The 216,544-nt window shown below is 43.2% G+C and overlaps 2 protein-coding genes across 4 annotated transcripts in view; both read right to left on the bottom strand.

The window, feature by feature from the left end:
* DMRT1 (doublesex and mab-3 related transcription factor 1) overlaps positions 1-59,877 on the bottom strand; it is a 60,873-nt gene extending 996 nt beyond the window's left edge. Inside the window, exons 1-4 of the mRNA XM_074812428.1 lie at positions 59,593-59,877; positions 56,743-56,926; positions 36,009-36,292; positions 25,917-26,079 (exon numbers count right to left, since the gene is read on the bottom strand). Of these exons, the coding sequence (XP_074668529.1) occupies positions 25,917-26,079; positions 36,009-36,292; positions 56,743-56,926; positions 59,593-59,877 (916 nt within the window). The remainder of the gene's footprint in view (positions 1-25,916; positions 26,080-36,008; positions 36,293-56,742; positions 56,927-59,592) is intronic.
* A 16,747-nt stretch (positions 59,878-76,624) lies between these two features.
* Positions 76,625-205,291, bottom strand: KANK1 (KN motif and ankyrin repeat domains 1). Of its 3 annotated transcripts, XM_074812984.1 has the most exons (14): positions 205,195-205,291; positions 180,343-180,448; positions 171,445-171,579; positions 126,976-127,088; positions 101,341-103,995; positions 91,317-91,535; positions 90,378-90,486; positions 88,977-89,186; positions 86,868-86,955; positions 83,910-84,129; positions 81,041-81,183; positions 80,302-80,502; positions 78,273-78,371; positions 76,625-77,608 (listed from the first exon to the last, which is right to left on the bottom strand). In XM_074812984.1, exons 4-14 carry the CDS (start codon positions 127,010-127,012, stop codon positions 77,546-77,548), a joined length of 4,044 nt encoding a protein of 1,347 aa, XP_074669085.1. In that variant the 5' UTR covers positions 127,013-127,088; positions 171,445-171,579; positions 180,343-180,448; positions 205,195-205,291; the 3' UTR covers positions 76,625-77,545. The 3 variants fall into 3 exon arrangements, with proteins under 3 accessions (XP_074669085.1, XP_074669086.1, XP_074669084.1); XM_074812985.1 differs by lacking the exons at positions 126,976-127,088; positions 171,445-171,579; positions 180,343-180,448; positions 205,195-205,291 and adding an exon at positions 105,261-105,280; XM_074812983.1 differs by lacking the exons at positions 126,976-127,088; positions 171,445-171,579; positions 180,343-180,448; positions 205,195-205,291 and adding an exon at positions 104,954-105,117.
* Between the last annotated feature and the right edge of the window lie 11,253 nt (positions 205,292-216,544).

Here is a 216,544-nt window from a genome sequence, read left to right as displayed (position 1 = left end):
TTGTTTACAACCATCGCTTGTTTTTTAGAAGCCATGATGAATCTAATACAACTGCACAAGAATGGGTTGAGGCTTAAACTCTGTCCCCAAACGGCACCGCTGTGCCTAAGCGAGCAGCTCCTCCACGCTTGAGCCCTGGGTGCTTGCAGACTCTGGGGACTTCTAGCACATCTGAAGTTCAATGAAAAAGGTCAGGCTTGACTTTCACAGACAGGCAAATCTAACAGGATTCAAGGAAAACAGCCATCAAGGTTTACCCCATCACTGCAAAAATGAGAAACACTCTCTTAAAAAAAACCACCAACATCCCATTTCTGTAGTATCGTATTGAGCAACGAAGCTGGTGCAGGGTCTGGAGCACATGTCGTACGAGGAGCGGCTGAGGGAACTGGAGTTGTTTAGTCTGGAGAAGAGGAGGCTGAGGGGACCTCATCGCCCTCTACAGCTACCTGAAAGAAGGTTGCAGGGAGCTGGGGATGAGTCTCTTTAACCAAGTAACAAGCGATAGGACAAGAGGGAATGGCCTCAAGTTGCACCAGGGAAGGTTTAGACTGGATATTAGGAAGCATTTCTTTCCAGAAGGGGTTGTTGGGCGTTGGAATGGGCTGCCCAGGGAGGTGGTGGAGTCCCCATCCCTGGAGGTGTTTAACAGTCGGGTCGACATCGCACTGAGGGATATGGTGTAGTTGGGAACTGTCAGTGTTAGGTTAATGGTTGGACTAGATGATCTTCAAGGTCTTTTCCAACCTTGATGATTCTGTGATTCTGCATGTTTCTGTAGCAACTTCCATTTCAGCTCAGCTTCCTGATTTGTCCATATTTTAAACACAATGGCGGTTACGAAGAGATGGAAAAGACACTATGGAGTTGAGCTCTGATGTATCCTTTTCACTTACTTTTCCTGTGACTAGATAAAACGGCATTTTTTTTACTTTCAGGGAATTTTGCCCATTTTTGTCATTGCAGAATCTGGCTCCTTGATTTCATGCAAGTCTCTCCTTTGATGCATGTAAGGGACAAGTAAGGCTTTAACACCACCCTGCCAAAGCAGACTCTACTATTGTGTTTTAGATCTGACATAAAACTTTTTTTTTAATCCGATGAATGGGATATTAACCCCATACTACATTTTCTCCTAGCTAGAAGACAAAGGAAAGAATGCAGTGCTTAGATATGAGAGAGTGACAAAGTAGTCAAGGCAACTTCCAACACTTTTTGGACGGAACTCCTAGGACTTGGACCAGACGCAAACGTGCAAATTAGGGAAAATGAGTAGAGGAACAGAGGGACGTCTCTGCTCCTCTGGGAGGAGAACCTGACTCACATGGTGAGACAGGCTCACAGCACAAAGTACTCACTGGATGGCCCAGCCTGCACCACGCTCCCATGACCTGAAGCATGCACCACACATTATTTAGGCAAGTAACTTGTTGGAGTGATTCATGCTTTGACTACTACAAAATGACAGAACAGAAATGCTCTGTAGGTCCACACCCCAATGTCAAACAGGAAATCACCTACAGAAAATGCAGCAATCAGCATGTCTCCTGATGTGTGCTAGAGACTCGTTCCTCAATGGTAATTCAGGGCCTTAGCTTTTGCCTGCCAACAACACAAGTTTTGGTTGGATCTGGCCACATCTAGCATCAGGAGTCACCTCTTTCTCCATGAGGTACCTTGCATTACGTAGTAAACAAAGTGTGGCTTCAACAGGGCTGGCTGCCTCAAGGACTCAGCTCTCTGACTCTGAAACCTCATTCTGCTCCAATTTAGCAAAGTCTGATGTGTTAAGATTTAGGACATGCTGTAAGGAATCTCTGTGTTCCCAGGCTTCAGGGCAGAAGTATGAAGGAAGCGATTGAGGTTGTAAGGGGATAATTTTTTGTTTACTCCTGAGTAGCCAAATGGGCAAGAAGCTTATTTATTTTAAAGGATTTGTTAATATTTTAAGTGTGCATGTGCTGGCAGTGATGGAAAGGCCCATTTTTAAAAACTGAGATCTATAAATCTCTGAAAAAACTTACAGAAAGGTTTTCTCCTAAATGGAAAGAATCCAACAGAAAACTCATCCAACATGCTACAGCATGGATGTTAAAACCCTACCACAACAAAACTGCCACTTCGTGTTTATGATCTACATTAATTTAGTATAAGCCTGGGGAATGACACAGAGCAACTTTTTTTGGTAGGCAGACACGCATATCTGTTTCTTAGCACCTCAAGCAGTGGTTCCTAAGCCTTTTGGACCAGTGGAGCTCCACTAGTCTTCCAACATTTCTCACAGGACATCAAACATCCTGATCAAACTTCAAACAGAAAGTGTCATGCGAACAGTTCCAGTGACCAACTGGTTGGTCTCACAAACCATCTCAGGGTCTGAAGCACTTCTCTAAATAACATGGGTTGTTTTTCCACTGACTTCGAAACTGATCACAATTTTGACAGTAAGGCAATATGGGCTACATATGTTGGTCTATGAATGTGCACAGGGGTATGCAACAACAGCCACATGGATTCTAAAAACAACCCGATGCTTCCAAGATATTCTCTCTAGCAGATGAGAGTGCTGCTCCTGTACTTGGATAGACTTCCCATTGACTGAATGGGAGTCACCAAAGTCAAGCAAGGAGCAGTGAGTAGCTGCAATGCTGATAATAAGAGCAAGATACTCAGATTGGAACTTGTAGCTATAAAAAGGCAGCAAAAAGGAAATGAGCAATTCTGTTCCAGTGTTTTAATCACACAGCAATAAAATGTAGAAGTTCCAAGTTCAAAGAAACAAAACCCATGTTCTTTTTGATTTAAGTCTATGGGTTTCATTATTTGAGGCTTGTGGCTGGTCCTCCCACTGCTGTTACACAGACCTTATCTGTGTAAATAACAGTACCAAAATTGGGTCTGTGACAGTTTTGTAAAGACCATTCCTTGATCTAATTACCTTTTACCCTTGGGAGAGCACCTGAATACTCTTGAGCCGTATGAATCTGAAAAATTTTCAGCTAATATCACACAGGAAAAGAAGCAAGAAGGGATTCCAACCATAAACACAAAACCTTACATCTTCTGATGCTGGAAACTGCACTGACTTTTAACATGAGTGATCCCTGGAATTCAATGTACTGAAAAGAATAATACACTTTCAGTGATGTGAGAAAGCAGAAGGATATTCATGCTTGAAAAGTAAATATTTTCCCGAGTTTACATTTTAAAAACTATTAAACTCTCAATAAGGAGCAATTTTTAAAGATTTAAAGTTGAGAGGTACAATACATTTTTTTAAACTCTTTCTCTTTCAGGGAAAAGGAAAATAAGTAAGCATGCCCATTCCACACGGTGCTAAGGCCCATGCACTTCTTCCCGGTGTGCACACATACATGTGCGATCACAGCCATGCGGGCAGGACAAAGGAGAGCGGAACCAGACTGCCACTGGCAGCCTGAGGGCACCGAAGCACCACTAAAGCGCACCTGGGTTTTTGGCGTGACAGGACAGGGACCACTCTTCATGGTTACCTTCTCCCCTGTAGCCAAAGCATCTTCCTTTTGCAAATACCACTGGAAATGGATGACACTGTCTAAGCAAGCAGCAACTTCCACTCCAGGCTCCACTGATCATATATGAAGGGTCTTGAAAAACAAACAGGCCTGGGAAACCGGTGGCAGTCAAACCAAGAAACAAGCCACACTACCTGCGCAAAAGGTGGAATGAGAGAGAATGGCCTTGGCACTCTCCCCAGGTTACCATCTCAAGGACTGGCACCGGTCTTCTTGGTGCCGCTATTGGATGCAGTGGGGTGACTGGCAATGCTCTGAAGACAGGCAGGCCTGAAAATACCATGGGTCAAATTCAGTTTGAAAACACTCTGCCCAATTTTCACCCAAGTCGATAGTACCCTGCCACTTCACTGCTCAGATTGACCCTGGAGGGCTGACTCCACCACCCATCACCAGCAAACAGCCTGCCGAGCTACAGCAACTACCATAACACACATGGCAACTGCCTGACAAAGTATTAGGTAAAAAAACCAAAACAAATCAATGAACCAAACACAAAACCCCACTGCTACTGCTGCAAAACCAGGCACTTAGAATCAAAGAACCTTCCAATGGTTCTTTGATTGGAATCATCTTAGTTGCTGGCTCAGCAACTGAGAAGACACACAAAAAAAGAGAGTGAGGGAAAACCAGAATTTTCCTATTGTGGAGAAAGCATTAAAATGGCAACAAGAGTGTCAGGGCCTGTCCTGATTTTGCTGTAGATCATCACAAGGTGAGCAAGATGAAATCTCAATGCAGGCACATGCAGAAAGGCCACATTATCCTAAGCAATCTCCATTCAGCTGCCTCTCACCTTTGCAGTGCTTAACCCTATCCTCCCAAATGTTCAACTCTTTAAGCACAGAGTTAATTAACAAAAGGTCAAAAAGAAAATATATCTCCACCAAGTCTCTCATGCAATTCATTCCTGTGTGAATGCACTATCTGAAAAGATGGAGGACTACTACACTAGGGTGAAAAAAACAGCGTTAGTGGCAGGCTGTTCTTCATAAACCAGCCATGCAAGGGGATCAGCCTCATACTATAGTATTGTGCTCTGTGCAGATCTAAGACACCAGCAGCCAGGAGCCTATGGCTTGATGGGTTCCTCCTAGAAGGCCACAGAGAAGCTGCAAAACCTTAAGAAAATTAAGAGACAAATTTTCATCAGCTGTGTTTTCAAGATTTCCTTTGAACACAAAGATTTGTATTTTGTAAAGCTGCAGAAACTCTATGTTTCTGAAGAACGTTCACACTTGGTGAATCCCCAGTATCTTTTGCTTCTACTCTGTGTGAATTAGCCTAAAAAAACATTTCCGCCTCCTTCTTCAATCTCTCTTGCTCAGGATGAATGCTCAGATTAAACCGCTCCTACTGAATATTCCTGACATCTGCAACTGCATAAATGTGCTAAAAACATTCTGTATTGATTGTCCTCCTCCCATCCCTCAGGCCTTATCACAGACCTGGACCTGGTGATGGTTCCCACAGGGACAAATCCTGAAAGCCCACCCAAAGCCCAGGGTTTCTGCCTACTGTGGCTGGTCACAACATAGCACGGGTGCAGGCATCTTTGAAGCAGTGTTATGCACAGCAGAGAGTAAGGTAAGATACTAGTCTAACAAGAGTCTGATACCAAATAGTTAAGGGGGGTAATGAAAACTCAGCTATGGATCTGCCTTAAAACTGAACTCTGTGTATTACATATACCAGCTGAAATTCTGCAATTTTTGCTCTGTTCCATATGTTGTGGACTCTTCTGTGTTGACTGTAATGCGAAAAAATAGGAGTGGTGCTCCTTTTCTGCTTTGCACGATATTAACACAAGGGCAACCAGTCCAGTTCTAGAAATGTATGTCCGTGGATGTTTTCCCACTAAGGAGAAGTTTCAAGAGCAACAAGCAGAGCTGCTTTTCGATGCAAAAATAAAAACAAGCCTAAGGATCTGGAACTGAAAACATGTCCTGTCTGTGTCTCTTAACACAGATATACTATTTCACAGTGGAGTCCCTTCCCCCTTCTCAAACACCTACTCTTCTCACTAACTTTTAAAGCAATTAGGATTATCTTGGATGCCCACAGTAGGGCACATTCATTGTGTATTTTCAAATAGCATTAATTCTTGGCACTAGGAACTCGGGATAAAAGGTAAAGATCTGAATGGAGATCTTTATTCAGCATGCTTTACCACAGATTATCTCATTCTTTTCCAGTTCATGCCTGTACTTTTAGCAACTAAGAAGGTAGGGCTGTAATCAATGTAATTAGAAACCAGAAGCTGAAGAAAATATCCTCCTGTTGACTCTCTCACCTCTGGCTTTAAACTGTCTTACAGTAATACGTGAAACAATCAAACAAGGCTTTCCATTTCTCACCTACCACCAGTTAGACAGGGAGGATGCAAAGGCAACATTTGGGAACCATAGGCTTCTTTTCCTGAGACTGCAAAACCTACGTTGAAACTATACTAATCCATTACAAAGCTACATACTTGCAGAAATGATCTGGAGCAGAGCAATACTGATGGACCAACACGCTCTGCTATCACCAGTGTTACATCCTGTGGCTAACCTGATGGCACTAAGCCACTGCTGTAGGCTCAGAAAGACAGAGGGTGAACCATCTCAGAAAAACTTCAGGAGGATCAGGTGTGCTGAGATGAGTAGTACCCTTGCTTTGAACGATTGAAAGACAATGTGTGGATGAAGTGAGTGGTTACTCACCTCTTGTGAGTATTCACCAGAAATGCTCACTCTGCCCAAGCCAGGTCTCAGGAAGGTATAAATTAGTACAACCTGCAGAAAGCTACCGAGTTCATATTCCCCTGCCAGGAGTCCTGACGGCTAGTTCTCTCAATAAGGAGACACAATTTTAATGGTTTCACACAGACATTTTCTGGTTTGGAAGAGATGAAGCAAAATGTTCTCCAGGAACAGGACATCTCAGTGTAAAGCAGACATTTCCCACCGCTGGGTAACAAGGTAAAATGGGCACTTCTGCAGATGGTTTTTTACATCATCTCTAAGTGTAAACATTCTGTATGATTACACAAGAAGCATGACAACCTCAGCATCACAAATAAGCTGAGATGAGGTCACAGATTTGAGGTATTTTTAACCTGGTAGTAACACTACAAAGAAAAGGCATCATGATGAAATACCAAAGGCACCTCCTTTTTCCTTCCCTACCATTCTCCAGGCATTTCTTTGTTGTCCTGTGCACACATTTACACTGGAGAACCAATTCTGCTGCTGAATGTGCAGCCCCTTTTGTTTTGTATTGCCAGTACTGGAAAGACGCACATGCCTCTCCTTCAGGCTGTGACTGTGTCATGACTACTAGCAGACCTACTTTTAGAGATCCTTATTTCCCTCAGACATTCATAGTCCACCATTGTAGGGCAAACCCAATGGTTTGCATGGCTGTGCTCTAAACCAGAGGCCAACAAAGAGACAATGGTTCCGAAAAAAAACCAAAAAAAACCCTAACAAACCATTTCAAGATTCAAGATTAGAGAGCAGCTACAGAAACATATGAGGAGGCATCGATTTCCAGGAAAAGCATATAAAATAGTGGCTGTGAGGGATGGAGGTATTGGGAGATCTGCCACCAGCTGAGGAGCAAGGAATCTGAGAGGAATGAAGCAATTTGCTTCATCACGTAACAAGGCTGTGACAAAGCTGGGACCTTTCATCTCTTTATTCTTGAAGGTCGGATACTACTTCTCTATTCTACACACCAGACTGGAGACTGATTCTTCATCAAAAAAAAGATGTCCCTGGTGTGTTGTACTCAGAAGACTGGCAAAAGACACAGGCAGCTCTAAGAAAAAAATGGACTTCAAATCCACTTTTTGGACTGTTTTTCTTATTCCTATAGTAATTAAAAACTGTTCTAACAAAATTAAAACACACATGTATCAATCACTCCTCATGAGAAACACCTAATTATCTTGCCAGCTGCTGATGTGCATGCCCAAACATCTATTTGGAGCATTTTATCCTGCCAGGACTGGTTCTGCACGACATTGCTGTGCTATGGGAGAGGCTTGGGACTCCCTAGGCTCTTCCACTGCTGGGTGCAGCAGCAAGGCAGGGATATCAGTGCCCTGTGTGCTCCTCCTGTGCAGTCACCTTCGAAGCGAGATCCATGAAATGAACTGTGCTTTTTAAAAAAATTTTTTTTCCCTGTGAAAAAGAAAACAAACCATTCCACACATCCAGGTCAGAAGAGGCCACACAACCATATGAACAGGCAGCAACCTCTGGTGGCAAGGCAAAACCAAACCCAGACTGCCTGCAACTCCAAATCTAGGGACAGGAACCATAGAATCATAGACTGGTTTGGGTTTGAAGGGACCTTTGAAGGTCATCTAGTCCAACTCTCCTGCAATAAGCAGGTACATCTTCAACTAGATGAGGTTGCTCAGAGCCCCGTCCAACCTGGTTTGAATGTTTCCAGGGAGAGGGCATTTACCACCTCTCTGGGCAACCTGTTCCAGTGTTTCACCACCTTATATTCTTCCTTATACCTAATCTGAATCTACCCTGGTTTGGTTTAAAACCATTACCCCTTGTCCTATCACAACAGACCCCGCTAAAAAGTCTGTCCTGATCTTTCTTATAAGCCCCCTTTAAGTACTGAAAGGCTGCAATAAGGTCTCCCTGGAACCTTCTCTTCTCCAGACTGAACAAATGGGCTCACCATACACATGAACCTGTTGAGGAAAGAAGGCAGATGTCCAGCTGAATCCTCCACTTGTCCCACTCTTGAGTTTGCAGAAACACGTGATTTCAGCAAAAACAATCAGTGGGTTGGATTTTTTCCAAAGGAGAAGTTTTTATCAGACCAACTTCCAGTCAGCTCTAAAGAAGAGAACATGGTGTCATCTCTCTCCACCCTACAGTCCCCTTCCGGCATAATTTGGGGACCTCACACTGATTTTATGGAGACTGCTTACTGTCCATCTCCTCTGGGGTCTGCATCTTGTCCTATGCTGATGACACAGGCTTTTCCATACATCCCCAGCATGACCTAACACACAGATAATGCCACACAGAGGCAACTGAAATGGACATCCCCAGCTGCTGTTAACTACCAATGTAGTCACGCACCCTTATCGTGGCTGTTGTGCTGCAGCACTTGAGAAGGAATGGTCAAAAGGCCGCCGCTGCTTCTTTGTAGGATGACTGCTGACACTGCAGGGCACAGATGTGGGGGCTGCTGCCTGTTTTGAGGAAAGACCTCACATGCTACATCTATCTCCTAGTGCAACACAGGAGACTAGTCACTAGCTAGTGACTCCTAACTCCTCATTTGCTTCTGGGAATCACTACAATATAGTTGCCTTTGTTTTCCTTGGTATATATATTTTAAACCTGTCTAAACAAGAAGTTCCTTGTGAACAACTACCTCTAGAAGCATCAGTTGTCCTACCTAGAAAATGCATTGCCATTTGCAATAGTTGTGGCAAGAAAATGTTTTTTGAAAAGCAATGTTAAAGAGTGCACTCAAGGCTCAGGATAATGTTATCAAGCAGCAGAATATGTGGAAAGACAAAAAAAAAAGGCACAAGGTTTCTCCCTTGTGTAGCTATACTTAAGGAAGGAAATGGGATCCTAAGAGCTTTAATAATCACGTATAACTTTTTGGTGTTCAGCACAGAAATCCAAACATAACACTATTTTGGCTGAATGTCCCTCTGTTCTTGGGTCAGAAAGGCTGTTAATCTTCACTAGTATATCAGGAAAAAAAGGTGGATGTCACAGTTTGCGCAACACCAGGACTAGCCATATAAATGTAGATGTTAATCCTGGTCACCCCTCTTTACATTTTTATTGTTGCCAGTGTCACTTCCAATCTATAAAACAAGGATGAAATCCATGCCTGTTGTCATCAGTCCTAATGCTCAGAGTAACCAAATAGGTAATAAAGATGGTCTCAGCTCTTCCACGTTCAATGACAGTCTTAATTTTAGAAAATACTGGCTTAGTGCAAAAATGCCGTATTACACAGCTTAAAAGATTTTTTTGGACATGACTTGCAAGCTTTTGGAAATCAAGAGGTTACTAAACAATCAGAGAAAATGCTAAGTCTAATGCAAGTGATCTGTTATGGTAAATACAATAGATTTTTCACTTGTAAAGAATAGATTTTTTTTTTTTTTAATGCTCTTATAATGCAAGCTTCTCTACCGGGAAGGGAGAAAACAAGGACCTGCAACTCGTCCCACACTAGCAAATGCAGCAGGAGGTTTGTCACTGACTTCAGCGTGAGCAAGACTGTACCCACCAATGACTGTGCTTTTGAGCAGAGGGAAGGAAGAAGCAGCCTTATAATTTAAGGCTTACAGTTCAAGTGACTCTGTTTGAAAAGCCCAGAAGGCTTTAAAGTGACTTAATATTACCATGGCATTACCATTTTTAATATTAACTTTAATTCGGAAGCAAGTCAAGCAGATTTGCAGTAAAATGGTTCAACAAGTATTGATGAAATGTGCAGCACAAGATGGGTATATGCATGAATGGAGTAAAAATGTTGCTACTTATTTTGAAGTGAGATTTATGCCCTCTGAAGTTTAGGAACCTTGCTGCAGTAAGTCACAATACTTGAGAAAATAGGGACAAAAACCAAACACAAAACATTTTTTGAGGTAGTCAAATAAGTTAAATGAAGTTTCACACAACATTAGGCTTAAGACAGACCCACTGCGTTGTATTCATATTTATTTCCATGAACACAATAGCAGTACTAAAAGCAGCCTGTGAAATGCTGGTGTGGTGTGTAGGCTCGTCCTGCTCCGAGGTGAAGGGCCTGCCTCCATCTGACCATGTGCCATCAGCCAAAGGGCATGGGCTGCACCTAACAATGCTGCTGGTGCTGCCAGTGGCATCTCCCCAGGCGCAGGAGGTCCTGCTGACTTCCTACAGCCATGGTGATGCAGACCGGGTGGGACAGTCAACCCAGGAGTGCCCAGCACCTTCTTTGGTATCCTGACAGTAGCAGCCTTCCTAGGAAGGGCTAAACTCCCCTGAGATCACAGTTAATGGCCTACAAGCTGTGGGTCAATAGGGCCTAAAAACCTTGGTCATTTTAGTTTCCTACAAGGGTACTAGGACACTTCAGTGCTCCTGTGCCATCTTTCCTTACCAAGACTACTGGAATGGGCTCAGGTGTATCTGACCAATTTTCAGCATGTGCTTCCCTTGCCCCTGCTTGCCATGGCCTGAAGTCAGGAAGGTGAACCTTAAATCATGTTTAAGCAGCAGAGAAGTTCTAAAATAAATAAACAGAAACCAGGATTTTATTATTGTCATCTGTTGTAGAGAAAATTTTAAGACAGGTTTCTTGGATCTAGTGGGCCAATCCAGACACTGGTGGCTGTGTCGAAGACTGCCTGCCTTCAAGACCACTCCAACACTATGCATCAGTTAATTTCAACACTGTTGAATGCAAGTCTGGTCAACACAAAACTCATTGAAGGCTGTAAGGTCAAGGCAGGGAGGACAGAAATGAAGCAAAAAGTGGAGCTCATCCTCTGCTGCATCATACAGCCCTGCTGCAACCCACTGCAGACACGGGGCGCTGAAGCTGGGAGAGGGCAGGGGCTGCAGGGAGCTTGCACCATGCAGGCTGACTGAGTACCTGGTGCTGTTCAGGGTCAAGGCAGGCTTTTTCCCTCCCTTGGAGGATGGGGCAGGCAGTCTCCATCCACATGTGTAGCTGACAGGCACAGCACTCGAACTCAGCAAGAAAAGCAGATGAAGTGATCCAAGATGGACAGTTAAGAGTCAGAGGTACAGAGGTCAGTCCCATGGCTGAGGGGTAGTTATTTTCAAACTGGGGGCCAACCCACACTCCTCTCTCCTCACTCTTTTTTAACTACAGTTTAGGCAGTTACAGCTTCATTTAAGTTAGTACCTGCAAAAGTATCCATGTAGCAGATATACACCAGACACCTCTCAACAAGCCAGTATTGTTTCACTTCAACGTAGACTCTGTTTGCACAAACTCACTTGCAGCATTTATGCCCTGGAAAAATCAGAGGCTCAATCCACAAAATTAAAGTCCCTGGAAACACTCGCGACTCAGGGAAGAGCTGGGGCAAGATGTGCTTGACACAGCTCGTACAGATAGCTTTATGAACTAGAAGTTCATATTTATCCAAGAGAGGGGACAGCAAAAACTGAGATGAGCAAAATCTTGATTTAGAGTATTTAGGAGATTTTAAACAGTATTTAAGGGTGGGTACACAGTAGCTCAAATCTGGCTCAGGATGAAATTTATCAAAATGTGTTTTATATAGCCAAAAGTCAATACAAAAAAATGCTAAAAAAAAGTGTAAACAGTTTTTTCAAGGTGTGAAAATAAAACACTCCTTGCAGTGTCTGCAACTGCTCTGAGACAGAACTTGAAAGGGAAAATGATTTATAAATGAACAGGAGAGAGACCTCATCGATTTTTCTTTTTCTTTCATCTCCAGAAAGGAAACAGAACTAGTGACAAACTGGACCGAAAACCTCCTTTTACTTTCAGTAGTCTAAGACATGATTAGTGCCATGCTTGGGGTAAATAAACATGCTACCCACCACATATGGGGTGTGATCCAGACCTTATGCAAACATTCTACTTGTGAAACTTAACTGATTTAACAGATACTGTGAGATAAATGTCAGGCAAAAAGCTTTAAAACTGGCATTGTAAAATTACGAAAAAGCAGGAAATAAATGCAAAGATATAAGTGTCAGTGTTAAAAGAAGAAACAAAATCACAATTGTTTGGTTTATTTCAAAATGAACCACAGGAGTCCTATGTGGTTAACTTGCCTCCCACTCTTTCCGGATCACATATTAAAACGGATCTCAACAAATGAAGTGTTCAATTCTGAAGATACTTCAAAATCAATCTCCAGATCTTTTCAGACTTTTAAGAGAAGCGTGTTTCAAATATAAACGCCCTCCTCCCCAATCCCTTTCAAACATTTTTGAAGTGAGCTGTAATATGCCCATACACGCACAGATGCTTTCAGCTTTTCTCACATCTCATCCAACCTGTAGGTGCCAAGCCAGGTAGACCCTTTTGTAGCAGCGGTGGGGTACACCGCAGAGAAGTGTTAGGGAGCTGCTGGCATTTGCCTCACCTCATAGGCACGACACTGTGCACGTGCTGTGACATGACAGGAACATGCTCGGCAAGCAAGAGCCAGGCCGGCGCCAGGCAGCATCACGGGAGTCAGCACGCAACCACCCTGAAGAAACCACTACACTTCAAGTCCCCTCCTAAAAACACCGACAGTGCTAAAAGGTTAATGAAAATGCTGGCACTCTCCTAATTGCAGACGGGAGAGCAGAGTCCCTCTGCTATTCTGATTATGCACAATAAGTATGAATATGCATTTGTATGTGATCTTACTTGCCTGTGTGGAAGCAGTGAGGGGAAGCAAATACTTTTATAGCACGCAAAACAAGTTCACTGGCTTTTCACCAGTGTAGCAAGACAAGTCTGGTATTTTTCCATTTTTCAAGTGAAAAAAAAAACTTTGTCTAAATAGTATTCTGTGTTCTCAGTAAGGCAGACTAACAAAATGTCACTCACAAGCAGAAAGCAGCTATTACACTTACATGTCTGATCTACTTCAACAGGTTTGGAAGAAACGAAATATAATTTATTATAGCCTATTTAGCTCTGCAACAATTGCCCTTCAACACCCGAAGGAGAGCAAAGTAATTGAACATACATGCCTTCTTCCCTGCTGAAACCTCAAACAGCCTCAGGCAAGAGCTAATACAGATGTAGTACAAGGCATTAAAAGAGTGCTGGATGCTGTAGCTAGCAATTATCCCGGTATTTAACCAAATCTATCGCTCATCAGGAAAGCGTTTAGTGCAGTAGTCGGAGCGAGACAGGCTGACACGGAGCACAGCTACTTAACTGTCCCCTCTAGCGATTACACTTTCTCAACCTGAAAGTCATGTCAAATTAAACAACTACACATTGACTTTTCACTTCTATAAACATTAAGGTATGATTGACAACTCCTGGATGCTATAAGACAGTCATTATAATCAGCCAACATACTGTTTGTGGTGTGCTTTTCCCCCCCTATTCTGAGCAATTTCCTCCTGGACTATTTTTATAGTGCTCTATAGATAGGTTTGCTTTGATTCCTTGCAAGGGTGACTGTAACAAAATGCCACCCCCACCACGAGACCTTTGTATGTGTGTGAGAAAACAACATAAAATTAAGCCACTTAACTTGGCATACAAGATACTCTTTTTTCCTTAGTCCTGGCCAGCAGTTGCCCATTTAACTCAAATTTGGAGGTGTCTGGACAGCAACAATTGGATGCTAGCACCACACAAAATACTGTTAATGTGGCACCTTTCTGGAGTATTTTTCCCAACTCCTGCCATAACTCCTGGAAATCTCTTTCAATCTATGTAGCAATCTACAACGCTGCAAGAGGAATGAGTCACCCGCAAGAATGTGAAATTAGATGACAAGTTCTATGATAGTGTTCTGAGTATGCATTTGAAAAGACCTCAAGCTTCCTAAGGCTATTACAGCGTCCTTATGTCAAGGCACCGCTTACTATATATATATCTGAAGACTGCAGCTTAGTAAAGTTACTAGAAACCGAACAGGTACATAAAGCAGTCAAGGTTGTGAAGAAATACGTCCCTTTGATTTTATATGCAACATTCTGGTGCCTGAAACCACTACATTATACGTGACAGCTTTATTCTCCACCCCTCTAACTCAAGCCACGAGAGTAACATAAAAGATGTCCAAACTTTCCCCTCTCAAAAATAAAAGGTGAAAGTAAAAAAAATTTTTGTAAATAACGCTTAACACTTCTACGCTCTCACCCTCACCCCCATCATCCATAAGAAACCTCACTGGATATTTTAAAGCCTCTGGTAAAGAAGCAGGTGAGATTAATACTGTATCATTAAGCTAATTACGAATATGAACAAGTCTAGAATGCTATTGGTATGCCTGGAAGACTCCGTATTTATGTCATTAGTGGATCTGAAGCTTAACCTTCATACTGCCTGCAGCAGACAGAAAGGTAAACTTTACAGTGTTGTTTTTTTAGAAAAACATAATAGATAAACTAAATAAAATCAGTAACAATAAACACATTCGTGGAAACTGGAGCTAGAAAAGTATGATTTCACTGCAGGATTAGCACTCAAAACAAAAACAACTACAGGAGCTGGAAACAGCTGAGGAGGACAAATGAAGTATAGTAATCTCTCTTCTCTGTTAGTACTAACTGCTGTTCCACTCCTTTTTCCACTTCTGAAACATATTTAATACCCGAGCATGGGTCTCAGAAATCTGAAATTAAACACAGCAGTATTTCTAACATCCCATCTCTCCCTCTGGTTGAAAAGACAGGCAAAGCAGTCACAGCACTAAAGACAGTGAAATATAACTTAATTGCCAGATTTTGCAGTATAGTACTGAAATAACAACATCACAAGAAGCACTTGAAAACTTTGCTGGTCTATCTCCAATCTCTTCTTTCATTTCTTTTTAATCAGTTAACTGCCACCAAAGTACTTTCACTAAAGCAAGTTACTGTCCCTGTCTGTAGGCCAACCAACACATCATGCTTTCCACTTCATGCAGCTATTACTGTTTACCTCCAGGGATATTTCTCAGACTACCAGATCCCCAAGACAGCAGATTTACCTCCAAAGACTCAGCCTCAATTTATTCACACAAAATGTTCTACTTTGTACTGACCTCCTACTTACGTAATTGGACATAGGCACCTACTATTTGATCCTGTTCTCAATGACCTCGTGTCCACACAGCAGTTGAAGGGACGAAAGCAAGCCGGGAGAACATCCGCCATCCCAGCACACAGCCAGATGGACCAGTAACTTTTGTAGTTTCTGTATTTTATGGTTTCTGGGTAAATTTCCCCCAAATTTTCTGGGTAATTTTTCCCCAAGCTCTGTGAGACACTCACACAAAAAAACCCAACAAAAAACCAGCCAAATCAAAATCCAGCCATGGGCCTTAGCTCCATTTTGGTGGTTACCAGTCAGCTGCATCATCTCTACATCTCAGAAGTAACCTCCTCCCGCTGAGCTGCTCCTGCAGTGCTCTGCTTTGCTGGAGCTTGGCTGCCCATGGGGTGCACCCACACGCACCCCCATTCTCCCAAAGGCAGCACACCAGCTGGATGTAACACACTCACCTCACAGGTCCTCTGGCTTTGCTACTGAGAAATTCAATGTTAGGACCTGCTATAGCAACCGTACAAAAAAAAAAAATTAACCTAAACCAGAAATCCCTTAGGAAAGTTCCCATTCTGTATTTCTAGACAGGAATCATAAAACTAGGATATCAAAAGAACTGTATTTTCAACAGTATTTTTTGGAACTAAAAGTTTACTTCACTGAAAAGCTAATGCTAAAATGCAGCACTTCAAGGAAATACTGAAATACTTTTTACGAAATAGCACAAAGAAAAGACAGGGTCCTGTCATCGAAATCTGTATTTGAGCATACGCAGTGTTTGTATACAGAATGTGTGCATAGCATGTGTGTATCCATATATCCATGTATATATATCTCTGTATCGATATAGGCACCCACACACAAGTACAGGTATGTGTAGATTATATATATTATATATATTATATATATAAAGCTAACTTTCAGTCCTCAGAAAACAAAAGCTATCCCCATATAACAGCCAAATTCCTACATAACTCAATTTCGACATCTCATCTGGTGTGAACTGCACTCATTCCTAGTGTAAACCCCAGCGCGCTCTGCAATGATATACTGTAATGTCACATCGCAATCTGGATTTACTATAAAGGGCTGCTGACGAGTTTCAGAGCAGTAAACATTGCTGCGAGGTGTATTTCACACTGAGCTGGTTTTTATGAAGAACACTTCACCGCCCAGCCACGGCACCCAGATGATGAATGGTGAAAGATGCATGACAAGCTTCATCATTGTTTGTAAATCTTAACTGTTCCTGCTCACTAACTCTGCAGGCAATTTTCAAAGACAGCGGCCGACAGAAGGACAGCACAGCTTTCCTGAAGGTTATTCAACTTGTACTTGGCCTAAGCTATGCCTGCGAGGAGCACTGGAAATAAACTCATTGGTTACGCTGAAGCATAGAATTAAAAATGTCTGACAGGCAGGCACACTAATGGTTGCTAAATTAAGAAAGCCGATTAAGTAGCCTTGGTATCCATCCCCTACCCTGCACCGCAGGGTTACATACATCATGCACAGGCAACGTACCCTGGTATTATTTACACATGCAATATAAATATGCATATTTATAAAACAGGCAGAATGAATGATGGGTTGTCTGCTCACATACCACAATTCCCCTGTATCTTATGCAGTTACACACAGTGCTCAGCTGTCCCCCTGCTCCTTTCCCCACTGCTTGTAGGAAAGCTACTTCTGTTCTCTTCCATCAGAAGTTTACCCTTGTGACAGGGTATAATGGATGGAGACGGGAAACTACTCATGGCATGCAAGAATGTCAGTGGGAAAAGATGTTACCCTTCTTTGTTTTCCCTGAAATCATTCTGGTGTGGGAGCAGCACGATGGACTGCAACAACTTCTTGCAGAGTCACAATTCAGCTCATCACCTCCCTGCTAGAGGGGAAGGCAATCTACACCGCTTTACACTACAGAGTCTTAGTAATTGACTTTTTCTTTTCCCTTTTCTTTAGAGATGAGTAGCAAATGCTTTGTTTGCTAGAGTTTCTCACAATCCGTAGAGGGTTGCTTTATAAGCAGAAGAAGCTGCAGAAGAATTAGCTCAGCTGGAGACTCTCACCTGAGCTGGAAAGCTGGTATGAACTGTGAGATGCTCTATGCAGACCCTCATGCACAGAAAAGATTACAGCTGAATATGGAGTGAGTGCTCTCTTAACCAGTCAAGTTACAAGGATGAAACTGCACATTAAAGCAAAGCAAAGAGGTGAGCAGTATCACTGTTTGTTACAATTACAAATCATGCCTGGGTAAACACACTGTTATCACTACCATCCTGACAAGATGTCTTCACTTGTTTTAGCACTTTATGGTAAAGTTTGTTTTACTATTAATGATTTCTATCAATTTCTGCTTGCAGTGGGGAAAATTCTGTATACAGAGGTAATAAAATCAGAGTGTCAAAGCGTATAAAAGGAAGCAGCTCAACTGATGGTGTGGATTTTTTCAGTGAAGTATCCAACATCCTTTTAAGCGTGAGGAAAAAATCCCACACAGCCTCATCAGCTACAGCAACATCCTCCATCTCACACAAAGAGCAGCTCAAACAGGCAGAAAATAAGTCCAGGGGTGCAGTGGGTGTAAACCCCTGATTTCTGACATGGGGCTCTAAAATGCTCCCAACTGCAAGAGGGACCAAGAAATCTCCCTCTGTTAGAGAACGTACAGGAAAAGAGTGAAGATGTCTGGGGAAAGCAAACAGAGTCATTACGTATCCCAGGACAGCATCCCAGCAGGGGCTTGCAGAGAGATGCTGATGCCCAGCATGGGACCCAGCACCGCCACATGCACTCTGCAGCACACTGTCAAGGCAGCATCACTCGCCACGGGGCCTGCTCTGCTGCACCCACAGAGAGGGCCAGCAAGAGTGTAGGGGTGCGCAGGGTGCGCATCAAAACCAGCTGTTTTCAGACCAAGATTGATGGGACACTTCTTTTCACAGAAGAAAACTCAAAAAAGTAGATATTTTGGCAGTAGGTTTAAATTTATTGTTTTGGATCTGCACCTGCTGTGGCCCACTGTATTGCTGACTTGATTTTCCTCAGAATAGAACAACCTTCCTTAAACCCCTGTTTTACCAACCCAATGCCTGCAATGCTTACCAAAATGCAGGCTTGAATTTAAAAACCCTGCACCTTTTGATCCACTCAAAATATTACAGCACAGATATATACATCCCATGAAAAAACCCCTTTTTTTGACTGCCTAGCAACTGGCTGGGCTGATCCCCTTCTGGGTGGATGCAGTTTTGCTGGTGTGGATGGATGGAGTCACACTGGCACCTCCTGAGGGTTCAGGCTGTCCCACTCCCTCTTGCTAGGGCACCAACAAGTGAAAGCATTCACACAAAGTTTTCATGAGAGCTTAGCATTCATGCTACAGGATGCTAAGGCCTCAATCCAGAAATATCTGCATTTCTACAGAAAGAGATTTGGTGGAAAACCATCAAAAATACAGCTTGTTCAGCTGCTCCTGCGGCAGGACCAGCAGCTTCCCCCAGAGCAAACAGCAAGAGCTCATCAGCCACTCTGGCATGAATCAGCAAAATTCATGAATCAAACCTGTAATTCTGCAACTGTCCAATGAAAAGTTGCTTTGCTGCACATATTATTTTATTTCTGTGTGCTTTTGAGTGAGCGTAACATAAAGGTTGCATTTAGAGAAGAAAGTACTAAAACGAGCCTTTTAATCAGGAATAAACTGAAGCAGAATGGGATGTAAGCAAATGTTTACATTAATTTCTTTTCAGGAACTCCCTTCAGACCTTATAAAATTATTTTAATATTGGTCAAATCTTCACCAATCCAACCTCGTTTAGAACACAGACCAATAATTTAGAAAAAGGCTTCAATACACAGAAAAATGAGTTACTAGAGTTTATACTGAATATGCCTCACATTCTCAACTGTAATTTGAGAGCTGCTGTTACAGCTAATGAAATGATGAAGTATGACTAAGAAAGTCACAAATCAGGGTTACTGACTTGCTTGGTTTAAAAGATAAAAAAATCCCCAAGCCCAACAACTGTCTACTCAGCTAAGCCCAAAATTCAACATTTTATTGAAAATGAAAATGACATGTTAAAAGGGTATCTGCCTAAAGAGGTCTGTAAAATTTTGCAATGCACATGCACAACGAGCAATGTAAACCAAGGCCTGCAGAAGCACAGTATAAAATCTGCTTGCCATCCCTGTAGTAAGTGACTAAGAGAAACTGCACACAGCATAGCCATCAGGGACTGTACGTAGCGGCAATGAGAATGCACAAAAAAAGATAAACAGCTGTGCAAAGATTAAGTGACCCACTTCAACTGACTGTTCAAAATCCAGAGATTTAGATGATTACTGCTTCCTTTCTTCTTCTGTCTTATTTCAAAATTTACTTCTAATAGTTTGATGTAAGATGGATAGTTAGTGGAAAATACAGTCTCAAGTTTTCAGCAAACATTGTTTGCTCTTTCATTACCAAGGATAGCCTATTCTTGAATAGAGGTCACTTTTTAAGCAGAAGATGCACAGATAGACACACACACAAAACACACAAGCTAAATATTGCTGCACTGTATCAATTCTAAGAGAAAAATGTTATCCTCCTGTACTGGGTCTGGCTGAGCCGGAACTGGTTTTCCCCTGTAGCAGCCCTCACGGTGCTGTGTTTGATGTTGGGAGCTGGCAGGGTGTTGATAGCACACTGGTGTTGTGGCTACTGCTGAGTAGTGCTTACACAGCACCAAGGCTCTGTCCGACATTTTCCCCCACAGTGGGACGGGGTGGGCAAGATCTTGGGAGGGGACACAACCAGGACAGCTGACCCGAACTGACCAAAGGGATATTCCAGACCATATGACATCTGCTCAGCATAAAGCTGGGAGAAAGGAGGAAGGGGGTGGGGTCACCTTTGGTCCTCCAAGGCAACCACTACGCGTATTGGAGCCCTGCTTCCTGAGAAGGCCCGACATCGCCTGTTCATGGGAAGTAGAGAATAAATCTGTTTTCTTTTTGCTTCCATGTGCAGACCTTTGCTTTGCTTACATTAAAACTGCTTTTGTTTTACCCACAAGGGTTGGGGTTTTTTCCTATCTTATTTTCTTTGCCCTTTTTGCCCTGTTGAGAAAAAACGGGGGAGGGTGGGAAATGATAGAACCACTTGGTGGGTACCTGGCATTTAGCCAAGGTCAAACCACCACACCTCCCCACAAACTCTGCTGCTAAAACCCTCCAAATTTGAGATGTATTTCTGCTGATGCTCTACTGAAGAGCTGCACAGAAAAGGAGTAGAAGAGGTACCTCTCTTACTTGACCACACTCAGACCACACCTTGGCACTGAAATGGCTACTCTTTAGCTTACACAGACTGTTTCTAGCCCACCGATGGAAGAGAATTTGGGCTATTTTCTACTATTGTGCTCTGCTTCCTAAGTGCTTCATTAGCATAGCTCTATCAGTGCATCTTTTCAGATGGCTGCAGATAAGGAGCTCATAGATGCAAGACTTTTTTCTGCTCTTCTGTGTAATTTCTTAGCCATACCAAACCAGCCTGCTTTGTTGCAGCTCCGTTTGTATAACCTGAACGCTTGCAGAAAGCAGTTCAGGTTCAAGGACATGGTCTCAAAGACCTTTTGCATACCAGGACTCCTTGACCTCTCTGATCCTACAGTCAGGTGCCACCTGTGACTCTGGGGTCTCGCACTGCATTTCAAGGGCACAGGTTCATGCAAAAATACTGTATGTAGGAAACCTCAAAAAAAGGGGCACAAATTTGGCGCACAGTAACCAGGTCTGAAAGAAACATCTGATCTCTCATGCATGTTTCTGTTGCACATGGCATTCCTTGAATTCCAGCGATGCTTTTGCCAAAATGAAACTTTTTGTCTTAAGCAGAGAGACTGTTTCCAACAGGCCCTTGATTGTGAAACCACTCGAAGAGGCTCTTCACAGAGCCACTCCCATTTGGGCGGTCTTCTCCAATGACTCATCGCTGTTTTCCATACAGCATCCAAGCAGAGAGATGCAAGGGTGAATCTTTAAACGCAGACCCTGGAGAAGTCTGTGCTGCCTTGATTTCCACAACTGTAAAACTGGGGATACCAGTTATTTAACTTCTAGAAAGGACTGAAAAAGTGTTTTGAAAGTGCCGAAAGCTGTTCTGCTGACAAAAAACCTGCTACCTAGAAATGTTCTCCTTCATAAAATGGTGTTTGCTGATTTACACCAAACCGTTGACCTTTTCTGTGTCAAAATGAACACTTTATATCAGTTTTTCTTAGTATTTCTTAGTATTTCTTATATATGTTTGGGAGGAGTTTCAGGCTCCTGCTTTATGTTCAAGTTGCAAATACAGCACTGCCTCCAGTGCTTCATTACTTGTGTTTCCAACTATCCTGATATTTAGACAGGAAAATAAAAACTCAAATCCATTCAGCAGCTAGAGCAACATTTTAAATGCAATCCATCTCCTTCACCATGCACAAACACAGAAAAACTATCTCAACATTTTGCATAATAATAACAAAGAGTTTTCATTCCATGTCAACTTTAAGACAACGTTAAGTACTTTAAAATCAAAGGTGTCTGCAAATACAGGGATGTTTCTTCTTTGCATCCTTCTATCTGAATGTGAAATTTTTTTGCCACTGTCCCAAACCTGGAAAACACTCCCATACAGATAAGCAAATGCTCAACTTTTACTCAGTGGAAATAGGACCCAGATAAGGTACCCAGTCTTGATCCAAGCATGTACTTTCTTGCTCTCTCAAACCAAGGTCTTGTGTGGGTATTTCACAAATCGAAGTGCAGGATGGGCTGATTCAAAATCAGTGGAAGATGCTGTGCAATTCTGAGCAGGAATCCAATCCTGAAAAAGCCCCGTTTCAGAAAAAAAAAAACCAAACAAAGGCAACTGTCCCATGGAAATCAATGGGACTAAGGCACTTGGCTTTTGGAGATGAAATACCCTGCTGTGACCCATTCTAAATCCTCCACTTCTTGCACAAGGATCTCTCAGCTCAGCTTCTTCCAAAAGAAAGACATGTTTTAAAGTATGCTTTGCATGCACGGGGATTGATAACAGCTTCTCATATGTGTCTTGCTCTCATTGCTCTTGCAGAAAAAAGGAGAGGAAAAATCTTTTGGAAGTAGAGTATAAAATGCCTCTCCTACCTAGATATTATATAAAACTTACAACCTGGTCATCTAAGAAAGCTCTCTGAAGACATACTTTTGCTATTTGTCACTGATTTTTCTTCTTTTTCTCTCCATCTTTTCCAGTTTCAGTTGGAAGGGCAGCAGCTGTGCTTAGTTGGAAGCAAAACCATTTTACTTAGAACCACTTCAAATTGCAAGGGGGATGACTGATGGTGTTTTGCCATTCAGAAAATGTCAGCCCATTACTATATGCAACACACTGTAACACGGTATGACCTCATGTACAAATGCTGGAAGCTTCCCGAGAACTTCACATCATTCATAAAAACAAAGAAAGTGTAAATCAGTGGTCTGATAGCTCATTTCTCCCCCCTTTCAATATAACTGGCCTAAGCTGGCCTAAGCAGGCAGTTAACTTAGCAGAACAAAACTAATGAAATGGTCTGACTGAAATACTAACCGAGATAATACATGAACTGGGAAAACTATTACAAAGCCAAAGTTACAACTGAAGTGTGGGTAACAGACTGCATGTGTTGAAAGACCATTTCAAATTTGTGCTTGGGAATTTAATACCCATTTTTGTTAAAGATACGTGTTTCCAATGTTTTGAAAATCTGGCTCCAGAATGAGTTTTATATTTTGACCTGTTGCTCTTCTATACACACTGTTACCTTCCTGTAAAATTTCTGGATTAACAATACGTAAGTTTTCACATAGATCTTAAAAAAATTAAGGAGTTATTAGGTGAAGTTTTACAGTCTGCATTATATAGCAAGTAAGTTGAGATGATCCTAATGTTTCCTTCTGGATCTAAAACCTATGAACATGCACTCCTAGAAAGAAAACAAGTCTCTGAGCACAGTTACCACTTCAACCACAGAAAAGGAAGGAGTAAAATATGATTTGTTTATTTAAAACATGTACTAGAGTTGTCTTTAGCAGGTAGCAACCACTAACCCTGCAGAAACATGTCACTAGGCTGCATACAAAGCAGTCAGGCATTGTACAGAAAGTTCACCTCAACAGCCAATAGAGAAAAGCATAAGGATGTCTTTTGTATGAGACAGCACTTGCAGCACGGGCAGTCAGTACTTTGGGGCCACCCTCTTTAATACACAGGATCCACCACTAGCAGCCTGCTGGCTGACTCAGCACTCACACAGATGACAACAGAGGCAAAAAACCTCAAACACTCTGAGAATTGTGAAAAGGACCAGAAGAAAAACATCATGAGAGTCTAAATCACTGACTAACAGCTTGAGAATATTATTTTGTCTTTAGATGGAAAAAGTTAAAGCAGTCACCTTCTCCAAGAACACGCATAACAAGAAAGAAGATGCTTCTAAATGGGTATGGTCCTGCTCACATGTTCAAGTTTCTCACAAAAATATTGGTGCCTCCTTTACCCACTAGCTCCCTGCTATGGAAAAACACTTCTTCAGAGTCTGGAAAATGCTGTTTGATCTCAGTAAATTAAATCTCACTGCTTGTCGGTTTCTGATTGATGGTGTAACTTAGGGAACAATATCTGTGTGTGGAATACTGTCTGGAGAAGCAGTCAGGGATTATTGAAAATACAGTATTTATGCAGTTTAAAAATCAGTGGCACATTACGCACAACTTTTTTCTAGAGTGATGAAAAATTACTGAAGTGCATTTGGGAACAAAGGGTATAAGGTCTTTCGTCTATTTGTAAGAACACTCAACTGGTAAGACTTCTTAGTGAGTTAGTAGTGATGGATGCAAAAAAAAGTGTCAACTGCAGTTGAGCATAAAGCCAACTGCTTCTCCAACCAATGAGCAGAAAGGAAGACGTCACTGTTCAATGGTGGTCAGAGAAGAGGGAAGAAAATAAAATTGAAGAAAAGAGAAGGAAAATGAACCAAGGATCACTGACTTTGCTAAGCCATTTAAAACTACGGGAAAAGGAGGAAAAGTCTAAGGTTTCATCACACCACATGTTGTTTCTTCATCTGTCTGATAAGTCACAGTTAGTTGGAAGATGGTCAGAAAACAGCCGCTCTGAAAGAGCAGCCACCTCCTCAGCATAAATCATTCTGGAGTTACTGAATTCAAGGGCTCAGTGCTGATTTACACCAGCCACAGGTATGACTCTGTACACACCTCACCTTCCAAAACTTCATTTGAGTCATTAAGGTCCTGTGATGACACAGTCCCTCTATTTTTCACAACACAAATGCAACAGACAACAGGACATTGGCCACAAAAAGGCCATGACTGAAGACAATTATGGAACCTACACAACACACATCCTTCTGTCAGATATAAAAGGAAGATTAATTTCAATGTATAAGAGTATTAGAGAAGCAAATGAGGATGGATGCTGTTGCCAGTGGTGTGACTGTGGGGGAAAAAAAAAAAAACACACAAAAATTTGGCAGGTGTAAAGTAAACAAAAAGAAGTACTTCCCACAGACCATACAAAATTAAAGTGCCAAATTCATTGACCGTTACAGAGACACAAAAACTGTGAAAAGCTTATGGAAGGGTTAGCTCAATTCACTGAGTGCAGGTCTGCTGCTGCTAACCAAAACAATAGTTCAGAGGTAATCAACAGCTCAGGACACCTTTAAATGCTGTAGGAGTGTGAGGATTTGAGACATGCAAAGTAGGATCACCCTATTCTCTCTCTGTTTCTTTTCTTGTTTCTCTAGCATCAGTTACTGTCCCATTTCAGGGACAGGGAAGCAGCTCAATGGATTGGGTCGACTCCAGCAGGGCCGTGTTAATACCTGTGTATGCACTCTACCTGCTACTGGAGCAAGGGAACAAGGAAGCGAGAGAAACACTGTCAAAACCACAGGGTAAATTCACCAACGCTTTCCCGGAAATTATTTCAGATTACAGTAATACTTAGGACATCCAATAAACACTGGATATGAAAAGAAAAATTTATCTGCAGTATTTTAAAATTAAGTGACACGGTGTGATGAATTTCAAAGCAAACAAGGAAGTGAGTCTGCAAAAGGCTTCACAACATGGTTGGGATGCAGGAATAGTTTCCACATGTGGTTCAGAAAGAAGAGGAGAGAAAAGGCTCAGTGGGAGGCCTGTTGAAAAAATTGCAGACAACATTTCTGAGAAGAAAAGAGAAAAAAGATAATTCTGTGGTTGGGGCAAAGGTAATTCTTTGTTCCTGTGAGGGAGCCAGGTGGTGAGCACCAAAGAGAGCACCTCAGGTGACTCTTTGTATAACTTAAGAGACATACACAGGAACAGAAAGGTACAACTAATTGCACTCCCAAACCATGAGACTTTCGAAGTACAAGCTACTGTACTGTAACAGCCCTATGCTGCACCGCACTAGAAGCCTTTCAGAAAACAGCTACCACCTTGTAAACACCTACTTTCTGATGCCTAGCTTCCTTCCCAGCAGCATCCCACACCTCCTGGGTGCCTTCCCCAAGGCAAGGCAGTCCCAGATGCCCCAGTGAGTGCACTTACCTCTCGCTTTTGACTCTGAGTAGGAAGGGATGTCCTCAGAGCTCAGGATTTGGGGGAGGCATGTGGGAGTGCCGACCCCTTGTCCCAGGTAGGAAGCAGGTGGGTAGTAGGAGCACATGCGGTACTGGGGGCTGACGGCGTGGTGGCTCTCCATGCTCTTCACCTGTCAGAGAGAGAAGTGCAACATCAGCCTGTGAAAGCTGAGCCCCAGCACCATGTGGGCACCCCGCTGCCCCAGACCCACGTGGATTTGAAGGAGGTCGTGGGGAGTGGATGGGAAGTATGACATGCTGGCCTGGGGTTTTTGCTTTGGCTGGCTCACAGCGTGCCCACACCGCTCAGCTACAGGTGACCTGGCATGGTACGGGACGTAACCTAGCAGCAGCAGCAGAACCAGCACACCTATGGCTTGTTTCTCTTACCTCAAGTCAAGCTGCATCTGGCACAGAAGCATGTACCCTTCACTGCAACAAGCCTCCTGGCAAGTCCCCTGCTTATGGCATAGACAATGCCACAGGGAACTTTCCAGACCCCTTCAACTGCACACACCCAGCCAATGTCAGAGGTGAAGTGCCATCCAGTCTCTACACCTCCCCAGAGACTAAACCATCTCAGACTGGTGGTAACTGCTCTGCCAGGGACCTACAGGGTGGCCAAGGACAGTCTGACTCACTCAGGACAGGCTCCATGACATCTGAGCAGTGACACACACACACACAAACATAATGCTTTTCTTACAACCCAGTGGGATGGAAAAACATTTTTGTGATTTACCCAGAGAAACCAAGTTGTGTACAGACCACCTGAGAATCCTGTATTGGAGCCACAGCTGGACTCTAGCCAGCAGGTCTGTGTCAGCACGGTGTCCACAAGACAATCCCTTCTCCCTCCCACAGCCTGCAGCAAAGTTAGCAGCACTCAGAAATCAAAGTTTATCCTACCCCAGTGCCCTGCAATTATCCAAACTGAACTCCTCAGAGAGGCAGTAATGCTTTTTAAATGTTTGCTTTATGAAAGAACTACCATGTACTATTATTTGTTCCAAAGCCCTGCGAAGTAAGGAGGCTACAGTGCTCCAAAAAACACTTCGTAAGATTAGGATTTTCAACAGGAAAAGTATCACTACCTGGTCTTCCTAAGTCTGCTGGGCAGTGAATGATTATAAGATGGAAAGCTTCTGGGCAGAGAAAATATATTACAGTTTTGTACCAGGTATAAAAGTGAAAGTGCCAACAGTAACACACATCCAGCTATGTGATTAGATGTCGCCTTTCCAAGCAGCAGTGCTTGACAGCCTTTTCAGCCACCGTCTCACATTGGTTAGAGGAGCTGTGCCTGCTCCACTGCAGTTCCCTTGGGTCCCAGCCAGCCACACAGGGAGCCCTGTTCCTCAGCCCTTCCCAGGCTGTGAAGCTCAGATCACGGAGCAGAGGGAGGCAGTGGGTGAACCTGCTGTCCCAGGTGGCTGCCCCACAGCAGCAGACCCCAGGGTCTGGTCCTGGCAGAAGGAGCCACTGGCACCTCTCAGCTAAGCAGCCAGAATGCAGTCACCCCTTGTTTTCCAGGGGTCCCCTTAACAACTCATTTTAGTATGCCTAGCTGGAAATAATATGGCCTGAGTCACACAAAATCCTCCTGTTGCTCTCTAAGACAAAGGGCAATACCCTGCTTTCCATGTGGAGCCACATTTGCAGCAAGATTAAGTGCTGAGAGAGAGCAATGGCTGTTTACAGAAAGCAAAGTGCACCTCTGCCCATCTTCTGACAGCAGCACAGTTGCACATATTTACACATGTACTGAGGGATCGGCAAGACATGTTTTTAGTGTTAAAGTTTTTCTATTATAAATTAAGGTAATATTTAAAAGGTCGTTTTTCTACCATCTGCACCCTATCCATGCAGAGAAAGTTCAACATGCACCAGAGCTTCATCCATGATAAATAATAAATTGTTCTTAAAAAATTTCAATGTGTCATCCCAAGGAAGCTTGAACTCAAAAGAGCCACTGATGTCTCCTCTGCTGTTCTGGAAAAGGGCAGTCTCCTCACGGAAACAGATATCTGTGCTTTGAACAGACTCCCTCAACAAAACCCACGCTGCCTCTGCCCTGAAATTTTGGATTGGCAATACAAACCACACAAAAGCTCAGTCCAAAAGCCATCTGAATCTGCACACTTGCAAAGCTCAACAGCTCTAGATGTACTGGGGGAAACAAGTTAGCAAACTCCTCTCTGCCTGATGTTTTGCACACACTGTCTTCCTTCCCTCAGTGGGGTAGGGCTGTGAGCAGCATCTGTGGCTCTCACATCTCCACCTCTCCCTTGTGCAAGTGCACATGTGCATGTGTGCAACTGAGAAAAGGTCACCAGCTGTAACAAAATGGAGGGATCACTGCCTGGCACTGAAACGATCACATGCATGTTTCCTCTCCCTGTAGAGTGGATGCAGTGACCTCTTTCCTTTCAAGTCTACTTTTAGGGTTTTTCTCCGTTTCTTAAAAAAACAACTCACCTAAAATCTCTGGATGCAATGAATTATTACTACTATTATTATTAGTGTGTGGTAGCTGGCTAGCAAGAGACATGTTTTATAATCTTATTACCCATACCAAGCCTATGAACCACAGTTCGACCGACAGCTAGAAGCTTGGCTCTGCAAAGAAAATGTTGTGTATTAACTGCTGAAGAAAATCTAAAAGCTTCTGGTTTTGTTTTATTAAACTGTTTAGAATACACACCACAGTAAATCTGAACCATAAGGTTTCCTTTTTATAGTGCTTAGCAATCCTATTTTACAGTAACAATAAAAAAACAACCAGTCATAAAAATTCTTGAACTTAGCACTGCATTAAAAAGGGGGCTTAGGAGATCATAACCCCATGAGAAGGGGCATTCACTCTGTATTAACTCCTGCAACGCTGGAGAATCCTTGCACATTTTTGGGTGCCAGAAAGGGGGATAAAAACAGCCCTGGGGAGGCCCTGGATTATTTAGATTATTTCTAACCTGGGGCAGTCCGACCTTCCAAGCTGCAGCCAGGTGCCAGGTTTGTGATCCTTCCCTGGGTCCTGTCCTGGGGGAATGCTGGGGTCATGCAGAGATCACAGGAGGAGATGCCTGGCCCTGTGGTGTCTCCTCCTGCCTTCCTCACCCCTTCCAGCCCTACAGTGAAGCCAAGACAGGCAAGGGCTGGGATGGCCCCACAAGCCACTCTGGTTTGTATCACCGCAGGTGATGCACTGTAAAAACAAGGCTTGTTTTAGGTGAGGAAGTGCTGTGGAAGGGAAGGGCATGCACTCACTCTTTGCAGAGAGCAAGCTGAGCTTTTGAATTGAACACATGAGCTGCTCACTTACAGTGCATCCCCTTCCAGCCACACATCACTCGTGCCCTGCCCCAGATGCAGGATTGATTCACCAAGTACCTCACTGACTTCAGTGGGAGACACAGATCATCAGAGAAGCATACTTGGCTTATTCAACATTTAGGGGTTCCCCTAAATTGTACCACACAGAGCACACTCAGTAACTTTTTAAAGGATGTACTGCAGGCAATAGTGGGATGCTTATAAATCATGGACAAATAAATATGGCCTGATTAAAAGACCATGCACGCAGTGGAAATTCTTTCCGTTCCCTTCCAAAGGCAATATGGGGAATCAAGAGGCAGCTACAGCTTGTCCACAAACAGGCAAGCTGGAAGCAGGATTTGTTCATCACTGAGCACAACAGTCAGTGCAGTCCTGCAGCAGTGCCCAACAGTGACAGAATATGTAGCAAAAGCCAGGGAAGCATGAAGAAAATGCTCTTGCATCAGTTCAGACCATTCCTGAGAAAAAGCTTTCTCAACAGCTTGTGGAAGGGCAATGTAAAGCCCAGCTCCTCCTTCCAAGTTCCTGGCAGCACCTGCATAACCTCTACATGTCTTCTTCATGGAGGAAGAGCTGAGGAGAGGAGATGGCCAGACCAGAGATAGAAAAGAGGCAAGGCATGCACAAGTGGTGGTTCACTTCTTGCAGCCTTCCCCTCCCAGATGATTTATTCAGACAAAATATCACCCATGTAATTTTTATTAGCAGAAGCTGCTAGCCACAGTCTCCTTGCAAGCAAGACAGTGTTACTCTTAGCAGCACCTTCAGATTTTGCAGTTGATCCTGACTATGGAGCTTATTCCCAAGAAGGACAAGTAGGAGGTCACAGATGCTAATCCTGGGTGACAAGGGCTGCAAAAAATTCAGAGCAACAGAAGAGATCAAAGTACTATATCATTCGGCTCTGCCACTGGCGTGCCATGTCATCTCAGCCAAATCACTTTACCCAGGCTTTCCATCCCTCTGGCTCACCCATGACTCACCAACAGCTGCCTGAAAACAAAACCAGTAATTATAGAAACACCAGAGAAATTCTATTAAAAGTTTTAACATAGTCTCCTCATTCTGCCTTGATCTTAAAAATAAAGCCAGCCATAGGGGACATAAAATTGCATTTTGCATTTATGTGTCGTTTGCAAACAACAGAATTTACAGGTCAGTTTTTGGCATGACACAAGAAGGCATCCACTGGGCACCAGAGTGGAAATCCAGACATCAGGAATCTCCACTCTGTCACCTGTGAGCTGTGTGACTATGAGCAAGTTATTTAACACTCCCTTGCCTCAGTTTCCCCAGCTGTAAACCAGGGCTGCCGTTACTCTCCCACCTTGAAATGCTACTGCTCATGAGCTGACCCTCACAACTACTGCTGCACTTGTACTGCCCAAGGTGGCTTTGTTTCGTTCCTAAAACCAGCTAAGCGTATTTTCTAGCATGAGGAAAAAATGAGTCTACAATATCCTGCCTTGACTTACTTTGATTTTAGCACGGAAAATACAAGAGACATCTATATCTGTCCTTCCTTGATAGACAAACTTAATTAACCTTTGCTATTCTGTTCCAACCTATTCTTTTAGACAAAGGCAGTGACCCATAAACAATATGTTACCATCAGAATCTCAACTGCGGTGACACCTAGAGATATAGCCCTATCAGCAGTATTGGAAAATAAACCACTTAGATTAGCTCCTCCAAGAAATATGGATTGCATTCATGTCACACATGAGCTGTCAGAAACATTAGGATACTTTTAGCATAAATCTGTAGCGTGAAGGGTATGTTATGAATACAGTATATAATACACTGCTTACACATAAAATTGTGTCGGGTGACTTGCACAATGTGTATATATTTACACACACACATTTTACATCTATTTCTGGAGAGTTAGACTGCACATTTCTGTAAGGTGGCCAGGCTTGTTGGGGGAAAAACTGTGTCAGAAACTAGAAACAGGTTGTGGAAGTTGAAAAGAGCAATCTTTTTTACCAGCAAACAACTATTCTTAAGAGCTCAAACTGCTAGCTGTCCTATCACAGCCACACTTTTCTGCATTTAGTAGAAGACAGTTTTATATGTTTGCTACTTTTTAAAAAAACCCTTAAAAAAGTTTCCTACTTCAGCAACGCTAAATATTTCACTTCCAAATGGTAAATGTAATTCTCATACTAGAAAATGAGTTAAAGTTTCTCAGCCTGACTCTCACCAGTACTTATTCCAGATTTTTGCCCTCAAGTGGTTTAAGGAAAGAACAAAAAAGTTGAGGTTTTGGAAGTGAGAACAGTGGTTTGCCAAGCTATGTTAAAAAAAAAAAAAAAAAAGACTGAAAGGAACAAAACCACCTCAGAGCATAAAACAGAAATTACATGAAATTCTGAAATTTGTCCAAAATCTCCTGGCCAGCCTTAGCCTTTCTCTGAAACAGGACCTCTGGAGTTACCAGAGTAACAAAAAAAAGCACAGCCACTGATCCCTAGGTGTGGGGTCACTTTCTGCATCTTGCAGACTTTTAATGGTCCAGCTATAGAAACCAGAAGAGTTTTAAAACTTTTTGAAGAGGACGCTGACTCACAAGGAGTCCTGATTATCCTTATGCTGTGGGTCACATGCTAACAGTTTCATTGCCAGCCTGAAGAATTAAACTTGATTAGATTTGGACGTGCCCATCCAGGTTTTACTTTTGTTGTGGTAGAAAAGTCTGCAGCCACCCCATTATTTTCCAGTTGTTGTCCCTAAGCAGGCTGCAGTGAGACTGGTTTCAGAAACACCAACTTCCACTGTATACCAACATGCTCTGACTTGCAGTACTAATGTTGGTGAACTCATTTAACTGTTAATTGGATTGAATGCACATAAATTCCTGTTGTAATGAACAATTATGAGAGCTTCAAGGGAGGATCCAGATGCTCACATAGAGCTGGAGTGCAAGGAGATGCACAATAACCACCACATCTTCTACATTTCCTCTCCAACCTAAGCTTGTGTTTTCTTCAGATGCAACACCAGACATACCTGATTATCTGCCTTAGAGCAGGCAAAAGCAACAAAATATAAATGACTGAAGGGGTCTCAACCAAAACCATAATCTTCGTTATGCTTATCAAATCACTATGGATACAGCTTCTGGGATAATTATATACAAATGAACAAAACCTACACAGAAATATTTAAAAAATTTGCACCTCTATGAATCCATTCATGTACATGAGCCTCTGGAAAGAACAAAGACTAATGAAATCTGACATTAATCTACATTAAAGATTCAGTGATTCAGTTTATTTGCCAAGGCTCAATGATGCATTAATCCTCATCCCATCCCACACACACTCACATGCTTCCTCCCTGGCTTCTCTCCCTTGCTCCCTAAATTCTGAAACAGCAGACAGCTAGGCTGCTCAAGGCCTTGTCTGCATCCAGAAGTCATCTTACTTTAAGTATGCAATTCTCCTTATGTTGTTACAGTTATTCCAGAACAAGTGAGCCTCCACCAACAGAGCCCAGAAAAGGCAGGGGTCTTGTCTATACTTCTTAAACTAGGATACCTTCCACTGAGCACATGGGTGGCTTATACCAACAAAGAAACCCTCCTGATCTGGCAAGCTGCCCTGATCCGGTCACAGCAGGCATTGCACAGCTGTCATTTTAGTAAAGAAGCCAAAATCAAAAAACTTTGATCAAAACAGTTATAGCACTACCAGTCACATAAGCAGACTCACTCATACTGGAAGACTAGTTAAGAAACCTATGCATGTAAAAAATAAACTCAGTCAGTACAGGCAGTCCAGCAAAAATCCCTGTGTAGATACAGCTACATGTTTCCTCTGGAGAGAATCAGTCTGCATAGGTTTGCCAGCAAAACCCCCTGAAGGTATAAGCAAGGTCTGATTCCTCTTTGTGGATCAGGCTTTGAAACTCTCCTGTAACTCCTTACCATGCTTGACAGAGAAACTCATTCATCCTTCTCCATTTAACACTATATTTCTATGATCTTCCCTTGCTGGTAACCTTCCAGGTGCAGAATCAGTGTTTAACCACATGCAGCAGCTGAGAGCTCGTTCCCCTTACAACAAACCATCTTCAGTGCCACACAGTGTTTTACAACCTCAGCATCACTGCACCCACTGCTATCAAGCATTATCTAGCCTAGCTGTCACTAAAACTTTTTATGATTATTTGTGCAACGTTATGCTGTCATAACAGTGTGCAAACCCCACGACTCGTAACTCTTACAGCAATAACAATCCTGTTTCTCAGATCAGCCTCTGAGAAACAGCCTGTAAGTTACATGACACTGACCTTGAACTACACTCTGCCCTACAGAACAGGAGAGGTGGGTTCTGCTTTTAGGCCATTTAGAAGCTGGGGAGATGTCACTTCTGCAGGCAGAAAGCACTACCTCTAGCCTCTCTGCACAGACATCTCACCAGAACAGCACTGAGAGATCCCAAAAGGCTTAGCCAGGAGAAATTAAAATCTTAGGTAAGGTAAATCACTAAATTCACACAGAAGTGAACAGAACCATGCAGTACATCCCACAAGGTGGGAAAGAACACCCAATGCTTGGAACCTGCTGATGGAAGGAAAACAGTCCTTTTTGACAACAACCACCTCCTTTTTCCTTAATCATCTCTTCAGTATCCCACTAATCTGAGTGGCACTTAAGCAGATGTTGGTTACAGATTCTGCAGGACCCCAAGAGAAAAATCCATGGAAAACACACTATTGCTTTTATTTCTTTAAAGGATGTCAAAGGTCCCAAAAGAAACTGGCAACGGACCCTCTAGGCCAAGACTTCTTAAACATACAGTCTAGTTTCAAATGACAGTACATGACAACAGAACTGAGAGGAAACCATCTTCATTCCAAGGTTTAACATATTTTAGCATACCTTTATGTACCTCTTCCTCAAACACTGTGTGCTAGGATAGTCAATACCTGTAATTTATTTTCCTTTTTCCCAAGCAAGTAAAATCACAGAAGTCTCTACTGGTTGGAGGAATGGGAACGGGTGGGACTAGCAGCCCGCAAGAACATTATTTTCACAAGACAAATAGTGCTGCCCCTCATTTGTGTTATGATGGTGTCTCCAAGCATCAGGTCTGCAGTAGGCTCTTACAAGCTAGGTACTGCAAAAGCTTCAAAAGAAGTAACTTTCTATCTGAAATACTCTGCTATGACTTGCCAGGTTAACTGAATCAACCAAAATGAAAAAGCTAAAAAAGCAGTGGCAACTCACCTCATTACCATGCACAGAATCCTATCCCCAGCCTGCCTTGACTAATTCTCCCCCTGGTCTGGTGATCAAATTCAGTAGCTAGAGTGGATGCTATCAACTAACCTAACCGAAAAGGTGTAGCTCCATGTATTTGAAGGTGATTGCAGTGAAGCCTATCAACACACCCTGAGAGAAGAAAGCTCTCATGGTGTGGGCTCACATAGCAGAAGGAAAGGAGACAGCTCTTTTCCTCATACAGCTGTACTCATGGCAAAAAAAGGGACATGGAATAGTACTAAATGCAGACTGCTGTAAAGCCATGATATTAAAACTCACAGACCTGCCAGCTGTTGCCCTAGGTTCTTCCTGCATTTTCAGAAGGACTTTTCCATGAAAAGTGTCTAATAATAGGAAAGGCTTACTGAAGGTGATGTGGACTACCACAGTAATTGTAATCACCCTGGTCTTAGTTCCAGCTCTTCAGTATCGTTAATATGCCCTTTCAGAGTTGGTCCCTGTGCCAGAATTGCTAGAGGAATTCTCTGTCAGCAAAGTGGACCACCCATCTGTTCCCTTCAGAAAGGAGGTTTTGGTGGACATTTAATCTTTCATTGTTGAGTGGTTTCACAACACAGCCTTTGCAGAGGGCAGTGACCTCTCTTGATGCTCTACAGAAGAGGTCTGCCCTCTCCTGCTCTTGAACAAGGGACACAGGCATATACACTCAGAGAGTGTAGCCTCTTGAGTTCAATCTCAGACAGAAAACCACCACTGCAGCCCAAGACCAAACAGCCTCAGGGTCACTCAAATGGCTCCACTTACTTTGCCAAGAATCCCCTGCCTTGGCAGATTTCCCCTTTTCTCAGCCTCCGGCTGGTACTGAGTTAGAGGCTACAATTATCAAGTCCTAGAGTGAGAGGGCTTGGAAGGCATCATGCCTTAAGTTCACAGAGCTCTGGTGCGAACCTTTCAGGCACAGCCTGTAACCTGAGATATCCAAGTCAAAACTGCAAGCCCTGGAGCTGACGCTGCCAGAACACACCATTAGCAAAATACCATGTCACATTCAACTTACTGCCACAAACCCATTGCACAACAGCGTGGTCTCCTGGATCACTTCAACACCTTGGATGTAGAAGACAGAAGAGAAAAAAACAGGTTCCTGAAGAGCAAAGCCCCTCAGAAATGACACCTGAAGCTCCCAGGATGCTATGTTGGGTAATTCAGTTGGACTCTTTTTCCAGAAAACAGCCCATAATTTACTATGACATAACTCGGAAGATAAACTCAAGTGGGTGCCCTTTATCTGTGCTTGAGGCAACCTACCCATACCTGTATTGTTGCTTTTGTTGTGCTGCATCATAACAACCCATTTCGGGTAACTTTCCTAACATGGGTCCTAATCTTACCTTGGTATCTGGTTCTGGTTTTGCATTGCCATGACCAGCAAACAGAAGGTCACAATCAGGCCCAAGAAACAGCTTATTGTCCACCTCAGTAACATCATACCTGCCACTGTTTTCCTGACTGGCTTGGCATGTATGTTGCTGGGAGGCTTCGAAGACTGTTTTTCATGGCTGACCCTACAATCGTACCCCCCGTCTCACTTGAGGAGGGCTCACTGGCCACTGCCATTTGGTACTGGGAGTAGTTGTATAGGTTGTTATAGTAAGGATACAGGGACGGCTGGTAAAAACTGCTGTAGTAGGTGGAGTCCACAACCAAATCAGATGTGCTCTCCAAGTGCCCTCTGCTGGGGATGGAAGGAATGTCCTGAATGAGCATCCGTCCCTCTGGAAAAGAAAAAAACAAGCCATTATGAAACAGGAGGCTCCATGAAGACCATTACCTTTCACGTTCTGATGAGCTACTACTTTTCCTGAAGGCTGAACAGAGAGTAGTAAATAGGAAGAGATGGGAGTTGAAAGGGATGTTTGGTAGAAACTCAAGTGGACTGACAACCATTCAAAGCCTGAGATCACTACCTACACACACTGCAAACTGCAAAACAGCAGACAAAACCAACTGCAGGTTAAGACAATACTCTAAGTTCTCAAGCAGCATCAATTCATCCAATGATGAGTTACACCAGCTAAGGATGCAGCCCCTTATTATTTTCAAATTCTAACAGCATGCCAAGTCTCTTATAAATCCCTGGAAGCAGAAAAACTCTAGCTACAGGATGACCCCTCTCCAGCCAGTGTCCTGCAGGTAAGAGGACACTTTCTGAACATGTCTCTAGAAAGGGCAAACAGCCAGAAGGCCGAGAGAAGCTGCAGTAGGGAAAGCACTACACGATCAGCCAAGGTGTTTCAGAAACCCACGCGCTACCTCTGAGCAACAAGGCCCTCAATCCTTGCCCAGCCTCCACACCCAAATTTAGCTCTTGTTTACCTACAAAATCACAGAGCAGAACAAGCTCCCACACCACTGGCAAAAGAGGAGGAGGAGGGGATTGCTCTTGACTTGCTGCTTGCACTCCCAAGTACCTCCAGACTGGAGGTCAGCCAACTGCACTCCCTGCAGGCTGTCCCCACAAAGGTCTGCCTCCCCTGTTGTTCCCTAAGATGGGGAGGGCTTCTCAGAGGATGTTTTAAGTCCCATTTTCCTCACTCCAGTGTCAACCACTGCCTTGCCATATTTGCAAGGATGAAAAAAGAGGGTGCTTGTTGGTACCGTTCCACAGCCAAGCTCTCTCTGACAATGCTGCATCAGCTACCTGGCCAAGTCAGACACAGCAAAAAACGACAACCTTAGAAAGACTAACCACATGGTGAATATACATTCACATATTGAACAAGGGAGCAACTGTAAATCATAACCATCCCTGCAACTCTGGTTCTAGCTTGCATCCCTGTAATCCTGCCCTGCACCAACCCTTACAGTGTTTGCAGCATAATGATCCTTTCTGCAAGGTGCTCCTGCTCTTCTCGTGATGTGGTCTGACTCTACCGTGGTGAAGAAAAGATGTGGCTTAAAGCATACTGATGAGCTCTCAAGGACTATCAGTATGGAAATGAAACAGCATGGACAGTCGACACATATGAAATAACAGCCCTAAGAGAGATGTCAGTCATCTGACTTTGCCGAGTTTGCTCTGCGTCTTTCTCTCGGTATATGTGTACCTTGGTTATTTACTTGCAAAGTGAATATGGTGGCATTTAACGGCCTCTTGAGTCATGGTTAGCAACTTCCACTGTACTCTGTATTAGCTGCACACTGGATCCAATGATCAGCTTTACCAATTATTGCCATTTACAATGCAGTTCTGTTTAACTTTTTCAGCTGTAATGAAAGCTCTCTGCAATCATGGATAGTCTCCTTCCAGGTCACTAAATTATACAGTGTCCCCATTCTGCTCTTGCTGACATTTTGTGGACATCAGTGAACTACACCCATTTATTAGCAAACAGTGTTTTATGCCTCCTGCATCTGACTTTTTTGCCATTAACCCCCATGTGAGCAAGAACCAAGCCAGCTGGCCTTTTTCATTGGGAGTACTTCTCAAATTTGCACACAGAACAGAGAAGTCTGCAATGCCACAAAGACCCTTCACAGTTTTCGTACTTCCATATTTTTATGCAATTTTATTATTGCTATTATTCTGCTTCTGGGCAGGCCTCTCTTCAAGTCCTTTTGTCTGTGCCTTTGATAAAATCAGAACTTAGACCACTGGCACTGAAAAGCCAATTCTGATAAATCACAGCACAAGCCTGACTCCTATCGCCAAGCTTAGCTCCCAAATAAAGCTGCAGTCCAATTGTTCTGCTTTTCATGCTGTAAAATAGAAGCCAAAAGCAAAATCCTCCAACACTTTTCCTGCTGGCATACAGATTTCACATGAGACAGAGATATGCAAGGCAACCAGCCACAGAACTTCTGGCAGGGCTATGCTACGCTGCACAGATATGCAATTTCTTCTGAAACCTCTGCAGTGTCTTTGTACTTGAAGTGCATCCTAAGAAGGGATAATACCTTCTGCTAAGAATACTAACACCAGGAAGATGAGGCCTCTTTACACCTACACCCAGGAAGATGAGGCTCACCTTTACACAAGAAAAGTGAGCCACTCTGAAATATCAGCAGCTAAATGGAAGAGGGGGAGAAAATAGCAGGTTTTGCTACAACTTTTGGAATTGTGTCATGCACTACGCTTCCTAACATGGGACAAGATGGGCTAGGCTAGAACAGAGACCTGCCCATAGGTACACACAAAATCATAGAAACATCCTTGATGTGTCTGTGATGTTCCAGTGGCTGGTAGTGCTATAGCTCCTTCCTGAAGAAAGACCAGTGGTGGCAGTCTTCTGCTGCATTAAGTAGGAGGAGAAAATATGCTTTTTGCCTGTTCTTTTCTCCTTCTACCTCCTGTGGTTGGAGCTACCATCATTTGCCACTGGAGATGCAAAAGGGTTGACTTGCTGACACCCATTTTTCCTTTATCTAGCCGCACAACAGCCATCAGCTGTTCAGTGCTCAGGGCTGTTACAAATCCACCAGAACAGCCCTCTGTTTCTGCCATTGCTCCACTCTCCAATAGCCTCTACAGTACTATCAGCTGCCCTCTCAAGACTCAATATTAAGTCTGTAGAGCTGGTCACCTGCTCATTCAGCCATCCATACACCCATACACATAAATCCCCAGGCAGCCTGGGGAATTTTTCTTTTATAAACACATAATTATGGAATCCATGGTCCTCATAACATCCCTGGCACACAACTTCTGAGCTGCAGCCACACCACAGGAGTGTGCCCCAGCAGATTAGCAATAAAACCAGGAGTCATGGGATAGGGGAAAGTTCAGGTGAAGGGACAGACATACCCAATTCCATACAGAACTAGGACTCCTGTGATGGTGCTGGAAAGATGGCCAGAAGAGTTAATTTTCCCTAAATCCCAAGCTACATCATGCTTCTGAAGATGGAAGGACTGGCAACATCTGACAAAAAACAGGAGAAAATTGTCACATGTTTCCACTCGCACTTTCCCCCAAATTTAGGAGATGAGATCTTCTTTGACGTCATGCTTTGGGAGAAGTCTCTGCTCTTTTCTGTAGCATCTGGAAGAGATTCTGTGCTTCACTTGGGAGAAGGGGGACATGTCATACAAGACATAACTTCATGCCATCCAGACTGTAGGTGGTTGTCATGTCAGACCAGGTCAAAGCACCCCATGGGTTACTTGAACCAGTCAGCCTGAGGGAAGGATGCCTCTGAAGAGCTGAGCTCTTGCAGGTCTTCAGTGACTCTGGCATGGTCAAGGGCAGGTCTGCAGTCCAGTTATATGCTTTTACCCCATCCAACCTGGCTGAATCAAGTCATCTCCTACTACTAATGCATACATTGTACATATACAACACATATGGAACATACACAACTATAAATACATTTGGGGGAAAGAGTTTCGCTATTAATGACAAAAGCCCTGAAAGACTTGACTTTTTTCCTGAGCAATGAAAGCTCAGGAAGAAAAGTAGGTCAGACCAGCCAGTACCTGCATGGGATACCTTCAAAGACATGCTAAGGACCGAGGGGAGCAGAATTAAAGGCCAAAGAACCATGCTAAACCGTCCTAGGGATAAAACAAGGCACTTGGGATATCTCCCAGAGATTTCATGTTTATCATATTCCCAGGCAGTTTTTGCCCTATCCATGCAGGTTCCCTTCAGCTGAAGTCTGCTAGCCAGCTGGCAGGCAAGCACACTGCTTCTGGGCTGCAGCATCCTCAGGCACAGCCACTGTTTGCAGAACAGGGCAGATCTACTGGAAGCAATGGCTGTAAGTACACATTAACTAGCTGGGGCTCCTCTGATTGGTCTTTGGTCTGTACCTGTAATTCCTGACTCCCACCTACAGGCTGAACCTTCCTACAGCCTTGCCTCCAGCTGCTCAATGAGCAAGGTGTCCTCCTCAACAGATGCTGTCAGACCATGGCTGTTTTCCACCAGCAAGGAGAGAATACCAAGGTTAAGAAAGCAGCTTTCAGCTGGTGGGTTTTGTGGGTTTTTTTCTTCCCAAAAGTAATTCAACACAGCTGAATGGCTTTGCTGGCAAGGAGAGGGTCCTCCTCTGCCTCAGAGCTTGCTGCATTACAACACCTGCACAGAAGTGACAGCCCTAAGGTTCATTGCTCTAAGGGGAGCAATTTTCAAGAGGAATTAAGCTCTCAACAAGGCAACTGCTCCTCTGCCCCTCCACCTGCCCTTTAAAAAGGGGGCTGCTGCAGGAGCTGGGCTCATGCCTTGGTTGTCTTCACCCTTTACATGGAAAAACTGGGAGGACTCCTGGGTCTTTGCCCTGTCACTAGCCACAAATTTTAACATTTTGCAAGTTGCAAACATGACATGATTAAAAATACAGGACTGAACCTGTACAAGAAGGAACAGAAATTAGAAGAGCAAACCAAAAAAGAGGGGTTAAAGTTCTTGCTCAGTTTTTGGAACACCAAATCTACAATGTAGGGCCATCAGAGGCTCTCCATATGCAAGCAACACTCTTGCAGTGAGACGACAGTATCCCCTCATGCAGTTGTGCCCTTGGATCTCGAAGCTCCTTTCTATGTCTCTACTAATTCCTGTAGAAAACCGATGCTACTTTTTTTGCACTATGTACACAGTGTGAAATATGGCCCACTCTTTCATAGAAGATCAATATGATGTACGATAAATACTGTTATTGATCTTGCAGTGTTGTAGACGACTCTCCAGCTCTATGGCATATTAATAGTAGTTAACCAGTAATTCATTTCAGGACGGCTGGGATTTCTTTTAAGGAAGGTGAGTTCTTGGGGTCAGCAACACACATGGGTCTTATACATTTAGTAACCTATGAGGGAGTCCTGCCTTTACTTTGCAGACCATGGTGAAAAACAGTGGTCCAATCCTCAGTTAATGTAAACCAGTCTCAGGCCATTTACTTCAATAAAGCTATGGCAATTTACACGAATTGCAGATGTGCATGGCAGAATCAACGCAGAAGCCAGTATATAGATCATTTTTTCCCTTCTTACTTTTTTGGGAGTCAGGGAATTTACAGGAATTTCTATCATCATCTCTATCTCACAGATGCAAACATATTTTTAAGAATACACACCGAGAAATGCAAACATTGAACTTCAGTCTGTAACAGTCACTCATTCTGTACATAAGCATGGAGTACTTTCTATTCCTACTGGTACTGTTAAGGGCTAGTTATACATCTTATTATACACTGATAATACTAATTTAAACAGGCCTGGGCGAGCCTCTGATGCTGAGGTCAAATGGCACAGAGTCCATACTATTAGACTTTCTCAGCATCTAAAACAGGATGACAGCACCAAATTGCCTACTGGGAATGGTTACTGGATGACAATCGGGAATCTGGGTGAGAATATTAGTCAGCTTGGGATTGATGAACACCAGGAACTGTTTTAAAAATCAGGATAGCACATACAGTCATGTTTCAATGTCTGGGAGCATGCAGTGGCACAGTTCAATCTTCTCACAACAGCTGATTAGTCTCCATCTGATTGTGTATTTCAGAAAAAGGATTCTGTATATGCAGTGTGGCAATTAAGAGAATTTCACTGCCCACATTTATGGAGTTCTTACATACACCTATTGTTAGCAGTTTTATTTCTTTTATGTCTACAGAGACTCTACACACACATGCTGTTGAAAATGCAGAACTGTGACTACTCAAGTAACACATTTACTCAAGGAGCAGTAAGGCATAGCCATTACCCACTGAGCAGAGTTCAGCTTCTGCTAGTTTACATTTCCTGTAGTGTTCAATTCAGAGTGACTGTTTTCATCACTGCAGTGTTAGTATCTTCCTGCAAGCCAGTCTCTGTGGCAGGAGACAGCTATGCCATTAAAATGCCCAAAATTAATTATTCAGTCAGGAAACACTTGCCTTCAGACCTCAAAAGAGTCTTGGATCCACACCTGACAATTTCACCTCGCTCAGTATATAAAGCATCAGTAGACTCCTATTAACTGGTTTGGCAATATTAAGTCTCACAATGCGTTAGTTCATGTTGGCTCTGAGGTCGGACAGTAGCCTTGAATGCGGCTGATGTGCAATCACTCCCTAACATCATAATCAGAAACACTGGAACGATATGTTTCTCCCACCAGACAATCATGACAGAGCTATTTCAGATGTCAAAGAAAGCTGGCACCATTACTTACTTTCTGCTGAGACACTCTGCCTCCCAAGGAACAAAATGCACACACTTGTTCTGCCTTTGCGAGGAGTATTTCTGTTCCCTTCTCATTCAAAGTTGTGGATTATGTTTGGTTTCAGTGCTGAACTTTTAGCTTGCTATAAAGTTAATGTGCTAGACAATGTTCATTCCAGGCAAGGCTGTGGGACTGTGTATTTTCTGCCACCCCCAAAAAAGGCCATTATCTGTAATTACCCATTACCATGCATAATTATTTCTTCTATTCTGGTCTATGGCCCCCAGGACTTTATGCTGTTACAGCTCACTGCATTATCTTATCAAATTTGTTAAGGAAGCTTTTTTGACCTTTAAAGCACTTGTCACAGCACATACAATAGCCGGCAGTAAATTGTCTAAGCATGTAGTGTGTGATTTATTATTTGCACCCTGCATAGTGATACCATACAAAATACTATACGCTAACACCTTCCCTATTCCCATTTTCTGCTTTAGCTAAAATGAGAAGAAAGGAAGCCTCTTTAGTAAGAGAAGGAAGGTAATAGGAAGAGGCTGGAGTCTCTCAATGGGAATTTGAGCAACATGACAGCAACACATGACTAAATGTGAACATCAGGCTCTAGAGAAGGTCCCAGCTGCTCTCCTCTCCAATGTCACATTTTCTTTTTCTCCTCTCCCTCCACACGGTCTGATTCCATCCTTTCAACTTTTTTCACACCTACGTAACTCTGCTGAGCCTTACTCTTTCACATAGAATCTCATTTGCTGCTCCTTCAGTAAGCAGAGAGGGAGCTTTAAAGACACCTACCCCCCAGCCCCCAACCATTTACAGCTTCTGTCAATGCAGTACAGGTTCCTAAAAGACAAATTTGGTCCAATATGAGATTCACAGGGATTGTCCTTTATGGATACTGATGTGAGTGTGCAAAGCGACAGGTTTTCGTCTCCACTGCTCTCAAAGCTCACAGTGAAGGACCAGACACTGACCTGCATCCCAGTACCATTTACTTCAACCAACAGCCTCACCGCACTATGAGTCCATGCACTATGTCCCTCTTCTTTGTAAGGACACTGGAATCGGACACTACAGAGAAGCAAGGCTCTCAAGAAAGTAAGACAGCTGACTCCCTGCACCCTGATTTTTGTTTTCCCCTTAGTCCTCTTTTTATCAGTATACTCCTAAGGGTGCTTTATCTTAAAACCTCTCTTTCAGGAGCTTATACGTATAAAACTCTCAACCCACATCCCTATCTGAAAAAGAGGTATTAAAGAGATTATCATTTAGCAAATTCTAGTAAAACAATAATTTTTATGCTTTTGAACTGTGTAATTAAATTAACTCCCCAAACACAAGAAAATCTGAGATACTTTTCTGTCATCATGACAAATAAAAGGAAACATCAAGGATCAGGTACTCACTTTGGACTAAACACGCACAGTATAAACTGCTGTAGCACATGGTATGCAGAATCAGGCCTTTCAGATCTGCCAGTGCAAACTTTCTCCCTGAAAGCAGAGTGAAAAAATAGGAACCCTGGACTCCTAAATGCATCCCTGAATTCAGGCCCTAAGAGATGACTACATGAGCCACTGCTGTGAAGACAAAATCCTTCTCCACGCTTCTGCACAGTCTGCAGACCTCTGGCCCATCGCTCTGTGACAGCTCTCAGGCAGCAGGGAGGTGGAGACTTTAACAGTGGTACAAGGAAGAGAGAGTCAGCCTGCCTTCGAGATGAGCCAACAATTACAGGTGAAGAGCAGGGTCTGCAGAGTAGGAGGAAAGCTTGCGCTTGCACCCCTATCCTGGAGCCTGGTTTCTGAGATGTATGGGGCTGCCCTACTCTCATTCACCTATGGAAAACTACCTCTGCAGTCCTCCCAATTGTTTTGACCAGAAAACTTTTGAGAAAAGCATGTTTTTTCGTCCCTCCTGCAATTGCCAATAATGCTACGACCCCATCTCGAGCTCAAATGCCAAATCCAGTGGTTCTTTTTCCTTCTTGTTCAGGATCACCTGCCCAAACAGCCCTGCATGCCTAGCTGAGCTCCAACTAGCATCTATTAGAGGGGGAGGTCAAAAAATCTGTTATCAGCCATATCAGATGCGTGGGCTAAAAGCAGCTGTGTCTTCAGGCTACAGAGCATAAATTATAGCCAAAACAGCTTATTGCCACCACAGTCCATAGGTACCTCTCTGACCATACCCAGGGAACACAACTGCTCAGCAGATAAGCCTTTCTTCTCAAAGCAGAAATACCCATTTAAAAAAAGAAAAAAATGCACATCCAACAACTCTGAACCTCTTGCAGGTTCCTGGCCTTTTCCCTGGAGCTGAAGAACACAGGGACCAATCCACCCCATCTCCTTATCACTGCTATGCCTTGCCCAGGCACTTATCACCTGACAACTCCTACCACACTTTTCACCTCTTCCCACCATACCAAGGCAAAAAAAACAGTCACTGCACCTTTCCTGCAGTGGCTCTCTGACAGCTAGGGCAGAGTCAGGGTGTTCCGCAACACCCCTCACCGGATGAAGCAGCTGGACTATGAGTTCAGTCAGTGTTATCAATGAGGAGCAGGCATAATGGCAGCAGTGTCAGCAAGTGAAGGGTACGCATCCTCAGGGCAGAAGACAGTTTTATCTGCCAAGACATCAATGGCTTCACTCTCCTGTTTCTCAAGGGTTACTGCCAAAACAATATTAATTTTCACCCTAAAGGAATAATTACTTTTTTCTTCCCTCTAGAAATAACGCAGGAGTCGTCATCTGAGCAAAGTGGAATAAGCTTTTCCAGTTCCATCTATAAAGGGCTAAACCAGTCCTAGGTGGGACAGCACATCTTACCATTTGCCAGAAAGAGGCACTCTAAATCAAGAGTTAAGCAACAAGGACAGCACACTTCAAGAAAATCTGGGAGATCCCAGAATTAAGGCTGTTCCTTATTGTCTTGCTTGAGCTCCATGGTGGACGCACTCAACACAGAAGCTTTTTGTGGCATTCTGCATCCATGTGATGCTTCTGTCACAATGTCAAAACCCATCCCATGAAATGACATTGGAAACCTCATGTTGAGCTGGTCTAGTTTGGCAAAGGCACAGTGATTCAGAACAACCATATGGGGATTAATTATATTTTAGATGAGGGGGGTCACTAAAGAGCAAAATAAACTGCTCTCTCTCACCTCAGAACATGTTTTCTTGTCTTTTAATCATTTCTGTGTCTCCTGCCTGAGCTCTTCCAAGTTCAAGCCCAGGTGTGCTGGTTCGGACCATGGCTCTATTCCCACCACCAGCTATAAATAGAAACCTAGGGAACACTACGAAGAGGACAAACAAACATGATACCTCCCTCGCCCCCTCTCCCAGTGTCCCATCATTTTTGGCTCAGTGACATTCCTTAGCCTGGTGTGGTATGCTTACTTAATAACGACCTCCCTTCCAATATCCATCAAGAGTCCACTTTCCTGTATGTACAATGTCACCAGGGAAGGAGTCCCACCAGTCCCACAGGCACCTCACCAATTTCAGGCACAGAAGACACCAAGTCTCCTTCCCATAATCACAGGTCTGTCTGAAGGGGCTGTACCAGTCCTTAGTCATCCTTTTCCATCGGGAACCACTAACATTCAGCATAGTACCCTCATGGCCACCAGCTCCTCTGCAGTGACAATGTTGCCCACGGGCAGACTCTGTTTTTCACTTCTGGCATGGGTTAAAGTGGCTCTTGCTTGCACATGACCAACCATCTAGTCAAGCCGTCCTGTAGTCCACTTCTGTCTTCTCTACTGTGTGCTGGTCCATGAACCTTTCTATGACCTACCAAGATGCCCTGTGGCGACTGCAGGCTTGCTTCCAAGATACCAGTGGGAAGATCACACAGATTACAGGCAGGAGCAAGTCCCTCTGAGACTTCTCCAGAAACACTACCACATTAGCTTTCCCACTCAAACCTGCATTTTCAGTCTGAAAGGATCATCCTTCTTAAAACCATGTAACACATACAATACTGATTTTCTGTCAATTCAGTTTCCTAATCAAGATGTCAGCGGATAAAAAAATCAAATGCTTTGCAGAATTTGACTGCATCAGTATGTCACTTTGTCAAGAAATTCTGTAACGATAAAAGATTACTAACTTGACAGAATCCTTTACCCATAAACTTCTGTTAATTCACATTGTGTGAGCATCCGTTAACAGCTGCATTTCTCCCCCTCCCACACATTTCAGTCTGCTGTGGACTGTTCTGCTGTTTTCACAAAAACTGATGTCAGGCCAATGGATTTGTAGCCACTCATCCTACCACACTTGCTTTTCTTAAACACTGGCATGACACCAGCCTTCTTCTTCTTAAACACTGGCATCACATCAGCTTTCTTCCAGGCCTTAGGAATTTTTCAGTGTTAAAAGACTTACTGGAAATCAGCATTAATAGACCAGAGAGATCCTCAGCCAAGTTTTCTGTTGTTGTGGGTTTTTTTTTAAAAATACTGCATGCAAGTAATCCAATCCTGCTGATTTCAGTTACTGCTGGAAATGAAAGCAGAATGTCACCATCTCCATATACAGCAACATCATCTGCCTTTCTTCAAAGCAAAGATCAGAAAAAATTATTGAGCATTTCTTCCTCTCTTCCACATGTAAAATTATTATCCCATAATGGGTCAAATGCCTGTTAACTCTATGTGTGTGCATTCCTAAATACAACTAAAAAACCTCCCAAAGTTAGGATTTTTAGTTAATTTTAAACTTAACACAAACAGGTTTTTTTCAAAGGAAAATGTGATTTGGGAGAAAAAAACAAGGAGGAAGAAATCCCAGCCAGAAGACTGCTTGGAATAAGTTTCCCAGTCATACACACAGCCCCAGTCCAGCTCCAGCTAAGAGGAGCTGAAATACCACCACTGATTTCAGTAGAACTGGAGAGGGCACATTTGTTCACATTTAGCATACACTTAATAAAAATGATCTGCTGCAAACATTTAGCATGGAACTTAAAAATTCTCCTAATACAGCTGAAGAAATAAAACCTACAGAAAATAATTTTTATTTCCACACTTAATGCAAGCTTCAGGCCCTCAATAAGATGTCTACAGCAGCAAATTCCACTTTCAACATCTTCTGCCACTGACTAGAGTAGAGTAATTGATCTTTTTATGTGAGCTAGGGTCAATGCTTGTTCTTTCTTTACTTGCACTTTTGGTCTTTATAATACAGCTACAGTGATCATATTCAAATCTTTATTGGCAAAAAAAAATGGTTTTAGTCAAGAAAAAGTGTTCAATATCTTTGAACATGGCTTTGAATCTGTGAAGATGCTAGGCACTATTTTAATGTTCCAGCATATGTTTGTCCATGCTGAACTGAGACAGCAGGATTATTTACACATCTAAAATCAGTAGCATGCAAAACCAATAAAATTAGTGCTTCAGAAAATTAGGAACATGAGAAACGAGTGCCATTTTCAACCTTCAGTATAACAGCAGGGAGTATGACTACTATGTGTACATATATATATATATGTTATTAGTCATCTTGAGATATCTGATTTGAGAAAGAAATTTACAAACATTGAAGTCGTTGCATTCAGACATCCAACATGTTACACAAGTGTGTAACAGAAGTAAAACTTAAAATCAACACAACTTTCAAAAAAATAGAGGAACAAATTAAAAGAGAAAAGGAAATTAGGAAAGAAATCCAGATTTCTAGACAGTGATGGAAAACAGCCCAGACACCTGGCAGGCACAAAGAAGCAAACTGAGAGGTGGAGAAAGAAACTCTGTATGGATTAAACATAAAGGGATTTAAGTCATTAACAAGAGATCAAAGAGAACACTAGAAGGGAGGGAAGGCTTTACAAGTGTCTGAGATAGGAGACCTTGGAGGAAATATGACTGGGATAAAATCATTACGGCTCACACTAAAAATAATAAAGGGAGTAGGACGATGGTTGGAATTAGCTGGAGTCCATCCTAGGTTATAAGCTATATGATGACAGAAACCCAAAAGGTTTCTAAAAAAGACCAACTAGAAATAACAGGAGGGCTTTTTCACCCTGTCTACCTAATACGTGATGGAAAAACTAATATCAGGAGTGGTAAAGAACCATTGTAGACACCCACTGGGCTTGAGCAAGTAAGCAAAAATCATGTGCAGGTGCATCACTTTTTACATGATTGCGAGTGTTGCATGGATCCAACAACATTTGCACTCACAAAATCTGCTTCCATGCAAATGCAAAGTGATCACTAATTAATTCTGTTCACACAGAGCTAGTAGACAGAAATGCACAGCGACTGGAACTACAGTGGCTTACATCTGCTGACATTCATTTGTGCCCATGACTATAGGCATCCAAGTCAGCAAATAGTGGCCTATGCTGAAAGCAGAAATAGTACAGATAGAGACTAAAGACAGGAATTTAAAAAAAAAAAACCATAAAATAATTAGACATCCAACCTCATTGCAAAGTAAGAGAAGCTCAGTGCTTCTCTGGAGCTGACCCTCCACAGCTCTTCAAGAAAACATAGGACAGAAGTGCATGCACAACTCTGATTAAGACTGGCAGATACACTCAGGAGAAAGTTTAGCAAAGTTCAGAAAAAGAAAGAAAAAAAAAAAAGACTTAGAGGAAGCATATGAAAAAACACTCCTACAAAAGAAACCTTCAAAACAACATTTTAGTCCCCATATGATTAAGTGACAAATCTACTGAAAATGGAGTATGGGCCAACAGGATGAATTAAGAAGTTAGTTGATAAATAAAGCAAATGAAAGCAGTCTTCAAGGTATAAGAAGGCACATGAAAAAAAGAAAAAGCAAGAAATCATGCCAGTGCTCAGTTAAGGAAGCATGCAGTACTCCTTCACTCTGCACTTACATCTTTTCTGAAAACAAAAAGAACACCCCACACATTTAGATAAGTCATAGTAACTCTTTCAAGGACACAGAAAGGAACAAGAGAATAGCTGCAGATAGTGTAATAATGTGTCCACAGATAGAAAATTCTTAGTACATCTTCTGCTCCTGCTCCATTCCTTATCTCAGTGTTCATAATGACAAATAGAAAGCACAAGTCGGCACAGATAACTCCAAACGTAAATGCACATATGCAAATGCCAGCCTGATGGAGAAAAGGCTTCCCAGGCACAAAATACAACAGGGGCTTCCCACCAGCCCTGCTGGCCTTTGGTGGTACAAGAAGCCCTGAGAACCTGGGTGCTAGGACACTGTACATCGTAAAGTCTGTTCAGCACACAGCAAACGCAGCCCAGCAGGGACCTTGGTCCAACTGGTAACTCTATGTCTGGAAACCTCACCTGGCATGAGAAGTCAGACAGAAAGATGCTGCTAACACAGAAAACCCTACAGTGAAAGATTTTGGAAAATGAAAAAAAAAACAAAACCCAAACCTACTTCCAATTCTTTATGGGAAAAAAGCTCTTCTGAAATGTGAAAGGATGGAAATACCTGCTGAACTGTCTGTGGGTTTTCACTTCCACCCCTCCAGCCCAAAGCCTGTCACAAAAGCCCTGGGGCTGAGCAGCCCTTCTTTTCTGAAGTAAGCGGGTCTGGGTAGGACATGGCTGGTCCCTCAGCACCCCTGCTTCCCTGACACACTGCAGAAAGCTCTCCCCAGCCCCTGCCTCTGGTGCAGACAGCCCTGGACAAGCCCCGCAGTACCATTTGATCAGAAAAAGCAAAGCAAGCTTCTCTGAGGTCTTCCAAATCTTTTTATGCTATGATTTATTTTTACACTTCCACTGAAGCTTCCAACAGAATTGAAAGCCTGAAAGGAAAAATAAAACTTCTTCATTTAGAGACTTAACTCTGAAAATTGCCACAAGTTCTACCTGTTTCACCAACATGACAGAAAAAACACACTTTTGACAGAGTCTGTGCCTCATTGAATAAACATGTACAGCATTTCAGACATTAGCCCAGATAAAACACAAGCACTCCCCCCACCACCACGAAGCTGCAAAGACGACGAATGAATATTGCTTGAAAGGAGGAGCAGGGAAAGTGCAAGCTTTGCAAGCTGCAAGCTCCAGAACTGGAGAATTAACTGGAAACATCTAATCAGGGATGCAGAACCCTGTAACATTATGATTTATTTAACACAGTCAAACAATGGCCAGAGGCAATGAATCATAAAGGAGATGACAAAGCTCCAGGAGATTTCCGTCATCTAGTTTAACCTGCACATTGATCAGAGTTTACCCCCATATTAATCACTTGAGATCGTAATCTAACACACTCTTAAACACCTCTCCTGATTATGCTTCACTTACCCCCTTGTCCTTATGCAGGTCACTCCGTTGCTAATTGCACTTCTAGTTAGGAGAAAAAGTGTCTACTGTCTAATTTAATTTTGTCTTTTTTAGTTTCAAGCCGTTGCTCCTTGTTATGCTGTCTCAAGCACTGTAAATAATCCCTCCCCCTCCTCCATATTATTACCTCTCAAATATTTATAGACTGTTATATCCACCCTTAGTCTCCTTTTCTACAAGCCATACATCATTTTTGTCACCCTTCCCTCTATACTTTCAGATTTATCTATGTCCTTTTATAATGAGATGCTCAACATTCCTTTGCAGTGTTCCCAAGTATGACAAAATCAAAGCAGTGGAGGCAGAAACACCCCTCTTGCCTCACAAGCTATGCCTTTTTAAACAACTCCAAGCAAAACACATGTCATTTCAGCAGGAACTGAAACACCATTGCCACCACGCTGTGAAGAGCTTTGTTCATCACATAGTTCTATCAGTCAGAAATTAAAAAAGCCTATTAGGGCAAAGTTTTATCCTAAACCAAGGAAAGATTGTTCAAAGTGAAACACTCCCTGAATATTTACTTAGTCCAGATTGAAATAGATTTAGCAACTGAGAAAACAGGCAGAAGACCATCTCCAGCAACTGCTTCCCCAAACAAAGTCTAACTCGTGCTGTGGAAATAACGCAAGAGAGGTAAGACAGTTCATAGACTCTTACAAGAGACATATGCAAACATGATTCTTTTTCTGTCATCTTAACTCCAACTAACTAGAAAAAGATAGATGAATATGGACGGGAAGGTATTAGTTATTCACAGGTGAAGGATGCAAAACTTTTTTTTTTGCCAGCTGTTACAATCCAGTAAAGGCACATCATATTCAACTATGGCCTTTTCTTTTGAACAGAGCTTTGTTAGCTGTGAGATAAGCTGGGGAAAAGCACCAGGAAGCAATGGATGGGGCTGATTCTCTCTCAGTATCAAAGGAGAGTTGGCAGGACCTGGAAGCAGACAGCACCTAAAACTTGTGAGGTAGCAATGGGCACAGCAGAAGAAACTCAGTGTTAAAAAGTAATGAGGAGACAAAGACAGAGCAAAGATAGAGCAGGATGATGGACCAGTAACCACTGCAGACCCACCAAGACCTCTCAGGACATGCAGCCATTGTGTTAGCCCTGGCACAGGCAGGCAAAGCAGCTAACGCCTCCTTCTCCTTACTGCTCAGCCCTCCTGAGGTTGCTGCCACCTGATTTAGCAATCCTCTCCACCACCTGTCAACCCCCATGATGCTAATTTTCTGTTGAAATCTACCATAGATTTAGTCATCAAGTGTTTCCAGGTCAATAGAGTCAGGATTTCTTTCCCAGGCTTGCAAATGCTGATCAGTATTGAGGCTGGCTGAATTTCAAATTTCAATACGTTGACTTAATGTCAATACAAAAAAGGAGGCATTTCATAGATTCACAGTAAAGTTTAGTTTGGAAAGGACTTCTGGAGGCCAGCTGGCCCAAACTCTGCTCAAAGCAGGGCCAGCTTCACAGTTGGATCATGCTGCTCAGGCACCATCCAGCTGAGTTTTGAGTCTCCCCAAGGATGAGGCTCCACAACCTCACCTGTTATAGTGCTTAAGCACGGTCATGATGTAATGTCCATGGTAGCTTCCTCATGTTGCCCATCAGTTGACTAAATTGAGACTTTTTTGACAAAACCAAAATTCTGACAGCATATGACACTATACTGTAAAGACTAAAAGCACTTTCTTTCAAAATTTCTCATGTTTTTTTAAAACGAGGCCATGGTATCTTCCAATTATAACTTTTTTCTTTACCTATGCAGCTCAACATCTGCAAGGTCATGGCATCAATTTTTGAAATCACAATACAGTGTCATTGAAAAGGTCATGCAAAAGATGACATCAAAAAAGCAAAGGAGGAGTAAAGAAGGCAATGTAGGGTTTTCATCTAGGCACCTAAGGCACTGCAAGTTCAAAGGGATCTTAGCAACATCATTCATTAGGCATAGTATTACTGCTGACCCCACTACAGTTCATATTTACGAGCAGATAAAAACTCATCTGTTCCACAAAGAGTTTCAAAGTGAAGGCAGCACCTACTTAAAGAAATGTAAAAAGAACACTATTTTGTTTCCATCATACATAATAAATGTAGCAAAGGGAAATAACAAGTGCAAGCTTATTACTCACAGTTGCTGACAACGATATGTTTGTCAACCAGTGATATTACAAAGGCACCTAAACCATTATTAATTGTCATTGCAAAGCCAACAGGAAACTAAGTGCAGGAGCAGGAGCTGGCATTTAGCATCATACGGTAATCCTGTCTATATTGGACATTTCTAAATTGGGCCAACATGAGCACAGAGCAGCAGAAAGAAGGGGTGATTTCCAGCACCTTCCAGTCATCAGGTGCAGCCACCCCATCCCATTCTCCAAATGTCAAATATGACCCTTAGTCTGTCACTAGGACCAGATCAAATGGAGGAAATGTGAAATGCACTGTCTCCTTCCTTCAGTGTGAGCAGTTCTCACTTGAACGTGTTTCATTATCACGCTTCTCCCGCCCCCCTGGTGATTTCTAAAATGGTAGAGGTACCAAACTAACATGAAATGGGGAAGAATCCTGGTTTTAAAAACTGAGTTATGTCTGAAAGGCATATCTTAAATGCCTCACCACAATCTTTTCCTGAGTTTTGCACACTAGTTAACCTAACAAGATGTACTCACCCTATGGAAGACAGGACAATTATTTTAGATGCACTGGAATCACGACTTTTTGCTGCTCTGTACAATTAAATGGTCTTTGCTCTCAGCAACCTGCAACTTTTTAAGGGAAAATGCACGGAAACGCAAAGTCTGTTTTCAAGAGGTTCTGCTAATGCCCTGCGACCACAGTCTGCTCCCTTCCAACTACCCTGCAAATTCCATTTGCTTTTCAGTGGGGAAGGTATGCTTCATCCAGAGTCGGGAAGATATCCTCCATCCAAAGTAAATACGGTTTCCAAGCTTGAGATGGTAAATGCACAAACGCCTACACTATGACCATGATAATTCATTTTTCCCCTTTTCAAAAATAGCATGTCATGAAGGGATCTGAAAAATTGTCTCTGGTCTCTCCAGGTGTCATAATATTTCTGATCTGCCGATAAAATGGATACAGCGAGGCAAGACTCTCTCTCTGGTGCTATGTCTGATTTGTGTGACTCCTTCACACATTACTCCTCTGATGGCAAACAACATTCTGCTTGATGGGAGTCCAAAAGAAAAACTGCTCTTGTGAAGCCAAAAACTTACAGGAGGAACAGAATTACCACTGTCAAAACCATCTCTTGCCCAGTCTAATGCATGTCGTACAGGGCATGCTGCACTCCCAGGACCCATCCGTTCCCCTGGGGCTTGCAGGGAGCTGCTGACTTCCCCTGCCACGAAAGGTTTCACTCTCTCTGCCTGCCTTAATGATTACTGTAAATCCTTGCAAAATCAGCATCTCAGCCTATCAAACTGAGACACTGTGACACTTGCTCTGACAAGGTCTCTCATTTTGCTTTGCAGCTGAGGGTACCAGTGAAATGATAAAACAACAATGCAAGAATCCTTCACGTACGTGGTCCTGAAACAACCTGACACATAAAACAGAAACTTCACATCACATCACACCTGCCAGTTTCTTACCTAACAAAAGATCCATATATGCTAAAAAAAGAAAGCATCAGAATATTTAAGCAATATTGCTCACTGAAAAATCAGACTTTCCAGGATGAAGCCTGTACTCCAGACATCTGACAAAGCCACCCTACAGGTCTGGCTGAATGCAGAGCAGCTTCTGCAGCCTCAGAGCCAGCACGCAGTCACTGGTGTCATTAAATCCATACCCACGAGTACTTATGCTGCTTACAACAGATCAACCTACCAAAATTATTTGGGACAGAACTTTACGCAGTGCATTCACTTTCAAATTAAACATTAATTTCTGTTGCCACTTAGGTGCCTAAAAACAAAATTATGAATCCAATTTCCTATTCATTCCCAGATTCTTCCATCTCTGGTGAACAAAGCTGACCCTGCCTTGACTCTTGGCTGGAATCACATCTTCACTCTGGAGATGAAGCTGTGTATTCTCAATGTTGTCACTCACACACAGTTATTTAGTAAAATGCTCAAGAAACAGTGTATTTGAATTGCTCACAGAGAAAAATCCACTGTAAGAAAGATGACTGCAAACCATTTACAACTGCTTTAACTTTCAAACAATTCAAATTACTTTAAAATTAGGCATTTTTGTGTTTTCAAGACTTTATTCAAGCATGTGAATTGCCTTAAGCTTGTTTAATGAATGTTTTTCATTAAAAGACCATAACTTAATTCAATTAATAAGAAATCACTGAAGTGGGATTAATAAATTAAATACCTCCACTGACATTTTAAAACATTAAAATCAAAGCTTATGCAAATTTTGTTGACAGTATGACAATTTCATTTTTCGGGTTTTCTGTATAAGCAAGGGTTTTCTTTTCTCCTGAGTTACACACAATCTCTACACATTACTGAATATACTACTTTAATCTTTAGCCAGCTTTTTCCGTGTCTATAGACAAAGCATGCAGTAATCCAAATGTGAAAGGAGAAATTGCGTCAATTCAAAGGTGACACTAACATGACTGCAATAATGAAAACAAAAAAGCTAATAAAAAGCTATTTATTGTTTTATCAACCAGTTCTTCTAAAAGCTTCCCAAAGAAATTCCTCCACATCAGTCTGAAACTGCCTGTCTGGAATGGATGCAACAAATCCATCTGACAAGGCTTTAAATGGCCTGCAAAACTGAGTGATGTCGTTTAACAGACACACATATATGCACTGTCCTTTTATTAGTTAATGCAAAGCACTGTCCAGTTCAGAAGCATCTGTTTAACTGAGAAGTATATCCACCTGTATTAATGACATCAGCACAGATTATTAAAAACCAATTAAATTTCCTTTTCCTTTCCTCTATGCTTGTTTTCTTTTTTCTGTATAGATAACAGAAGTCAGTTACATCAGTTTCATTTGTAAACATATTTAATTGCTGTATCTGTTTGGCATAAGCAATGAATAGGAAAAAGAATTTTGCCCAGAATCTTTACTTCAGCACCTTTATGTTCTGGTTGTGCTTAGCCATGATTTTACTGAATCTGCAGACAAATATTATTTGGTTTTGGGTTTAAGGGGTTTTGTTTGTTTTACAAGGGTTAAAGGCAATACAGTAACATATAGTAGAGTGGAAGGACTGCGTCAGTCTTTCATAGCTGATCACACCTGGCCACACAGAACAGATATACCATCACATCAAAACACGCAAAGTGGGCAGCTCTCTGCTGCTGCGTCAATGACATTACCAACATACTTGGCTCCCATACAATGCTGAAAACTCCAGTTTTGAAGAAGACACACAGCCAGCCAACATGCAGTTTCCAGGACTGTGGCAGGAGCACATAGTCTGGGAGAAAGGAGAAAAGCTCCTCATAAATCTCTACTTGCAGGTACACACCCTATTGAATTCAATTACAGCGCCAGCCTGTACCAAACTAATTTTGATTTTCAAGTAAAAATAATCAATTAAAATATGAAAGACTGATCCTGGGTTCTTCCCTTTTGCTAACCATACCAACAGTGCAACACTGTTCTTGGAGAGGGGACTCTCCATAACACCGCTGCTGCAGAGGTGGGAAGAGGTGCAACAGCAGGCAGGCATAAGCAATGTCAGCCCTCGCTCCCAGCAGGGAGCATCACTCTCCTAGTACTTTACCTGACGGTGTGCTAGCTCCCGTCATGACTGTACTCGTCGAGTGTGCAGGGCTGCTGCCTTCCAACAGGAGACAAGAATTGCCGCCACTACTCTTCTTAACAAACGTCTCGGGGGCGCTGGGCAGGGGCACGGGGCGGCTGATTCCCAGTTCCTCTTCCTGAGCTTGCTGCCTTCTCAGTGCAACCTGGGAACAAGAAGACAGACGTAGGACATGCTCTCTGGCTTGAGAACAATTTACAATTCCAACAATGAAAGACTCAAACTCAAGGCTGTTTCTTCCTCTTGGTACTCTCTACAGTGTTGATGTCACGATCCAGGCAGTGGGTAGAGGAGGATATAAATGAAGTTATAAAGCTTTTTAAAACCAACCCCTTTTTTTGTCCAAAAATATATGAACAAACCTGTGAAATGCTGGTGACACATACATCTTCCTCCAATGAGGCCACATGAAGATGTACTAAAGCTGACTACACTCACCTGACACAGTTGCTCTTGGGCAAAGCATACTACTCTCCTCTCTGTTGATACACAGATGCTGGGGATAAGAAATTCACCTACTTTCAGGGTTCTGCTGTGCCTCTTCATCAGTATAAAGCAGCTCCTAGGGAGGGCTTACACCTGCCATCTGTTGCTCTGTCCAAGCCTTCTGGGCTCCCTTGCTAGCTCTTTGCTGGAAATCTAGCCTTTCAAGGAAATTTCAGCGCACTGTACAGACAGAGCCATCATGGAAGAAGCATGGCAGATGTGGGGAGCCATCCTGTGAGTATCTCAGCCAGCGCCACATGCATTGCAGGTAGCTGGCCAGGCCTGGAGCAGCAGGAGCTCCCAATTTCTTTCCCAACACTGACTAGGTTCCAAAGCCTAGCCAGCACTGGCCAAGCTTGCACACACTTTGCAGTCTGGACATGGGTGCAAACAAACCATATTCATTGCTTACTGAAGATACAGAGGACCCCTTCTGCCTCATCTGAACTGGCAGATCAATTTTGCACAGCTGTCCACCCGTGCCAAGTTGTGATACATGTCCAGGCAGTATACACAACACTGGGGGCCTTACAGCTACCTGCCCTGCAACTTGCCAGGTTTGCATCTGTATCTGAACCCTGGAAATTTGTCTCAGACAGATTACAGACTGGGATCATGAGTTTTTCTTACTGGAAATTCTCCTAGGTAACTTGGACAATGCTTCCCTTCATTTCTATGTTCAACAGCAACATTTTTCTAATACAGATGCCTAATTCCATTAGAGAAATTAATAATAGCTCTTGCAACAGACATCCCAAACAGGGGGTGTGACATTGACTTCACAAGCCAATAACCTTGACCTGTAACATTCCACCAGCACCAAAGGGCTTACCGCAGAAATATATCAAAAGGGGGAATGTATAACTCCTACACAGATAACGTTTAGTTAGGGAAGCTTTCAAAGCTACTTTCCAATATTAGGTGGGGAAAACTCCCAGGAGGGCCACTGCCAGGACCTGCTAGCAGGGGGCATTCAGCGCCTGACAGAAGCTGCTGGGTAGCAGATCAACCTGTGCAGAAGGGCACACTTCCATGGGGAACATCCCACTGTATGCTCCCTCCCCCGAGGCAGGCAGCAAAGGGATCCCCGTTTATTATTCCATGGGTCACACCGGGCTGAGAAAGTGCATGTAACCTGTGCATAATAACAATTTCTGGACTGCCATGCCACCGACAAGGAGGAATTATTTAAATGAACAAAAGCTCCCTGTGAGTTCAGAGTACATTTAGGATACCTGCACTGAATAATTAAATAAAAAAGTGGGGAAGGATTTAATCCAGGGCTGCTAAGGTTTTTAAAATCTGTCAGTAGGACACTTGTTTTACACAGGATCACAAAGCTTTTAGCACACTGGGTCGGTGGGTCTGACATCACTGCCTTTACTCACACCAGTAGTCCTAACGCCTTCTAATTGTCTGCACGAACGAGAATGTGCAACCCCACTCACAGAGCTCAAGCACGCTAGCAGCCATTACGCTCCCAGGACTCCTCTCCATGAAGTTTTCAAGATAAAGATCACAAGGTTATTTACATTACGTAAGGATACAGCGGTCATTTACACCGCCAAAGAGTTGCGACTTCAGCGGGACTGCTTAACGAAAAACGTTCTTCCTACACAGAACTGATGTAGTTTGGTTTCTTAGCGAATACTACTGAGACCTCGTTTAGATTTCAGATGACCCAGCTACACAGCTATTTACAGAGCCGCTCTATGCAAAATCAGAACAACGCCGTTAAAAAAAAGTCTTTTTAGGAACGCACTCAAGCCACCTCTGGCTATAAACATTCTTGCTAACCAATTAGTTGGCTGGCTTAATCCTTATCTAGTTAAAAACAAGTTGAAAACCGGCAATTTGACCTTAACTAGGAGTCTTCCTCTCTGAAGGTTTTAAAGCAGACCCGCGCTGCCGGCCCGGTTCGGCTTGGCGCAGGTGGCGGGGGGGGAGGCGTCCAGCCGCGCTCGGCGGTGCCCAGCGGCCACACGCCCGCCGCCGGCTGCCGCCGCTGCCCGCTCACCGGGGCGGACACACCACACGCCTGCCGGGCACCCCCTACTCTTATAAAAAAAACCAAACTAACAGAAGATAGCGGAAAGCCTCATTAATTTAGGGGGACGGCGGTGTAGCTGCGGCCCGGGTCGAGGCTCCCCCGCGGCCGCGCTGTCTCAGCGCACCGCACCGCGCCGAGCTCCTGCGGGCACCAAACCTCTCCGGGCGCGGAGCAACGGCCCCACCGCCGGCAGCCCGCCGGGCTGGCAGCCCACCCGGCCCCGGGCGGACTCCGCCGAGGCGGCGGCGGGGGAAGATCCGCCCCGCGGGGCTCACCTGCGCTGCCATCACCCGCTGCCGCTCGGCGATCAGGCAGCACTTCTTGCACTGGCAGTCCCGCCACATGCAGAAGCGCTTGTGCCCCTTCAGCGGCGAGGAGTAGCCGTGGTTGCGGCAGCGGGCACACTTGGGCAGACGCGACGGCTTCTTCCCCGCCGTGGCGGCGACCCCGTCCGCTGGGGCGGCCGCCATGAAGCCCGACGCCTTCCCGAAGCCGCCCGCCTTGTCCCCCGGCCCCGCGGCGTCCGGGGGCTTGCTGAAGGATGTGGAGTCACTGGGCATCGCGACGGGCTGCGAGGGTCAGCCGGGCGAGGAGTCGGCGCGGCTCTGACCCGTCCCGTCCCGCCACCCCGCGCGTTTTGGCAGGCGGTGGCAGCCCGGCGTGGCCCCTCCCGCCACGGGACCCCCGCCCACCGCGCCCCGGCCGGTCCGGAGGGCCGCGGAGCCCTCTTCCCCCCTGCGGAGCAGACGGCGCGGGTGGGGGAGCGGCCACCCCTCCCTCCCCGCTCCTCCCTCCCGCCCCGGCCGGCCTGCGGCGTCCCCCCGACCAGGCGGCCGGCCGTCGGGTGGGCGGCGGGGCGGCTCCAGGCCCCCGGCGGCGGGCCGGAGGTGCCCCCGGGGCTGGGCTCAGCCGCAGGCCTCGCACGGCAGCGCGCCCCTCGCCCCTCGTCGGAGGCAGCTCCGCCGCCGCACTGCCGCCGCCCCGCCCTCCCTCCCTGCCAAGCCAGGCCGCGTCCAGGACGGTGGCGGTAGCCGGGGAGGCCATTTTTAAGCCCTGTGTTCCCCTGGGTTGGGCAGGCCGGGTTTGGTTAGGCCACCGACATGGCCTGGCCCAGGGAGGGGTGTGAACCCCAAATAAAACACCCAAGTTGCCGCAGCTCAGCAGCTGTCCTTGGTGAGACTCTTGGCTCGGTGCTGGTCTACATCTCCTCTTCACAGGTTACCTCACACTCGTATTCCTAAATGGGTATAAACACACTTTGATCACTGTCTGTGTGGGCCGGTGATCCCAACAAATGCTGTCAGTCAGTGAGGCCGTGGTGACAACTCGGTAACCAGCACCTCCAGAGCAGGTGTGGGTGGCTAGAGCAGCTATACTCTGCAGAGGAAGACAGGGGAAGAGGCTTTTTCTTTTCTTTTTTACATAGGCTCCCCTTCCAACTTGGCACTATGTGATTTATAGACCCATGCAGCTCTACAGATATTATTTACAGTATTAATATTTCCTCTGTTACACCTTTAAATCTTTCCGGGCTCAACTTTAGATGATGCTATCTTCATGCTGAAATGAAACTATTAAATTACATCTCAATCTAAGATGAATGACAACTGTCAAATGAGTGACTCAACAGAGATGAAGCAGAAAGCGCCTGAGATTATGTGAGGCTGATTTATAAAGATTGCATAAAGATTTCTATAACCCCAGCTTCATGACTCAGCATATCAGACGGTAATAAGTTACAGTAGGTAGAAATTTATTTCTGCTAGAAGAAGCTAAGGAAAGCTTCTCCCTCTTCGAGATCAGCTATCTCCCAGCTAATTCTGCTCAGGCTGAGCCTCCCTGCTGGAAACAATCAGTGCCTATCACAGCCTGAAGAAAGCCCCAGATCCTTGATGCTTGATGCTTTGCATTAGCTTTCAATAAATTACATTTAAAGAACATTTTTCCTTCGTGGTACAACATTGGAGACATTTATGATGCTGTCCATCCTCCAGAGAGACTACATTAAAACATTCGTGTTAAGCCCCCATCTTGAGCAGTCAGATGGTCCTCAAGTGAGGCAGCAGCAGAAGCGGGGTGGGCTTGGCACGGGGGTATGACAGTCTTTCAACTCGCAGAAAGAGAAACTTTTCCCTTGCATCGCTTTGCATCCGCATTTCTGATGTCGGTAACTGCACATTTTCCTGCAAAAGAGGAGATTAATACAATGCTTAGTGGAACAAAAATGTGATTTGTCTGTGCACCTAATGGTGCTAATCACTCATATTTAAGGAGGTGAACAATGCAGACAGGCATGCTTAGCTTTCTGTATTGAAACATGAAATTCCTCTCTGAATGAAACCAGTTGAAGTCTTCTCAACTCATAGGGGCATTGATCATGCTCCAAAGTCGTTGTCTAGGAGCGAGTCTTGAAAGTGAAACTCCAGTTTGTGAAGTTTTGTGCGTGGTTGAGCACACATGCAGGCATGTTTTCAGGTGCTCGCATGCAAATTGTCTTGAAGTCAATTGAAAATGCAAATTAAAAAGATGAAAGGAGGCTAAATCAAAAGAACAAGAAAGGCAAAATAAAATCCAACAAACTGAGGTATGAAAAGGTAGGAGAAGAAAAAGCACATCAGAAATGACAGGAGGAGGAAGAGAAAAACTGGAAGGAATGAAAAAAGAGAAAAGAGATGCACAGTGCATAAAACAGGCAAAGACAGACAAAGGAGGAATAATAGCAGTCACTGGCTGCTTGTATATGACTTTTCACTAGGAACTTAAGTGGGACAGCCAAACTCAGAGATGAATCACAAGATTAAAAAAATGCAACAGTTCCACGAAGAACATTAATTCAGTTTTCACGTAGCTAGTATTTTCTGCTCTTGCTTTTCAGGCTAACTGCACAGATCTGTATTATACATAATGTTACAGAACATATCAGTGAGGGACAAATTAATGTTAGTACCTATCTAGTATTTTGTGTCTGGATGAATACCACCAAAATACCTAGATGCCTGATGAATACAAGTACACAATCGATCCTTTAATGATGAATTGCTTTGGTTTTGCTAGCTCAAGTTGCACTTTGATTATGGTTTTACTGTGTAGTGTTTGTCTCAGATTTTTTTAATGGATATTTGGTGGGGATGACAACACATTACTGGGTTTGACATCTGTGGGAGTCATGAAGGAATAGGAGATAGTTATGAAGTGGCAGCGATTCTAACACGAATCAAAGCAATCTCACAGCAAGGCTTCAGGAAATCATAGTCACTCATTTAATGTAAGTCTGGGTGTCTCTGATTTGAATTCAGTGATGATGTTGATGACTTAAACATTACTGCAGTTTGCCAGCACCTTTGCAAATAACTGTAATTAATGTTTCTGATGAAAAGAAACATGAAAGGAATCAAATGACATTTTTGCTTTTTTTCTAGGTAGCTGAGTTATCCTTTAGCTTTAACGTTTTTGCACAAGTCTTTAAAATACAAAATGTCATCTGTTAGTGATGATCTGTCCTTTGCCAATGCATGCCTTTGGCTGATCCCCTGAACCTTGCAAAAATGTTTTATTTGCTAGCAAGATCATCATTTTGAGGGACAGATGTGAACAAGCCGTGTCCCCACCACCACATTTGGCATGAGAGAGCATCTCAGTAGAGAGGTCACAAATTAAAGAGGACTCGATTCTGACACCATGGCCTGGAAAGTGAAGACCTTTAGTTTCACAGAATTCAGTGGGGTTTAGTGCATTTAGTTAAGTCCATTTTAGAGATCTGCTAGATCTGATTCGGTTTAATTTTTTTTTTTTTTTTTTGCTGTTGGTGGGTCAAGCCAGAGGGGTTTTTCCCCTTTATTTCACAGAAGATATTTTTGCCTCTCTCAGGTCATTTTGCAGACAATATCACTAGGGCTGGTTGTGGATTCCCAGCAGAGCCTCAGCTGCAGGAGTGGTGAGTGATAGAAGATAAAGTATTCACACTGCTGGTCTGCATTGTTTGAAAACATCGAGTCCATAAAAACTGTGGACATTTAGAACAAAATATCAAAGACAGCCAGGGGGTCAAGCAAAAGAGGGAAACCCTGCCAGCTTGTTCTCCTGAAGCACCGGCAGGAGGTGGGAAACACCTCAGTGCCGGACTTCAGTGCTTGCCTGCAGCTTTGCGTGTCTTGGCTGCCCTGCAGCCATCAAGTTAGCAGAATAAACAGGTGTATAGCTATGCCTATCTCCAGTCGTGGAGCTATGTTAGTCCACACATGTCATTTACTCATGCCAGTCATTGGTTTGGTATCAGCTGGTCGACTTGTGCGAGTAGCCTCCCATGCAAACAGAAGTATTTGCTAGAGTGACAGACACGATCCTCACAACTAAACCGATTGAAAAGATACTTCAGGAAAAATCCAGTAGGTGGCATAAATAAGCCATGCATTTTTTGTAGTTTTGCTTGCATACTTGAGCAGTTCTCTTTCATTTATTCCTTATTTAAACCTCTTTTAACTTAGAGGAAAGCTGAAGTTTTTGTCCCCTGGCTCTTAAAACACAGTGCCACAGGCAAAGTTTTGATTCCAGGTAGAGAATTTTCTTAACACTTTGTGGCAGCATATAGCTTTCTTTTGTGTGTATATGTATTTTTAAAATTCCCTTTCTGTATTCATGTTTTGACACTGTTGTCGGGTTATACCTCTAAAACTGCCAGCACCAGAACAAAAGGTAAGGTTTTCTCCCTAGGACAGGCAGATCCAAACCCAAACCTTGCATTGAAGGGCCCAATATTTACAAGGTTTAAAATCAGCCCTGCAGTTGCCATCTCAGACACTTTTCTGTGATACTATAATAGAGTGTTGACATCAGCAGCATTACTCAAGATCAGTGAAATCTGATAAGCCACTGATGGCTTTTGCTAAAAGTCCATTCAATCAAGCTGAATCTCTCATTCAGACATAAGATTTCAAATGCTTCGTTCTTCCTTGGTCAAAAAAATATTTCTAGGGCATGGGGCCTGTAGGTGTAGGGAGCCCCAGTGTGCTACTTGGTCCCCTTCTCCTCAAACTTCTTTTTCCTTTGCTGTCATGGTCTCAGGGACTCATGGTCACTGAGTGAACAACTGAAGCAGTTTACAGTGCTGCTGCCACTCGGCTGCTTGGAGCTTTTCCTCAGTGAGAATTAGGAGAGTCCCTGGGGAGGGGGTCGACAGCCTCTCACCAGTGACCTCAGGGGTGTCTTGCTTCATCAGTCTAAAAAGCTGCTGTGCTCAGCTCCACGTGCAAAGACCATGGGTTGTTGGCAAGGTGCATCAGAATGTGTACACTCTTCAGCACCCTCAGTTCATGTTTTCTTCTCTTGGTGCAAATCCAGACCCACTGGGAAGAGGTGTGAAACCCATCCCAGGGACCCTTCAAAGGGTGCAAGAAGGGATGCTGGCAGTGGGGGCAGGGAACAGCGCCAGCTGTACCCCGAATTAGAGAACAGGCCTGCCACACAGGTAACATGCCTTAATGGCCATTGAAACGGGAGCTTCATTCCACTCTGCTTGCTGACATGTGGAAAGGGAGCCTCCACATCAGTAACTTCAGATGAGCTACAGCTGAGAAAAGTCACTAGAAATTCTTGCCTGAGCAAATGCATGTAGGAAGATATACATTAGTCAGAATCTAGGGTTTAATGGTCTAAATGTCTGGCTTATGGTAAAAATTGTGTATGTAAAAATTAAGAAAAGGCTGCCTGTAACTATCGATGGCTCTTCCCCTTCATAGTTCTGAGCCCAGCCAATGATGTTGGCCCACAGTGCTCAATAAAAACACGATTCACTGGAAACAAAATTCACTCTGTTACATTGTGCCAAGTACAATACAAAAACAAAGCCGTTTTCAAGTACAATTAACTAAATAGAATGGAGATATTTTAAAAATGCATGTTTGTCGTGTTAACACTGTGACTAATTTTACTAGTATCAGGCATAAAGAAAAGAAAAAAATTACCATTTTTTACTAACACCTATGTTCTTTGTTTCCTCATTTGTTCATGCAAGTCAGAATCATTTCATTGCAGATTTAAAGGCTGCAGAGAACATGCTGTCAGGTCCTTGGAAATTTCAATCATTGTTAATAATTGACTTGGATAGCTATTTGGAAGCATTATTAGGTCCAACTTATAGAATAGAAGTAAAGAAGTGAGTATGGGGAAACCACTAGATTGCTTCTTCTCAGTCTTCATTGTTCATTGTAGGCACACTTAAAAATTAATTGGATCCAGTGACTTAGAACATTGAAGACTCTTGCATGACTCATTAAGCTGACATTTCTAACATTTGTAATTCACACTGTAAGAATGATAGAATCACATAAGCCATCTATACGTTCACGCTCCTTCATCAGGGTAGGACTACTGAAGAGAATGCGCTTAGTTTTGAATATCATCATCAATTCAGCTCTAAGACATCTGTAATGGAGCTGAGTTTGATAGACTGCCAGAGTGTGGAAAACTAAGCTCCAACGTCTTAAAAATAGGCAACACAATTAATTGCTACTTTTTTATTTATGGTCTTTAATCTTTTAATGGATACAGTTAAATTTCCACTTCATTGAGCAAGTCAATTGGTATTTAAAGGAACAAATAGATCATTTCAAATTATAAAGCACATGCTTTATTCCCTACACTTTCTTTTAAATTGTGCAAGTTTTTATTATTTTGCATTCTTGATCTTAAGTAGCTTAAAACTGCTGGAGCTCCATGATTGCAAGGGATGGTTTTGACTGAGGTGATGGAAGGGGCATTTTTTGCTGTGTCGATTTATTTGCTGTCCAGTTTATTTATTTGTGCATTATTATTTGTTGCTCCTAATTCTGATGCTTGATAGAAGCAAAAGAATTGTTAAACAGCTCCTTCTGAATTTATTTTCTCCTTTTTTCTTTAAGCCTAAATAAATAGAATCTTTTTCACATAATATTTTGCTCTCAGGGGAGCACATTTAACTCTGTGGGACTTCCCATTAAAATCAGTCAGTGTGGCACACGTGTCTAAGAGTGAAGTGTTGTGCTGCTCTTCCCCCATTTCTTCCCCCTTCCCATGTGAAGTCTCTCACATCCACTGAGGAGTTGCAGGGCAAAGGGGGCAGCGGTGTAAAAATTGCCTCCAGCCGCAGCTGAGCTCTTCCAAATATTTTAATCGAAGTCAAATGACTGTTACTTAATCAGCCATGCTGTGAAATGACTTGATGTGAGTTGCTGACCTTTTGCATCTCGTAGGCTGAGAAAGAGGGTTTCTTCTTCCCTGTCGGCCTGACTCTCTTCCTCCACAGCTTCTCCTGTCTCCCCTCAGTGTCCTGGAGCCTCCTGAGCAATCTGGCAGTTCAGAGGTGGTCCCCAAATGCTGCAGATAGTGTATTGGGTCTCCCCATCTTCAGGGGGTCATGGGACCATCCCTCCTCCCTGCCAGGAATATAGTTCAGAGGAAGGACCCAGGAGATCTGGGTTCTAGGAGATCTATACCTCTCAAGTAAGGCTTTGCTTAGTGCTATCAAGATACAGATAATCAGAGCACTTAGTTTCTTCCTTACCTAACAGTTCTTCTATCACTTGCATGTGTCGGGATTGATGACCTCTGTACATCTTAATATGCACATTGGCTAATTCGGAGTAATTGAGTTTCTCTATTGGCTAGAAGGTGCTAAGGAAGATGACACATTGTTACAAATTATTTCAACTGTCAGGCTATTGGTTTTAATTAGGCTAGCTTTGTCTAGACACTGAGATGCCTTGTCAGGTGATGAAAACATTGTATGGAAATTAATTAGTTAGACATCATCCTTTTCTGTCATCCCGGTGCAAACAGTGTCTCTTGCCAGAATAAAGATATTCTGAGCCCAGCCTGGCCATCCTGGCTAAGTGCATGCAAATATTCACATTGCCTGAGTAAAATCTTTTAAAATACTCTCAGAGTTTGAAATTGTAACAGATAACATGCTATTTGAGTACAAAGAGTAGCTTCGCTGCATGGTTGGTTAAGCCATTATTTTGTCTTACCTGTTTTTAAGAAACTAAGGCATAGAGATTCCCTTTTGACTACTGGAAGGCAGCTTCTGTGAATTCACAATAATGATGTCTTAGAAGATTGATCATTAGGCACCTGAAAGTAAGTAGGGTGCACCTCTAAAATTGCCTAAGTATCTGTTAACACAATAGCCCACAATTCCTCTCTGTAGGACTTGCTGCGTTCTACCAGCTGAATGATACATACCTGTCTGGATGCTCACTTTACCTGATAGCCCACCAGCCTGGTGATGTTCTGGTCCACTGGGTGAAGAACACATGCCTTAACCAACTTTCAGTAGGTATTTATTCTTAAGTGCTCCAGTGAGATCCCTCCTATCATTTTTTTAGAACAAACTTTAGGAATAAAATGAAAATTATACACCCCCCCCCCTTTTTTTTTTTTTAAAAAAAAAAAAGACAACTCACCTGGTCACATCATGACATCCGCTTTGTTAAAAAAGGAGCTGTTATGGAGTCTGGCAATGTTGCTACAAGGAAGGTCTTGCACTTAACTTTTCCTCCTATTCAGAGAAGGTCTCTAAAGTCATTGCTGCTGTCAATACTAAGTTCTAAGGGGCACCACTTGACCACTCATGAAAGGTAGTCAAAATAACTAATGTCCCAGACCAAGTCATATGAGATTGCACTGTTAATCATCATTTATCAGTGGACTCATGAAGGTGATGTTGGTAGAGGGACACAGTGTTAGTTCCAGCACTGGAATTTAGGAGTGCCCTGGCCTCAAAATGCTGGTTAATACAACCCTCCTTCTGGCAGGGGACAGGAGGAGTGACTTTCACACACTTAGCTGTGTTTGATGTAATCAAAACAGTGGGAAAGACAACCTCATTATGATGAGGGACTCATTACTCACAATCTGCAATGCTGGAGAGAAGCATAGGAGAGAGGGATGGAAGAGTTACATGTTTTCCTTGCAGTTCTGAACTCATGCTTTCCCCAAAGCTTTGTTTAAAGCCAAGGCTAAATTTCCATATACAGCCTCCTTTCCACTTTTGCTTCACCAGCATTTCGAGAAGATATGTGGTAGTTCAGAATGGCAGCTTAGGCATCCTTGTGCCATGTTTCTGTTTAACATTGAGATTGACACACGCAGCTCTGCTTAGCCACAGAAGAGGATCAGGTTTGCTCCCTGTGGAAGGCAATCAGCTATTTTGGGTACTTTCAGGCAGTCTGTGTTACATTTCAGGTGAAAGTCTTCAGGATAGCTAGTTCTTTGGCTCAAGTATTTCTGTGTTGGAGCAGCATGTCCAACCCAGCTTGTTTTCATAGCTCTCCAGTAGTAACATGTGCCATCAGCAGACTGTAGGAACCCTTGGACAGGCCCATTGTAGGTGACAGCATATTTTCTAGGTTTGTGCATGCCTTTGAAGAACCTTTTTCCTGCAGACTTGAAATAAAAATAATACACAATAAAAATAATACAAAATAATACACAAATCTTTCAGCAGTTGGAAGAGAGTCAGCCTTGATCTGCCGCTGCTGTAAGTTAGGGCAAGTATCCCTTTTGATCTGGCTGCTGGTCAGGACTGGGGGGTGATGTGTTTATGTGTTTATCACACTTCAGCTGAGAAAGGCACACCTGGACACCAGAAACATCTCGTGCACCAGGTTGCACAGCAGGTGATTTTGTTAGCATTCTCAAGAAAACCATCCTGTAATTTGAGGGAAACTTGTAATTCCTGGAACAGAGGTAGATCTTAGAGCCTGAGTAGCCTTTGTCATACCTCTTGCTTTTGGGTAGACCAGTTCCTCACAAACCAAAAAATGAGATTTTTTGAAAAAAAGCCAACCCTAGAGATTTCCTAGAAGGTAATGTCAGGCTCCTGAACAACTTCTGTTCTAACTTAGTACAAGAGCTGTAGCGGTTTTGCAATTCATCACAGAGTTACATGGTGAGGTTTCTTTCTCTATGGAGCTTACATTTCTGTTAGTAGTTGTTTTGCAACATTCGTCACTTTTTCCAAAGGCAATGCTAGGGCACAGGCCACAGCATTTTTCCATCTCCTCACCCCAGATCTCAGGAGAATACCACTGGGCCTCCTTGTAAGCACAAAACGTGGGTAGAAGGCAGTAGGCTACTAATTCAATATTAAGTTAGAGAAAAGAATTATCTAAGACTAAGACTTGCATATGTCGGCTCATACATGCAGACCCTGACATGTCAGCTGTTGAAAGGGGAATTGTTGAAAGAGGAAGAAAATGAATGAATATCAGATTAGTAAAACACAAACAAACAAAACAAACCCTAAAGAAAACCCAACAAAACCCAGCAACTAACTGCTCTGTCAGAGCCTGGTTATTTTCCTCTGCCTGCTTGCAGCAGCGTTGAATTTATCCCATCTGTAGAGGTCTCGCTGCTCCGCACAGAAGTCACCGGGGAGACTGGGGAAGAGGCGGGAGGACAGCCAGCATCCTGCTGGGCTCTCCAGCCCATCTGCGGGGCGCAGCAGGAAGACACTGGACAATCTTGTTCACACAGCTTAAAGGAGGGATTTACAGTCTTATCTGTAGCATGTTTTCAGAAACTCACATACTAACCCATTTTCATATATCTACACGTGCCTCCTTTGTCTCCAATTCTTGACCCAATTCTGACCAAATATGAGTTGTTGTATGAAATGGGCAGTTATCTTGTGACATGACAGAGATGGCGACAAGCTCATATTCATTTAAAAACTCACCCAGGCTTCCCAAAAACTAAAACCTGTTTTTTTCAGAACTAACCTGCAAAACCTCACCTTCAGCTGTATCTCTTTGCTTTACTGCCCCTTTGCAAATCATCTTCAGCTCATTATTTCAGTAGTAACATACTGTGGGATGTTTTAAATTCCTTATTTACAGGATTTCTCTCTTAGCAAAACAAAAGTATCCTTTTAAACTTCTTCCTTACTTTCAGCTTCCAACTTGTTAACAGCTGTTGTTTGTTGGGTTGATGGTGGCAGCCTTTGGAGCTGTCTCCCTGCAAACACACTGGCCATAAATGGTGTCAAGTTGCATTACATCTTCCAGAGTCAGGTGCATTTCTGCTCCATCTGAAGTGGACAAAAAAATGCACAGACCATTTTTTTCTCTCATCACACTGCCAACTCTGGTGCATTTTTGCTCACATTGCACTGCCAACTCTTGTTTAATTCAGTCTCTGGCACGTACTCTTTCAGCATTACAAATTTCTAACTTTCTCTCACTCCCACAAACTTACATTATTTTTCCTCAGTTGTTTCAGTCTGATTTTCCTAAACCAAAATCTCATTTTATTATCATCCTGTATTTCTAATCTCTCTCAGTCTCTTTGTACAGCTGTTCCACACACACTCCTCCCGAATCAGCATCCACTGCAGAAGGCCTTAACATGCTTCTTGCTCCTCCTGCTAGGCTAGTGATGCAGATTAAACCACCACAATAAAGGGCCTCTGAGCAGATATATGTGGTTGAACTGGAAAATTCTCATGATAAATTTGCAAAAACGAGTGCATGGTGAGGGGGGAACTGTTTCCTGGGCCAGCCCCTACCTGCTCACACCTCTCCAGTACCAAAGGGTTGTAACTGGCTGGCTCTAAGTCTCACTCATGCCTGGGACTGGAGAAAAGTTGCTCTTCTGGCCCCAGAAAATGCCCAAGAGCATTGCAGGGGCACTGCAGGATGACTGCCAGAGACAGCAGGTGACTTTTCATGCCTCAAAGAAAGGTGTAATACCATGGCCAGGAGATAGAGAAGAATATTTATTAATCTGCCTCTTCACCATGGCATGCAAAAGAAATGGCATATCTTCATCTCAGTTAAGTTAATGTGACTGAGTGAGGAAGGATAGTATTTCTGAGGGAGAATGAGCTACCCTTTCAACTCTGCAGCTAGCCAAAGCTCTTAAGGAGAATGCAGCAGGGGCTGTTTCTGCTAAATTCTGCTAATGGCTAAAGCCTTTAAAGGAAAAGCTGAAGAAAAAAATTACCAGTATATCTCCTAGGAATATCTCTTTGCTACTTCCATTCAGATCAGCAATTACAGATTATGCAAAAGCATGTGCACTGCTTTGAAAAAATGTTACCCCCTTATGTTATCTAAGTAATAATCCTGGAAATGGCTGTAGTGGTGTTTAGAGGACATGGAGGTTGACATCTGCTATTCATGGCTGAATGTATTTTATAATACTCTGCTTAAGAGTATAATGACGCCCTTATTTACAGGTCTCTACTCTAGACATCTTTGAAGGCCAGTTTTGTATAGCAAGAATTATTTAAAAGGCAATTTATCTTTGCTGATGCTGGCTGTATTGGCTAACTAAACAGAAAATGCACAGATGTGGTTCCCAGTGAGAACTGGCCAAGGGGAAAGACTACCACACTGGCACAGGGCAAAAGAACAAAGCACAGGTGGGTAATATCATAGAGGGAAAAAAAAGGTCCTTCAAGATTGTCTCCCATGCTCCCTGCCACCGCCTTTAAGGGCCTAGCCCAAGTGCCCAACTGCCTGAGGGCTCCCATTTTGCTTAATGATCTTTAATTCCTGAGATCTCTTCAGGGATCGTGCATGAGGCAGGTGTGTGGATGCGTGGAAACATGCTTATCTTTTTCTTTTAACAGGAAGAGCTGAAAGTGTGTATCATTAAGGAAGCAGAACACAGGTTTTGAGGCACTGAATTAATTAATCATCTATACTAAAGAACCGTCTGATATATTGACTAATATATATACAACTGTAAGGCAGTACTGCTTCCATCATGATTTACTCATGTGATTTCTTCCTATTGCGTAAAAGCCTGGCAGGACAACAGATGTGCCCTTTTACAAACAACTTCAGGAAGTTGTTTCAAGCATCTTTGCAAACAAAAAAAATGTTACAGTATTTCCTGCATAGTATCTTATACAGAGGTTCCCAAATATTCTTGCAGGTAGCATGCAGTTCTGCAGCTCCTCAACAGCACTTTTCTGTCCAGTGATACTTGTTGAGAAGAGATGAGGTACTGATATGTTGGATGATGTCATGCCAACCAAATAGAAAGTGGAGCAACTGGTGGAAAAAGACAACAACCAGGTAGCTCAGCTTTAACCAGGCACTTCTGTTCAGCATATGCATGCACAGAGACACAACAGCCAAAGTGAAGTGAAATGGGCAGGAATTTTTAATTTGACTTCCCTAGACATTGCACTAGGCTGCAATAGTGAAGACTAATACTTTCACAGTTCCCAACTGAAGTGTGAAACAAACCTGAATCTGGCTACCCCTTTCTTCTGATCTCATTGTGGCCATTTCTAAGAGTTTTTAATGCAAAATCCTCCTTGCACGTTGTCCAACATCACTCCTTGATCTCCTACCTCTGTCCCTTCTCCTACGGCAGGCTCTCAGAGGCAGGCCTAAGCATCCCCATGTAAACATCTGAAAGTGCCTCTTTTTAGCAAGGAAATGCTTGTAGTTAAGCTTTCAGTTGATGGACCTGGATGCAGCCACACGAGCAGGAAGGGATAAAGTTTACAGACCCGCATGCAGACACAGGGCCCACTGAAAAGGGCTGCTCAGAGCTGAAGACTGTGAGCGCTGTTTCATCCAGCTCTGCTGCTGCCTTTCAAAGGCAGGAGGACATCTGTAGCCTTTGGGCTGCTTCCATCCCAGCAAACAGAGCCAGTCCTCTGTGTCAGGGATCGATGCCAAGGCTTGCATTATTCACACCATGGCTGAACTGGACCCAGAGCAGCCAGACTTCTTAGCCAAAAGTATGAGACACCAGGAAAAACAGACATAAAAGCTATTTCTAGAATAACTTGAGTTCTTCCAGCTGTATCAAGTAGATAAAACCTCTGAAAGTATGTCTTGCAAAAATGAGTTCTTCAGTCATTGCATTTAGATCAATATTGTGTTGGCTAATTTCCATAATTTTAAAACTTGATACCAATAACCTTTGCCTCTTATCTCTTAGGGTGATTATAAGTGGCAGCTTCACTTAACGTATGACAGTATAACTGGAAAAAGACAGTGACGTATTTTACAGTCTTGAAAAAGTGCCAGAGCTTTTATATATTCACTGACAGTGGGAGTTCAAAGGTGAAGACAATATCATGCTTGGATATACTGAGAGTCAATCATCATCTGATCTGAACTGAAAAACAAATGCCGGGGAGAGTGTGTAGGGGGAGTTCAGTTCAGAGATGGTATGCATGGTAAACCCCTTAATCCCAGCACCTGTGATAAATGCTATCCAGCATTAGCAGGTGGAATGAAACTTGGCTTGCAGAGGGTGTTGGTGAATACAGATTATTTTGGGAACCTCTTAACTATTTCCTGGGGAAGGGCCTGACTCACAGTGTGAGCTGCTTCAGGTGTCAACTTCTTGGAGACAGGAGAGACATCCAAGAGAACAAAATGCTAAGGGGAAGCAATTATTTTTTCTTCTTTTTCTTTTCTTTTTTTTTTTTTAACTGCTTAATCCATTAAGTGTCCCCTGATAGGATTTTAGGCCAGAAATTATATTCACTGACTTCAGTACAATAGTCAGTTTACTTTTCACCTATATGCACAAACACATCCAAAGTTTTGGCAGTCTTCCTGACATGGCATACCACAATGGCCTACATCAGCATACAGCTAAAACTGGGGGCACTTTGCTTTACAAGACATTTTAACCCAAGACAACGAGCTTTCGGGAAGAAACTGAACATTGAACAGAAATGCAGAGTCCACAGCTTCATCTAAAATTTTCTAAAGCTCTAGGAGACCAGTTGTGGGTCAACCCTTTTACTTACCAGGAAAATGGCACCTAAATAAACCCAGGAACTCCGAGTTCCATAACCTGACTCTTGCGTGGTGTTGGAAGGGTCAGATTCCTCCCCAGACTTCTGACAGTCAAAGCCAGTAGACAGCAATGCACCACTTTGAAAATTTTAACCCCTAATATGTTGGTTTCTGATATACCACTTCTTTATAGGAAAAAAAAAAAAAAGAAAAAAGAAAGGAATGCTTATTTCCACATTCGTCTTCCTATGATTATTTCCAGGTTAAAAAAAAATGTACTAAGGTACATTTGATGACTCTCCTTGTGTCATTAGACACCTAAACCACTGGACCAGTTTTTTTAAACCCTTGTACAATAGTTGTGCACCCAGGACTCCCACTGATTTGTGGAGGGAGAGACAGGGGCCTGTGCCAACCTAGAAAGTAAGTCGTGGCCCTCTGCTCTGCAAATCTAAATTCACAGGCATTTCAAATTATTTTTAACCTCAGGCTACAGTATGTACACATACACACGTGTGCAAATGAAGCACAGTAGCAAGGCGCAGCAACAAAAATCATTGTTTAAAAAACTGTTTTGGGGGCAAAGATATATTGGATGTTAGAAATTAAGGTATCTCCTGCAGCAATACAGTGGCACTACTGAAGAGGACATTATCAGATGGCTCAGCACACTCTAGTCAGACTTAGGAGCACAACCTACAGGCTGTCACAGAACCATAGAATATCTCAAGCTGATGGGACCCATAAGGATCATCAAGTACAACTCCCTGCTCCTTGCAAGACTACCCAAAACCACTGTCATGAGATACAAGCCAGAGTTAAAAGTATGATTACTACCTTACTTTAAGAAAGCACAACTAGCCTGGTTTTGGTCAAAGCAGAAATAAAAATTATATTCTTGGTAAAACTGGAATTAGAAACCTGTCCCTTGTCCAAATTCTGTCCTGGCAATATAATGTCTCTCTGCTAGACAAGAACTTAATTCATTAGATACAGGCAAGCATGTATAAATAAGTGAACTGGATTTTCTGTAAAATTGGAACAAGTTCTGGAGAAAGATTAAAGCAGTCATCCTTTTACTCCACTTCATCAGCTTAGTTTAACTCCAGCACCATGTGTGTTTTAAACTCATAGAGACAAGAACAATTACCTTGACTTTGCTTTCCAGAGTTTGTTTGAACTGTGGCTAGAAACAGCAGATGAACAGTTCTGAAAATGAAACAAAAGTGTCTCTTGCCATGTCCAAGGCAGGGAGATCCAAGTTGCACTAATTCTGCTGAAAGAGAAACCCACCCAGCTCCTAGGTGAACAAGGAATTTACTGGGAGGCCTGTGCTGGTGTCATGCAGTATGTGTGACCAAGTCTCAGGTCACTGAGTGGATGCATGTGTGGGGCACAGCTCAGTTCCCTGCTATGAAGGACAGCCTGCACTCACTGTCTCTGACTGAGCATGGCTAGCAAAGCAAGGGGCATTTGTGTTTCAGTTTTTTACAGCTGTTGCTGTTGTTTGCCATTAGTCTAGTATCAGAGGGAAGACCTTATTTTCACAGTAATTTGGCAAGTTGGTGGCATACCTCTTTAACTAGCAGGTAGGACTCAGGTGAGACAGCATCTAATTGCTAAGAGTGGATGCTAAGTGCAGCGTAAGAAAAGTTGGCCAAACAGAGGGTTGCCATAGTAAAAACTGACTGACCTCAAGGCAGGCGGGCGGGGCCTTGTTTGAGACAGCTATGTTAAGACATGTGTCTCCCCCCAGCAGAGACTTTGCCTGCCCTTTACCCAGGGCACACTCCCAAGCACTGGGGTACCAGCCTGGCAGTGGTATCATGCAGCACCTGCAGAGCTGGACCAAACCAGCTCTGACAGAGCTCACAGAAACTTCATGCAGTCCAAGCCACCAAGTCTGTGCAGGCCAAGTGGGATGAGGATGGGTTCAGTGGGTCCCTATTTACAAGGGACTGTGTAGGAAAAGCTGTTTGATAAGGACTTAGGGAGGGAAGGAGGAAGGACACAGAACAGAAGTGCTTAGGTCCCTTGAAGGCAGGCACCGAGGTGTGTTTCTCTGTCTCATCTGATAAGTCTGAACTCACAAGGATACGGAGGCACTAGCTTGGGACTTGCTCCAATGTCATCTAAAAAGCATCCCATTCACCAAGCTGCCAAGATTGTTTGGAAGGTACAGCTCAAAGGCTTTTATTTCAGTTGGTAACTACTTTGCAGTTCAAGCAAACCCCTTGAACACCATCCTTTGGTGCCTCCCCATGGTTCACATGGCCGAAAGAGAGGCCACTTCCCTCCAAGCACCGAAGGGTCCAACCTTCGCAGCACGTACAAGACCAGAGAAGGCAGATCATCTTGGGCAAAGCTTTTTACTCTGCCAGTCAGCAGGAAAAAGCTAGTCTGGGCACTGATACTGTTCTCACCAGCAGCTCCCAAGGGTTGAGCTATCCAGTCCTCCCTGTCTTGACTTACCAATATACCCTGTTTTGTTGCTGCAGTTGTAATCTGCAGCATTTCTGGATGATGACAAATCACACGTAAAACAGGAGAGGAGTAAAACAGCATAATGAAATTTTATTCTGAAAATATGGCAAGAGTCTAAGGCACTTCAAACATTTCAATACACATGACTAAAGTGAATGTGACAACGTAATAGCATTCCATAAATATGCACCGAGAACTACGCTCAATTCCACTCAAGGGGAATATACAGCTGGTACCTCTAATTTTACTCTCCAACAAACATGTATGGAGCTTACAGACTGACACAGTTAATAAAAATATGGTAACAGGATATGTAATTCTTCATGTAGTTTTTAATTATTAAGGAATATAAAATGTTGAAAATACTGTGTGAGCTAATTTTATAGATACTAGTATCTCTCATATAAAAAGTTATACATTATCCCCAATTAGAAACAACTTATTTAGTGAACTTCAGACCTGACAAGAGGCTCTATCCCCAATACCTACCCACTCACCCACCAGCTCAAGATCCACGGAGCTGACTATATAAGCAACTGCAACTTCTGAATTTCAAAGTAATTAAAAACATGTTGGAATGAAATTTATAAAAAGCTTACTGTGATAAAAGTCTAGCACAGTAAATATGCTTTAGAATGATTAAAAACAAGCCACTGGGACACCCCTGCATGGATAGCTTTAGAAGTCTTAGGCTGCACATAACATAGGAAAGGATAATCTACAGCAAACAAAAACAGGATTTATGACAGTGTACGAAAAGACGAGTAGATGAGCAAAAGAACAGTTCTGGCTAAGGTTCTCAGCTGAGCACTACTTAACTATATGCTTGCTTCAAGTTTACAGTTTTCTATCTTTAGCACTAGATCTCTGCTTTCACTTTGCTGGTGAGTTCAGGCACAAAGACAATTACATTCAGTATCTGTCTCAGTAAAACAGTAATGTTTAGCAGCTTAAAGATGGCATAGAGATTTTTACAGATATTCATGCACTACTACTCAAACGTGGCTCTATGGGTGGGTCCAGGAGATGTCCTTCTGCTAAGCCTAGGAGTGCCCTAGAAAAGAGGAAAGAACAATTATTCCAGGGATATAGGAAGTGAAGAGAAATTATTCCAGCCAGCCGAATGAGAACACAGCACTCACAAGCACTCTGTTCAATCCCTTGCCTTTAGTTGCACAGATTAATCTTTCTTCTTTTTTTTTTTTTTTTTTTTTTGGTCATTTTAGGAAGAACAGTGCCAGCTATCATACAGCCTACCAGCTGAGAGTGAATATTTAGACAGTGACACATTTAACAGCAGTTTTATCACACAGTGAGTCAGGGTTCAGAGAGCAGGCGGGTAGTTGCCAGAACACCTAGGACAGCTGCTAACTCCAGAAACAGCTGTGGTTTTGTGACCAGGTCAATAATTAGCATTACAGTGATGCAAGAGCACCTCTGCACACTAGCCAGAGTCAGCAAACCCTGCCCAGTAAGCTATCTGTACCCCCAAATAGAAGGGAGAAGGAGGAATCCTTCAGCCAGGGTTCAGCCTTCTGCAGTCAACCTGTATTGTAAAAATATGCATTTACCAGCATAAAAATTATCCTGTGAATAAACCTGAAATTTCATGTGCTGTACTGCTGTACAGTTGCTGGGGGTTAATTTTTTGTTTATGTTTTACTGTTATGTTCAGAACAGCAAGTTAAAACATAAACTGTAGGAGGTTGTGTACTAACCGGTGACTGGGTTTTGGAAAAGTTGACATGGGCATAAAGCAGAACCGCTATGTCCTTATGTCCAGCTTCCAGGGCTATTGAAAGTGCTGTGCTGCCATCCTGAGAGAATAAAGGAAGAAACAAAGAGAATTAGTGCTTGTGTGCATTAACAGATCTCTTAAAAGCCCCATCAGCCCATAGAGAAGGGAAGTTATGAAGTGGAGGCCCTACTGCTCAGACAGACAGTTGGGTTAATTTAGAGTCTTGTTTAATTTCTTTTATTATAATTAAATGACAATAAGCCTTGCACTGCTGTTTTATGAGCAGCCCAATTGTTAGAGGTCTCATAATTTCTCTCAACAAGGAGTCTCTATTATTGCTGAGGAAGAATGAGCATGCTATTATCACAGTAACATTACATGTAGTGCTGTGTAAGACCAGTGATTTCAGAAGATTGGGCTATCTGAGAGAAACTACAATGTCAGTGAGGAATAGAAGAGACAATAAGGGAGGGATAAATGCTAATCAAATATCATGATAATTGCTGTGTTACAATGGTAATCGTTGTGTTATAGCTCCCATTACACTAAGAGCAGTTGCATTCATAATTCCAAATTCTCCTTAATGGAAGTCTAACTACAAACAAATGGACTTTCCTGGTCAAATACTGTCACCTCAGTTTCTCAGAAGATACTATTGCTTTCAGAAACCATAGTTGCTGAGGCTGCTAGAAGCAAAGAGTGTTTTTGCTGAAAGAGTAATTTATTGACCTGCTGTTTTCCCCTTAAACCATGTCTGCTCCAGGAAGAAGTAGATGTCAGACAACCTGTGATGTGAATCTCTGAACTGTCAGAGAAGCACACTTGTACAAAGCTGCCACATCCCAAATTCTGCCTTCCTTGCTTCCTTCCCTTCCTGAAATTGGTGCATCACACTGCTACAACGCCCTGCACTCCAATAACGAACAAGCAGCAGACAAGCTGTGCTTGGGAAACAGTATCTAACTGCCTACAAGAACAGCTAAATGTTATGTCCCCATAAAGACTTTAATTAATGACTTAGTGATTAATAGTGCTAACAGCATCCAGGCTGCAGTAACCTAGCCTGTCCCCAAAAGTGTTTGTTACACTGAGACCTCCTTACATTTTCCCCTCAGGCCAACTGTTACACACTATTGGCACCATCAAGCAACTGAGCCAGCTCCTGCATCAGGTGAATGAATGAACAAAAATGAAGTCTCTGCCTCTCTGCAACAGCTTCAACAAATAACCACCCACTGCCCTCCCAAATCCCAAACGCAGGCTCCCTTTCAGTGCTCAGTGAGTAAAGCAATATGAAGAATGGAAACATACCCAAGAAGTGATGTTGTTAACAAGATCACAGTACTGGCAAGAAACCAGCTAAGTCAACATTTTCAAGTTTGAGAAGTCTGTAGATCAAATTGTCTGCTGACAGCATAGGCTGCAATGGTCCTTGCAAACAAGAAACAAGCAAGTGCCTCCCTTGATACTGAAGTCACAGCCTGTATCTGTATACTGTCAGAACAATGTAGCCTCATGACTGAGACCAAATCTGTACTCTCAAAAGTCATGTGTAGATACTGTGTGAACATCCTGTGAAGAGAACTGTAGGGTTGATGTTTGCCATGGACACAGAAAAGCAACACAGTAACGCCTTAAAGTCACCAGATAAGGTCCTAACTGAAAATTGGAAGACTCCAGGGAAAGGGGGAAGGAATGTGAGAAGGGAAGACATTTTACCATGAGCTAGCAAATGTTTTTTTCTGTTCTGGCCAATACACACCTACAGCTAACCATAAAAATTGCTACTGGGTAGGTCTGTTAGGAAAGCAAATATACTAGCCAAATAATTACAGCACTTGCCACCACTAAGCAGAATATTCATGCATTTGGTATTTTGGCACTGTGAGTCAGAGATTCACATAAGTAGATTTCAGCAGCTCTCCACTGCATCAAAAAAACTGAATTAAGAGAAACATTCCAGAGTGAAGAAGCTATCTGATGAAGCACTATCTGGAAAGGCAACTCACGTTGTCCTCCAGGGTGCCATTACATCCAGGCTGAGCCAGCAGAAGTTTGACAATCTCTACATGCCCGTGTTCACTAGCACACATCAGAGCTGTAGAACCCTCGTCGTCCTGGATATTGACATCTGCACCACAGGCCAGTAAAGCTTTAACCATGTCTATCCGCCCATGACTCACAGCTAGCATCAGTGCAGTCTGACCAGCCTGCATGGAAAGAAGAGGAAAACCAAAATAACTACCCAGACAATTGGTGACAAAGCATGCACACTTACTTTTTGGCACTGTGCTTCTTCTAGGGGGAAAAAAAGAAGTTATTTTATACAGCACTCTCAAGGCTCTGCTTGCCATTATTTAAATACCTTTCATGCATAACATATCCCACACTCACATAGGTATTTACTAAATTAATGGAATATACTGGATCTATCTCCCAACATCTGGAGTTCCTTGGAAGGAGCTAAATGGTGTAGAATTTGTAAACTCCTCCCAAAATTCAGTAACCTTTTTTTCATATAATATTCAATCTTCATTTTTAGAAGAGATCCAGACCTGAGGCTCAACTGTTCTTCCACAGCTCCATTTTGTATACAACAATCAAAAACATACACATAAACATCAAAGACCACCGAGGGTGAAAGTGAATGAGTGCAAAAGATGAACTGATGGAGCAGGGATGGGAGCGTGGAAGGAAAGATAGAAACACGGGAGTGCAAACGGTGTCTCCTGAACCGTTTTGACTGACCTGGCTGGCTTTAGCATTCACGTCCCCACAGCTGAATAGTTCCTCCACTATCCTCATGTCCTTCTCTGCTTCCACAGCTGCAAGTGCAGCAAGCATGATGGGAGTATAGCCGGCCTTGTTCTGATGATTTACGTTACAGACATCTGCAGAGAGATGAGATAATTTCTTTGGAAAGCAGGAACCCAAAAAGCAGCAATTGTGCTAATGAACTGAATAAGCTGTTAGTAGAGCAGCCTATAAAAAGAAAAGGCAGCAATTGCTCTCATAATGGAAGCAATTCAAGGGAAAGTGGAGAAGAAAAAAATAAACAGGGGGACTCTTGAGCCTGAGAAAGAAAAAGATTCTCTTCTACTATGTGTGCAACACAAGGGAGAGCACAAAGACATTTTATACATCATCATTTTAGGGCTTTCTTTGTGTGTTTTTTTCTTTTGTAAAAGCAAGTAGTCTGAAATTTGACATGACCATCAGGGTCATCGGTCAACACCATGAACACCATCAGGAGAGTCTTCAAGCTCTTCTCCTGAGGGGATCCACACTGCAAAGCGAACACAACCCAGCAACACGGTCAGTGGAAAAGCTGTTTTTCCTCAGCACAAACATTTTCCCGTAATTGGTGTTAAAGATCTGCAAGTGTACTTTGACATGTTTTGGAGCTGCAGAAAAAAACCTTTCAATTAGAGACTGTTTCCAGCTCTACAGAGTATTTGACTGTGAACAAAAGTACTCTGGGAACAAATACAGTCAAGTCCTCTGACTAGAGCCAGGAAATGACAAGAGTTCTCCTTTTCATTCGAGTCTAATCTCCAGTCTGTCTCTGTTCCTAAAATTCTGCAGAAATCCAGCAGGGCTTATTAGTTCATCAGGCAGCAGGGCTTTCAGTGTGCTCATCGCATTGGAAAGCAAGGACTCAGACTTACATAAACAGTATCTCTAGACTTGGGGTTAAACTGCACCACAGATATCTTAACAAGCAAAAATCCTTCAGGAAATTCTTCAGATTTATTGCTAAAGGCTTTTTGCTTTTTTCTTTTTTTTTTTTTTTTTTTTTTTTAAAAAAAGTGAAAAGAACATTGCAGAAGCAATACAACTGCAGATGTAAGAAAACACATGTTTTCTCATGTTCCACAGACATCATCTGTGCTTCTAGTAGCCCAATCTTACTTTCAGAAGTCACTTCTGGGAAGCCACTAAAGCCACAGAACATGGCACTCTGCTACATGCATTGCTTACTACATTCATTACATGAGTAATGAATAATTATTAGAAGTGATGCTCTCCTACCCTGACTAGACTACTTCATCAGAGGTATGTTTTCTGAGGTCACATTCCAGCTCCTTTTTTATATGGCTAATGAGCAGAGCTGTTTTTCTCTTTGTCTTCTTGGTAACACTGCATGGTGATACAGAGGAGTCTCTTGTCTCATTTGCTCTTCCCACCAAACACACAGACACGGACTTCTTGGACCAAGAATCTGCCTGTGATATAACCACACTGCAAAGTTGACTGTGGTGACCATCTAGACATGGTCCAGAGGAAGACTGTAGAAACCTGAAGGAATTTGCCTGTTCGCAAATATTTAACAAGTGCTGGCAACATGCAGTGTACTCCTGCACACCTGGCGCTAGTCATGTTTGTGGGATTTTGCAGTCAAAAGCCACTGTGTTCAGAGCAATACACCAGCTGCTGTAAACAGCAGGAGTCCTGACTTCCAGCAACAGATGAGCATGCTCATGATACACCAATACACCCAGGGAAGCAGAGGGGCAGTTTCCTCCACCACTGGCTGTGCTGCAGAGCCAGCCTGCTGCATTTCACTGTGCTCCTGACATTCCCTGCATTCCCCTGCCATGACTCACTCTTCCCAACAGGCTGCCTTCAAACAGGACCAGAGATTTCAAAGTGCTCACTTTCCTGCCCAGGAAGTCTCTGCATGTGCGACAGATGTGCTGGGTTACCAAAGTGGAGACCTCTATCATTAATATCCTTGTCTATCTGATGCTACCCTTCTGGATTTATAAATACTGCTAGGCTTATGCTTCAGCCGTGTCGTTGGCCTAGTTAAGCTTCACCACCATGACAGGTTTTATAACATTTAGCGAAATAAACTTCAGTCAGGGAGGAAAACTAGGCTTAAACAGATCACATCCTGCCTGGGACCAGCTCCAATGTGCAACACCTTCTGCTGGCTGACTTCTGGCTCCAGATGCTCTGGAGTCTCCCTGTCTGCCACTAGCACCTCTACATGTGTGTTGCAAGGGGATGGAGAGAAGGAAACAACAACAAAAGCAACTAAATGAAGCATTATCACATTGCTCACGGATCAGGAAAATACTCCTATATGGCAGAATGCTATATTGCTTCAGTTTCTCAGGAGAGCAGCATAGATGTGTCAAGCAGGTGGCCTGAAAAAGCTTCTGTATTGCTCTAGTAAGATAAAGCTAGACTACTCTTGAGTATTTAACATGGATGTTTATACCTGAATGCATCTTACTCCACCAGCACCCTACCTTTGGCTGAGCAGCAGCTGTTGCTGCCTCCAGAGAAAACTGCTGGAGGCTGGTGCTGCTGAACTTGGACTACAGTCCAAGAGTCAGGGATCTACCTACCTGTCCCAAACACTGGTCAACTCTGTATATAATTTACTTGAGTGTTTTTTGTAACTTCTTCAAGAGCCATCACCATCACCTCCAAAGCTAGCACTAGAAACAAGGATCCTGGACTACCCAAGTGAGCCACCACGTAACTGTTAAGTTAAAACAGCTGCGGCAGGAAGCCCAAACTTGACCTCTTGTTCATCAAGAATTTCACCTGTGAGGATTGCAAAAACAAAAAATAATTTAAAAAAAATACAAACAAGTGAACCTACTTGCATCCAGAAGAAGCTTTACAATTTCAAAGTTAGAATGTGAGACGCTGTAATGCAGAGCTGTGTTTCCGTTTCCATCCGCCATGTTGATGATATGTCTGAGGACAGCAGGAGAAACTTCTTCAAAGGCAGTTATGTAGTCTCCAACCATTTCAGGGACAGCTGACTTCTGACTTGAGACACGAAACCACTCGTGCTGGATGGTATTTAAACAAAACCTCTGCCAAAACCAAGACAGAAAAATTTACATACGGGCAATCTATTTAAAGGAGTTTCCATCCCACAAGTCAGCAGTGCAGGAGGTCAAGCCTTTTTTAGTCAAGTGTGGGAAGAAAGTATTCAGCTCACAAACAAGATGTACAGACCAAAGCTTCCTCTCTGACCAAACCCCTCTTTAAAACAGCAATTATTTACCTCTTCTCATTTCACCTAATTTTCATGAATGGTTCACCTCTGAGGGCACAGAATTGTAGGATGAGATTACTCCCAGAATTAATGGGTATCAAATACTGGTGAACAGAAAAAAGACATGGAGTAATCATTTCCATGAAATACTTAACTAAGTTTATAAATCACTGATGAACTCAAGACTAAGAGCAGTGCGAATGCACATTTCTCGGGGACTTAAAACAGCTTGCTATGTCAATTAGGCCCAATCCTGAGGCATGAATTACCAAATGCACAAAGTATAGGAGAACTCGCTGGACAGCAGTTCTGCAGAAGAGCTGGGTATTACAGAAGATCACAAGCTGAACCTGAGTCAACCACACCACACTGTAATGAAAAAGGCAAATACTGTATTGGGGTGAATAAACAGATTGGTATCTTACACAGCATGCGATGCATTCTCTTTACCTAGCACTGTGAAGGCAACAGCTGGACTACCTTATCTGGTCTGAACGACACACAAGATTTGGTCAAAACAGTTTCAAAGGTAAGCAGCAAGAATGACTGGAAGTCAAGGAAATCTGACCTATGGGACAGACAGGAAGGACTGGAGATGCTCTGCTGAAAGAACAGCTGGGGAAAGGAACCTGGTAACATTTTCACAGTGCAAAAGGCTGTTGCAGCAAGAAAAGAAAGAACCTATTCTTCACCTGCAGGCTGGCTAGCTGTAGTAGTAGGGGATTTTATCTGCAATGAGAAGATGCAGGTTAGACATTCAGGATAAACTTTCACATTGATACAGACCAAGGGTAGAGGGGTAGGAGCCTCTTAGGCCAGGCAACTAACTGTCTGTGGGGAACAACGTAGAGCAGATCTAGCTGTGAGCCAGGAAGTCTCCTCCAGTCACTACCAGCTCTGACTTTCTGAAACAACTTCCCTAACGTGGAAGGATCACCATGTCCTTCTTCTCTTCTCATAAACCCCCACCTGCAAAGTGGTAAGTTCAAGGACAATTTTACAGAGAAGACACTCAGCAGGCTTCTCTAAGTCTCTAGGGAAAACACAGAGGACCTGTATCAGTAGCTCTAGAGGGGGCCCATGTCTGGTAAAGGGAGAATATTCTACACATGTCAGTGCTACATATACATCTGTACTACATATATACAAAATATTCTACATCAGTACTACTACAATAAAAACTTACAAGATCCAACCATTTGAGTTAAGAGTCCATGTGTATTGTGAACATACAGAGTTGAAACACAGAAGTGGTCATAAAGTGACACAATATAAATGTTTTTTTATTTTAGGCACTACTGAGTGCAATATACCCCCAAGAAGTTAGTTTTACAGTCACAGCATCACACGCATTATTAAGTAAATGGTACATTTTTCTTACTCGAGTAATCCATCACATCCCAAAAGGAGCAGTTTGTAGTGACTTCTGGTGTAAACAGCAGCTACAAGAGCTGAGTATGCTGGAAGAAGTTGGGACAATTTATATAGATCCCTAGCTGTACTGAAGTTTACCCTTTTTGGACAAGACTTCGTTATCAGCAGACAGACAGAGAACAAGAGCTGATTAGTCTGCAGCTTCCAGCTACAAAGCACCACTTGTGCTGATAAACACTTTAAGCACAAGAAAGAAACATGTAAATGCAAATTACACTTCCAAGGCAGAGATTACCACCTGGTTATGCCATTTTTGACACTTTCAACTTCAACTGGGTCTGAAGCATTTGATGTTTGAATGCCTAAACTATTCCTGAAGGACTGACAGAGGATTAAAAACTACCCATCACAACTGTATTAAACAACCTTTCAAAAAATTTCCTGGACCACAAATGTCAGAACTGGACAGAGACAGTATTATTGTCTTTAAGAAGCTGCAGATGCTCAATGGTAGAGGAGACTGGCACTGGATTGTTGCCTTTTATGTCACTGCACAACTGTAATAAATGCAAAATTTGATTTCAAATCACTAAGAAGTGTTCCTTTGCTTTCAGATTGCCCTCACAAAGCAGCATAGACAATTCCTATATGAAGCAAATAGAACCTTATTTCTTGAGACTGAGTATTAACAATGAATACTCCTTACTCCCTGCTGCACTGATAAAAGCTACCAGCGCTGTGAGACAGAAACAGTACCCCTGTGTTTAGGAGGAGGCAGAGCACCTGCAGTTTCAGAACAGACCCTGAGCTTTTGTCATGGGAAGAAACAGGCTCCTCACCCCATGCAGTCTCTTAATGCAAGGCCTGAGAGCTGCCCACAACAGTGCTAAAGCAACACTTGTAAAAAAACATGGGAATGCACAGATGTGTTGAAACTGTGCTTCCATGTTACTAATTTTATGTGTGTTCCTTGAGATGACAACACCCCAGCACACAAAGCACAAGTACATTCTCTGGACAAAAGCCTCCTGATAGAAAAAGCACCTTGTGACTCTTCCAGGAAAGATGAAATCCTCTTCTGCCTAGCCACTGTGGTGCTGGTCCTGCAAAACCAGAAGTTATCCCTCCCCAAAGTTTTTCTGTTGCAGCTCAGAGAGAATTTTGCCCTGTGTTGCTTACCACATCTTTGTTGGTCAATGCCTTGGGGTCATCAATGTTGTTTCTCAGCAGGTGACAGGCAGAAAGCATCTTTTCACTTAGTTCATATCTGAGGGAGACAGAAGAATATATGGCACGTTTCAATTTTCTCTTGACATTTCAGCATAGAAGCATTTACCTTCCTGAAAGCCATGTGAGAATGAATGTTTCCAGACAAGATAGCAGCTGCTGCACTGCAAAAGCCACTCTGGTAGCTATTCTCCACAGAGACTCCCTCTATGGCAAGCAGAGCCACTGGCGGGGCCATGGACCTCATGAGGAGGAAAAACGTGTTTCCCAGATGTACGCAGGAGGAGCAGCGGAAACGGTAAGACAGGTGACAAACACATCACTTCTGTGCTTTGGACTTGGCAGCCCTTCTAGTGGAAATTCTCACCTACTGCTGTACGACTGCAGAGAATGTATTATATACTCTGTGTTCTGATCACTTGATTAACAAGAGGAAATGCCGACAGTTGCGATGGAAATGGAATTAATCAGCTGGGAAGCGCACAGGCAGTGCCTCCCTGCCAGCTCCTGTTCACTGGAACCAGCTTTTCTCATCCCATCCACTCTGGATATTTACTCTCTTTCTCAAGTCCCCCTTCATGTTTTCACTTCTGCCCCCTTTCTATCACAAATTTCAAAACTCAGGAACAGCTGAAAATAAGAAGGCCCATGCCTGTGCCACATGGCACCGTGTTGGCTGTGGCCAACCATCTCTGCCTACAACCTGCCACAGAGGATAATGGCAGTTTTCCTGGAAAATTCTCCCATAAAGCAGAGAAACTAACACACTCATGTATGTAAGGTGGGCATTTTAGCCCTCTAGGGTTACAAGCCAGCTGCTGGTGCTTCCAGAGCACTGAAATGCTCCACCATTGCACAGACCACACTCAGTCCCATGTGGCCGTGTGCCCTGCCTCCTCCACTCAAATGGCACTGCCAAGGCAGCCAGCTTGCTAAGAACATGCTCCTCAAGTACATGTGGCTATGTAAGCTGTCCTGCTGCTCCTCTTCACAATGACTCCTTGCTAGGGTAAATATGAATTAGAGACCTCCTTTGAGAAACTGCCCATCTTTTTATGCTACCTGTAAAATAACAGGCTATCCTACAGTACTGTATAAATAATGTTCAGGGCACTTCAAAACTCATAGCTCCAAGGCCTATAAATAGCTCTTAATTATGAATTTCTGCATCTCTTATTTAGCAGTTGATAATTACAGGTAAGTTTGATGTTAAGCTGTATCTCCAGTGAAACATGACATATTAATTTTGTCTTAGCTCTTTTACTGTTATTATTCCACTTACATCATTTTCCAAGCTAGCATACTTGTAAACATCTGTCAAATCCAGTATCTATAAAATATCTCTTCACTGTCTATGTTTATACTTCCTTTTGTCCATTCACTAGTCAAGAATCAGTAAAAACTCACCACACTGTTGCTTTCCAAGTGCCAAAAAAAAAAACCAACCTTGACTGTCAAATGCTACCTTACACAGTTCAGTACCGATATGAAAAGTAACCTTGACATGAAATGATGAACAAGTGCATGATGGCAGCCTTAAAGTATGCTCTAAGAAATCATATGAAGTATATGATCTCAGGGTCGGACGACCTCCTCGCTGCTGTACCCCACTGTCTTACCAAGCAGTACCAGCCACGGCTGAGATGCTGTGGAAGGTGCAAATGCAAGATGTGCTCCCAGTAGGCCGCTGACCTGGTGTGCAAGACTCACTTGCTTACTTACTGTTTTACAAACCAGGTTGTTAACCACGCATTGCCTGCTCCCAAACAAGTGCTGTTTGTGACCTGGGAGAGCCTCTGCCAGGGCAGGGAGCCACCTAGTTCTTGCTATAAATGAAGCTGCTGGAAAGAACACCCTCCAACACCCTCTCCCCGCTCACAGGCAGTTGTTTTGCCACAAAACTGTCTCTGGTTACCCGCTCGAGGAGGAGGGAAGCATGCAGCAGTTGAGCAACAATGGGGCTGGCACTCTCCACCAGCACGGGCATAGCCCATGGTTCGCCCCATGAACAAGGTGGTAGTAACCCCCTCAGAGGCACTCAGGAGAGAGCCAGCAGCCTACCTCTCTCTGATTTCCACCTCCTCGGCCTCGCACTCTGGAGGGGGGCTGTCCTTCTCTGGCCCCACAGCGCAGACCTCCGGAGCACAGGATGTGGGCTGCCCCTCCTCTGTGTGCCGGCTGTGGGGGTACTCATGGCCCTCACACTCCTCCTCCGAATCTGAGGAGGAGCTCTCCTCAGAGCTGGAGTCGTCACTGGATGTGGTCTCATACCTGTGGGGAGAATGAGCAGGTGCAGAGGTGCTTGCTCAGTGACATTCAGCAGCAGTCAGTACCTGCCTGCACTGCTGCAAATTGAAAAATTTCTTGAAAAGGCTTTGTCTTCCTATTTTCTACTTAGAGACCTTTTCTACTCACTGAACTCAGTGCCACTACCCACTGACACTGTGATTACGTGCACAGTGTGTAATGAGAGAAAACCAACCTTTCTTTAAACAGAAGTCATAACACTCTGTCAGACCTTGCCTTAGCCCCAAAATGAAATTACTTTGCGTTGTTGCCTTCCTAGGCAGATATAACCAGGGAAGATATAAAACCTATCTAAAGACAACAGCTGCAATTTAAACAAATTTTCCTGTGACAGTCCAAAACATTTTGATGTTTTAAGTGAAATATAAGTGATTTGGACAATTATAATGCTGATTCTAATGAACTGTCTTATCTCACCAACCTCAGCAGCTGATGAATTCATGTACTAAGCCTATTCTTCTAACATACAATGACTTGTGACTGATTTGTGAGTTATAACTTTCCCACACTATAAGAAATAATACTTTCAGTCAATATGTATGAAATGAATTAATTGTGATATTTAGGCTATATACTGCACAAGGCATTGGTACTATGGAAAAACTAATCTCAGGAAAGGGCTAGAAAATCTATGTAAAAACCATTTGGTGAAACCATTTCAAAGTTCTTTGCAACATTCTGCAAGGGTAAGTAGTATTTTAAAAGAAGATCATTTCCCATACTGTTTTCTGTATTTGTGTAGCAAAGTTTCTGTATTTATCTAGCGCAAAGACAGAAAAGTTAATTCTTAGGCAATGCCAACTCTTGCTGCATTGTTCAACAGTACAATGCTGCACTTGTCAGCTAATATTGCCTGAGAAATGTTCCCATGGCTCTTCGAGTTTGTTTCATCTTCCCATGTTAAATTTGGTAGCAATCTAACCTACAGATACTTGAGACTGATGCCATGTATGACACAAGGTTTGCAAGCACAAAAGGTTTGCAGAGGATTAAGATGAGCTCAGCTGTTTTGGTCTTCCCTCTGACCCTTAAACTCAGCAGATGCATCACAGCCTGAAGGACCAGCCAAAGCTATGCATACGCTCCTGGGTTCCTTCTCTCCTTCCCACTGTGAAAGTGCTGCAATGACACATTTTTTGGAGACAGGTCTCTTACCCGCCATTAATGCCGACAAACTGCAGGTTCTTCTTGGTGTTGCTCAAATCTTTCTTCCCGTCCCTTTTCTTCATGATAGATTTGAGTGTGCTTTCATTATTAGTACATACTGGTGAAAGGGGAGACAAAGCACACGTATCAGTACAAATCTGTAGCTGGCTTTGACTGCAGCAGCTTTAGACAATTTTTCAAAACAAACAGCTTTCTGTTTAATTAAACCAACTGAAGCTGGTCTTTCTAATCTTTTTATACACAGTCACGGTGCGAGATGCACACCGGAAATATAGAAGAACACTTTCAAAAACAACTCTGGAAACATAAAACTAGTTTAGCCTAACCTTCCTATCTTCCAACATGCTGCTATGCTTTGGAAAACTTTAAAAAAATACATGTTTGTTACTTTTTTTCTTTGTTATTTATAAAGACTTTTAACATTGAAATGGGTTACTCTGCTCTATTAAGAAATCTTAATTTTTGGTGTCAGGTGACAGCAGCTCATTGCCAGAATTAACGTATTAGTACAAACAGCACATTTAATAATAACCTCTTTAACAGGGTGGGGAGATTCAATAAAGGCTGGTCTTTTGGATTTTAGTATTCACTGAAACAACTTTTAAACCAATCTCTAAGCATAAGACAGGTAAAACATTCTTACAAATTTAAGGTTTTGTTTTGTTTTTTTTATAAATTATTAGTCCTTTCTCTCTCAGTACATTTTTTGAATGAGGACACTAAATGGCATTTCACTGATGCACTACGATTTGCCACTTAAAAACTAACCACTATCTGCAGACACAGGGTCTCACACTGTGACTTTTCCTGTAGCTGCATCTTTCCCTGCTTTTGCAATTTTGAGAACCCTGAAAACCTCCTCTATAACTGCATTTCATATTCAAACTCCATCAGCATGATGAAAGGTGAATGTGAGCCAGTTATTACCATAGAGGCCAGAGGCAAGCTGGTCATCTGTCAGGTTAATTGGAGTAAGAGTTTTGTCCTGAGAAGAAAAGGACTTCCTTCCCCGAACAGCTTCCACCAGGGGAGTCTTCCTCTCCTCCTGAGTGGGTGCAATGTCCTGCTCCAATTTCAGAGTTCGCAAATTTGAAGTTAAATGGGCATTTGCAAGTTGGCCGTGAGGGATGTACTCCAAAGTAGCACCTGCCAGGGAAGACAGTAGGCATCAAGGAGGAGTCAGACCAAAACATTTCCATCAATGCTGTAATCAACAGGGGAAAAAAAAAACAAGTGGAAAAAAAGGGCAACACTTGCGCTTTACAAACCTCTTTTCTGAGGATCCAATAGGAAAAGGGTGTGATTGCTTTCAGAAAACACACGAAAAAATAGCTCTGAGCTTTTCTTTCCATGAAAACATACAATACAAGGAAAAACTATAAAGATACTGGCTTTAAAATGGATGAAACAAATGGTCCTTCCTTTTCCTTCTCTTTCAGTAGGCGCAGTGACCCCAGCTCCTGACGCCCTGGCTCAGGGCGGACTCACGGAGCTGCTCCTCACTGACATGCCTGAAGAGCGCGTTCACAGGCTCTACAGGTTCCTTCTGCAAAAACAGTGCCCTTTATATCTTTTTTTTAAGAAATGGCATTTTCCATGAAAGCAGAAATTATTCAGGGAAGTTTCCTTTCTGCCAGCATTCCACTAATTCTGAAAGTTATATACTTTACCTAGTTACTGAGACAACTGCAATAAACACCCACCCATTACATTTCTTTTTATTTTGGATAGGACTGTACTGAGCTAGTACTTGTATTTAAATCAAATTCCAAATGTTTGGGTTATACTTATTTTTTTCTGATTTGTTGGCATCCACTCATTTTTTCCCTTTGTGTGTTTAAAAGGCAGCGCTAATTACGCACAGACTTCTACAGATTCCCCTGGAGTTCCTCCAGCTGTGCTATTACAACTGCTCTATAAAGCTGCACAAATGTTTTTATTTGTGGAACACACTGGGTTTTTTACACACACATTCTTCCTTAAGTGATCTTGCTAGCATTTCAAGGGAAAAGAAGAGAATGTTCGATTTACTTTAAACACTATCACTTTTCTTTCAAAGCTTGCTTCAATCACTTTGTGCCTCCATAGTTTTTTTCCTTTGTGTTTATCAGGAATTAAGCCACAGCCTCCTCATTCAAATAGATGAGTGGCATTACACAGGATGCTAACATATTGTAGAAAGGTAAATTCCAGATATTCACTTTCAGAAATACAGCTAACATCTTTACTGCTCTTGCTAGACTGCCTTTCCCCCTTCTTGCTTCACCTCAGTACTTTTTTTTTCCTGTAACAGGACATAATGAAGCTGGTTTTCCCCAACGTTGTCACTTCCCAGCAGCCTCCTCCTCTTTGGTCCCATTCCCACCCAAGTCTCCGAGTTTCCAACTGAGTCTCACCCCACATGCATTTCCAGGGTGTCTTCTCCAGCAACGAGACCTGTTGCCCACTTCCACCACTGCTTACAGCTTCTCCAAGCTACCGTGGGAAGCCGCCCACTGGGAAAGGCACACGGCAGGGTATTAACAGACGTGTCACTGCACATACAGCCAAAAAACTTCTGCCCTCTCAGGGAAGCAGCGGGTGAAGGCAGCAGCCACCCCAGTGCCCTCTGTGGAGGAGCAACCCCTCTAAAGATGTGCCTGCGCACTCTGGACAAAATAGGCACCCATGGAAATCGAGAAGAAAGTCCTGCCCTCACTCCCCCACCTCTCATCACTTCGCAGTGGAGACTGACTTCAGTCGGGTCTCTTCCCAACAGACAGCAAGCACCATCCCTCATCCACCAGCAGAGGAGAAGAGGGCTGCCAAGGCGATGGACTGCTGAGCCAAAACTAATTATTTTTAAACTCCCTTAGCTGAAAAACAAGGAAACTGCCTCTCCCTCTGCTTGCTTGGAGCGGTGACAGCTACAATTAAAGAGCACCAGAGTAACAGCTTCCTACTGCAGCTGGTGGTGGCTGTCTCGGCTGGTTTTAGCAGGTCACCCCTTCTGCTCCAGCCTCACCACCAAGGACATGAGAAGGGAGTGGAGGAAAAACCTGCTCTGAAGCAGCAGACATGCAAAGCCCCCGAAGCTGCCCAAGTTTACTGTCAGCTGAAGTCTCTCCATCCTCTGCCAGATGTCACAGTCCTCCTTCAAAGGCAGCTGCGACAACCACAGCATGTCCTGGGGACGCGGGTGGGCTTGTGCATGCCAGAGCTGAGGGCAGCTGGCAGAACTGACGGCACCTCTGTGCACCCTGTCATCCCCCCTCAGCAATGCTCAGTCCCCCAAAGCCAGAGTCTGAACTTCCTCAGATGTCTCCCTTCTGCCCTGGGATGCAGCTGGGGAGGGAGCTGCAGGGATAATGACAGTTATCCTCCCCTACTTCACAGCCTCTCTTGTAACTAAACCTGCCACTGATGCAACAGACTGTCAGTAGGTTCCCACTTCTGGTTCATCCCTCAGTGGCTGAGAAGCACCACACTGAGCTCAGGATTTGGGGCATGTTATCCATGCACTTCAAGAAAAGGTGTCCTGTTCAGTCCCAACACCTGGCAAAAGAAGATGACATCACGGCTCAAGGACAAGCACACAACAAATAAGTAAGTGTGTGTTAGACAAACTGGCCAGTATGCTTATTCTCCCAACACAGCTGTTAGATGTCTACACTCACTGTGTTTACAGTACCCAAGGTTCAAGCAAAGACAGCTTTGGGCCCAACACAGCATTAATGCTGCAAGCCGTCAATCAGCTCTCAGGCCTTCCCCTTTACAAGACAGCCAACATAAAGATGCTTGGAGAGCAGCAACCTAGTGCAAATCACTTGGAAAAATGGATGAAGGAGGCAGCTGTGCCACCCAACACTATGGTCAGTGATTTAACAGATTAATCAACTGCTGCCCAAACCAAAAAGCTGAATGAGCCAAGTTCCCTCTTCCTCCCACAAGGCTGCAGGGTCGCTGCCAGGGCTGGAGGTGCCACACACTTCTCAAGTGTGGAAGTGAAACCCTGGCTGAAGATCACCACCAGTCTACACAGACCTTAAAATAGACTCTTCATCTCACCTCACACAGATCTCAAGTATGCTTGCACAGAATCCTTCTCAGCGACATCAGGTTGCACAGTGCACAACACTGACAGTAAATCAACCAACAGGTTCAACACTTTTAGCCAACCACTGCCTCCAGACACGGCCACTTGGGAAGACTCACCCTGATTTTTGTTAGTTTACTGTTGCAGGCAAATAATGCAAACTTGACATAAGTTTCTAAGTATTGATCTAGCGTAGCTAACCATGGCATACAGTGGTCAGGAATTTCTAAATGTATTTTGCAAGATAGCAGAGGATCTTGGAAAAGTTCATGAGTAACTTAGAAACAGAAGTATGATAAGACAAGACAAAAACCTTATGACTTCAACTGTTCATAAACACGCAGAAAGCTACTCTCATCAATTTCAGAGGGAAATAAGTGACTGAAGCACCTTCAGTGGTTCAGCCCCATTGGTTTGAGGGAATGAGAGCACCTGTTTCTAATTTTTTTAGAAGGAACTTCCTCTCCTAAATCACTTGTGCTTCTTTTGAAAATCTCACCAATTTAAACCAGGGTGACAGCAAAACTACTATACATCAACAGCAGATTACTCATTTCTGGCACCTATAAAATCTGTTTATTGTTATTAAGGTGCTATTTCCCTTCAAAACTGCAGACCTTTCCTCCCATTTATGAGAGCAGGAATAGTCACATAGTAAGATAGTTCAAGGGAATTCACTGGGTGAGTATTAAACAGTACTTTTTTTCCCCTGAATTTGTGCTGAACTCATGATAACAGAAGTCTGGTCTTTACCTGCTGTCAAAAAATTCCATTTAGTCTGATGGAAGCAAACCTAAGTATTACTATAAAAACGATTTAGCTTGGCAATACTTTTATACCACTGGAAATCAAGAGAAGTGCAAACAAGGCCTGGGAATTAAATACCATTGGGATGGAAACCCAGCTCTCTGGCTAGAACATCACAGGCTTCTAGCTAAAAAAAGAGCACGAGCTTGCTGCCTATGTGGTAGCTGCACAGAGATTTTATTTTTAACCTGTTGATCAGTGCAAGCATTTATTTGCACAATATGTTTATAACAGACAATGATGCAACTTATACACTCCCCATTAAAGACAGTGCATAAATGTTGTCTGGTGCACATACAGCAAGCAAATACTTCTTTTTCACACTGCAGGATTTCTTCACAGTAGCAACAGTCTTCCTATGAAATGACTGTAACTGAAGAACACAAAGTCTTCTCCAGAGGTCTTAAATCATATTGTTTTATCCTTATAAAGTTATTTTTTCATATAAATAATTTTTAATCCACTTTCCATTTGGTCTACACATCAGAACTGCTGAAGAAAAAAACATTCTAAGGTAAATAAAAAGGCAGTGATGAGCAAACATGTTATGTTTAAACATTTACAACGACTGATATTAATCCATCCACCTGATAAATGTGTTACCTTCAGAAGACTAAGAATAGTTTCATTTCAAAAGGTACTTTTGAGCTATTCTAGGTTAAAAGTCAGTGAACTTAAAATTTCAGAATAAAACCTGCCACACATGAACCTTTTATATAATAAAACAACAGAAGCCCGATTCACTTGGGGCCCAGGTGGGTAAATGTTGCAACTACGATTTGGCTCCACAAAAAAGGATCATTCTAACAGGACAGCTCCTTTAACAGGATTGCAAGAACAATCTCAGTTTCATTTTCACTCTTGCTTTAACCATTTTCTGTGTATTGAGAAGCTGCTTTCCATCCTCAAACTAGCTTGTGAAGCCAGTTTGTGGAAACTGGAAGTCAAAACTAATTCCTTTAATTGAACAAGATTGAACACAAAAAATTACACATCTGTGAAACAGCTAATAATCTTATTTATGAAATGTTTTCTTTTCCAAGACAACTGCGCGTGAAGCTTCGTGAAAGCCATCTTTCGTTTTCCTGATGAGTGGTGGATCAAAGCATCTCATGATACTGGACACAGCAGGAAGGTCATGTCCGAGCTTTTTTTTCCTTTCTCATTTATGAGCAGTTGATCTTCTCAGCTGATGCTTTATTGTTGCTGAAATATGACAACACTTCCTTGGAAAAATGGGAATCTCCTGCCATTAAATATTCATAAATGTGCCTGTTACCATGGGAGTTGAACTGAACAAAGTTCAGTGCCTGAACATCATGTCCTTCTGCCACAGTGTGGGGAGAGAAATGGGGTTTTACCAAAGTCACTCTAACAGACAGGCTAGCAGGCTGGAGCTTGCCATTCTCTAAGCAGCAATAGATATGAAAGAAAAAATTATTTATACTGTGGCAAATTACACTCCTTATTAACTGAAGCAGAAATGAGAACACAGAGCAGCTTTCATATTCAAACACTCCATGTAGTGCTGCCACAGAATGAAAACAGCAAATATTCTAATGATAATAACGATAATAGTAATAAGCTTGTGTTAACACATGACCAGGGAAGGCATGTCAAACCTCTTTAAAGAGGTTTATGGAGTTTCACTTTAATAACGTCTTTATAGCACAATTACTGACCTGGTCTCTGCTTCTCTTCTGATATAACTGGATGGGTATTTAAAACAGAAGAAACACCTACTGAACACCTCAGCTCCTAAGATAGAGGTTGCTACCATTTTTGAACAACATAGGTGTTTGAGCTTTATATGTTGTAACAACTAGCAGGTCAATATATACCACCTACCATACAAAAAACACAGATGAGGCACTGTATACTTTGAGGTGCCAGCCAGACACATGTAAATAAACAGTACTCATCTGGCATACACACATGGGACCATCTGCATGACCATTCTGCATCATGCACCACCTTCCAGGGAATACAAAAAATGCTTCACACATGTGAGTCACCCTCTCCTCAGCAGAGAGATGGATGGATCTTGTTTGTTACACAAACAAGCACATCTGTACAGAAACTTAACCTGGTGATTAAGGCCTGCATCTGTGGCAGAGTTGAAGCCGAGGGCTTCATTCAGTTGCCTAGATGTAGACAACCAGTGCGATTTGTAGCAGCCCACAGCTTTGCAAGGTCCACAGACATGCCTGCGCCACAAACAGCACCAGCTCCTGAGCCTCAGCCAAGCCTCAAGTCTTCAACTGCACTAGTGTGGTCCATGCTGCCAGGAGAGGGACTACCATCTCATCAAGCTACACAGTCTTTGAGAGAAAAGGCTACAAACTTTCTCAGACTGAAGACCTGTTAAGAGAAAACGGACTTCTCCAATTTTCTGCTGGTTTTGCATTATAAATGATGACACAGAGACAGACAACCATGGCCAAAATACCTCATTTAGTTCTACACACCTGAACAACCAGGAGCTTTTCGCACCACCGCCATTCCTTCATTCTTTCCATCATCCCTCAGCCTGCCTCCCTAGCTCTGGGTGAAAGTTAAAAGTTGAAAACCTTGAAAGATCTTTTCACCAAATGACACATCATGTTTTCCTAACCCCCGAGACTTTCCGACACCACTTGCTTCCCATTTCCTTTCACTCCCTCGAGTATTAATTCAAGAAGTTGCCTCCTTCCTCATGACGATTAGTGTAATGCTTCCACTGGGATGCTCAGTCAGGATTGCTCTAAAAAGTGACTGTAAAACTGACACTCCTTTGGATCACTGAGACAAAATAACCATGCATTTTCAGGTCAAATATGTCAGGTAACTTTTCAGGGCAACAGTAGAGCAGTTGTTTTTAAATACAACCCTTGCAAACTCCTTGCCTGTGAAAGACATCCATCTACAAGACTTGTGAAAAGTCCATGTAATTAAAACCCGTTAGACCTCTGGCTGATATTCTGCAAAACACATCACATGTGAACTCAAATGTAACTTACTGAAACTTCTCAAAAATTCTGTGACAATAAACAGAGAACCTGAACGTGCTCCACTCTCTTAGTCCTCTTACATGCTGTCTGGTCTAAGAATAAGGATCAGTTAGCATCTAGGTTTGTCACCCACATCCACATGACCCAGCTGGAAGCAAACAGGGTGCCAATGCTAGCTAATCTGACTTCGCAGAGTGGAAATTGGCTTGTCTGTCCAGTAGGTCTGATTTCCCCCATGTCACTAGGGCTTCCGAAAGACAGTGCATATGTAAATAGGAGTTGCTTAGTTACAGAAGCAGAGGTGTTTACTTTGCAACAAGCAATATACTAATTGCTAATAGGCCCAGTTCAGAGATCACCTCAGAGGTCCACTTGGCTTGCATCTGAGGATGCCAGCTGCAGAGCCAGCCCGTGTTCCGCTCAGCCGCCTCCAGCTCTCATGCCTGCATCTCCATCACCTGCCACAAAGTGTGTCAGGGGCTGTGAGATGGCAGATGCCCCTGCAGCACATCCCCATCTCCCCAGCACTAGCAGGGAGAAAAATCTGTAAAGCTGAGAATTTGACTGATGTGCTACCTCAGGTATCAGAAGCAGTATGGACCACTAACCCTTTAACATGGCAAACTGGCACCCAAATCACACACCTTAAAGCCAGCTCAGGTATTTTTGCCTGAAAAGGACCTGGTCTCTAAGAGGCGCTAAGGATGCTCGTCGAATAAAATATTAAAGACGACACTACTGCTGCTAATCTGAAAGCAGAGGCTTCTGCCTCTATTTTCAGGCTGTTTTTCTAAGAAACCGAGGCTTGCATAGTCATGATTCTTTCAATAACTTAAATCTGATTGCTCATTTTAACCAAACTGGACTAGAGACTCAGTGCTCTGAAGGATTTTTGTATTTATACAAGCTTTAGAGAAATCAGACTGAGATGCCAGGCCTCAAAAAAGGTGTGCTGGTTGAGTTCACACACAAGACACCTGAAAAGCCACATGCAAGAGACCTAAATGTGAGGAAAGACTTACTAAGAACTCACAAGCTATCATGCGATACTGATGCATGGGAAAAGAAAATGCTTTATTAGTTCCAGTGCTTAATTTAAGTTAGTGCTTCATTCAGCAAAATCCTTCTACAGAAAAAAGTAATACAAAATCTGTAAAACCACAGGAACAGGCAGGAGGACCAACAGATAAATGTAGGGAAGACAGTATTTTCAAAATTAATTGAAAGAGAAGGAAAAACATTTCAGGCTTATGACCCCCTTCCCACTCCACTTCTCCATGGGTCTAAACTGTTATAGTCCAGAGCTTGATTTATGCATGCAGTCCTGGCATGTAGTTCTCACCAGGGACTAAAAATAAAGAGATTTTACACTCAGCATCCGCAGCTAAAGATAATGGCATTACAAGTTAAAATAAAAATATTCCAGAATAATTTTATGAAGAATGTGAAATCTGAATCCAAGTAAGAACATCCTTAGTAAAATATGATCCATTGCTTCACCCCTGTCTACTTTCAAGTCTCTAGACTACACATTTGATACTGTGTAGTAAAAGCAGGAGAAGGAGTTGAGGATTTACAGCTAGTGAAAATTCTGGTTCACTGTTTTTAAGGACACTTCTGGTGCCTGCTAGATACTCTTATTATTATAGTACCATTACTTGTAAGAAGCCCAAAATATAAAGTGCATACCAGAAGGATAATAATATCAAATATGTAGTATCATACTGCATGTAAACTGACAGGGTATCGTATGTTTTCTTTACCGCTACATAAATGTTGCTTATTGCTTTACTATGGGAAGCTGAAATTTTTACTTCAGCTCATTTAATGGATGGTTCCATTTAGCACATGAATATTGAGAAGAATCAGATTTACCAAGCTGCCTTTTAACGAAAATAGGTAAATTTTAAGACAGTAAATAAGCTGCAAGAGCTTTATATAGCAGTGCATTAGTCAATAATATTGTGTTGACATTAAACAGTATTTACGTGGAAGTTTTTTTCCAATTCAGCACCCACGATACAGATGAATTTGTGCAAGTTTCTCCCATTTCCCTAACCTTGTTTCAGTCACTGTATAACTGAAGACAGTATCTAACAGTCACTGTTAGGCATTATATACTGGTTTTCAGGAAGCTAATGTTTATAAATTTAATAGTAATGTGTTTGGATTCACTGATAAGGTATTAGAAAAAATGTCTAAGTTTTAAAGTAGACTATTAGACACCCAAAAATAGTAAGAATAAAAAAAGTACACAACTTTACCCCAGGGAATAAAGAAATCCTTCAAATTAATGGTATATGTTTTAAAGTTAGTAAAGAAAATGCAAGGAGTATGTAAATCACAATTCTTGCCTTTCCTGAGTGTCACCAAAACCTCCAGCAGTAATTACAGCTTATACCTTTCAAACATGATGCTGTAATTAGGGATTAGGACCAACAGTTACTGGAACAGAAAAGAGTCAAGATGTGGTTGCTGTGAAGCGCTCTGGAGTTGCCTACTATAAAGCAATCAGCCCTGCTGGAACAGGGAAAGCACCCCACAGCTCTCTGGCTGAGAAACACAAGGAAAGAAGGCAGTGGAAGGAATACTACAAAATCCAGGGAAACATCTGTGGAAACAAGTCAGTTTGATGCAGATGTTGGATGTGACTTTCAACTCTGTCAAATCTGACACCGTAGTTTGCAAAAATTGCATGCCAAGTTTAAAGGAAGGACAGAATTCCAAACCCGCTGGCATTAACCTTGAATATTCTTAAAGTTATAAAATGGAGTCAAACTGCATGGCAGTCAAACCCTGAATACTTTTAGATATCTCTCTTGCATGGAACAGAGCCATCATCATGATGAGGCCCTTCAGTCTGCTGGACTGGGAGAAGATAAAACCACCTCTGGTTTTTCAGTTACCAGTGGTGGGCTGAAGAGAATAACCAGCGGGCATGTCCAGCAACAACATTATGTTCTGCGTTTCACTGGGGAGGATTACACACTTGCTTCCAGACTAAGCGAGAGCCTGGCAGGTGACTGACCTGCAGCTCTGGCAAGGAGCAGACCAAATGTGTGCTGTACGCTGGGCTTACCTGATGTGGTGCTTCTTTCCAGGCACTGCTTCTGAAGGTCCAGGCCTTGCAGCTCCTCTGTGCTGGCATATTTCATGACCGAGTTGATGGAGGTGAGGGTGCTGATGAGCTGTGAATTGAGAGATCCAATCTGGGAGTGGGGCTCCCCAAAGGCTTCTGCCAGTTCACTGTAATTTTCAGCAAGCAGCATCTGCTGTTCCTGCAGCAGCTTCTGCACGCGCTCGATGTAGTGATCCAAGCCTGTCCTCAGCTCAGGTGGAGGCAGAGGGCTTTCCAACAGACTACTCACCGGCTCACACACAGACTCTCCACCAACACCAATGCTCCTGGTGCCAGCCGGCACAACCGGCAATGGAGGGGGTCCGCAGGCAATGCTCCTCATTTTAAGGCCAACCAGGTAGTTCTCATAAACGTTTATCTGCCCAACACCACAGTCTTTGGTTTTTATTGCCAAGGGCTTTTCAAAGCCAGGGTGACTAGTGAGCAAGGTGCCCACTCCAACCGAACGCGTTTTAGCAGATGCACGTATGTCCTTCACCCGGCCATCTCCTACTGCCACGCTTCGTGTCTCCACACTCTCAGTGTTGGTCTGTTTATCGCAGCTGCTCAGAGTGGTGTTTGTCCCACAGTCTGCCAGCAAGGCCATCTCCGTGCCAGTGCATTGGCTCACCATCTCCAAAATAGTGCTGGTTTGCTGGCTAGCCATAGAAGGCACAGCCATCACCATCGCCTCTGCCCTGGGCACAGCCTCAGTTGTTGTTTCGCGGGACACGTGCTCCTTGGGGGTGCAAACCACCACATCCACTGAGCAATCCCCACAGCCCACAGACCTCACCGCCCCAACCAACCGCGCCATCCGGCGGGGGCTCGGCACACCTGCTGGCTCCTCTGTGTTGACACCTGTCTCACAGACGCTTGTTGCTGTGCCCACTGCCTTATCATGCAGCTCAACGGACCTCCCTGTGCCCTGGTCTCGCACCTCTGCCCTCTCCCTCACCAGCCATTGGCTCATCAGCAGCTCGGGGCCTGCAGCTGCGCTCCGCACAGCAGGTCTGCAGGAGGTGCCAACGCTGCTCATCTGCAGGTGGTTTCCCACCGACGAATCGGCAACATCCACATGGTCTCCCACCCTTTGGTCTCTTGTTTGTATGATGGCCTCCACCATCCTGCTGACAACACAAGGCTGAGCCATCATGGCTTTATCCACTTTTTTCCTAGACCCAGCTGCCTGCAGCTCCTGCTTTAATTTAGTCATTTCCCTGTCATGGGTCGTTTCCTTTAACTGAACCTCTAGTCTGTAAATCTTCTCCTTAAGGGCTTCAATTGTCTGCTGCTGAAGCTCTATCTCTTTCTCAACCTCTGTAGACAAGCCAAGCATAGCCTCTGTCACCCCAACCCCAGACTCTCTCATTTCTTTCTCTGTCCCCACAGCTACTTCTTTGTGTTGCCTCGCAGATCTGTTGTATATAACCACATCGTTCATGTTTTCATCAGCACCTACAGCAACAGATCGGGCTTCTTTTGTCAGGCTTTCTCTGTTCTCCCGAAGGTTTGATGGACTTTCATAGTTGCTATCCTGGATTTTTTTCTCCAGGGCTTGCATCTCAGCAGTCAGCTGTCTGAACTCCTCTATTCTCTGAGAGCTCTGCTCCACACTCTCCACCTCTTCCTCACAATCTATATACAGTTCTCCACCTCTTCTTACCTGAGACATGTGTTCCCACTGCTCGGCATTTCCTGCACTGTAGGATCGCTTTCTGAAACCATACATGTCATTTTGAGTGGCTTTCCTTTGGTTTTTGAGTTCGGCCATCATGTGTCTCTTCTCTTCCTGTAATACTGAAATTTTGACCTGCAGCACAGGAATGGTCTTGACTTGCTCCTCAAGCTCCTTGAGACGCTTGAGGGCAACTGCCATTTGCTCCCTGATGTGCTGCAGATGCACTGGGCTCACGTTGGTGACTGGTGTAGATATTCCTGAGCTCATGGGGCTATGACGAATGGAACTGCCCAAGGAGGAGCTGAAGCAGGCGCCATAGTCACCGTTCCCCTGATACCCATTCTGCAGCTGCTGAGACACGTGACCATACCCACTGGATCCCACAAAAGAGGGGAGGGAGCTTGTGGAGCCCATGCCTCCAAAGCTGGAAAGCCGGGGCCTGCGGACATCTCCAGGCGTGACCTGCATCATCCTCTCCTGCTCAAGTCGCCTCCGCGTCTCCATGAGGGTTTTTGTTACATGGAGGTTATGCCGAGGAGGCTGGGGGGAGGGAGGAGGAAGCTGCTTACTCTCAGGCACCGTTAAGTAGGAAGGAGATGCTTCAAAGGAAACTGAGGGTCTTGCAGCAATGGACGAGGTTACTTGACTCCTCGCTGCCAAACAAGACTGCTTATTCTCATCACTGTTTGATGAAGAGAGAGACTCCGTGGAGGTCCAGCCACCGCACTGGCCACCAGAGTTCTTGGTACCTGCTGAGGCTTGTACAGCTTTCCTTTTCTTTCGGATGTTTAGTTTCTTAATGGTATTCCCCTTTTGTATATCATCCACATACTTCAGAAAATCCAAGTCTAGCTGGTAGCCGTAAGGTGTTTCCACAAAATAGGGGTCTTTCCGTTCTTTTTCATCTTCTCCATTTATAATAGCTTCCTCTTTTTCTGGAAAAGAAGAAACAAAATCAACATTGGAAAAGAAACTATGTCTCAGCAAACTACACGCTGAAACACAAGCACAGAAAGACGGGTGCTCACAGCAAGCCGGAGGCAGAAACTGCTGCTGCAGCTCAGCATGCAGACCAGCTTTCCGCTGACTGACCCTCAACACTGAATCCCGATTAACTTTTAAAAAGTTAATCAGTAGGTTTTCAAATGCTGAGAAGTGCATACCCACATAAATGTGTACACATGCATACACACAGATAACCTCTGTTAACAAAGGGGCAGAGACGTGGCACAGCTAGTAGCTCAAAGCTGTCTTTCCCCGAATCCCTCCAGTCTTCCCGTGTCACACCAAGCTTTCACACCCCCTGTGCTGTCACGTAAAGATCACAGGATTACAACGTACCACACGAATCATCCCGAGACCAACTTCTCCAGAGGGTGCATTCGAGCAGGCGATGGGAACTCCGACCCTGCTCCTTACGCAACCGATGCCATTAGACTTTACTCAGATCTGCAGCTGTATTACGGCTTTGGGAACTGCTGCCGCAAGAGCAGCAATACCAGTTCGCTCTCACCTCAGTCACGTTACTTCCACCAGTGCCTCCGCCTGTTTCATTTTAAACTGCACGGAGCCCCCCAGCACCCAGACGGGCAGTGGGACTCCTTCCCGCAGGGTCCCGAACCCCACTCCCGAGGGGCAGAGGGGCACTGTCGCCTCGCACGCGAGGAAAACCTGTCTACCCTCCGGACACAGGGCTCGCCTGTCCCCAAAGCAATCTAAATAAAACTTCTCCAGATCCGCTGGGCTTGCTCGGGCTATTTATACGCAGCGCTGCTATAGAACCTGCTTCTCCCGTCCCACTTGAGGAAAATAAAGGGGAAAAAAAAGAAAACGAAAAAACAACTGTTGCGAGTTATGAGCTGGAGGAATAATAAAAGCCAGCTTTCCGGTTACCTGAATTAGCCACATGCCTCTGCCCCCGCACTGCAAATTTTCTAGCCACGTATGGCTGCCCCAGCTTCATGTGTCACACGCCGAAGCGCTGCCTCCCTCTTGGCGCTCTCCTCCTTCACCCCATAAAGAAGAGCCGCCCGCAACCGCGCAGCCCCGGCCGCACCGCCCAGCTCCGCCAGCGACCCTTCCCTCCCTCCCCCCGGGCCGCCCCCCCACCCCCCCACCCCCCCCGCCCCGAGGTGCGGGGTCCCCCCGGCGCCCCCCGCCGCTGCGCCCGCCCGGCCCACGGGGCGCAGCAGTCTGCTACCGTGGCTGGAAGCGAATTCAGCTCCCTGCTTCGTTTTAAAAAGGCGAGGTTTGAAAGCCGCGTCCTCTTAAAGGAACATTAACCGGGGGGGGGTGGGGGTGGGAATAGAACTCTCGACTTACTGCAACTACAGGAAGTGACTTAATGCTGTACTGAAAAGGTTTAGAAGAAGGGGGGACAAAGCAAAAAAACCTCCTGTTTTTCCAGTTTCCTTAGCATGCTTAAGAAAAGCTTTGTCTACAGACAGTATGACTGCTTTCAAGAGGATCCTTTACGCTTTTGGCTACCACAGGACACCCCCAGCAGTAGACAGAAGGATGCTGCTCAGGGAAAACCTACCTTCCCCGGCACGGGAAAAGAACAGGATGGAGACACAGACACAGGCAGGCGCATGTGAGAGCCACAGAAGCAGGGCTGACCTGTGCACATTGGTATCTCGGTCCTGCAGTGTGGACAGACTGTTCAGCAGACACAAACAACCCCCTCAGACCACATGTTTCTGCTGAAAGACCAGAGTGTCTGTATGCTGTGGTATTTACTTATAGATGCACCCAAAATAGCCATCTAAATACCAGAGTGGAAGCAAAAATACATGCATACACACATACTTGAAGCACACATAGCTCCTTCCAGCAGGACTGCCTGAATATCTGGCAGGGAAAAAGTCTCCAGGACTCCCACTGACAGGGAGAGAATGAGACAGAGCATACTCTCTGAATTACTCTTCTTCCCAAATTTAGTGCTCTGTTCCCAGAGTCTCAGCCTGGCTCCATTCCGTGCAAACAGACAACTCTCCTTTCCACACCCCACAGCTCCTGGCCCTAGGTTGGTCACCCTTCCTTCCCACCTGCACCCTACGTTTGTCCCCACTCTCACACTGGCCCTCATCCCCTTCAGTCTTCTGGTCTCTTTCTGCCTTCTTTCCACGCTCTGATTTCTCACCCATTTTCTCTTCTTACTTGTTTGCTGCACCAATTCTAAGCCAAAATCTGGTTATACTCTCACCCCTCATCCCAGGCTTGGTTCTAGTCACTTCACCCAGGCCATGTAAATTCAAGCTCCATCAATTTTACCTCTTCTCCCATTTTTCCCAGTTCTTTTCCTCTGCTTGTCTTGGTCCTTGTCTTCCCACTCAGCAACATCTCCAATTCTCCCATCACTACACCAGTGAAGTCAGGCAGCTCTTGTAAACTGTCCTTGGGCACAATGCATAAGTGTTGGATGGGGGAGGAACAGACTCTTTGGAAGGCCCAGGACTTAAGAATTAATGTATCTTTGTAAAAATATTCATAAAACCTCTAAAAAGACATGCAAATCTCATGTTAAGTCATGAGAGTGAAATTGGAATCTCAGATTTCTTTCTTCTTCCTGGCATGGTATTAAGATTGCTCAACAGAAACCTATCAAATAATAATTTTTAAAAAAATCACACTGACATGGAATCCCTCACTAAACCTCTCCACAACACCTGCAGGCAGCTCAGCGTCTTCACAACAAAATCACTTTGGTCATCAGCTTAAGCTGGCAGCATTACCTGGACACAGTTCATATCTGCTGCTCCACAAGCATGAGACTGCACATGGAGCTGACTGCCTATTACTTCTCCTTAAAACAACACAGTGAACACTCCACCAACACAATCCCAGTATTGTGAGTTGATCTCTGGAGACGTTTCTTGGTATGTTAAGACAAACAAGGATCAGGCATGCAATCTACCAACACCAACACCACACTGATGCAGCACGCAAGAGCTGCGCCAAGCCTTTGTGCATTTTGCTATCTCAGGGCCAAAATGGGTGTGCCTGTTAAGCATGGAACAAAGCAAAATGGATGGCTGTTTTCAAGCAATAAAAATGGTTTTGTTGGTTCCAAAAGAAAAAAATCTAATAAAAAGGAAATTAATAAACACCTGATAAGAACGCAGCCCTTCTTCCTTTCAGCCCTTAGGTCCTGGATGAACTACGGATGCCCTTAGTCCCTAGCTTTGGTGGGCAAGTACCAAGTGCTACACAAGCAGGTACCTCAGATTAACCTCGGAGGAAGCTGCATCTATTTGTCCTTCAGCCAGAAAGGCAAGCCTTCATGCCCAGAGACCTCAAGTGAGCAAAAGATTCCTTCCCCATTCACCCCAACACACATAGAAGTATTGCAGCAAATACCAGGCAGTACAAACACTCTTGTTAGGCATCTTGTCTCATCCTTGGCCAGCTGATCATGGGCATTGCTAAAATTAGAAGAACTATTCCCCAGTGTCTGTAGTAGCTCAGGCAAATATTAATCACGTCACTGTATTACATGGATACAGTATATGCAGATGCACAAACACATACACTTTTGTCTGTGAATATGCTGCAGACATTCCTGCTTTCTTCTGAAATGTCTTTGAATGCAAGGAGACACGAAACACCTCATGCTTTTAGGCCAGTAAAGTGAAGTAAACACCCTGTGAAGCACAGAAGCCTCATTGTGGTACTGTTGTTATTAATGCATTTCTCCAGAAGTATGCAAAGATTTCATTACCCTTTCGCTGCTGCAGGATAACCACTGGTAGGACACAAGCAGCATTTAAAAAATGCAGTCTTCAATTCTCGCCTCCTGCAATGCTGGGACTGGCTCTGTCCAAACATTCCAGTCTTGCCAACTTCTATTAAATTATATCCTATCCAGTGCACTACACAAGAATATCAGTATATTAAAATATTGAGTCAGCCCTACCCAAGTCCACACTAATCATGTCTGCTCCCAGACCAGGAGAACTGGAAAAAAGGTAGAACATTTAAGTTGATGTGCTTCAAGACTTCTGACGGAGAGAAAATGTGGACAGACATAGAGTTTTGGTTCCACAAGCCAGAGCTTTGGTTCTGTTAAACTTTATTGTAGAGCCGCCTTGGAGGGTCCAGGAAGGGCAAAGAGAAGCAACTGAGAATGTACTTCTGAAGCTGAAAGTCTAAGGTGCCTTGAAAAATACAGACCTCACACCTAAAGCCTTCTCTCCCCATCCGGTTATGATATCTGCTCTAAGGCATTTTTATCTTGGATCTGACAGCTATTAAAGAAGCTATTTTCCATTGAAATAATGTTATGAATAACAGTCTCCTTCCAGAGTTATGGCATAAGACAATTCATAAAGAACACTGCAGAGGAAAAATACAGAGACAATAGCTGGCATAAATGGAGTCAAATCAGTATTTTTGTATGCTCAACTTCAATTTGAAAGGTTGGAGCAGAAAAAGAGGGGACAAAAAAAAAAGTTCTGACTTTTTTGACTCTTTTGTGTAACAGTGAAGAAATTGATGCTTCTCCTTCTCCTCCCACCCCCAATACTACTTTTGTTCTTTTTTTTCTTCTGTTCTTCAGCATACATGAGTTATCAGCCTCGCCTTCTGAGAAGAACCAAAATGCATGAGGCTGAGCACTTGCTTAAAAAGAAAAAGCAGAATGGAATAATTAACAATTTTTCTTTCATTCTTCTTTTCAGGTGTTGGGATTTGAACGTAAGCTAAAAAGAACAACAATAAAAACACTTGGAAAATAGACTTTAGCCTTGCAGCACACTCATTTGATCAGCTTTCTTTTGGCTAGCAATATACAGAATATGCCATGAAAGTACTAGCTCCCCAACAATTCAACCTAGCTGTCCAGTATTTTCCGGGGGGGGGGGGGGGGGGGGGGGGAAGCCCCAAACACAATGTACCCATCAGATTTTTATTTTACTTTATTCCAAGAACTGAGGGGGGAAAAGTTAGAAAAAGAAGGTTGTTTCTGTACTTTCCCAGACACAGCAGGAGCATCGAGTGTTTTATTCGTTCCTTTGCAGTTCAAGCACTCAGCAGCAGCATGAAACACGCTGCAGGTGTGGAGCGCAGGCCACCTCAGTTGGCTGCTCACCTCCCAAAAGGAGGAGAGCCACGGCAGCACACCAGCGTCAAGCCACCAAGCTGCCCATGAGGACACCCCCATGCCACCCTCCCTGCAGTGCCAGGCTGGAGTGCCTGGGTGACCCAGCACAGCTTGAATAGAAGCAATGGCATAACTGCCCAGCACACCGCACTGTAGTGTGGACCTGGCTCTGATAACACCTTCCTCTCCTTTTCTGCTCTGGAAAAACAACCAATAAATACCGTCTAGTAAGAAGGGCAATCTGTTTTGCTATTACTCAGCTACAGATATGCCTGGAGCAAATGGGATTTAACTCCTGGTGCACCTGAGGCTGTCGGGTATGGGGTACTACAGTCCAAACCAAAACTTCCCAGCCAGAGAGGGATAACAGCCTGCTACCAGCCCCACAGTTACAGGTGCAGAGGATTCTCCTGTTACTGAGGAATTTCATCTACTGCACATTTTACTGAAGAAATAAATCTCCAGTGTAAAATGTTTGCTGCAAATTTAATCTCAGAGAAAAATGAGGAGCAGAAAAATGGTAAAATATTTTTGTAAGGTTTTTAGTTACTTTTTAAAACGTATGTGTCAATACCCCAGCTGGGGAGCTGAATTTTAAATCTGACATCTAAATACTCAGTGCTTTGGGTTGGGGGGTGTAACCAAAAAATGGGGGATAGCAACTTCCCTGACACTAATAACAGAGAAAGGTTGAAGCTACAACACTGTGTAATAAATAGGTTTTTATTTCAAGACGTAGACGCTCCAGCTCAGATGTCTGTAGTGGTAAGCCTCACAGAAGTGAATTAAGTACACCACCTTAAGTCAATGAACATAAGCAGCAGCAATGTTGAAGAAAGATGGTTCAGACTGCTGCTGTGCTAGGCTTGCACTATGAACACAAACAGTAGGGCACTGGGCTATGATGCCACATTTACCACACAACATTGGTAAAATAAGGCATTTTACGAATGGATCTGATGTCTTAATACCATGCTCTTTCTAGAAGTATTACCATTACTGCAACAGATGAAAAACTCAAAACAATCACAGCCACAATGCAAATGCCATTAAAAGCATCAAAAGTCTTTCCATTGGCCTAACTAGGCTTTTCCATCTACTTGATCAACCCATAGTGAAAACAGTCTCCCAAACAGTTATGTTCCTCTGAACCTGAAAAAAATCTTAGCTGCTTAGCATTATACTAGGATTATCATTATACTGAAAATATAATAACAATTGTAGTTGTTTAGCATTATAGCAAAAACAATGAGACAGCTCTCACCTTGGTACTGGTGATCAGATGGATGTACTAACCTAGATGTCCCACTGTCACCTCCTCCTCAAGGGTCAAATTCCTAAACCACAGAATGGCCTGCTACCCAAAGGCATCTATACATACAATAAATAGCCTTTTTGGTGTTAGGAGGGGGTCTTTCAAGGTCACATTACCTTTTTTTTACACCATTAAAGGTTTTTTTTCACATGCTAATAAAAGAGTTACCTACAGAGTTTATATCTGAACATCATATAACCATAATTAAAAATTATTTTTGTGAGCTGAAAGTAAAAACCACTTTTCATAAAACACACCTCCTAACTCTCTCTAGTCTTTTTAATGTCGAAAACTTTTACTTCTAGAATCTCTGAACTGAAAACTTGCAGCTCAAACAGAAGCTCATTTAAAATATAAAATCCAGACAATAAAGTTGTGCAAATTAATTAACCTTGAATAAAGGATTAATCTTGTTTATGAGGAACCTATTCCAGGGGGAAAATAAAAAAGCACAACCAACTGTCCTGAGAGCAACTGCAATATGCCCCCTTATCAAAATACACAAAATCTGCTTTGTATTCTTGACAATTCCCTTATTTGAGGCTGATTATAAATCTCCTTTTCTGCTACTCTCACCTTCTGGAAATAGCTCTATATCTGGCAGTTCTGTGGTGGGACATCTTGTATGTGCACCACCTCAAGGCTGCTAACCACAGAAACTCAAAACTCAGAGGCTAGTCTGTTTTGCCTCCATCCCAGTTTCTGACTCACAGGTCCCAGGGGAACTCAAGCAACGGCTGGCAGGAAGCAGGGCATGGGTGGGAAGGGATATAGCAGAATAAGCTAATGACTAACTGCCCCACCAGCAGCAAGGAAGAGCAGAGCAGAATCCACGGTGGGGGGGCTGCTGCTGTTGTCAACATCGCTGCCACCTCTGGGTAAAAGTACTCTAAAAACAGTGGCCACTTGGGCAAATTCCTGTCACGAGTCAGTCTGTGGGTGCACTGGGGCTCTGAGCGTTTCCTTGTAGCAAAGTAAGCCTCCTGTTCTCTCAGGTACCACTGGGAAGAATGACAAGATGTCACCAGTCATCCTTTACTTCTGAGCTTGAAATAGGGAGCATCTCAGTCCTGTTTACTTATGTTTGAAAACCAGGTGCCAAAAAGGCAAGTCTAAACCAGTGTGAACTTGTTCTTTCCAAGCACCTGATTCCACGTGTATTTTTTTCATCCTGGAGTATTTGCTTGAGAACTGCCCTTTGTCATTCCCTGAAGCATTTATTTCATTCGCTATCTACTGCATGCACACTTAGGATCCAGGCATATTTGTGACAAATGAGGAGCATTCAATTTAAAGATACTTTCCAAATCAGACTAACTCAGGCCTAGCAAAATAATCTAAGTTATGGCAAACAGTAGATACCAATCACAAGCTCCTTGCAGCCTGGAAGAAAGCCATACGATGTGATCTACCCAACACAGTAGGAGAGCAGCTCAGTTTCAGACCACCATAGCCCTCCTTTCCAAAAATACATCCTAACAGATCTGGGCTGTTTCAGCCACTGATGTTGATGAACATGAAGCTGAGTCCCAGTGTTGGTAAGGCACCTTTCTGTCCTCTGCTGCACCCGAGAAACCCCAAAGCTCTCCTACCGTCCTTGCCAACTCTTGAAAATGTGGCATACCTGCCCCGCTCTTCCAACAGTACATCATCCCCTGTTGCTTTATACCACTTGTCACAAGAAAAATGACAAAGGAAAAAATAATTACAAAGACCAAGGCTTGCATCCACATAGGATGGGCTTCACAAGACCCACACAGAGAGCTGGCAAAGCACAAGAGGAGCAACCCCCCAAATATTTCTCTTCCTTCCTCACTCATGCAAATCATCTTCCCACTCTCCATGGGGGCCGAAGGAGTCATGGATGCAAGGCAGGTGTTTCCCTGAAAACATCTTTCAACACAACTGTGCATCAGTGTTATCTGCTGAAGTCCAAGCAAAGAAGGCTGTGTTTGCTTTCTAGCCAAGAACAACTCAACCACAAACCCAAAATATTTAGATTTATAATGTTATTACCCTTCTGTGCCTATAAATCTCTGAAGAGGTGAGAAGTGGAGAACAGATACATAGGGCTATTGTAACAGGAGTAACCATAAGGAAAGAACCTGGACTCCTGGGGTATAAACCTGCCATGAAATATTAAAACTGATTTACAGATTCAGTTTGGTCTTACAGCTGTGCACAGGGTGGAAAAAAAAAAGGAAGAATTGTCTTCTGCAAGAATGGTTCTACAAATATTTGTATTTATGAGTCCTGGAAGGACATTATTTTGTCACATGCTTACCTCCATAAGGAATATGGTTTATGCTGCATAATCAGTATGGTATTTCAAATACCGGGAATTGTTCCCTCCCACCCTTTTTTATATTAGTCTAGTACTGATTCCTTCTGTGAGATAAAACGTGTGTTGCCTTCCAAACTTCAAAAGCATAAGCAATTTGCATTTTCCAAAAACACTGAAAGCTTTTTCTCTGCACTTAAAATAGTTCAGACCGATGAACTGATTTTCTCCAAAAAGTTAAAAAAGCCACCATCAGAGAAAAGATGAAAAAGGTCATTATTAGAATTAAATCTTTATGCACATTCTAAATAGCTAAAAACAGTGGCTTATAATTGAAAGTCTATGAATAATATTCAAAATTAGCAACTTTAAGGGTAACAGCTACCTTTCTACTGTTGAAACAATGCCTTGGAGTAAATAGGTGCAGTGCTCCCTTCACTTGAGTATTCACAACACCGATCTCCCACTAGAAAACCTGCATTTGTTGAAAGAAACACACTACTCTGTATGTAACAACAAAAACAAAGAGGCTACCAGAGTTGCCTGAAACTTCAAAGTGCAAGCTCCCTTCAGATGGCAGCACTTGCGAGACAACCCAGTTAATCGGGCACTGTTAAAAACCCGGAAAAAAAGCATCCCAACTTAATATTCTATAAGAACAGTGAGGGCTGGTTTCAGCTGTGCTACCCCTGGGTGCCCCCCATCCCTTTTCTCAGCTGGCTCACAGAGCCAGCCACTCGCATCTCCCCTCTCCCCCAGCCCCGTTCGAGGGTCTCACTCACCAATCCACCCAGAAGCAAACCCTTGGACACTGCCACGTTTAGTTTTTCAGGAAATTAAGTCTGAAGCACACTTTCCTTTGCCTTAAAGTGAGCGCGTATTCAGCAGGCAGGGATCCCAGAGGTTGCTACAGAGCATTTATTTATACTCATTTGGAATTTCCTGAGACAGTCCCAGCCCAGCAGCCAGCCCAGCGCAGTGCCAGTGGCTTCCCTTTATGGCACTTCCCATGCTGTGTATCACCTCTGGCTCCCCAAGGGTTAAAATACATCAAATGGGCAGCAGGACAAAAGAAACAGTACCAAATGACACACTACAAAGATAATTTTTTTTTTCTCTGACAAAGACAGATTTAATTCCCAAGAGGGAATTAAAAGTTCAGGTCACTTCTCTTCCACCCGCTCTCCCTTTCTCCCCAAGCTGTTCACACCCACCCCTCTCATTTCTCACTCCCACGTGCGTACTGAAAGCACAGAAAGGTTCATTGATATAAATCTGGGCAGAACAATTACCTCTGTTGTAACCGCCACTGCTTGCAATTCTGCCTGTGTTACATTCAACCTCATTTTGTTTACGCTTCTCAAATGTAGCTTATAATTTGAGGGATAAAAATAAAACCTTTTAGTATAAAGTTACAGGCACAGTTTTTTTTTTCTGAAACATGGCCCAAATATACAAGGTATCATTCATGCTAGTACAAGCACTTTCAAAATTATGCACAAACATATTTGATTTTTTCATATTCAATTCCCTTGTTTCCACATAACACCAAGTATTAACTCAAGTAAAGATAACTGGGATTCCAGATGCAAAAAAGCGTCACTTCTCAGCATCATAAAGAGACCCTCAAAGGCCTAAGCTCCATCTCTCTTCACCTCTGCTTACAATAACAGTTTCTGTACTACAACCAAACAAGGACTCCAAAAGTAAACACGGCAAGGGGACAGGCTAATTTAACAACGGTAATGGTCCTAAGACTTCACAGGACTAAAGAAAAAGAGTTTTATTACTGTGCGTTTCATCCAGATTCCCAAGAACAAAGAAAATAAAAAAGAAACATGAATTGTTAAAATAATTTCCAAGATAATTGCAGATTGGAAGAGTTGTGCTTCAAACAGAAGTGGGATCTTGTGCTGAAATGACAGGAGAGAGGTCCTCCACAGCACCTTCAGCTAAAATGGCACAGACTTCCAAAAAAAGTGTTTCCCGAACACGTCTAGTGGCTTCAGTGGTATTTCATATAAAGTGAAGTAATATTTAATAAAGGCATCAGCTTTTGGACTATAAACTAGGTCCTGCCCTCTAGGTAATTTTACATTTATTTCCTTGAATTAGAAGTCATTGATGCATATACTATAAAACATAAGCTCCCCAAAAAAAGTCCAAAGAAAGTCTCTAGATGTAGTCAACTTGTTACATCTATGGACCATAAAGGTACTGAGTTTTAAGTGAACTTGGTTTGATTTGGTCTCTGCTCTAATCACCCCATCCATAAAGAAAAGCAGCTCTTCATAAGAAATGCTTTGGCAACAGCTTCTAACCATGCTTTGAAGTTTCTCCTAGAAGGCAGAAAAACTCAAGGGCAGCTGAAACCTGACTCATGCTGTCTGTTCAGTGAAACAAATACAAAAATTCAGCCCCTGAAACACTGCCCTGAGCCTGCAGACATCGCTTTGCGCTCACTGCCCTTCAATCCCCATCTTTCGACCTGCAGAGCAAGTGACCAGTCAGGTGAGGACAAGTGTTGCACAGCAGCACTGGGTGTTACTGGTGGGCATCTCTAGCTCCATCAGCAGGTTCTTCACACCAGACAGAGGAGAATATGAAAATGCTGTGAAAAAAACCGTAACATCTGGGATAAGGCATGAGAATAGAAGGTATGGCCAAAACATCCTTCTCAAGAGTTAGGATTCTGCTCAGAGAAAAAAAAAATTCTCTAACATGATATAATTTCATTTTTCTAAAAAAAGAGAGCATGATATCCTGTTTAGAAAAGAACAAATTTTAACAGCTGTCTCCACATGCTCCATCTGTTTATCATTACTCTGTGGTTTCAAGGGCTTGACATCTGAATGAGCCCTGCATCAAGTCACGCACCTTCAGCGGACTCTCCTCAAAGCTCGATCAACTCGGCAGGCTGAAAAAGACCTCTTGTCCAGCAAGTCAAATGTGAGACCAAATATGAGTCAAATTTGAGACTGTTATGGTGCCAAATAAACTCATTCAGCTACTGTTTACAGTAGAAACAAAACTGAGGTCAGAGCACAGCTCCCCAATGACCAAAAAACCTGACTTGGTCTGCAGCAGAGCAAATGTAAGATTTGGTGTATGGGCAGTCACCCAACTGGTAAATTCTTATCTAAACAGCAGATTATTTCACACCCCTTTTGAAAACAAAAATCAGAGAGGGCACAATGGATCTGTTAAAGGCGATGGATGAAGCACAGCTCTTTCTTTAAAACACATGCCTCCAACAGACTATTTCCTCAGCACTGGAGTGGCGCTGCTTGGAAAGAATGAAATAAATTTGCCAGACTACAAAGATCTGGTCCAGGGTATCACAGAGCTTGGCCTGACCAACCACTGTCGAGTTTATGTTCCTACTCTCAAAAACATGCTGCTGGATTTTGGTGAAGGTTGGATATGGGGTTCTTCTTGGTTTTATTCTGGTGGATTTTGTTTTGGGAGAGAGGGGTGGCACTGCTGTGGGTCTGTTTTTTTTTCTTTACAGCCTTTCAGAATTTGGCAGCCAGTTTCCATAGAACGATGCTAGCCATTGAGGTCAGTCCTGAGACTGATCTGGCCTACCCACCTTCTCCTCCCTAGCAGATGCCTCTAGAAGGATGTAAGAAAGCAGGCAAGCATACAGCAACATTCCTCCTCTTGGCTTCCAGAAACCTGCAACACAGAGACTTCCTGAGCCAGGGGTGGTCCAGGGTGGGTTTTAAGTCACAGTGTCAAATGTAGATTTTCAGGGTAGCTGGGAAGTATTCAATAACCATGTTCAAAATGTCAGACTGCAGCTGATGTGTTAGTACTGTAAGAAGATCTACTAGTCAAGTGCCTGATTAATCTGATGCAGTGACTATGTAACACTCAAAACCTCTATTATGGCACATTTTGCACAGTACCATTAGCATCTACCCAGAGAGGATGCAACTGAAAAATGCACCCTGCATCGTTAAGCGTCCACCTGGTTTAGCTTCATGCAGAATGAACTTCAACCACTTGGTATTTTGTGTGTCATGAGGCAAGTCATGATTTCTACTATTCTCCCAATGTGACTGCTTAGAAAAACTTATGGTAAGAAGTCTTGTCCTGGGAGCGAGTAGACCATTCAAGCATTCAAATTTGGTGACATTTTTTTTCTTCTTTTTTTTATACAGATGGTCAGGCATACTTGCTTGTTTCTATTTGGATGTTAGAACTGAGTGAGCTAGCAACTTGGCTTGCAGCTCCCAGCAGGGCTTTACGGGTCAGCTTTGCTCTCCCATTTTGCAGAGACGAAAAGTGAATGACACTGAATCTGAACATAAGGGAAAGGAAAAATCCATGGCTGTAAAAGAAAGATACGCATTCTCTAATCTGCAAATACATCTATGGACTTCTTATGCCACAGACAAGGCTGCAAAGGGAACTTCTGCCTGCTGGGAACTCAAGTGGAAGTGTCAGCCTAGTGACTGTCTTCTGCATTTAAAAAAAGCTGAGTCATTTGGGGTCAGATGGCTGATCCTGATAGCATGGAAGCCACCCCATGTCATTCAGTCATCACCCCCCACTTCCCCAGCTAAGCAGAGGCAAGGGAGCTCACGGCTTTGCCAGGGAGACTGTACAGGCTACCGTTTTAGGCATCTCTTTCTCACTTGGATCAAGACTCTGCAATCAAACACCATGGTAGTAACAATGTAACACATTGTAGTAACAATGACTAATCCAGAAATACCCACAATAACACACTGATTATGCAAAAGGCTGAGGCAAGGAAAAGTGCCACACAAACTGGGGAAAAAAAACAAGTGCCACACATAACTAGTGGGACCCATGGGCAAGACTCTGCTTGTCCATTATTAATGTGCCTTATAACTGATAAATGGTGTGTGCAGTACATCATGCTGCAGCAGGATTGCAGAAGGATGGGAAAGCTGGAGTGCAGCAGGAGATGCTGCACTGAGTTTCGCACAGAGATGTCTCTCCCGCTGCTGTGGTCTTGGCTGTACCTGGTGTCTTGTCCTACACGGGTACGGGCTGAGATGGTCTGGCTGAAGCCATGCACGTGCTTGCAGAGTTGAAGCCTTACAACTTTTCTCTGCAAAGGGAGAAGGAAGTAATTTTCCCAGAATCGTCAACAGTACGTTTTCCACAGCACTGAAAACAGGTAGCAAGGAAGCCTCTGAGCATTAAAGGCAGAGCGGTGGGCAGAGGAGAGCTGGATATTAGGGGGGAGGCACAGGCTGTGCTCCCCAGGGACTGCACCTGGGAGAAGTCTCTGTGTGTCCTCAGGGAGAGCTGGGGTGAGACCAAGCACTGGAGAAAGGGGCTGAGAAGAATATCAGGGAACAAAAGGAAAGGACAAGCATCCTGGCAGAAATGCTATCTGAGAGCGGAGGAAGGGAACAGAACTGTAACTAACGACGGCAGCGGAGAATGGTGAAAGTCTAAAGGGCAATGCAGTGGATGCACAGCCTTGTAAACCCATTCAAGTGATGGCAAACGTAAAAGCTATGTAACAGCCATCTGTCTCCACGTAGAAAAAGAGGAGGACAGGAGGAGAAAAGAATGATTCTAAAACACACCTTTTTTTTTTAAGCTTTTAAGATATGGAAAAATATATCTAAAATTTAAGAATCACAATTTCTGCTAGAGGGAAGGGAGAGAAGGAAAGGGCTTAGCCATGGACGACTTGAAGTGAAAGAACACTGTTGATCCTCATAATCCCTTAAAACTTGATTGCTCTGATCTTGTCTTTGTGCTTCTATCATATGCAAATGTCAGTCTACTTTTTCAACCACAACCATGCGTTTTATTGTATTTTCTTGCACTATACTTTTTTTTGAAAGCTGCACATTTCAGATTTACTAAGCAGTGTACGTGAAGTGTTAAAACTTGACCTATTTGCTAGGATTAGACCTGAAATTCCAGTAACAGTAGCTAAATTGCACAAGTGTTTTCTTTTTATTATTAGATCTTCTGCAACCCATATGACGGTGCTCCAGGCAGAGGGGCTGGTTGTGTGGAGAGGGGGTATGGAAAGGGCTAGGAGTACATCAACAAACATGCCCCTCAGCAATAAAGAGACTACACTCCAGACCAGCGATGTCTGGTTTACATGGGGAAAACAATGTGTTCCCAATTATCAGTTAATTTGATCCTCACCCTGACCAAAACCTTCAAACCCAGCTATTAAAAACAGTTTCCACCCCCTCCCACCATCCCTCCCTCTCCTACTTTCAAGCAAATCCTAAAGGGCAATGCAGAAGTATCACAGACAGGTCCTGTATGTTGAAGGAAAGCAGCATACTGTTATGAAGAGAAAACATACAGGAATATATTAATAAAAAGAGACAAAGCAGTTACATAAAACACTCATTACAGTGTGAGATAACTAGGGAGGAGAAATTGAGCAAGCAAAAGGGATGGGCTGTGAGAGAGCCTAAGGGTCACATTACCTACTTCTACAGGGAAGAAGGCTTTCCAAGTGGGGAAGGACGGACCAAAAGCATGAAAGTATATGATGGGATCTTGTGTTCACCTACCTTGCCGAACGTCTGAGCACTTAGTTTTGTCAAAGTCTGTGTGAAGACTCAGGTGAAGAAAAATCTCAGGAGACTACCTAACGCAGACTAAGTATACGCTACGAAGAGTTTTAAAGAATTAGTGGGATGGGGGAGGGGAAGAGCCCTATTTGGACCTAGTTGATCTGCTAACCCAAACCCTGCAAGCTGCGATGTGCATTCCACAGCGGAGGTCAACCATCACTTTCAGCCAATATGGTAAGTGCAATTTCCGGATGAAATCAGAGGAGGAGAAGAAAGGGGAGGATGGCCACAAGCACGCTCCTGTCCTGAAGCTCAGAGCCGGTCACACGGGGACATCCTGGCAGGAATCTACTCTGCCACCAAGGGGAGTCATGTTTCCAGAGGAAGGAAATGGAGATAGAGCTGTAATGCCAACGTGGGCAGCCCAAGCGCTCCCTCAGCCCCTAGAACTGCTGTGAAAACATGATACGGGAAGAGCTGCCCTTCTGTCATCTCTAATCCAAAGCCTTACAAATAGCATGAAAGGGGGGGAGGAAAAAGGTGGCCATTACAAGAAGCTTTCCAAGGACTTCTGCACCAGCAGTAAGCCTTCTGCAAGGAACATGTCTAAATGCAGGCACTTGTGTTCATGAACCGAAGACAACCAGCTGTAATCAGGCTATTTCCATCCAAGTCATTTCTCTGAGGTACTGTATCCTTTTAAAGGCAACAAAATTCCCTCCCTTTTGACAGGAAGGGCATTCATGCCAATTATTAATAAACTGCTTTCTGCAAAAGAATCTGGGAAAGGAGTGAGGAATACTGTAGAATAGTTTTGGGGTAAAACACTCTCTTTTGAGTTAAATAGCCAGAGGAAGATTTACTGAGTTGGGTATCTTGAGAGTGGGGGTAAGGAAGAAGATGCAGAGAAAGTAATTTTTCAAGTCTGGAAAAAGTTTATTCTTGGTGGTTTTCCTGTGACATGTGTTGCCTCTCACCCAGCCCCACAGACCGCTCCTCCACACAGGCACCTCTCACCTGACCACCACCAGCTTAGTGCAAAGCAGTGACTTCCATCACAAGACCTTAGGGCTTTTATCACTGTTAATCACCACCAGTTCAGTGAGGTTGCACGGTACCACAAACAGCAAGGCATGCCTATTTAGTCCCTAGAACGTTATGGGCTTTAAAACACAAGATCAGCACCCTTGGCTGCCTCCAAGGGTGTAGAGGGCATGTATTTCCACAGGGAGCAGCAGCAGGCCACATGAGAAAGCCCAGGTGCTGCCCATGCAAGTGCATCTCCACAGCTCAGAGAAGGAAAGCATGCATTACTCCATGAGCAAGCCTGCATCAGAGAGGAATGAACACAGTCCTCTGTCTAGGTGAGATATAAGAAGCTTCTGGACAGCTGCAGAAGACAATCCAGAACAAGACACAACTGTGGTAATCTCTGAACAAAAGACAGACCAAATAAATCTGTTCGGTTTCTCATAGTCTGAGTCACTTGTCTCCCTCATCTGAGCAGGATGTGACAACGGTACTTTGTACTTTTGCAGAGCATCTGCAGCTTACATGGCTTTGTGTCTTGGGCCATCTGCTTCCCACCACATCCAATTTCCATTTCTAAGGACTGGGCTATCTGGGCCAGACTGCTATGTCCTCAGCTCCTAATGACACTGTATTTACTGTATCCTTTCTGATTTCTTCCTGCCCCTTCCCTTTCCAGCAGATTCCAAAATCAGGCCTGAAGGGCAGGCATTCTTCACGCAACAAGCCCTGTCTAAAAGGTGAGGCATGATCCCTGATCCTCTGCAGTCTGATAAAGGCCTCTAGGTTTGGCAAATGCAAGTCAATGTGTTTTCAAGCTTTCTGTTGCAGCAGCAAATGCACCCCTGAATTACAGGTATAAACTAGCAATTGCAGCAGAAACAAGTATTAGTTCAAGTAGAAAGCTGGCATTGTCTGTGAGATGGTGTGCTTCATCTCCAGCCACCTGTTCTTAAGGCAGATCTGGCATCAGAGAGTGAACTACAGCACACTGATAGAAGTGTTGATACACCTTATGGATAGAGCTGATGTGAAATCACTGGAGGCTCACTCACCCTTCACCCCACAGATTTCTGGGTCCCACCCTAGCTTGTGTTTAAATACTGAGCACCACCAGTGACTCACTAGATCACTCGTGGGTGAGGCAGGAACAGGATCCCAGTGACAGCCCTGCATGGTGTCTGTCCATCCAGAAAGCACAAGACTACATGGCAATTCAGCATACTCTTCCAATGGCAAGAGTCTCCCACCAGCTGCCAAAGCACACCTTTGGCATACAACCATCCTCATTAACTCTGATGGTTGTTGGATTCAAGTTTAGAGCAGGGAGCATGGTAGGGGAGGAAGCCCAGGCTTACACAGCATCTCATCACACGTCCCTGACTCAACCAAATTACCCTTGCTTGCACAGTTCAGTTGATAAAAATACAAACTCACCTGAACCCTGGTCATTTACATCTGCTAAGCTAAGCAAACTCAATGCATTTAAAGCTGCTAAACTCAGAGCTCGGGGTGTCAGTAGCACCGGCAATGATACCTTGGTGACACCTACGCTGCAGGAAAGCAGTGAAGAGCAGCTGTCAGCTGGGCACTTATGGCAGGCACTCACAATACTCAGGAGCAAAGGCTCTGTTGGACTGACTACCACTAGCAGTCAAACACTTCCAATTGCTAACTTCATGTCTGTAAGTTCCCATTTATCGGCCGAGGGTCTGTAATGAAAACTCGTGGATATTCTGCTAAAATTAGTAATAGTGATAATGTTCTGGTGCACTGCACTTTCTTCTTAGACTACTTCAGATCATTAGGCTGGAAATCCTGCAAAACTGTGCATATTGCCTAAGATTATACGCATCAGGAAAACCAAATCATAGGAGAGACTCTAACTCAAATAATCCAGTAACTGAAAAGAAAGTGTGCCTCCAAATGTCTGGTAAAAGTGTTACAAATCAATGCAGAGGATGTGTATGATAAAAACATTTGCTCTAATGTGTTCTATTTATTGGCTTCAATAAAAAGGGTTAATAAGCAAACATGGGTTTTCATAATACTTTACAACAGTTGTTTATGCATTTATATACCAGCAGATGGAAAACACATTTATTAAACATTCAGTCTTTTGAGTCACGCTGATGTTAGTATCTCAACATTAATTCAGGCAACAGCCTCTTGTAATGGCCTCATTCTCTGACTAACTGGTGCATAGTTATAACTTCACTTAGGAGTCAAGAAAACTGCTCAGACACAAAGAAGATCTAACCACAGGTCCATGGGGTGCTGCAGAGTAACTGTGCATATATAAAATAACCTGAGGGACACCAGGCTGCTGCAGGGGAACCAGCACTCCAACAGGGTTTGTACCTGCCATCAAACCCCCCATGGTCCTGCAGCCCCTGGTGCGCTCTCCAGAGTGGAGGTGGATGCCTGTGTCTGCTGGGGTTGACATCTCCCTGACCCGGGAGGCTGGAAGGGAAAGGAGTAAACGGAGCAAAGACACTTGATGCTCGCACACTGGCTATTACAGCAGCAGTTCCTTGCTTTACAGGTGCAAAGACACCAACAGTGAAAATGACGGTGAGTTGCTACGATGCCACTGCTTTAAGAACCGTGTGGGAATCTGAAGATGGAGGTAAAGCATATAGCCGAGTTAAACATGCATGGTAATAGTTCAAATGAATCCATGGAAGTTGTAATGCTCCTGTAAGTAGAAGCATGTTAAAAGTGGGATGGGAAGGCATGAAAACACAAATCCTTAAACAAGAGCAAGGGCAAGGTACAGACAAAAGGGAGAAAAGATAAAGGATCAGGGAAATCTCAGACTCCGTGTACAGAAAACAACATGCATTTGCTTTACAGCAAAGTAAAGAAAGTGTTTGTGCATCAGCCTTGATATACTGACCCCTGCAGCCTGTCCTACTCAGGAAAACTTGAAAAGCTTTTATTCTGTTAAAACACTTTATGTCCCATTAAAAAGGTGACGGGCAATTCTGGCAAGTCTCTGGATATAGAGTATGAGGTGCTTAGGAAAGTCAAATAAAACAAGTTTTTATGATGGTTAGAAACAAATACAGGTTTTAATCCATTATCAGTCTCCTATGTTTGTTTTGCTGCTTCCTTGTTTTCTACATCAGAACAAATGGAATTGGACCTGAATTTCACACCATTCAGTGCCTTTCAGAACACGTGTTTTGAAAAGAAAGTTTCAGCAAATCAGGTATTAGTGAAAGGAATGAAAATCCAACCAGAGGTATTTCCAAACTGCCTGGTAAGTTTTAGGGTGGTGTACACTGTGCTTTTTGTAGCTGACTGGAGGACCTTTCTACAGTTACCACTACAGAAATATTTGCAGAGCCTCATTAAATAGATGATTTATGCATCAGTCCTAGCAAGCACAGAAGCTAATAATTGCTGGAAGTTTCACCCAGCAGTTAATGGAGACACTAATACTATTTCAAGAAACAATCACCTCTTTTTTTTTTTGTACTGTGCAAAGATAAATTAATTTGTATCATGCACCAAACCAACTCCAGCCTCCCAACAGCTCCCCACAGACACAGGGTATTTCCTAGCTCCTGCTGCAGCTCCTTGGATGAGTACACAACACAACACGCTCTGGACTTCCACTGCACTCCTTAACCCTCCTGAGCTTACCAGACTGAGCAGTAAGCTCACATGCCACCACGGCAGGCTCGAAACGGCAAACAGTTATGACTACCCAGCACCCAAATGATAAAATAAAACAAATCTGTCTGGAAGCACCAATTTATCTATCACTACTGTTACAGAGACTTCAGGTATTTTCTGAGCAGATAGCACAACCTTGATAGAGCCTCGTCCAAAACCAGTACCAGGTCTCTAAACCAACTTCCAAAACGTATAAAGGTGAACAAATAAGCTTGCAGCTTGCAGAAACAGTTCACTACGAGACCTCTGTGCAACAAAACGGAGAACAGAGTGATAAAACTTTAAGTCAGCAGCAAACAAAACTACTGACAAACAGTACTGAAGTCTAAATCAGTCTCTCTTATTTATTCTCCACGTTTAAAGTTCATACCTTTACTGAGATATGCAGGAGGCAGAAAAATTTATGATAGGTGCTTTCATGATAAAGTCATCACTTGCTTTGTAGCTTATCTCACATACACAGTCACTGAAAATATTTACAGCAAATGTACTTCCCATAAACATCCTTTTAAAAAAAAAAATCTCTATACAAATGCAAAATAGCCCAATCCTTTCCTGGAAACAAGTTCCAAATCGAAGCATTCCTCTACAGATTTTATCTGCAGCAGCAATAGTCTATATAGGTTTGTATACTGAGAAAATTTACCAAAATGGCACATTGGCATAATCATTTAACAGTGCAAGTACTCACATTCTCAAGTTAACCAAAGCAAACCACTGCTCCTTAGTCACCTCATACTTGAATGCAGCTGAACATGTGGTCAAACTTGCCAAAATATTCAAGTAACATAAACGCAGCTTAGCAGTCTGTAACAAGTCTTTCTAGTTCTTTTTCCTGGTGCTGATTGATTCAGAGGGTGCAGAAAACACCACCCCTGAAGTTTGTCTTTCCACTCTTAGAGCTCCATGCAATTAAGAAACTTGCTTCAATACCTCCAACGCCCAAATCAGTTCCTGCTCATCCAAAGGCATTCTCTCCCAGGCAGCACGGCAGTATAACAAATCACACGTATTTGCAGCCCAATACTCTGTCCATTATGAACTGCTGAGGATTTGGAGACACAGGCATACATGCATGTTAGAACGCCAGCCTCAAGGGTTTGCAAAGCCAACAAGTCCCGACAGTCTCTGCAAAATGTTGTCCAATTTAGTTTTGAATTAAATACTTGCAATTCATTGTAGCATCTTTCTACCAATAAGGGAACAAACAGCTTCTACCTGGCAAGAAGTCTTGGTTGCATAACAATCCTGAAACTAAAACTTCACCTTGCATTAATTAATGCACCCCCAGTACAAGCTTCTTCTAGACTTACATGTCAGCCTACAAACTTTTTCAATAGACAATTCTACTGCAGGGGGGAAAATAATTAGTAAACCAATCTGTAACACTTCATGAACAATTTTTCTTTTCTTGTAAGCAGAGGGAATTGTTCTGCATGACTTGAGTTAAAAGTGTATTACAAAAAAAAGTCAAGTTACGTTGGGGAGTTTAGGCAGTAAACAGCTAAAGTTAAGTGACACACCAGAAGTTCTGAAGTCCACCTTCTCAAAAGGATTACAAAAAGATATCATTTCTTTTTTAGAGAATATACTTCTAATTATATAAAAAGGCGGGGGAGGGGAGAAAATACCATTTTTCAGCAGTCTTGGGATTTAACAACATTGGTAAACTCAACCTTAAATCATCAACAGATAATAGTAACTCTAATATCTTCATGTAACTTCCACTAGCCTTTAAAAAAACCCCTTTTTTTTCATAAATTGTAGATAATGACACTTCATATTTCTAATTTCCTGCACACAAAATGCTTTAATCCCTTGCACCAATTAGCACAATTCTACAGTGAGCACAGTAATTTAGGATTTGTTTCCAAACCAGAACATACTTTCAAAGGAGGTTAGTGCTAAAATCCACCAGATAAGCAGTTCTTAGTATGTGTATATCATGATCAAGTGAACAGCATTTTAATATGCATGCATGAGCCTTAGAGGAAAAAAAAAGCTGAAATTTGAGTTTACATGGACAACAAAAAAGATACTTAATGTTCCTTCCCAGGATATTCAAAGTGCTCTCAGCCACCCCAGCCTTCATTGATAAATGCATTTCCCATCATACCTACATTAGGAGGTCTCAAAAGAGCACCCACAAACTCCTGCCATGCACTTGAAGTTTTCCATATAAACCTATTGTAGCAGCCTCAGCTTTAGTGGGCTAAAGCTATGTTTGTGTAGTGATTAGGAGAACAGGAAAACATTGACATGACCGCAGGAGGAACGCTGCTGCTGTGCTGTTATCAATCATTCTGCAATCTCTGTCCCCTCCTGACCAGTCAGTCCTCCTCAGCAACCTTTGAACATGCCGAGCGATCTATTTCAAAGAGTATCACCCAGCCAAACCAGACCAGACATATAGGGGGGATTCTTAAAATAACAAAGAAGTGAAATGAACTGAACACCTCCTCTTGATGTTGCTTGAGAAATGCTTTTATGTTTTGCTGAGAAGCAAGAAACAAAATCAGCCTGACCAGTAAGGGTGACCAGGAAGGACTGGGGATTCGATATGTAAGAGGTGGTTAATCTCACAAGTTAATTACAGACACAGGACAACAACCACATGACTTTTTGCAGCAAACCCCTAGGCCTCTGAGTCTGGTGTAAGCCAGCGTAGGTCCTTGAAAGCAGAGTGTGCTCTATGCTGAAGGGCTGAGTGTCAGCCCTTACATTTTTGCAAACAACTTTCTACACTTTAAATATTTAAAAGATTATCAGGGTGGTGGGGTGGTGTAAGTGGTGATGTGGTGGTGTCATGGCAGGGGTGGGGTGGAAACAGACAGGCTCGATCTACTGGGAAGTGAGTTTTCATTATTTAAACTGCTGCGCTTCCCTTTTCTGCTACTTTCATGATTTAAGAAAAAAGGGTCTTTTAAAAATTAATAATTGAAAGGAGGAAAAGCATTCCCAATTAGTTACCTGTAGCACTGCCGTTAGTATTTGCTGGGTAGGCCATGTTTGCTCAGACATCCAGAGCTAGGCTGTTAGGTTTCATGCAAATGCCATGCATCAAGTCCAACCAGACATGCAACCTGGAACAGACAAGAAGGAGGCAGTTAAAAACATACAGTTTTAAGAAGTTAGGTACATTAAGCAGTAGGCATTTCTGAGTGTTTAAAGTCTCATCTTCACTGCAATCTTCACCACAGCAGTAACTTATATTCCTCTTAACCAGCATCCTAGCTGTCACAAAACCCACAGCGTCCTGGCATCTGAAGTTGAATCAGTGGTGCTCTGACAACGTCCCAAGAAGGTCCACTGCTCCAGATGTGTTCTCAGTGAGGATGTAACCTGATGAATTTGCAATTGGCCTTGTTTTTTCTGGCCTGCCCTCAGCTTTTTTGCAGTTTGCTCCTAGCCTCCCTTGTACTACAGCAGCCTTCTCACATTTGCTGGTATGTATGTAAAGTTTTAGTCTACCCAACGGTTTACATAGGCAGGGTTAGAGGATTTTTAGGTGAAGAGCACCTACAGAAGAGCTGTACCAGCAAGTGGGGGACCAGCTGCCATTTCCAAGCTCAGATGTCCCCAGGGGAAGTGGGGGCAGAAGGACCCCACTGAGGACGCAGCCAAAGCAAGCACATGCATCCTCACTGTCTGACAAACCTGGCAGCCAATGGCTGCTGTGTGGAAGCCTGCGGAGTAGGGGGGACCAGAGCTGACACATACCCTGGCTGGGACAGTGCATGGCTGACTGCGTGGTCAGCATGCAGGTCCCAGTGGTGACAGGTTTCCTGGGTGTGAGGTTTTCTTTCAACCCACATGTGGCAGATTCAGCTGAGAAGCAGTGCTTGCCTGAAGCTCAGGCTGCGGGTACAGAAAAAGGGCGCTGTCGCCCTGGGCGGATGGCTGCCAACCAGAAGCCAAGTTGAGAGACAGAAGCAAAACCAGCAGCAGTTTTGTGGCTAGTTGTCTGCTGGCTGGCTCTGCAAAGCCAGCCTTGCTGGCTCTGCAGTCGGGCTCCTGCTCCTCCTTCCCTGCCCACCAGGAGGGCAGCCTGATCACAGCCCTCATCCTCAGCACAGTAGATTTGACTTGTCCGGGGCTGCAGAGACACCTCCTCTTGGTTCTGCTTCAAGTCTTCAGCAATCCAAACAGCATTTCATTTTGTTGACTCAGATAGGTGGAGCTTAGGTGTATGAAGAACACCCTGCTTCGCTGAGTCCAGTCTGACTTAGGCTGACAGCTCCTCAACAAACCAGTCACATTTTTTCAATTATATTTGATTTGGCCTTGACAGTGTGTGCGTGGAAATATTTCAAAGCTAAGCAGATTAGCAAAAGAAAAGAAAATTCAGAAATTAATTAGTGCAACCACCATGTGAATTGGAGTCAAAGGTATATGGACTGACAGAGAAGCTGGCTGTCTCTTAAAACTGACGGAGCTCCATTACACAGACTAATATAGCTTAGCTTTTCCCTTCAAGGAACACAAGCACAAATCACTTCATTTTTAGTACAATCCTGACATCAATTTTCCAAGAATGCAGAAAGGCCTTCATTGCAACTCCTCCTCCCCAAGGTCTGCCACATACTTTTAAATTTACAGTCTCTTGTTCAATGGAGGACAGGACATGAAGCTGTCATAAAGACTGTACAAGCAAAAGGCTACAGACAACAAAATACAGCATGCATCCAACACAGACCATGAGGCAGAGAGGGCCATCACAAGATTCCAGGCATAACAATAATTATCAGGTTTCTGAAACAATGAAGCATAGTGAGAAAAAAACACAGTGAGAAAAAACAGCATGTTGGCTGGCTGAATTTGCAGCCAGTACTGAAGTTTGAAATCTGTGAGCTTTTAAGAAAATATTAACTACTTCCTTTCAAAGGGAGAAATTTTAAAGCATCACTCCTATCTCTGCAATTGCCATCAGGATATAAAGTTATGCTTGAAGTTCAAGAAAAGCAATTTTTACTGAGTCTCAATGAATGCTTACAGATATCATCTGTCTCCACGTTAAGTTTCTCAGGACAGCCACTGTCTCAGGGCAGGTTGCACTTAGCTGGACATCAGACTCTATCAGCAGTGCACCTAAGAGTAAACAGGGCTGAATTAATTCACCCACTTCTAATTTGTTCAGCACAGCTCTGTGCTTCTCACTAGCACTGCAAGAGGCATGCTTCCCTGCTTTCACTATATATGTTTATTGTACACTGCTGCAGCAGAAGTCTTGCACCACTGTAAACCTAACCAACAAAGCACAGTAAAATACACATGCTGTCTAATGTAGCTGTTGCTTTATCAGGCAACTCATGTTCTGCCAATCTGCATCTTCCTATCCCACTAGAAGCAAAGAAGGCTCAAGGGATGCTGCTCAGATTTGCACCCATCTGGCCAAAGTCCACCAGGGTCCTGTCTCTGTGCTTCTGCAGGGCTGGATTCTTAGCTAGCTCCCTTAGCTCTTTTGGCTCACACCACCCACTGCACTGCCACTAATGCTTGTACAAGGGCAGACATGAGAGCATGCACTGGGCAGACAGGTGAGAGGGCACCCTCTGGGAGACCCACCTCTTTTAGGTGCAGTGCAGTCCCAAATGAGAGTGGGTCAACCACAAAAGTGAGCCCCAACTTAAAATCCATGCTGCAGCATGCCTGGAAACTCATCGTGGGTTTAAAAGTAAAATCTCTTAATCTTCGTCCTATCAGTTTCAAAAACACTAGTCACCATCACAGGCATGCACGAGGAGAGCTTCCTAACAGCAAGAAGCAAATGTAACTGAGGTTAGAATTGGCATAAAATTAATAAAGACAGTTCTGAAAGCCAAAACAGGGCCTCAGGTCTACGTTTTGTTGTGGCTTAAAGAGACGTAATTGACCTGGTACAAACTACCTTCTGGGTAAGCTTCTATTGGTTTCAAAGCTGTGCAGGCTTAAGTACCTCCATTAAGAAACAAACTCACCTTTAGTTAAAACAATGATGTTTCTGAGTTTAAATGAGGATTAATACAATAATCTAGGAAGCAAATTCTTTTCAACAGGTAGGAGAAAAGGAAAAAAAAAGAGAAGAACATAGGGTCTAATAATTTGCTACTTAAGTAGAATTGGTTCTCTTTTTTTTTTTTTTAGATGAAATGTAACTGCAGCTGACAACCTGCCTATTAAACAGCTGTTAAAGTCTGGAAAAAATATGATCTAGCTCAGCAAACTTATGGAGGAAGGGAATTCATATTGCTTTGAGCCACAACAATACATAGGGAACTGAATTTCTGAAATTGCACTGACACATACATGGACCATTTTTAGAAAGGTATCACATGTGATTCCCCAGTAACACACACCCCAATAGCTGCACTTTGACAGAAGTCTCTCATGTGGTCAAGGCACAGGACAACACCAGAGGCCAGCTAGAATACACAGTGGAAGAGAACTTAGCCTGCTCTACAGCAAAGCATGTTCTCCAGTGCAGACATCTTACAAAAGAAAATTAGTAGAGGAGCTTATATATTCCATTCCCAACTCTTCAACTTTCTGCCCATGTGTTTTTACATGCTCACCCCCTGCCTGCCTGTGAATACTGTGATTTACAGACCCTAGGGCAGATGCAAAACAAGCAGAGACTAGCTATATGAAATGTTATTGCTCAATGAAGCAGTTGTTTAAAGTGTTTTGAATTAGATATTCAAACTCTCTCTGCCCTGAGGTTCAATAGCAGAAACCTTAAACACGCACAATCCTCAGTTTCTGCAAACTGTCACGACATCCCAACTTTTACAGGCTTTTCCAGAATGATGATTCTGTAGGCAGAACATAAAGCCTATATCCTATCCTAATCACAAGGGACAAGAACCATGCTCCTGCTTTGTACTGCATCTTGTCAGGTCACCTACACCTATGCTAGTATTTCTGCACCAGAAATACCTAAGTATATGTACATCAGTGCTGGCACCCACACAGCAGAGCTGTAGATTCAAGAGGCACAGACCTTGCAGAAAATCCAGGCTCCCACTTCAGTGTGATGTTTGCAAGAGAGGCTTAAGACAGAACAGTTAAGGTTTGATCTAAGAGCGGCTGTAGAATGGCATGTTGGCAACACAGTCATTAGAAGAGAAATATAACTCAGCTCTTAACCCAGAAAAGCTATCATGAAAGTCCTCTTGTCCAGGGGCTGCAGTCACGTGTGGGAAATGGTGATGCATGCACACCTGTTTGTGTGATTCCAGAACACAGGCCTTAGCTTTCCAAGCAATGGGCCTTTAGGCTAAATAGATACACATACAACTTTTCTTTTTTCTCATGGCACGCACAGACTGTTAAGAGCAAATGGTCACTTCAGCCACTCAACACAAGCTCTGGATCTGTAGATATTTTGAACCACTCACAGAGTCAGCATGGCTGAGACACTAAAGTGCTGTTACTTAAGATGTCGACTAGAAGTGGGAGCATTGTGGGGCAGAGCTGTGCAGGATTCAAAGATACTGGCTCCCAATTGTTCGGATGGATGCAGTCAGGGGATGGTCCCAGGAGGGAAACCAGCTCTGCAATCTTGTCCAGCAAGTGCAAAGTGGTGATTAAATAGGCCTGGGATAGAGGGGTTTGACAGAGCAAGTCGACCCACGAGATGCAACACTTGAGGAAGAACTGGTACTGCTCCATTCCTGTTATACATCGGTGCAAGAGGACTTCTGGCTGACACTCCCCTCTCACATGTGGGTTGTCCCAGCAGTAGAACTTGCCCAGTTTCATTCTGCAAGATACTGATAACATTTGCAAACAAGAACCAAGATACATGCAAAACCCATCTAAACACACGGTAATTTCTTTAGCTGCAAGAAGAAACTGGCACTTGGAAATCCCTCGCCCTGCTCAGCCAGAGGGGCAAGCACTTTCCAAACTTGTGCAGCTCTACAGGAAACAGGAATGTCTGCAACCTAATTCGTATCCTCAACCAAATATGCCAGGTGCTATTTAAATGAAGCAAGGGCTGAAGCCAGCAACAGCAAAAGAGAAAGTATGTGGGGAGTTGCTCTGTGGTTGGTATCTACCCTGGGAGAATGACTGTGTATCTCACTGATATTTTCTTTTCAATTTTATCCCTGCTGTGGTTGTGTTCTTCTTATCCCTATGTTTATCAAAACAGGTGGCCAATAAACTGAGAGGCAAAGTTTGTAAGGGAGAATTTTTTTTTAAATAATTAAAGTTAAAACCCAAGTAAGAGTGAGGATTTTTTCAGGTCAGACACAGAGCAGTTAACTTTGAGAGAAGGCTAAACTGTGAACAATTTTAAATTTCACTTAATTATTTAATCATGTAATAATTCACCCATTGACATACTTTCTAGAGCAAATGTCTTTTTAATGTTGCATCCAAATCACAAACAAAACTACGCAAGTTCAGTTGCTGCTTAAGTGTCACTAACTGAACAAAATAAATCACTAGCAAAGGCTGATTTCATAGGGCACCCTAAAAGTAAAAGTTCCCTGGGATCAGTGTTTCCTGCAGCCTCTCTCAGGCATCAGTCTGTTGTGATTCAGCCTCCTCCATCAACAGAAATGATCCAGAGATGATTCTTACTATATGCAAGATGACAGGCAATTTATTTTGGACTATATTTAAGCAGGCAACTGAAAAAAGCCTCCTCTCACTATGGTATGTTTTTTCTGCAGGATCTGCAGTATGATGGGAGCAAAAGAAGCCTTGTAAATCCTTTCAACAGGCAAGTTAATTAACAAGATATGGCTATGGTCAGCATGAATTTACCTGCCCGCCTTCCTCACTCTCTCCACTTATGGCATTGGCCTGTAAAAGGTCTCTCTTTACAGCAGAGCTCCAGGCAAAAGCTTAGCTAAGCTCTGTTAAGAAGAGAGTGATGGCTCAGAAACTCCAGGACCTGAGTCAGCAAGCTGAAGAAAAGAACAGAATGCTCCCAGTCAGGGCACGCGCTTCCCTTCTGCCACAAAACCAAAAAAAAAAAATATCAGACATGACTTTGAGCTTCGTTGCTTTTCAACCTAACTCCCAACAATGGCATTGCCAGGCTCTAATTCTCAAGTTATGTTGGAATTAACCATTAGTGAATTTCATGGGGATGTCCTAAACTGTCTTGCCCCCCATTCTAAGCAGACTTGCATTAAGCTGTCTGCCTGCCTTGTTATTTCTGCAAGCAGAGAATAAATGTACGACCTTCAGTGACATAAGGGTCTGGGGGGGTTTTCTTCTGCATACTTGAAAATGGTTTTCTCCTCATTTGAGCTGAGCTTCTACAAAGCTTCTATTTCACTCTCCCAAGCCATCTACTTACTGCACAGGAGCTTTATTGAGCAGCTTTCGGTACAGAAGATGGCTCAGAAAATGGACATGCATGAAAATCTTTCAAAGGCATTGGATCCTTCTAGCTACCCTAAATAACCTAGCAATTTTTTGAATTTCGCCCAGTATTGCTTTGTCACATTTGTTAGCAATGACAGCTCTACCATCAGCTGTTGGGTTTTAGTTTCCCTTCATATGGAGTTATCCCAAGAGGATCTGGAGGATCCAGAAAAGAAATCAGCTGTTCTGCACAAGCCACTCACTGACTTGCGGGTACCAAGCAACAGCAGAAGGATTTCAAAATACTACCCAGAAGACACAAACGTAACAAGCACCCTGTGAAGCCAGACACAAAGGGTCCATCTAGACTATCTTGTTTTCAACAGTGGCAACAAGAGATACTATTTAAGGACAGTACACGTGCCTGATGGTGAGCCCCTGCTTCTGTGCTCTCCCAGCACCACCAATGATTGGATTGGGAATATCTAAAGGTATATCCTTATTGTGTCATTTTAATATCCACATAAGTTGCATGTGAATTTGACTAGCCCCTTTCTGACCCTGCTGATGTCACCTGCTTCTGCTGCTTCGTGGGGCAGGAAGTCCCAGGCTGTCAATACCCACTGTGTATTTCTTGTTTTAAACTGATGTCCTACAACTTGTAATGAGCGCCACCAAATTCTTGCATTGCAGGCCTTGGTGAACTTCAGTGCAGATTCAGCTTATCCACACCCTTTGTGATTTTATAAACCTCAATCTTGTCTCCCAGCTCATATGGCAACTCCATCCCCAGATCATTTTACTTGCCCTATTTGTACCCTTTCATGTATACTCACCATATGGAAGACCCTCATCATGAGCACCTTACTAAAAAATTGTCTACAAGAATGATCTTACAAAATGGGGTAAAGTATATTCAGTACTTTTCTCAGCGGAACTGAGCTTGACTCTAACAACCAGCTAATACATGGGAAGGAAAACATCAGTTTTAGTAATTTTTGTCATGCCAGTGAAGAGTTAAAACAAAACAGAACTTAACCTGCAGTACAAGTAGCTTTCTGTAGTATAGGCCAGAGATTGGACACAGCCCTCCCAAGTATCCAAACACACATCAGGTCAGCCTAATGGAGTTCAGGTAACCATACCTGTTCTCCAAGATCCAGCAGACTCACTGTCAGCCAAGCCCTTGTGATTTTCTATCAGGATCAGTGTTCACTGGTAAAAGGAAGTCTTTGTATGGATTCTGTACCTCATATGTGGCATGCTTTTGTCACTCCTGATAAAGAGGACACCCTGTCTATACAAAACTGGGCTAAAACCTTCTTGCTTTGTCCAGTGGGCTGACTCGGTGGCCCATGTCTAATGTTTAAGAGCATGATCTTTGCTCACATGCTGTGAGATTGAACACGGACAGGAATGATGGCACCCATCACACAGTGCTGCAAGGCCCCCCACACCCTGCAAACATTCTCTCACCCATCTCTTCTGGAAATAATTCCTGACAACATCATTGTCATCACGTTACACACAGAAGCAAAAAAAAAAAACCACCACCAAAAACCCCTTCAGAAGTGTTATAACTCAGAAACCAATTTTTTTATATTAGAGAAAAAAAACCCCAAAACTAGAAAAAGAAACACAATCCAGGGTAGTAAAAAACAACTTTTTTTTTTATACCTGAAATTCCTAATGGGTGATGTAGAAGACACTCCCTTTGGTTTATGCCAGTGAATAATGAGTCACATGAAAGTACATGAATTCAGGCCAGTATGATATTGCTGTGGGTTGTAATGCTTGCTGTGACAGGGAGCCCAAAGGATACAACTGGGCTATCCACATTTTTCTTGTGGAGAAGCAGGAGGGCTGAGACTTCCATGGCTTGAAGTAGTTCAGCCTGATCACTCTTCAAGAGGGAAATGAAACAATATGTGGGCTGAGCAGTTCATCTGTTGTGACAAAGATCCGAATCCAGCACCAATAACAAATGAAAAGGCTTCCAAAACAAGTTAGGAGAGGAATGAATGCATATTGGGGATGATGCATGCATGCCAGCTGCAGTATACCTGTAGCCTCCCAGGGCTGACAACCCTGGAGCTACTGTGCCTGGCACAAGAAGCAGTTCCACCTTCTCCTCTACAGCATGTACACGAATTACCCATCACATCTGTTCACTCAGTGGCACAGGATGAAACACAGCATCATTTTCACTCTCTTGGCTTTAAACATTAAAAGTTGAATAACAGCTGTAAAAAATGCATCTGCAGATCCCAATACTTTAAAAAGAATTTGCTTATTTAAAGTTAAATTTAAAGGTAGATAAACTTGAAGGTTGAGATGAATAAACCAATCAAGGATGTTTATAAACAGCTCATGAAATGCACTACAATCTCATTTAGACTTTGCATCTAAGACAAGCTGCAAGGATTCTAAGGCATAAACTCTGGTAAACAGACAAATTTAACTCTTCTACAAAGTGCCCAAGTATTTAGTTTTTGGTGACATTCCATGCGCTGCACGGTAGCACAAGCATGAAATGTATTTAGAGGTAGACAGCCAAATTTCAGTTTGTCTCTTCTGATTTTAGGTCTGAGATGCTATACATAGTCAGAGCAACCACAAATCTGCTGTGACAAAAGGGTGGCATGCACTGCAACCATAATGCTGTGGGACAGCTGGTAAATTCAAAGACTTCTGTCTAGCAGCATTTGCCCATTTAACTATCCCATGGTGGTCCCAGCTGAAGATGTATCTTTACGTGAAACAGCTCCAGCAGCAGATCAGCTTTGTCCCCATCTAGCCTTAAAATGCTGCTTCCTGTCCCAAAACAAGACCCAAATCCTGGCAGCTCTCTTTCTTTTTTTCCTAATAATAAGGGTACTGTGGACTTCAGCATCAACCAGTCCTTGCCATACAGGAACAGAGAAATTATAGGCTTTTTCCACAGTGAAAATGGAAAACTCTAGGGGCAAGGACATAGTATTACAAGGGCCATCCTCTCACTTTTCCTCTATCACAGTTTACAACAGAGGACTGTAAATTCCTACTCTCCGTGTCACTCTGTACAGCCCACACCACCAACATCCATTACTACTAGGTGCTAGACTGCATCTACAACCTCAGTATTAACATGGGTCCATTTCTGGGCCTTTCAGAAGTTGCTGTGGCCTTTCAGAAATGCAGGGGGACCCCACCCCAAGCAAGTTTTCCATTGCAGAGACCACAAACACACAGCTTCAGCTTGGCTAGGGAATGCACCCGAGACATCCTCCAAGCTGCTTTCCCCTCCCACCCCATCACACAACATCGCTTGGGAACAGCCAGTGCTTATGCACAATTCTTCTTGCCTCCTCCCCTGGCCACAGACCATCTCCCTGAGGCTTTTTGCATTCATCTCAGGAGTGAGCATGTTCCTCTGGTCCCTCCTCCAAAGCCACTGTCTCCACACCACAGCCTGTGGACTGCAAGCCTGCACACTCTGGCAGGAGGGACACAGGTTTTCATGGCAGCAAAAGCCTGCCAGTCACCCCACCACATGCAAAGTTGCCTCTTGTTACTGAGCAAGCAAAGAATCACCAAACCCAACTAACATTTTGACCCAGAGCTGACATGAACCAATTGGAGATCGTCTGGCAGCAGCTGCTGTGGAGCACAGTGGAACCAGGCTAGTTGGGCATCTCCAAACTTCCTTCTGTGGAGAAAGACTTGTCAGCTTTCTGCAAGTGTCATACTGCCCCTGCCTTGCATGCAGCCAAAACCATCTTACTGCATATGGCTTCCTGCAGAGAACTTACCCACCCAAAGGAGGGGACCACAAGTTGGGGCAACACACTTGTCCCTCACAGAGGGCGTTCCTCTCTGCCGGTTAGTCAAACCAACATTAAAACAACCTGTTCCTAATGCTAAGGGACTTTGTCATTTAATCTGAGTAATTTAAGTCAACACAGTTCACATAACTTGTTTTCCTCCTTCTCAGTGAAAGGGTGAGCTAACGCTTGTATTAATTATTCAAAGCATCTTCTCATGCTCATGGCTCTCTTCTTTTTCAAACAGCTGTACAGCGGCAAGTTCTGAGAGTGCTAGTGCACACAGAAGTGTGCTGATCGACTAATTGCACAAGAACTTTTCACCTTAGGGAGCCAGGCGTCACAGCTCAGTGAATTATGTTTCTCACTACAAATTCTAATGTAAAGCCCCACACCTGTTCGCTGGCATGAGGTACACACCTCTCTGCCACATGGTGCCAGGAAACAGAGGTGCTCACAAGCAAGTGGGTGTCCAGCTGTTGGGACATGTACAGTACTACTGCTATGCACAGCATCGAGGCTTGCCACGCTGACATTTTTGCACCAGTCGGTCATATCTCAATAAATTTGGCTTTCATTCAAATTGTCTATCAGCCAAAACTACATCTTGGCGCTGACACGAGCAGACACGCTCTACGAACAAGGGGCCATCTATATCTTACAGCACACGTCAAGCTAGAATCAAATTTGTAATTCCCCAAATGACGTATGGATCTGAAAGTCACCTTCCTATAACCCTGAGACAGTGGATCAAGTCCAACACAAACTGCAAAAAAATGTACTTTTCTATGGAGATCCATAAATATGTTACCTTTAAAATCTTTTTGGTTGATTTATTATTGGATAGGAATACATTCATAAAGAAATAGCAAAATAAGATGTATCTTTGTCAGTCACCATATGAGCACACAGATACAAATAGATGGCAGTGCATCTTTCACCACTAACCAAATTCTGGGAAAAAAGCAATACAAGAACTTAATCTTCTGAAGATCAAGACAGCAGGACTGTCAATGAAACAATGCATCTTCAATGTGATTCATGTGTTTCTTTCCAGAAGGCCCCTCCTAGGCAAGAAACTATGTTGCATGTATAAAACTAAAACTAAATCAGATGTTCTTCATAACAGAAGAATGGCTTTCATATTCACTCCCATTATCTGGAGAGCAAAATAAGCTGCTGCACAATTACCAATGCCCTCCTCAAACCATACCACCAAGGCCCTAGCAGAGGGGCAGTTTCTTTGTTGAGATTATTCCCACCTACATCCTGCTTTCCTAGGAAGCTAAGCCTTATTTTGAGCTCTCCCCAGCCCCAATGCCCGTGAATTTGTGATAAACACCCAGCAACAGTGAACTAACCAATACAGATCTAAAAGCATATCCATCTGTCTTCTTGTAAGAACTGCAAAACAGAAAATACACGACTTATTTATACCCATCCCCCTTTTTCCTCACTTCATGCATAATCAAGAACAGAGCAGCTGAATTTGAACAAGGTCTGTCTCAGATAAAAAGGAAAAGCTTTTAAGATTTAGGTTCTTGTTTTCTGGGTCTGAGCAGAACTTAGAGATCCCTTCTGCAGCCAGTGTAATTTCCCTACAAAGTCTAAAAATACCCCTTTGTAGCAATACAGATAATCCTTTACTGATTTTAAATCTTGAGAAATGTCTTCATAGGAGAAGGATGTTACAGCAGAAGTTCTCTCCCTGGCTTTGTTCTTAGATATGCTGAAGCTCTTTCTTCCCTACCTTACTTATTTGGAGGAACTATTTATTTTCACTATTTCTGTCACCAAGAATGCATGCACCTTACCCAGGGCTAACCAGGCCTAACTTCCACCTGCTCCCATTCCTCAGAGCAACAGGTCCAGTGCCTAAAAGAAGGCAATGGGAACTGTTACACTTCTATACATTTTTACTGAGAGGGAAAAGAACAGACAGCCAAAAATGCTACAAGGCAGCACAGCATGTTAGGATTAGAGACCTTTGCAAATACTCTTCCTCCTTCTTCTTTTAATTTCTTAGTTTTCTAAAGCTATGTAATCACCATATGAGGAAATATTAACTTCTACCATTCGCTCCTCTCCACTGTACTGGAATGACTTTTTTTTTTTCCTTTCTCCTCACAATACAATAGCAAAAACAGGCACAGAGGTTACAATTGAATAACTGCTGACACATTTATTGCTAATTATTAATCCATGTTTTGTCCTTTGTTTCTCCCAGTGTACATCCAGTAGCAAAATGTTGCCAAGAAAATGGACAAAAAAGGCAGCATGCTGATGTTACCCTGCAGTGAAATTTCAAAAGCAGAAAAAGTGTCAGCTAGGAAAAAGTTTCTGCAAGTAAACATTTAATTTTCCATTCCTATTTCTAAATGCCATTGCATATCTTATATATACATACTTACACATAGGGCATATCCCATGTTGTGTCATTAAGCAATACAGTAAGTAAGAAATAAAGAAATTAGACTGCACAGTATTTAGAGATATTCTATATTTCCCTACTCAAAAATGCAGTTCCACTTTCAAGGAGGAAGGTTGCCACCAAGATGGAAGCTCTCTGCCATCATTTAAGCTGGGGAAACACTTTGTTGAGAAAAACATGATCTGATTTTCAAAGACTACAGAAGCACAGAGTACAAAAACTGCTACAGTCTACCTCTACCAGCCCAGAATTACCAGTACAAAATACTAGCTTGTAAACAGGGCGACAACTTTTCCAACACAGTAAAAGGGTATCTGCTTCGCCACAAAAATGTAAGGAGAAGAGAGAAGTATCAGGCAAACAATACTAAGACAAAGGTTGTGGAAGAGAAACCTTAAGAACTGAAATGTTGAACACTGCATGTGAATTCTTTTAAAGCTCTGATTTTAGAGGTAGACTAGATTTATGTATGTAACTGAATATTACAATTCAAGTGGGGTTTTTTTGCTATATATTCATTATTCTACAGCACATTTAGAATTGGAAAAAAGAATACAAAAAAGATGAAAGTTATCCTCATTTATCTGAGGACATGAACAGATTTTGGTGTGCTTCTTACCTGCTGCCACTGAACACTGACTGCTATGAAAATAGGACATTACTGAGAATGAGAAAAGACTAGCTAGGCCACACATCAAAATAAAGTTCTTAAAGGGTGAAAGCCAGCATTAGTTCCCTTCTAAGTATAGCTAAAATTCATCATATGATAGCTCAGGCACTATTTTCATCAGTAACTGTCAAGTAGGGCATGCTTTTTAAGGGCCAATTTTAAGAACAGTAAATGGCACTTAAGTAACAAAACTATGAAAACTTCTTTGGTTTACACTGTCTCCACTCCCAACAACATTAGGAAAGCAGATGGTAAACACGGACAGATCTAAACTGTTGGTCAAGCCTTACTGGGCACCATGCAACTCTCAAATTGACATGCCAAGTCACACCACATTCTTCACTGCCATGTTCATGGCTGATAATGAATAATGGCTGATATCGAATAAAGAACTGGATGGTTGCAAACTTCATCCTTAACTGAAGTCCTGTAGCTGCAGCATAAAACCTCACAACTTTGTATGCATTTCTCTATTTGTTTAACTAAACCCAGCTCTCAGCTAGGTTTAAGAGAACTGTTGTATTTGTCTTTTGGTGCATAAATCACACAGCAACAGTTCCTTTAGAATAATAACTAGGTGGCCATGATTACTGCTGAGATTTGTAATGGATGGCTTTTTTTTTTTAAAAAAAACAATCAAGCAGGAGGGGGCTTAACATGCAGCAGAGTATCACAACAAAGTCACCAGCACTACCTTATCTTACATCTCAGATACCAGAACACATTCTTGAATAAGTATGATGGAAACAGGAAAGGTTAACTTAGCAGTGGAAACTGCGACTACAAAAAGTGGACTGCAGATCTTCAGAGTTATCTGGCACTTCATTTGCCTGACAGAGTTATTGCAGGACTTGCAGAAGCAGCAGAGGACTTTCAAAGCATACTCAGAGAACTGCTGATAATTAGACCACGGGATCCCTGAGCTGCAAGAGATGGGAATATCCCTCTCTGTGATCTAGTCTGCTCCCAGAGGCAGGGAAAGGAGTAGCATAAAAAGCAGTCAAAACAAATTTCTTAGCACCAGTGTTAACAGCAACATTTCTTATTCCATAACTAATGGGATTTTTGTCTCAAGTAGGAGGTGGCCTTTCACACAAGAGCTATGAAGAAGCATCAATATTTTTTTCAAGGTGCCTCCCACCATCATTTCCCCATGAGCTCAGTGACACGGATGAATGCACATCTCTTCATGGCATTTACCTCTCTCTGCTGAGAGCTTGAGGCAGCTGGCCTTGCTGCACGATGGGCACATAATCCCCAACTCCCTTTATATGATGACCTACAGTTGCTCTAGTGGTGCTCACTTACAGCAGTGTATTTTGGAGTTGGACAGTTTTTAGCTCATATTGAAACACACACTGCTGTGCATGTGAATCTGTATCTGTGCATGTGAATGCTGTATCGTTCCCCCTCCTGAAGCATTTTGCATGTGGCTGCTATGCCCCAAAAAGCTACAGACACAAACCCTCCCAAAAGTGCCCATTAGCAAGTATGCAGGAGGGCAAAACCTGAAAAGACATAACATTTCGTGGCAGCAGCATTTTGCTGGGAAAGCAAAATCACTAAAGAAAAAAGGAGCTTTAAGAAATTCCACTCTTGACTTGCAGCAATCAACAGTGGCAGAAGGAAGGAAACTGTTGGGATAACATTTGGTTCTCAGCAGCACACAGGTTGCTGAGGCAAGGTGGGAAGGACCAACAGGAATCACTTCCTATACTCTCTAGACCTGTGAGCCCCTCCTGGACCAGCCACCTCTAGACCAGCCAGCCCCTCCCAGAAGCTGCAAGATTAGTTTGTATTTACATTGCTGCAAAAATAAAATAGCATTCAAAAGCAACAATGAAGATAACACACTTTAAAAAAATTTCATCTTATTAAAAAGTGTTGATAAATACTGCAAGCTAGTGTTGATTTATGATGGAAAGAGACAACTACTGTCTAAAGACATAATTATTTTCTCCCTGTGAACAACTTTCTAGGCCTTAGTTACAGTAAAAATAAATATTGCAGACCAAGTTTTGTAGTTAATTGAAAATTATACGTTAATCAGTTTGCCTGTTTCTGAAAGAAGGAAAAAAGAAAATCAGAAAGACAACAAGCAGCACAAAGATATTTGGACACTCTTCAGAAACATGATTAGTTTCATCCATTCATCCTGCAGAGCGAAATACTGTACAAAACCACGTTCCATGAGCCACTGTGCTCATCTCTGTTACCACTTGCTATGAGAATGACAGATGCTTGAGCTCTTTCCTCTGCAGACCTGAGAAGTGCTGACTCACCAGCTCAGTACTAAATAGAGTTCATCTTAACAAAATCCAGTTGGGGCTACCGAACACCATCCTCTCCAAAAATGGGACAGACTCACTCTCCACAATGCACTTACAATTCTGTGTGGTATCACTGAGTGGTAGCTGTACAGCTTCTCTATGTATAAACAAACTTTGAAAAAGCTGACCACAATGAAAAATAGCATCTCAGAGTAAGATTTCAGAATAATACCAGAACAGAGTATTTCAGAACAAAACAAGATAGTTTCCACAGGAACAAAAGTTATGTCCCATACAACCAATGGTGATCACATTTTCTACAAAAAATAGCTTTTTTTAAGAAAAACTTTCTTAATTTCAGAAAGTGACCTCATTAAAAAGCTTATGGTATCATCCTCTTCAGTGTCCAAACACTGAGTAATGGCAATAAAAATTCACTTTACATTCAAACCACAACACTTAAAACCTGTTTGTGGGACTGAAGGAATTAAATTTTTCTTCAGCTTCTGGTGTCAAGGCAGGTGGCTTCTGATCACCATCAGGTGGAACCTACACAGTTTATTCCCAAATTTGCCAAAATCTATCAGTGATCATAGCAATGCATACCTCTATAGAGCAGCTACTAAATAGAGTGGGAGGGAACAGACATGAGACTTCTGGATATTCCTCAGGGCCAGCTGTGTTTTGCACCAGCTCGTAGTTACAGCATGCGTGGAAATTTGCATTAGTTAGAGGTAGGAGGAATAAATAACAGGAATAAAAGATAACCAAATTCCCAGTGAATGTGTTTTAATTACTTCCTGCCAACTCTCTCACACCAACCTCTAATCCTAGAGAAGATTATTTATTAATTTTATTGATTTATTGTCTTTATGTCCTAATCAGTTCTATTCTTGACCTTACCAGATCTGCTGTTTAAATGAAGGTTATCTATGTATATTACAAAATCAAAGTGTATCATGTTGACTTGTGGCAGACTTGTGCTAGTTTGAGCAAACTTTCTTCAGAAAATTTCTGAGTCTCTATATGGGTGCAATCAGCCAAATACCTCTGCTCTTGTCAAGACTGTAGCTCCCACCCCTACACCACAGGTGCTGCTGTAGACCACCCAATATTCCCAACCAATGCAATTCAAAGTAAAACAGGACAGGGAAATGTGTTGCAAGCCAAGAGGCATGCCATTTTTGCCAGGAACATTTTCTACATGAATATAGAGACTCTTTAGCTAACAAGGGGCAGATTTAAAGGAATTGCAAGGACCCTGTTTGATTTTCAAAAGGCACCCACTAGAGCAGCTGCCTCCTATATAGAAGGTGATCTTAGGAGAGTTAGGCTAGTCACATGCTAGGTGTGCATGCTACACTTTCACACTCCTAAAAGCCTCTGAATTTTGACCCAAATACCTGCAAGATCTGTAAGCCTCCCTTGACTTGGGGAGAGGGAGTTTCACAGGGGATGGTAAAGAGTCATTGCAAGTGGTCATCAGCAAGATCAGCCCCACTTCCAGCCTTCCCAGCTGGCTGCTCCCATGCAGCTTGTTGGTGGCCTGCACAACTACTAGTTTGCACTACACCTTGCCTTTGCTCCTGCAAGATCATAAGATCCCCTGGCAGCCCCATACAGAGAGTGAAAACAGCAGCAAAAAACCCACAAGGAGACAGTGCTAATTAGTAATTGAGTAATTTAGTTCCCCAACCAGCCTGCAGCACTGGGACCTGTGGAAGGCAATGTGTACTGTGCAATGTGTACTGTGCACTCATGTATGCCCCCAAGCCTAACCCTACGCTGTCCTGTCCTGCCCTCCAGCCCAGCCATTTCTTTTAGATGAAGCTGGGGGTACTGGGAGCTAATAAATTAAAAGCTAACAGCAAGCAGCAAGGTATTATTCCCACCTATTTCACAGAATGTCATAGTGAATACTAACAATAGGTAAGTACAGGATGCACAAACACCCAACTTTCCCAGGCATTAGTGGTAAAAATGTGCAAGCAGTGATCCATGACAACTGATAAGCTGCTGTTTCAGGAAATTCACAGCAGTTGAGCCCACGTTCAGAGCAGTCGCTGTGCTCACACTCTGCTGAGATCAGAGCTCCACTGTGAACAGCATGGCTGACCTTTTTTATATGGGTCCATTCCTCAGCATGTAACCCACTCCGAAAACGTTTTAGCTGCCCAAAAATTCACTGATTGACTGAGCTCCATTAAGCAAGGCCAATACTTTTAAACAAGATTTCTCTCAGCTTCAGCGAATGTAAGTCCTCAAAGTTGTAAACCCTAATTTTGCTACTTACTTCCTAAGCTTGGTCAGCCTCTCTGGACAAAATGTTCAAAGGGATGACCAACCCATCCAGCTGCAGATGCCTCTAATATTTTGCAAGGTGTGACCATTTTCCACTGAGTAGCCCGAGTCTCAACACTTAGAAAAATAAGAGGATATATATATCTCCACAGGCATACATATATATTTGTTCTCTGATAAGCCTTGAAAATAGGAGTTTTTCAGCACAATTTCAACCATTGAGGACAAAACTGGCTAAGGCAGTGTAAAAACTGGCAGTAATATCAATCTTAATTACTGCAAAATGGTGAATAACCAACAGATAGGTAAAAGGACCACAAATCTCATTTCCCAGCATTGTGACTACTCCTTCAGAAAACTGTATGCTCGTCTCAGTTCAAACTAATTCAGTATCAAATCAAGACAATTTCCTAAAAATTTGTGCTGAGAGTACCGGGCAGAGTTTTCTTTGAAATAACCCAATCTTTTCCTACATAGGCTTCGGTTCTGCAGCAGACATCGTATCAGTGAAACAAAGCTGCAAAATCAAGCTTCCTTTTGCCCCTGGTCAAAGCATGGGCATTTAACAATTGTTCCTGTCAACAAATTCCTCCTCTCTTACTCACAGAAATGTACTTGACTTCAAGCACACTCAGCCCAGTGGTTACAGCGTAATGTAAACCAGCTATTACCCAATTTTCTGTAACTTTTATATTATAGCATGTATGTATTTCTATTTATCTTTGGTAGACCACAACCTTTTCATTGGCACAGTTAGCTCTCTTTAAGGTCATCTGTCGTCTAAACTGGGAGGAGGGGTTGAGGTTTCTGTTTGTTTCTTTAGTACTGCAGTGTGAAACAAATAACAATCCCTGGGGAACCAGTTTTTTAGAAATATTCCCTTAGAATGGTTACAGTGCAAATAATGTACTGGTATAAGATCATGAAAAAGAAACAGCAGAAAGGGTATGGGGGATTTATTTTTTAACTTAGAAAAGGGGAGGAAAAGAGGTAAAACATACTAGCTTTGTTACACTTTTCCAATACAAGACAGACAAACAGAAGGTTAGTATGAGGTGAAAACTGAAGCATCCTTTCTCCATATTATTATTTTTTTTAACTTGGACATGCTGTGCAGTTTAGACAAACCCAACTGCATTTTCTTCACCCAGAATCTCTTTCCTAACCTTTTCTATAAAACCTGTCACTGCTTGTTCACTTCAAAAGGACAGTTGGAAACTTACATAAATGTACACTAATCTGACCTCATATTGTGGCTCTAACCTTGTTATCTATCTCAAAACAAGATGGTAAGGTTAGAGATTGTTTTATTCCATATTTAATTAAGCAAAATCCTAGCCATTCAAAAGAAATAACACAGTCTTTTCACATAATGACAGCTGAATGAACTGCACCTTTTGACTAAACCACATCATCAATCAGTTCAACAGTTTAGCAAAAAGAGACATTTTGTAAGTGGTTGGAAGTCTGATTTTATTAGTAGCATGAAGGATGGCAACTTTCAGCATGGCTGTGAATTGTGGCAGAGATACATTTAAGGGGAAAGCTAAAGCAAGGGAGTGAGAAACAGGCAGGTACCAGCAGTACCACGGACTGGTACCAGCTCTCCACTCAGCAGCCTTCAGAATTGGCAGAAACGTTAGCTGAGGCTGCAATCACAAGCTGTGCTTACACGTGACATGCTCCTTCAGCAACAGCCTAATCTTTGCCTGTGTTTTCAGTTATCTCCTACTTAAAACAAGAGGGCCTTTCTCCAACCGCAAAGATTCCCCGGAGTAGCAAGATAAGAGTTTCATGTTAAAGTGGTAATTGTTCTACACAGTCCTCTAGCTTTGCTACTCAGTCAAAGCAGATCAATTGCATAAGAATTTCCTTTGTAAAGTCTGTGCTTCCAATTTACCTGCCATGTCTTCCCCCAGCTATACTTTAAATTACTGCCTACAAGGACAGAGCTGTGACAGAGCATCAGCATTTTGTAAATTCCTGTTCAAGGCGCTGATACTCAGACCATTTCACTGCCCCTTTCCGTCACTTAGAGAATGCAAGTAAATGTCATCCAATTTGCTCTATTTGCCTGAAAGAAGTGTAATTTTGATCTGTATTTGAGTATCTAGTCCAGCCTATATGACATTCCAATTTCTACCTGATTAAGAAACTTAATATTAAGAAACTTAATAAAAAATCGGCAAAGAGCAATGGGTAATTGAGAAATAGCTAATTCCAATAGGATACATTTGTGGATGAATTCTCAGTTGTATTCAAATTAATTAATAATCCAATGTGTTAATGAGCAGACATCTGAACAAGACAAGCAAAGAATACAGACCCTGCAAATAGGGAAATTAAGCTTGTTTAGTTAAGCATTCTGACAATTTTACTTCTACTTAACTGGCCTTGGGGACTGAAATATTTTTTGCATTAAATACATTGCCAGGGTCAAGAACTTCAAATAACAATGTTATTTTTCCCAAACCTGCTTGCTTCTTTTCCAGTACTGTTACAAAAATAAGGTGCATCTTTATTTGAAAACTTTCATTATATAGACACACATAACATTACATACATGTATTAATTAGCTCTTGCTTAATAGATGTCAGGTTTGACAGTCTGCACACCAAGGATTATTTGTTCTGTTGCTTGCCTTTTTTTTAAGTTTTATGTTTTATACTTTTATCTCATGCAGCTAGCACAAGTCACGGAAAGATGCTGTCACTTCAGCATCTGGATACTGGCTATTTGCAATTAAAAATTTTGTAATTCTCTCTCCTGCAATGTAATTAAGTTGACCTTAAAACCTTCCTGATAATCAGTCTCAAATCACTAATTTTGATTTCTTATTTGTGTTATATATGAGAGCTAAAGGACATACTGCAATATACCTGATGAAAATACACTTTTGTGTATCTAAGACGAGTAAATTTTCCATAGAGGTGCCCGCGTGGTGCGAGCTACCTCTTGTACATTATTAGAAACAGTTTCTTACACTTGATAGCAACTCTTTTTCCTAGCTCAATATAAAAATGCAAGTGGATCTGTCATTGATTATCTTAGGTACGTTTCCAGGAGAACCCCTTCTCTCTCTTGGTAGCAGGTCTTGCTACAGAGAAAATGTAGAAGCACGAACTCCACCATCTCATACAGACAGACATGCTTTGGCATGAATGGCTCAGAACATGGACCTTCACTTTTTCCAGTGTCTAGCAGGTTCATTACTATCCACTCAGAAAGGAACTTCAAGTTACCATCTCTCAATTCAGGTCTGCCCTTCAATATCTTTCAATATAAAGTAGCACTACTGAACTTCAATAAAGGATTGCCAGTGTTCACCTGGATTTTACTCTCATGTTCATGCTCAAGTACAGGACAAGCATCTTGTTATTTAACTCAGTTTATCTATCTACCTAACTATCTATATATAAGGATGACATATTTTTAACTAGGACTTAATTTTGATAGCTCCTTCAAGAGAGCTGCACTTGATACACCTATTTATCCACCCCTAACCTTTGGCCAGGAATGTCTAATCATAGCCAGTAATTTTAGCATACCTCTCAATATTTAGCAATTGACCCTATTTCTTCAGCAGAATCCTCCTCATCTTTAAAAGCAAATAAATGAGCACTCAGCTCTGCAGGACTTTAGCTCTTCTGAGATGTAAGAGGAGGAAATTAAAAGGAGAAAAATGCAATAATTTGCAACTCTGAGAATGGGTACCTCCTACCAAAAGTTTTCAGACCTGGAATACCCATTTCTCCTCAACATGGATGCATGGTGGACAAGCAGTGAAAGGTGCTTTTGTCATCACTACATTGTGCTCTTTATGGTGAATACTGTTTACCATCATTCTTACGATTTTTGCAAATAAACCAACTTTCCCATAGAACTACCCACACTGCCATCTAGTGCAAAGTTGCTTTATAAAAAATAGAAAGATGAAACTGGTAGTTTTAAGGGAAAAGGTTGTCAGTGTGTTTCTCTCATACACAGCAGCAAAAGGAGGTAAGAATTGCAAATCTCTCCTCTCTTTTCAATGGCCAACGCAGGTATCTCCTACTGTTGTAACTGCAGACCACAATACCCAAAAATATGAGATGAGGGTTGGGAATAATGACTTGTACACAGAAATGAGAGTTTACTATTAAATCAGGTATTGGGAACAGAAGAGGTTTGTCTGTTCTCTTTTTAATAAGCACATCAATTATACAGAAACCAGGGTGTGTCTGGGAACCTAATGAAATGCATCCAGCAAGTGTCAGCCCACAGGGAAAACATGCAGCCTCACCCCAAGAGGGTGGCAGATGTTACAACAAAATTACTATTTGTGTGTTACACTAATCATTACGCTATGTCTGAAGCCAAAGCACCGCTGGCTGTGGTTGCTGTCAGAAGTAAACCGCACAGGATGATGGTTACGCAGCTGCTACACGGAAAACCTCAACGCCAGGGCTCAGCCGTGGAACCTCAACACCAGGGCTCAGCCGTGGCTGCCTTCTGCAGCAGTTTGTGAGCCACCACCGCCAAGGGGACCGAGGGACAGGAATGAGCAGCCAAGGCAGTGAGTGGGCCCTTGGGCCAGTTTCAGCCCCAGCTACCTACCAAGGATGAATCAGAGCCGTGGGACATGGTGCTGGTCACTCAGCGTTTCATGCCCTGTCAGTGGGGTCATCGCAGGATGTGGAGGGTCCACACCACATATTCGGCCTTCTGGTCAGCAGGATGAGTAAGGAAATCATATTGTCAAGTAGGTATAGAGTCTAGTTATTTCAAGTACCACTGTCTAGTACCCAGAAAAAGTGCATCTATTTAGTACGGGCTGTTTCCTAACCAAAGGACTTTCATGTCTCCAAATTTTAGCATCCGACTTACACGGTTAAGTGTGGAAGCCTGCCTCTGTCCAGAGAAGAGGGAGATAGAACTCCTCCCAAGAACAGGAGTCAAAACTTCCAGTAAGTAACTTACCCACTCCAGGAGTCTGCCTGCTTCCCCCACCAACTCAAAAAGGGAAAACAGTGAAACCAGTCTCTTCCATTAACTGCCCAAGTTACATGACGTTAATATCCCATTGCATTTCACTTGGGGTGGAGCGATGCCTCTGCAGGACCCCTGAAGAGCTCCAATTTTTAGCATTTTCAGTTTTTCTAGATGAAAAGCAGGAATGTTTGCGCACAAAGAGTGACACCCTCCTGCAGTATGGCATCTGAAAAAGACACCTCTAACAGTGAAAAAAATTCCTCATATCAGCAGCCTGCTCACTGACATTTTTATTATTTATTATGCCTTGGATTAGTCACCAGAAATTATACCAAAAGATCTTGTGTCCAAATAAACCTGCCTACCTGTTGCTCTGAGGCAGAACGCTCACACAGTTACTTTGCTCAGCACCACTGTGAGAAGAACCAGAGTGATTTTCCTGCTAGGAAAAGACTTCTCTTCCTTGGAGCCAGTCTTGTGCATGAATTTCTCTTCCACCTTGGGCCTGGAAACTAAGACCAGTGATCCCAGAAGAGAATGGAAAGTTCTTTGGTTTTGTTATAAAGAAACAAGGTGGTCCACCAATTTACAAAAAAACATACAGGTGTGGAGTCTAAAACTTTTTTAAAAAACATATACTTTGATACTGGTACAGTCTGAGGGAGACTCTGCACTTTGATCAATTGCTAGAGGTTTTATGTGTTGTGCCCTAAATATCCTTCAAGAAGATCCCATGGAGCTCATGTACATTTGTGGAAAGTGGTTGCTTTCTGTGCTACTTAGCTCACCTGCACTGCTAAACAGCCCAAAGAGGAGAGATCAGCAATCAGGGGACATGTCCCAGTCTGGCACCCTTCTTTTAAGTGGAATTACGAAGCTTTTTTGCTTGGTAATAGAAAGAGTTTACTTCAGGGGAATGGATGGCACTGCAGAGAAAAGTAAACTAGTCCATGGCACAGAAAGCTGCCTTGTAAATCCCATCAGCAGACCAGACTTCGCTGTGTGTGGACAAGGCAGCAGTCACTTCTATCTACCCTTCTGCTGTCCTTCTGAAACAGAAAAGCTTTGTCTAAAACTGACTAGATCCATTACCTACAGTTGAGCCTTTACCTAAAAACCAAAAAAAGACTCACTTTTCCCAACTTAGCAAAAAGCAAGGGTGGAGGAGGCTAATGGCCCAGTCTGGAAGACACCATGGTAAGATAGCAGTAGCCTCCCAAAAGCATTCATCAGCTGCTGTGCCAACTCCAGGGGCTGTGGTAGTCATCTATTACAGTGTCTCTCAAAGTCACAGTGGTCAGCTGGTACTGTGAATTTAGGAGGCGTTACTTCTTCCTGCACCTCTACTGTGTCATACCTGGGCCCAGGCTAGCCACAGCCAGTCAGTGGCCACCTGTCACAACCCTGAGGGACAGTACTCAGGTCACTTGGTACCAAGAAGACTCCTCAGTGACATTTTACCCTGCCAACAAGTCCTACTGAAAAGCTGATCAGCCATAAAGCTGGCAGGGAGGGAAACAGTCTTTTGGTCTGGGAGGGAGGAGGACTTGGCAACTCCTTGGCCAGCTCACCACATTGGCAATTCAGGTCTCACCATCTGAAGGCAGAGGTGATGAGTAGTGACACTGATGATATCATGGCCATTAAGAGACCAAACCTGAGAAGCAAGGAAGGAGAGGAGTTTCACTGGCAGAAAGTAATGTTTCCTCCTCTCTTACACTAAAACAATGACTACCAAGCACTATGAAAAAAAGAAGCAAGTCCTTGTTAAATATGTAAACCCTCTAATCTCTGCTAATGTATGCACAAACAGAACAGGATCTCCTTGATTCCTGTGCTCTTCCTCCTTGTTCAGGGCTAGAAACACTCAAAAGACTTCAAAATGGAAGACAAAAGAAATGCATTTAAAAGTTCCATGATCATATTTTTACCAGTTTAACAACAAGCCTCTAGCAACAGCAAGGAAAACCAGGTATTTTTCCCAGTATTCAGCTATCAACCAAGGCTGGGCAGGGATAATTTCTGTACAATAAATACCAACATCCCCCCCTTTCAGTATTTTTTAAAATTTAGATTTCAGTAATTTTTAAAATTTGGGTTTTTTTACTGGTGTATCTGAAAGAAAATTGACATTTTCATTAGAAAAAGCATATTAAATCTGTGGCTTAAACTATGAAGAGGGAACAAATGTTTCCCAAGTTTGCAAAAACTAGGGGATGTCAGGCAGGATAAAAAGAGAAAGTAAAAATGAGGTGCATTCACACAACCTAAGTAACCCATGAAACTCCTTGCCACAGGATGCTGACTGAGCTAGAAGTCTACACCTATTTAAAAACCCCAGATGGAGGAAAAATACAATGTATTCACCTACTAAGGGCTATTGAAACAAACAAACTACATGTGGCTTGAGAAAGCTCTGGACCACTAATTGTTGGAGGTTGGTGGTATATTCTGGGAACGCATTGTGTGTCTGCCCTGTTCTTATGTTATATTCCCTGGGCACTCTTTTATGGCCACTGCCAGAGAACAGACTGAACTCTGTGGACCTTGACCTGATCCAGTACAGCCACACCCACATAAATAAAACAGAATAAAGTGACAGAAGGAAAGCACCACTTCAGATAATTTCTTCCACTTCTGGCAGCATTAACAGAAGTGGTTTGAAGTGACTGTGTTATTTTGAAGTATTCAACCTCATCTTTTTATGGACAAATGCATGCTAAATTACAACTCTAGAAAGAGTCTAAAGATAGTGTAGAGAGCTTGCACTTCTCTTAAAGCTTTCCACTCTTATTTTTTTAAAAAAATCAACACTTAGCATTTCCAAGCGATTTGGAATGACATTTTAAAGAAGGCGCAAGGTCTGTGCCCTATCTCCACAGACACATGCCAAAACTTATCCAGAATTGCTAACTAAGTTTCAAAGGCATGGAAATATTTGACTAGTTCTCTGTCAGGTTGTTCGAGAGTGCCCACAGACAGAACTTGTTTGTGGGGGTGTTGTTCGTCTCCTTGGCAAAATGCCCTATTTGTAATGCCTGAAGCAAGCTACACATTTCTTGAGAGAAGCCTGGCAAATCTAGGGATTATCACCAAGTAGGAAATAAAGGTCCTTTTCACACCCACAGCATGTTGTGCTGAAAATTTGTTCTTCTCAGATGGAGAGGAAAATCTGCTCACCTTTCTAATTAGCGTGATTTATTTATATACACAGTATGTTATGAAAAACAGTATTTGCAAAGGAGGCCATCCTGTTGAACAGAGAGAGAGAACATCCTTCAGGGCATACTCATGCAGATTTACACAGATATTACCTGATAGCTTAGTCCTAAAGCAGCCTGGCTCTTCAGAAAAACAGAGGCGCCTGCTGCCAAACTGCTGCGGCTGCTCACCCTCGCGACTGTTACAGAGACTCCTGAGAAACTCTGAAGGTTGCTTTGTTCATTCTAGGCTTTTCTTCCTCACTTCAAGTTGTATATCTTGATAATCACTCCATGCAGCACCTTCTCCTCTGTTGAGCTACTTACTGCACACACCAGGACTTTCAGTGAGGGAAGGGCAGAGCCCTAAAGAAAAGCCAAGCCTCTGGAGCTGTTTTCTGCCCAGAATATTCTAACATTTAAAAGGCAAAGCCTCTAACGGATTTCTTAAAAGACTGTTTACACAGGTTTACCAGGAGCAAAGCATGAATCCCGAACTGCACCACCTTCCCTCTCCCGAAACCCCCGTGCCCCCACAGCAAAAGCCTGCTGGGTTAGGGAGGCTCTGCAGCCCTCTGACCAATGGAGGCTGTCACGCACAGCCGTCCCTGGGGATTGTCACAAGCCCTTGAGGACATAAGGCTGCTCGTTTTCCACGGGGGGCTCCAGAGGCAGCTGCTCAGCTGCCCACAGTTCAATTCTGCAGGCAGAGGGGCATCAGGCAGCATACTGGGATGCACAGTGGGGGGATTCTCACCCTGGCATCAGTTGTGTCCTTGTCACAAATGCCATATCTGAATATCTGGGTTCCAGTAAGTGCACTTACTGTACAAACCTATGAAACCCATCTATAGTCACCTTTCTGCTCAGCTTGCCCCTCGTGGTGTCTGTACTAGGAGACAGGGAGGCTAGCAGGAGACTCTGATTAATGAGTCATATCCAAATCCTTAGACTAATTCTCTTGCATGATATTGAAGCCAATTCAGAATGATTTGTACAGTATTAACACTGTGCACTATTAATACTTTTTTTAAAAAACAATCCAATGCAGACTAGATTAAGAACAATCCTATTTCCACATGGGCCAAAACTCTGGCAGTCCTGCAGGGCATCTGACAGCTAATAGATTGCTTCATGTACAGTATCTTTCTTGGGGGCTGTACTTTTTCATTAGACTCATTCAGCACATTTTGGAAAGGCTGACCAGGGACACTCCACCCTGTAAAACAGACACAGCTGGGAGGTATGGGAAACACTAGGGAGGCAGAAGAGAGGGTGTGGGGAGCACCTCTGAGGTAACACCGCATTGAGAGGATGTTGCTGAGCGCAAGGGCGTAGGCAATGCCCCACTGCAGCCAAAAGAGGCTGGGTGGCCTATGAAGGGACCATGAACTGCTACATTCATAAAGACACGGTGCTTAACAGAAAGTACCGCACAGTGATAAAACCCACAGTTCCTCTTGTCAGCTTTCCAGACATGCTCTACAGGCAAGCACAGAAGGGGACTCAGGGACAAAGTGCCTACCAGTGAACGACTGTTGTTCGAGGTGTGTCTGGAGCTCTGAAGGCACCAGGAATTAGGAGAGATATTGAAGCAGCATGACGGCGCCTGCTCTGCTACAGTGCCAGTGTGCCAGAGAGGGCTTTATGTAACTCCAGGGATGGGATCCAGCCTGCTTGGGCACTCCTGGGCTGAGGGCAAGTACCACAGCGTAACTTTGACTTCCTTCTATTCCAGGCTGTAAGTCTCAGTGGTCCATAAATGAATGCCAAGGTCCATTCACTCCCCTCCTCCCCCTAGCAAGAAGATTTTTGGTAGTGTCGATATGGATGGCTCAGAAACCCTGAGAACTGTCCCACTATATATCACTGCCTTTAATGCTTTCAGCACGAAGTGAACCACACTTCTGAAACCTTATAGCCAAGTTTCAAAACTTGTGACTACTTTGAAAGCAAGTTGTGCTTTTATGCATAAATACCAGGATACAGTAGAAAGACTGACAGAATTTGTCGAGAAGCCAATATATGCACATGGAGACAGTGCTCAGATGCAACTTCTAACCTTCTCACTACTCAAAACTTGGACACACAAATATATGCAAAGCCGAATACCAAAAATAAAAGGTACAAGGAGATTTCTCTGATATCTGTTATTGCTGTCATTTAAAACCAAGAACAGCACTGCCAAGATAATTTACTTTAAGGTCAAAGCCTGCAGAAAACATAGAAGAAACCATGAGTTTCAACTCTCGCAAGTACATTAAAACCTCCAAATTGTCCCTCCTGTTCAGACAGAGCTTAGACTAATTTTCCCATGATCACTGTGTGCCTAAGGTCTTCTGTTTCCTTCATACATTATATGCATCTGGTGACAGGCTTGTAACAAAGATTTATGAAAACGCTCTCAAGCATTAAGTATAACACTGTTGGGATAAACACTAAATTCTCATAACAAAAGAACATCCCACCAGTGGAACGGTTGTCGATTACTAACCTGCAACGACTGAAGCTGTACAGGAAACTCTTATTATACTTCCATATATCTTATGTAGAGCATCAAATAAGGACAGAGTACACAAGCTGCCTTTCAGAAATTAAACCATTTTGGCAGTGCTACATAGAATGTGCATGGGTATGTACTGTTACAGAAGGTACATAGGGAATCCTGTATACCAGATCCAGTATAAAATTTGTATGTTTGCTGAAATAAAAACATCAGTTAAGTTTATCTGCATATTGTCTCTTGGTAAGGCACCAAAACCCACAATAAATAACACTATTCCTTGTAGTTTGTCTCTACTTTGCCACCAATACGTGATTCTCAGTTTCTCTAAAGCTTATCTCCTCCCTTACAGAAACCCAAGCCAGCAGCCCTACTTTCCTTCAGAAAGGCAGTTCATACAAATGGTCGAAAAGGAAAAAAGTCCCTGTTTCCTCTGAGACTTCTTCCTTCAAGAAGCATGGCCTGTGCACAGGCATGTGAGTTGCTAAGAAAACCACCATCTCCACTCCCTGGACTAAGCAGGGTAGTGGAGCAGACCGCAAGGAGTTCCCTTGCAGGCAGACAGCAACAGTCCTTAAATCAGGAGTCCTGCAACACACCTCAGCTGATCTCACCACCAGCTGCTGAAAGCAGAGGTCTTTCTAGGCCCACCACACTGCCTGGATCCAGCTGCTCCCTGGGTGCCTCACTGTAAACTGATCACACAGATGAACAACCAGAAAACGTTGGGTTTTTCTTCCCTTGTAGTGCTGGTTTGATTCCTATTTAGTCTCCCAACCCAGCTCACACACAGGTGGGCAGATGGGCTGGTGTGCTGGCACACAGGGAGGTCATGAAGCTGTACTCTCTGGGGAGGGTTTAATCCAAATTAAATCTCAGAGGCACAAACAGGGTGCCACTCTTTGCTGGCCAGATCCCCACCAAGGCACTCTTCTTTGTGCCTGCTCTCAAGATGACAGTGAGGAACCAACAGGAAACTTGTGCCTTCCTCCCTCCACTGTCCCCCAAAAAGGTTGGTTTGTCCTGCTTGCAAAGCACGGTCAAGGTAAGTCAATGCTTCCAAGACTTCTCCTTGGGCTCCCATAGATATCCAACCCATGGAGGGATCTGTAAGACGTAGAAATAAAGCCTGTGGCTGTGCCATACTGCTGCAGCCTCAGGGAGCATGGGACTATCACACACTGCCTTGATGTAATTCCCTTCTCCCACAAATCTTCAGAGTAGCACCTGTGGCAGTACCCACAGCCTTGTGGCAGGCAGTTCCAGCAGTGTTTGCTCTGCATGGAGGACAGCATCTGAAAATCTGCCTAACCATAACAAAGCATGTAACAATGCATGTGCTAATTATCACATATTTGAACTGTAGTCATTATTCTCCAGGTTTAATTGCCCAAGGAACTGAAAGGGACAGATTAGTCTACTCAATGGTTGCTCCAGCATGTCTGCACATTCAAAGGTGTGAATATGACCTGCTGCTTTGAATGAGGCCACCTCATTTCTGTACCAGATTTTAATTTAAAGAACAAACAAGAAAGCAGCTTGAATTTTGCAGCAGCCTTACTCCACATAGGAAGCAGTCATAACGCCCATTAGTGCTTTCGCTACCTTTTCAGCTTCTTATGAAAAGGACATTTTTCATAATGAAACAGCATAGTCATTTTTCAGTGCCTTTGTAACAGACACTCATGCTATCTCCAATCACCTTGTAATCTCACTTGTAGAGCCTACAACAGAGAACAGTTTATAAACACAGAAGCAAGCACAGATAGGGCAGTATTTGCAAAGCTGTTCAGGATACCAAGAGCTGCCAGGCTTTTGAGAAAGTCTGAATTTATATCCGCTTGATATGTTTTAACTATATGACAGGACACAAACACAGCCATTGCCTTTTAAAGTTAGCCTGCACATAGTTTAAAATGTATGTACCATAACCGAGAGCCACCTAATGGACACTGCCTGCTATACCCGCCCCGAGTGTGCTCCTTCACAGAGCAGACATAGGGTAACTCCCTGCACCTGCAGAGCTCTCACAGCATTCGTGACTTTGGGAACCATGACCTCAAAATCTTCTGAATTCCACGACTTTGGAAAATAGACTCACACAGATTAAGTGACAAAAGTATTCCAATAGTTTGCTGGCAAAAAGTTGGTTTTCTTTCTAAACATGCACATTTTTATATGCACAGTGTTAAGAGTCAAGAACAAAATAATCCCATGCTTCCCAAAAGAGTAGGGAAAGCTATCAGACTTTGCATATATTAATAGTTATCAGTACTCCAGTCAGAAAGGCCTAAAAAACCTCTGCAGGGATTCTAACCTTTCCTGATCACACAGGAGGAAAGGAGGCCATGGGTGCCCAAGATTAACAGTAGTCAGATGAAAATATCTGTTATTGGTCACAACAAATGAACAAAAGAATGAACCAACGATCGTGGACTTGCCTGAAGGTCTGCTCTCTAAGAGACTATATTTATGGACTGAAGCATGAACAACTACTGCCTTCTAAAATTAAACTCAGTAATTTTACATTTCACTCTCCGTTATGTAAGAATTAAACTTACTTTTGCAACTGCATGCTGAAATGCAGCATGTAGCATTTCCCTGAATTCTTGCGTGAAGAACAAAATAGTGAATGTCAAAACAGAAACCAATTAAGATAAATTACCACTGCCACGCAGTTCTGTCCTATTCCTTATACAGGTTCTCCCTCTGAGTCTTACTCAACTGATTCATTTCACTAACACAGTAGAGGTTAGTTTTCTGCTGACCAGCATGTTGAATTAGCATTACTTGCTCTCCAAACCATGCATTTCTCCTGCCTTCCTTGTCTCTCCAGGGCACAACTGCCCAGCCTTGACCCAGTCCAGGAAACCTCCAGCTGAAGGACAACTTGCTGAAGGACAGCCTGCTATATGCAGAATTCAAACACATGCCTGCCTTCTCAGGTTTCCCTAAAGAAGAGTTTTTCCTAGTAATCCACTCTTCCTGTGACGCGCCGCCCCCGGCCCTGATCTGCTCCTTCTAAAACCACAGTGCAATACAAACATGCATTGCCTGCACCAAAATCCTGCACTCAATAACAAGAATACCTGCTCTGTCCAAAACCATGACTCTATAAACATATGCTAAATGTTTACAGTGAAAGCAAGACCATTCTGGTTTTTATATCCAGTGCTAACGAAAGGTGTATGTTCTATAACCTCAGTAACTATGAGGTTGTCAGTAAGGTAGGATACACAACTGTGAGACCTCATTAATAAGTTCCAGAACATGAAACAGCCTTGTAAGAACCATGAATCACCGGCCATCTGCTAAGGTACTGTTACTCGAAGTCACTCACCCCCCTACCCACTGAAAAGCTCACAACCAAGGCTGACCTCTGAGATCAGTGCTCCCCCATCTTTGACAGCACGCATGGCTGAAGGCACTCAGTAAACACTGGGCATGAAACCATGGGGGGACAACTCCAAACATGATCAGCGTAGCAAAATTTTACTAAATGCTAATACCAGGCGACTGCTTAAAATCTTAATCTACTGCTTTCCTGCACCTGTTTTGTGATACGGTGTACTAAGAGAGATAGGATACAGCTCCGTGAATGCCAGCTCCTTTAACTTATTTGCTAATCCAGTTTACAGCCACCACTTCTCACTGTTCCACAGAGAACACTAGCAAAATAACATGCTGTAGCAATATTCAACACAGTTATTGAATCTGAAGGCCTTTCCAAAGCACTCATTGAAGAAAATACAAGGAAGACAGAGATACTACAGAATATACACACAAAATAAAAATTTAAGGAACACAGAAAATCTTTTAGTTTCATTTTTTTTAACTGAAATTCCCCCATGAGGAGGTAGGAGCCATCTGCAGCAAAACAACAAATGAAATCCACTGCAAAGTTCTGTTAAGCTTTTTGCCTTTCCAAAGTTCTTCATTCCTCTAGTATAATCATTGTATTTATTTAGGTTTACAACCACACAAACAGTTGCAGGTTGTACAGATTAATTAAATATCAACACATTACTTATTATAAACTATTTTTAACCACATCATTACCACAAAGAAACTCTCTCTCATAACTTATATTTGGCATTTACAAACTAGTGACAAACTAAATAGCTTTCATAATTTTAAATACTTTTTTTTTTCTTTTTTAAAATTCCTCCCTGGCCTGATCAGACACAGCCATTCCCCATCTGAGGGGGTATCTTCCCCACTACTAGTAACTCATATGAAAGACAAGGTCATCTTGGTTTTGCTATACTTTTTTTTTTTAAAATAGTTAATGGTGAACTGCATACCTTCTCAGCAAAAATTAAATCTGTTTCTCCTGCTTTGTCTGAGACTTGTTCCACAGAGGAAAGGGCAGGGAAAAAAATGATAAATGAACCTTTACCAGAAATGGGGGGGGGGGGGGGAAGAAGTGGGAAGTCACTTAGGTACAGGGTGATACTGCACTACTGGGAACTACTTTTGACTTTGTTTTTTCCCCAAAAAATGGAATGGGAGATTAATGGACTAGGACTATTTCATGTTTATTTGGATTAAAATGTTACACAGATCTTTAACATTCACACTCTTAATCTCTCTCTTCTCAGTCTCTTTACAAGCTAGTGGCTGCTAAAATACTCAGTGTGTTCAATCTTCTATTTCAAGTTCTGTTAGGAAAAGTGGAAAACTATTCCCACGCTTCCCACAAAGCTGGTTTTCCACAGTGATCCATACACCATCATAAGCCTTGCACTGGATCAAAAAAATCTTCACAGATGGAACAGTATTGTGGCTTGTTGTCTTCTCTGAAGTCCTGTTATCTCCTACATATCCTTCCTTCACACCTGTCTTCTCTGTTCACAGGCTCTTACATTGTCTTTCTATGTTGTCCTGCCTGTATATTCATTACTCCTATATGAAGGGCACATGCACTTGGAGATGAAGGTTCAGAGTGCAGAGTTCTCTGGATAACTGCTGTTGTCAGATCATATCTGACTTAAATGAATTATCTGTACCACCACCCTCAGAGAGCCTTTTCAGAAGTGCCCTACCCAAGAATAGAAGATTATATAGTACTGGATTAGGCAATCCTTAATCACTTACACAAGAGGAAGTATAAAAGCCAACCTCTGAAGCTCTTTACAGCTGAAATAGTGCTTGTGATACTCCTTTCAAAATCTGAGCTTTAGAGCTTTTGTTGCTCAGTGTGTTAGCAGTCCTGAAATTAAAAAACAATTACCCATCTCTAAAGCACATGCACAAATCTTTACATAATAAATATTGAAGGCACTTTGTGTTCAGAAAATTCTGTGCAGGCAGGTTATATCACAGATAATGGTGGGCTAGCATTAGTTCAACAGATACTCTTTTTCTGAGGGGCAAACCTGATATAGAAGAGGTGCTGAAGGCTACAGTGTGAACCAGCAGAAGAAAGCTCCTTTTCCTCTCTCAACTCCTTCAGACCACAGTTCATTGCCCATGTGTGTCCCCAAGTCCGCCTGTGTTTGTAAGACTCCTTTGCCTTCAAAAGTCCTTGAACTTCTGAGCACTTTTTTCCTAGTTGTCCAAAGAGAAAACTTATTTCCAACACAGTCCAAACAATTACTCAGTGACCACTGATAAATCATAAATTGTTTCAGATACCAAGCAAAGGACACAATGCCTCAGTAAAACCCCCTTCTTTTTAACATAAAGAAAAATTGCTTGTGCTGTCCAAAAGGAGATTTCAGTTTTAAATAAGTTACTGATTCTTACTTCTATGCATTTTCAATTAAAAGCCAGATCCAGTTAACCAACCTCAGCCAAGCCACACTATTACGCATTTAAAATTATGCTTACCTGCTCAGTCTGATCTCAGCCATGACTTAAAAGGAATTTCACAGGCACCTTAAAATGTACAGCCAAAAGTTAAATATAGACACATAAAATAATGAGATGCATATTTCTGCTGCAAAGTTACACTATGCAAGCCAAACTCCTCCCTGAATAGAAATCCCATCAATTACTGACTTTGAAAGGTAGTCTCCTGGCTTCGCTATTTCTCTTTAAAACATACAGAAATCTGCTGAAATACACCTTTTTTTTTTTTTCTTTTTAAAGCAGAGGGAAGTTGGTACTTAATTTTATACTACAGAATTTGGAGCAAAGCAAAGGCAGCTGTTAACTTGAAGTGATGCGACAGAGAAACAAGTTTGAGATGGCAGCATTACACACAAATGGGGGGTAACCTGGAAGAAAACACTTTCCTTCTTCCCTACAATTTTCATTTGGCCAGAACAAGCAATAATCCATCCTTTGCTGAGGACAGATTTAAAATAAGATGTTGTGCCACTATTGAATTTGGCATGGGAACTCTTCTACCCTTTGGGAATCATGGACACGTTCCAGCAACTCTGAAATGGATTTTCCAGTGACTCTTTTAAAGTTATTCTGAAATTTAAAAATTGGTTCAGAAAAATCAAAACTGCAACATTACCTGTCCACCTATCAGAGAATTAACTGAGGGTTTTGAGGAATATTCCACGCACATTATGTATTACGCTTTCAGCAAAGTCAATGACAAATTTGCTTTTTACATCCTGAGGACTGACAGCTACATTCAGTTATAGCAACTCCTAAATGCCTGTGCTTAGATGTGTCTTGCACACTTGTGACATTGTTAGCATCTGAACCTTCACACTGATCTTTGGGAAGTAACAGCATTCACCTTTCCCTTGCATCCTTCTTTATCAGGGAAGGCAACTTATCACTGCTGATGCATCTCTATTGAGGCAGCTGTGGTCCCTCATCAACTGTCACTGTGTGGAGCCAAGGCAGCAAAAGATGTCAAAGCACTTGAGGTCAAGGCAAAGAAAGCACAGAATGCTGGAACAAAACCTGTTAAAGACCGTTGTGATTTCACTCCAAAGTAAACCACAGGCTCCATCTCAAGGTGGTGACTCCTTAAAAACTGTACTTATCTTGAAACTATGGGGGGGAAAAATTACTTGGGTTTAAGACAGATTAAGCCGTACAATTCATGATGCTCCCTTAAAATGAAGTTCTCCAGCCTATTCTGTATTTTTAACCTCACCTTCCAGCATTGCCTTTCCTATAAGCATGCTCCAGAAAGCTTTCAGGAATACAATTTGTCTAGCACAAAATACATAAAACAATACAAACAAAACAATATAAACAAAATTCTGCATTTTTATAGCACAGTACTCCAAGTGCACAAGAATATCCTGCATTAAACAAGAAAGGGTGAGGAACCTAGGAAAAACAGCTTAGGATCATGCTGGATCCAAACCTTATTGACACCCTTTTCCATTTTGAAGCAAGCTTCAGCACTGAGAAACAGATGATGTTTCAGATACCTAAAGCTTGCAGTCAGGCAAACATAACTGCTTATTTATTTTGTAATTAGTTGGAGGTGCAACCATCTTCCCAAACAACATAGATCAGTTTCTACCTACCCAGAAATTCTTCTGCCATTTCTAACCACGTTTGTTTATACTGGGTACAGCTTAGTTTAGCATTGATGCATACTGGGAAAATCTGTGCAGCCATTCCTGAGCATCCTCATTAAGAGCAGCATGGAAGAGGAGGAGAACAGGAAAGCACTCTGAAGCTCTGTGTGCAATAGATAGCAGATGGGTAATGCACTTGGCACACCACATTTCATAGAAACTGCAGGAGAGTTGCAAGCCAAAATAACTGTTGGGAGAAGAGGGTTAAAAAGTGTTCTGCCCTCAGCAAAAAAGGGCAGACTCACCAACTTCACTGTGGAAAGATAATCAATAGAGACCTCTAGAAGGACAAAACATGATTAGTTAAGACATTAGGCGAGGACATAGCTCTACTTGAAGCAAGTTTCAGAAAACTCATTACTTTTACAGCTGAAAGTTTGGGCTGGGTATCTAATGAACCCATTAAATGGTCTCATTAAGAATCAGCTTCTGTTAGTGCAGAACCCCTCAGAGCAGGTAACAGCATTATTATCAATGGTAATTTGCTAAAATCAGATGTAATTCATTATCCTCCCCATCTCTTTCAAATTAGTGCTGGGCAATATAGTGTAACAACAAAAAGGAGAAGAAAAGAGATTTTGTCCATAATGATGTACCTATGTTGCACAGGATGAGCATGTCCTGCAACCTGCAGACAGCAGAACCGGCGTTGGTACTGCAGGCAGGCTGAACTGTGTTCTGCAATAAGCACTAATCCCACCCAAGGCTTTGACTGGCTGTGTGGCAATGGGCTGCAGATTTCAACAGTGAGGCAATCCAAGCACAAGGCATCTGTGTTATAATCAAGACAGGTTTTGCAGCACTGATCAAACGGGGAAGTGGCTGCTGAGGTTTGTTCCACCCAAACAAGTTTTATACATCTTTTCATACCAAGAGAAGGGAGAACAGAAAGAAGAAGAATTTTCTTTCCCTGTAATAGGGCATGCCGCAACTTGTCATAGACAAAGCACTTGGCTTTACACCTGGGTGGGGATGGATGCGACCACACACATTTTACCCCTCCTGCCCCATGCTTTCAAAAAGTGAATATTTTTAGGCAGTACCCTTCCAAAAGAATTGAAGGGTATCCCCTACATAGACACCTTAATTGCTACACTAGAAGAAAAAAAATCATCATATATTTTGATGCAGTTGAAAAGGAACTGGAAAATAATGGAAGGCTGTCAGATAACTTTTGTTCATGAGCCAAGCCCACTTGCCTCACTACTCCCTACCACTTTGCATTTACACTGACTGCTAGGAAAAGCCTGTTTTCCCTCGGGGAAACTAAAATTTTATTTTTTTAAAATCAACTACTTTCAAGTCCTTTTGCATCATGCCACTCCTGCAACACCCGCACCAGCCGTGTGGGACAAACCTTAATTTTGTTCTATTTATTTTTCTCATAATACTTAACAGGGAATAGGAAAAAGATTTTGCTACAGTTGTCCCTGTATTTTAAGCATGGCCTGCAGAGATCAGTCATGTGACGCTGATCTCTTACCACCTCATCCATCCCACTCTCAAGGCCTTCTCCACAATTGCTTTCCCAAGGGTAAGAAATTTGGGATGGTAGCAAAGCAACACTCAGGTCACTTGCATAGTAGATTTCTAATCTAGATAACTTTCTGAAAGTCACTTGACCTTTCTGGACTAAAGCATATTTTGCTAGTATGGAGAAATAAGAAATGTCAAATTACATTAAAGCTCTTTTGTGTTTGCCAGACTACTTCTGATTGACTTTCAGGGAGGTAAATGAAGAGATCAGAGTAACTTCATCTATGCACTGCCTGTGGCGAGTTCCCAGCTGCAGAGGAGAATCCATTCCCACCATGATTTATGATGTTTCCTTTTCTTACAATGCCAGCAATAGATGCTATTTTAGACAAACAACAGAAACAAGGAATTTTCAAAGTTTTGTCTCACTATCCAAGTATACTTGTTTCAGAAAAATTTACACACACACTTTCACAATTCCAAAACCATCTGAATAGAAGGTTGTAACAAAATAAGAATTACAGTAACATGGCTGAAGTGTCTTTCTGTATGAAAGCACAAACAGCTGCACACTTCCTCCAGAAACAAAGTCACAGGCATGTCAGTGTCCAATTGTTTATATTTTCTGTAAGATCAAATCAAAGGTATCCTCTTCAACCAGCACAGAATTTTTAGCTGCCTCTATTATATCAAGATTGCATAAACATTCAGACTACTAGAAAATTTGATTAATAAAGTGAATTATTGCAGACCTATCAGATGACCTATGGAGAACCTACCATTCCCCTTCCACAAGAGTTTTCTGTGCATCAAGCAAGCCACAAAATTAATGATCTTGAATATCAAAATAGTGTTCTTCAAGATGTTGAAGCTTTCATTTAAATCCTCACAGCCCCAAGACCCCTTTAAGATAAATTATTTTATATTAGCAGTGAAGGAGTTAAAGATTTACAAAGTCAGTAAGAATTCATAACTTTCGCATTTTAATCATTCATAGCCACTGTATTTGATTTACCCCACAATTTCCATCAGAAAATGAAAAAGTTTTGAATAATGAGTTATTCTCAACGTAAATCTCCAGCAAGCCTCTGTCAATCATGTCAGTTCTTTCCCCGTAAGTTTTTCCTGCTCCTGATTGAAACTATACATCCAGTTTAATTACTTCATTACTTAATGACTTTTTACCTAAAAGGCTGTAAATATATGGAAAGCTAAACTAATACACAGCAATTGTCCATGGAATAGATGAAACCATTATAAACATCAGCATAGCTTGTGAAGATCAACTATATTCATACTTTTCAGTATCCTAACATATTTACAAAGTTAAAAAAATTAAAATCTGTAGAGGTCTGGAACACCTCTACCAAAGGATATGTATGCACACACATAAGAGGGAAATAAACAATTCCATACTCAAATACAACATTTGCTTGCCACAAATTGTACATTCCCTCTGCCATATTAGAATAACAACTTGTGGGAAGCTACCATTCCAGAAATTATAGCTTAAAAAGAAGTTTCAGTGTTGGACATTTGTTGGGAAGACTAAGCCTTTTGATAGTTTTGCTGGCAAGTTTTATTTATTAATTTCCAGGGTGTTGAGCAGCTCTTTGTACCTTTGTTCAACACAGGGAAAGAACTGTTTAGTTTACAGCACAGTTTTATATGCAAATTATATTCAGTAGACTCTCTACTCATCATAAGTGTCAACAGGAAAAAAAGCATGACAAATGTAAGACTGTTGAGATTTTTCACAAACTTTGAAGGAACACTGAAATTACAAAGCATGCCTAACTCACTGTAAAGCATTTTCTCTAAGCGTGTGCTAAATCATGTATATTAAAGGATTTTTCTCCTAAATCTACTATGACACTTTATGCTCCGGTTTCGATTTCTAAATATTTGTTACAATTAAAAAAGTCCTGTCTTTTGCATACAGACAAACTTACTGTTTATACAGTCAAACTTACTGTTTGCTTAGCTGTCCCAGAAATGAAGCTTGTTTCTACTCTGTGGAAACATTTTCATTAGATTAAGTAGCAATGGAGAAAAAGCAAGCTTTCACCCCCACACAAATCAAAATTCAGGAGGAAATTCAGAGTTTGAAATGAAGAGATATTTTACTGCCAATAGGGGAAAAAAAGTCTTAACAAATCAGCCAGCTGTTGCACTAACAACATCAAATAAAGAAATTGTGGAGCTTTATCAATAATGCATGGCTGCGCACAGACAATTTATAGCTGTTTTCCATCACTGGGTATTGTGTAGTACTAAATTAAGTCTACAAAATTCAAGGACAGTCCACCCACACAGCTACTGTAAGCCAGCCAGGCCACTTTGAATAAACATTTTAAAGGCATAAAGTGAGTTTTATTAGCATGCTGAGCCACGGTTCCTTGTGGACAAAGCAGCTCCTTTGAAAAAGTAAAAGTACATTTAGAAGAAGGAGAGATGAGTTACTCTTTTGCCCTTACATGTAGAGAAATAGCAAAAATGAAAAAAAATTATTATATACATGCTGAACTTATTAAGATTAAAACATGAAGCAAGAGAATTTATTTGCTATACTAGAAATTGATTGTCAGTCTCAGAAAATCCTGAGAAGTGCTGAACTGGTCTGGTTCAGCCAGCAAAAGACCTAAAAGCAAGAGAACTAAAAGGTGGATTTGATGTGTTTTGTTTACATTTAGGTAGCTCCAAAGATTAATAGACTTATTTTTTTAATCTTTCACAAGTCATATAAATCAGAAAAGCACACAGGAGGCTTTCATCAAGATAAAGAACTAGTTATTGTACTGAAATCACCTCAGCAACATTCATGGCACCAGTAAACAAGTGAGAGGTTGGCAACCCTCCACAGGCCAAATTAACCAAGAGACGGTATGCCACAAGTGGGTTGCTTTCATTCAGTCCCACCTCTTCCTACCACAGCAGTCCCAGCCCTTGAATGCCTTAAACACAAGAAAGCATCAAGGAACTTGGAGCTCACGAGCTGGCCACCAGCAGCAAAAGGATGCAGATGCCAGGTCTGCACATTCAACAGTTTTACCCAGGCTCTGCTCTGGCAGTGGCCAATGTGCCAGCTGGGTCCTCCACCTGGGTCCTCTCTAGCTTGGTTTCAGGTGTAACCAGCCACAACATGGATGGCAGCACCACCAGGAGGTGGGTTTGGGTCATGCTGCAGGCTGCTACTACTGTTTCTTTTACAGTCACACTGCCCAGCTTCCATCTAAAAAATAGTACTGGCAAATGACGATGTTTGTGACAGCCTTTTAATAACCAGACCATCACTCCACATGGGACCCTCCAGGTCTCTCCGGTAACTGGCATGACAAGATCACATTCCTGCCTAGAAAAACTACTTTTGTACAATGTGGGAAGGTGGAGGATGTAGCACAGCATGGTTGGGCAGCTTGAGGGCTTTGTGGCATACTTAAGCACAACCACAACTAAGAGCAGGAAGGATGTAAGAAACATGACTTAAGCCACATCTGTTGTAAGTTGGTCAAGCGGAAATATCTGGCCAAATTTAAAAAAATGTGACTGCGTTTATTGTGCAGGTGTGGAGAGAAAAAAAAAAAAAAAACCCTGACCATTGGTACATGGATTTGCAGGCACCTTAATTTTCTAGATTCTACTGTATAGCAAAGTTTAACTTCACTTACAATAGGCATGCTTTCTCAAAAATCAGATCCCCTTTGCAGGTGCAAGTATCTCATGGACCTCTGAAGCCAACTAATGAGTGTGTAAAACTGATTTATCCACTCCAGTGAGCCCAGAAAATTCAGAAAGTGCAGAGCCAGACTTGACTAAATCTTCTCACTACATGTGCCAGGGCAACCAACTCCTAGCCTTTGGTGAAGCTGCTTCACCCCTGTGAAAGCAGAATCTGTCTGCTCTGTCCTTACAGGCAGAAACTATCCCAGACAATACTGTACTGAGATCTAGTCATGTTTTTTATAAAATCTTTTAGATTAAGATAAGCAGAAGTCCAAAAACCCTACACTTAAGGCTTAGCTAAGGAAATCAGCTGCTGGGTATTTGTATTTTAACCTGCCAGAAGTGCAAAGTTTTCTTCAGAGGGTTGGTTGGATTTTTTTTTTCCATTTAATAGGTTGAGTAAAACCTTTGGCTAAATCAAGGCTACAGGACACAGCTTTGAGAAACCCCAGACAATCCCACTGAAGCAACCTTGGCTTTATAAATGGAAATTAATTTTAGTAAGTCTGTTGCTCATCTCACATTGCCAAAGTCTGTGTTCCAATTAGAAGCACACTGTTTTAATGACTTGCACAGGGATCACATTTGGAGAAGTTCAGAGACACACAAAATGCTCTCAGGCCCTCCCCATGGAGAGTATTGTTCCAGTGGGATGCTGGCTTCATAACTCACAGGCAAAAAGCACTGAGGTGGTCACGTTAGTATTTCAAGGTATCTGTACAAATGCAAAATGGAATGGCCTTGAGCACAATGGAATGTTACTGTGTTACATGCAATCATGGGCACATATAATCTTCAAACACTGTATTTTACGAAGAGGAATTGAGCCCACTTCTCCAAATACTTGCTACATTAGTAGCCCTAGCGTATTGAGGTTTAATTTGTAGTACCTTCTACAACGATGGCTATTGCCATTAATGCCTGTATTTTCCTCTCCTCTCTAACACCAGGTTACAGCCCAGCACTACTCAAATGTACAGCAAGTTTGCTATGCCACTCAGTGTAAGGCTATGCAAAGAAGATATGTATGTATATAATTTGAGGGGGACTTAAATTTAGAGAATTTGAGAAGCCCATCTCTTCATCCTGATCTCTCTATACCCACAGCCTTATGATGACAGCTGACACAGGAGCTGCCTTTACTGTCCACTTCTTAGCAACTGTACATGGTGCTCCTGTGCTTTCTGAAGAGCTGCCCGGCAGCCAGCAATCATCACTACTTTGGTTCCCCAACAGCAGATACAAGTCTGTTCAGGGTTTTCCAGCCTTCCTGCAATCATAATTTTCTTCTTTGTCTGCATGTGTTTCCTTACAGCCTACTCTCCTCTCCTCCCACCCCTGTACCTTGCATGGCCACCCATGCATGCCACCAGACATCCAGGCTGTGACTGCACTAGTTTACTGGCATCTGCTACAGTATACTGGCCAGCCAGGTCTAGGGACCTGCAGGGGCAACCTGAGAATCCCTCTATAAATATATCCACATTTCCTCTGCTTAGAAGCCCATGCTTGGCTGAGGGTGCACACTTCTACAGCCAGGACATGGCTGTGGCACACAGCCACACAGGAACTGGGACAAGCCTAGTTGCAGTGATAATAAGTTTCCTTATTTAGCCTTTTCTAAGCATTTCTTTTCCCTGCCAGCTACAGCCCTGCCTCGGCACCCAGAAGCAGTCATGGCTGGTTTCCCCCACCTCCTGTACAAAGCACTTCTTTGCCACCAGAAAAGACAAAATTCACCTACAAATGCTTTTCTCGATGAAAAGAAGGAGCTCCAGAAGAGCGAAAGCCCTGGTACACCCAAGCAAAGAACAGCATCCTGCAGAGAGGAACAGGCAGCACTCTACAAGCAAGAGCCCAGGGCTGATTTGAAACATGCTGGCATGAGGTCTGCACTGGAAGCACAGGCAGGCTTCCCAGTCACGGCACCTTGCCACAGGTGCATTGCAGCACCCTCTGCCCCCTCTCTGAACTGAGTTTTGCACAAGAGAACCAAAGGGAGAGTCAGTGGAGTCTGGGTACATGCACATACACACACGCACACACCCCATCTAAATCACAAATTTGGAGAGTAATGAAGAAAGGCAGAAGATCTGCTCTTCACACTGAGTTTCACAGTTTGGGAAAAACAGCTGGTGCCCCATCATCTTTGGATCACTAGATTCAGTAGCACTTTACCTGTCCCAAAAGCTGTCAGCAATTCAAGGCCACACCTGTAAGCACAAGATTTACTCCACACTCAACAGCCAAACAAGCTGTCCCCCACTGCTTCATTTCACTCTGATTAAAGCAGCAAAAGCAGCACAAGACAAGAGTTAATCTGCAAGAGTTAGCTATCCTAAATAGTCAGAACGGCCAAGAGACTAAATCTTTGCTCTTCAAGATATGAGTTCAGTTTTAGGTGTGTCTTATCTCTCATCCGAACCTGCAAAACATTGCAGTGCACATAAGGTGGGCAGTGACAGTCACCAAAATTAAATAAAAACAGGAGCCAGCTGCCACTTCAAACAGCACCTGTCAAACCTGAGGGAATCCAGGAGTCAGTAGCAAAGAGAACCTTTACACAGGGATTACTCATCTGGATTTCTTTTTTTACAGATTTAATTCAGGCCCTCCCTTTGGTGTTGCTCTTAACCTGATGTGTATCTTTGCACAGCAACAGCTCACCCAGTCCTTGGTCACTGAAATAACTCTACAGCAAGAGAAGACCATGCTGTGCACTGGGCATTGCACTAACATACTCTCCATTGGTCTAGTCTGTGGCTAGTCTACTGTGCTGCTGAGAAAAAAAATTCAGCAGCAGCACTACAGTGCGGTGGACTATGAATCCAAAAGACGGGTACAAAATATGGGTAATAAACAGCAGCAACTCTAGCCAAAGCAGAATGGTCACTCTTCTAGCTACAGTTGCTTTTAGCTTCTTACCTGTATTTTTCCTGGGGTGAAGAATTTGTTTCAGCCTGACATCCCATAGGGACTGACGACTAAATCTTTTTACTTCTAGAACGTTATTAATACACAGATGAAGGACTAAGACATTCTAATGGAGAGGTATACGAGCACTTAAGAGTGTAGAATTAGTGATTTAAGAAAAGAAACCAAGTTGTTTCTTCACTGCATAAATTTTTACCTTACTGAAGTCAGTCAATTTACTCATAACTAACCAATACTGATAGTTGGTTCCAGTCTAAGACTTCATGTACATATGGTTTATTACAGAGCAAGAGGTGGGAATGGGACATCTGTCCTCTTCCCTGTGCCCCTAACAAAATAAGTCACATCTTACCTTAAAACATTGTAACAGAAGTGCCAGTCCTCTGATGTTTAAAAAGGCCTAAAGGAAAACTAGAAATAATGCAGAAGATTCAGCTAGTTCAATGCTTCAGCATTTGACAGCATATTCAGGAACCTGAGAGTCATCCTACCAGAAGAGAAATGAAAAGCACCAAAATTAGTCACTGTACATGCTGGGCAATTTATCAGATGCTTAAAACTGCTGATGCCTGGTAGAGCCACACTGCTAAACAATAATGAAATTACCAACAATCACTAAGGCTAAGTAATTTTTTGCTTCCAAGGTGAAACGCACAAGCAGTATTTTGGTTAGAGCACCCTGGAAAGGAAGCATGGATCTTGCAATAGCTAGGTCGATCTGCACTGCCTTCCCAATTTAAATTCTCTTTGTTCAAACAACAGTCCATGTGAATGAACAGAAACAAAGCTCCAGGCATGTCAGGATACACCAGCCATGCCAGTTACAAAAACAAAACTGTAAGTGTTTAAGGAACAGTAACCTGGTACTAATTTGAACTGGGAAACGCAGCAGAAGCCCACGTGAGCTAAGTAGTAACACTACGTAAGCCAGAATGTTGGTGTCCATGAAAGACACATGGAAGTATTATAGACTGCAGTAAAAAGAGAGACATCCTCAGACTGCTTTGTCTCATTTCCCTGAACAGGCTTTAAAAAATATTCTCATCTTGAAAGGACTCATATATACTCTCAACCCTTACTGAGTCAAGGCAGTGCAACTGCAGCTAAGCCTTCACCACTATGTCACATAAAACAGCTCTTTTCCTCCACGACAATTCAGCAAAGATGTTCTGTTACTACAGTTTAGACACTTGTTTTTCAGTTCCAACTCACCTGGCATGTTTAAGCCCCCAAAGGAGCAAACTTCCCAAAACCACAAGCACACACATACAGAGACATCATTCCTCGCACCAAGACCTCCTCCCTCACAAGCATTCACAGGTACGGTCCAAGTCAGCTGCACCCTGACACTGTGCTGATATTGAACAGTTTGCACAACAACTTTGCTAGGACATTTGACAGCTATGGAGGGATGGGATGGCAGAACAATTTATCTGTATCTAGCATGGTTACTCAAGAGAGTTTTGAAGATTATTTTCAGGGAAAAAGACACTTGTTATCATCCAGGTTTTAAATAAGTACTTCCCTAAAGCTCTGGTATGAAGATACACAGCGATCATACCAGTCTGTAAAACTACAGAGGTGTGGACTTAATGAAGTACAAGGGAAGCATATCAGGTAAGAATTAAAAGATTTTTCATTATAAATTAATTAACAAACTGTCACTGAAAGCATGTCACAAACCAATGTCCCTACATATATATATCCTAATATCCTATATTCTAATCCTACACTGTTTACAAATCCCTAAAGCAGCCTCTTAAGGGTTAATTGCCTTCATAAACTAAAATAACAAGTAGCGTTTGAAGGGAAACTACAAGGGTCTGTCTGTGGGAGGAGGGGAGGCGGGATTAGGTGGAAGACCTTACACTCTGGAAAGATAAACCATAAATGTAACATCTGTTACAACACCAGAAATCCAAAGCCCCAAGTGCAGGTGAGCTTTAAGATAGTATTCAGTGCTCTCAAGTTACACGAAGGAAATGGAAGCCGACTTCTTGCCCCATCTAATACATTTACTTACATTTTCAGCTATTCATGTAAAATATGAGCTTGTTTACACTCCATGTTAGCTATTTATGATACCCTAAAAATGTTTTTCTTACATTTCAATGGGAGCGCATTCCAAGATGATTACAAGTATTGCCATTTACATAATATTAAAAACTGTAATGCATTAGGAAACTTGAGATGACAGAAGACAAATTATATCCTTGGAGCTATATATTCACAGATAATAGGAAGTACCACAATAATTTTATTTCTGTATAACCTCCTGCTCTACATTTCTGTATAAAGCGTTACAGCAGTTTCCTGTAAAAGTTCTGAATATTTCAAGACTTCAGCCTTTATCTTCAAGTTGTTCAGCTGATTGTTACAAATCCTGGACCACTGCTCAAGAACACAACAAACCTGACTTTCAAACTCCTACTACCATACCCAGCATGCAGCATCCCCGTGACATGGTGTCAAGATCATTCAGTTATTTCTCGTGAGTTAATTTTGCTCCAGCAGACTTCTCCTTTGCACCTTGTCCCAAAGGTAGCATAAACTCTGTACCAGGTACTCTGTAATTCAGCTGAATCAAGTGTTATACCCACACCTGGTCCAGATCAGTTTGAAAGCACAGTAACTGTGCAACACCAAAGGCCAGGACTAGGACATGGCTTCAGCTCCAAGATGAACTAGTGATAAATTTGTGCGAGGTACTCCTCTTTCTCAAAGAGGACTGAACAAAAATCAGAAATCCTTAACGAGCTAAGATTTAACACATACCTTACCATTTTCACACCAGATGGAAAGAATGCTTCAGTTTTTCTTTTTACCCCAAACAAATCACACCATACATTCATGCACAATCATCTAACTCCTACACATCCAAGCCCAATCAAAACAAAAAACATTATGCCGCACACCCATTTTTTCCCTTAAGGAGAGAACAAACCACACCTAACAGGCATTAAGAAAAACACCAAACATTAGAAAATATTATGATATAATGGGAATTTTTAAAATATATGTAATACCGTAAGCAAAATTTTAACCTGTATGAAATAGATTTGTGTATCTCATATCACAAAGTAATTGTTCTTCTAACCTGTCTGGCAAATGGCAATCTAAATTAATTGCCAGGCAGAAAACTGACTCAGTGACTAGCACAGAGTGCTAACTAAGCAGCAAAGAAAAGCGGAAATTAAAACAAACATAGTAAAACAGTCAAGCAGAGATATTACATATACAAAGGGTGCACATTTGCTGATAAAGTTGACATTTTTACAGGAAGCTTTAACCTTAACATTTCACATTTAAACAAAGCTTGCTATGCAACAGGTATTTCTTAAATACCCAAAGATAAGGTTTCACCTATTTTTCGTGGAAAGTCTAAGTACTTCACAGCATACTCCAGCTTGAGAAGTTCTCCACATGCGCGTAACATACGTATTCCATCTTCTCCCTTTTCCCATTTTAATATTGTTCAACACCTCCTCCTACACACTCCTCCAACACACACACCTCTCTCCAGCAGACAGCAGCCAGTTTCACTTATCTAAAGAAGAATTTATGCTGGTCTGAAAAAACACCAGCCCCCTCAGCTGCAAGGACACGCCTGGATAACTTATTGAGATATGCCTCAGATGTTGCACGAAACACCTGAAAGTCAGTTAAAGATGCACTGCATAGCACCAGAAGGGTATTTACAATAAATTTGAAGGTAACATTTCCAGTGGCAAAGATACTATTTCATGGTGTCATTCTACATTTTTGGACAGAAAGCCTTTAAGCAGTTAAAAGCAATATTCAATCTTGGTACACCTCACTAATACAAGTCACCATAATTGCTGAAGGAAATAACTAAGTCTATGTCTGCATGGCACAAAGCACCATGCTAATTAACCCTGCAGAGATACTAATTAATCTGGGCAGGGTGCCACGGTAACATGACTACTCTGCTGCCTCAGGGATCTCCCCATGCCAATGTATCATGCCATTTGGTCACCTCCTGCAAGCTGTCCCTTTCACATGAAAGAAGCCTTACACCAAAGATGAGCCCCCCATGGAAGGATGCTTCCTCTCAGCAGCTGTCATACAGATCTTTTTTATTTAGGCCTGTGACCTACAGCAGATAATACCGAGCTGTACATTGCACTAATTCTTAACAAACAGTAAAAATCGACTGGTATCACTGAGGATCCTAGGCTGCTAGGAGGAGGAATGTGAGAGGGTGTATCCTTAGGCCCAGCAGAGAAGCTCCAGGACTGCATCTCAGAGGAGCTATGTGTAATGATAATGGTGATTGTCTGCCAATCACCTGCAGCAATTCAACCTACAACATTTTCATTTTTCACCTGGTCTCAAAACAGAGCAAGCAGAGACTGTAGTGCTAGTGTAAATGTTCATGAATTAGTAGGTTCTAAATAGCACATCAGTGGTGTGGTTGTTAGCACATTAAAAAAAGTTAAATTGTTGCCAAAGCAACTTTCCTTTCAACCTTCTGGTGATAAAACAAATCTTGGGCTAAAGCCAGAACACACTTATCTGCTGTACCTGATGCCACATCTTGGTACAGAGACCAGCTCTTCACGTACTGCAAATGGACTTTGAGCTTCTTGTGACTTGTTGAAACACATGCCATAAAGAATAGTGTACTCAGCAGTAGCTTGACATGCCTGTCCCAACAGGAACTGATTTTTGAGCTGTCAGAAAGTAGGAAGGAAGGGGAACATCTGACATACAATACAACTTGCAGCAGAACATAGTCTCATAGCCTGTCCAACAACACAGGATGGAAAGATACAGAAGGGTCATTCACAGTGGCACAAACAAGCCAAAGCCAGGGAAAAGTGTTTTACTGCCAAGTACAACAGGCAATCTCAGAGTCTGAACACCCCCCTGTGCAGACCCCTCTTCTGCCTCCCCACCAATCCACATCTAAAAATGAGATATTTCCAAGACAATCCTGTTCATATCTCTCAAGAAATGCAGATGTTATGCAAAGCACAGCTCCATGAATTTATGCATGAGTTACTTTAGCAAGGGGACTCACATTGCTGGTAAATGGGATACACCAGCTCAGCTAGAACCCGGCAGGTAAGGCTTACTTCTCACATTTCAGTCCTTTTGCACAGGCAGAGGTCACAGCATGAGAAAGGGCAGCTTCACCTTGATCCAGGGTTTGCACTACAGCCATCAGAAACCGGTAACTGGTTTCAACAAGTAGGCTGTTTCTTGTGACAAAAGCACAGGGACAATTTAGTCTAGTATAAGGTGTGCTGCACTGAGACAGGGAGAAACCACATCGAATAAGCAGCAGCAAAGCCCTCCTTGAGCCTTTCATGCTCTCATGAGAGTGGACAAGTACTCAAATAAGTCTGTCTGGTCCAGCACTGATGAATGCAAATCCTACACCACTGTAAAAATCATTACCACTAATTTAAGAGAAATTAAATTGCATTTGATAAGTATGTGTTAAAGTAGCAGTTCTCACACTTAGACCCAAACTACATCAGCTCATGAAAATGAAAAGGTGTCATGAAAGACACATTTGCTACCTGATCAATTTCAAAAACAGTAAGACTTTTTCCACAGGCATCTGATGCACATGTAAGTTTGAGACAGACTAATAAAAAGCTGTCTCCCTCAATTTTTTTTTTTTTTGACTCAAAGGCTGAATGTGAATTGTACACAGTAAAAGTGACAATCTAGGTAAACATTTCAGTCTCCAACCAACAAAAACTGTTAAATTGTGACAAAACAGTAAAACCCAGCAAGTCCTAAAAACAGATGTGCTGAACCTTAACACCTTTAGCTGTCAAAACAGGTGAAACTGACTCACCATTCATTGTACCCTCAGAGGCTAGATACTTGTCCCACTCGCTCTGCCAGTACCTTCCCTATACAAACTATGGAGTTCACCATTGACTTTCTGAATGGACAACTTTGCTTGGCAGGACAAACAGTGCCATAACACAACCACCACTGCCAGGGAGATTTTCAGCCAGCAGACAGCAATCTGAGCTTTAACCAGAAGTGGGAAAACTTCTGACAAGAAACTGTACAAATATCCATTCTAACAACTGAGGCTGCTATCACTGATGAAGCTTCACTGACAGTGCTAAAGCTCATCCAGTGCTTTCTTTCATCCCATCTACAAGCAAATCACTGCTCATGGACAACTTCATCCATATATAGGACTCATGCCCAGAGAGTAAGAGGACGTAGTCATTAGCACACCCAAGTTTTGTTTGTGGGGACTTTTTTTCCTTCTTTTTCACCTGTCTCCTTCTGCAGGCAGATCTCATTCTTTGTTCTGTCTGCAAAACTAAGCTACCAAAACTCAGCCTAGATTTAAAAACATAATGTACTTCCTAGGGCTCTAAAGCAGGATGGGCTTTACAAGGCCAGTTTAGTTGAGATATTCAAGGTTAGCCAAGGAACGAAGGGAGAAGGGAGTATCACTGCTGAAACACTGGTGTGAAGTTACCTAAAAGTGGTTCAAGAAAGAAGGAAAACTAGGAAGACTCAAAGCTACAGATCATCTTCATTTAACTTTTCTCAATACACCAGTTATATCCTGTACTACACCCCTTATCCAGTTATATCTTTTGCTTGTTCACATTACTGTATCATGAAACACCTCTGACAAGCAACAACACACATGATCGATCTGTGCTTGCTTCCTTAAGGAGAGCAGAGGTTAGGAAAGGGCATGAAGGTCGTTCTTTTGTCTTGCAAAGTGGAAAATGAAACTGAAAGGGACCATAAAATACTGTCTTGCTTGCCTAGTTCATAGGTCAGATAGAAGCCTCTCACCTGCCTGTGGGACACAGGCACAGGGACAGGCTGCTCCTGGTGACACCCACCTGCTTACTCCTCTGGTCCCATCCAAGCTGGGCAAGCAGAGGAAGCGGGGGAAAGGGGCCTGCCAGCTTTTAAAAGGCAGAAGACACTTCAATAAGTAATCTTAACCTTCAAAATTAAAGATACAGAGCAGATTGCCATTATCTCCAGAAACAGCAGCTCAGAAACACTAATAACCTTGATGGATCTCAAAAATTCTTAATTGCTAGATTTCAAGTGACAAAAGCAGAACTCCATAAAAATTCTGTTTCTTCATGCTATTTCCCCAGCCTCATGGAAAATGAAAACATTCCCCAGCTGTCAAGCACCACTATATACCTTCATGGGTGTAACACATCTATAGCTAATAACAATGAAATAGGCAGTTGATGTGCTCTAGAACCATGCCAAGACCCTGCATTTTAGGAAATCCATATCCCTCACCTATCCATCTCTGTATCTAGGCCTGGAGGCTGAAGGTCCCCTTACACTGGGACAGGCCACTTTCCAAGACTTCGAGTTGGCGGGAAAAAAAGACAACAGGGCTCACGTCCTCCTCTGGCGCCAATGCAAACCTTGGACCAGGTCATTTGGCTTTGTAGCTTGGGCTTTCCATATGCATAGTACCTAGCTGCCTTTGGGATTTTCAAACAGACCTTACCACCATCTCCCTAGTGATATTCCAGAGCTTATATTCCTAAGGGATGGGATTTTTGGAAGAGCTATGGTAAACCTGCCTCCAAAATCCAGCATTGTTTGGGAATGACTCTCAACACCCACCGCACACTCCTGTAATAGCTGAGAAATTTCTGGTACTGAACCAAGATGAGAATAAGCCTCTGTCATAAAACGCAATGACCTGATGAACCCCAAGCTGCACAGTGTTGTTGTGTGGTGTGGTCCTCGCTACAGCAGGCTATAATGAGAGGGATCCTCAAATGTGTAAACATAGTCACATATCACTGAGGGCCACTGTCATGGCAATGCTGTTTCCCTTGTGCAAAAGGAAAAAAAAAAAAGAAGTATAGCAGTTGTCTCATCAGACATTCTGAATAAATAACTTGAACAGTAAAAGTTAAAAACAAAGTAATTCTGAATTTACCTCCTGTGAAGCAAACTGATCCAGAATAACTACTGTATGTTCTAACACCTTCAAGAGCACCATGTTCTAGACATGGCGATTCATTTGGACAAGGGGTGGTAGACAAAACTGAGAATTTCCAGGGATTCAGTGACCAGGAAAATTAAGCAAACAACCATGTGGCCTCCAACAGAAAGGCCAGATTATTCTTCAGAGTCCCACCACTAGCTCTTAAGAGAAAAAGCTTTCCCCAATTTCATTTCAAGCCCTGTCGCTCTTAAGAGTCTGTGTACCTCAGAAACAAAGCAGAAAAGCAGTTGGTCCTAGCATAAGCAAGAAAGGCTAGCAATGGGAGGACAAGCACAAGACATGTGATGCTGGTCGGATGTTCTTGTGTTAGAATTGTTATAATGGTTAGCATATTCAGCAATGGCACAGATTAGAAACTCCACAAAAGAAGGCATACACAAATGGCAATATTCCTGTCCCTTCTGCCAAAAAATAAGTATAGGGAGACTGTCATTACAATAGTAGTACTGACTCTCTCATACAGAAAATAGATATATATATATTAAACACTGGATTTTCAAGGCTCCATCTCACAGATATTAAGGTTGTAATCTAACAACCTTATCTCTCAAACTAGACTGGGGGAAAACACAAAAGTGAACTGTGTGATTTCCAGCATATGTTTCCCTTGAACAACCAAAAGAATAATATAAAAATTGTGAAAATCCCCTCTACACACACAGTCCATAAAACATGAAGGTCAGAGAGCAAAGTAACCTCAGCCAAATCCGCCTGAAAAGTTGCAGGCTCTCCTTTGCAAGTGCAGCCAGCAGAAGGCAGGGGAGGGAGAAGACAGAGTGGAAAAGCAGATGAAAAAGCCAGCGCAAGCTTTGCAACACTGCTTTATCATGTCAGTGTGAAGGCTCAGCCTGCTTGCGGGTACTCGGGATCACTGCGGATGAAAAATCACCAACTTAATCATCATCCTGCCACGGCTTCTGCCTAGCAGACTTTGATTTGTGCGGGACTATCTGAGTTGTTGCAGCATTTTGCAAACAGTTTGTCCACCAGAAAGAGATACCGACAGAGGTAGTTCAGACACACACACACACAGGCATACACACTCTGTAATACTTCCTCAACATTAAGTACTGCCATTCAAAAACAAATCACCACTTCAAGCCACAAGTACTCTCCCATTTAGTCATATTTTAAATAGTCCATTAGATTGTAACACTGAAACATACCCAGTGACACAAATCAGATCAAATTTCACTATTTCACGAAAAAGAGAAAAGAGGAAAAAAAAAACCCTAAACTTACAGGGCTGTTAGTCCACGGCTTCTCTCTAGCACACTGCACATCATTGAACTGCAATGCCCGAAACGGTAACTTGACCTCTCTGGGAAGGTGGGCGGTATTATACAAGCTGAAACATTAGAAACATGCATAATTATGCTGGGTATTTGCCACGCATTCTTTCAACCGTGAACCAATATGAATGGAAAAGTCACACTGCCACTCCAGGCTTAGATTATGTCCAAACCAACAATTAAGAAGATATTTCATGAGGGGCTGAGAGAACTAAATTTCCAGAGCAAGAGAAATTTTCTTTGGATTTAAGCTGCGCATGTGTTACAAAGGCAAAATGACAGTGCTGCCATCTCAAAGCCAAGACAATAGTGGGCTACACCAGAGATTTGCAGCCTTCTTTCCCATCACTGAGTTCACAGTGTAACTTTGTTCTACTCCAACCCCATGTACCCACTGTACCCATTCATGCAGCACTTCTGGGGATGCCTGCCAGAGCACCCAACACATCCCGTCATTAATCATTCGCCCATTTCTGCACCGTGACGCCTCTCTTGCACACCTGTGCAGTGCCTGCCTGCTCCTCAGCACAACCACACACCTCTGTCAGATCACAGGCCTTTTTAGCAGAAGCAGTCCATCCATAGGGCTGGTTGGGATGAAAACACCACTGGAAGGACAAAGGGGGCAGGTGAATGAAGAGAAGAGACCATGCTTGCTCCTAGCTGCACTGACAACCATGGCTCACATCACAGTTGTGCTTACGGTTATGACAATATCCCCTTCACACCAAGCATACAGAGTGCCCTTTGTATGTAACCTTCTCTTCCCTTCAAGCAAAGCAGCATTCCCCCTTTGAGTTTTGAGTAGCAGAACCAGAAGACAACGAAATACAGCAAGCCAATATTCACAGCCACAGCTTAACAAAATAGACAACATTTTCAGAACTTTTAAGGCTAGAAGACAACACAAAATGCAATTCTTTCTTAATGGGGAGAAAATGCAGTTCCCAAAGATAGAAGAACTGTGCACATATCTAACTACAGTCCTCTCCTGTTACATTAAGCTCTCCTATTCCTAAAACTCAAAACGTAGCCACACTCCTAACAAGTGAGATGCAGCAACATCTATGATTGCTGTGATGCCAGTTGCCCCTTAATTTATTTTGATACTATCATCCACGTGTTGCTGTTGTGGGCAAATAACTTGCCTATCCCCTTTTCACACTTCCAGCATTCTTGATTCAGCCATTTAATTTTTGCTGCTTGCCACAGACAGATGTGGCATACACGGTATTTATTTCAGCTAACTCCCTATGCACTAGGGGCAACACATGCATCTGGAACGCTGTTCCAGCAGAGACACATGAATAATTCCAGAATAATTCTTCTGTTTTGTAGTTCACACAGCTCAGCTTCCTCCACCTCTCCCCCTTCATTATATACTTCCAAAACCTTTGAAGATCATAGCAATGCATATAGTAAAGTACCCCTCAATACATGTAAGTCAGATTTTGCAGTTTTCAAAATCTGTGTTTCCCCTTTATGCAGGATAACCATGTATGTCAAGAAACATGAGTTGCCACAATGACCACACAGAAATAAAGTAAAAACTTAAGAGCAAATTTTTTTCCACATGTATCTGAAATCTCGTAATTGATCTGCAGTCAATCAAAAGACAACAGAGCAACCCTCTTAAGCCTGACCTAAAGTATCTATTCAAAATGTTAGAGCTACGTGATGAAAAGGCCTTAAGTCAAACAAAAGTGGTTTGCGGTGAAAAGAGAAAAATTGATGTGCATTCAGAACAGAAACTGCTATAACGTGAAGACCTGAGTTTGCATCAAATCCATGTTGGAATTGTTTAATTGCCACCATGTAAGAGCAGGAATTTCTCAAGTTGTTTTCACTATTTGCTTTTTCATTAAACATGAGAGAAAAGTCAACACTATAGTTTTAAGATTCCAATTTAGAAGTGGTTTGATAACAACCTTTCCCAAGTCATTCTCCCAGGAAAGAGTTGTTGGAGCACAGATCTAATTAGGGCTTGTCAGTTAAGCTCATTCTGCTGCTTTGTTCAGAAAACCTAGACAAATAGCTTATCCATGGATAGACCTGGGGGCCTTTCACAAATATTTTGTATTCCACTGCAAGCTTAGGCACATTACATAAACATCTGGAGTACCCACTAGAAATGTGAACACCTCCCCCTCTGCCCTGCAGTGAGTGTCTGCATGACACTGTTTCATCAACAGTGACAGAAAGAAAACAGTATTATAGAGGGCTTCCATCAAAAAAAAAAATGTTGTAATCTATAGCTTGTCTATACATACACAAGGGTTTGGGGGAAAAGAGAGGAGGGAAAATTCAGGTGCATACACAAGTTCTCCAATTCTCCTTATCAGTGCTTAGCTTCTGAAAGAAAGCAAGCACATTGTATGATTAGTAAGAAACTGTTTCCAGAAGGGTTGGAGACTAGACTGCTCTAGGGGAAACAGCAGTGAAAATCAGGTATGTTCATCATCTCCCTGGAGGTACAGTCCAGTTTGGAAGTTCTCTTAGCATCCAGAACTTAAGACAATGCCAAGTCATCCTAGTGTACTCTGACACCACCACAGACTGAGAGCACAGAGAAAACCACAGACACTGTATGAAACCTGGGCATCCACAAAAGCTCCCACCTGTGTTGACCATGCCAGGGTCCATAAGTAATCAACCAGCTGCTCACAAAGCAGCAGATACTTTGATATCACATTTCACAGCATAGCTGTATTGGAGTCAAGGAGCTACCTGCTGTGTGAGCCAAGCTATAAGGAGGGAAAAGCACACAGTTCTCTCTGCTTTCCCCAAAGTCCTAAAACAGCAATGTCAGCACCTTCAGCTTAGACTGCAAAGATGCCTGCAGAACTGCAGCTATGAAGTCTAACCACTCGGTAATTTTTAATGTATGTTTATTTTTCAAAGCTGTGCCTTACTGTACATTTCAGCAACTGCATAATAGGCACAGCTTAGTTACCTTAAAACATTCCCTTTACAAAACCAGGGAAACAAAGTCTTCCTCTTCACTGCCACTCCACAGGAAAGCACTGAAAGCTTCTGGTGAGACAAGGGCAGTAGCAGACAACCAGTGACATAAACCATCGTTCACATTTTATTCCAATGAGTAATAATTACATGATTTAAAAATACACAAAATCTATGCATTTGTTAAACATGAAAGAAACTGTCCTCAAGAGCTGGATGCTCTGAGATCACATTTCAAAGCAATGCAGTATCATTCTGTTAATCTTCTGGGAAAGCCAGCATGAATATTCTGCTTTAGTGTGATTAACGCAGGAATTCCAGCCTCTCCATGGTGACCTTCCACAGAAACCTCAGGGGTCAAGAGTAACAGCTTGTATGTGTTGTGCTGCAATGCTAATGTATCTGTACTATCAACAAAAGCCTTCTGTAACAATAGAACCAGCAAGTTTTGGAGGGGAAAGGGGAGATCGATACGTACACTCTAAGACTGCCACAAAACAGCTTCTAGACAACCTTAAGTAAAAAGTTGTTCTTTTACAGGTAGTTGCAGAAATTTCATTTTTGCTATGCAGTTGGAAAAAAGTTTACAGATTTACTTCCATGTTTTATTTTCAACAAATACCCATACCCTATAATAAATAAAAGACAGCTTTCTTAGAGCAGCGGTTAATGAATAAAATGAAGCTGAGAGAAAGGCTACTTCTTGCTCTAACAGTGAAGTGCTAGGCAGAGAAAGGGAGGGTTTGCGGGAAAGATGTTGGGTTTTTTCCCCTTGAGCAACATCACAGTAAAACCCTGGTGAAACCCAGTGAGCACAAGCAAACCTGCAACGACAATGCCGGTTCTTGCCCTTCATACTGAAGTGGCTGTGCCCTCCTACCCCAGCACCTCTCAGCAGAGTGACAGGCAGGGACTGCTACAGGGGAAGGGCGCAACATGGACGGGCAAGGAGGCAACAGCAACTGCTCTGCAAAGGCCCTGGGCTCCACGAGAACAGCCAACGAAAGTTTAAACTGAACTCCACTCAGCATGCTTGGCATAAATAGCCTCAGCGTGGCCAGCATCAAGCCATGGAAAGTGATCATCAGATGAGTTATTTCTCCTCATTCTTACCCTTGGCAATCTGAGAAGAATGAAAGAGGATACCAGCTAGCAAGAAGGCTGCTAATTAATTCCTTCTCACCCAGGCACTGCAAAGTTTCTAGCTGCAAAGCACCTGCTTATCTAGGAACAGGAACTTGATAGCATTTCAAGAAATAGGCTTGATTCATTCTGAAAAGTGTCATTAAAGAGATGCAAGATCAGTTTGTAACATCTTCCATATCAGCAGCAAGGAAAGGTGAAAGAAAAGCAGCATCGCTCTTGCCTACAGTATTTTAAGCCTGGTTAATTTTCAGAGCACCAACTAACATTGCACAGCAATTCTGATGAGAGGTCAGCATGCCACAGGCATTGATGCTTTCAAAAGCATAACTTTACATGAGGAAGAGTCCTCGCATCATCTCTTCAGTGAACAAGTTTCCCTAAAATAAACTCTCTCTGAGCTGCAACAGGGTAGAAATATCTTGCTGTAAGGGCACAACCAGAATGCAGATTGCAGGTGACATGCCAGTTTTAAGATACAGGCAGCTAAAGCACTTTAAAGCTAAGGAAGCAGGACTCTGTTGTCTTAGGTGCTCAGTTAACCTGGATCAAAGGCTATAAAAAGTTCTTTGGAAATAGCACTAAGACAAGAGATGAGTCAGACAGAAGGAATAATGGAAAAACACCAATAGAACCAACAAAGAGATTTCAGAACACTTTAACAGTGAGGATCTCAAGCCTTCTGTGACCAGCAATAGTTCAGTTTGCCTAGTAAGGCTGCTCTGTTAGCCCTATCACAATACAAACAAGAGAAGTCCCAACAGCAAGAGTTAAAACTCCTGGCTGTCAGTAGGCAGTTACAGCCATAAATCATGTATCAACTGAAACACCCATAGCTCAGCTGCAGCCTTTGAGTGCCAAAGGGACATCACAATCATTAAAACTTTGAAGAACAAATCCACCTGCAAGCAGACTCAATAATCCAAACAACTTTCATCCTTTCCATTCTATTTATAACTGTTATGTCCCTCATTTTAGCTAGGACACAAAGCATAGAGTTACATAAATTAATATTTTGGTTTTTTGATGAAGCAGCACAAGCTATAAGCTTGTTTGGGTGCAACACCCAAAATAATTCTAATCTCATCACCCTTTCCCAGTTATGTTTAAATGCTCCGAGCACTATTTCTCCACACTACCTGCTTCCACTCAGGGCAAAGTGGGAGCACCAAGACCTCCTCTTCACACTGCATGGGTACAAGTGGGCAACAGGCCAACTGGCCAAACACAGGCAGTGGAAAGGATTTCTTTTGCTGTGTTAACACCTCCTGGGTGTAGAGAGTACATGTTGAATGCACAGCAGATGTGCAGCCTAGCCAGCTGTGTTTTCTCACATCAATTTTTCATCCCTTTGTCCCCATCCCGAAAGTGCTTTTCTTTCTACACACCCAGCAATCTCAGCCACATATTTTCCCCTGAAAAAAAGGATTATACTTTCTTACCACAGCACACAAACTTCATTGAAATCTGAGAAGCAAGGATGTTTTACTTGGTTTGAATCTGAAGACACCTGCAGTTCAATCTCAGGTGTGCAATTCAGAGCCAACAGCAAAAGAATGGAAATGTCAAGGACCAGATACCTACTTAAAACATACCAGATTTTGCTCTGGGCAAGCAATGGGAATACTGTGTGTTTTGGAATTTTTCTTTTTAAAACAGAAATCTTCCACTGTAGGAAACACCATTGTAGGTTAACCAGTTCCCGTGTACAAGCTCCCCTCTAACAAACTGACTGGCTTCAAGTCCTTCTTTGGACAGGTGACCAGGAAGAGGTTGGCCAGAGGACCCTGAAGATGCAGACAGGCTGGATCAGGAATGCCAGTGGCCAGAACCCAGGCTGGGTAAACAGGAATTACACAGCTATCCTCTGGGTGATTACTGAGCATTTCACACCAATGCTACCAGAAGAACAGGACAAAGAACAAAATGCATCAGGACACATTTCCTACTAAACCCTGTTGCTCCTTCTCAAAAGCAGTAAAATGTCCTTTTTTGAGTGTAAAAGTGAGGGCGACTCCATCCTTACTTGGAATAAACAAACGTGCACATTCCTTCCTTTTATACTGTGTACATCTCTACTTGGCATCATAAACTGCTGTAGGATGACTGTTACTGATTAACAGCTCACTTCAAGTCTTTTCTGTGTGCTTCAATCTAACTGGTTGTATCAGCCAGGCATCCTGACACCATCACTTTTTCTTGCCCTCAGGTGTACCAGACAAATACTAACTCAATAGCCCAGAGCTCACTATGTACCAGGAATCATCTGCCCTCTCCAGAGCACAAACCCCACCTGCTTGCAACTATGCAGTCCTCCAGCACAAGCTTTGCACATTCACAAAGGCTCTGCAGGCAGCAGAGCAGAGCTGTGGTCTTGCTGCCATCCCAGATTTCCATGCATGAAGGAACTAAGCTGCGAGTCAAGAAGAGGTGTCCTGTCTAGGGAAGGCTCTGCCCACTCAGGTACCAGCAGATACCCAATACATACTGGCAGATGGTAGACTGCTGGACGACCACGCAGTGTATCACCCACAGGCTCCTGGAGAGGGGGGCCTCGCCCTCCTGCCCAAAAAGGGGGTGTGTGCATGTACGGGGAGGGGAATTACTTCAAGGTGACTGATAAACATGGTGCTTCAAATCAGAGACTGGGGAAAAACAAGGTACTTCAGTTTTGGGTGTATTTCAGCCAAATGAAATGTATTTTTTAAAGAAAAAAAAAAATCACTCTTTTCCTAAGTATTGAAGACAAACTGTCAGTCCTTCATAAATACTGGGACTGCTGTCTTGAATCGTCATCCAGAGCTATATCCTGGCATGGACAAAAGGCAGCACCCCCCAGCAAGCTTTGCTATAACAGCTGCTGAAAGGTGATGTTATCCAGCCAGTACCTCACTGCCTTCCACCCTGACACCTCCACACACAGACACCTTCCCCCAGGCACCAACACTAACTCATTAAGCTTCCTTTGCCCGAAGTACACGGCCTCTCAAAGACCACCGCCATCTGTGCCTGTAACTCATGCTTCTCTCACGTGTGCTGCCGCCTGCACAGGCATTCACACACCTGTCCCTACAGCAACACCATACCTGCCTCCAAGGGAGAGAGGGAATCCCAAGCACAGCATCTCACCCCTTCTCTCACTCTTCTTCCACAGTGTGGTATTTTCAATAAAATATTTACAAACACACATTCACACACAAGCTGTACACACTGACAAGTCCTGTCATGGGGTCTTACCCTACTGTATATTTGCATTGTGCAATGAGTGCTCCTAAGACCTGCCCTTGGCACAAGCCCTGAGAGCAGTGCATGGGTGAAGTCACATCTTCATAGACTTACAAAACCTCCAAAGGCCAAGGCAGTGCCAAGTGACATTCAACTGTCTTTCAGAAACTGAAGCAAAAGAGGAAGCAAAGAGACAAGTTGCTGCCAACACTGGAAGCTTGTTTGCTGGTTTAAGAGTTGTATCATGAGATAAACTAAAAGACCTTCTGCCCACCTGTATGCAACTACTGGCACATCCATACTTATTCCTAAATGCAATCTCTAACAGTCCATGCTGGCTGCTCTGTGTGTGCCAACCCCAATATGATTTGGTTGATAGCCAGAAATCGTTCCTGCATCAGGAGAATTGGTAGACCCTATAAATATCAGACAATATTCACATCTGCATCAAACCCACGGTTTGGCAAAAAAGTTAATTCACCCAAGAGCGCTTTGATCCTCTGACAAATCATTTCCTGATTCAAGTTGAAACAACACAAAGGACTTTGGACACCAACCAGCTGTCGCCCTTGTGTTATGAACTGGCACTAAATCCCACACAGCCACAGAGGAAAGATTTAGGTGGTGGGAGGGGAGCAAATGGCCCATCTGCATTCACAGCATGTTAGAAGTTCCCTCTGGAGAAGTGATTCCTTCTCTTGCTACCTACTTGATGCAAACTGACAGAACAGGGATCCATCAAAACTCACCAACAGGAAAGCAGCTGCAGCACCCTTCGACAGCACTGAAGTAGAGCAAAACCTGTTGAATGTACTACAACGGGGGGGGGTGGGGTGGGGGGGGAGGAGATTTTTTGTTTGTTTGGTTTGGGTTTTTTTTGCTGTGCTTTGCTCTCCAAAGGATGCTTGGACACTGACAGATCTCCAAATGCGATGACCCCTTTGCAACCTTTGGTCCTGAGCTGAGTAGGAGAGAGAAACAAGAAATGAGCTCAACAAAGATCTGAGAGAGCAGCTGGGAAAAGTGAAGGCAGAGCTAAGGTTTAATAGCCATCTCCTTTTCTCCCGTTTCAAACGAAGCATTCACACACTTACTTGCAACCAAAAAAACCCCCCAAAACTCAAAAAACCTGCTTTCAACATTCTCCCTCAGATATTCTCTCATTACAGATACATTAATATTTTCATATGCTTCTACTAGCAAATATAGCACTTGGCAATTAAAAAGAAATGCACCTTGGGGGGATGCAGATTAGAAACATACCAGAACTATGTAGAAGTTATGATGAACCCTTAATTAAAAAAACATTATTAATTCAAGGTGTTGAAAGAAGCAGTCCACAGAAGTAAGTAGTTTCTTCCAGTCTTATCCTCATTTTAACTGATATGTTTTATTACCAGGATTTGAGAAATTGATTCTACAATCTTATTGAATGAAGAAGCCAAAAATAAGTGACTCACTAACCCTTGCGATGCTCTTGATGTTTATTAAATTATTTTTACTACAGGTGGCATAAAACTGAACTCCTGAAACTTCTCCTTGTGACAGACTTGTTAGTCTTCTATTATTTCTCATTAAAACAAGTTTTGTTCGCCAGGCAACTCTCAGATGTGCTGCTTGACCTGCCACCTGCCTATTCCCGACTAGATGAGTGTCTTCGAATTTAGGAGCACAAAGGGATCAACTGGATAAAACTCATGTCTGGTGCTCTGATCTGCCTTATGCCAGATCCAGAGCTGACATTACTCCAAGTCTCTCCCGGGGCTCTGTTGTGATGCAAATAACTTACAATCCCCAGATACAAAAAAAGCCATTAAACTGGAATTAGTAGTTATAAGTAACAGGCAACTTGAAGGAAAAATCAGGGTTAAAAGGAACACCGAAGAAAGATGTACAGAGAAGAAAGTAGGAAATGGCTGTTTACAATTACACTTCAGCAAACATAAGGAAACGCAGGTACAAGGTCAGCACAGCTCTGTGGCAGGCAGCCTCCACCGCAGGCTCAGCCAGCTTCCCTACCCCAGTGCAAGGCGTGCACCCATGTCACCCTTCTCCCTCCATAAGCCTGACGGACTTTGCCATACAGCCCTGCCCGTGGGCTGAGAGCATCGACAGCATTTTAACTTTGCTGTCTCCTGCTCAGCCTGCCATTCACAGCAGTCGGCAGACAAGGCTAATACCAGCAACAAGCCAGCTCTGTGTGCAACCTGAAGCCAAGGCCAGCCCATCTCCAGCCAAGCTCCCAGCAGCTCCCCCAGCTGCTGATCAAACAGGGAATTTGAGTAAACTGGATTGAGGGCAGAGGAAACACTCACATGGTATTACGTCAGGAGTTAGAATATCTCAATGACCTGCAACCTTCATCATGAACAGACTGACGAATGCCAGAGCCACACAGAAGACCAACTCATCTACAAAAAAAAAAAAAATCCAGCCTCTGATGCTATTTCTGTCACTCCAGAGAGCTCGTAAGGCAAAACTAAGAAGGGTGTCCTCCCTTCAGACAGAAATTAAACCATGATTAAAATGGAGTTTTCAAGAAACAATCAAAGAAATGGATGGTGCTAGTGGGGACTCTCTAGATCAGAGAGAAGCTCAGCATCTCACAGCATCACAGAACAGTTTGGGTTGGAAGGGACCTTAAAGATCATCTACTTCTAGCCTCACTGCCATGGGCAGGGACACCTTCCACTAGACCAGGTTGCTCAAAGCCTCATCCAACCTGGCCTTGAACACTGCCAGGGAGGGGCAGCCACAACCTCTCTGGGAAACCTGTGCCAGTGTCTCACCACCCTCACAGTAAAGAAATCTTCCTCACATCTCATCTAGATCTACCCTCTTTCAGTTTAAAACTGTTACCCCTCATCCTATCACTAAGTGCCCTTGTCAAAAGTCCCTCTCCAGCTTTCCGTAGGCACTGGAAGGCCGTTATAGGATCTCCCCAGAGTCTTCTTTTCTCTAGGCTGAACAACCCCAACTCTCTCAAGCCTGTCTTCATAGGAGAGGTGCTCCAGCCCCCTGATCACCTTATGACCCTCCTCTGGACCTGCTTGAGCAGGTCAATGTCTTTCTTATGTTGGGTGCCCCAGTGCTGGACACAGTACTCCAGGTGAGGTCTCACAAGAGCAGAGTAGGGGGGAGAATCATCTCCCTCGACCTGCTGATCACGCTTCTCTTGCTGCAACTAGGCTATGGTTGGCTTTCTGGACTGCAAGCGCACACTGCTGGGTCACGTTGAGCTTCTTGTCAACCAGTATCTCCAAGTCCTTCTCCACAGGGCTACTCTCAATCCACTCATCACCCAGCCTGTATTTGTTCTTGGGATTGCCCCAACCCATGTGCAGGACCTTGTACTTGGCCTTGTTGAACTTCATGAGGTTCACCCTGGCCCACCTCTCAAGCCTGTCATCCCTCTGGATGTCACATCCCTTCCCGCCAGTGCGTGAACCGCACCACACAGCTTGGTGTCGTTGTCAAACTTGCTGAGGGTGCACTCAATGCCACTGCCCATGTCACAAACAAAGATGTCAAACAGTACTGGTCCCAACACCAACCCCTGAGGAACACCGCTCATCACTGACTTCCACTTGAACATCAAGCCACCGACTGCAACTCTTTTGAGTGTGACCATCCAGTCAATTCCTTATCTACCAAGTGGTCTATCTGTCAAATCCATGTCCCTCCAATTTACAGACAAGATGTTGTGCAAGACAGTGTCAAAAGCTTTGCACAAGTACACACAGATGACATCTGTTGCTCTTCCCTTATCCACTGGTGCTGAAGGCCCACTGTAAAAGGCCACCAAATCTGTCAGGCATGATTTGCCCTTAGTGAAGCCATGTTGGCTGTCACCGATCACCACCTTAGTCTCCATGTGTCTTGCTAGATCTCAGTCTAGCAAGATGAATATTATCCCTTTTTCATGATAAGAAAGATAACTAAGAGCCTTCTTTGCCTGTACTCCATATCTTCATCTTCAGCACTGACCATCGTTCACCTCATCTGACTTCAGTCCCGATCGGGCCATCCAAAATGAATTATAAGCTAGTCATGGAGCACAACAGGTTTTTTTTCCACAGTAATAAAACATAATTCATACAGGAATGTACAACATAAATTATGGCTATTCTTCACACAGAATGTGAGCAGCCCTGTAACAACCAACTCTCAATTAACAGATTAACAGTGAAAGGAAATCAAAAGGTCAGTTAAAAAAAAAAGCATAAATCAGGCTAGAAGACTGTTCACAGCTAAGAAAATACCAGAGTCCTGTAGAAAGCAGGAAGAGCTTAAGAAATCAGCTGGCAGAGCAAGCACATGCTTTGTGCCACAGGCTCAGCTGGTCACAGCCCATGACCAGAGGAGAGGACAGTGAGGGGGCTAGTCCACAGCCTACACCACCCAGCTGCAACCAACCAAGGCTAGAGTGTACTCACAAAAGCACCTGTGGCACCTCAAAGTATTTGCCTGTTGTGACCCCTGGCCACTATGTGGTTTATCCCAGGTTGGATTCTGCACTATATGACAAAAATGCAAGTTCTCAGACATGTATGGAGAAGACCAGGTTCAGGCCAACACTCCTTGACAGGAGAAATTTCCTCTCTGCAAACTGCCATGAAGTAGTATATGTATCTTTTATTACATATACATAAATTTTCTTTGCAATGCTGAGGCTTGAACTTGGTACCAAGAATAGCCCAGTACGTCTTCTTTGTCCATTTCCAAAGTAGAATATCTTGTAAGACTGCAGCAGCCTGAAGAGTCATGGTAGTTGCCCACTGCTACTGTGTTACAGTGAGAGGCAGCTGCTCCACCGTGCCGTGCCCCCCCCCCCCCTCCACTCGCAATGAGGAGAAAAGGAATTGTACAGCTGGCTCATCACTTCTGCTCCTGCCCCTTGAGACAAAGTTCAAAGTAGCTGAAATTGCTGAAAATGCAAAGGGAAGGACAGTTTCTCTAAAGTTTTACTTGTCAGATTAGTCAGAGGAGCCTGCATTCTGTCAGGGAGAGCTCTTCCACTTCTCCCTTTTATTTCTTGCATTTTCTCCTCGTACCTCCCTTTTCTGTATTGTCTTAGAGACTTTGAATAAACAGAGCAAGCATTCACAGGCAGGGTGAAAGAGGAGGAGCAGTCATGACTTGACGGGCAGCAAACAAAGCATGCACTAGATAAAAAAGTTACAGAAAATAAAAGGAGTCTGGAGAGCCAAGGATAGAAGAATAGCAAAAGCATGAGAACAGCCGAGATGTGAGACGCTTCACAGACACGTCTGGGCAAATGTTCAAGGCCACGAGGTAAAACTACCAGAAGCCAGGAGTTAGATCGTGCTTCTTCATACTGCAAAAAATACTACCCTGAACATTTCCCAGGAGTGATCCACAGGCAACACCGCAACTTCCACTCCAGCAACTTGTTCAGAGCTGGGAGAAACCAGTTGTCTTAGACGTCCAGGCCTCCCCTAATCCCTCTTAATCAATAGGCAGCTGGTAATCAACCTGGCTTAAATGGTCAATGAGGCAATGGGCAGAGATGAGACCATGAACTCACAGGCTTAGTCAGGAGGGTGGTCAACCAGCATTGACCAGTTAAAGCTGTGCATCGACCATGTTTAACCTCCAGTATCAAAAGCAATATTTCTAGCAGGGATATTTTAAGAAGTCTCATCTCCACAGTACAGTCAGAAGCTTCCTGATAACTCTTCAGAATTATTCTCCCAATTCTCCAAAACCAGCAAGAAATTTATTTCAGTTTTTCTCAGGACACTGTGCTGAAACCCACATGTCCATGAGCTGTTCCGCCATCGCGCTGTGGGCAGATGACTCTCACTGTGTGGCAGGCTAAGCAGGTGGGGGGAAGAACCATTTCAGCTATCCAACTTTAGTTTACCTCTGCATGCAAGTCAAAACCATCTCAGATAAGGCCAATCTCTTTTTAGCAAAAGCTAGGATAATATACTGCAGTTAAATCCTCACCTGCAAGCCACCATTGCTTTAATTAGATTCAGTCAAATCCAGGTCTTTGCAGTCTAGACATGGTTTAGCAAGTGCTTTTATGTGAGTAATTCACTGCAAGAGAACACAATTCTTAAAGGAATTAGAAAGATAACTCAGCACATGTGAGGTTTTATCTGGAGCTTACCTCAGTTTTGGCAAAGAAAACCTCGCTGGATTTTGACAGGCCAAAGACAGCCTAACCTAAGTATTCAAGCACCAGTCCAAGTGAAGATTTTACTTGGGGAAGGAAGGAAAAGAAAGTGTTCCTCTTTGAGCCTAACGCTTTTCCAAAGTTTAGCCAGTCATAAAAGGCCTTCTGTTCAGAGCAACAGCATTAACATTACAATTTTGCAACACAGCACAGAAACATGAATCCTGAAGCAATACAGAATACAGACTTCCACCCCTTACTCTGGCCCCTTCTGTAGGCTCTGTGCTACTCTGAGTTTTAGAAGTAGGAAGATTTATAAAAAGGAGAGAGAAAAAGCACATACAGAGTACCTACTGCTTCTGACCTACAGTACAGATACACTGGTCACATTTTCAAGGACCTCCCATGCTCACCCACCTATTTACAGAATCTTAAGGCAGGAATATCAGAGCAGCTTTGTGGCTTGACAACGTCTTCCCTGAAATCGAAGTGATGAGATGCTCCAGCTCCGCCAAAGTCAATTTGACTAAGCTTTAATATATATAAATAATGGCTGTTGTATGACAGAAAATAGTAAATGCCAGCACTGTTGTGCTCCTAGCTGTGCGTAAATACATTATTTTATTGCTATTTTTTATTTGCTCAAAGAATCTCCAGCTGAGCATTAGTAAGACATGGGGAATATCAGCCCAGTGATTCTGAAGGCTGGATGTGCAGGGGAAAAAGCCTTACATACCCAGCTTGTTCTACAGGGCAACACTGGTATCACAGGCCAGCCAGTCCTCCTGGTAATGAGACTCCCTCAGCACTGATACAGGAATGGCTGTAACTGGACATTGCAGTAATACTGTATTAACCAGTTCAACTAACAGTTGTACTTGAATGCACCAGTAAGCATAAAGCAACCCATAAATTATCTCATTTTTACTCAAACAGTTGAAGAGATCTTATTTTCTGCAACTTGCTAAGGAGACAACCCTGGCTCACCTTCGTGATGCAAATTAGCAAGTTGCTTGGAGGAACAGGGAAAAAAAAAAGGCTTTAAACTGAAATTACAAAGAAACTTCCTCCCTACACAGTCACAGAGACACCAGCACCCATTGAGCCTCCTCCAGGAAGGACTCCACGACTCCTTCAGACCATGCAGAGCCAAACCTCTGGCCCCTTGATTGTACACTCTCCTCACTGCTGCATGCCTCTGTCACCTCACTCATCTGCAGTCACCAAAAAGACCTGGAACCACCCAGAACCGGCACCAGATGTGTTAAACTGCGCTCGAAAGTGGGGGACGTAAATCACTGCCCTTCCATGAAGATGTAGCTACAAGGAAACTCCTTTACCAAGCAGTAACAGCCTCCAAAGCAAAACACCATCCCAAATGAAACGCGGCTCAGGAATGTGAGCAATGTGGGCAGGGGGGCTCTGGTGGATATTGAGGGAGGACAGAAACAGGCAGGTTGCTCTCACAACAGATAGCGTTTCCCTAGCCAGGGCACAGGACCAGCCTCGCTGCCCTCCCTCGCCCCACGCATGTGCACGCACAGGCACGCCAGCACACGCAGAGCTCGGGAATGCGAGCAATGCGGACTGGGGGCCAGCGGGGCTTTGCTGCCCGGGAGAGAGGGATGGGAGCAGGTATGAGGGAAAACAACACTACAAGACCAAGAGGCAACTGGGGTTGCTGCAGAGTTTCAGGGCTCCCTTTAAGGGGAGGTCTGTGGAGGGGTTGCAAGGCCTGACTGCAGGCTGAAAACCGGTGAAGTGTACCTTCTTGTCCCACTCAGCCCGTGCTTGTGGAAGCAAAACTTTATATGCCACTTTGCAATAAAGCTGTCTGTCATTAATTTCCAACAGCTGAAACAAACGGCAGGTCCCCCGGTTTCTGGCTAGTTGCTGACATGAAAAACATACCAGCATTAAAAGTAATAAACACATGCACTTAACACTTCCTGAGCCAGAGATGTGATATTCAGCTGTACAACCACAAGCCTTTTCTCCCCCAGGCTAACCGAAGATGGAATTGCTACAGATAAAACAGACCTGAAACCCTCCCAAGTCTACTTCAGCCAAAACCAACAATTCCTCACAGTGCAAAGAACATATTTGGTCACCTGCCATTATTAAGGTTCTGGAAGAACTCCATTTTATTTCTACCAGATTTTCTTGGTCCACATGTCTCAGTTCAACCAGAGGGTCAGTGAATGAGCTCTGCCTATTTGGCTGGTGCTGCAGCAACCCAGGAGGGGCTCACGCCCGCGGCCAGCACGCACCTCCTGCTGCCAGGTCTCGCCGGAGTGAGCACTGACTGCATCTCCTTCGCACGCCTACCGCACAACTCGTGACAATCATGATGTGTGCACGGACACAAAGAAGGGTTTGTTTTCCTTAAATTTCCCAGCAGCCACTAGTATTTTCGTTGATGTGACTGATTTTGCACATTGCTTAAAAACACAACGGCAGTCACAAGAAGCAGCAGTGAGAAACTCCAAGAAAAACACAAAAGAGAGATAAAGACAAGTGATAAATCACAGATGGAATCAGGATCAAGATTAAGGCAACTCCCACTTCACACACAGGCACACATCAGAGCCCTTGTCTACTTGGAAAAAAAATGAGTAAACAGTCCACAACACTGCAAAAACAAAGTGAGAAGCATGCAGGCATGCCAGGTTAAATGATGCTGAGAAGATACATAAACTGCAGCTAATCATGCCTCTATCATTTTCAGCACCTTCTGGTTTCTGAGAGCTTCAATCCCAGGGTCTTCTTACAGGTGATTTTATCTCATCTGGAAAAGTTACCAACATGCCATGGACAGAAAAACCCAAGCAGACTGCTGGTAAAGTACACATGCAGAGAAAATGGTCAGTGACACCAGAATAAGACTAGCATTTATCTGAGGAAAGAAACCTCTTCAAGAGCTTACCATAAAAAAAAAGAAAAAAGGCAAGGTAAAAGTTTAAGAATGAGTTCAACACCACGTGTCAGGAAGGAATGGAACTTAAACTAAAAATCTCTTCTTGTGTTGCTTTTTGTAAGTCTTAAGATTAGTCTGGGATAAAGACTGTTGCTTTAGAAGCAAAGTTGTTTATTGAAAAATGTGAAGTGTGGTTTTAAAAAAAATACCATGAAGCAGCTTAATTCTAATCCCACTCATGTAAATCCACACTGAACACCTGAAAAGAGCCAGATTACTTTTAATACATTAAAAAAAAGAAACTAAGAAACTGACTCCCCTGCTCAAGAATCCTAACATTTTACAGTTTGTTTTGAGTTGGGTTTTTTTTTTAAAATACCAAAACTGGCTTTTCAGCGAAACTGTCCAAGGGCTAAAACTGTGAGAAATTATAGTAAAAATTGATACACTCTGCTTTTTGGTTTGTTTGTGAAAAACTGGAGATTATGAATGAAGTTCAGAGCAACTTTAAAACTTATATTTCTATTAACAACTTCATTGTGAAGTGGTTTCAAAACTGAGTGACAACTGCTCTTCACTCAGCAATCCCATTTGCAGTTGCCAGTCTCTACAAGACAAGGTATTACTGCCAGATGGGATAGAAAGCTGAAGAACACAGCAGGTTTAAGAAAGCAAGAGAAGGGCTCTGAAAAGCCCTATAGAAATAGGAGTTATAGAAATCCTACTTTGATATAGATGTAAAGTCCCACCTTCATATAGCTGCATTATATTCCATAACGTCCATATGCAGTTTTGACAACTGTCCTCCACTTTGTTAGGAATTTGCCAGTCATTCTGCACCCATCTTTTACTTCTATTCTCCTGTGCATTTACACCACATGAACAAAAAGGCTAAGCCTAGCCTGCCAAATTACTTCTGCTTCCTGTCCCCATTTGCCCCAGAAACCCAATTACAAAGTTAACTCATGCTAATGGAGCCTGAAGGGATGTGGACTCACACTCAGCTACATGACAGGTTACAATGAATGAACAGCCTGATTTTCACCCTGTTTGGTATCTGAAATGTAAACAATGCACACTGAAGTTATCTGTTGCAGAACTGCAGATACATCTTGGTCTATCTGTGGGTAATTGAAGTAAATAGGCATATTCCAAGAGACAAGTCATTATCCATTAAAGTGCTCTGATCAAAAAAACCACAAAACAAAACCCCCACCACAGTAGGCTTGACCTCAGCATCAGTTTCTACTCTGAAGAAAGATTCAGCTAAACTAAACATGTTCTCTCAGCAGATATTTTGCTGTGTCTATTGAGGTACACGCATTCAGGAAAAAAAAAAAAAAAAAAAGGCAAGGTTCTGCTCTACTGCAGACCTCCAAAAGCTGGACTGCAGTGGGAAATGAATTATGTCTTAATATACCAATCTACTAACATTGTAAGGATACTGAAGAGAAGGAGTTGAAACAGTACAACCTGTCTACTAGCAGCTGGGTTAATAAAAAAGCACTGGTGAGAAAATTCCAAAGACTGAAATTGCCTTCGTCAAGCTGCAAAACAGAGATGAGCTATCAACTCTTTTATTCCAATTTCTCTTCTCTCAGAAGTTTAGAAATCAGAGGCAAACTCTGCAATATTGTTTCATTTAATAATTATGCATGGGTCATGTCCCCATACTTTTGTCTCATGATTAGTATCTTGACTGTCCTTTGTTACATTTTATACTCTAATTTTAAAACACTCAAAAGTCAAAAATAGGGAGAAAGGCTCTCTAACCTGAATCCAAAGATATTTTTTCCCCAATCACTGTACCTCTTGGCAAATTCTCTCTGGAGAAATACTGAAGAGCCACATAAAACATTCGTATATATTTCTCTGTCCAAACCAGATTAGTTTGGCGTAGCTCTTAGAAATCCTTTGCATCACCATGAGAAAGGGATGCAAAGAGCTACCTTTGCAAAGAGTTCACTATTGTCTGAGGTCCTTCGGGGTTTTTTGACACATCTGTTCCAAAACAGCTCAGGAATGAGCCCCATCCTTTTCTCATTTAACAGCTCATGAAGTGAATGAAAACACTGTGACGGAAGCCCCACCATGCACAGCCATGTTTATGCACCTAAACAAACACAGTCAACCTCTGACACTGTCTCACTCCGGGGGAGACTCCCAGCCGTTAAACTGGGAAAACAGTGGCAGTTTAAAAAAAAAAAAAAAAGAAGGAAAGGGTCAGAATAACTCACTGTTTTAAAGTAAACTCTTCTGCCTTTGAGACGAACAAACTGCAGGCCAGTGGTGAGCATGAATACAGAATGCAAGGCAAGGAGCTTTCCCAATCTCTCCCACAGAGCAGGATGCTTCTGATCACCATCTGCCAAGAATGTCCTAATGGACCAAATTTTAGAACAAGTCACATTGGTTTCCAACAGTTTGCAGGCTCGAGAGGCAATCGCAGTACCATGATTTCATGCCTATTAATTTCTGACACAACCCTGTACCGCCGCTGAGAGGCTTCCCACCCTCTCCCAGACGCTGTGCACACAGTGAATAGCCTGGGGGGGGTATTTTGGCAGGTTTGTTTCCAGCCAGATCAGTGCTCCGATCTGTTTCATCCCACAGCCACATAAATATTAGCGCCATCACAAAGCAGCTGGCAGCAAAAGTGCAAGAGGAGAACTCACTGCTTCCAGCTGGGCACAGATTTACTGCCCTACCTGCAGCCCCCAAAGGCCCCTGTGGCACAGGCTGCTGCAGTCAACAGGAAAAAGCCAGGAGGTGCAGAGATTCGTAGGGAATAAAACAGAAACAGTTCTGATGCCACTTTAGGAATTTCTGGTGCCAAGTCATCTGGATCCATCTGAGCAGCATTCTCCCCCTTAATAACGACATCACAGAATTGAGAAGAAATCAGCAATATGTAGAAATCATGAAAAAGGCTTCAGAAAAACACTTGCGGGTTTTAACAAACCAAGGGAACATTATTTGGAAAGGGCTAGGGCATTACGTAAAATAACAAAAAGCGCATAAAAGCTAAATGAGTGTTTCTCTTCATCTCAAGAATGATGGATGATCACGCTATATAATTAGGAGGCTGAAATGTGTGCGCACACACACACTACAGAACTCATTATCACTGCACAGCAGCCGTGAAGGCTACCAGCTCAGTGGGACCAAGAGAAGGATTGCACACTTGTGTGGATAACAGCCCTATCTGGAGCTACACTCAGGAATACTAATTAAAAGTCCTCAGGAAAAAGAAAAAAGTCCAGGGACTTCAGGCTTAAAAGTCAATGTCCACTAATTACAGACCCATACAAGACATAAGGTAAAGGACAGATTAGCTCTCTTCAGTCTTAGGTGCGCGTTTCTCAAAGCCTCTGGTACAAAACCTCTCAGCACAAAGCAGCCTCACAAAGGCTGGTGCCTCATCCAATAACCAACATTTTGACTGTTTTCACCTCCTCAGAAAAGACAGCACCAGCACAATCCACTCCTGTCAGGCACTACTGCTTCATGTAACTGCACTGGTCACCCTTTGGGCAGAGAAGATGGTAGACCAGTAAGGCCCCCAGGTCCTTGGGTCGAGGCACGGGTACATTTGTGCAGAGAAGAACTCAACAGTAATGCTGGCACTTCAGCTCTGCAAAAGCAGCTGCAGTGAAACGCTTTTGTATTTCCTTAGCATCCCCCAACAGCTCAGGGCACCTACAGCCAGGAAGGGTATCCCCTACTTCAGAACACTGGCACATGATAAAGCAGGTTTAAGAGATCATCAACCCAGAGCAGGTCAGTGGTCCATCCTGGGAAGTGTGGTGGTATGAACATTTGCCCAAGAGACCCAACAAAGTATCCCCACTGCCCTCCTGGACATTAACCACCACCAACCAACCTCCAACGAAGTCAGAAATGCCTATAGCTCATGGCATACACAGCTGCAGAGAAGATGGAGAAACAGCCCACATTCTGCATGTAAAAGACTCTTCTCTCACTGCCATTCCTTCCTCCTGGGCTCTGCATGCCATGCAGCAAGCCCCCAGTGCTTCAGGATGGCACAGACACCTCCCTCTGTGCTAGGAACAGCACAGAGGCACCATCCATGAGCCCAGAAACAGGCTGGGACCCCCCTACCGCCCAACACCCTCCCACCGTCACCTTCACCAGAACATTTTCTGGAGATGCCTCGTTTCAGGGAAACACAGTTACAACCTCCAACCCATCAGGGCAGGTATCTGGGTCTACTTTTGGCTCCTGTGTGCAACAGGGAGCCTGTACACCAAACAAGTACATGAACAGCAGTTTGGCTTATAAAAAGGCCAGGGTCACTTTGACAGATTTGCTTACCCACAATTAAGTTCAAACTGTTCTTGTCAGACTCCTCCATCTTCAGTCTACTCACATCTCTAAAGAATTAAAGGGACATTCAAAACACACATTCATGACTCATGTTTAATTGTCAGCTGTCCTTCCCCAGTACAGCTCTAATTAGAAATGAGAAACACATTTTTGAGCACAGAAAGACACAAAAAAAAATGGCATTAACTGCCAAGGGAAGCCTGTGGGAGCATTTTAACTCTAACAGGATGCCGCCTTCTAAGTTCTGCTTTAGCCAAACTAGTCATTGGACTTAAAAGAAGGGTAAGAGCCTGGGGCCTGTGACAGCCTGGAAGTGAGATCAGATGCTCTTGCCATCCATCCTAAATGACAGAAGTCATTTCATTACTAGCAAAGCTCAGAAAGCATTTTCAGTATTCACTGCAGCACCTTAGAATTAATTTCCTCTTTTCCTCATCATGGACAAGTTTAATGCCGAAGAAGCAACTGTCACCATATACATCTTTCTGCTATTTTGCAGAGTTTGCCAGAGAACCTTTGGCAAAGTAAAAATACAAATATAGCCTAAACCAGTATTCAGATTTAACTACAAGTCTCAATGCTGCTGTCATGATTGCAGACACAATTTCCCAAAGTAAAATACATGTAGTATAGTTCAGAGCACAACACTGCTAGGAGTAATCTGCAAAAATATATAAACTGCAAAAAAATCATCAATTATGCTGGCTGTTCATTCTCGACCGGTATTATTACTTCCCTTCAGGTCCCTGTCTTTTGACAGCTGGAAACAGCCTTATAATTAGCATGTTGTTTCCCCTCAATATGTAGCATCTATACTGGGAGCAAGAGATAACCATGGATTGTCAGAGTTGACAAGCCTAAGCGGTTTCCCTGATTTCTCCATGAGATGCCTAAATGCCTTTTTACAGCACCACCAATTATTCAACCACACAGATACTATTAAGATACTTAAAATAAATCATTTCCCAATAGAACCAAACACATTGTATGTTTGATCATAAAACTGAATCTCTAGTCAAGACAAACTTATTTCAGTGCTTACATAAGGTTTATAAAAAGACATTGTGACTTTTACATACTTTTAGATAGCTTGAACAAAAAACTTTTCAAGTAAATCCTATAAAAAAAATTACAGCTGACATTTCAAGTCATCTGTAAACTACTTTTACTGCATCTTTAACAATTTAGGTGGAATCAAAACTTTATGCAAGTTGTTCAGTGCTACTTCGTGTTGCAATTCCACATGAACTTCTCATCATTATGACATAACCTTGTTATTAGCTTAACACTTACTATCTTGCCACAATCCACAAAAATGTACATAAAATTCATACCTGTGCATGTATATACACACAAGCTTTCAAGCCACTTTACAAGTTTTGTATTTCTTCCCTTTCTAAAAGCACACAGGAAAATTTGGCTGGATCGGACAGTCCAAGCAGTGATGCCTGAAACTTCTCCTATGGCCCATTAGTCAATTCCATTAGCTAAATGACTAGGAAAAAACCTCCTTCTCCATGACCTACCACTACAATAGGTGCTGACACCACAAGAAAATCTGTAACTGTCCTCAATTAACAACTAATGCTTTAGTAACTAAAAGCACAATCAGCTACCCATTTCCGACGGATCTTTACAGTTGCTCTGCACCATTTGCAAAAGTCACTCTTTATTTAGACGTTTTCATTTCACTTTCAGCATCTATTATTTAGATGTACAGGGCACCGCAGAAACTGAGACCACGAGATGTACCAGAGGCTAACAAGGCTGAGAAAATTGCCAGACTGGGAAAAGGCAAACATACTGAGGGAGAGTGACTGAACAGACTCATTTCATACAAAAGTAATTCATAGTATGAGAAATATATCCACTGCCAGTTCCCCCAAGGAGGTGGGATTTTTAGACATGCACTAAACTGCCACCTAAAACCAATCCACACTCAGTTTTCAATCTAAGGACACAGTTTTATTCTCAGTTTCTCCAGTGCAATTTTAGAGTAAAGTCTGGTCTCAAAAGAAAGCAGATGTGTACAAGTTTAAAAATCTAAGACACTGGGGACTCCCATGTAGGCTGGAGTGCTACAGAACTTGTCACCAAATTACCCAGAGTAGTCATCAGTAATTTATATAATGGCAGTATCATGTTTGCCACTAGAGAACCATCTACCTCAGTTGGTGAGTTTCCATCTAGTTAAGAGCTCTAGCAATAAAAAAGAAAAACCTCACTGTGATGTCAGACAAACGAAACACGAAGTTCAGCATAACATCAAATACCACCAACGATATGGTTGGCAAAGTCACACACTTTGAGGCGGACAAGCACCTATATCTACCTACACTTCTGCCCAAGCTGCTCACTGGCAGCTGCAGTGGTACTGTTGCTGGGGGCTGCTGCCCCCAGCATTGGTGTGACCCACATTTCCCCACACCCAGCACTGTGTGGGATGTCACGCAACAAGCTCCCACACCCAAGCCCCTTCACACCTCGTATCCAGGTCAACCTCTCTCGGTCAAAATGGGTAGAGGAAGGACCTGGGCTTCCCTGCCATAGGACAATACCTCATCTTCTGTTGAGACAGCAGTTGTGGGGTAAGATACCATTTTACCTAGTTACTAATACAAGGCAGGTGTTCCCATCCAGAAGAGAGACAAGACTTCAAAGATGCCACTTGCAGCATGGATTGGGGGCAGCCCTACTGATGCCAGTCAGCCCCACTGTGTTCTGCTGGCACCCACTTCCTTTGGAAAACTGACTCCAGACCTGAAGACCCAAGCAGCACTCCCACAGGCTTGAAACCCCACCCGAATGAAGGTGTCGGGGCTTTCTTTGCACACACTGGGCACTGATTAAATTACTTCAGCCTTTCTAAAACTCACATTAACCTGATTAGCCTCCTCTCACTTCTCATATTTTCCTTTCTTCACAACATGCACCCACACAATCTTTAATCAGATCCAGTCACCCTGCCAGAAAGGGTGAAATAGAAGGGTAAGATATATCCAATATTTTTAATCAGCGAACTGCCATGATCATCTTTCTTGGCTAGCCAAGGTGCAAGGCTGTCAACTAAGCTACAGAACTGACAGATGGGCTCTGCTGTTAATTAAATGTTTGAGAGCTTTGATTTAACGAAAAGCACACTATGCCTGACCTTAAGATCAGTACAAGAAAGTTAAACTTAGATTGGTCTTATGTAAAACCCAGGGCCAAAGAAGTCACAAGAAAGTAATTGTCATTACTGAGGCACGTAATCACGCCTGAATCAGTTTTTACACATGTGTATCAGGCTATAGGGCCTCAAAATGTTCTTTGTTTCAGAAAGAGTAAGACAGTTTTCAAACACTTCAGCATGTCTTTAAGAGCTTTCTGAGATGCATGAAGTGCAGCCAAAGTTAAGGCATATTCATAAGCTGAGCATCAAAGCCCAAGATCTCCCCCTGCCCGCCCCTCGCCCCCCCAAGAATATTCTCTACTGTCTTTTTAAAGTGCCAGCTCACAAGTTCAGACTATACCCAGATGGTCCATTTAAACAAAGCACGATGAACAGAACTCCCGCCGCGGATGTGACCCATACCCCACAGGCCGGTACCCAGTCTCCCACCTCTCCCCACCCCGTCTGGCCGCATCGCCGTCCCCAGAGGAGCCAGGAGGCGGCAGCCAGCGCTCAGGGGCGGGGGGGCGCGCGGGGGGGCTGCTGGAACCTGCGGCGGACGTACCGCGGCCGCTCCGCGGAGCTCAGCGGTCAGACGGGCGCCGTGTGAAAGGCAGGGCTGCGATGCACCTCTGCCGCTCCGAAGTGGAGACGGGATGCGGCGATGCACACAATAGTGCCCCCCTACGCAAAATCACGCGCTTTTACTCAAACTGGGGAGCGGGTACCGGTACCAACAACTCTCCCGCCGCACGCTCGTACGCCGGTCCACCGGGACGGTCACCCTGCTGCCGGCGGGGCTGCGCCGCGGCAGACCGCTCGCTCCCCGCGGGCTGCTCCGCCCGGCCAAAGGGGTGGCAGCTCCGCACCCCCCGAGCGACCCCCACCCGCCCCATCCCTGCCCCCCACTCACCTCCGGGCTCCGCGCCCGGCCGGGGCCCCGCCGCCGCCGCCAGCGAGGGGTGGGGAAGATAGTGGGCTCGGGAGCCCCGCAAAACTCCAGCCCCCCCGCCAGCCCGCACCGCCGGGAGCCCGCAAACTCCTCTCGCAGCCGCTTTGTACCCGCCGGCGGCCCGCACTGCGGCTGCGCGCTGCCCAAAACCAACACGGCGCGCTTCCAGCCCCCCGCCGGCACCTTCGGCCCTCCCGCCACCCCCCCACCCCCCGGCAGGACCGTCCCTCCGCCCAGGGCCATCCTTCCACATCCCCAGCAGTGCAAATCCCCCACCACTCCCTGCGACAGCAAATCCTCTGCCCCCCCGACTGTGCAAACTCCGCGGCCCCCGACCATGCCCCCTCCGACAGTGCAAATCCTTCCCGCCCCCCCCCGCCCCGCGGCAGTGCAACCCCCCGCCCCCCAGCAACGCAGTCCCTCCGCACCGCAATGCATCCCCGATGCAACCCTTCTGCCCGCCGCAGGGGGGGATGTTGGTGGTTTTGGGCCGGTTTGGGTGGTTTTGGGCCGGTTTGAGGGGTGCACGGCGTGGCGTGGGCGGCCGCGGCACGTGTGTGTCCCCCCCCGCCCCATGCTGCTCCGGAGATGAGCTGGAGGGCGAAGGCCGGCGGCGGCGGCTGCAGCTGCAGAAGGGATTCTTCTCGCTTCCGTCGAGCAGCCTGAGTCAGTGGGTCACCGGGGTGCAGGAGCTCCCTGCCAGGGAGAGCAGGCTACTGTCGGGGTTGTGACTGAAAATGCAGCGCCCCTGGGAAAACCTTTCTGGGGCTAAACTAGATGAGGTGTTCCCTGTGCTGGGGCTGGGGGGTCTGATTTGAAGCCCATGCAGGGAGCTTCGGACTTGGCAAGGTTTGGGTTAGATCCAATACCTGGTCAAGGCTGGCGCTGCCCGGTGCCACGGGACTGGGATTCCCCACTGAGGGCTGTCTTGTGACATGCTCTTTTTGGTGTCTAAGCCTCAGCAGAATGTGCCCACCCGCTGCCAGCTATTAGGCTCCGTGGGGCTGGATGGGGTCCTCAGCCAAGGCTTTCAAAGGAAAGCAAGCTTTTCATCAGCTCCCTCTGCACTGCTATGTGAATCTCAGCTTAGAAGCAATGTTTTTAAACTTGTGCCTTGATCTTTGCTGGCCAGAACAGGGTGTCTCTAAAGCCTTTCCAGCTGTGGAAGGCTACAGTAATGCGGGTATGGTGAACCTTGAGTTTTTTGCTTAACAGTTCGAATATTCGGTGTGGATTGATGCATGGTTTCTTTCACTCCTGCTCCTATCTCAGGTTGCTATCCCCACTGCCCTGGGGGTCCCGGATCCCAGGAGCAATTGCTTCAGAGGCTTTGTGGTGATGCCAGGAAGGGTTTCATAGCTCCCAAAGACAGAGGTCAGCAAGTCCTGGTCCACAGGCCAGGAGTAACAAGATGCAGGAGAATCAGCGAAGTCGAGAGTGTGACAACACTTGGTCTTCTTTTCCAGATCTGGACATGGGACCCTGCAAGGTGATTATTGTGAGTTACTTCACAGCACAAAAAGACACAAATGTGGCACATCCCTCCTTGCTTTTTCTGGTTTTCCCTGTAGTGTGCTGTCAAATGCTGGCACCTCCCGACCCTCCCTTCTCATTTCCTTCTTTCTGTGTCATTCATCTGCTTTTCTTCTGCCTTTTCCTGGTTAATTCTCCTGAAACTCTGCCTATTTCCAGATGTTTTTTCTACCGACTTGATAACTGAAGCTCATGAATGGAGACCAGCAAAGATTGTCTCAATGAATACTGATTCCAGAATAGAGCAAGGAGGATATTAAGGAAACCTGAAAATCTCTCTGTCTGTTTTTCCCAGTGGACTACACTCAAGTAATGGTAGATAACAAATGTTAGGGTTTTCTCGTTCTGTAAAAAGCTAACAGGCTCAGTGATATTTCCATATAAATAATTTCCAGTATTTCTTCTGAAATCTCTGGAGCCATTAAAACATTTTAGAGATGAAATCACATCAAGTATTTTTGTAAGTAAAGCTGCTATGACGTTGATGTAAATGATATCTCAAACCACTAAGCTTTTATTAAAAAAAAAAATTTTATATCTTAATTCAAGAGCACATAGTTTCAGAAATATTTGCAGTCCAAATCTGCAACCTGACACTGCAGCTCTTTAAGACACTAATAATTATTAATCCTGACTGTGCAAACTTTCTATCCAGAGGCTATTTTTTATGGCTGAGTTACCAACTCTAGAAAAAACTCTAGAAATACTTGAGACAACAGTGAGCACCACTTACCATTGTTTATATTAACAACCAAAAAGAAAGTACAGTCAGGCCAGCAAAAAACTCCTTAGCATCAGCTTATTCATCCAAATAGTTGGGTCAGGACCGTGTTGTACCAGAAACTGTACAAACACAGCATGAAAGCACTCCCGACTATGGCAATGAACAGAGCAAGCAGATAGAGCTCTTTCCTCTTCTCCTACTTAATCCTTTCTTTCAGCTCTTGACAGTTTAAACAAGTGAAATTAAATAAAGAAGTCAATTGTGTTACCTGCGTAAGAGTGACAGGAAAAGACTTTCAATGTGATCATGCAGTAGACAGGGCTTTTTTCTTTGATGGTGCAATTAAAACCACCAGGTCTTGGTTCACCCTTCAGCTCCTTGGGGCTTGTCTGACACTGCAAAGAGCTGGTGAAGTGCACTACCTGTGAGCCTGGGGATCTGCCAAATGGGTCAGAGAGGGGGATATAAGGGAGCAGAAAGTGAGGAGGGCCAGTAAGCACCTGCTGGTCTGCTCTGTGTGCTCTGGGCACATGCACATGGGGGAGGTTGGGAGAGGGGACATAGACCCTCTATAGACTCCCTGTAGAGAACCGAAGAGAGAAACTGGCTTCAGTCTAAACTAACCTGAGCAAAGGGTCCCTCAAGGAGGGAGGGGGATGAGGATGTTGGTGTGTCCCTACCCCTCCACACATGGAAGCTGTGAGGAGTGGGGTGCTGGTCCCCAGCTGGGCATGCCCTGGATGGGGCACTGCCACTGGCCGTGTCACCCTTGGAGGTGCCTGCACAGCCCCCAGCATCCACCCAAGCTGTGGTGCATTTGCCCACGTTGCACACAATACAGATAAAGCCATGCACACATAGCACATATGTTAAAAACAAGAGCTTAAGGAAAATCATCCTGTGCAATGTAATTTTCAGTTCATTGAGCCCCTGCTCAGGCAGGAGAGTTCCCATGGACTCCTAGGCCCCATCCCTCTGGGTTTTAACACTCAACATGCCCGAAACCTGCTCTTTGTTGCACATCCCACACAGCTTACTTGGGAGCTGTGTGGCTGCTAGAGCATGAGGGTCACATCAGCAGCCTCAGAGAAGTGCACCTGAGTGCAGGTGGTCTGGGGGGGCTAAATGTAGAGACAGGTTGCACTGACCCTACTCCCAGCTGTGGTCCATACCCTGTTTGGAAGTGTGGAAGGAGAGGGATCAGGCACCCCTGCTGCTTCTGTATTTGGCAGCAATTCTTTGCTTAGATGCAGCCGTACAGCAGCATAAGATGCCAAATGTATCTTAGATGAGTTGCCTTAGGTCCTCCTCTAACTGGGATGGGCACCTATGGCTCCATAGCAAGCAGCTCCTCAGCAGGACAGTGGGTGGAAAAGGCTGAGGCTAACTCACATTTTGAACGATGCACCCCTCTCCCACCTTCCTCCAGCACCCCCAAAATGGAAGATGGTGCCAGTCCCACAAGGCTCACAGCTCTAGGGAAGCCCCTGAAGCCACAGCAAGCTTCACCTGATTTGATGGGGTAGTGGAAACAGCCCTGCCCTGTAAAGAAAACAATCCTATTAAAATTTTATAAAAGAATAATTCTGTTTTTGCCAAAGCAAACCAAAAAGTTGAGACATTCTTTCCATAGAAAATGCCAGTGCTTTCCCGTGCCTTATTTGTCCATTCTAGAAACATCACTTACCTGAAAAAAACCCCATATTTTTACTGAAAAGAAGCTTTGACTTGTGGGAAGCGGTGTTCACAGCACCTGCCTAAGCCTCGCCAGAGCACTACGACCCCTCCTATTCCTCCCTCCCTCCCTTTGTGGGTCTCACACAGAGAGAGGCTGAGAGGGGGCAGGGCTGCGCTGCCGGGAGATCTCCCTCCAGGGGCCTGGGGAGCACTTCTGCGTGGGAAGGACACTTTGAAGTCCTGATCACTGCCCAGCAGCTGCCCTTGCCAAAGCTGACTAGTAACCTAAGGAATTAAGGAAACCCCAATTTTAAAAGCACTGGACCTTTGCTGCCCTGAATATTCTGCAAATCATTGTGAAAAGCAGGGGTAACACATTGCACTGGTGTGAATGACCCCCACACAGTGGGTATGGCAGCTGGAGTCACATTAATCCTCTCCGCCTGTAAAAGCCCAGCTTTTTCTCTCTGTGCATCTACTGTTCTGACTTGCTTTCGGGTATGGAGCAGTTTCAGTAGGTGTACACGCTGTTGTTCTTTTCTCAGCGTAGCACACCACTTGCAAATCACACCTCATGGCTTGTTTCTGAGCACCATCTGCAAAGGAGGGATGTTACACAAACACGAAAGAAGGCAGAGCATTTGTTTCTGCCCTGGTTTCACATTAGTGGCAGCCTGGAAATAGTACCACATGCTTGCCTCTCAGTCCAAAGTGAAATGAAAGGTTGCAGCATGTGGCTGAGTTTCCATCATCTGAGTTTTCAGTGCCAGAGGGTATGTGTTGCTGCTTGCCACACATTGTCTTGTATCTCACCATTAGGCCTACGGATATTTGAGGCACAACAGTGTTCTTGATTTGTGCATGAATGCACAGGAATGCAACTCCAGAAATCATTTACTAGATGAAATGTAGCTCTTGCCTTTACCCTTGTCTTTAAAGGAGCAGTGTCAAAATACTATACTCCCTGAGGTTTGATCGGCTCTAATAAGATAGAGGAAAAGTTGCCATAACTTTGCCTTCTAGATTTTATCTACCTTCTATCACTGAAATATTTTAAAGCTTGGTTTTCCAGAGCTCCCAGACCTTTATTTTACCTCTGAGCTGGGTGAAGAGGCCACTGCAGTTTAAGTTGAATCAACAGCATCATGCAGTTGTATTGCCAAGCTTAGCCTTCACAAAAAGCTTTACTTGGACTTGATGTCTGTCATGAGTTGTCTGAGAGGTTAATGTAATATTTTCCTCAATGGGTATGTGCATACAGCAACTGAGGTCTAGAATGACATTGGGGAATCATGCTAAAACCTAAAATTATCACTGAAGGTCTGTTCAGACACCTGTACTGGGGGAGATGAGCAGGTCCACATGCCAGTTCATGAGAAGGAGAGTTGACTTGGATGACTTCACAGGACGCCTGCCTCACATGCCAGGGCAGGCAGAAAACATTTCACAGCACCTGACAGCAAACTTGAGACTCATAGTAAAAGGCAAAATCAACAACTATAGGAAGAATGCAGGCGATAAAAAGCTTTCGCAATTTCTTTCCGGAGCAAGGAATTTGTTAAACGAACTCCCAAAGTTAGGCCTAGCTGGTGCAATCCTAAATTTGTGCATGTTCACCCCAGGGAATGGCAGAATCAGGAAATTAATGACCCCAGTATTCATTTCCCTGATGTGTGGCTCCTTGGAGGAATTCCTCCCTCATCACAGATTTTGGCTCCACAGCAAGAGATAAATAGGACTTGAGGGACACTTTGAAGGATGTCTGCATTTTGCATATAAGACAATTGGAGGTTTTTTCTACCTCTACTTCGAATGTGCTCTGTGCCAGAATTGACCTATCAAGGACCACTCTTATGCACAGAGAGATTTAATTACTTTGCATAAATGATGATTTGATTTCTGTGATTATGATTTGATTCCATTGAATTCATTAGTCTGTTGTCCTCTCAGAATGGGGTTTCTCAACCTTCAACTCATCCTAGTTTCAAATTCACAAGGGAATTTTAACTTAGAGCCATGGTACATTTTTTTGAAAAATGTGATTAGGATATGGAGGGCCTTGACTGTAAAAGTTCAAGCAAAAAAACTTGAACTGGGCATGTTCTGGAGAAGGGTAGTCAAGCTATCTTCTGTTTTTCTCACCTGCTGGCTGGCTTAATAAATAAGGCCCCATCTGATGGTTATTTAGTGACAACTCTGAACACTAAAAGTCTCACCTTGACCAGTGATCAATCTGAAGAAGAGAACAGGTTCTTTGCTCCTGTTTTAGAGGCATCAGTGTGAAGCTGCTTTGGCAGAGACTGGGGAAAGTTTTAGCTGTTCTTGAAATGCATGCCTTGCTGATTGATCTGTGATTTATAGCACTGGAGGAGGGTGTAGATCCTCTCTCATAACTCACAGAGATTCTTCATCCTGAAGCATGTGATACTGGCTGCGGGTAGGAAACTGGACAAGCTGAATGGCATGCCAGATCTGATAATGCTATATTTATGTTTCAACAAACTCGTGACTACCAGAGGAAGTCTTCAGCCTTCAAAGGTGCCTCCTGACAACACAGCCTGACACAGACAGTAAGTACAGATTTGTCCATAAACTAAATTGACCTATCACTTTATTTTTGCCAGCCAGACTCTTCATCTGGGATCTTGCAATAGTTGTATAGACACGGGTACCCTCTCACTGCTTCAGACCATCCTGGAATATATGAAGAGTCCCCATTTTTAATGCGTGGTGTGCAATTGTCTCTGGATGCAGTGAGCACACTTTGCTATTTTACTGATGCTTAGTGCTGCTGAGGGTTCAAAAAAGACGTTAATCCCCAAAGCATTTCTTAGGCTTGGGCAGTTTTCCGCTCTCCTTCAAGCAGTGGCGTTGAGCCACCCCCTCGGTGGCACATGCTGGTGTGTCCCAGCTCTTCTGCGCAGTCCCTGCAGTGCTCTCGTGCAGCCATGCCTGCCACACCAACACCTTTGTGGCCGCTCCATCCTACACTGGACTGTCCTACTCAGCCCAGGTGTAGGTTCACAGTGGTTGGGTACAGGGATATTGGGCAGGGGGTGAGTTACAGCAGCATCATGGGGAGCAGAGATGGAAACTGAAAGTGAACTGCTGAAGTTAAACAGAGGATTAAACAAGCTCCAGTTTTGCAACCATGAATATTGTGTGTTAAATGTTTTTCCTTACAAGGCTGTGGGAATGATTAGCAGTGAAGGAAGGCTTAGCTGGCCTTTCCAGGAAGGTTGCCTCTGTCAGTGAAACAGTCTGAGTGCCAGGACGGCAGCTGGTGCCACAGAGTCAGTGCCCTGGTGATGGTGCCTGGCTTGTGAGCAGGATCCCAGTAACTGCAAAGCCACTGGTGAGTGCATTTGGGTGCATCCTCTATTGATTAGTAACAGAGAAGAATAGCAGTGAACCAAAACTAGCAGAAATAACAGGACGTTCTGCCTTTGACCTTTGTTTCCTCAAACTATGCCTGTCTATGACTGTATTTCCAAGCTGAATAATTTCCATCCACAGCATCTGTTTTGTGCATAGGCCATGGAACCAGGGGTCACTCTTGGCACCTGTTACTGCAGGAGGCGTGCGGGGCCATGCCACTGCTCCCAGCCAGTCTGGATCCTGCACTGGAAGTAAAAATCCCAACACTTAGGTCTGCCTTCTTCAAAGTAGTGATGGGAAAATGCATTGTGTCTTTTTTGCTTTTGCAGTTCCCCAGTTCTTGATGGAAGCTAGCAAAATCCAAGCGATCAGCATTAAAAAACAAAAAAACCCACCTCAAAATCCCTCCAAAAGGGGAATATATTTATAGAAAAATTAGATTTTATCCTGCTTTATTATTATTACTTTTTAATCTTTTGTGATTACTTTTTGCCTGACAGCTTCCATTAATGCACAGCAGCCCTTGGTTTGGTGCTGAGCGCCTCACACAGTCTAGAAAGTTTGATGCAGTCAGTACTTTAACCTGCCCTTAATTTTATTTCCATGGTACTACTCCCTTTGTTCCTTCCAATGTGTTGGGTTTTTAATTTTTTTCTCTCTGATTGCTTATTTATTTCTTTATAGATGGATTTCTTTTACTTTCATTTTGTCCTAGGCTGCAGCAGGCCTTGGGGGCAACTGGGTTTCTCTACAACCTGAGCTGAGCAATCCTTTCTACACAGTCACAGAGGACTGGTTTTATTCTTTTTAACCTGTCACAGATTACAAGAATTTTGTTCTTCCTAATTTAATCAATGGTTGAAGTCTGCTACATAAGCCAACCTCTTTGAAACCTTTTAGACCCTGTTGATTTAATATTATTCGCCAAATGTTAAAAAGTGGCAGCATAAAGTTACAGTGAAAACATCATTCTTTCAGGCTGCTGAGAAAACTCCAACCTCTGAGGCAAGGTTTTCTATCAGCTTAGTTTTTGTAAAGCTGTTCTTGCTGGCAGCCCCTCCCCTCCCCTCCCCTCCCCTCCCCTCCCCTCCCCTCCCCTCCCCTCCCCTCCCCTCCCCTCCCCTCCCCTCCCCTCCCCTCCCCTCCCCTCCCCTCCCCTCCCCTCCCCTCCCCTCCCCTCCCCTCCCCTCCCCTCCCCTCCCCTTCCCTTCCCTTCCCTTCCCTTCCCTTCCCTTCCCTTCCCTTCCCTTCCCTTCCCTTCCCTTCCCTTCCCTTCCCTTCCCTTCCCTTCCCTTCCCTTCCCTTCCCTTCCCTTCCCTTCCCTTCCCTTCCCTTCCCTTCCCTTCCCTTCCCTTCCCCTTTAGATTTGGGCCCAGTATTTTATGCCTTAACTCAAGAAGGAACACACACTCCTTTGGGAACACTTCCAACGTTTCTTTGATGTCTGAGAAGGGATTGTTCATTTATCTTGAAGGAAGAGAACAAAGGAAAGGATATGGTTTTGTACCTACTTCCTTTTATTAAGTCCAGAAACACTTGTTTGCTTGAGGTTTTATGATAGCTTTCTGGCAGTTTCAAGTTCTAGATGTATCAGCAATGCTAAGCTTGCTTTCTCTATTTCTTCATGGAGCTCTCCTTGGGGAACAGAAATTTGTACAGATGCTCACATTTGGGAAAGCTGGAAATATGTGGTAGGAAATATTGCCTTCCAGATGTTTAACAGGTGTTTGTTAAATAGTGCAAGACATAGTCCTCCTGCAATCCAGCTGAAATTAGAGTTGTTAGAGTTTGACTTTACTTGTAGTTTGGATTTCACTAGTCCTAGCAGGCATCCAATACATAGGGAAAAACCCCTATTACTGTAAAGATAAATAGTTCTAAAATAAATATTAGATCCACAGAGAGACAGAAATATAAAATCAATTTTATAGCATAGGAAAAAGTGTGTAAGGATTTAGAGCATTTACATTTGCATTTAGGTGTCTTTTCATTCTGTACATGTGGCATTTAAACGAGTACATACCAATCTTTCCTCTCACAACTGTTTCCACTGAGAAGGTATATAGTTTATACATAGTGCATCTGTGTAGTAACCGGGACTAGATGCACGCTTAGTTTGATACGACAGCATATGCTGTGTAAATGCATTAAGGGAAATTAAAAAAAAAGTAGTACAATTCAACTGCGTGAGCCAACGCAGGCAGAATGCAGGAACAACCACAAAACCACAGATGAAATGCAAAGAGTAAGTTTATTTTCTTTACCTTGCCACCCCAGGGGATCTGCCCAGCAGCACCCAGGCAGAGGCGCACAAGCAGAAACTCAGGCACCGTGGAGCTCAGTCCTGGCTAGCCAGAAAGAGGAGAAGAAAGAAAAGATCGTGAACCTGCTGCTTTCACCTGTATATACCAGGGATTTTCACAGGCAGTTTTCTGTTGTGCTTTGATCTTTCATGCAGCAGGGCAGAAATCTCAAGGATGTTCAATAAGGTGCCTCTATCACAGGCCTGTATTATCTAAATGCAGACGTTCTACCTGTCAAGCACACAAAGCTAAACAACAATTAGTATGATATATGTGTTTTTTGACACCCCAGCTGCAAGTCAGTTGAGCATGTTTACAATCTCCCTCATCAATCCTCCATTGTATTCCCACATCAACTTTGCTTTTTTTTTCCTAAAGGGAGAATTTTGTTTTGAAGGGTGCAAAGCACCATATTGCTTAGGACAGTCAAGAAGAACAAAATGTTACAACTTTCAAGGCTTTCTAAACTAATCCTAGAAAAACTACTATTGAGGGTCTTTGAGTTTGCCCTGATCAGCTAAACATTTTGTTTTATGTTTTCAGGATTTTTTAGTGAGCAATACTGAGTGACTACATTGTTTGCAAAAAGCTTCATTAAGGTTAGTTTTTTAATTCTTGAGCACTTGGAAAGCAGTTTTTGAATAAAAATGCTTCACTTAAACCATTCCCTCACTGAGAACATAAGGAGTCACAGAAACATATTTGATTCACTATGACAAGCACGTAATCAATGCCAGATTTTACTGTTACCTTCCCAAACACTAACCGAGCTCTACTGTGAGTGTGCATTGCCTTTATTCATGTAATCAAAAAGTACTTTTTCTACAGGGGCCCCTTCTCCTTTCAGTGCACTGATTAGACCGGAGCATTACCCAACCTGAGATGACTTATTAAGACCCGTTGATTATATTCTAATCACTCCATTTAACCATTTTAAAAGATGGTAAAAACATAGTCAGCTAAGCTACTCCCCTAATTATCCCACTCCCAAATTCAGCACTAATGGCAACACCTTCTGAACATTCATTGTACGTGTTCCTGTCTACCAGAAGGCAGCAGCAATATAGTGCTGTAAAAGACATTAAAACATTGGTTTTATGTGCTTTATTTTCATAACAAGCATTGCTTTAGAGACTATAACATGTCAAAGAGTCCTAGCTGGCTCTATGTCAGGCTGTCTGCTAAGCTTTAATTTCCCTTTCTGAAATATTTGAGATGATGATACTTCAAACATGCAAAAAGGGAAAACAAAGAAAAGGAATTAAAATGTTCACTTTCATTTTTCCAAGTCTTCACAATGGTGGGAAACCCAATGAGAAAGCATTCAGCTTCCAGGGACAGGCTGTGTAACCCAGACCTGCCGGTTGTAAGTGATAACACTGCATTTTTCTTTACCCAGCACAAGTGTGGCTACAACTACTCATGGTCCTGCCTGTTTAGTCCATCGCCTGCTGAAGCCTTGAAAGTGTGAGTTTTTTCATGCAGCGTGAAAGGTGTGGTCCCTTTACGGTTGCTGTTCTGCAAACCAGAAAGTCTAGCATTAGGGCTGCTGATGTAGGATCAGTAGTGCTGACCGAAAGCACCGACCTTGACTGTTCAAATGTGTTCAAAACATGCTGACAGGTCAATTTATACTTCTGGGCATTATTACTGGTCTTCTCATAGCTGGCATGGACTCCTTATATATGCTTGTTGT

The sequence above is a fragment of the Strix aluco genome, chromosome Z, assembly GCF_031877795.1.
Source record: "Strix aluco isolate bStrAlu1 chromosome Z, bStrAlu1.hap1, whole genome shotgun sequence".
NCBI classification, from domain to species: Eukaryota; Metazoa; Chordata; class Aves; order Strigiformes; family Strigidae; genus Strix; species Strix aluco.
This window is presented reverse-complemented; position numbering and strand designations above follow the sequence as displayed.

Coding starts and splice junctions, on each gene's coding strand:
- KANK1 (XM_074812983.1), bottom strand. CDS start 105,023: ATGAAGCTGGGGCAGCCATACGTGGCTAGAAAATTTGCAGTGCGGGGG. Junction 90,487..91,316: donor GCTTGCCTCTGGCCTCTATG/GTAATAACTGGC, acceptor CCCTTTCACCAG/TATGTACTAATAATGAAAGC. Junction 81,184..83,909: donor AAAGCTTCTTCTGGATGCAA/GTAGGTTCACTT, acceptor ATCTCTCTGCAG/ATGTCTGTAACGTAAATCAT.